Source organism: Podarcis bocagei, assembly GCF_964188305.1.
Source record: "Podarcis bocagei genome assembly, chromosome: 16".
NCBI classification, from domain to species: Eukaryota; Metazoa; Chordata; class Lepidosauria; order Squamata; family Lacertidae; genus Podarcis; species Podarcis bocagei.
In genome coordinates this window covers 40535112-40822234 of record NC_138142.1, presented here as the reverse complement: position 1 = coordinate 40822234, position 287123 = coordinate 40535112, and the positions used below count along the sequence as shown (strand labels likewise).

General features: G+C 48.5%; 4 protein-coding genes and 1 long non-coding RNA gene across 9 annotated transcripts in view; 2 read left to right on the top strand and 3 right to left on the bottom strand.

The window, feature by feature from the left end:
• The window catches only part of CDC42SE1 (CDC42 small effector 1), a 45235-nt gene extending 30520 nt beyond the window's left edge, over nt 1–14715 (bottom strand). For both annotated transcript variants that reach the window (XM_081173950.1, XM_081173951.1), the window contains exon 1: nt 14532–14715. The gene's annotated coding sequence lies outside the window, so the exon portion shown is untranslated. The remainder of the gene's footprint in view (nt 1–14531) is intronic.
• A 10961-nt stretch (nt 14716–25676) lies between these two features.
• On the top strand, nt 25677–29546 carry MLLT11 (MLLT11 transcription factor 7 cofactor). 2 transcript variants are annotated; one of them, XM_081173878.1, is made up of 2 exons: nt 25677–25909; nt 29104–29546. In XM_081173878.1, the coding sequence occupies exon 2, from the start codon at nt 29110–29112 to the stop codon at nt 29392–29394; it is 285 nt and encodes a 94-aa protein (XP_081030004.1). In that variant the 5' UTR covers nt 25677–25909; nt 29104–29109; the 3' UTR covers nt 29395–29546. The 2 variants fall into 2 exon arrangements, with proteins under 2 accessions (XP_081030004.1, XP_081030005.1); XM_081173879.1 differs by lacking the exon at nt 25677–25909 and adding an exon at nt 27106–27252.
• Nucleotides 29547–29722: 176 nt separating this feature from the next.
• Nucleotides 29723–31500, bottom strand: LOC308575315. The gene is made up of 2 exons (XR_014002763.1): nt 31043–31500; nt 29723–30439 (listed from the first exon to the last, which is right to left on the bottom strand). It is a non-coding gene; the product is annotated as an uncharacterized lncRNA (long non-coding RNA).
• Nucleotides 31501–38610: 7110 nt separating this feature from the next.
• GABPB2 (GA binding protein transcription factor subunit beta 2) lies at nt 38611–53462 on the top strand. The gene is made up of 9 exons (XM_081173699.1): nt 38611–38766; nt 40959–41098; nt 43273–43440; nt 44029–44223; nt 45923–46073; nt 46216–46329; nt 47477–47659; nt 49523–49671; nt 50659–53462. Exons 2-9 carry the CDS (start codon nt 40991–40993, stop codon nt 50935–50937), a joined length of 1347 nt encoding a protein of 448 aa, XP_081029825.1. The 5' UTR covers nt 38611–38766; nt 40959–40990; the 3' UTR covers nt 50938–53462.
• A 30325-nt stretch (nt 53463–83787) lies between these two features.
• On the bottom strand, nt 83788–226229 carry SEMA6C (semaphorin 6C). Of its 3 annotated transcripts, none has more exons than XM_081173502.1 (19): nt 225898–226229; nt 152047–152225; nt 151608–151722; nt 140811–140868; nt 140462–140518; nt 139999–140100; nt 138999–139089; nt 136714–136836; nt 136163–136251; nt 134603–134820; nt 132066–132197; nt 122981–123136; nt 122156–122329; nt 118884–119021; nt 113646–113723; nt 109789–109844; nt 108972–109022; nt 104023–104181; nt 83788–87310 (listed from the first exon to the last, which is right to left on the bottom strand). In XM_081173502.1, the coding sequence occupies exons 2-19, from the start codon at nt 152144–152146 to the stop codon at nt 86073–86075; spliced, it is 3135 nt and encodes a 1044-aa protein (XP_081029628.1). In that variant the 5' UTR covers nt 152147–152225; nt 225898–226229; the 3' UTR covers nt 83788–86072. The 3 variants fall into 3 exon arrangements, with proteins under 3 accessions (XP_081029628.1, XP_081029629.1, XP_081029630.1); XM_081173503.1 differs by lacking the exon at nt 225898–226229 and adding an exon at nt 222289–222388; XM_081173504.1 differs by lacking the exon at nt 104023–104181 and having other exon boundaries at nt 225898–226228.
• Nucleotides 226230–287123: the final 60894 nt, after the last annotated feature.

Genomic DNA, 287123 nt, shown 5'->3' with positions numbered 1-287123 from the left:
AGCTGCTTGTTGATGTAGCCCAATATTGTGCGCACGGGCTGGCAGAGGCTCTCTGGGAGTCTCTCGCGGCCCTACCTAGAGATGCTTTGGGGGACTGACCCTGGCACCTTCTACATGCCAAGCAGCCGATCTGCCTGCTTCTTTTACCCTACCTCCTCAAAAGGCAAGCGAGCCTCACGACACCCCACCCTCTCTCCCTTGCTTTCTGTTTTGAGCCTGTTGCTACACAGTAGCCGGGGCTAAATTGCAAAAAAGAGAGAGAAAGAAAATAAATCAGCCGTTGCTCAAGAGCGGGAGGAAGGAACAAAGATGTCTTGCAACGCGGCGAGCTCCTTATCTGCAATAAGTTTGCGCAGGGAAAGTGTTCAGGCCGGCTGCCCGGCCGTTCCTACGGACTGGACTCTGCTTGGGTCTAGGTCACCCAGCTGAGCGGGTCGCTGGCCAGAGAGAACACGAGAGCCTAGGAATAGCCCTGCTGCAGGATCAGGCCAAAGCGGAGGCCCAACCACCCTGGCGCCCTGTTCTCCCAGTGGTAAAACAAGGAGTCTAAGGATCCAGATAGACTGCGTCTGCACCTGGAGGTTCCACAAGCACCTAAGAAGAGCCCTGTGGCTGGATAGGGCAGCCAAGGGGGACCCCGGCTATCCCAGGATCCTGTCCTCACAGCAGCCAACCAGATCCCTCTCCTGGGAAACCCGCAAGCAAGATCTGAGCCTGCGGTCTCCAGCAACTGGGATCGAGAAGGATAGGAGAGGCAACGTATAGCCATCGTGGCTAGTAGCCGTCGGCAGCCCTTTTCCTCCACCATGAATTTGTCCAATCCTTTTTTAATGCCGGCCAGGTCAGCGGTGGTCGCCTCCTCCTGTGGCAGTGAGTTCCACAGGTTAACGGCAAAGGAGCCCTGCCCGTTGGCTTCCCTGGCTGCATCTGGCGGGATGCCGTAGGGAAGAAGAAGCTGGCCTTTGGGTCTGATCCAGAGGGTCTCCTCCTGGGTTCCTTTAATCTTGCATGGAGAGGATATCTTAGGGCTCTCGTATCTACGGGACCACCTCTCCTGGTCTGCCCCAAAGAGGACCTTAAGGTCCATGAATAACCATAGCTTAGAGGTCCCGGGCCCTAAGGAAGTCAGATTATCCTCCACCAGGGCCAGGGCCTTCTCAGTGGTGGCTCTGACCTGGTGGAATGCTCTGTCCCAGGAGACCAGGGCCCTGCAGGATTTAACCTCCTTCCGTCAGGCCTGTAAGACAGAGCTATTCCGCCTGGCTTTCAATTTGAACTTAGCCTGATCTTTTATTCCCCTTCCTTCCCTCCCTCTCCCCTTTTTATGAAGATTACCCGCTCTGGGATCCCACAGCTAATTCTCCCCTGGTCTCCACACTGGCCTAAATAGGACTAATTTAGCCAGCTAGCCCTGAGGATTATCTAATTGATTTTTTTATTTTTTAATTGTCATTCATGTTTTTATACTGTATTTTGTGCTGTTTTTATAATTAAGTGTTTTAAATTTGTTGTTAGCCGCCCTGAGCCTGGTTTTTGAACCTGGAAGGGCGGGATATAAATAAAATATTATTATTATTATTATTATTATTATTATTATTATTATTATTATTATTATTATTTCCTTGGGAGTTTGGGTAGCAGCAACACCTCACTGGGCTTTTTGGAGTTTGCACCCATTGCTTGCCAGGATGGGGTTGATGCGTAAACAGCAGCTCCTTGATCGGAAAGGGTTTGCGAAGGTCTGGGAGGGGGCGGTTCTGCTGTGTCCCTGTTCTCAAGCTGCCCAAAGCCGGTCATCAAGTAGACGGTCAGTCGGCTTGAGTCCAGAGCTGTCTGGAGCTCTGGTTTCTTTGACCGGATACCATGAGATGCCTTCTACTTCTCCCAGAAACTCCTCTAGCCTCTTCTGTAATGGTTAGACTCACAGCTGTCCATGGAGGCGCAGGTCAATTCTGTGTCCAGGGCAGCTGTCTATCAGCTCCATCTGGTACGCAGGATGAGACCCTATCTGACCGCAGACTGTCTCACCAGAGTGGAGCATGCTCTGGTTATCTCTCGTTTGGACTACTGCAATGCGCTCTACGTGGGGCTACCTTTGAAGGTGACCCGGAAACTGCAATTAATCCAGAATGCGGCAGCTAGACTGGCGATTGGGAGCGGCCGCCGAGACCATATAACACCGGTCTTGAAAGACCTACATTGGCTCCCAGTACGTTTCCAAGCGCAATTCAAAGTGTTGGTGCTGACCTTTAAAGCCCTAAACGGCCTCAAAGGCCCAGTATACCTGAAAGAGCGTTTCCACCCCCATTGTTCTGCCCGGACGCTGAGGTCCAGCACCGAGGGCCTTCTGGCGGTTCCCTCTCTGTGAGAAGCGAAGTTAGAGGGAACCAGGCAGAGGGCCTTCTTGGTAGTGGCACCCGCCCTGTGGAACGCCCTCCCACCAGATGTCAAAAAGAAAAACAACTACCAGACTTTTAGAAGACATCTGAAGGCAGCCCTCTTTAGGGAAACTTTTAAAGTTTAACAGACCACTGTATTTTAATACTTTGTTGGACGCCACCCAGAGTGGCTGGGGAAACCCACCCAGATGGGCGGGGTATAAATAATAAATTATTATTATTATTATTATTATTATTATTATTATTATTATTATTATTATTATTATTATTATTATTAGCAATGCTGTAGATGTGTGTGTGTTCTCTGCAGATCTCCAAATTCACTCCATTTGCAGGACACCAACAGACTCCAGTCAGCAATGCCCCTCCTTTCAGATGACACTGAATGAAGCCAAATTTGGGAAGATTCAGGAGAGAGAGAGAGTAAACGTCCTTCTTCCTGCAGAGTGGGACAGTGGAACTCCTTGCCACAGGAGACCGTGATCGCCACCAACTTGGACGGCTATAAAAGAGGAATTGGCAAATTTGTGGAGGGGGAGAGGACTGGAAATGGCAGGAGGGGAGAGTGCTTGTGTGATCAGATCCTGCAAAAGGATTTCCCACAAGCACCTGGGTGGACCCTGGGATGAGAGGATGTTGGGACTTGCTGGTCCATTGGTCTGATCCAGAAACAAGGCTCTCCTGAGGTTCATATGGAACCTCCAGCTCTAGAGGCAGTCTATCTAGTCCTCCAGGTTCTTCGGGGTATTTGGCCACGGGGAGACCAGAACGCGGGAACAGATGGGCCTCCTTTGGCCTAATCCAGCTGTAGGGCTCTCCTGATGTTCTTACGGACATGTAACTGTGTGCCTGTGTGTGTGGTGCAACAAAATTTAGACGCAAGATAAACCGGGACATTTGAGGGGTGAAAAACAATCAGATTTTAAGCAGCAAGCAAATGAGACAGATACCAAGTGGAAACGAAGCAGTCTGTCCACCTGGAAACTTTTGCAAGTGCAAAGAAGGTTGAGAGCAGAACTACATATAACCGCCCCAATATACCACCAGGAGGACACATAGAAACACACAATTTCGTCTTCCCGAACTCTGGTGAATTTCCAAATCGCAGCCATTTCCTCTTTATCAATACCAAGAGATGATGATAGATATAGATAGATAGATAGATAGATAGATAGATAGATAGATAGATAGGTGATAGATAGATAGATAGATAGATAGATAGATGATAGATAGATAGATAGATAGATAGATAGATGATAGATAGATAGATGATAGATAGATAGATAGATGATAGATAGATAGATAGATAGATGATAGATAGATAGATAGATGATAGATAGATAGATGATAGATAGATAGATAGATAGATAGATGATAGATAGATAGATAGATAGATAGATAGATAGATAGATGATATAGATAGATAGATGATAGATAGATGATAGGTAGGTAGGTGGGACGTGGGTGGCGCTGTGGGTTAAACCACAGAACCTAGGACTTGCCGATCAGAAGGTTGGTGGTTCGAATCCCTGCGACGGGGTAATCTCCCGTTGCTCGGTCCCTGCTCCTGCCAACCTAGCAGTTCGAAAGCACGTCAAAGTGTAAGTAGATAAATAGGTACCACTCCGGCGGGAAGGTAAACGGAGTTTCCGTGCACTGCTCTGGTTCGCCAGAAGTGGCTTAGTCCTTCTGGCCACATGACCCGGAAGCTGTACCCAGCTCCCTCGGCCAGTAAAGCGAGATGAGCGCTGCAACCCCAGAGTCGGTCACGACTGGACCTAATGGCCAGGGGTCCCTTTACCTTTGCCTTTAGGTAGGTAGGTAGATAGACAGACAGACCTTGCAGCGGTTCTCAGCCTGTGGGTCCCCAGATGTTGTTGGACTACAACTCCCATCATCCCTGAGCTCTGGCCTTGCTAGCTAGGGGTGATGGGAGTTGTAGTCCAACAACATCTGGGGACCCACAGGTTGAGAACGGCTGCCTTAAGGGAAAACAGATATACACAGTGATTCTTCCCACTGCAGAATTAATTTTTGTCTGGGGAGGATGAGATCTCAAGAACTGGTAGCCACAGATGGTGGGCGCCTGACCGAGGTTTTAAGATTCCAGTGACAGCACTGACCGAAAGCCGGGTTTTCCGCCCAGACCCCAGGCACTTCTGCAAAGAGGTTATTTTGGGTTCTGTTGGTCACACATGGCATCTGCGGTCTGGTCACAAGGTGCCTCGCTGCAGCTCACACGCCTTGCCGCCCCCTGCTCCCGCCCACCTCTCTCTCCCGTGGCCTCGTGTGGACGGCTTGGAAAGCTTTTCAACATCTACATGCAGCCGCTGGGAGAGATCATCAGGGGGTTTGGGCTGGGTGTCCATCAGTATGCAGTTGACACCCAGCTCTACCTCTCTTTCAAATCAGAACCAGTGAAGGCGGTGAAGGTCCTGTGTGAGCGTCTGGAGGAAGTTGGAGGATGGATGGCGGCTAATGGATTGAGGTTGAATCCTGACAAGACAGAAGTACTGTTCTAGGGGGACAGGAGGAGGGCAGGTGTGGAGGATTCCCTGGTCCTGAATGGGGTAACTGTGCTCCTGAAGGACCAGGTGCGCAGCCTGGGAGTCATTCTGGACTCACAGCTGTCCATGGAGGCGCAGGTCAATTCTGTGTCCAGGGCAGCTGTCCACCAGCTCCATCTGATACGCAGGATGAGACACTCTCTGCCCGCGGACTGTCTCACCAGAGTGGTGCATGCTCTAGTTATCTCCCGCTTGGACTACTGCAACGTGCTCTAAATGGGGCTACCTTTGAAGGTGACCCGGAAATTACAGCTAATCCAGAATGCGGCAACTAGACTGGTGACTGGGAGTGGCCGCCGAGACCACATAACACCGGTCCTGAGAAATCTGCATTGGCTCCCAGTGTGTTTCCGAGCACAATTCAAAGTGTTGGTGCTGACCTTGAAAGCCCTAAACGGCCTCAGTCCAGTATACCTGAAGGAGCATCTCCACCCCCATCGTTCTGCCCGGACACTGAGGTCCAGTGCCGAGGGCCTTCTGGCGGTTCCCTCACTGTGAGAAGCCAAGTTACAGGGAACCAGGCAGAGGGCCTTCTCGGTAGTGGCGCCCTCCCTGTGGAATGCCCTCCCATCAGATGTCAAAGAGATAAACAACGACCAGACTTTTAGAAGACATCCGAAGGCAGCCCTGTTTAGGGAAGCTTTTAATGTTTGATTTATTACAGTATTTTAATATTTTTTTGGAAGCCGCCCAGAGTGGCTGGGGAAGCCCAGCCAGATGGGCGGAGTATAAATAATAAATTATTATTATTATTATTGGGCCGAGACGAAGCCACGGAGGAGGGCAAAGCGATCGATGGCTACTGGCCACGGTCGCTTTGCTCTGTCGCCGTGGCCGAAGGACGTGGTACTTCTTCTGCTTCCCAGGGGCTAAGGGATCACCAGGTGGGGCGAGTTGCCCTGGATGCTAGCTGTCAAAATGAGTTGGAAGGGAACCCAGCGGTCATCTAGTCCAACCCCCTGCAAGGCAGGAGCCCCGGCTAAACAATAAGCGTGGGCCAATTCACAGGGGAAGGTGATCTGTCAGTGGCTATTAATCCACATCCACATTAATCCACATTTATAGCACCCCCAAAATTTTGGAAACTGTAGATTAAGGGTGTAAATTAAGAGGTAAACTTCTAACCATTCCAAATTTCTCCAGTCCTTCTTTAAAACAGCCCTCCTGTGCAGGGCCTTGCAGAGCCAGGCAGAGGCCAAGGCCAGGTAGATAATGTGCCCCCCTTTTTTACCCTGGGGATAACTGAAGTCTTATAAATAAGTATATAAATAATGTTCACAAAAGTGATGCTGACGAATAATTTTATTTCAAGGCTTGAACTGTATCTGCATATAAAGACAAAATGGAAAATATAGATATACAATAGTGCTTTTAAAAAATACATAGGGAAAGGGATTATTTTAAGTACTTACAGGGAATCCGCCCACCACCGCCTTTGCGCCTCCGCGTTCGCCCCAGTGCATCCCCTGCGATTGTGAATATGCTAACCGAGGCCCCCTTTGGAATCGGAGGCCCGGGCCAAGTGGCCCGTATGCCCTCCCCCCCCCCCCGTCTGGGCCTGCTCCTGTGGCAGTGAGTTCCACAGTTTAACTCTTGTGCTGCGTGGAGAAGCGCTTCCTTTCACTTTGCCCGGAATCCCTCAGCAGCCAGCTCCGTCAGTGTGTCCCCGGCTGCCCAGCCTAACCCGCCAAACAAAGGAGGGCCAACCATGCATGCGTTTTGCACGAATCTGCAATGCAGACATCTCGGCAGAAAAGTCCTGATGCAATTAACCCTTCCCAAGGGGGGGGGTGAGTCAGAGGCAGCGTCTGCAGAGGCATCTCAGCCAAGACATCCGCCTTGTTGCCTTGCATGCTCCAGACAAAGGGAGCCTTCATCGCAGGGGGGCAGGGGGGGGGGAGGTACAGGCTAGGAAGGAAAAGGGCCTTGAGTGAGGCAGAGAGGAGAGAGAGAGAGAGAGAGAGAGAGAGAGAGAGAGAGAGAGAGAGCTTCCTTCTAGCAGCAAAGGGAATCCTAGTAACTCTGACGGCAATACTAAGCCAGGCTTTCATTGAAAGGCTTGCCTTCCCTATCCCTGACGTAGCGGCTGGTGTCCTGGGTTCAAATCCTCCTTCAGCCATGGGCCCCACTAAAGCAAACAGTCTAATTGGTCAACGTCTAAAAGATATAGAGCACCAGAACAACCAGCCCACAACATTGGTACCTCCGGTTACATACGCTTCAGATTACAGACGCTTCAGGTTACAGACTCCGCTAACCCAGAAATAGTACCTCGGGTTAAGAACTTTGCTTCAGGATGAGAACACAAATCATGCTCCGGCGGCGCGGCGGCAGCAGGAGGCCCCATTAGCTAAAGTGGTGCTTCAGGTTAAGAACAGACCTCCGGAACAAATCACCGTATTTTTTGCTCTATAAGACTCACTTTTCCCCTCCCAAAAAGTAAGGGGAAATTTGTGTGCGTCTTATGGAGCGAATGCAGGCTGCACAGCTATCCCAGAAGCCAGAACAGCAAGAGGGATTGCTGCTTTCACTGCGCAGCGATCCCTCTTGCTGTTTTGGATTCTGAGATTCAGAATATTATTTTTTATTGTTTTCCTCCTCCAAAAACTAGGTGCGTCTTATGGTCTGGTGCGTCTTGTAGAGCGAAAAATACGGTAAGTACTTAATCTGTGGTACCACTGTATAAGAAAATTCTGCACTTGGTATGTTCAGTTTCTGCCTCTCCATTTTGATTCTCTGGCCCCATATCTGCACAAACTTATTATCCCAAAATACAGATGCGCTTTTACACTTGCAAGACTGGATGTTTTGCCATCTGCGGTACTTGAGGGTCGATTCCAAAAGATCCCGCCTGAGAAACGCCTTTGCCCCTGTGGAGATGGACAGCGGCACACGTCTTCCTCTCCTGTACTCTCTACAAAGAGCTGAGGAACGAGATCATCACCCCACTCGTACTAACCATCCCAGGGCGCTCAACCACTGCCACAATGTCCTTTCTTCTATCAGATAAAAATGAGCAGATAACAGCAAAGGCAGCTAGGTTCATAGCAGGGGCGATCAGAATAAGGGCCACTAACTGACTGCTTTGGGAGAAAAGCAATGACAAACCTAGACATCATCTTAAAATGCAGAGACATCACCTTGCCAACAAAGGTCCGTATAGTTCAAGCTCTGGTTTTCCCAGTCGTGATGTATGGAAGTGAGAGCTGGACCATAAAGAAGGCTGATCGCCGAAGAATGGATGCTTTTGAATTATGGTGCTGGAGGAGACTCTTGAGAGTCCCATGGACTGCAAGAAGATCAAACCTCTCCATTCTGAAGGAAATCAGCCCTGAGTGCTCACTGGAAGGACAGATCCTGAAGCAGAGGCTCCAAGACTTTGGCCACCTCATGAGTATAGAAGACTCCCTGGGAAAGACCCTGATGTTGGGAAAGATTGAGGGCACAAGGAGAAGGGGACGACAGAGGAGAAGATGGTTGGACAGTGTTCTCGAAGCGACCAACATGAGTTTGACCAAACTGCGGGAGGCAGTGGAAGACAGGAGTGCCTGGCGTGCTCTGGTCCAGGGGGTCACGAAGAGTCGGACATGACTAAACGACTAAACAACAAGAAACTGACTGCTGATTCAGGACCTTAAATTGTGCTTTTATATCAAATTTCATTTTCTGCGTATACTGTAATGTTTTACTGTTGCTATGGCCATTGGCTAATGCAAATAAAGTTTTATTTATCTATCTCCTTCAGCCATGAAGCTCCGGGGCCAGCCATGGCCTGACCTATCCCACAGGGTCACGGTGAGGACAAGCCATGCGCAAAACCACCTCCAAAATCCGCCTACGCCTTCGAGAACTCCTCGGAGGAAAAGTGGCATAGTCAAACTGTGGAACTCCCTGCCACAAGAAGCAACTGGAACGGCTTTAAAAGAGCAACCACCAGGCAAATTCACGGAGGAAAAGGCTACCGATTTGTGGTTCTGCTCTGCTTCCGTAGACATACGACTCAAGAGAATTGGAAGGGACTGTAAGGGTCATCTAGTCCAACCCCTTGAAAGGCAGAATTTCCTTCAGGTACAGGGCGGTATAGAAATTAATTTTTATTTATTTTTTTACTAAAGTGAGGCTTAAAGCCACAAACCTGAGATTGATTGCCAAGACAATTCAAAGTCTTGGCAGATGCAATGGGGCTTACTCGCAGGAAAGCAGGGTTCGGATCGTGGTCTAAGCGACGAGGCGGATAGTCACCAAATCATAGACTTGTCTGGCTAGAAGGGACCCCAAGGGTCTGGCCAAGTGTGGTACTAGTTCAGGGGTCAGCAAACTCAGGGGGCCGGTCCACTGTCCCTCAGACCTTGTGGGGGGACAGACTATATTTTGAAGGGGGGGGGGGAATGAACGAATTCCTAAGCCCCACAAATAACCCAGAGATGCATTTTAAATAAAAGGACACATTCTACTCATGTAAAAACACGCTGATTCCTGGACCGTCCGCGGGCAGGATTGAGAAGGTGACTGGGCCGGATCCGGCCCCTAAGCCTTAGTTTGCCTACCCAGATACTAGTTCCTCCCCTGATCTGGACTCTACACTTATGTTTATAGAGTCTAGAATTGCATGAGCTATTTTTGCTGCTGCATCACACCATCAGCTCACGCTAAGCTTGTGGTCTACCAAGATCCCTAGTTCCTTCCTGCAAGTCCTGCTGGCAAGCCCCCCATTTGCGCCAATTTGGATCTCGCCTCTGCCATCCAATCGCTCAGCTGCCCTTGTGCACCTCGCTCTGTCTTCTTCACTCCTCCTGCCTCAGATCTGGGGGTCTATAATACTGACCACCTCCTATGGGGCAGCTGTAAGATACAACTGAGCAATACAAGGCCCTGAAGCACAGCACAAAACACTCTGCAAGGCGAAGGGACTCTTGAATGCGTAGGCAGGATTTATTTTAGGGCTGCAGGAAACTACAGCTAATCCGGAATGCGGCAGCCAGACAGGTGACTGGGAGCAGCCGCCGAGACCATTTAACACCAGTTTTGAAAGACCTACATTGGCTCCCAGTATGTTTCCAAGCGCAATCCAAAGTGTTGGTGCTGACCTTGAAAGCCCTAAACGGCCTCAGTCCAGTATACCTGAAAGAGCGTCTCCACCCCATCGTTCTGCCCGGACACTGAGGTCCAGCTCCGAGGGCCTTCTGGTGGTTCCCTCACTGTGAGAAGCCAAGTTACCGGGAACCAGGCAGAGGGCCTTCTCGGTGGTGGCACCCACCCTGTGAAACTCCCTCCCACAAGATGTCAAAGAGAAAACCAACTAACAGACTTTTAGAAGACATCTGAAGGCAGCCCTGTTTAGGGAGGCATTTAATGTCTGATGCATTACTGTTTTTTAATATTTTGTTGGAAGCCACCCAGAGTGGCTGGGGAAGCCTAGCCAGATGGGCGGGGTATAAGTAATAAATTATTATTATTAATTATTATTGTGTTAGGGGGTGCAGAACTGTGTTATCTGTGACGCAATTGGTCAGTTCGTTAAGTATTTTTACTTATTTACTTGTTTGAGGGGGCAGCTGCCCCCCCGGCTACGCCCATAGTACTCAGACATTCGACTGTTCAGGGACATAAGGAGCAGCAACGGAATGTTTGCAGTCCAGACTCTGCGAGGGAAGGGAATGCTGTCAGTTCAGTTGGGATGAAGATTACCAGCCGAAACCCTGAGGGAGAGAAGATTTGAAGCCGCGGGGAAAGGCGAGGGATGGAAAATTTGATGTCGATGGGGTTCCCAGAGCGGGAAGCCTTGGGACATGTAGGGTGTTTAGAAGTGGGGACTGAGAGAGGATGGTTAAGAGCCTAGTCAAAGAAACAGAATTTCGCAGATGGATTTGAACGGCCCCAGTCAATTCCTTAGCCACATATGAAAGGTAAAGGTAAAGGGACCCCTGACCATTAGGTCCAGTCGTGGCCGACTCTGGGGTCGCGGCACTCATCTTGCTTTATTGGCCGAGGGAGCCAGCGTACAGCTTCCGGGTCATGTGGCCAGCATGACTAAGCCGCTTCTGGTGAACCAGAGCAGCGCATGAAAACACTGTTTACCTTCCCGCCGGAGCTGTACCTATTTATCTGCTTGCACTTTGACGTGCTTTCAAACTGCTAGGTTGGCAGGAGCAGGGACTGAGCAACGGGAGCTCACACCGTCGCGGGGATTCGGACCGCTGACCTTCTGATCAGCAAGTCCTAGGCTCTGTGGTTTAACCCACAGCGCCACCCACATCCCATTAGCCACATATTATGATTGGCTTAAATCAGGCCTAGGCAAACTCGCCCTCCAGATGTTTTGGGACTGCATCATCCCTAGTGCCACAGCGTCCCAATAAAGCGGTATAGAAATGAAAGAAATAATAAATTTCATTGCAAAATAAAAAGGGTGCCTAGACATTTCATCGTGGCAACTGTAACCGAGGTTCAGGGTGCCGTTTGGCAATTAACATACAGTATATATCTGAGTTTCTAACCTTGGCAGAGAGATTTGTCATATTCCCGCCTCCAGAGCACATGTCATTCCCACTCCAAGCCCTAACAGGCCCCCGACTTGTCTGTTGAGAAATCCTTCAAGCCAGTTGACCTCACGTCATGGGCGTGGGATGCAGAGGAGAAGAGAAAGATCTAGGAAGCAGCGGCTGGGGGTTGGGGAGTGGAATGGGGTGGGGGGGGTTTTGGTGAGGGGTGCAGATAGAGGAGACAGGAAATCTCTGAGGACTTTGCTCAGGTAGGGTGGAAATTGTTACCAAACCAGCTCGTTCACGTGGGGAAAATGAAACTAAAGTACTAAACGTCTTTTAACCCGGTGGCCACAGCGGAGAGGATATTGAGGGAGGGCCCCCCCAAAAGCTCAAGAATGCAATAATTTGGGGTGCCTGCAGAGGGGAGGGATAGGGACCCCCTTTCATTTTATGACACTGAACATATTTTTTTTTTTTTGTAGCTGCTGGCTGAGAGAGTTGTGCAGCTAAGAGAAAAGTTTTGCATTTTAAGAACTCATGTCTCTCCAATTTCTCTTCCCTTTCCCCTTTCTCTCAACATCTTGTGGGGTTTTTTTATATCTAGGCGTAAAGACAGTCTTTTTATCTGCCTACTGCAAACTGTCTCTCTGTTAAAAAAACAGCAACGCCACCCAAATCAACGGCACAACCTCTTCTTGGCCTGTTTACTCAGGAGGGAAGTGCAACGGAGTTCAGTGGGGTTTCCTACCCACCCAAAAAAGCTTGCATGGGGATAGCACTCTTAAAATGTTCTTGGGATGGTGTGCAGACGTTGGTGGGGTGGGTGTAAAGAAGAGAGTCAAAGAATTCACCCCCCCAAAAAAACACCTCCACACACATTGCATGGGACGTGAATCTGAAAAGGTTTCGGGTGCTACAAAAATGTGCACGGCACAATGGTTCATTTCCATCTAAAAGATGAAATTGGTAGCGTGCTCTAGTGGTTAGAGTGTCAGGCTAGGACCTGGGAGAGAGCAGGGTCCACATCCTCCCACTTGGCCACACGGAGATCACTGGGTGTGATCAGTCCCTGCCTCCCTCAGACTAACCTACCTCAGAGGGTTGTCGTGGGGCTTAAATGAGAGGGGTGGAACCATGCATGCCACTTTAGAGATAAAAGGTGTTCCACAAACGCAATAAACAAACATATTTTTAAAAAAGAAATATTGATAGTTGAAGACTTCCACATTGGTCCACACTCAGGATGTGAATTTGAAACAATGTGTTGGATGTTGCAAAAACTGTGCGTATGTTTCCCTATGGGGGAAAAAACATCAATACCCTGTTCCCACAAAGAGTTTCAGAAACAATTATAATCTCGCACGAAGGAGAGCTATAAAATGTGGCCCGACTTCAGAACTAGAAATCAGATCTGACAAGCCCTTGTCTTTCTCTCACACACAGAGGCAACCGCACAAAACAAGCCTGTTTCTTTCTTCTGACTTGAATGAGTCAAATCTAGAGAAAGGAAATGGGGGGGGGAGGAGGAGGAGGAGAAATGGGTAGAGTGGAGGGAGGGAAATCTTTTCGCACGGTTTTGTAAGAGCCTGTAAGCAGCTTTGTGAAGTGGCTACTGTTTCTTTAAAAAAGTACAAAAAATAAATAATTTTTTGGCTCCCTTTGTCAGAGAGAGGCCTCAAATCTTGCTAAACTCCCCGGGTTTCAAGAGCGAGCTAAAAATTCTGATGTCGAAAGCTGTGGGGAGCAAGGCCTCTCCAAACCCCCATTCCCCAAAAGCTCAGGGGTACAGCTGATGGGAAAAGGGGTGCTGAGGCTGTCTGAGCCCCCCCCCTAAAGTCCAAAACCGCTTACCGGCAGAGTTGTGGCGCTTTCCCAAAAGCCACATGAAGAGCATGGGCCTAACGTGAAGTGGGCCAGTTTTGCAGAAATTATGATGTTTTCAGCCCACGCTGAGGGGTTTCAACCTTCCCACCCACCTGCCCCACCTGCTCCCCACAATCCAGAGGTGACACAAAACCGCTGTGGGTTGCGGCAACTTTAGGAAAGGGTTTAAGCATTCAAATTTTTGCAGAGGCCTTTGCTTTCTTGGGCTGAGTAATTTTCCCCCCTAGGAAAAGAGGTGTGTGTGTGTGTGTGTGTGTGTGGAAGGAGGTCAAGGATCTAATGTTGCTTTATGGATGAAAAAAAATTATTATGACCGGCCAACAACAGACAGTGGAAAATCCAGAAATATGTTTGAAATAAGGGGCGGGGGGGGGGGAGAATTAAGAGGCAGACAGAGACTTCCTGGCTTTCCCCTCTTTTTTTTCCTTTCTGTTGGTGGTTCAGTTTTTTAAAAAAACTTTTTAAAAATGTGTCATGGGATTAAAAGAGAGAGAGAGAGAACATGAGAATTTTGCTAAAGGATTTAGCCAACCAGCTTTTAAAAAAAAACACAAAATCCTCCAGGCAAAGGACGCTGAGAGATTTTTAACATCCATTCCCCCCCCCCCTGAATCAATGGGACTCAGAGTTTCCTTTGGCTAAAAAATAAAAAGAAATCCTAACTTGGGAGAGGCTTGGGAAGGACACGCCATCTCCCAAGGTCTGAAGCGAAAGCGGATTTGAAAGAAAATGGAAAGGTTTATTTCGTAAAACAAACACGGAAGGGACACACGACGCCGAAGTTTGCCCTACTCAGAGTAGACCCCTTGAAACGAACGGCTGGCCCCACGATTTCACCAGGTCTACTCTCGAGTAGGACCGGGTTGGCTTCCACCGCCCTAAGTTTGCGAGTTTCCCTGCCCTTTCGCGAAAAGCGATCCTCTTACAAAAGGCGGATTATTTGTGACAAAAGCACGGGTCCCAGTTCCTCCTAGGCTTACTTTTTTTTGGGGGGGGGGGAAGAAAAGAAAACAGGGACAAGAATACAGAGACATATTTGGGAACCTTTGAAGTAACAGAGGAGATCAGAGGCGTTTTACAAAAGAGCAGAACCCGAAGCGCAGTTATCTGCCCCGCTAGTCGCCAGCGCGCACAGAGGATCAGGCGTAAAACTGAGAAGAAAGTTTCCAAAGGCAAAAGAGGGGATCCAGCCTTACCTGGTCTTCTTGGGGCGCGCGGCTCCTTCTCCTCCGACCCCCTTCCTCTCTCGCCTCCAGCCAGTTCCCTGGCTCAGACTGGCATGGAAACTTTCCTTGGGAAATCCAGCCCCGCGCACGAGGTGTGGCTCTCCACCCCGCTGCGTGTGAGAAGAAGGAAATGCTCAGAAGGACTTTCCACACACAGAGAGAGACGCGCGCGCCCGCCCGCGCGCACACAACACACCCGGGTGCTTCAGTGCGCCTTGGAGAGGCGATGCAAGAGCGCTGACTTGGGGGCGGCCGGGGCATTGCAGAAAAAAGGGAGCCAGGAAAGGGGTCCAAAGGTCTCTCCATCACTGCTGGCAGAAGAAGCAGGCTGGCAGCATCACGCAGATGCCAAGACTCTCAGGGGGCAAGGGGCATAGCTGTCAACGTTTCCTCTTTTTAAAGGGAAATTCCCTTATTCCGAATAGGATGTCTCGCAAGAAAAGGGGAAAGTTGACAGCTATGGCAAGGGACCTGATCAGTGCCGGATTTACGTGTAAGCTAAGGTTGTTGTTGTTCTTGTTTAGTCGTTTAGTCGCGTCCGCCTCTTCGTGACCCCCTGGACCAGAGCATGCCAGGCCCTCCTGTCTTCCACTGCCTCCTGCAGTTTGGTCAGACTCATGCTGGTCTCTTCGAGAACACTGTCCCACCACCTCGTCCTCTGTCGTCCCCTTCTCCTTGCGCCCTCCATCTTTCCCAACATCAGGGTCTTTCCCAGGGAGTCTTCTCTTCTCATGAGGTGGCCAAAGTCTTGGAGCCTCAGCTTCAGGATCTGTCCTTCCAGTGAGCACTCAGGGCTGGTTTCCTTCAGAATGGATAGGTTTGATCTTCTTGCAGGCCATGGGACTCTCAAGAGTCTCCTCCAGCACCAAGCTAAGGTTACCATATTTTTTTTCAATGAATCCGGGGACACTTTTTTTAAAAAAGGGGGAAGGTTATTAAAAAAGAAGAAGTAATATCTTCTCTTTTGTGGTCTCCTCTGTCGCATGGCCTTCCTCTGGGCCCCGGCCACGTGTCCTTACCTTCCCGGTGCTCTCCTACCTTTTCTCCTCAGCGGTGGCAGCAGCGCAACAAGGTCAGGGCTCCCCTCTTTCTTTCTCTCTCTTCCTTTTCCTCCTCTCTTTCTTCTCCCTGCGTCGGCTCCAGGGTTTTCCTGGCCCCAAAGCGCCACTGGCTCAATTTGGGTCATGTGGTGTGTGTATCAGTGGCTCCCTCAGTTGACACACCAGGCATCCCCGGTTCCCCTTCGGTAGTGATGGCGGCAGCGGCAGCCTCAGCAGCCCGGAGCCAGGCTGGTAGCGCAGTTGGCTCTGGCTGGCTTCAGGAGCTCCTCGCTGTTGTGGCGCCCACCATTTTCCCTCGCCGGAAGTCCCCATAGGATGTGTCTTGTGCGGTTGAACCCATCACGCAACATTCATTCCCTAGTAATAAATCTACAACACTGAAATATACTCAGAGTCGCAAAGTGATTTCATGCTCTTTATTCAGCTCATAGGTGTGAGGAGGAATGAATGAAAGTCCCCTCAAAGTATCTGCTTTATATACATTATTTACACAGTGGGCTGCACATGATTGGTTAATTCTGGAATTCTACTGTAAGCCAATCAGGTTGTGGATTCACTTATATCTGGAGCATGATTGGGTGGTTCCTGCCAACCAATCATACTGCTGCATTGTTCTTGGACCAATCAGACTGCTGCATTCTGAATCCTATTGTTCTAGGACCAATCAGACTGCTGCAATTTGGATCCTATTGTTCTAGGACCAATCAGACTGCTGCAGTTTGGATCCTATTCAACTCAGTACATAACAAACACTTAAAATATAAATCCGGGGACATTAAATGAAATCCGGGGACATTCCGGGGACGGATTTTGTCAAGGGACAAATTTGTATATCTGAGGACTGTCCCCGGGAAACGGGGACGTCTGGTAACCACAATATAAGCTAAACAAGCTATAGCTTAGGGCCTCCCTCTTGGAAGCCCCGAAAAATTTAAAGGGGGGAAAAACCTGGGTGTACATTTCCAAAATAAAAAACAAATAAAATAAAACCTACAATTATTATTTCATGTTATAGCAAGTTTCTGAGACTTTGTAAGTTGTGTTTCTAAATGAACTTTTGTTATCACCAAATGCCAATGTGTTTGCATGATTAAGTTTGTTATGAATAAAAAATCATTTTACGTTAGAGCTTAATCATTATTTCACTATTAATATACTTCTTCTTAATTGCATTTCAGTTCAACCACTACTTTGATAAAATACATATTTTGTTATGTGCAAATGGCTTGAGATACCTATTAGGTATCTGCCTGAGAAACAAATGCGATTTTGGTTTTAAATACAGTGTAAGGTAGTCTCTATGTGAGTATATTGTATTCAATTATGGGGTATCAGAGTTTTTAGGGGCTAACCAGGCTGGGATAGCAGGCTTGTGGGTTTTTGAATGTCTGATGTAGATTTTTTTCAATTTCGTTGTTCTGTATGGGACAATGACAATAAAGATTATCGTATTGTAGGTCCATAAATTACCATATAGCATATATTCAACACAAAAAACAGCGTCAATTTGTTGTTGACAAAGGACAGCTGGGCATATAAAGGGCCCCGTTACCTTCAGTAGCTGAGGGCCTCATCAAACCTAAATCCGGCCCTTGGCCTGATCCTTTTCTCCCTTGATGATCCTGACGCCCTGCCTCGGGGGTTGGGCATCTGTTCCGTGTGCTGAAGAGCCTCCATGTTTAGAGGCAGTCTACTGAGGCATCAGGCATAAGCCTGCATTTTATTAATGTTTGATCAGGACTTGTATATTAAAGAGAGAGCTTAGATTTTCAAAAGTTTCATGCCAGGCAAGAAGGCTAGCTGCTTAAGAAAACACTGACAGTGTTTTCTTCCTAGACAAGGGGCCCCTTTGATTGATAGCAGAAGACAATTCTCAAAGTCGTAAAAGCTGAAATTACAGACTGAGTAAGGACACTGACCCTACATGTTATAGAAGATAACAAAGGCAGAGATAAATATAATTAGGAATGAGTAAATAGTAAAATACCGCCAATGTGCCTCCCAGTAAAATGAGCCAGATCTTCTTTCTAAGGTTAAAAGGCCAAGACCAAATGGAGAAAGCATCTAGCTGGCAGAAAGAGAGGCTTTTTGGGAAGTCTTTTTAAAGCATTTTTGGGAAGTCTTTTAAAGCTGTTTCTTTCTTAAACTGAGAGAGTTTAAGGGCAATAAATGTTGGGAAGAGATAATGGGAAAAGCAGCTGGCTGAAGGGGGGAAGTGTAAACTGAAGAGGCTTTTTTTCCCCTATTTTATTTTGAGGCTGTAAACTGTTCCTTCCTTGTTACTTTGAGGAAGTTTATCCTTCTTAAGAGGCTACCTGTGTTATGTATTAAATATATTGTCTTAAATGTAATTATGCAAAGGAGCAAATGCTAGATTCTTATTTCATATAGTTGTAAGAGTTGTATTTATCTTGAAATTAAGTCAGCCACCAGTCTAAGAGACGCCATCCAAGCTGTCCTGATATATTGGCTGTCAGACATTTGTTTGGAAACCTTCAAATGAAGGAGATCTTTCAATGTTGATGTGAAACTCAAGATCCTTGACATATGTTTAAGATAAAAATTTAAGATTAACCATTTGTTTTAGAAGGCAATAGGGCAAGGAGGGCAAGAGGTGAGCTGGTAATTAAGATTCCTTGTTGAGACACATGTAAGATATATTACTACTTATTTGTCATTTATAGATGTAACAATATATAGCTCTTTGTCCTCCATATAAGGACAGGAGGATATGGGTGTATCTTTTTGTGATTGGTTCTAGCAATCAGCCAATAGGAAATTCAACCAGGCTGATTGGACAGAGGCAGCCACAGGAGGAGCAAAGGGGGCTGGATTAAGGGAATATAAGTGCTGGCCATAATGGCAGGAGGCCAGGCCAGAGCTTGGTAACCATATACCACTGTGCCTCTCATTTATTTGTCTGACAAATAAATAATTATTTTAAATTCTCTATTGCTGCGTTGAATATTTCATTCCAGCTAAGCGTTAACCACAAGCAGGGTGCTACACTACCAGCAACAGGGTAGCAGCTGGTAGCATGGGGGGGGCGGTAGCCAGGATTTATGAGGGGTACCCACCTGTCACCATCCTCTGCCTGGCTCTGTCTAGCAGAAATGTCTCAACAACAGCTGTATATTACTTTCTTTTGACCCCAAGTGCTCAGAAAAACCTGTCCAAATCTTTCTAGAATTCCTACATTCAGTATTTATATTTATTTACCGTATTTTTCGCCCTATAGGACGCACTTTTCCCCCTCCAAAAATGAAGGGGAAATCTGTGTGCATCCTATGGGGCAAATGCAGGCTTTCGCTGAAGCTTGGAGAGCGAGAGGGGTCGCTGCGCACCGACCCCTCTTGCTCTCCAGGCTTCAGGAAGCTATCAGCAAGTTCCCGCCGGGCTCCCTAGGCTGCGGATAGCATCCTGCTGCACGGAGCGCGGGGAGCACTGAAGCAGAGCGCCCCACACTTTGGGCAGACATTGGGCAGCCCCACAAGCTCGGGGGACAGCGGGGAGGCGCAGCGCGGCCATCCCACTGTTCCCCGACCTGGTTTGGATTCCCTGACCAGGTTTTTTTTTTGGGGGGAAATAAAGGAAATTCCCCCCCTTTATTTCCCCCCCAAAAAACTAGGTGTGTCCTATGGGACGAAAAATACGGTACTTGATTTTTTGGGGGGATAGTCCCTGACTATGCCCATGGCTGGTAGACTGCCTCTAAAGTTGGAGGCTATTCTGCTTCACCATTTAGGGACAAATCTGGACTGCCGGTTTTCTCAGCGGCTTTCGGGGGTTTTGGGCGACAGGTGTTCCTAGCCCTGCTTGGATTCACCAGAGTTGGAACCCGGGACTTTTGGTACACCAAATAAAGTGTTCTGCTGCTGGGCTGTGTAGCCCTTCTCTTAAACAGAACAATAAGATTCCAGTCCTCATTGTTGCGAAGGAAAGGGCTGGTTTAAACAGAAGCTGTCCGACACAGAGACAGACCTTTGGTCTCTCTAGCGCAGGACTTTCCAGGGATTTTAGGCAGAGGTCCTCTCCTGCCAGGGCATGTTGAATTTTCTAATGTTCAAATTCCCCAAATGAGGAGTCCTAAAAGGTTGCAACCTGGCTTGGGAATTCAAAGGATATTTCTGTTAAATTAATATAATTTAGTTTTGCTTGGTAAGGAAAACGTAAAATTGCATTACAATTTTAGTAGTACAGTGGTACCTTGGGTTAAGAACTTAATTCTTTCCGAAGGTCCGTTCTTAACCTGAAACTGTTCTTAACCTGAAGCACCACTTTAGCTAATGGGGCCTCCTGCTGCTGCCGCGCCATCGGAGCACAATTTCTGTTCTCATCCTGAAGCAAAGTTGTTAACCTGAAGCACTATTTCTGGGTTGGCGGAGTCTGTAACCTGAAGCATATGTAATCCGAGGTACTGACATTTTCAGAAAGTAAAATTAAAATTATTTGGTTTTCCAAAAGCAGCTGATGTGCTTCTCTGATGAATGTAGACTTACCAAGCTAAATGGAGGGCATTTGCTAGCCTTTAAAAGGCCTCTCTTATCTGAATTTTCATTTTTCACTCAGCTCACTAAATTTCTTAAATGCCTGCTTGCAATAATAATATTGTTATTACAGCCGATTTCCAAAATCAGCCTAACCCTTTCCATGTTGTTTTCTTGAGTAGGCCCACTGAAATGAACCAGGTCTATGAAGTTCAGTGGTCCTACTCGGAGTAGGGCTTAAATTGACTGCAACTCTTGTACAATATATATGCATGTGGGATATTTTGCAAATATTCATCAACAGGATAGAAGGTTGCTTACATAATATTTTTTTTTAAGACCTCAAGTGGAATGTCTCTGAGCGCGTCCAGAGTGCTTCTCCCCCTAAAACACAGGAAGAAGCAATCTGAAGGCAAATATTGAAAGCATACACAGAGCGACGAACAGGCTTCTCTTTTTGTTTTTGAAGGGATAAGATCCCCTCTGAGGGTGTCAAACGACATGGACAGGAAGCCGTTGATAAAAATAGCACCTGATAAAAAAATAACATTGAATAAAAAGGAACAGAAGTTTGTACAATTACTTATATTTAGACTCACAACCGCTATGCGTTACAAATCTTCAAGGCCGTTTTCTAAAAAGAGATTACTCTTCCTAAAAGGAGGTTTATCAACAGCTATAAGCGACGAGGTTACGTCAGCATGAAACACGACAGCTCCCATAATTTACCTCTTCTCGAGCGCTCAAAAAGCTGCTGAAAGATTCATGAAATTGAAGACAAGCTGCGAGGTTCTTCCGAGACCTGCTGAGCAATGCCTCCCAGGAGTTTTAAAAGAACACGTCGTATCCGTTGGTGGCAGTGCTGCAGGCTCGCTCAGAAGAGGTTATTAAGGCATTTCCCTGTGACGGGGAGTTCCACAGGCTCCCTGAAAATGCCGGCAAGGTGTAAGGATGGGGAAATGAGTCAATTTCAGGTTCTGTTTTTATTTGTTTCCAGTCTTCAGTCCCCCACATTTCCACATTAGTTTGGGTTTAGAAAAGAGAGCGTCATGTACACATTCTCTTTCTCCCGGTCTAGCCTGCTTCACAGGGTTGTTCTGCGGCTATGATGGAGGAGGACAGCATGCAGACCATAATCTGAACTCCCTGGAGGCTGGTTGGTGCTGACTGGCTGTCCACAGTCTTCCCCAGCCCTACCTGGAGATGGAGCGGACCTGGAACCTTCTGCATGCAGAGCAGGTGTCCTACTACTGAGCTAAGGCCCTTAAGTATAATATCAAGTTTCTAGTCCTCATAGTTCCGAAGAAAGTGCGGACTTGGGTAGGGACATAGGAAGCTGACTTACACTGAGTCAAGCAATTGGTTCATCTCGTTTTTCCTCTGTACGTTGCTATGCGCAAGGACTGAGCTAAAACCTCCCTGTGACTTTCTCCCCAAATCATATGCTCTTTTTGCTCAGTTTCCTCAGTAAAGTGTCATCTCTCACTCCAGACTGTGTTATTTAAATTACTTTTCTAACACAGGAATCTTTTTTTTTTAAATGGTGCAGGGTTCCCTGGGAAGAAGAGTTGATTGTTAAACAGCTCTGGAAATTGTAGTTCTGGGAGAGGGGGGAGAGAGAGGGGTCTCCTAACAACTCTCAGCTCTCTTAGTGAACTATAGTTCCCAGGATTCTTTGGGGGAAGCCAAAGTCTGTTAAAGTGCTATAAGAGTGCGTTAAATTTATGGTGCAGGCTTAACCACGCTCCTTGCCTGAAGCGCTGGAGAGCAGCTGCCTACCAGTGTGGACAATATTGAGTTAGATGGACTGATGGTCTCAGTGAAAGGCGCCTTCCTAGAGCATCACTAGAGCTATATCCCTGAGAATATTTAGAGATATACACAGTGTTGTGTATTGAGGTTTGTCAGCATCGCCCTTGAGCCAGTGCCACCAACTGGACTCATCCACTTCAGCCCTGACTGGGCTAGGCGAGCTGAGTAGCACTTCCAGAGACCACCTTCTGCACAGGAACAGGTCGAAGTGCTGTGGACTCACAGCTTAGAGTTGTGAGCACCGGATTCACTCCAATAAGAAGACAGTCGTCGCACAGCAGAGTATAGCAGAGTATAGCAGAACATAAACGACTCGGAGAGCAGCTCTGTAGAATATCTTCTTTTATTCTATCTACAACTATAATACACAACTATGTACAGAGGTAATTGAGGTCTAAGCGAAAATGCTGAACTGCACTGAGTGTCTGCAGCTGCTCTTAGCAGCAACCTTATCTATACACATGATCTCTCTCTAACACTCAGTCTCTCTCTCTCTCTTTGATGTGAGGCTGGGGCTGAATAAGTAGAGAGCAGAAACCAACCCCTCCTCTCTCGAGAATCAGCAGAGAACATCAGCAGATTCTTGGATATGGGAGGGGTGATGTACTGAAGTGTTATGTATTGAAGTTCTGTTCCAGCTTACAAATAAAGAGCTGCTTTGGAGAAATTGCTGCGTTGTCTGCTATGTCTACCCACAACTAAACACTGGCGACGAAGGTGGGATCAGTGGACATGAGAGCACAGCCAGATGCGGCCACCCTCTGAGATGAGCTGAATCACGGAGCAGAACCAATTCAGAGCTGACCGTTCTGGCTAGAGCACTGTGTTCCATCCATCGCCCTCCACGTCGGCATCAGAAGCATGGCTTCACTCGTGCCTCTACCGCCGTTTGCCCCAGCCTCTGAATCATGGGACTCCTACCTCGCTCGGTTCGACTGCTACCTCCACGCAAATGAGCTGACAAGAGGGTATGTAGAGCAGAGGCGAGGCCTCTTCCTCAGCCTTTGTGGCCCCAAAGTGTTCGTGACGGCCTGAGCATTGGTTGCGCCTCTAGCAGACCAGGCAGCGCCGTGGGACACGATTCAAGAGAAACTCCACAACCACTACGTGCCAAAGCCGTCCAAGATTGCTGCCCGCCATGCGTTCTACCACCGGAACCAGGCAGAGGAGGAATCAATCAACAACTACACCACCGCCCTGCGACAGGCTGCAATGCACTACGAGTTCCGAGACTTAGACGATGCCCTGATGGATCAAATCGTCTGCAGGGTCCGGGACATCTGTCTGCAACGGCGTCTCCTCGCCAAGCCAGACCTCACGCTGCAGAAAGCCATTGAGGAGGCCGTGGCCTCAGAAGCTGCTGAATTCTCCGCCCAGGAAATCTGCAAGGCCACCCGGACTCTGGTACTGGCCCTCGGCAATCCAGCAGGGTTTCCAAGCGCCCAGCGTATTTAAGAGACTATGTTCACTGGACAAACTGCACATGCAAAGCTGTACGGTGAATAGGGTCAAATAATATGCTTATGTGCCTTACTGAAACCAATAAGGGTATTGCTGTATGAAATGGAACCACTATGATTGTAACTAATGCTTTATCTATGCGGGGAGGGGTGTTATGTATTGAAGTTCCAGCTTACAAATAAATAAATAAATTCCTTCCAGTAGCACCTTAAAGACCAACTAAGTTAGTTCTTGGTATGAGCTTTCGTGTGCATGCACACTTCTTCAGATGAAAGCTCATACCAAGAACTAACTTAGTTGGTCTTTAAGGTGCTACTGGAAGGAATTTTTTTATTTTGACTATGGCAGACCAACACGGCTACCTATCTGTAACTTACAAATAAAGAGCTGCTTTGGAGAAATTGCTGCGTCGTCTGCTATGTCTACCCACAACTTAACACACTGCGGTTGAACATGGAGGGTCTCTCATGATCAAGAAGGCAGCTTTATAGCAAGTAAAACCTTTGATCCACATAACTCAGTACTGTCAGCCCTGGCTGGCAGCATCTCTCCAGAATCTCGGGCAGGATGTCATTCTCAGCCCTACCTTGGGATTGAACCAAGGGCCGTCGGAATGAAAAGCATATTTTTCAGTGCTCAGCTACCGCCATTTCTCCTCCTCTTCCTCCAGTCTGCCTGATCCGCCCCTTCAAAACACCTAAGGCAGCGTTCATCGTCAAATCCTGCAGCGGGGAGTTCCGCAAGTGAAATCTTGCCTTGTGTGGGGAAATGCTTCAACCTACTTCCCATCATGGCCACTGGCAAATAGAAGGGGAAGAAACTGAAGCAGTGAGACACTTTCTTGGCCTCCATGATCACTGCAGATGGTGACAGCCATGAAATTAAAAGACGCCTGCTTCTTGGGAGAAAAGCAATGACAAACCTAGACAGCATCTTAAAAAGCAGAGACATCACCTTGCCAACAAAGGTCCGTATAGTTCAAGCTCTGGTTTTCCCAGTAGTGATGTTTGGAAGTGAGAGCTGGACCATAAAGAAGGCTGATTGCCGAAGAATGGATGCTTTTGAATTCTGGTGCTGGAGGAGACTCTTGAGAGTCCCGTGGACTGCAAGAAGATCCAACCTCTCCATTCTGAAGGAAATCAGCCCTGAGTGCTCACTGGAAGGACAGATCCTGAAGCTGAGGCTCCAAGGCTTTGGCCACCTCATGAGAAGAGAAGACTCCCTGGAAAAGACCCTGATGCTGGGAAAGATGGAGGACACAAGGCGAAGGGGACAACAGAGGATGAGATGGTTGGACAGTGTTCTCGAAGAGACCAGCATGAGTTTGACTGAACCGGCCCTGCTGTGGGGGCCACATTTGTAAGAACTTGATTTTTCAGTGTGGCAGCACCTGTTGACACCAGGCAGGTGCCTTTGCTGTGCTCTTTTTGGCACCTGCTAAAAACAAACCTATCCAGGTATTTAGAATCTTAATATGTTTTTTTTGGTCTATTGTTACCTTATCTTTCCAAAAGCCTTATCCATTGCTGCTGTTAATATTTTATTATTGGTAACTTTATTGTTCCATCTTTCTTTAAAAACTGCTTTGAGGTTGTGTTTGTCTTTTTAACCATCAAGCAGTGTGTAATTTTTATTCAATAATTTGCAATCAGAAGAATAGGATGGATATATGTATGTGTGTGTACGTGTGTGTGTGTGTGTGTGTGTGTGTGTGTGTATAGTTAGCCTTGGTGAAGACTTGACATTTTTATCCCCAAAAAAGTTTTTGATTGCGTTTCCGCTGAAATGAGGTTGCCTTTTAATGTTTTAATGTTGTTTTTTAAGCTGTATTTCAATCAATTGTTTTTATATTTGGTGTTAGCCGCCCTGAGCCTGGTCTTGGCTGAGGTGGGCGGGGTATAAATAAAATCATCATCATCATCATCATTATTAATGTGTGTGTATATATTCTGGCCTTTGATACTATAGATAGATAGATGATAGATAGATAGATAGTATCAAAGGCCAGAATAAAGACGTGTGTCACCAGCGTTCTTCTTTCTCTGTTCCTCCACAACGTGCATCGTAATTGCTAATAATGCAGCAATTATCTAATCGTTGCCGTTTTAAAAACACACACACACACACACACACACACACCCCGCTCCTGGCAAGCTCACAGAGATTGCATCCGCCATGCATATATATGGAAGGAAAATCTCCATGGCTTCAGCCTCCTTCCCCGACTGAAAATAGAAAATTCTTCTCAGAGCTGAATGACTGGGGCCGCTGCAGTCCCTGCGATGAAGGCTTAGGAGGGGCTACATTGCCGCAAAAAAAGAGGAGAGGCTTGTGCGCAACAGAGACAGACCCGCACAGACACACACACACACCCAGCCAGACAAAAGCAGGAGGGGAGACGGATCACACCATCTGCCCATCTCTCTGGACCACTAGAGATCTCTCTGTCTCTCTCTCTCCTCCAGCACAAAAGGCATCTCCTGTTTCTGTTGCATCCGAAGCCCCTTTGGGTCCTTCTTTGAGGAAGGTAAGGAAGAGCCGGGAAAGAAAGAGGGTATTTGAAATATATATTATTTGGAGGGAAATGGGGGGGAGAGAATGTAGTTTAATTCTGGTCGGATTCTTCCATCTTCCACTTGTCCTTTAAAATAAACAAATAAATCGCACATTGTTATTAATCTGTTCCGAGTTAGCATCTTCCTGCATACAATACATTTTGTCTTCTTTTTTTTAAAAAAAGGCTCATTCAGACCTGTTAAGCCTGTCTGGAGGGGTACGCTGGGATTGGAGGGCATAAATGTCATAATAATAATAATAATAATAATAATAATAATAATAATAATAATAATAATAAATTTATACCCCGTCCTCCCCAGCCAAGACCGGGCTCAGGGCGGCTAACAACCAATAATAAAAACAAGTTGATTGAAATACAACTTAAGAAACAAGATGAAAATACAACATTAAAACACTGAAATGCAGCCTCATCACAGGGGGAGAAAGGAAAAAAGAAAGAAAGAGGGGGAGATATAGATATATCGCTATAGATAGGTGTTTAGATTAGACTGATTGAAATAAATGGGCCTCAGAACACCACCTTGCTTAATTTCCATGGGTCTCCTCAGAGCAGGGCTAACATCGACTTCTTCAACCCATGTCATTGCCAGCCACCTGTTCAGTGTTAAAAACGTTTTAAAATGCTAATTCCGTCTTCTTTATTGAAACGCAAGCCTTCTCTGACCACTCCCTTGTTGTATGGAGAGACATAGGTATTTTTAGAAACCCGAAGAGGCGACGGTGGTCCACAAATGAAATGGTCTTTGAAAATGAAAATTTTAAAATCAGGTTTTTTAAAACAAGAAGGCTGCAATCCTAACCAAGTCCACTCAGAAGGAAGTCCCATTTAACTCAAGGGGGCTTACCCCCAGGTAAGTAGGGTCAGAATCTCAGCCCATTTGATGGCTCTCACTCTCTCTACCTCCTTTCCACTTATTAAATTAAGCAGGTGGTGATTTGGGGCTCGCGGAGCCTCTTTGGTTTTGATTCCGCCAGTCATTTGGTGCCTTTCAATAAAACGATTATCCGGAAACAATGTTAGAAGGTTGTGTCTGCGTACATAAAAATATCCACGCACCCACCCCCCACCCCATCTTGCAGAGGGGGCTATTTTCAAAACGCAGATGTCTGCCACATGCCTGGGATGCCACACAAAGGTCTTTCAGAGGAGCCTGCACACTTACACAAATCCCCACCCTGCTTTTAAAATTAAAAGTGATGTAATTTTCCTTGGGAGCCCAGAAAGGCGTTGAAGGCAGAGAGATATAGCACAGCAGGAACCAGGAGATGGCTCCCTTGAAGGAAAACACGGAGGTGCGTTGAATGCGTACAGTTATATTTTTCAAAAAATGCACACTTGGGTGAAGTGTAACCTCCAGATTTCAATTCCTTTTCCTTTCTTTCTTTCAGTCTTTCTTTCTTTCTTTCTTTCTTTCTTTCTTTCTTTCTTTCTTTCTTTCTTAAAAAAGAGTAAGTTTCTAGAAGCTGAGATGTGAGGCGAAATGGACAGGCGCTGCTCTTATTTTTGTGGGGAGGCGAGGCGAGAAGCTAGCCTGCTCTGCCCCCTTTCGGGGTTTTATTTTTGAACCCCGGTAAAAGATCTTTCGCTGCCCCATGGGAGTGCAGTCTTGCTAGCTAAGGACAGCATGTCTGGGAATAGGGAGCAGAGAAAATTGGCAGAGAAGGCGCAAAGAGGGGCAGGTTGGAGGGCAGCTCCTTCTTGGATGGATGGATGGATGGGGAGATGTGCTACTGCCTGAAGAAAGGCAATCTCCAGACTGAGAGGTGGGGCAGTGAGGAGGGAGGCTTAGGAGATGAGTGGCTGGGAGTGGGAGAGAGGGAAGGGACCGCAGTGAAGACCCACCCAAGGGTGTTGCTGTTGGGTGTGGGGAGAGGAACTCGCGGCCGGAGGAGGGACGGGCCCAGACCTCAGGGTTCTGTCCTCTGCCCCATGCTTTTCAACATCTACATGCAGTCGCTGGGAGAGATCATCAGGGGGTTTGGGCTGGGTGTTCATCAATATGCAGATGATACCCAGCTCTACCTCTCTTTCAAATCAGAACCAGTGAAGGCGGTGAAGGTCCTGTGTGAGTGTCTGGAGATGGTTGGAAGATGGATGGCGGCTAACAGATTGAGGCTGAATCCTGACAAGGCAGAAGTACTGTTTTTGGGGGACAGGAGGCAGGCAGGTGTGGGGGACTCCCTGGTCCTGAATGGGGTAACTGTGCTCCTGAAGGACCAGGTGCGCAGCCTGGGAGTCATTCTGGACTCACAGAGGTCCATGGAGGTGCAGGTCAATTCTGTGTCCAGGGCGGCTGTCTATCAGCTCCACCTGGTATGCAGGCTGAGACCCTACCTGCCAGCAGACTGCCTTGCCAGAGTGGTGCATGCTCTGGTTATCTCCTGCTTTGACTACTGCAATGTGCTCCAAGTGGGGCTGCCTTTGAAGGTGACCCGGAAACTGCAACTAATCCAGAATGCGGCAGCTAGACTGGTGACTGGGAGCGGCCGCCGAGACCATATAACACCGGTCCTGAAAGACCTACATTGGCTCCCAGAACGTTTCCAAGGACAATTCAAAGTGTTGGTGCTGACCTTGAAAGCCCTAAACCAGACATAGCCAAACTTGCCCCTCCAGCAGTTTTGATACTGCAACTCTCATCATCCCTGACCATTGGTCCCGTTAGCTAGGGATGATGGGAGTTGTAGTCCCAAAACAGCTGGAGGGCCGAGTTTGCCTATATCTGCCCTAAATGGCCTCATCCACCCCCATCGTTCTGCCTGGACACTGAGGTCCAGCTCTGAGGGCCTTCTGGCAGTTCCCTCCCTGTGAGGAGTGAGGCCACAAGGAACCAGGCAGAGGGCCTTCTCGGTGGTGGCACCCACCCTGTGGAACGCCCTCCCATCAGATGTCAAAGAGATAAACAACTATCTAACATTTAGAAGACATCTGAAGGCAGCCCTGTTTAGGGAAGCTTTTAATGCTTGATGTTTTATTATGTGTTTATATGAGTTGGGAGCCGCCCAGAGTGGCCGGTGCAACCCAGCCAGATGGGCGCCATATAAATAAATAATAATAATTATTATTATTAGCGACATGCCTAGCACTCAGGCCTCCCAAGCATTCCCCTAACAGAAGATCCCTTCTTCCTCCTTTCTTCTCAGCAAGAAATGAGGGACACAGTCAACTCCCAGTACGACTCCTTTCTCTACTGGAAGATGCCCATCCCAGAACTGGACCTGAGTGAGCTGGAACACCTGGGCTTAGCTGAGCTGGTCGCCTACAAGCCCAAGGGAGGCTATGGCAGCTTCGCGGCAGAGCGGAAGAAACAGAACCGCAGCATCTCCGACGGGGAAGACGACGGCGAAGACACCAGCCTCCTCCAGTTCAACAGTTTCAATTTCTGGAGGGCTCCTATACCCTGTGTCGGCCCTTTAGATTTCGACCTGATCTGAGGCCTGCGCAGCTGGGCTCCTGTCCTTCAGTGCGACGAGTGAGGCGGCTAAACCTTTTGTCTACACCCCCCCCCTTCTGACCAATTCCCCGTAGTGTTTTCCTTTTCAAATTGTACGGCGAGGCTGAATTGCAAAATTGCTTCTGTCGGTGTCATCTTCCTGTGTCTCTCTCCTTCTCACATTCTGTCTCTTACATGTTTTTGCGGGCGGGGAAGGGGACTGTGGTTTGCAAAATTGGGACTGAATGTATTTATTGGCTGCAGGGTGAACTGCGTCGAGAGGCCCCGAGGTGCGCCCACGTTCCTGTTTGTGGCGATGGCAGCCGGAAGTGTGCGGGGAATTAAGCGAGGCATTTCCACACCCCCTTGATCATAAAAACGACCCCGTACAGCTGGGTGGCTTTTGAGGGGATCGCAGCTAAGATCTGGAGCAGGAGTCGGCAACTAAGCAGCCTCTGAGCAAATTCCGGCCCGCGGGTCTTTGGCCCGTCGAGCTGCAAGCTCTGTTTCCTTCTTCCTCTTGCCAGCAGCCACTTACAGAAAGCGTGAAATTACATATCTTGCTTCTGAATAACTTGAGAGGGATAATTTGTGTGTGGGGGTGTTGGGGGGTCTGCACTGCCACTTCCGGGTTCAGCCGAGGGGGGGGGAGGGGGCGCCAAAGAAGCGCCATTTCTTGGGGGAGGGGAGGGAGATGTGTAGGCCAAGATGAAAGCTCAGCTCCTGGACGTGTTTGAGATTAAACTGCAAAAGAAAAGAGGTGTCTTTAAGAGCGTTTGTGGTGGTGATTTCATAATAACCACAAGAGATTTGTGCACCTGGAGATTTATCGTGCACAGAGCGGAGGCAGTTGGCTGACCCCCGCCTTGCCGCCCCCACAAGTACATTATCAAATTACAGCTTTGTCTTTTACGCAGCTGCTGGGGAAACAGGATTGCGGTTCAAAGTCAGGAATCAGGACGAATCTTATTTTATGAGCTGGAATGTGGGATAAGACGGGAACTGGGTAGGCTTATTGCCAGTGGCCCTTGGAGCCGGAATCATAGCTGTCAACTTACAGATTTGAAAATAAGGGACCAGCAGCCTTGAAAATAAGGAACCAGCAGCCAAAATAAGGGACCTGCAGCCTCACCTGTTCCAGGCACTCCAGTCTTCCTGTCCTCCTGCAGTCTAGTCAAACTCATGCTGGTGGCTTCGAGAACACTGTCCAACCAACTTTGTAACCAGAGGTTCAACTGAATAGAATCTGAATCACATGCACCACAAGGCCTATGCAGCCTCAACTTAAGATGGCTCCCCGGCCTGGCTTTGCACTGCAAAGTTTGCAGCAGCACGTGCAACAAAATGGCGTCCAGCATTCAAAAACCCCCTCAGCTTGCATTAACTAGCCACACACAAGGCATGCAAGCTGCACCCCCCAGTCGTTCTTAGACTTCTTATTGGGTGAGCAACACAGCCAAGCAACACAGTTGGAGCCTCCCTCCTCCCTGGCTGGCAGGGAGGGAGGGAGAGGAGCTGCTTCCTTTGAAATTTAAGGGACATCATTTAAGGGACATCCATCAATAAGGGACAGCAGTGGGACATGGCGCTGGAATAAGGGACTGTCCCTTCAAATAAGGGACACTTGACAGCTATGGCGGGAATGCCACTCCTCTCCAACCGTAAAACAAAAAGGGAGTGGATTTTGGCCGACTGCAGCCACAGTCCACAGCAGGAGTTAGCAACTAGCGGCCCGCAAGGGAAATGCGGCCCAGGGGGCAATGTGGTGCTAGGGCAATAGGGAGTGAATTGGGTAAAGGCTGGCATGACCTGAAAGTTAACAGCAGCCAATATTATAAACACTGTTGCACCAACCACTTATCCACAGACCAGAACAAAGATCCGGGTTTTTCAATAACATCATGCGTGGAGACTCAGGCCTTATCATGTGACCTGCAGTGGCCCATTGGCCTCAGGCGGCACATCACTGGGAGCCAGTCCCTGCCGCTCACTCTCCCTGAGCCGGAAACCTTAAGAGAGTCAGCGGCAAATTTCTAAAGTTACAGATAGATATGGATAATTTATTATGGCCGGAGACCAGCTTATAAAACACACTTGGGGGTACAGTTACAGATAGGTAGCCGAATTTCAGAAATAGACTGGAAAGAGAAGCTGCTGAATTGCAACTCATTACCAAACTTAAAACCATGGAGAGACCTGGTCTGAACAGAGACGTTGGGTTCTTATCTCATTATACATGACTAAGCCATTTCTCACCTTCTCATCCCTTGCCTTTTCCTGTAAGTCCTATTACAGTCGTTAAGAGTCGTCAACAGGCTCATCTCAGCTATCTGCCAATCTCCCATTCCCACCACCCTTCTGAGTAATACCCCTCCCCACCTTCTCACTATATAGAAGGGTCTGGTAACTTCTGTTTCAGTGTATCTGAAGAAGTGTGCATGCACACGAAAGCTCATACCAAGAACTAACTTAGTTGGTCTTTAAGGTGCTACTGGAAGGAATTTTTTTATTTTGACTTGGGGGTACAATCCCAGAAGGAAAACAAACATTTAAAACAATGTACAACAATAAATTTAAAATTTATAAATGCAATAAGCATATAGTCACTTAAAACTTGAAGATAAGCTACCACACAGAGATGACCCAGAGTCACCCATGGAACTGAGTTTGGGGGTTTTCTTAACGAACTAGTTTCGATTAGGGGATGGTCTGCGCCTACAAATCTGTACACAGAATCTGGCGACCATCCGGGTCGTCTTATGATCTTTGCCTACAGGAGAAGGTCAAATTTTTGCTTTTCCGGGAGGTCAGCGAGCCTCACCAGCAGGGGATCAATGTAAAGTCACAGTATTCTGCTTCTGTTCTGGCACGGCAGAAACAGTGGCATCAGGTTCCTGTTGGGTCTGGTAGGGTGGGAGGCTGGGAGGCCAGCAGTAGGGGGCGCCAGAGCCAATGGCAGGAATAGCCAACTCATTCCAGTTTTGTCCCCATCCTGCTCCTCCGCCCTGCTGAATTCTCCAAGGAGCAACGCTGAGACTATGGAGGAGGAGGGTCACACGCCAGGGCAATCCCCTGAATTGGTTGTAAGTTAAGTGGGGAGGGTAGTTGAGAGGCTGGCTGAAGGTAAAGTCTGAGGGTGGATCTACACACAGGGGGGGGGGGATGCTATAGTTATGCAGTGCGTATTTTCTGGAGGTACGCAGGGGTACGCATGGCTCCCAGTACGTTTCCGAGCACAATTCAAAGTGTTGGTGCTGACCTTTAAAGCCCTAAACGGCCTCGGTCCAGTATACCTGAAGGAGCGTCTCCACCCCCATCAGTCTGCCCGGACGCTGAGGTCCAGCGCCGAGGGCCTTCTGGCGGTTCCCTCACTGTGAGAAGCAAAGCTACAGGGAACCAGGCAGAGGGCCTTCTCGGTAGTGGCGCCCGCCCTGTGGAACGCCCTTCCAGCAGATGTCAAAGCGATAAACAACTATCTGACATTCAGGAGACATCTTAAGGCAGCCCTGTTCAGGGAAGTTTTTAACGTGTGACATTTTACTGTATTTTTGGTTTTTATGGAAGCCGCCCAGAGTGGCTGGGGAGGCCCAGCCAGATGGGCGGGGTATAAATAATAAATTATTATTATTATTATTATTATTATTACCTCTAAACATTTTGTGAATCTTTGTACTTTTGTCCATTTCTTGTATTTATTTCCCCCGATTTGAACTATAAAATGGTGATTTTCTTGAGTCAAAATGAGAGTACCCCTAAACATTTTTTAAAAGAAAAAAAGCAATGTAGATATGTCAGAAATTATAACAAAATGGGGAAAAACTCTATGAAAAAAGGTGTAAAAGGGTTTTCTGCTCTACAGCGCCATCTGGTGTTACAGTGTTATAACACATATAAAACACTTTTTCTTTACTGAGTTGGGTGCTAGAGAAAGTTTTAAGGCAGCATGACTGATGCGGCTGCACTGGACGCCGTGCTGCAGAGGGCGCTGCAAAAATGTTGTGGAACGGTGGTGGGCAATGAATTTTAGCATTGCACGGGCTGCTGCTGATATGTGAGAGCCTAACTTCTGTCACTATTGGTCAGTGTCCCCTTTGCCCAAACGCACAGATAAAGCACAATACTTGCATGTCCACATCCCTGATCAACGTCCGTCCAGCCTCTGTGTATACTGTAATTTTTGCTCTATAAGACTCACTTTTTCCTTCCTAAAAAGTAAGGGGAAATGTGTGTGCGTCTTATGGAGCGAATGCAGGCTGCGCAGCTATCCCAGAAGCGGGATTGCTGCTTTCACTGCGCAGTGATCCCTCTTGCTGTTCTGGCTTCTGAGAGTCATAATATTATTTTTCTTGTTTTCCTCCTCCAAAAACTAGGTGCATCTTGTGGTCTGGTGCATCTTATAGAGCAAAAAATACGGTATGTTTGGTGGAGGGCAGCCGGCCACCTCCCATTTGTCCTATCGAACCAGCCTCCATTATGTGGTGAAGGATATTATCCCATGGGCAGAGTTGGTGCCCATCTTCGCTGCCAGTCTGGTCGTTTTCTGCAGGATGACATGGGCCAGCCTGGTCGTTACAATCAGAGGACCAGACAGCGAGGGATGGGAGGAGATCCCACACAAAGGCTTTGGGAAGTCGAGTCTGGAATGTGTGGAAAAGAGGAAAGGAGGGATTCGGAGAAAAGGAGGTGTTAGAAAATGATTCAAAGGGTGTGTGTGTGTAAAAAGAGAGAGGGGAGAGTGTGGCAGAACGGGAAAGAGAGAAAAGATAAACAGAGAAAGGAAAAGAAGGAAAAGGGAGTGGCACAGAGAAAATAATAATAATAATAATAATAATAATATTCTGAAGGAAATCAGCCCTGAGTGCTCACTGGAAGGACAGATCCTGAAGCTGAGGCTCCAAGACTTTGGCCACCTCATGAGAAGAGAAGACTCCCTGGAAAAGACCCTGATGTTGGGAAAGATGGAGGGCGCAAGGAGAAGGGGACGACAGAGGACGAGATGGTGGGACAGTGTTGTCGAAGAGACCAGCATGAGTTTGACCAAACTGCGGGAGGCAGTGGAAGACAGGAGGGCCTGGCGTGCTCTGGTCCAGGGGGTCACAAAGAGGCGGACACGACTAAACGACTAAACAACAACACAACAACAATAATAAATTTTATTTATACCCCGCCCTCCCCGGCCAGAGCCAGGCTCAGGGTGGCTAACACCAGTAAAATTACAGTAAAAACATAATAGGGGGAAAAAACCCAATTTAAAATACAGGTTAAAATGCAATTTAAAATGCAGCCTCATTTTAAAAGTCAAAACCATAAGGGGAGGGAAACATAAGGGTCAGACTGAGTCCAAACCAAAGGCCAGGCGGAACAGCTCCGTCTTGCAGGCCCTGCGGAAAGATGTCAAGCCCTGCAGGGCCCTAGTCTCTTGTGACAGAGCGTTCCACCAAGTCGGGGCCAGTACTGAAAAGGCCCTGGCCCTAGTTGAGACCAGTCTAACCACCTTGTGACTTGGGACCTCCAAGGTGTTGTCATTTGTGGACCTTAAGGTCCTCCGTGGGGCAGACCAGGAGAGGCGGTCCCGTAGGTACGTGGGTCCGAGGGCTTTAAAGGTTGCACTTGGCTCTTCTGTTGCCCGCTGCCAACATGCAGCCCCACACGGATTTTTCTCCCCAAGGGAGAGTGGTCTTTGACATAGCCTACACAAATCCTTTGACCACATCCCAGACTAAAAAAACCCCCAGCTTCTGTTAACCCAGCCTGTGCCAAGCCAAACGAAAAGGTGGCCTGCCCGCACGTCTCACAGAGATCCGAGAGAAGAATGGGACTCTGAATACCCAAACAGTGAGCTGGGGCCCAATGCACCGCGGCCTCCCAGCGCCGGACAAAAGCCTCATTCAAAAGATGGCAAGACGCCTGTTCGCACCATGCAGACTTTGCTCAAAGCCGGGCTGAAGGTCCCGTCGATGGCGGTGGCTGGTGGCGAGGAATACATGACCTAAGGCCTCAAACGTACAGTGGTGCCCCGCAAGACGAATGCCTCGCAAGACGGAAAACCCGCTAGACAAAAGGGTTTTCCGTTTTGGAGGTGCTTCGCAAAACGAATCTCCTATGGGCTTGCTTCGCAAGACGAAAATGTCTTGCGAGTTCCTGCTGGTTTTTTTTCCTCCCCCCCTTTTTCTAAGCCGCTTATCAGCTGATCCGATCAGCAGATAAGCCGCTAAAAGCCGCTAATAGCGCTAATCCGCTAATCCGTCAATGGGCTTACTTCGCAAGACGAAAAAACCGCTAGACGAAGAGAATCACAGAACGGATTCTTTTCGTCTTGCGAGGCACCACTGTAATAAATTGTGGGGTGTGGAGGCAGGAGACAAGTTGAGGCTCTGTTTCCTTAGAAAGGGAAGCCTTTCTTTTGGGGGGGACAGTTTTGACACCTTTGAGGGATTCATCGGACGACGCCCCTGCTGCTGCACATCGCCACGGCCTCCGTATACCGGGTGGAAAAGTTTCCTGAAATGGACAAGAAGTGTGTTATGTACTGAGTTGAATAGGATCCAAAATGCAGCAGTCTGATTGGTCCTAGAACAATAGGATTCAGAATGCAGCAGTTTGATTGGTCCTAGAACAACAGGATCCAGAAGGCAGCAGTCTGATTGGTCCTAGAACAATAGGATCCAGAATGCAGCAGTCTGATTGGTCCTAGAACAATAGAATTAAGAATGCAGCACTCTGATTGGTCCTAGAACAATAGGATTCAGAATGCAGCAGTCTGATTGGTCTTAGAACAATAGGATCCAGAATGCAGCAGTCTGATTGGTCTTAGAACAATAGGATTCAGAATGCAGCAGTCTGATTGGTCCCAGAACAATAGGATTCAGAATGCAGCAGTCTGATTGGTCCTAGAACAATAGGATCAAGAATGCAGCACTCCGATTGGTCCTAGAACAATAGGATCCAGAATGCAGCAGTCTGATTGGTCTTAGAACAATAGGATTCAGAATGCAGCAGTCTGATTGGTCCCAGAACAATAGGATCCAGAATGCAGCAGTCTGATTGGTCCTAGAACAATAGGATTCAGAATGCAGCAGTCTGATTGGTCCTAGAACAATAGGATCAAGAATGCAGCACTCCGATTGGTCCTAGAACAATAGGATTCAGAATGCAGCAATCTGATTGGTCTTAGAACAATAGGATCCAGAATGCAGCAGTCTTACTGGTCCTAGAACAATAGGATTAAGAATGCAGCAGTCTGATTGGTCCCAGAACAATAGGATTCAGAATGCAGCAGTCTGATTGGTCCCAGAACAATAGGATTCAGAATGCAGCAGTCTGATTGGTCCTAGAACAATAGGATCCAGAATGCAGCAGTCTTACTGGTCCTAGAACAATAGGATTAAGAATGCAGCACTCTGATTGGTCCTAGAACAATAGGATTCAGAATGCAGCAGTCTGATTGGTCCTAGAACAATAGGATTCAGAATGCAGCAGTCTGATTGGTCCCAGAACAATAGGATCCAGAATGCAGCAGTCTGATTGGTCCTAGAACAATAGGATTCAGAATGCAGCAGTCTGATTGGTCCTAGAACAATAGGATCCAGAATGCAGCAGTCTGATTGGTCCGCAGGAGCCACCCAATCCAGCTCCAGGTGGAAGTGAATCCGCAATCTGATTGGCCTACAGGAGAATCCCAGAATTAGCCAATCACGTAGGGCCCATTGTGTAAATAATGTATATAAAGCAGACATTCTGGGGAAACTTCCATTCCTCCTCAACCACTATGAGCTGAATAAAGAGCATGAAATCCACTCTCGACTCCGAGTATATTTCAAAGTGGAATAAATAGAGTCCTTCCAAATCTCACAGTGTGCTGCTGCATGGATAGTTTACGTACATTTCATGAAGTTTAATCCTAAAGGAAGAATCGCAGGTCAGTGGGCAGACTGGCTGCCTTGAGTGCAGAAGGTGCCAGGTCCCCAGTCGCCTCTCCTGGTAGGACTGGGGGCAATCTCCCATGAGAAACCCTGGAGAGCTGCTGCCAGTCAGTGTATACAGTGCTGGGCTGGATGGACCATTGGTCTGGCTGGGGATGAGGCTGCAAGCCGTACATTTAAAGCACCTCCCTATTCAAGAATTATGGGAATTGTAGTTTACCATTGTCAGAGCCACAGTTCCCTGCACCTTTAACAATTGCAGGTTGAATGAACCTAACACCTGTGGCAGCAATTGTAAATGTGCTGAGCTAGATTATTATTATTTTTTAATTTCTTCTTTTATTTCCTATATCTATTTAGAGAATTTTATTTGCTTAGACAATTTATTTCCCGCTAATTGCTACTGCCTCTAACTGGTGCACAAGGTACTCAGCGTAAAGAAAAATAAAAATAAGTCAAGCCTCTGAAATCCCATAGGATTTAAATTTTTAAAATAAAGAATGCAATGTAAGAAATAATGGGAGTGGTTGAAATACAATTAGAAGCCAATGCGAACATTTAATGCGGCATCTCCCCTCGGGCCACCAGTGTGGAGTTCGCGAAGCACAGCCTGTGACCCCAGAAGACCGGAAAATAAATAAATTTGAAATGACTTTTTGAAAAATATCAACAAATTTAGAGTCACACTAAGGCAAACCAGTGCAAAAGAATGAAGCAGTAATTCACGAATAACATCTCCTCTCTGGAGCCGAAAAATAAGCTGAAGACATCAGTGTTGAGGTTTTTGGGCAAATTTTAGCTTTGAAAAGCCTTGGGAAAAATCACCAATATTCAAATTGCGACTTGCCGCCATAGAGAAGCCCATGGCTAGAGCGGCTCCACCGCACAGCGCCCATAGACACTCAGCCTCAAGGGCGGTCTTTAGTCTTACTATAGAGGGATAGAGAGGAAGGAGGAGGGGAAACAAACATGGCCGCTCCCCATAGAGGTGACAAGTGATAGAGCGTCCGAGAAAATCCTCGGGTCAACCATGGCCGCTTACCATTGTACCATGGAGATGGCGACGGATAGAGCGGCAACCCCTCTAGGAAGAGAGCGGGAGAACGCACGTCGGAGGAAGGGGTGGGCTTTCCCCATACGTACCGGATATATCCATTGTGAGACGCTCCCTCACCTCGGTGGCTTCGTTTTCAAACCCAGCCGAGGCGCACTTCCGGTTCCGCCATTTTGCCTCCCTTTCGGCGCCGAGGGGGGGAGGGGAGGAGAGGGGAGGGGCTTGAAAAACAAAACCAATTTAATATATATATATATATATATATATATTTCCCCATGATGATAATAACCTATATTTTTAAAAAAGGCTAAGGGCTTTTTTTTTTTTTGAAAAAAGGAAAGATGCCGGTAGGAAGTTAGGAGAGGAGAAGAAGCGAACCCCAGACGCCTCTGAGGGGGTGAGTGAGAGGGGGGAAAGGGGGTGGAGAGGGGTCGTGGTTGGGGGGGGGGGAGCCGGTTGGCTTTATGGGGGGGCAGTTGGCGTGAGGGGATGAGGCGGCGGAGGCCCGAGAGAGAGAGCGAGAGAAAGAAAGAAAGAAAGAAAGAAAGAAAGAAAGAAAAAGGAAGGAAGGAAGGAAAGAGACGACCTCGCAGGGCTGTTGTGAAGAAGAGAGAGAGAGAAAGAAAGGAGGGAAAGCGCCACGTCCGCCGCCTCGAGCTCCTCGGAAGAAAGGGCAGCCTTAGAAATAACGCTGGATTTCATGCAGGAATCAACAAACACACAAATTCTTTGATTCTTCCTCTTCCTCTTCTTTTAATGAAGCGGTATATAAACAAACAGATAAATACTGGGAGCGATGGCAATAAAGTAATAGAAACTCGAAACAACCACTCTAAGCAAAGCAGATCCTGCCCCACAGAAAAGAGGCCACAAATATTTGTGTGTGTGTGTGTGTGTTGTTGTTTTTTTGAAAACCTCTTTAAACTAAGGGAAGCTTTTCCCCTAATGGGTTTGCTAGTTTTCAAGGTTGCAGAAGACTCTTTGGGGCAGGAAGACCTGTAAGTGGAGTGATGGGAGTGGTTTTCTTTCCCCCCTAAAATGGGTATCAAGGATTATGGATTTAATTTGGCTTCATTCCCAAGAGAGACCTCGAAGCCCTTTGCCGTATAATGACGGACACACACACACACATATGTGTGTGTGTATAATGCAATATCTAAAATGTAATACACACACACACACACACACACACATATATATAGGGACAGAAGACACACACACACACATATATATGTGTGTGTGTGTGTGCATGTATGTATATATAATGCAATATCTAAAATGTAATACACACACACACACACACATATATATATATATATATATATATAGGGACAGAAGACACACACGTGTGTGTGTGTGTGTGTGTGAATATAATGCAAGATCTAAAATTAATACACACACACACACACACACATATATATATATATATATATAGGGACAGAAACAGGATGCTAAAAAAGGACAGGAGAGCTGTGGGGTCTTGTCAATACATTTGAGTGGAAATACAACAAACAAGCATACCTCTCTCCCTGTAACCCCATTTTCAGGTCTTGCCTTTGCTGGGGATCCAGAGGGAGGAGGAGGCCTCCCCCCCCTTTATCTTATCTCATCGTTTCTTGGGGGGGGGGGAACATGCCTGCCTCTGTGGGTGGATGCCATGTGCATTTCAATGAAATATTAGCGTTTGCTCCCCCCCCCCGTTTTAATATTTGTACATACCCCTTCGTATGTGTACGATGTAAATATCAAGTGGAAACATCCTTTACGTGTTTATTTTATTATTATTTTTAAAAAATGATATTTATTAAGGTTTCAAAGAAAAGAATTACATGAATTAAAAAAAGAGGAAAAAGAAAGACAAATGTAAAAATAAAAGAAAAAATACAAAATACAAAAAAGATAAAAAACACTTTAAAAAATACATCAGTCTTTCCATACCTTACATTCATTTCCTTGTTTCCCTGACCTCCTCACACCTCCCTTTTTTGTATTCCAATTCAGTTAGTTAATTCAGCTATTTCTTTCCCTCTTTGTTTTTATCTTAGTCCTTTAACATAATATATTATAACTTTGGATTCTCACCTGTTAACAATCCATTTTTACATACACCTTTACCTTTACGTGTTTATTTTAAATATGCGTATACACGCGTGCCTGTTCACATTCATTATTTCTGTTCTGTTCGACAAGTCTTGATTGCAAGGAAGCCTCTGAACAGTTTGCAAAGATATGTGTATCTTTCACGTAAAAGTTTCTAGGGGGTTTGTTTGCCCTGTCGCAGCGAGATCAAGGACTCGCCTTCTGGCAGCCAGCTAGGCCAGTGGCAAGGGATGATGGGAGATGAAGTCCAAGGACATTGGGAAGGCTGCAGGTTTCTCACTCCCTGCTGTAAAGAATTGGCCTTGCTGTATTGTGAACCAGCGCTTAAGGTCTTACCTGTTGCACTGCGCTCCTGGCAAGTGGTTATAGGAGGGGCTGGAGCATTTAATAATTGTCATGCCTTTTAAAATGCTAAATTATAGCCTTGTGGAGTTTGATGTCCTCTCCTTGAACCGTACCGTATCCTCTGCTCTCTCTCGCAAACTCCAGATTTTTGAAACCATCTGTTCCCATGTATCAAGATGTCCTTGGTGGACCTGGGGAAGAGGCTGCTGGAAGCGGCTCGCAAAGGCCAAGATGACGAAGTCAGGACGTTGATGGCAAACGGGGCACCTTTCACTACGGACTGGGTGTGTACGGAGGGCAACAATATTGCGGGGGACGGGAGAGGGAAATGGGGGAAAGGTTCTTTTGCTGGGATCACAGCAACAAATTCATGGCTACTAGTCACGATGGCTCTGCTCCGCTTGCACAGTGTTTCTAAATACAGTGGTACCTCGGGTTACAGACGCTTCAGGTTACGGACTGCACTAACCCAGAAATAGTACCTCTGGTTAAGATCTTTGCTTCAGGATGAGAACAGAAATCACATGGCGGCGGCGCGGCAGCAGCAGGAGGCCCCATTAGCTAAAGTGGTGCTTCAGGTTAAGAACAGTTTCAGGTTAAGAATGGACCTCCAGAACGAATTAAGTACTTAACCCGAGGTACCACTGTACCAGCTGCTGAATTCCATGGGAGTGGAGCGGGATGTGCTGCTCAAATCCTACTTGCTTGTTTCTTATGTACTATAGAGCAGTGTTTCCCAAACGTTTTTGGGCAACGGCACACCTGCTTACCGGAAAAAAATCTCGCGGCACACCACCATTAAAGCCCCGCCCCGTGACGTCAGCGCGCAGCGTCACGCCGGGAGGGACGCACAAAAGTGAACGTTTTTTCCCTCCCCCTTGCCGGGGTGGGAGGAGGCAGCAGAGCGAGGGCAGCTGAGGCGGCGGCGGCAGCTGAGGCGGCGGCGGCTGCGATAGCGGGCGGAGGAGGAGCCGTCGCCGGGAGTTGCTGCTGCTGCTGTTGCTGCTGCTGCCCGGACATGCCGGCCTCCTCCTCCTCCGCTGTCTCGCGCTCCTCCCTTTTGCGCGCGCTGCCCCGCCGCTCGGCACCACCACCGCGGAGCCGCCCCGGCTCGACGCGGATCCTCGCCGCCGCCGCCTCTCGCCGCCGCCTCTCGCCCGCCTCCCTCCCACGGCACACCAGCCGGTGTCTCACGGCACACTAGTGTGCCGCGGAACACCGGTTGGGAAACACTGCTATAGAGCTATGGTCTATTTTTTAATTTATTGAATTTATATCCTGCGCTTTGTCCCGAAGGAGCCCCGGGAGCAAGCAGATACAGTAGAACCTTGGTTCTCAAACTTAATCTGTTCCGGGAGTCTGTTCGACTCCCAAAACCATTCGAAAACCAAGGTGTGGTTTCCGATTGGCTGCAGGAGCTTCCTGCACTCCTTCGGAAGCTGCGTCGGACGTTTGGCTTCCAGAAAGCGTTCACAAACCGGAACACTTACTTCCGGGTTTGCGGCGTTCGGGAGCCGATTTGTTCATCAACTAAGCTGTTTGAGAACCAAGGTACCACTGAATACAATTTAACAACAACGCAAAACATTCGAAAGCAGTTCTGAAAACAATTACAATTAAAAGCACCTAAAAACAAGTACAGTTAGGAATTTAGGAACACTCTAAAGGCAACTACAATAAAAAACATTTGTGCATCTGATGATCTTGAGGGCCTCTCTGTATTCCTCAGCCACCAAATTCCTGGGAGAGTTTTCAGATTGCTCCTGGAAGTTAATGATGATGGAGACAGGTGCACTTTGCTAGGGAAAGCATTCCACAACCGGGGAGCCACTACTGAAAATGGGTCACTGACCCCTGTAATGGGTCAGTGCCAACCAGGCAGCTCCCAGTGGCGGCAGCATCAACAAGGCTTCACCTGCTGATTGTGGGGTCTGGGGCATTTTGTACTGGGGAAGGCGCTCTATTAGGTACTTGGGTCCCAAACCTTTTAAGGGTTTATATGCTCATACTAACACATCCGCTGAAATAAATAATTGTGGGTTTGTGAACAGTATATTATGTCTATTCTATGCAACTCTGTCTGCACCAGTTTCAGAGGAGCCCAGATTTGCAACCTCTCAGACAGTGTTGGACTCCCAGCTCCCATCAGTGTACCTGCCCATTGGCTGTGCTGATGGGGCCTGATGGGCGCTGGAAGCGATTGACATCTGGAGGGGCATAGGTTCCCTACACACTTGTTATAGAAGTCTGCATGGTCAGCTGAAGCCATTTGTCCCCCACTCCCCTCTCCACAAGGCACAAAGTCCCTGCATGCCTCCTGAGTCACGGAGATTGCATGCCGCCTTGAATACAAGGGGAGCGTCCGCAGAGCCATAGACGTTCATCGTGGAGCATAGTCAGGGATGGTGGACTATGCGGTAAAAGGGTGGTAACGTTTTCCTGTTCACTCGTCCGGCAGCTGGGAACATCCCCTCTTCACCTGGCAGCTCAGCATGGCCACTATTCCACGGCGGAAGTCCTGCTCCGAGCGGGAGTGAGCAGAGACGCACGGACCAAAGTGGACAGGACGCCGCTGCACATGGCGGCCGCTGACGGGCACTCGCACATCGTGGAGCTCCTCATCAGGGTAGGCGAGGTTCTGTTGTAACGGGGGTGGCTTTAAAAAGACCTGAGCAACGGTTAAGGTTAAGCAACCAGGTGTCAGGTTGGGAATAACAGCAGGACCTAAAGCCCACCATCTGTTTTCACCCATAGAAGCAGTAATAAGAAATTATCCTCCATTCCCTCTCATCTGCTGAACCTTCACTGATTCGTTTACCCACATCTTGCTCTTGTCATAGTGTCTTGTTCAGGCATAGGCAACCTTTGGCCCTCCAGATATTTTGGACTACAATTCCCATCATCCCTGACCACTGGTCCTGTTAGCTAGGGATCATGGGAGTTGTAGGCCAAAACATCTGGAGGGCCGAAGGTGGCCTATGCCTGGTCTTGTTGGTACATTGGGACAGACTAGCATAGTTGTATTCCTGTTGTCTCGACTGTGGCTAGAGTAGCATTTGCGCCAGCGTAGAGAGATGAAAAGCACTTCCTTGGAGCATCCTTGATGGTGTGGGCAGTTTGATTTCTTTGCACGGCCGGGGACCTGCGTTCCCCATGCTCCTCATGCAATTGGCTTTGACCCATAGCTGCTGTTTCTCTTCCCCCTGCTCGTCAGAACGGTGCCGACGTGAACGCCAAGGACATGCTGAAGATGACGGCGTTGCACTGGGCGACGGAGCACAACCACCGCGACGTCGTTGAGCTGCTCGTCAAGTACGGGGCCAACGTGCACGCCTTCAGCAAGTTTGACAAGTCTGCCTTTGACATCGCGCTGGACAAGAACAACCCAGAGACCTTGTTGATACTTCAGGTGGGAGAGAAACGCTGCCTTTTTGTTCCCAACAGAACACCAGCCCTGATAAACTGTATCTTAAAAGGTAAAGGTAAAGGTACCCCTGCCCGTACGGGCCAGTTGTGTCCGACTCTAGGGTTGTGCACCCATCTCACTTAAGAGGCCAGGGGCCAGCGCTGTCCGGAGACACTTCCGGGTCACGTGGCCAGCGTGACGAAGCTGCTCTGGCAAGCCGGCACCAGCGCAGCACACGGAAACGCCGTTTACCTTCCCGCTATAAAGCGGTACCTATTTATCTACTTGCACTTAGGGGTGCTTTCGAACTGCTAGGTGGGCAGGAGCTGGGACCGAGTAACTGGAGCTCACCCCACCGCGGGGATTCGAACCGTCGACCATGCGATCGGCAAGTCCTAGGCACTGAGGTTTTAACCACAGCGCCACCCGCGTCCCTAAAACTGTATCTTAATGAGGACCTAAAAGGGTATAAAATATCCCAAACGCCCTCCAAAACAGCAGTGCTTTTATTATTATTATTATTATTATTATTATTATTATTATTATTACTACTTGCTGTCTGAACCTCCATTGGCAAAGGAGCTGAGTGAGTTCCTTCTGTGAGGGTGTCCCACAATCCAAGCACCCTCGCCATGAAAGGAGCACATCAGACAGTGAGGGAAAGGGGTGAGTAGAGGAGCAGGTAGAGGCCTTAGGAGATCCTGGCCCAACACTGTTGTCTGGGTCTAGGGTAATGCTATGCTTGTGGCTACAAATACTGGCGTTTATCTCTTTTAGACCTGAAGGACTGGCACCTAAAAATAACTGCCTCTTTTAGATTTCTGGTGTCTTTCTCCCCATCTCACAGCTGAAGCAGAATACGCCGACAAGCCTTGAAAGTTTAATTTCTTTTGACCCAAGGCAGTGGTTTTATATACGTATTTGGCAAGATTTTTTAGCAGTTTGCATAAAACAGTATAAAACATTCATAAAAAACACTGATCGAACCAAAGGTTCAAAACTAATGGATGTCCAATTCATCAAAATAGAAATAAAACCAGAAGTTTTAAAAGCAGGCATACGTAATAAGATGGCGTGTCTGAGTGTGTGTACGTAAATGAAAAATGTTTTAAGCAGATGTTGCAAAGAGAACAGTTGTACTTTCGTTGCCGAATGCCTTGGTACTCGTACGTTTTGGCTCCCAAACTATTGAAAACCAGAAGTGAGTGTTCCAGTTTTCAAATGATTTTTGGAAGCTGAACATCTGGCACAGCTTCTGTGGTTTCTGATTGAGTACAGGAAGCTCCTGCAGCCAATTGGAAGCCACACCTTGGTTTTTGAACGGTTCCAGCAGTCGAACGGTGACTGTATGGTGAAGGCATTTTCCTAATATCAATGAGCAGTGCTGCAACGCTGAAAGATTGATTCCTTGTAAGTGTGAAAGCAGTTGAGTAGGCACATATGGAGCAAGGTGATTCCCCCTTGAATTTGTCTGGGTAACAAATCGGCACCCAGTGCGGATCTCTGAGCCTGAAGTGTAACACGCTGAGAGGGTCTTGCTCCTGTCAGGAGTTGTGCCGCAAGAATGGCACTTTCTGGACCAAGCATTCTCCAGCATTGGGCTTGCAAAGAGGCGGGTGGGTATGGCAACTGGAAGGCTGTTTTGGGGCAAGCGTTTAGGGACGGACATCTGCCTGAATCAGGGCATCGTTCTCTTCCTCAGGAAGCAATGCAAAACCAGGTCAACACCAACCCCGAAAGAGTGAACCCTGTCCCAGGCTCCGTCACCGTGGGCCAGCCGTTTATTTTGGCTTCAGGGGACATGATGAGTCTGGCCAGCATCGTCTCCTCGGCAGGCACCAAAACAACCTCAGGTAGGACTCTGGCAACGGCCGCACCCACTTCCTCCCCTCTTGCTGTGTCAACACAGGATAGTGAAACCGCCTCTGCGCGTGTCTGCCATTCTGGGATGTCTCTGTTAACATCCTTTGTTCCCTCTTCCACCCTCCTGGGCAGGCGATTCCCACATTTCCACGGTGCAGTTTCCAAACTCAACAACCTCAGTCCTCGCCACGCTGGCAGCCATCGCAGAAGCCTCCGGCCCACTTTCCAACTCAAACAGAGCCCCCGGTAGGTCGAAAGGAATCTGGGTATTAGTCGCCAGGGATGGGTGGACGGGTGGAAAGACTTTGGGCATTGTCCCTATGCAGGCTGTCTCAACTCTGATGGGAAAAAGCAGGTCATCTCTGCTCCCTCTCCAGCACCCTCCTGTCCATCCAGATCATAAGCAGGGAGGGGGGGATTGGCTTAGCTCGCTGGACTTCCCCCAGTAACCTGGTGGGCATTATAAAAACAAACTAGTTAGTTACAGTAGCGTGCTCTTTAGCAATAAAAATAAACAGAAAAGCAATACAGAAAAGTTACAGAATCCTATAAACAAGACCAATAAACAAAGAAACAATTGCATCATAAGGTAAACGAACAAAATTACAACATGAATTAATATTTCCAGTTTAACAAAATGCAAGCCTCAAGGCTAGCAGGGCTGCCTGGTACCCATTGCTTAACCCCTGAGAGACCTGCCGCAAAGACACACTTCTGAAATATTTAGGGGTAGGATGAGGAACCAGCGACTCTTCAGATGCTGACTCCAACCTCCAGCAGCCAGCAAGGCCACAGGTTGTAGACGCAGCAACATCTGGATAGCAACAAACTCCCCATCCCTGTTCGGATCCTCACATGTCTTACACACACACACACACACACACACACACACACACACACACACACGGAAACAAAGAGCTAGTAGTGTTACTCCCCCTCCAATCCCTCCAAAGTGCATTTTAAAGCAGGGAGAGGGAAACTGTCTGCCCCCCACCAGCAAGACAAATAGTCGGGGTGAGCATCCGGCAGGCCTCAGGTCCCACCAGTCCTGAGTTAGGCCATCAAGGTCTCTGTGTTCAGAGAACGACCATGCCGCTACACAAAAAAGGGAGCAAGAAACCCTTCCGTTCTCTGTGCTGCCATGAGGTCTAGAAACCTCATTTTGAGTTTCTCGAGCCCGTTCCAACAAACGTGAAAACCGCAGCTGCGTGTGGGTTGCTAGACCTCATTTGTTCATTTTCTTTGTGGCGCCAGTTCGTAAGCGCTGTGTTTGTCCAGGTGGCCCCCAAAGCTGTGATTTAAGCTCTTTCCTCCCTGGTTAAATTTTTTAAAAAGTAACAGAAGCGGCTGAGCTCTTGCCTTTGACTTCTTTCTTTCTCTCTTTTTTTTGCAGCGTCTGAGGAAACAGTGGACTCCAGCTCTGCCAGTTCCCCCCTCCAGCACGTGGTCGGTGGCGGGGGCCGGCGGATTATCACGATCATGACCGACGGCGTCCATCTGGGCAATCTCCAGGCGGCCCTTCCCAGTGGGGCCCTCGGCCAGCCCTTCATCGTGACGATGCAGAATGGGCAGCAAGGTAAAGGGGGGGGGGGACGACTCCAGGGGAGAGGTGCAAGCTGCTCCCTCAGCCAGCATCAAACAGAAGAGCAGAGAGTGTGGGGGACACACCTCTGGCCCTTCCAGTGTGGCTGGACACTTGACTACATCTGGGAGGTGTTATGAGAGCCACCTTCAAATTCCTGGAGAAGACAAGCAGGCTTGGTCTTCTGTTGCTCTGGAGTGGAGGATCCTAAGCAGCAATTTCATAGGACAAGGAGATGCCAACCAAACATTAAGAAGAACTTTTCTGATGGCAAGAGCTGTTTGACAGTGGAATGGACAATTTTGGAAGGTGATGGACTCCCCTTCCCTGTAGGTTTTTAAGCAGAAGTTGGGTGGCCGTCAGTCAGGACTTCCTTAGCTGTCATTGCTGCATTGCAGGGATTTTGGACTGTGATCACCCGTCCCTGGCCTTTGGAGGGCATCCCTGTCTGGAAGGCAACAGGTTGTCAAAGGCCTGCATAGTATCTTTTTGGCCTGGCAAGCCAGACCCCATCTCTGCCCCACCTTCCCCTTCCACAGTCCCAACTGCGTGGGGCCACCCATCCGAAGGAACTTGGCTGAATCATAGAATCACAGAGTTGGAAGAGACCACAAGGGCCATCGAGTCCAACCCCCTGCCAAGCAGGAAACACCATCAGAGCACTCCTGACATATGGTTGTCAAGCCTCTGCTTAAAGACCTCCAAAGTAGGAGACTCCACCACACTCCTTGGCAGCAAATTCCACTGTCAAACAGCTCTTACTGTCAGGAAGTTCTTCCTAATGTTTAGGTGGAATCTTCTTTCTTGTAGTTTGGATCCATTGCTCCGTGTCCGCTTCTCTGGAGCAGCAGAAAACAACCTTTCTCCCTCCTCTATGTGACATCCTTTTATATATTTGAACATGGCTATCATATCACCCCTTAACCTCCTCTTCTCCAGGCTAAACATGCCCAGCTCCCTTAGCCGTTCCTCATAAGGCATCGTTTCCAGGCCTTTGACCATTTTGGTTGCCCTCCTCTGGACACGTTCCAGTTTGTCAGTGTCCTTCTTGAATTGTGGTGCCCAGAACTGGACACAGTACTCCAGGTGAGGTCTGACCAGAGCAGAATACAGTGGCCCTATTACTTCCCTTGATCTAGATGCTATACTCCTATTGATGCAGCCCAGAATTGCATTGGCTTTTTTAGCTGCCGCGTCACACTGTTGGCTCATGTCAAGTTTGTGGTCAACCAAGACTCCTAGATCCTTTTCACATGTACTGCTCTCAAGCCAGGTGTCCCCCATCTTGTATTTGTGCCTCTTATTTGTTTTGCCCAAGTGCAATACTTTACATTTCTCCCTGAAGATCATGGGTATGAAATAGGGTTGCTGTTTGGAAAACCCCAAAGTTGACGAGCCTTTTAAAGACAAACCCCAAAGTTGTTGAGTTGGTTTTTTTTACAAAAATGCCAAAAACACCTTGCGATTTTTCGATTGAGTTGTCTTAAGATCCAGGACAAAGCCAGACGTCAATTCCGCCTTTGAAATCCCAGTAACGTCTGGCAAAATCCGGGCATATGGCAGCCCTGTATAAAACAATAGAAACAATAATACTGTTATTATCTTTATTAGCATGCCACACTTCGGTCTCAGGTACCAAGGGGAGTTACAGCAATTTAAATACAGTATTAAAGAAATTGAATTGAGCTATGAACTGAAGATGAACCAACTGTAAAGGGATGAACGTGAACTGCAGTTAGTTGAGGCTGGAATGGCTCCCGTTCTAAAAACTGGACTTTCCAACCCCTGAGCAGAACTGCGTGCTTTCCTCCCCTCACCAGAATTCCCTGTGTCTCTCCCTCCCCTCTCCCCTTGCAGTCCTCACAGTGCCTGCTGGTCAGGTCGCAGAAGAAACCGTCATCGAGGAGCAAAGTGACAGCGATCACCACATAGTAGAGGAGGAGGAGGAGCCCCCTGCCAAGAGGATCAAGGTGGAGGAAGTTGCAGATGACCTGGAAGAAAGCAAGGTAAAGTGGGGGGGAACCCAATGCCTTTTGGGCGCCCATGTCCTAGAATGGCGAGAAATTTTACTTTTACAGTGGTACCTTGGATCCCGAACGCCCTGGAACCCGGACGTTTTGGCTCCCGAGCAATTGAAACCTGGAAGTGATTGTTCTGGTTTGCGAATGTTCTTTTGGAAGCCAAACGTCCCACAGGGCTTCTGTGGCTTCTGATTGGCTGCAGGAGCTTCCTGCAGCCAATCGGAAGCTGTGATTTGGTTTTCGAATGTTTTGGAAATCAAATGGACTTCCGGAATGGATTCCGTTTGACTTCCAAGCTACGACTGTTGTTATTTTGTTGCAATCATATCCCATCATTTTCCCTCCCAAGAAATTCAACATGGCGTAATCTGGGGAACCGGGTTCGCGTCTCCGCTCCTCCACATGCAGCTGCTGGGTGACCTTGGGCCAGTCACACTTCTCTGAAGTCTCTCAGCCCCACTCACCTCACAGAGTGCCTGTTGTGGCGGAGGAAGGGAAAAGGAGATTGTTAGCCGCTTTGAGACTCCTGAAGGGGAGTGATAAAGCGGGATATCAAATCCAAACTCCTCTTCTTTATTCTCACAATAGCCCTGTGAGATAGGTTAGGCTGAGAGGCAGCGGCCGGCCCAAGGAGCTTCATGGGCAAGTGGCAGGATTTGATCCCTGGTCTCTCCCTGGTCCTAGTTCGACACTCTTGAGCACAAGTAGGTTCTCCCTTTTTGCCAGAAAGATTTTTCTTCTGCGGAATATTCCATCCCTTCGCAGAGGGAAGATGGACGGGGCCTCTGTGCTTTTCCCCTCTGCAGTTCATGAGGTCTAGAACCTTGCTTTCCCCCAGCAGTAAACTGGAATTTTTAGCCCAGCCCTGATCCACCATCCACCCACCCCCCTCTTTGGAAGAAGCCCTCTCTGCAGCTGCCCTGAGCCGCCCCTCCTGACAAAGACATGGGTCTGCTCCCCCCCCCCCCGTAGGAGAGGGAGATTTTGCAGCAGCAGCTGCAGGAAGCCAACCGCCGCGCTCAGGAGTACCGCAGCCGGCTGATGAAGAAGGAGCTGGAGGCCGAGGGGTACCGGCAGAAGCTGGAAGCCATGGACAGGCAACAGGCCAACGGGACGGAAGGGGTCGCGGAGGATGACGGCGAGGGCCAGGCGGTCAGCTCCGCCGCCGTGTTGGAGGAGGAAGCCGTCAGCTCCACGGTGGACCTGGAACTCCCGACCGACGTCGCGGTGGAGACGGTCAGCACCTCGTAACCCTTCAGGTCGCCCTTTCGCTTACTTTCTTAAAATAGGAAAATCTAAAGGATTAAAGCTTGCCTGGGAAAAAGGGGAGAGAAGGAAGCCACACCCCTCCCTCCAAAGAAACTCTGGACAAAAGTCCTTTGGTGGGGGACAGTTCACAGTCAACCCCCCTACCCCCTCTCCTGTCCGTTGTCCTCGCTTTTCCCCCTTTCAGAACAGGGCTTTAAACACACACAGCCATAAAATAAATGCCTTTTTTTATAATCTCCCTAGCCGTTCAGAGAGAGATATTTTTGTTACCGGAAGCCCTTTTTATAAGCCGCCAGCAAGTGACTTAAAGCACCGAACCAAACCTGGCCCTTTTTATGAGGGCGAGGCGGCCTTATTGTCAGGGTGCCAGCCCTCTCTGGAACAGGGTGGGAATGCTGATGTATGCAGCCCAGTTTCTCGGGGGCCGGAGACAGAAAACAGGAGCAGATCCACAGGACGTTCCCTCCCCCCCCTCACCAAATGGCCCCAGTTGCCGAAGGACCCTGCGTGCAAATTGAGAGGAGGCACTCACTTTCCTGTTTCCTGAGGCCTTGACAATAGCCGGTGTGACAAAGGCAAGCTCGCCTCTTAGAAACACTGGCAGCGGCTTGTATCGAAAGCAATGCCCTTGGTGCTGAGCCTCTGAGCTGCCCTCTCTGTACCTCCTGGTGGCCGAGGGGGAGGGTTTTATTAGCTCTGGGGGTTCCCTTGAATTCCAGTCGTTCCTCTCGCTTATCTGGCTGGAGGGGCATGCGTGTATGTGTGTGTGAGAGAGACTGTACAAACCAGCCTTATTAGATTACAAAAGGTAGAAATCCACGCCCGTTGCTCCACCCACTATCTCCTCTGGCCCTGCGCACCTCTGCCAGGTGGCCCCTGGAAGATGGGGATGCAGCCCCTGGGCTGCAGAAGCTTCCCTGGCCCCAGCATAAGCCTGCCTGCCTGTGCCTTGCGAGATGTGCATATATACCTCTGGCTCAGGGATGGAGGGATGTCTGCAGCCCTTCCGGATGCTTCTAGGCCGCAAGCCTCCTTGTCCTCCTTTAATCCCCATCCTATTCTGACCGGGGCTGGTGGGACTTGGGGCCAACCTGTGGAAGGCTGCAGGTGTCGTCTCCCCCCTGTTTCTGCCCCCCAGGCTTGCTCTTCGCTGTATGCAGGCCTTTGGGATATTCAGCTTTCAGAAGGGACCCCAAAGACTCTTGCCCTTGTCTGTCTCCCTTCACCCTCGCGCCCCCAGCCTTCAGTTTTACCCAGAATACAACACGTACTGTATTATTCCGTCTATAAGACGTCCCCATGTATAAGACACCTCCTATTTCGGGGGACTCAAATTTAAGAAAATGGGAAGAGAGATGGCCCCTAAGACACCCCCCAATTTTTGACATTATTTTGAAGGAAGAAAACCTAGTCTTATACACAGAAAAATACGGTAACTGTTAACAACTGGGCCAATATTTTATAGGAAAGGAAGGAGCCACGCCATTGCGAGGAATCTCACAAACCTAGCTAGTGTGGGGCTTCCGAATCTATTCCCTTTGGACTGCGAAGCCACTGTGCGGCTGAAGCAGGCTTAATTTCAAAAGGTGCATTTATTTATATCTGCCATAGCTCTCTATATTTTTAATATATATATATATGTGTGTATGTATATAACTGATCACAGTCCAGTTCCCAGAGTCGTCTTTGTGCCTGTGAGGACTAGAACCACATTTTTTTAAAAAAGAAAACAACCCCAAAAACTGTATTCAGGTTTACACCCGTCTATCTGCTCTGCTGTGTGTTGCATATGATGCCTTAGGGACCGGATGGGGAAGCCTCCATTGCTATCCCTGACAGGTTGGCCACACAGGATGCTGGGAGTTGAAGCCCAATATTGTAGGGGGGACCTAATACCCCCCCCCCGGCTATTATAAAATGAAATAAAAGTGGGAACTGTAGGGGAACCAGTTAGCCTCTGATAACAGCCCTTGATGTCTCTCACGTCTCCCTGGTTCTGGGGCGTGTGTGTCCAAGGGTTGGGTTGAAAGGCAGCCAGCAACTGCACACGTGTAGGAACATAGGAAGAGCTCTGCAGGATCAGGCCGGCGGGAGCTCGTCTGGCCCAGCACCCGGCTCTCACAGTGGCCAAACGCCCCAAGGAACCGAAGGACCTAGATAGACTGTCTCTGGGTCTGGAGCTCCCATAAGAACGTACGGAGAGCCCTGCTGTGCAGGATCAGGCTGAAGGGGACCCATCCTGTCCAGCACCCTGTTCTCACTGTGGCCGACCAGATGCCCCAGATGCGAGCGGGACTCGAGCGTGACGGCAGCAACACGCTCCCCGCTTGTGATCTTTGCGGGGCCTTTGTTCCTTCGAAAGGACAATGGGCGAGGCTGATGGTCAGCAGCTGAAGTCCCCCATTACCCAGAAGAGAGGTCGCCAACGTGGACGGGGTTTTGCAGCTCTCAGTATCCCTGATGGTTGGCTGTGCCGACGGGGGGTGATGGAAGTCCCAGCACCCTCTGCAGGATGAATTTGAAGAAGCGAGGGCCCTGGCATCGCATAAGAGCAGCTGCCTTGCATACAGAAGGTCCCTGAGACACTCTTCCTGAAAGCCCAGAGAGCTGCAGCCCAGTGCAGACAGCATTGCCCTTTGCGGACCAACGATCTGCATAAATCAGCTTTCCACATTCCTAAGATTTTCAGGGATAGCTTATAAAAGCAAATGTCGAGCACATCAGCAGCTGAGAACCGATGATTTTGGCGGGGCAGGTTAAACACACTTTCTTTTTTCTTTTTATAAAATTTTTATTGGTTTTACAAAATTTTAGAAAACAAACACTTAAAAGGACAAACATACATGTATAATTTCATCACCTATTTTCATAAACCTCTTTTCTCGGACTTCCCCATACCCCCCCTTTCTGCATCCCAATGTCCATAATTTTATAGCAACTCCCAATTAAACACACTTTCTTGCAGGGTTGTTGTTTAAACATTCCTAAGAGTTGTCCACTGAGCTAGGGATGTCCATGCGCTCTCTGGATGCGCTTTTGAATCCCTGGTGCAAGCTGTGGGCTTCTCCATTCCTCCCAAGAGAGGGAGGAAAATCAGGTGTGCAATGGATCACGGACACACAGCCCCATCCCCCACAAGAAATGGAGACCCCCTCTCACAACACCAGGGCCAGATTCACACCCTGTATTGAAAGTACCGCAATACCGCTTTAAGCAGTCATGGCTTCCTCCCAACGAATCCTGGGAGCTGTGGTTCGTTGTGGGTGCTGAGAGATTTTAGGAGACACCCCCCTCCCCAAAATATAGGAGCTATAGGTCCCAGAGTGGTTTAGGAATCAGTCCCTCTTCCCAGGGAACTCTGGGAATTGTAGCTCTGTGAGAGGAAATAGAAGACTTCTAGCAACTCTCAGGACTCTTAGCAAAACTACATCTCCCAGAAGTCTTTGGGGGAAGCCATGACTGTATCGTCGTGGTATATAGCGCTTTGAAATGCACGGTGTTTGCCTGGCCCTGGGCAGGACAAATGAACCGTGAGCAAACAGGTTTCACGAAGAACCTTCCCATCTAGGAGTGAGGGAGGCAGTGAGCACCAAACTCGCGCTCCTGTATTTTTAGGAAAAGGAACCCTATTTATTTAATGTGCAATTTAGAGAAAGGAAATTAAAAAACCTTGCTGCAGCCTTTCACTTTTTAAAGCAGCGATCTTGAAACGATCTTCTAAGTGCTAAGAAACGTAGCACCTTGGCGTTCGCCCGGTGCCTTGGTGGTCTCTGGAGAGAAAGGGGAGCAGGCAGAGCGATGACCCTCGTCTCTCGTCAAAACTGCAGCGTCAACGTCGGGGCCCCGCCGGCCTTTTACGGCCACGGAAACCTCCTAACTTGGCCCAGCACAGACTCCAGGAGGCAGCTGTTACAAGTGCCCTACAGATTTGTAGATGACTTCTTCTTTTTTTATTATGAAAAATAGCTTTATGTACAGGCTGGCTTGTTTAAGGGGGTGGGAGGGAAATATATTTTATATTTTAGGGTCTTTTGCCCGAAAATGTTACGTTTACAATGTGTACAATTTCCTCTCTTTTTTTTGTACTCTGGTTTGGTTAATAAAAATGCCATGGTCACCCGTTTTCTTTCTGAGCTAGGAAATTAAAACAAGCAGGACTCCTTCGTGGAGTAGCGAGACAACCGTTGTTACGGGTTCTGTGGGTATGGGAGTCTGCGGAGTTCAGCCTGACCCCTTGCAAGGAGGTCCTGCTTCTGGAAGGGTTCCTCGACACCCAGGGCCATGTGTCCACATTTATTACCCATATCTCAGTCTCAAGGGATGGGAGAGCCCATAGTCCTTCAGATATGGCTGGCCTAAACATTGGCCCTGCTGGCTGCCGGGAATCTGAGTCCGACGACGACATCTGGAGAACTTCAGGTTCCCCACTGCTGGCTGATAATCCCACGAGACAGGGAGGGAAATGGAAGAAGGGGGTTGCTGAGGAATACAGTGGTACCTCGGGTTAAGTACTTAATTCGTTCTGGAGGTCCGTTCTTAACCTGAAACTGTTCTTAAGCTGAAGCACCATTTTAGCTAATTGGGCCTCCTGCTGCTGCTGCGCCGCCGGAGCATGATTTCTGCTCTCATCCTGAAGCAAAGTTCTTTTTTTAAAAAAAATAACTTTTATTAAATTTTCCATTTTAACAATCCAATCAAATTATTCCAAATTATACAAATATGTATCATGTAGTCCGAATATACTGCCAAATTATAATTTTTTATTGGGACTACCTATGCTTCAGGTTTGGGGGGGTGGTTCTGATCATCTCTGAAGCAGAGTTCTTAACCCGAGGTACTATTTCTGGGTTAGCGGAGTCTGTAACCTGAAGCGTGTGTAACCTGAAGCGTATGTAACCCGAGGTACCACTGTAATAGGATTGTAGCAGTGGAAGCGACCCCAGAGCACCATCTAGTCCAACCCCCTGCACTGCAGGAACCACTGATAGAGAACCCCTGAAAGTGGCCATCTAAGTCAAACCAGAAGATTTACTTGCTAGAAGCCCGCTTGCCAAATTCCCGATTCAGAGAGGAATCAAATCGCCCTGAGAATCTTAGGAGAACCAGTCCGAAGGGAAGCTTAGTTACGCTGAAAACTGTGGTTTATTTCCCCCCTTTGACTTGGCATCCCCAGGTGGGAAAACGAGCGCGTTGTTTTCATCCACGGATCTGAGCCCCTGCAAGGTGGCATGGTCCGGACGCCGTCCCCAAATGCCCCCGTCTGCCCTGCAAAGAGCCTGGATCTTGTTAAGATTCCAGGGGCGTCGCAGGCCTCGCTCTCTGCCAAGCGCTGACTAATAACTAACATTTCGCCGCTGTAACGAGGCGCCAGCCGAGCCCCGCTTTGATTTATAGCGGCTTAGCGGGCTTTTGACGGGGAAAGTAATTAGCTTTCCCCAGGAAAATGAAAAGTGGGGGGAGAATCGGGGAGCAGCTGAAAGGCAGCCGTGTGCCAAGCGAGGGATTCTGGGGCTCTGGCTCCCCTAAAGGCATGGAGTGGGGGACCCAGGTGGGTGTTCTGGGGCGAATGTACCTGTCCCTTCCTCTTCTGGTCCTGGATCTCGGCCGGCTTACGAAGATGATTGCCCCTGTTTCAGCTTGTTGGCCTCAAATGTCCTCGCTGCTGGTTACCCATCTGCTACTGGGCCGAGTTCAAGGTGTCGTCCTAAGCAGCCCCTAACAAATTGGGACCAGTTTACCTGCAAGTTCACCTTACCCCACATGCGCCCACTCGACGGCTCCGATCTGTGAAACCGGTGCCGTTATAGGTCTCACGTGATTCTCGATCCACACTTGTAAGACGTCGACCTTTCTTAGTGTGGCACTTTGGAACTCCCTGCCAATTGAATGTCAAGCAGGCACCTTCACTGCGCTCTTCCACGCCTCCTACAAACATTTCCATCTAGGCAGGCTCGCCCAGACGTTTTGCACGTTGACCCGAGTTTTAATCCGTTTTATCATTAATCTGAATGGTTTTTCCAATGTTTTTAAGAGCTGTTCTTAGCTATTTTAAACCGATGGTTTCATTGTTCTTTTCGGAAAGTGCTTTTGAGTTTTTTCTTTTTTTAATTAGCCACCAAGCGGTGTATAGATAATGGTAAAGGGACCCCTGACCATTAGTCCAGTCGTGGCCGACTCTGGGGTTGCGGCGCTCATCTCGCTTTACTGGCCGAGGGAGCCGGCGTACAGCTTCCGGGTCATGTGGCCAGCATGACTAAGCCGCTTCTGGAGAACCAGAGCAGTGCATGGAAATGCCATTTACCTTCCCGCCGGAGCGGTACCTATTTATCTACTTGCACTTTGACGTGCTTTTGAACTGCTAGGTTGGCAGGAGCAGGGACCGAGCAATGGGAGCTCAGCCCGTCGCGGGGATTCGAACCGCCGACCTTCTGATTGGCAAGTCCACAGTTTAACCCACAGCGCCACCCACGTCCCAAGCGGTGTATACATTTTATGAAATAAATGATGTTGGCATCCATCCATTCTTTTGGGGGGCGAAGTCTAACCCCTGTGTTAACAGCACACAGGGGTTAACCTTCCCGGGGTGACCTTCCCGGGGGTGGTCAGTGTGTATGGAGCTCCAGGGCTTCCCAGACGACAAGACCCCCTCCTTGGCCTTGAGACCACCTGCTGCCATCCTGTGCCCTCCGATAACCCCCTCCACCCTCATTTCTCGCCATGCCTGGGTATGCCCCCCAGTCTCAAGCTGCCATTCCCTTTGCTCCTTTCCTTATTCCCATCCCCGGGCACCGGGGGGGGGGGGGGCAGATTCCTCTCCCCCTCCCCAAACCTTTTCCCTATACACCTTTTTTTCCACAATACACCCCCGCCAAACGATACAGAAACCAGGGTCACATAAGCACAGAAGTCCTTATCAATCTGGCCCATGACACACCTTTTATTCCCAACCCCCTTCCTCAAAGCGCTTTGACTGGGCCCGAATGTGTCATTGAGCCAGGATCATGCCCACACCCCCTTGCCGGGATGGAGGACAGAGAGTCAGAAACCTCCAGCTTTCACATGGCCATATTGTGGTGCAACAAACACAAAACCTCTCATCTGCAGAGCAGCCTGCTATTGCCTCTGAGCTCGCTTGCGGCTGGAATGTGGACCCCAGGAGGTTTCATATGAAGAAATGTGGCCCCCGGGCTGAATAAAACTGCCCTGTGATATTTCCCCCCCCAAATCAGATGGGCACTGTTTATATAAGAGTGGTGGGTTACTGTTCCCAACCCTAACTCTGCGGAAATTAGACTTTAATTTGATTTTGACCTGTCTTTGGGAGGTAATTTAATTATTGTTTTATTTTATACTAATGTTATATATTTGATGTTAGCCGACCGGCTGGGGAGGGCGGGATATAAATTTATTATTATTATTATTATTATTATTATTATTATTATTATTATTATTGCCTGCTGGATCAGGCCAATCAATGGCCCATTCGATCCCGCATCCCCTTTCCACAGTGCCTGCGAATTTGAGGATTTGAGAATGAGATTTGAGCACTAGAGCAACTTCTCCCCTCCTGGTATTCAGAAGCATCGCCTTCTCCTCCATGAATTCGTCTCACCCTCTTCCAAAGCCGCCTCAGTTTGTGGCCATCACTGACTCCTGTGGCAAGGAGTTCCACAGTTTAACTGCTCAAAGCAGCAAGCGCCTCTTCTCTAGGCCAGTCTCCCCCAGCCCACGGCACCCTCCCCACCCAAAGGTGCTAATTTATCCCCGCAGTGGAGAATTTATGGGTAGCTACGACTGCTTTGAAGTTCAGGGAAAGAGACCCAAAAGCTCTGGGTTGTGGTCTGCAGCATCGCATTTAATCGAATATATATATATAATGCCCCGGAACCAGCTCCACCTGGTGTTATCTTGGGCTTCTGCTCAGTGGTGATCTGGAGAGTGTAAGCTCTGCGGGGCAGAGACCATTCTCCCCCAAGACTGCTATTCTGTCAATCATCTCCATTGCTGCTGCTGTGGCCACATCGATTTTTTAAAAAAGGACAAGACACCAACGCTCTTCAGATCTGTTCATTCCCAGAGTACATTTCTGTCACAAGCCACCCCCTTCTTCTGGTCTTACTTAACAATAATTTCTGCATGGCATGGCAGCTATTCTTTGCCACGCTCCTCCAAAGCTTAAATACGTGCTGATCGGATCATTCCCTCATTCGAGTCTCGCATCATGATCCATCAAAGACATTTCGGGATCTCTAGAAGACTCGTTCTTCTGGCTGCGGTGCCGCCCACCAGTTCTGGTCTGGTGCAGTTTGGCTGACGACTGGGAAAATTCCTCTTTCCACAGACTCCCCCTTTTCCTGTGGCGTCGCTGTCAGAGGTAAGTAGGGGCATTATTTTAAGAACATCAGAAGCTTTTGTGTCTGAGCACGGCCCTCATACCTAGTAGCCACTGGTAGCCTTCACTTCCACGAGTTTGTCTTTTAAATCCATCCAATGTGGTGGCAGGGAGTTCCATAGTTCACCCCTGCGCTGCGTGAAGAAGTCATTCCTTCTACCTGTCCTGGACCTTCGTACATCAATGCGTCCTACGTAGGGCTGCCTCTGAAGACGGTTCGGAAACTGGTGCAGAATTCAGCCGCCAGGTTGCTCAGTAGGGCCAGACGGTTTGAGCATATTGCACCGATCCTGGCCTGTCTGCCCTAGCTGCCAATTAGCAATTCTAGGGTTGACCCATAAAGCAGGGGTCAGCAAACTTTCAGCAGGGGGCCGGTCCACTGTCCCTCAGACCTTGTGGGGGGCCGGACTATATTTTGAAAAAAGAACGAATTCCTATGCCCCACAAATAACCCAGAGGTGCATTTTAAATAAAAGCACACATTCTACTCAGGTAAAAACAGATTCCCAGACTGTCTTCTGGCCGGATTTAGAAGGTGATTGGGCCGGATCTGGCCTTAGTTTGCCTACCCATGCCATAAAGCCTTAAATGGCTCAGGACCGCTGTTCCTCAAGGAATGCCTCTCCCCATATGAACCAACGCAGACCCTGTGATCAGTGCCTCTTTCAATAGAGGTCCGCAGGGTGGCAACACAAGAACAGGGCCTTTTTTGCAGTGGCTCCCCATCTGTGGAATGCTCTCCCCAGGGAGCTTCGGCTGGCTTCTTCGTTATATTAGGCGCCAGCCAAAAACGTTCTTTTTTAACCAGGCCCTTGGCTGACGGACATCCGATGCCCTTTTAAATGTGCTGTGTATTTTTGGTGTCTTTGTTCTAATTTTTATTATGCATTTTGCGTTTTTTATATTGCGGTTTTATGTTGTGGACCGCCCCGAGACCTATGGTTGGAAGGCGGCATTCAGATTTAATAAAGAATGAAAATAATAGCTGCACGTCGAGGTCAGGAGCTCCTTTTTGCAGAGTGAAACCCAAAGAGCCCACCTTGTCCGGCATCCTGTTGTCACGATTGCCAGCCAGATCCCACTTCTGGGAAGCCGTCGATCAGGATCCGAACACGGGAGCGCTCTCCTCGCTTGCGAGTCCCAGAAACTGGTGTTCAGAGATTGGCAGTAGCCCAGAGCTGTGACTACTGGTAGCTGCTAAATCACGGAATGATAAAGCTAATTCCTTCTCCTTATTCCCGTCTCTCTTGGGAACGACTTATCTCTGCGCTGTGTGAAAAAGTCCTTGCTTTCGCCTGCCTTGAATCTCCCAGTGTTCAGCTTTGCTCTCGCTGCCTCGGGACCAAGCGGGCGGCTGAGAGATTTTGTGGTCCCCAGGGAAAGATCCCCAGGGGTGTCCGGTCTCACAAGAGGCGCCGCTTGATTCCTGACCTTTGAGAGACCGCTCCACCTCTGAATGAACGTGCCCGGTTCTCTTTAAAAGCCACCAACAGCCCAGGAGTCATTACAGTCTTCATGAGGCAGTGAGTTCCGCCGGCTAACACTGCATTTCATCCCCTCTCTACCCTGGACCGAAAGCACAGTTTGCCAGAATGCTACAGGTGGTGTGAGCCGATCCAAACCCCACAAATTCCAGGCGCCTCGGGGCCACATTTCTGACTTCCTAGCTAAAGCTCCCAGACAGTCTTCAAGGGGAAGCCCCACATGAACCTCCTTGCAGCAATCTAAAACTGCACAACTCACTGCAGGCAAGTTATCTCGAATCCAGGAACGGCTGATGTTGGGAAAAAGGCACTGCGCTATTTAGGGTTTGTGGCGTGGTTTTGGTTTTAGTTCTACTCTTCCCCCTTTGTTTTTGGTTTAAAGATTAGGGTTGTAGTTTTTTTTCTAAAAAAAGTTTTAAGCTTCTCTTGTTATAATTGCCCAGAGGACATGATTAATCGGCTGGGTTACAAACGATGTACATAAATATAAGCCACGGTGGATTGGACCGCGAAGGCGAGAACATTCACCCAGCAGCTGGCATTTAGAGGTAGACCATTCCTGTCCATGGAGGTTCGACGCAGCCCATCCCTCACTTCACCCAGAAACCAGCATTTGGAGGTAGACCCATCCCTGTTTGTGGAGGTTTGACACGACCTGCCATCACTTCCGGGAGGAAAGGGGGCAGATTCCAACTTTGGAAGCCCTGCGTATGTCTCTGAAACAGCCTTAAAAAAAAGTAATGGTCTGTCCATCAGGCCAGCCGGTAATCAAACGTATCTTTCTCCATGTAATCGGTCCATGTGGATGAGGGCATGCTGCGGTACGGATCCAGCAGGATCCGGAAGCAGCGGACAATCAGGAGCCCCAGGAAGACGAAGAGGAAGAAGACGAAGACGAAGGCTGCTTTCTGCTCCAAGGTCAAGGTGGGGTCTGGACGGACAGCGCTGGCCAGGGCAGGCAAAGTGCCAGAGAGACCATCGGCCATCATTTCAAAGCCCAAGAGCTTATTGATCCAGGAGATCTGAAAGGAGAAAATAGCGGGTTATTAGCCACTTGGGATGGGCAAATTTTCAGGAATGTTTGTTTTTCTGGTTTCCTCTAAGTTCCGCTCTCCTCATTTCCATATCAGTCTGCAGATTTATTTTTTAAAAGAAAGTCCCCATGAAAATTCACTAGCATTTGGGTGTGAATTTCATCAAACATTTTTGCCAAGCAATTTCAATTCTTCCACTGGAAAACGGCCCGAAATCTTACGCTTGGTACCACTTGCCCTGGAACATCGCTACAATGGGGGAAATTACGTACAATTTGAGATTTCGACAAGGACCGGAACCTGCAGGCACTTTTTGTACGTCTCCACTCCCATCGTTCAGCCCGGACGCTGAGGTCCAGCTCCGAGGGCCTTCTGGTGGTTCCCGCCATGCGAGAAGCCAAGTTACAGGGAACCAGGCAGGGGGCCTTCTCGGTGGTGGCGCCTGCCCTGTGGAACGCCCTCCCACCAGATGTCAAGGAAATAAACAACTATCTGACTTTAAGAAAACATCTGAAGGTAGCCCCGTTTAGGGAAGTTTTTAATGTTTGATGTCCTATTGTGCTTTTAATTCTGTGAGGAGCCGCCAGAGTGCCTGGGGAAACCCAGCCAGATGGGCGGGGTATAAATTTATTATTATTATTATTATTATTATTATTATTATTATTATTATTATTATTTATTCCGACTCTGTGATTCCCTATGCAGATAGGTCTGAGAGGAAGGTAGCGATTGGTGCAACGGCTCCCCTCTGGTGAAAAAGCGACTGAATTTCTTGTCGGTCAGTCCAAGCTGCGATTGACGCTGGCCTGGAGGTGAGGAATGATGATCAATTTGCAGGTTAATGGGAACACTCTGCGCAATTTCCTCAGCCAAGCGAGTGGTTCAGAGCGACTGCGCTGAAGCCCAAGCAAGACCCAAGCGGCTGCGTCTTCCCGCTACGCACTCCCACCTCCAGGACTGGCAGCTTCGAAAAAGCAATTTATAACCCCTTCTCTTTGGTTTTTTAAAAAAAGTTTTTAAAAACCTCCAACCGGCTCTTTGCAATTTCCAGAGCTTGTTCATTTGTTTCCGGAAACGAACTTGCTTTCCGAGGCGTTTTGTACCCTTATCGCTGAAGGGGAATATAAATATATATGTCCCCCTGTTACGACAAACTCTCATTTATAAGGCTGATAAAAATCGACAAATCGCTTCGGAAGGCGGCCTGGAACATTGCTCTCGTTTTCTCTGGGTAGGGACTGACTGTGTACCGTTCCGAAATGACTGATGAGGGGAAGGTGGCTGCGTTGAGCCTCCACACCCAGGGGCAGTCTACCTCTGAAGACCAGCTGCCAGGAGGCCAGGATTAGGGACGTTCAAGGCCTCTTTGTGATATGCCGGATGCAGCTTATTGGAAGCAGTGGGAGAAGAGAGAAGGCCTCTCTTGGTCCCATACAGCAGGATTCACCGTACAGTGGTGCCTCGCAAGACGAAAAGAATCCGTTCTGTGATTCTCTTCGTCTAGCGGTTTTTTCGTCTTGCGAAGCAAGCCCATTGAAGGATTAGCGGATTAGCGCTATTAGCCCTACTAGCGGCTTTTAGCGGCTTATCTGCTGATCGGATCAGCTGATAAGCGGCTTAGCGGCTTAGAAAAAGGGGGGGGGAGGAAAAAAAACCAGCAGGAACTCGCAAGACATTGTCGTCTTGCGAAGCAAGCCCATAGGAAATTCGTTTTGCGAAGCACCTCCAAAACGGAAAACCCTTTCGTATAGCGAGTTTTCCGTCTTGCGAGGCATTCGTCTTGCGGGGCACCACTGTATTTTTCGCCCCATAGGACGCACCGCCCCATAGGATGCACCTAGTTTTTTTGGGGAGGATAAAGAAAAAAAAATTATTTCCCCCCCAGGCTCGCCCGTGCTTCGGGCTGCAGGCTGCTGCCCGCAAGCTTCGTGCGCCCCGACCCCTCTCGCTCTCCAGGCTTCAGCGAAAGCCTGCATTCGCCCCATAGGACGCACACACATTTCCCCTTCATTTTTGGAGGGGAAAAAGTGCGTCCTATAGGGCGAAAAATATGGAAGATTTTTTTTTTACTTTTTAAAAAATATTACAAGAAAAGAAAAAGAAAACCGAAACAAAAATCCATGCATAACATTGTAAACACATTTGTCTACGTGTTTTCCAAAATGCAGACTAGAAAAAAAAAGACAGAAGATAAAAGAAAGGAAATACTTTTCATAATCAATAATACCAAATTTATACTTTAAACAGTACCATATATAAATCCTAGTTAAAATATTATAAAAGACCTCCACCGCATTCACCACACGTCTCTTAATTTCTAGTTCACCTTTACTTCTGTTCTTCAGTCACTTCCTTTCCTTAAGTTCTTTCATAGTCCATCAAATCTTTGTATTCTTTATATTCTTTATATTCTTCACAAGGTTAATCTAAGCGCAACCAAACTTTCGTATTTGAGCCCTGTTTGTGTAAGTATTCATTTAAACATTCCCATTGTTTCTGTACCATACTTTTGGGTTTACACCTTATTAAATCCGTCAGTTTTGCTAACTCCAGACACTCACATAATTTACTTAACCATTCCCTTTTTGTTGGGATATTATTTCCTTTCCAGTAACTGGCTACCAATATTCTCGCTGCTGTTGTTGCATATAAAGTTAAAGGGACCCCTAACCATTAGGTCCAGTCGTGGCCGACTCTGGGGTTGCGGTGCTCATCTCGCTTTACTGGCCGAGGGAGCCGGTGTACAGCTTCCGGGTCATGTGGCCAGCATGACTAAGCCGCTTCTGGCGAACCAGAACAGCGCACGGAAATGCCGTTTACCATCCCGCCGGAGCGGCACCTATTTATCTACTTGCACTTGATGTGCTTTTGAACTGCTAGGTTGGCAGGAGCAGGGACCGAGCAACGGGAGCTCAGCCCATCATGGGGATTTGAACCACCGACCTTCTGATCGGCAAGTCCTAGGCCATGTGGTTTAACCCACAGCGCCACCCGTGTCCCTGTTGTTGCGTATAGAAATATGTCAATTTTGTCTTTGGGGATATCCTTACTCAAAATTCCTAATCAGTACACTTCTGCTCTTTGGTTATATGAAACCTTTATCGATTTTTTAATCTCTTCATGGATCATATCCCAAATTTTTAAAATCTCTGGTGCCAAAAGATTCCAGCGTGATGAAGATGAGCTGTTGGCAAAGGTGTTGGAACCCAGAATTGTAGCGTCGGAAGGAACCCCACAGATCATCTAGTCCAACCCCCTGCGATTCAAGAATCCTGCCCGCATTTTGTCCCTGGGTGGGCTGAGGAGGTCACTTTGCTGCAGGAATGGGGTCCGTGGAGGGTGCCTTGCCCAATGCCCGCCCCACATTGTAGAAAACAGGGATCTCGTTTCTCTCCCTCCCTATCTCTGCCTAATAATAATAATAATAATAATAATAATAATAATAATAATAATATTTTTTTATTTATACCCCACCGATCTGGCTGGGTTTCCCCAGGCACTCTGGGCGGCTTCCAACTGAATATTAAAAACAATACAGCATCAGACATTAAAAATTTCCCTAAAGAGGGCTGCCTTCAATTGTCTTTTAAAAGTAAAATAGTTGTTTATTGCTTGACATCTGCTGGGAGGGCGTTCCACAGGGCAGGTGCCACCACCGAGAAGGCCCTCTGCCTGGTTCCCTCTAACTTCGCTTCTCACAGGGAGGGAACCGCCAGAAGGCCCTTGGAGCTGGACCTCAGTGTCCGGGCAGAATGATGGAGGTGGAGACGCTCCTTCAGGTATACTGGACTGAGGCTGTTTAGGGCTTTCAAGGTCAGCACCAACACTTTTGAATTCTGCTCGGAAATGTACTGGGAGCCAATGTAGGTCTTTCAAGACTGGTTTTATGTGGTCTCTGAGGCCTCTCCCAGTCACCAGTCTAGCTGCCACATTCTGGATTAGCTGTAGTTTCCAGGTCACTTTCAAAGGTAGCCCCACGTAGAGTGCATTGCAGTAGTCCAAGTGGGAGATAACCAGAGAATGCCCCACTCTGGCAAGACAGTCTGCAGGCAGGGAGGGTTTCATCCTGCGTACCAGATGGAGCTGGCAGACAGCCGCCCTGGACACAGAATTGACCTGCACCTCCATGGACAGCTGTGAGTCCAAAATGACTCCCAGGCTGCGCACCTGGTCCTTCAGGGGGACAGTCAGCCCATTCAGGACCAGGGATAGGTAGGTGGATCCTCCAGATTCAGGAGCACTCTACCTCAGACTGCCAGTTTGTTACTGCGGGGGCCAAACACAGGCAATGGTTCACCTTGATGCCTGGGGGGCTTCCTGGAGAATATTAGAGGAGGACGGATTCTTTTCGTCTTGCGAGGCACCACTGTACTGATCTAGAGGGACCAAAGTCGGGCTCAGTATGCTACGGCTTCCTCTGTTGCCTCTGGAAAGGAAATGGCGGCCTGTGCCTCTGCCCTTCTACTAAGCCAACCACCTCAAAAACAAGCCCCATTCCAGAGGTCCTTCTGCGTCAAGTTTCCTTGAACATCTCTGCAAAATTCGGCTTGCAACCAGATAAACCCGGGCCAGATCTGCGGCTGCATTTGCGGATGTCGCAAGACCGCCTCCTGCTGGTGGCCAAAGGAACCACGGCGCAACGGCTCTCAGTGTAGCTCAGTGCTGTCCAATGGCGACAGGACCAAATGCCATATTTAAGGAGGGAGAAAGCGAGTCGCGGTTACACACCTCCCAATTGAACTGGAGGCAAGGGGTTCGAAGGCTCGGCCGATGTGGTGGCGTCAGCGATGGAGTTTAAAGGAAGGAAGGGTCACTTGAGGTCTCAGGGGTGTCTGTGTGGTTCCTGGCTTAAGGAGCATTGAAGCTGAAGTCATTTAGGAGGGTATTTGTAAGAAAGACCAGATCTTTCTGGATCCTTGCTGGACCAGGTGCTACGGTTGGCACCTACCCACCAAAGGTAAAATAAATCTTTCCACCCACTCACCCTCCCATTCCTGCCTTTTTTGTCACGTAAACTGATTTTATTTTTTTGGTCAATATATGTATATTGATGCACCTACATTGCTTCACATCAGCCAGAAAGGCAAAACACGTACGTTTCTAGCTCTACTTATCAGCAATTCCGGAGGAACAGACCTAGAATTTATTTCTAAGTTCTGAAATCGTTTGGAGGAGAACCACCTTGCCCCTGTATTTCACAGTCTCCGGTGTTTGACAACGTGAGTTCTTTTAAGAATCAAATCTCATCGGGGCGAAGGATCAACTTTAGTGAATATGAATCGGAAGGGTGGGGTGGGGATATCTTATCCCCTCCCCTGCGAATAAGGGGTATTTGGCCCTTCTCCCCAAAGCAGAGGGCGGGGGTTGTCTTGTTCGAATGTAATTTTGTGCGATTTGGGAGTGTCAAATCAAATGCATTGCATATCAGTTTTTCCGGTTTGTGAAATCGGGAGGGGATGTGTCTCCCTCCCACCCACAAGGAAGGAAAAAACAAACATTTAGAAATACATTTTCAGCACAAAAAGGGTTTGAAATTATTATTTTTTAAAAAAAGAGAGAGAGGAAAAGCAAGACTATATTAGCAGGGAAATATAAGCCTGTAAATTAAGTGCCATTATAGATTCTCATTGTTTCTCCAGTGGAGATGAGAAGTGTCTGTGTGTTCAGGCAGCAAAAGCGTGGGGTTTTTCCCCTGTCTCTCTTACACACACACACACACACACACACACACACACACACACACACTTGAACTTACATCCTGCACTCTCTGCAGACCTGGTCTGTGCATATTCACCTGTACCTACCAGTACAAATTCAGTTACCATGCAAAAAAGAAACCCTCACCTGTGTGTCTCAGGTAAGCCAGCCTTCCGGAGTCCTCAGTGGGCGGATGCCTCGGCCCCCGTACCCATTTGCCTGCCTACGAAGATCTGCTTCTTAAACCCCATTCCTGGTTGGATCTGCAAACCAGCCGTTGTATTGTCCAGCAGATTCCTCCTCCTACCTTGTTGATGACTGGAAACATACGGAGGCAGAGCTTGAATGCTGAGGGTGTCTGGATGGGGGAAGAGCTCTTCCCCTTGAGGGGCGAGGGGGTGTACCGCTCAGCCCCACGCAGGATCGGGCCGGGGAGGGGAATTCCGGGAGGCGACAGAATCGCTTTTCTACAGCCTTTCCTAGCCCACACACGCATGGACAGAGAGATGCTTCAAAGCTGTTGCCGGTGGCAACCGGTTGCTATGGAGATGCCGGAGCAAACTCATTTGCTGCTGGACCAGGGAGGAGCCAGGAAGCTGACGGAGGCTTGGTGGGGGTCCCTATCATTCCATTTCATGTCTGGCTGTTTTTTGGGGGTAACCTTGGAGTTGTTGAAATGATATAATGATGGGGGACAGTATCTATTGTTCTGTGTTGCTGAGGTGGAGTGATGGGCCAACCCCCCTTTCCCCCCCCAAAGGGACAAGGCTTAGGGACACCCCTTTCTTAGAATGAACCAAATCAGCTCATTCAAAGATCAGTCTTCCCCCGCCTCTTGCCAGTGTGGTGGACTTGAAACCTGAAGATCCGAGTTCAAATCCTCCTCTTTCAGCCTAGCCTATTTGTTTCTCAGATTTACAGACCGTCCCTCAGCTGGTAGGCTGAAACCAACCTCACAGGGTTGTTGTAAGAGGAATAAAAATGGGGCGAGCTCCGCAAATTCTACCCCACTGTGAGCTCCGTGGGGGCAGAGCAGGCTGCAACAGAGACGGATAGGAGGGCTGTAGAGAAAGAGGGAAGGAAGGAAGAGCGTTTGGAGAGAGAGTAAGAAAGTCAGATAAGTCAGTTAGATAAGTAAGTCAGAAGTACATCATATGGGGAAGTTAGATAAGCAAGTCATAAGTAAGACAGGAAAGTAATAAGTGAGAAGTTGGATAAGTCTGTGAGATTGGTTCCGTAGGTGTTGTGCAAAACAGGAAACGACAGCAAGAAATCCACGATAATGCTCCAAAATGTAAACCTAGCATTTCTCTATTTTTGCACCAAATAAGATCATACAAAGGGACGCGGGTGGCGCTGTGGGTTAAACCACAGAGCCTAGGACTTGCCAATCAGAAGGTCGGCAGTTCGAATCCCCGCAACAGGGTGAGCTCCCGTTGCTCGGTCCCTGCTCCTGCCAACCTAGCAGTTCAAAAGCACGTCAAAGTGCAAGTAGATAAATAGGTACCACTCCGGCGGGAAGTTAAACGGCATTTCCGTGCGCTGCTCTGGTTTGCCAGAAGCGGCTTAGTCCTGCTGGCCACATTACCCGGAAGCTGTACGCCGGCTCCCTCGGCCAATAAAGCGAGATGAGTGCCGCAACCTCAGAGTCGGCCACGACTGGACCTAATGGTCGGGGGTCCCTTTACCTTTACTAAGATCATACAATGAAGCAGAGACGCATAGAATTGTAGATTGGGAGTGACCCTAAGGACCATCCAGTCCAACCCTTTGCAATTCAGGAATATGCAGATAAAAGCCAAAAAGGATGGACGAATGACTAGATGGGTGGGAAGAATCTACCAAGAGAGAAGCAAGACCATATATATATCTGAAAAGGTAAGAAGTCAGAGATGACCAGTCAAAAGGGATGAAACTTCAGTGCATCAACTGATAGGAAGTGCCTACAGAGGGTGGTGAATACAGCACAAGATATTATGGGCTGTCCCGTGAATCCGCTGGATGAAATAGCGGAAGAACGTTGCCTCAGGAGAGTGAGGAAAATTCTCAGGGATGATTCACACCCTGGCCGGCACTTTCTTGATCTCCTGCCCTCGGGCAGAAGATATAGAAGCACGATTCGTCGTACCAACAGGGTAAAGAACAGCTTCTATCCGTGGGCTGTTAGGCTGCTGAATTAAAATATAACAACAGGGCAACTGACTTTCTGGTTTGGTGGGTGTGCGTCAGTAAACAAGGGGAATTAAGACTAAGAGAACTGAGTAGGGGATGCTCCTGTAATCTCACTGTATACAAGTTGTACAAGTGACAATAAAGTATTTCAATTTCAATTTCAGTTATACTGTACTATGGACCTCCCTCCCACAGGAGACAGCAATAGGCACCAATTCAGATGGCTTTAAAATAGGAGTGGAAAACTTGACAGAGGAGGAGAAAGCTATCAATGGCTACCAGCCATGATCAGTGCCAGGTTTAGGTTTGATGAGGCCCTGAGCTACTGAAGGTAATGGGGCCCTTTATATGTCCAGCTGTCCTTTGTCAACAGCAAATTGTCACTGTTTTTTGTGTGTTGAATTTATGCTACATGGTAATTTATGGACCCAAGAGGTATCTAAAGCCATTCGCACATAACAAATAGGAGCCTACACAACACAAAACACTGTTGCTGTATGCAGGTTTTATTCTATTTGTTTTTGGAAATGTACATCCAGGTTTTCTTCCCCTTTAAAATTTTTTTTGGGCCCCCAAGAGAGTGGGGCCGTAAGCTATAGCTTGTTTAGCTTATATGTAAATCCGGCACTGGCCACAATGGCTCTGCTCTTGCCTCCACAGTTGCCGGCAGCAATGCTTATGAACATCAGTTGCAGGAAACCACAGATTGTGCTTGAGTCCTGCTTGCAGGTTATCCCATTTGGCATCTGTTTGGCCACTGTGGGGACGCAGGTGGCACTGTGGGTTAAACCACAGAGCCTAGGACTTGCCGATCAGAAGGTTGGCGGTTCGAATCCCCGCGACGGGGTGAGCTCCCGTTGCTCGGTCCCTGCTCCTGCCAACCTAGCAGTTCGAAAGCACGTCAAGGTGCAAGTAGATAAATAGGTACCGCTCCAGCGGGAAGGTAAAGGGCATTTCTGTGCGCTGCTCTGGTTCGCCAGAAGCGGCTTAGTCCTGCTGGCCACATGACCCGGAAGCTGTACGCCGGCTCCCTCGGCCAGTAAAGCGAGATGAGCGCCGCAACCCCAGAGTCGGCCACGACTGGACCTAATGGTCAGGGGTCCCTTTACCTTTACCTTTTTGGCCACTGTGAGAACACAATGCTGGACTACATGGGCCATTGGCCTGATCCTGCAAGACTCTGTTATGAAGGTAGCAAGTCCGCAGTTGGTGGGGCAGTTGCCTATTTGCCCAAATGGAACAGGCACCACAGCTTTATGAAACCCCACACCACTTTTAAAGCTCTAAATGGCCTCAGTCCAGTAGATCTGAAGGAGCGTCTCCACCCCCATCGTTCAGCCCGGACACTGAGGTCCAGCGCCGAGGGCCTTCTGGCGGTTCCCTCATTGCGAGAAGTGAAGCTACAGGGAACAAGGCAGAGGGCCTTCTCGGTGGTGGCACCCGCCCTGTGGAACGCCCTCCCAGCAGATGCCAATGAAATAAACAACTATATGACATCTGAAGGCAGCCCTGTATTGGGAAGTTTTTTATGACTGATGTTTTAATGTATTTCTAATCTTTTGCTGGAAGCCGTCCAGAGTGGCTGGGGAAACATAGCCAGATGGGCGGGGTAGAAATAATAATAATAATAATAATAATAATAATAATAATAATAATAATAATAATTAATCATCATCATCTCAGAGGCACAGGAACCCTTGGCAAGGGGGGGAAAGGTGGCAATAACCTTGCCAGAACAGTTTCCCCAACATCATTTTCAGGAAAGAAGCTTTGCATGTAAGAAGGTTCCTTTTTTCAATCTCCGTTATCCCCTGTTAGAAGGACTGAGTAAGACCAGACAAGAAAGGCATCCTCTTCTGCACTGGAAACTCAGGAGTAGCTGCTGCCAGCCAGAGTAGACAGTATGGAGCCAATCTGCCTTGTTTTACAGCTGATTCCTCTTCTGAGCCAACAAAAACGTCCCCAGACAGACCACTAGGGGGCACATTATCTCTTTGAAGAAGACATCTCATTCTCTTAGTTTAAAGCAAAGCTGAGAGGTGGGAGGCTGGGAAAATGGAACTGAAGCCACTCCAGCATTTTTTGTTTGTTTGTTTGTTTCTGGGGTCTCCACACCGCAAATCTGCTCTTCAATGCAAGAAAGTGGGCAACTGAAAAGCCGAACAGACAGACACAGATCCTGTGCCTTCAAACTGCAATAGAGAGCCTTGGACAATGGAGAGCTGGGTTGTTTTGTTGTTTAGTTGTTTAGTGGTGTCCGCCTCTTCGTGACCCCCTGGACCAGAGCACGCCAGGCCCTCCTGTCTTCCACTGCCTCCCGCAGTTTGGTCAAACTCATGCTGGTAGCTTCGAGAACACTGTCCCACCACCTCGTCCTCTGTCGTCCCCTTCTCCTTGGGCCCTCCATCTTTCCCAACATCAGGGTCTTTTCCAGGGAGTCTTCTCTTCTCCTGAGGTGGCCAAAGTCTTGGAGCCTCAGCTTCAGGATCTGTCCTTCCAGTGAGCACTCAGGGCTGGTTTCCTTCAGAATGGAGAGGTTGGATCTTCTTGCAGTCCATGGGACTCTCCAGAGTCTCCTCCAGCACCAGAATTCAAAAGCATCCATTCTTCGGCGATCAGCCTTCTTTATGGTCCAGCTCTCACTTCCATACATCACTACTGGGAAAACCATAGCTTTTACTATACAGACCTTTGTTGGCAAGGTGATGTCTCAGACCCAGTGAGCTTCACGCCCGAGTGGGGATTCGAACCCTCGTCTCTCCCAGGGTTCCTAGTCCAGAGGTCCTCAAAGGGTGTGGCAGGAGAGGAAGGCAAGTGTGGCAGGAAGATTCAAGGACACTCGATATTCTATTTTGGGAATGATTCGTGTTCTTATATATCTGCATTGTTTGTACTTTCTCAGTGTCCCGTGATCACATTATGAAGCAGCTGTGTTCTGTGTCATAAATCAAGCACAGCGAGTTGTTTTTTCTTTTCATTTTCCAGTGTCATTTCTTAATCAATAAAAAATTTGGTGTGGCGTGAACAAATTTTTATTCTGAAAGTCTGGCCCAGCGAAAAAAGTTTGAGAACCGCGGTCCTCGTCCAACACTCTAACCAGTACACCACACTGCCTTTCCAGTTCCACAATTTTACATTCTGCGTTCTCCTTGGAAGCATTGGCTTGGCTGTCACTGAAAACAGGGCCGCCTTGGTCGGATCCAGAAAGGCTTTGCTTGTACCCTGACTCTCTGCAACTCGCCGCCGTAGATCTAATAGGAATGTCAAGATTCAGAGGACGTGCTCCTCGGAAGATCAGGCGCCGGGAACGGACAACACCGCAGGCGACTTGCGGTTTCTGATAACTATCTGGCTGACCGCTGTCGGAAACAACATACTGGGTTAGGCAGGACTTCAATCTCAGCTCGCCAGCAGAGGGCGCCAGAGAACTGCTTCTGCAATGGACTTCCTCCTCCTTTTGATCGATAACTTTCTACACCTTGACTTCATTGAGCCAATTCCCGGCGCATTGTTCCCTGCAGGCGAGCGATTGTTTGGCCGCGGCTGGTTCCTTCCTCTGCCTGCCCGAGATGAATGGCCTCTGGAAACAACAGCAGCCGCTGTATCTGGGACGTTTCCTGCGCAGCAGCTGCAGCGGGAGAATGCAGGGACCAGCTAGGCAAACCCCGTATTCAACGCCACCCCTGCGGGTGCAAGGCAACGGCCCTCGTGTGAGTTTGCATGCGCACACGATTTGCACGCATCATAGTGCACAGGCCCTGACTCCGATTATGTCTCCTGCATTTGTCATTTACATCGCAAATCCCAGTTGTTCTGCGTCAGATTAACAGCTGGGAGGGTCTTTGTGTTAAAGCCTTGCTAAAACGAAGGGGCGCTTCCTGCATTTTGGCTTGCCCTCAAGAGGTAGACTGCCTCTGAACTGGGAGGTTCTGTTGTTTCATTCTGTCGATTCAACAGTGTACCCTCTTTTCCTCCCCAGATCCCTTTGAAGAGCCAACCCAGGTCCTGAATGGGGTAACTGTGCCCCTGAAGGACCAGGTGCGCAGCCTGGGAGTCATTCTGGACTCACAGCTGTCCGTGGAGGTGCAGGTCAATTCTGTGTCCAGGGCAGCTGTTTATCAGCTCCGTCTGGGATGCAGGATGAGACCCCAGCTGCCCGCAGACTGTCTTGCCAGAGTGGTGCATGCTCTGGTTATCTCCCGCTTGGACTACTGCCATGCGCTCCATGTGGGGCTACCTTTGAAGGTGACCCGGAAACTGCAATTAATCCAGAATGCAGCAGCTAGACTGGTGACTGGGAGCGGCTGCCGAGACCACATAATACCAGTCTTGAAAGACCTACATTGGCTCCCAGTACGTTTCCGAGCACAGTTCAAAGTGTTGGTGCTGACCTTTAAAGCTCTAAACGGCCTCAGTCCTGTATACCTGAAGGAGCGTCTCCACCCCTATCGTTCTGCCCGGACACTGAGGTCCAGCTCCGAGGGCCTTCTGGCGGTTCCCTCCCTGCGAGAAGCCAAGTTACAGGGAACCAGGCAGAGGGCCTTCTTGGTAGTGGCACCTGCCCTGTGGAACGCCTTCCCACCAGATGTCAAAGACAACTACCAGACTTTTAGAAGACATCTGAAGGCAGTCCTCTTTAGGGAAGCTTTTAACATTTAACAGACCACTGTATTTTAATACTCTGTTGGAAGCTGCCCAGAGTGGCCCAGAGTGGGAAAACCCAGCCAGATGGGCGGGGTATAAATAATAAATTCTATTCTATTCTATTCTAACCAGGCAAGCAGCCCTGATGGCTTCCTGTGGCAGTGAGTTCCACAAGATAACTGTGCACAAAGTGGACTTAGAATCAAGGACATCAGCGGGATAGGAGTATTGGCACTATGGGACTTTATTTCAGGGGTTTGGGAGCTCAGGGCTGGGGGCTGGACCTGGCAGATTTGACACCGATTGCCCCGCCCACTTTTGCCCCTGGCCCCTCCCTCCTCTGCCAAGCGGCCCCTGGAAGGGTACTCAGAAAGGGGTGCGGCCCTCAATTCTCCTCTCTCCTCCTGCTTCAATTCCTTAGCAAGAAGGACCTAGAAACCATGAACCAGCTTTTCTGCAGAGACCAGGACCAGCCGTAGCAACTCATCATTAACCTATTTGGACGCCAAGCCTCTAGTCATCATTATTCTTTCATCAGCACCCTTCCCGGAGGAAGCTTTCCGCACGCTCGGCCCTCACCTGCTGTTATTTTGGGGTAAATTCGGAGAGGCAGGCTCCGGATTAAACAGCAAGCACTTATATCGTCCTCCCTGTGTATCTGTCTTTTTTCCCTTCCCTTTCTATTTTTATTAAAAATGCCCTGAAATATTGACGAAGGATGGAACGCTTCAGCTGTTTATGAACTCCAGGAAGCTGCTGGGGGCAGCCGGAGGCGTTGGCTGCTGTTCTCCGCTGTGACAGGCCCATAACACCGTACGGCTTTTTACAGCTGGAAGTGGGGGGGGGGGGCTACTAAAAACACTCGGCCAGGAGGGGGTCGCTTTACCATCGAAGCTTCTCCCCTGCCCTTCCAGCCCAGCTCTCACGCACAGCCAAAGACTCCGTCCCCTGCCTATTGCAGACTGTAATTTTCATTTGCTCTGCTATTGTCCACCTTCCGATTTTAAAGGGGGGGGGGAGAGATTCCTGTCGAAAACCCCGGAGAGCTGCTGCCAGCCAGTGTAGGCGCAGACCCTCCAAGTGTCCCTATTTTCCAAGGCCGTCCCAGATTTACAGAAACTGCCCAAGTTTCTGATCTGATCCCAGAATGTCCCGCTTTCCCCTATTTTCCACGTTTCCGTGCGCTGCTCTGGTTCGCCAGAAGCGGCTTAGTCATGCTGGCCACATGACCCGGAAGCTGTATGCTGGCTCCCTCGGCCAGTAAAGCGAGATGAGCGCCACAACCCCAGAGTCAGCCACGACTGGACCTAATGGTCAGGGGTCCCTTTACATAATATTTTGTTGGTAGCTGCCCAGAGTGGCTGGGGAAGCCCAGCCAGATGGGCGTGGTACAAATAATAAATTATTATTATTATTATTATTATTATTATTATTATTATTATTATTATTATGCCAAGGAGATCCCCTTCCAGGCAGACTCGAGCCCATTTGAAATCGACAGGAAGTAGCTGAGATTCTTGCACTGCAATTACAAAGCTGTTTCATTTTACGTAGTTAGCAAGTGGGCGAGAAACCCCACTGCAAGGAACCATTTCTGACAATTCCCCCCCCCCCCTTCTCAACCATTCCAGCAAATCTTCCTCAGGGTTTTTTTTCCCTACTCCCCAGTCTTTTAATCAGTTATTTGAAGTGGAGTTAAACAAAGACTCAGCCTCATATGAAGTGAGCACTTAAACCTCCCTTAAGGCGCTCTCTGCAACATTGAGGAGGGAGCAGCGCAATCCACGGTTATTTATGAGCTGGAGACGGAGGGGGGGGGAGAGAGAGGAAGGCCTGTTCTGTTGGGCTTAATGGGCGTCCCTTGGGGATGTTTACGTCCCCCAGGACCAGGCCAGGCCGAACAAGGCACCCAAGGAGCCTCTGAATAATAATAATAATAATAATAATAATAATAATAATAATAATAATAATAATAATAATAATAATAATAATAATAATAATAATAATAATATTTATACCTCAACCATCTGGCTGGGTTTTCCCAGCCACTCTGGGCGGCTTCCAACAAAATATTAAAAACAATACAGTGTCAGACATTAAAAACTAAACAGGTTGTCTTTTAAAAGTAAAATAGTTTATTTCCTTAACATCTGACGGGAGGGCGTTCCACAGAGCAGGCGCCACCACCGAGAAGGCCCCCTGCCTGGTTCCCTGTAACCTCAATTCTCGCAGTGAGGGAACCGCCAGAAGGCACTCGGAGCTGGACCTCAGCGTCCGGGCAGAACAATGGGGATGGAGACGCTCCTTCAGATATACAGGAACGAGGCCGTTTAGGGCTTTAAAGGTCAGCACCAACACTTTGAATTGTGCTTGGAAATGTACTGGGAGCCAATGGAGGTCTTTCAAGACCGGTGTTATGTGGTCTCGGTGGCCACTCCCAGTCACCAGTCTAGCTGCCGCATTCTGGATTAACTGCAGTTTTTGGGTCACCTTCAAAGGTAGCCCCACGTAGAGTGCATTGTCGTAGTCCAAGCGGAAGATAACCAGAACATGCACCACTCTGGTGAGACAGTGTGCGGGCAGGGAGGGTCTCATCCAGCGTACCAGATGGAGCTGGTAAACAGCTGCCCTGGACACAGAATTAACCTGCGCCTCCATGGACAGCTGTGAGTCCAGAATGACTCCCAGGCTGCGCACCTGGTCCTTCAGGGGCCCAGTTAAGTCCAGTTGTGAATGACTCTGGGGTTGCAGCGCTCATCTCGCTTTATTCGCCAAGGGAGCCACCGTTTGTCCTCAGATAGTTTTTCCGGGTCATGTGGCCAGCATGACTAAGCCGCTTCTGGCCAACCAGAGCAGCGCACGGAAACACCATTTACCTTCCTGCCAGAGTGGTACCTATTTATCTACTTGCACTTGGATGTGCTTTCGAACTGCTAGGTTGGCAGGAGCTGGGACCGAACAACGGGTGCTCACCCCGTCGCAGGGATTTGAACCACCGACCTTCTGATTGGCAAGCTGATTGGTTTAGACCACAGCGCCACCCGCGTCCCTAATACAATGAATAGTATACCTTATTTTTTCAGACGTACAGCCGGTTACGTCTTGTGTGTTTATTTAATATGTTTCACGTAACCAGTGGTTTGTTGTTGTTTTGCGTGTGTTTATATACACTGAGAGGCAGGGTCTCTGCAGGGTTTTGGGTGGGATGGGGGGCCACCCCCCAGCCCTGCCTGGCGATACCTTCAGGGACTGGACCCGAGATGTTCTGCGTAGAAACCAGGTGTGCTACCAATGAACTACAGCCCCTGCCTTAAAGCTCAGTTTCTAGTCCTCATGGTTCTGGAGAAAAGAGCTGATTTAGATAAGAGCGGAACCTCTTGCTGTATCCCAAGTCAGGCTAGGGGTCTATCTCACTCAGTATTACCTACACTGACTGGCAGCAGCTCTCGAAGGTGTTTCAGGCAGGGCTCTTGCCGCACCTTAGCTGGAGAGGCAGGGGAATCAAACCTGGGGGCTTCTGCAAGCAAAGCAATGCAGTGGCCCCGCCGCTAAAAGCAAAGCAAGAATCTAGTCCCCCCCGAGGGTCATCTAGTCCACCCCCCCCTGCAAGGCAGGAATCTCAACCAAAGCATCCATGAGAGATGGCCACCCAACCTCTGCTTAAAAACCTCCACGGAAGGAGAGTCCAATTCATCCAATCCTCTTTTAGAGCCGTGCAAGATGGTGTCCTTGCCACTTCCTGTGGCAGGGAGTTCCGCAGGTTAACGACGCACCGCATCACAAAGTCCTTTCTTCTATCTGCCCTGAATCTTCCAACACGTGGTGGACTTGTGATAAAGTTAAGGACTTTTGGGAGTTAATTTACAACGAACTCAAGAAAATAAATACACCTTTGGTTGGGCTTGGTGGGGAAGGAAATTAAGAAAGTGGACCAAAGACTCTTTATGTACGCCACAGCGGCAGCAAGAAATATGCTTGCCCCAAACTGGAAATTGCAAGAAGTTCCCAAGGAGTGGCAGGCGAAAATGATGAGTTATGCAGAGTTAGCTAAACTGACGGGAAGAATTCGAGATCAGGACGATCAGAGGTTTAAAGAAAATTGGAGTATATTTATGGTGTATATAAAGGATAACTATAAAAATTTAAAAACACTGGCAAGGCTGAAATAGCTATTACAATGTATGGCGGACATAAGGTTACAAAATAGAATACGCGATATAAGAAGATAAGGGATACTTGCTGAAGAGATGGAGGGAAGTTGCAAGCTCGGCGTAGCTCAAAGCATCTATGTGATTTACTGTATTGTACTGTAAAGGTGCAATGACAAACCTAGACAGCATCTTAAAAAGTAGAGACATTACCTTGCCAACAAGGGTCCGTATAGTAAAAGCTATGGTTTTCCAAGTAGTGATGTATGGAAGTGAGAGCTGGACCATAAAGAAGGCTGATCGCAGAAGAATTGATGCTTTTGAATTCTGGTGCTGGAGGAGACTCTTGAGAGTCCCATGGACTGCAAGAAGATCCAACCTCTCCATTCTGAAGGAAATCAGCCCTGAGTGCTCACTGGAAGGACAGATCCTGAAGCTGAGGCTCCAAGAGTTTGACCACCTCATGAGAAGAGAAGACTCCCTGGGAAAGACCCTGATGTTGGGAAAGATGGAGGGCCCAAGGAGAAGGGGACGACAGAGGACGTGATGCTTGGAAAGTGTTCTTGAAGCTACCAGCATGAGTTTGACCAAACTGCGGGAGGCAGTGGAAGACAGGAGTGCCTTGCGTGCTCTGGTCCAGGGGGTTACAAAGAGGCGGACATGACTAAATGACTAAACAACAACAACAACAACAACAACAACTGTAAAAGTATGTACAAGACAAATAATAATATTTTATTTAAAAGAATCTTCCAACGTCCAGCTTCACCTGATGTCCTGAGTTCAAGTGTTAACACATCGGGGCATCTGCGGGGGCCGCCGAGTGAGCTGCGAGAATGCCGGATTTGAGAGGTTTTGGGCCTGATCCGGCACATGACGCCCTTTCGATAAATTTTATTAAAGTGTGGCAGAAAGCACGCAAAGGTCTCCCTTTTGTTTTGTGTTTCCAGTGAGGTCGGTTTCTTTTTATCTTTGATAATGATGATATTGAGTATTTAATATTAACAGGCACGGCCGTTATCCACCCGAGTTTGCCTGAATCTCCCCGTTTTTTCCGGAGGGAATGAGGCCATCAGAGTTAATAAACAAAGAAAATGATGAGAGGAGAAGGAGGAGGAGTGGTCACCAATGGCATTGGGCACCCATCGCTTTCCGCCCTGCCTTAGGAAATTAATTGAAAAATCCACTTGCCGTGGAACGGTGGGAGATTGAATTGTCGAGAGGGGGGGACGGGCAGAGAAGGAACGCTTCGTGTCCCCCGCTGGAAGGTAATCACTGAGCAGAGAAAATCTCTGCTGGGTAATTTTCTGCTAAATCCTCCAAACAGCCGAGGAGAATTACACATCCCGTCTCCTTTATTATGTGTGTAGACACACACACACACACACACACACACACAGGCGTGAACACAGTCGCTTGCCTAGGCCAGATATTTATATACATCTATCTTTCTATATATGGGGTTTTTAAAGGTGTTGTTGCTCCTTAAAAGTTATTTCCAAAGGAAAGATCTCCGGAGGATCATCTCGGCTAAGTGCCGTGTATCATCTTGTAATGGGATTGGCAGATCACCCAGAACTCTCACTGGAGGGGAAAAAGCAATTTCGCAAACATCGGCGTAAACATTGGCGTCAGGATGGCATTTTGAGAGAGGGGGGAGAGGGGGGAGTCTGGATTAAAGCCCCCTTTCAGGTTTATTTCTTTTGGGGGGGCACTGAGACCCCAACAGTTTATTTTATAAATTGCATTTATACCCTCCCAAGTGTGGTTCTCCCTCGTTTAACCCTCTCTACAACCCTGTGAGGTAGACTGAGAGAGGCAGGGACTGGCCGAAGGTCACACCCTATGAACTCGGGTGGCTGAGTGTCAGGATTCGAACCTGGGTCACTCCCAGGTCCTAGTCTGGCACTTTCTAACTGCTACACCACGCTAGTAAAGGTAAAGAGACCCCTGACCATTAGGTCCAGTCGCTGACGACTCTGGGGTTGTGGCGCTCATCTCGCTTTATTGGCCGAGGGAGCCGGCGTACAGCTTCCGGGTCATGTGGCCAGCAGGACTAAGCCACTTCTGGCGAACCAGAGCAGCACACGGAAACGGCGTTTACCTTCCCACCGGAGTGGTACCTATTTATCTACAGTCACAACTCTGGTTACAGACGCTTCAGGTTGCGTTTTTTCAGGTTACGGACTGCCAAAACCCAGAAGTACCAGAACGGGTTACTTCCAGGTTTTGGCGGTCGCGCATGCGCAGAAGTGCTAAACCATGCTTTGCGCATGCACAGAAGCACAAAATCGTAACCTGCACGTGCGTAGACACACAACTGCGGGTTGCGAATGTTCATCCCACACGGATCATGTTCACAACCCGAGCGTTCACTATAATTGCACTTTGACGTGCTTTCGAACTGCTAGGTTGGCAGGAGCAGGGACTGAGCAACGGGAGCTCACCCCGTCGCGGGGATTCGAACCGCCGACCTTCCGATCAGCAAGCCCTAGGCTCTGTGGTTTAGACCACAGCGCCACCCACGTCCCTCACACCACACTGGCCCTCATTTAAAGTAGTTGCACTGCCAGCCCTGAGGGGACGGGATTGTGCCACGTGACCTGCCACGGCCAACCCCAATGTGAAAAACCTTAGACCAGGAATATCCTTTCCCCCTTCTCAAACCTCTCTGCCTTCCTTCTGCTCACTCGGAAGCCAGAGAGGCAAGCTGGTGGAGTAAACGAGGGGGTCAGCCTAGACTACTGCATTGGTATTGACATGGGGCTGCCCTTGGAAGCCGCACTGGGAGACCCGGGTTCAAATCTTGCACACAGTGATGAAAGCTCACCAGATGTGACCTTGGGCCACACGCCTCTCAGCCTAACCTACCTCATAGGGATGTCGTCGGGATTATTTGAGGAGGGGCAGAACCACCTACACCCCTTGGAGGGGGATAGAAATACAGGAAATAATTATTTTTTAAAAAATACAGTGGTGCCCCGCAAGACGAATGCCTCGCAAGATGGAAAACCCACTAGACGAAAGGGTTTTCCGTTTTGGAGGTGCTTCGCAAAACGAATTTCCTATGGGCTTGCTTCGCAAGACGAAAATGTCTTGCGAGTTCCTGCGGGTTTCCCCCCTCCCCCCCTTTCCCAAGCCGCTAAGCCGCTTATCAGCTGATCCTAAGCTGATAAGCCACTTAACAGCTGATCCGTCAAGCCGCTAATCAGCTGATCGCTAAGCTGCTAATAGCGCTAATCCGCTAATGGGCTTGCTTTGCAAGACGAAAAAACTGCAAGACGAAGAGACTTGTGGAACGGATTCTTTTCGTCTTGCGAGGCACCACTGTACGCAAAGGGCCTTTGTGATTTATTATGGCATCAGCTTTCGGGAAGCATGGCCATGGGTGATAAACTGTAATAAATCTGTTACGGTCAAGCGATAAACAAATTATATTGCGTTCTAATAAACCTGTCTGATTTCCGGACCGGCTGGTTTTCCAAGCCTGCTGCGTTCTCAGCCTTCTCCACCTGCAAAAACAACACGCCCCCCCTAACTAATTCAAACAATGAGTTCATCAATGGCCGGGAGATCAGGTGTTTCCTTGGTGTGTCGGGGGTCCTTCCTTACCCACCGGCCACCTGGGACGGTGTGGGGAGAAAGAGAGAGACAGACAGAGTGGGGGGGGGGAGCCATCTGTCAGTGGGAAACAGGAAGGAACAGCAGCCGCCCCCCCCAAAAAAAACCCCCATGGAGTCTCCGGCTCACAGCCATCAATTCTTCTTGCAGTCAACGCAAGTCAAGGGGGAGGAAAGGAGAGAGAAAATCTCACCCAGACGTCTAGCAGGCGGCCCGATCAAACGGCGTGGTGGTGGTGGAGGTCGTAGCAATCCGCCAGATGTTCAGCGAAGAGTTGGAACTCGCAAGGAGAGTGTAGATTCCCCAAGAGCATCTGGCCCGAATTTTGCAAAAGGACCACGGATCCAAAACAAGACAACTTGCATCGCCCCTGATAATTGCATTATTATTAGGCTAACCTGCAAAGCTGTCAACTTCCCCCTTTTCTTGCGAGGAATCCTATTCGGAATAAGGGAAAGGGTGGGTGGGAAAGCCCATTAATAAAAGAATGGCAAATTCAACTTTGTGAATATAAATTTGGCAAGATTTGCAGCATTCTTAAGGGGACAATCGGACCAAAAATTAGCAGAAGAATGGGGCTGTGTCAGCAAACTTTTTCAGCAGGGGGCCAGTCCACTGTCCCTCAGAACTTGCGGGGGCCGGACTATATTTTTTGGGGAAAATGAACGAATTCCTATGCCCCACAAATAACCCAGAGATGCATTTTAAATAAAAGGACACATTCTACTCCTGTAAAAACACGCTGATTCCCGGACCGTCCACGGGCCGGATTGAGAACGTGATTGGGCCGGATCCGGCCCCCGGGCCTTAGTTTGCCTACCCATGTTCTATAGTAACTATATTGGTATGTAACTAATGAAGTTTTGTAGGGTTAAAGAAATGGAAAAAATGGTGCAAAAGGTATAAAGATAGAGGTAATTTACATTAGAAGCAACAATTCAGAAAGATTAAAAACTTTGAGGTCTCAAAACAGAGGAAGGAAGTCAATGTGTACGTGTATTTGTACGTAAAGTTTGTTAAGATAATATGGTTTTCTTTGTAGGTTTTTTTTGGTCCTTTTTGTTTCATTCCCCCCTCCCTTTTGGGGGGATTTTATGTTTGTAATTTTTGTTGTAATTTCGCTTTGAAAGTAAATAAAAATAAAAAAGGAGGGGGGAGTTGGTTTTGTGTTCGAATCCTGCCTGTAAGGTTTTCCACAGGTATTTGGTTGGCTGCTGTGAGCAAAAGATACTGGACTGGATGGGGGCTCCCTCTGGCCTGATCCAGCGGGGCTTTTCTTATGGAATCAAATAAGCAAGGAGAGTTGAGAGCCCACCCACTGCTTTATAGATCTCTGTGCAATTCCTGCCAGAGGGGCGTGTATATTAAGGGTGCACTTTTATGTACCAGAGACTGGGAGTATCTGTCCCCCCCCCCTTTCAGGTGCTGCTACGCTCCCTCCTCCTTTGCCCATCCCCTGTGGTCAGCATGACCAATGGTTAGAGCTGATGACGGGAGATGGGAGTCTTTCAATATCTGGAGGTTCCCCCCAAAAAACCAAGATATAACCCAACTGGCAACTCCGGGGAAAACTCACAAAACAGGGTCTCCACAGACGTCCCCGTTTCCAAATCCCGCGAGGAAAGAACGCAAAGAAACGGTTCTTCGAGACACAAAGAGATTATACATATATTTCAAGCATTGACTTGGGACAGATATTTCTGGATACCAAATGTACAGGTCCTCAGCTCTGCCGGACAGGGCCTCCGGATTGGTGTTCCTACACAGTAGGATAAATTTATTGTCTCTGTTCTTCTCGTATATGAAGTTAAACAAGGAAATATACACATCTATGAATACCTATGTACAACGCTTTTTAAAAAGACCTTCCGAGAGCAGTGTGCCAAAAAAACCCAACCACCCTCCACGCGTGCGTTTCCCCCCTCCTTTTTTTTGAAAAAAAGATTTGGAACGGAGGTTTTCGACCTCGCCTGACACTCGCTCGGTTTGTATTCGTGGCAGGATCAACTGTCCTTTCCAAGGCTGAGGAAGCAGACGACGGCTGCTGAATCCCTTCCAAAGGAGAGATTTCTCCCTGCTCTGCTTTTTGAATTGCTATCAAACCCATAAAGGATGCAGCCAACAGTTTTAGGGGCTGATGTAAACATCTGCGGAGATTCAAACTGGGGTCTATATTTTTAAAAAGAGAGCCCCCCTGCTTTTTTATATCGTATATATTTTTTAATATGGTTGCATCTAATCAATAAGGGAAATGGGTCTTTAGCAAGGCTTTCCCTGATCGCCTCTGGCGAGTCAGACATATTCCCAGGTGACCAAGCTGAACTTTTGTAAACTGGGGGGCTAGCCTGTCCTTCCTGTGTTTTGCTTGCTAGTCACCAACCCATGCATGTTCTTATATGCGGGGCAGATTCCTTGGAAACGAGGCCGCCGGAGGTCTTGAGGACCAGCGACTTGTGTGAACTTGGTTTGCAAAACCGGCTTAATTCGGGGAGCTAAAAACGAAAGGAAAACAAAAGGAGGGGTTGAGGGCCAAGGGAATAAATGGACGATCTTAACTCCGGTTGGGAAGGTGGCGGTGAAAAGTCGGTGAAGGAAAGATACAAGGTTTAAGGGGATCCCAAATGCTATATTCTGCTCTCCAGGAGGTGGGATCCGCACAGTCCAGAATATTCTTGCCGAAGAAGTAACTCGGAAGCAACTGTTCAAGAGTGAGCCACAGGCTTGTCCCTGTTCCGGCTCCACCTTCGTTCCAAAAGCCAAGCCCAATAGCTTGGAATAGTTCTGGAAACTATTTCTCCAGGGAGACTGTCCCCACCTTTCAGAGTCCACGACTTCACATTCCCAGGATGGGCGCACCAAAGAAATAAAATAAACGGACACCACGTTCTGGTCTCGAAGAAAGAAAAGTGCTACAATTTTGGTTTGGGGGACAAGGTCTTCCCTCGGTGGGGGGCACCCAACATGCTACATTCTAGACCCAAGGAAAGGTGCCAATAAAATGGCTCCAAAGGTAGATTTTGTGATGGAGGCGGCTGTGGCCACATCAGAGTCTCATTTCCAAAAGCAATCTTCCTGTTTATGTATAGGGTAGCCAGCCCCAAAGCTAGCAAGGCCTGGGCCACTGTGGCTTTGCAGCCTGCTCTGAGAATATGGTGAACCTCAAATGGAGATCGGAAGCCAATTCAAGGTGAAAATAGCCTAAATTGGCCAAAGTGGTGAGCCTACCGTGATTTTTGCCCAGAGGGTGCAGAAACCCAACATTCTAGAAAGCTCAAGAGTTTGTGTTCTGCTTTAGCAAGCTTCTAGCCCTCAAGTCCTCAAACGGGGGCGATCTGGACACAGAAGTTGCCCGGACTTCTCCTACAACAACCAATTGCTACTTTCCTTCTCCCTTTATGAACCCCATCTTGGCCATCTACTTCCTTGCCCGCAAACGAGCCTGCCCGAATTTTCGGAAGCAGAATTGCACGAAGGCGAGGCGAAAAGAACTGCGGTAACCCCTATTGGTGCATCAATTGCGGGTGCCTGGGATTCGGGAATGGCCTTTGCCCCTCAAAGCCACCTGTCTGAATGCCTTCGAAGACAGGAAAAAGGAGCGGAATCTGCTTATTTTGGCAACTCGGCTCAGTGGTCACGGGGAGGACTGGATAGGTCAAAAGAACTGCCCACAGCAGGAGGCAGCCAATGGGGAGAGAGGAAAACCCAGCGCTTCCCCTCCCACCATTTCCCGTATGCAAACGCCTCCCCCCTGGCGAACCGCTGCAAGGCACGCTGGGAGTTGTAGTCCAGTTGTAGGCAGGTTGGCAGAAGCGGGTCTCTCTGCTTGCCTTCCATCTTGAACAGCTACGGCGGCGGGGGACCCCAATTTAGGCCTCGTTCGCCCCCCGGCACAGCTCCGGGCGACCGCAAAACAAACCCTGGGGGCTTAGTAACTGAACTGCCTGGAGGATTGGGCTGGGGGCGAGGACGGCATGAAAAGCCCCTGGGCGCCCCCTCCTGGTTTGACCAGGGAGACCGAGCGCTTGATGCCCCCGTGGCCGGCCAGCGGGACCTGGTCGCCGTAGCTGTGCTGCCGGGAGAGGAAGATGGCAGGATGGGCTCCCTCGTGGGGCACTGAGGTCCCTGTAGAGTGCATGCGAGTCAGGAGAGACGAGGGCGGCCGGCCCGCCTGGCCCAGGCTGTGGTGGCGCGACAGCACGCCCCCGCCAACGTTCACCAGCTTGGGGGCGGCGCAGAGCGAGTGTCTGTGCGGCCGGGCGCCCGCTTTCTCACCGGCCGCAGGCGGGTCCGGTGGCACGTCCAGCCTCCGCGGCAGGCTGTCCCTGGGCAGCGTGGAGGAGCTGTAGTATGGGGCGCTCTCCACGTCCGGGATCTGGGGCTGCACCCGGTTGGCGAAGGAAACGGCCATGGGGGCAAAGCGGGGGCCGGCCAGGCCCTTGGCCGAGGAGCCCTCGGCTTCGTGGAGGTGTTTGAGAAGTTCCTCCAGGGCGGCCACCTCCACCCCTTTGGGCAGGTAGCACTGGGAGTGCCGCACCAGGACGCGTTCTGGGTTGGGGATCTTCTTCTCGTCCAGGTAGCCCGCCAGGGGGGCCTCGTAGCCGCGCAGGTGCCCGGGCCCTGCCACGGCGCTGGCGAACGGGAAAGGGTGGGCGTTGGAGACAGGGGTGTGGAACAAGGGCACCTTCCCCTGCGACTCCTTGGCGTTGTTGAAATTCTGGTTCTTCTCCCACTGGTTGCGAATGGCTTTCATGTTCTTGACGGGAAGCTCCGGGGTGGATTCTGGGGTGGGCAAACCAGACAGCTCTGGGTGGTGGTCCTTGACGCCCGCCTTGGCCGTGACGGAGGTGGCCGGCGGTTCCTTCTCGCGGGGGAGCAAGGTGGTGTACAGCTTGGTGCCGGCGCCTTCGGCCAAGGCGTCTTTGGCCTGCGCCTCTAGCAACCCGTTCATCTTTGCCAGGCTCCGCAGGGACAGCGGGCGCTGGAGGCCGCCTTCGGAGTCCTTCCCTGCCCTCTTGGCCTTCTGGAAGCTGTGGTTGCAGTAGCAGGAGACCAGCAGCCCGGAGAGGAAGGCCCCCAAGACGAAGGCCACGAAGATGCATCCGATCAGGAACGTGAAGTGGACCGTCGGGGCGTCCTCGCGCCCGCCCGACTCCTGACGCACGCCTGGAGCCAGAGAAACAGAGAGTTAGGGGGCTGGGCGCCAATGCGGCCGCCTCGCTTTACCTGGCAGGTGTGAGGGCGTCTCCGGCCCTCGAGGTTGGCACAGCCACCTGACCTGCCGGGGATTTTCGAGACGTGATCCGCGCATCTTTGCGGGTTGGGCTAGATGACCCTCGAAGCCCATTTCAGCTGCCCAATTTTATGATTCGATAAGGCCCAACTACAACTCCCATCAGCCCCTGCATGCATAAGGATGATGGGAGTTGTAGTTCAACAACATCTGGTGAGGGCAGGGAGCAAATTTGCCTCATTCGTATTATACTGGGTTGTGGCCAACGCAAGTCTTACTCAGAGGAGACCCACTGGAATGACTAAGACTAGAAGTAGAATTGTAGAGCTGAAAGGGTTGATGGTCAACGCAGGAAATGTTTGTCCAACAAGGGACTTGAACCCACAGCCCTGAGATTAAGACTATCCCATGTTCATTAACTTCTATGGGTCTACGTTGAGTAGGGCTTGCATTGTGTACAGCCCACCGCTCAGGTCCTTCTGAATATTAGGGAAGACTGGGAAGAATTTCAAGGAAGGGGTAGAGATTGTGGACTTATTCCAAAGTCTTTCCTACTTTCCAGCAGTTGCAGCCAATTTTTTAAAAATAGAGTTACTACCGAAATTTCACCTCAAGCAGACTTGAAAAAAAACCCAGAAGAAACAAACCCTCAACGTGGAAGAATCTCATATGAGAAATTTGGAGATCAGCCCATATGAGAAGAAGGTTTTGCTGTAAAGATTAGCAGAACATCACAGCTAGAAAAAGAGCCGTGGGAGTGTGACTAGCCAAATATCTCAATCTGTCTTGGATTTTTTTCTGTCTATACATCGAAACAAAACCCACAGGTCACACCCACACCATACATTGAAGGCACATGACCCCCCAAAAAAAGAATTCTGGGAACTGTAGTTTACCCCCTGCAGCGCTAGAATTCCCAGCACCCTGAACAAACTATGTTTCCCAGGATTCTTTGGGAGACGCCAGGTATGTTAAATGTGCTTCAAACGCACGGTGTGGGTGCGCCTGCTATTTCTCCTCCGTGGAGAGACAGAACGGCGATGAGGTGGGATGAGCAAGGTTGAGATGGCTGATGGAAAATGGAAATGGCGTCTGGTGGTTCAGTTGGGTGGATTATGCAGGCGTGGGGAGACGGTGCCCCTCTTTACCCAGCCGTCACAAAGCTTCAAGGCTTCTCCTCCTCCTCTCTGTGTGTCCATGAAAAGAGCTGCTACGATTCACAATGCGGCCCTCTACGGGTCTACTGATGGTGACAGCAGCAACGAAATTAAAAGACGTTTGCTTCTTGGGAGAAAAGCAATGACAAACCTAGACAGCATTTTAAAAAGCAGAGACATCACCATGCCGATAAAGGTCCGTATAGTTAAAGCTATGGTTTTCCCAGTCGTGATGTATGGAAGTGAGAGCTGGACCATAAAGAAGGCTGATCGCCGAAGAATGGATGCTTTTGAATTCTGGTGCTGGAGGAGACTCTTGAGAGTCCCATGGACTGCAAGAAGATCAAACCTCTCCATTCTGAAGGAAATCAGCCCTGCGTGCTCACTGGAAGGACAGATCCTGAAGCTGAGGCTCCAAGACTTTGGCCACCTCATGAGAAGAGAAGACTCCCTGGAAAAGACCCTGATGTTGGGAAAGATGGAGGGCACAAGGAGAAGGGGAGGACGAGATGGTTGGACAGTGTTCTCGAAGCTACCAGCATGAGTTTGACCAAACTGCGGGAGGCAGTGGAAGACAGGAGTGCCTGGCTTGCTCTGGTCCAGGGGGTCACGAAGAGTCGGACACGACTAAACAACAACAACAGGTCTACTCGGAAGTCAGTCCTGCAGAGCTCCATGGGGCTGACCCCTAGGAAGTGGGGGCGTTGGAGCAGGTTGGAGGGATTTCAGTCTATTTCTGGTTTGTGCCAATGGTGCATTTCCCACCCACCCCCAATCTGTGGCCTGATTCCCCCCAGCAACCAGCCTAATCAATAGCTAGAGAAGTTGGGAGTTATAGTTTGGCAGCGCTTGGAGGGCGCCAGGCTCCCAATGGGCGCGTTAATCACGTTCCTTTCGTGCAGAAGGTCCTGGGTTCAGGTCCTGAAATCTCACGGTGGGTCTGGGGACAGACTGTCTGCTTGAAACGCTGGACAGCTGCTGCCGGTCTGTGTAGACAATATTAGGCGGACCAGCAGCTCTAACTCAGCGCTCCCAGGCTTTGCATATGCTCAAAGGTTCACAGAGGCCTTGGCCCTGGAAGCACAGCCGCGAAACCTTAACGCAGATTCAAAATGCCTTATGCCTTTTTAAACATTCTTATTTTAAGATACCCTTTAACGAGCCCTTTTAATGAGCTCAAACGGTACAATTAAAAGAAAATGGATCATTTAATATGGCTTTAAATGGCGCTAATGTGAAATTTCCATTTACTGTATACCGCACTTTTAATGGACCAGAATAATATATATATTGCTATTTAATAATAATACTACTAATAATAATCTTTATGCTATGGAAGATTGTGTCTCACCCAGCGCACGGGAATAGTCTAGAGTTTTAAAATACAATATTAATCTCTATTATTTTTAATCTTGCTGCTGCTTTCTTTTTTTTACAGAAAAAGATCTTTAGTGTTGTGTCTCTACTGCAATTTTGCCAGGGCGGAAAAGGCAGAACATTATATGTATTTTAGTAATGAAGTTCATTTATTTTACTGGATTCCTGCTCCCCCCCCCCTCGTGCGCTCGGTTAATTATCTTTGATGCTTTCACTTTGGGCTTTTAGAAGTCTGAACGCCCTGCTTTAATTAATTTCAGTATTCGAACCCGATTCTGCCTTCCCCTGTGTAAATAACGATCATTGAGGGAAAAGACTTTTGAAAGGCAGAAAATATGCTCTCATTTAATATGGGAGGAGGGGACCATCAGGGCATTGCTCACAAGCGGCCCTCCACACCTCTCTTCTCTGGCCCTCAGAACTCTTCAATCCTCCTTGAAGGCTTTCACCTGCCTGGAAGGAGACCTTGAAATACAATCACCTCTCTCTTTCTATCTGCAAATATCGTGACTTTTCCATGGGCGGAGCTTACTATGCAACAGGGGGAGTGGCCTATTTGGCACCGCCCACTTTGGCCCTTGACCCCGCCCACCAGATTCGGGGAGTGTGTGTGATGGAGAAAAGAGCACAAAGGCTCAGGAGAGCGAGAGATGGGCACTCTGCACATGCTCAGAGGCTTTTCATGATTCGGCCTTCTATTTTCCTAGAATTCCCTTTTAACTGTTCTGCTACTTTAATGGGTTGCGTTGCGCTTTTTTAAATAGCAGACGCTTATTTCCGTGTTTCAATGCAATGGTTTGATCGTGTGTTTTAAATGCGTGGCTTATATTTTTGGGGGGCAGGTGATTTTCCGCTTGCAAACGACTTGGGAGTCACCTTGACAATTAACCGGTAATATAATATATGATTATGAATGATGGTGATGATAATACTACTACTAATTACATTTATATACTGTTCAATTATTAGGGTGACTTCCAAGCAAATAATAATAATAATAATAATAATAATAATAATAGTAATAATAATAATAATAATAATTAGATTGATATCTGGCACTGCCAGCAAGTTCAGAAACAACGGTTTGTCTCCAACTGAGTTTTACTCAGAGTAGAACCTATTGGAACCAATGCACAAAAGGGAGCAATGTCAATTCACATCAAGGGCTCTACTCTTAAGTAGGACTAGCAATGGATCTAACACTCTGGTCCAGTGGGAGCCTAGAACATTAATGGAGTGTTAGGAGAAAACTGTTTTTTTTTTTTTTTTAAAAGGTTTTTTTTTGAGCGGCATAAGCTAGGGGTGTGTGTGTGTAAAGAATCCACATGCTTTAAATTAATTCAGAACCAGAGGCAAAGACTCAGCCAAATGGCTCTGGGGTGAGTTTGCTCCTCACAGACCTGGATGATCAGGAAAAGCCATCAAGGAGCTGACCGTTTCGTTGTTAAAAATGTGGAAAAAGAATAAGACTGGGTTTTTTTTGCGGGGCGGGGGGAGAAGGCGAATAGGGGGGAAAGGAATAAAAGAAAAAACAGATGGCAGGAGGGGGGAAGGGACAAAGGAAGGCCTAAAAAGCAAAAATCCGTATTTAAAAAAAAGGAAAATACTAGGGGAAGATGAGAAGGGAAATGATGGCTGCTGTGTTTTTCTCCCTGAGAGGGTTAGTTCCACCCTAAATTGCGCCCGACAGTTTCTCTCCTTCCCACTTTTGGAAGAGAGGAGAAACGGGCGCCTTCAAACTGGCTCAAACTCTGCAAACTGTGCAAGCACCCAGGTTTCACAGAGTTCTGCGTCACATGCGGCGAAGAGCTCAGTGTTACCCAGAAGACTGCATTCAGCGACAGAGGTCTGCATGGTTTTGAGCTCCCTGCTTTTAAGAGGGGTGGGATTCGGCTGCCAAAGGGGTTGCTGCTTCTGACAAGCCACCTGCACAAGACTCAGCTGTGACCCTTGCCGCCAAGGTGGACCTCAACAGAACGCATATTTCTTCCCTGTTTAGCCTCCCTGCCCCTTCTCCTCCCCAAGATCTCGGGTGTGGGTCAATTTTGCCCGCGCAAGCCTGGCCACGACCTGCCGAAATTGGGGGTCCCGTTTCGGAATGGAGGCTCCTAGGGGCCAGAGACCTACCTGCCTTGACAAACAACCTTCCCTTAACCACGGATATTTATGCTGTTAAAGGGGAAGGATCTTCGAAGAGGGAAGGTATTCAGGACACACAGCGAAGAGGAGGAGAAACCACGAAGCTTTGGGGCCCAATAATAGTCAAAAGTGATCAGCTTAGGGGGCGGGATTGGGCCCCCCTCTTCTTCCCTCCCCTCCCAATCCTGTGCTCCTTTTTCAGAAGTCTTGATGGTGGCCAGGAAGACACACACAAAAAGAATTAAGCCCGCTATTCACTTGAACCAGACTTATCGGCTGCCGGGGAGAAGGCTAGCTCCAAAATTGAGCCCATCCACGTGGCACATGGTCTCCTCTGCTCCTCGCGTGAGCAGAAAAGTTGGGGGATTTTTTTGTGATCATCTAAAGGCCACGGAAACCTCTGGACCATGGCAGTTCCAGACACAAAGGCACGTCCGGTGGGTGCCAAATGAGGGGCTCGCCCCCTCCCTCCCTCCCTCCCTCCCTCCCGGCAAAACACATTTTTCGTACGATGCACAACCTGGGATGGGAAGAACAGGGTGAAATATTTTGCAGAAGGGGCCAGCCTCTCCTCTCGAGGGTGCGATAAACCATGCGGTTAGTAACCGGGAAAATCTCTTTCAGGAGAAGTGCAGACTCTTAGCCCCTGCTTTTCACCTCCTCCCCCCCCCCCCAGGTTACCCGGAGCAAACGTGCACAAGTGTGTTAACACAAGGGTTGTGAGACACGTGCGGAAAAGGGCACCCGTTCCACGGGGAAGCTGCCAGGCTGTTAGAGGAGGGTGCAAGGCGCTGAGAGGAAACACGGAGCCATGTCAGACCGGCTGCCACGCATAACCAGACCACGCGCCTCAGGGGCTCACGTTCACCAATGGTCGCACGATGGTGTTACGGAGAGTCCGTATTATCCAAACAGATCCCATCTCTTCTGCTCATCTCAGCAAATTTCTTTTTCTGGGCCTCCATCTGGGGACGGCCGAATTCGAACCCGGTGCCTTTGACCCCCAGAGAAGGGCTTGGCCCCTATTGCCTTTCTGGCACCAGTCGGATAAACACTACTCAAATAGATGCTTCTAGGAAGCATAAAGTCACGTCTGTTAATTGCAAGGGAGCGACCCTCGCACAATGAAGCGCTTCATCCTCTAAACCAGCCTTTCTCAACCTATGGGTCCCCAGATGTTGTTGGACTACAACTCCCATCACCCCTAGCTAGCAAGGCCAGAGCTCAGGGATGATGGGAGTTGTAGTCCAACAACATCTGGGGACCCACAGGTTGAGAACCGCTGCCTAAACTCTCTTTAAAAACCTCTCCCTCTTTCAATGCTGGAACCTAGAGGGTTATCTGAAGAGTCTTTTCAGACTCAGGAGCGGCTTGGTGATGGAATGCCTAGTAGGATGGAATAAACCTGCGGAACTCCAGGCCACAAGATCCGGCGGTGGCCGAGGGCTTAGAGGGCTGGGGAAAGGATGAAGAGAGGTCGTAAGAACCTAAGAAAACTGTGCTGACTCAGGCCAGTGGCCCATTTAGTCCAGCCAAAAAGATGCCGCAATGGGAAGCGAGGGCGACTCTCCCCATTTACGACCCCCAGCAACTGGTATTCAGTGGAGGCTGATAGGCCTTCCATGAGCTTGTGTAGTTAAAGCCATCTAAGTTGGTGGCTTCCTGTAGCGGTGAGTTCCACAGTTTTATCCATGCTCTGCACATGAAGAACTCCTTCCTGAGTCTCCCAAACTTTGGCCTCCTTGGATAACCCTGTGATGGGTGACGATGGGGAGAAAAGCGTCCCTCTGGCCACTTCCTCAGTACCGCAAATAATTTGAGACGCTCCTTACAGCATCCCCCGCTCCCTAGATTTATCTTTCGAGATCTCTTCCCCTCCTCTACGTTCATTTGCAGCTTAATAGCCCTAAAGTACGTCAGCCGGCGCAGCAGAGATGATCTCGCCTTCGGATTTTCCCCGCGGACAGACAGACTCTCCCACTGTCTCTGCCCGGCAATTTCTATCTTCTGTGTTCTTCAGGGGTCAGCGGACAAAAGGATGGTCCCCCCCCATCGCATTATCTGTGCCTCAATTCCCGCCCCCCCTCCCAGTCCACAGAACAAAGTATGAGGTGTGCAGGTTGGGGGCCCGAATTTTGTTAGCTTTCGGGAGTTGCAAAAATCCCATCATTTTGTCGGAGAGACGCGCGAAAGAAAGGCAAACCACTTCCCACGGAGAAAACAATGAAGCTCAGAAAAAAGGGCCTCCATGGAAACTCAATTTCTTTCTTTGCTTTTTTTATATTATTATTTTTTTGTAAAAAGGAAAAACACTGGGCGAGCGGAGGAGAGAGGGACAGAAATAAACAAGACGGCTTTAAAACCCAATGAATGTCAAGGGCTATATAGCTAGCTAGCACTCCAGCTTTTTCAAAAGAGGACATTTAAAAAAAACAACGACAAGAAAAGGTGCCGGTGCTTTAAAGGAGTAGATTAACCAACTATTTGTCGAGTTGATTAATCTGTCAGGACCCATTTGTAAGCATGTGGGCAGGAGAGTTTGAAGGACAAAGCTGTCGGGTTTTTTCAGAAGCGGCTTGGGCTTTGTTAACAGGGGAAAAGAGGAATGAACAATATGTCCAGCCAGGCAGCCCTTTTTCTGCTAACAGCCGCCGTTGACCCCATCGCGGGCTGCACAAAAAGATCAGGATCAAGCCTTGCTTACCGTCCTGCTTCTCCAGCAGAGGCCAGGTTTGATGCCTGGGGGGGGGGGCTCCAAAAAAACAGGGCATGGAAACACCAGCCCTCTGCTGTTGTTTAACCTGCTATGCTGCTCCTGGAACTGGAGGCTCCATTTACTGTATTTTTCGCTCCATAGGACGCACTTTTCCCCTCAAAAAACTAAGGGGAAAAGTCTGTGCCCTATGAAGCGAATGCAGGGGGGAGGCAGGCAGGAAAAGCCCCCAAGAGCCGCACACAAGCTTCACGCGGCTCTTGGGGGCTTTTCCCCAGGAGGGAGAAAGGACTGCCGCTCCCCGACCTGTTCTGGGGGCTCGGGCTTCCCCCGCCCCCAGCCCCGCAAGCTCTGGGAGTGGAGGCAAGGCTGCCTGAAACCCCCTGAGTGCAGCAGCAGTTTGTTCTGCGCTCCGGGGGCTTCAGGCAGCTATCCGCAAGCCTTCGGAGCGCAGTGGGAGTTTCCCCGTGCTCTGAAGGCTTGCGGATAGCAGCCTGAAGCCTGAAGCCCGGGGAGCGCAGTGCCAACTCCTGCTGAACTCCCCGGGCTTCAGGCAGCTATCCGCAAGCTCTGGGAGTGGCGGCAAGGCTGCGCGCAACCTTGCCGCCACCCCTGGACCTCTTCTGGGGGCTGGGGTGGGGGGAAGTTTGGGCTTCCCCAGCCCCGCGGCTAAAAACGAAGCCAAGACAGCGAGCGGGATCCATACTTTTTTTTTCTTTATCCCCCCCCCCAAAAAAAACTAGGTGTGCCCTATGGTCCGGTGCGCCCTATGGAGCAAAAAATACGGTAAGTTCTCAATCCTCTGATTGGCCAACCTGCCCTTTCCCTGCTGTTATATCCCTTCAGAAAACCTGAGCGATGCCCCTTGTCTAACTCGCTTCTAACCCCCTCCTTGAAACCTTGTCTTTTCTGCAACCCTTTTGGCAGAATCCCCTGGTCTCTGCACCCTGCTTTAAAACCAATACCAGTATCTTGGTTCTCAAACTTAATCCGTTCCGGAAGTCCGTTCCAAAACCAAAGCATTCCAAAGCCAAGGCGCGCTTTCCCATAGAAAGTAACGCAAAATGGATTCATCCGTTCCAGACTTTGAAAAATAACCCCTGAAACAGTAATTTTACATGAATTTTACTATCTAATGAGACCATTGATCCAGAAAAGGAAAGCAATGAACAATGTCCCTCAATCAATCAATCAATCAGTCGCTGAACTGGGTTCCACGCAGTCGCAAAAACAAAACGAAGAAAAGCTACAAAAACCGCAAAATAAATGGCAAAAACAGACAAACCTCAATGTAACACTCAAATCGGAAGCGTAAGACTCAAAACGGAGCACGTTCGGCTTCTGAAAAAAGTTCGCAAACCAGAACACTTACTTCTGGGTTTGTCGTGTTTGGGCTTCAAGTTGTTTGAGTACCAAGGTGTCTGAGAACCAAGGGACCACTGTATAGCAGAATAGTTGACCCTGGACTTAACCCTGACTCCCTTCCCTTTGCTCTGGCACCACCGCATGATATACAGTCGTATCTCGGAAGTCGAACGGAAACCGTTCTGAAAGTTCGTTCGACTTCCGAAACGTTCGACTTCCTAAGCGCAGCTTCTGATTGGCTGCAGGAAGCTCCTTCAGCCAATTGGAAGCCCCGTCGGACGTTTGGCTTCCAAAAGAACGCTCAAAAACCGGAACACTCACTTCCAGTTTTCGATCGTTCAGGAGCCAAAACATACGAGTTCTGGGGCGTTTGAGAACTGAGGTATGACTGCACAACTGTAAGCCCTTTGGGGCAGGGAGCTACAGGGTTCCCCATTGTAACACCACCATGTGCAGAGACCGTGCTACGTAAGCAAGTAAAAATATATATTTTTCTAGCTTTAGGTATATATATTTCGCAGTGTATCATCCTCTCCCCTAAATCTGGATGGGGGTGGGGTTTAAGCCCTACTGAAACCTTGCAACAGGAACATAACATTGCTAACTATTATTTCTTGACTACTTCCACCCATTGCATCAACAAACAGGACTAGCCACTTTGGATTCTGCAAACAAAATCCAGCTATTGGGCTGGTGGTTGAGGAATAATATCTAACCATCTCCCTCCTGGGAAAGTATGATTTCTCTCCCCCCCCTCCACTTCAGCTCACCACTTCCTGTATAAAAATTGAATTTTTTACTCCTCGTTTTCCTGGGACACCCCCCCAAAAAAAATCCCTCGGACATTTGGAGGAATTTAGCAAGCAAGGCCCAGAATCTATTCAGACGCTGCAAGGTCCACAAGCATTTTTACAGGCAAGGGGGGTGGAATCTGTGGCCCTCCAGATGTGGTCGGAATCTCAACACCAGTCCTGACCATTGGTCATGCTGGCTGCTATGAGCTGGACCACAGCAGCAACATCTGGAATGCTACAGATATTCCCCAACTCTGCTCATTCATAAAACCCTGGGTGAATTTATTTTGTTGACTATTATGGCTCTGCACTAATAAAAAAAAAATTCCAAACTACTCCCCCCTTCTAAGGTCCTAATTAGAGTCTGGTTTCTGGATGAGGCCAGATCAATCGAGTTCAGTATCCTATTCTCACATTGGCCAATCAGACGTCTCTTTCGGGAAACTCAACATTTTGTTCGTCTTTTTCGGGCGAAGGGGAGAATGTCATCGCAAAATTCGGAGAGGTGTGAATTTCAAAGCTGCCGTTTGGTTATTGAATTCTTTCGGGGCGTACGAATTACTTTTAAACACAGAATTAACTGAATTCTTTCCCCATCACTAAGCACTGCCTTGTTTTATAACGGGAACAACCTGGTGCTCTTTGGAAAGCTAAAATTATTTCAGAGGTGCTTTTGAACGCAGCCCTCGCTTTCGGAAAGAAGATTGACAAGCCAGCGGTTCCTTCGATAAATACTCTCTCTCGGAGACCCCCTTTCTTTCTCCTTAACCCCCGTCATGGAAAACAGGAAGTCTCAAGTCTGGCTTATTTTTCCTGCCTTTTCAAAACTTCACAATAAAAGTCTCCCTGGCTGCAAGCCCAGATAGCAGCAGCCAACCGTCTTATTTTACTGCCTCCAACTCATAACGCGTTTCTCGAGCCGTAATTTAAACCAGAGAGGCTTTTGCCTGGCTAAGCTCTACTCAGAGTAGATGAGTTGAAAATAATAATAATAATAATAATAATAATAATAATAATAATAATAATAATTTATACCCCGCCCTCCCCGGCCAAAGCCAGGCTCAGGGCTGCTAACAACAGTAAAATTACAGTAGAAACATAAGGGGGGACGACGACGACCAATTTAAAATATAGGTTAAAATGCAATTTAAAATGCAGCCGCATTAAAACCATAAGGGGAGGGAAACATAAGGGTCAGACTGAGTCTGAACTGAAGGCCAGGCGGAACAGCTCTGTCTTGCAGGCCCTGCAGAAAGATGTCAAGTCCCACAGGGCCCTAGTCTCTTGGGACAGAGCGTTCCACCAAGTCGGGGCCAGTACTGAAAAGGCCCTGGCCCTAGTTGAGACCAATCTAACCATTTTGCGACCTGGGACCTCCAAAATGTTGTCATTTGTGGTCCTTAAGGTCCTCCGCGGGGCAGACCCGGAAAGGCGGTCCCGTAGGTACGAGGCTCCTAGGTCGCATAGGGCTTTAAAGGTCAAAACCAGCACCTTAAACCTGACCCTGTACTCCACCAGGAGCCAGTGCAGTTGGTAAAGCACTGAATGAATATGATCCCATGGCAGGGACCCCGTAAGGAGTCTCGCCGCGGCATTCTGCACCCGCTGGAGTTTCTGGGTCAGCTTCAAGGGCAGCCCCACGTAGAGCGAGTTACAATAATCAAGCCTGGAGGTGACCGTCGCCTGGATCACTGTGGCCAGATCAGGGCGAGAAAGGTAAGGGACCGACTGGTTAATAGAGCGGAGATGGAAAAGGGACCTTTGTTTGCCATGCCTGCTAATTTCAATGGGGCTACCCTGAGTAGGGCCCTTGCGGGACGCAACCCTCCTAAATTCTCTTTGAAAAAATCCCTCCCTTAGAGGATACTAGAACTTGTGGATCGTCTTGGGGAAACTGTTTTGCAGCATATTTAGGAGTAGCAAAAAAAGGAAAGGCTTCACTGTGGAATGTGTAGTAAGATGGAACAAACCTGTGGAACTTCTGGCTACAAGATCCGGCAGTGGCCAGGGGCTTAAAGGGCTGGAAAGAGGATGAAGAGAGTTCATAACCTAAGAAGAGCCAGTCACCCATCTAGTAGTTCAGCATCTTCCTCCTCCATGATTTATCTAATCCTCTTTCAAAGCCCTCCGAATTGGTGGCCATTACCGTCTCCTGTGGCAGGGAGTTCCACAGGGTAACTTTGTGCTGCATCTATGGAAACAGAAACTAGAGAGGTGGCGGGATACATTTAGCATTGTAATTGTACGGGTCGCAGAAAACCGCTTTCATCAGCACAGGAGTTCATTGTTCGGGAGTTTTTTTGGTTTTTTAAAGTGGCATGCTGTCAAATAATTAAAATAAGGCCGAACGAGAAGAGCATCTGAAAACGGCACACACAAACACACAAACGGTTCACCCGTCCCAACGAGATCAGCTGATCTGGCGGCCTCGGCAAAGGCAGGCCGAATGGAAGGTTTAACGCCGAACAGCTGATCTCCAGAAATAAAAAAAAGGGAGAGCGTCCTTTTTAAAAATAAAATAAAAGGCACGTTTGCCCCTTGGCAAGAAGATTGCAAGCTAATTAGCGGCGGGCCTCTGCCAAGCCTGCCTCCCTCTCCCCACCCCAGTCAGGGCTGTGCAACGGTTTGATGTTTCGTTCCTTGAAAGCTGTTCTGTGGGTCGCTGTGCTTTTCTTTGCTCTGAATAGGAGGAAGGCCTCGGTTTGTTCAGAGGTTTCCCCCCTCTAACTGCATGCCCGTTTCATTGAGTATCGTGGGGGCCTGCGTCTTTGGATCTGCACGCCAGGTCAATAAATTGAGCAGAACCCAGAGCTAAGTGTGGGAAACGTCAGGGCGGCTGCCCGGCCCTTGGAACCACATCTAGGCCCTTCGCCTTCTCTCTCTCAACCACACCCTATTTGCACCCCAAATATCATTTGCCTTTCTGGGACACGTCCCGGGACGCCAAGCAACGCCTCTGGCCTGCCTGGGCGGAAGGCAGAGAGTGGGCAAGAGCAAGCCTGCAAAACACTACTAAACCTTAGGTAAAGGTAAAGGGACCCCTGACCATAAGGTCCAGTCGTGGCCGACTCTGGGGTTGCAGCGCTCATCTCGCTTTATTGGCCGAGGGAGCCGGCGTACAGCTTCCAGGTCATGTGGCCAGCATGACTAAGCCGCTTCTGGCAAACCAGAGCAGCGAACGGAAACGCCGTTTACCTTCCCGCTGGAGCGGTACCTATTTATCTACTTGCACTTTGATGCACTTTCGAACTGCTAGGTTGGCAGGAGCAGGGACCGAGCAACAGGAGCGCATCCCGTCGCAGCGATTCGAACCGCCGACCTTCTGATTGGCAAGTGCTAGGCTTTGTGGTTTAACCCACAGCGCCACCTGCGTCCCTACTACTAAACCTTAGGTTACGTAAATACAATCCTGGTAAGAACACATACAACGTAGAAGGCCGTTTTTGACTATGTAACTTCTATTTCAAACACAATTCAACCTATAATATCTCACAAAGTGTAATTCCATAGACCAACACATCATGCAAACAGAACATGGTCTGTAAACCATTGGACTTTAATTTCTCTTGACATGTTCTGCTTGCATGATGTGTTGTTCTATGGAATTATACTTTGTGAGATTATTATTATTATTATTATTATTATTATTAATAATAATAATAATAATAATAATAATTTATACCCCGCCCATCTGGCTGGGCTTCCAACAAAATATTAAAATACAGTAATGCATTAAACATTAAAAGCTTCCCTAAACAGGGCTGCCTTCAAATGTCTTCTAAAAGTCTGGTAGTTGTTGTTCTCTTTGACATCTGGTGGGAGGGCGTTCCACAGGGCGGGAAGGCCCTCTGTTGATTTTTGTTTGAAATAGAAGTTACATAGTGAAAAACAGCCTGTTACCTTTTGTGTCGTTACCAGGAGCTAGCCTGCAGCAGGAAAGTAACCTCTCCATTAACTGGACCACTCCCTTTTGCCTCTGGATCTGTCCCCCATCAGAATGCGGCCCACAGGAGGTTTCAAGGAAGGGAAAGTGGCTCTCGGAGCACTGTTGGCAGTCAAGAAGTTTTGACAAGCCAGAATTTGCTTTTGCTTCCAAGGGTCTGGAAACCATGCCGGATGAGGAACGGTTGAAGGAGCTGGGTTTGTTTAGCCTGGAAAAGTGGAGACTGAGAGGAGATACAACAGTCATCTTCAAATATCTCAATGGCCATCATCTTGTTTTCTCCTGCTCCAAAGGATAGGGCTTGCAAGAAAGGAGAAGAGGGCCTTCTCGGTGGTGGCACCCGCCCTGTGGAACGCCCTCCCACCAGATGTCAAGGAGATAAACAACTATCTGACGTTTAGAAGACATCTGAAGGCTTGCAGATTGTTTTACGAATGCCACAAAACCCCTGGAACCTGTTCAGTCAGATGAGTGTTTGGCTCTCACCCCTCCAAACTGGGGATTTTCCTGCAGCCAGAGAAACGCTGCCCTATTTTCACAAGACCCAGACATGTGGGCAGGTGCGAGGGTGAGAGAAGCTAAAACTGGCTGACCCAGTTTGGCCTTCCCAAAATAAGGGGGCTAAGCTGGAATAAGCCGGTGGGATCTCTCTCGTTATATATACATATAAAGGAAGATGAGCTATGTCCAAATTCCTTACAGGTTGTGTGTCCCGTCCCCCATTCTGCTTTATTTAGGATTACCGGAACGTATACTGACTCAGGCACTTAGGCCTGTCTAGATCAATATAGCCCACACTGATTGGCAGGAGCACTCTAGGTTTTCAGACATTCTCAGTCCATCCAGAGAGGATGGCGATTGAACCCCTGTTCTGTCGCTGAACTAAGTCCCTTTCCTCCTTGCAGAGATATAGCAAGGCCATACTTCTGCTAGAGGCAAAGTCTGCAGATTCACAACAGATCAATCCATTCATTTAATCCTTTTTTAAAAAAAGACCTTTAAAGTGGTGGTCATTACTGCTTCAAGTGGGAGCGAGTTCCGCTGTTTAACTATGCATTATGTGAATAAATCCTTTCTTTTCTCTGTCCTGAGTCTTCCAAAGTTCAGCTTCATTGAACGCCCACGAGTTCCAGTGCTTGGAGGGAGCAGGAGAAAATTCCCCCCCCTCACCACTCACTCTGTGCCATGCATAACTTTATAATTTTATAAAATGCAGATTACCACGTGAGCTTCCTTGAGGCGGTTTGCAGCACGTCTGCCTTAAATACCGATAACTGCAACCCTCATCCTAGTCTCTGTTAGACCAACCCTCTGCGGTTCTTCTCTGGTTCAAAAATGAAGAGACATACAGACCCATATAATCGTAGCGATGGCTCCCACTGCCCTGCCAGGTGGGAAGGGAACCTCTGAGCATGTACAGAGAAGGACCTGGACTCAGAAGAGGAAACCATTCCAAAATCAGATTCTGCCTGGGGTTTGGGAGGAGAGAATGCTCACAAAACACTTTCCCAGGAGACCTGCTTCTCCCTAAATTGAAAAACAAAATCCAGCTTATTTTTGGCGGCTGTTCTCTCCCCTCGCACACCTTTATCTTCCCTGCCAGCTTAATTCTCTCATTTCCCCGCAGCTGTCTGGGGGCATTTTGTTTGCAATTTGAGGGCTATTTTCTCCCCCCTGTTTGCAATACGCATTACGCCTAATTCTCCCAAAATGGATCAGCTCTTAAGAGCTATTTCCGCTGGGGGCCGTTTCTCTGTTCTTTCTCTCCTGCTTCACCAGGGTTATTCCCCCCACCCCACCCTGGCACACTGAAAGCTGGCGGTTCTCTTCCTCTCCATCCCATCAAGTCCTCCTCAAACTCTGCCTGCCAGGGAGGGGATGGTGCCCACCACACAGCAACCCTGCGAGGCGGGACACGCCAATCTCCCCAATTTAATGTATTTTTAATCTTTTGTTGGAAGCTTCCCAGAGTGGCTGGGGAAACCCAGCCAGATGGGCAGGGTATAAATAAATTATTATTATTATTATTATTATTATTATTATTATTATTATTATTATTATTATTATTACAGTCATCCTCTTGTTACGTTTGCTTCAGGTTAAATCTTTTCAGGTTGCGTCCTGCGGCAACCTGGAAGTACCAGAAAGGGTTACTTCCGGGTTTCACCACACACGCATGAGCTCAAAATGACATCATGCGCATGCACAGAAGCGGCGAATCGTGACCCGCGCACACACGCAGACGTGGGTTGCGTTCTGCTCATGTTGCGAACGGGGCTCCAGAATGGATCCCGTTCACAATCAGAGGTACCACTGTATCATTATTATTGTTGTTATTATTATTATTTACAGATGGGAAGACTGCAGACGGGACTCATTCAAAGCCTCCCCATGCCTTGCTTTATTGGCCGAGGGAGCCGGCGTACAGCTTCCGGGTCATGTGGCCAGCATGACTAAGCCACTTCTGGCAAACCAGAGCAGCGCATGGAAACGCCGTTTACCTTCCCGCCGGAGCGGTACCTATTTATCTACTTGCACTCTGACGTGCTTTTGAACTGCTAGGTTGGCAGGAGCAGGGACCGAGCAACAGGAGCTCACCCCGTTGCGGGGATTCGAACCGCCGACCTTCTGATCGGCAAGTCCTAGGCTCTGTGGTTTAACCCACAGCGCCACCCGCGTCCCTTTTTTGATCCTAATGTCTCAACAAATGAAACTGACCTATGGAAAATGTAACTTGAAAAAAGAGACGTTGCGCGCATACCTTTGTAGACCAAGAAAACGTAAATAAAATATTATGGAAAAAAAATAACAGAGAGACAAAGCTTTCACTTCCGGTGAGCGCAATCGGATCTCCCACCCAGGATCCTAAATAAGACTCGCCATCTTTGTCCTTTGCTCAGAGAGAGGCGACCGTGCGCGGCTTGCGCAACCCCTGCTCCCCGACGTGCAAGACACAGCGACGCAACCATTTCACATGCCTCTGCATTCCAGTGCGCCGCCAGGCCCTCCCCGCACAAGTTAGTGGTTCTTGCACAGCTTGCTGTTATCACGGGGGTGCCATACTGCAGGGACGGGGCGTGGGGACACAGCGCATGTGTCTGTGTGTGTGCATGCGGGCAGAGAGGGTCGGGGGGTCAGGTGATCGGCCCCTTCTTACCCTGCTTGCTCACAGCCACGTGGAGGGTGGAGCGTGGCCCTCCTGCGCCCGGGGCCAGGCGGGCGTCGGGAGCCAAGCTAGCGGGAGGAGACCCAGTGGGCGCTTCTGGGAAGGGAGAGGAGAGAGCGGTGGCGGCGGCGGCGGAGGTCTGCGTCTTTCCTGCGTTGCCGGCGATAAAGACAGTATCAGGAGGAGGAAGCAATAAAATAATGACATTTTTTGGGGGGTGGCCAGTTAGGGGGTAATGGGAGGAGGGCCCCCCCCCGAAGAGCCACGGTGAAGGCTGCGGACCCAGGAAAGGTCTCCGCCAACACCGTACAATCACATCTTATGCAGGGGATCAGTTCCGAGGTTTTCTCAAAAACACACACCGTATTTTTCCGCGTATAAGACGCCCCCCATGTATAAGACGACCCCTATTTTTTGGAGCCCCAAATAAATAAATGCAACATTCCGTGTATAAGGCAACCTCTAATTTTAAACTTTTAATTGTTTTTTTTTTTGGGGGGGGAGAAATATAGTCTTATGCACAGGAAAATGCATATTTAAGCCACTACTTTGGTTTGTGCCACCGTGCAAGGATTTCTAGACTTCCGTAGTTGGCATGCTAAGCGGGCCTCGCAAGCCCGAGAGATCAAAAGCTGTTCTTTTTGCGCAGAGTAACTCATAGGGATCAGGTGTGGAAAGAGCTTTTATCCCTCACCTGCCAAGGCACATGGGGAAACCGTTCTGAAAGGGTTGGTTGGTACCCAACTCAGTTCTACTCAAGAGTAAACCCACTGAAATGAATGGGCCGAAGTTAGTTGTATTCATTCATTCCATGGAGTTTGCTCCGGCCATGACTAATGTTGGGTAGTGTCGCTGAGATGAGCCCCGCTGAAAATAAATCAACACGACTAAGTTCCATTCATTCCAGTGGGTCTACTCTGAGTAGGGCACACGCCCTATGTTTAAGCCACTCTGATATGGCTTTAAATCAGCCTTTCTCAACCTGTGGGTCCCCAGATGTTGTTGAACTACAACTCCCATCACCCCTAGCTAGCAAGGCCAGAGCTCAGGGATGATGGGAGTTGTAGTCCAACAACATCTGGGGATCTACAGGTTGAGAACCGCTGCTTTAAATGGTCAGGGCCTCCTCCAGAGAATTCTGGGAACTGCAGTTTGTTGAGGGTGCAGAGAGTTGTTTGGAGACCCCTATTTCCTCTCCCGGTGCTACAAATCCCAGAGGGGTTTAATGATTTCCCCAGGAAGAGGGATCGCGCTGGGAATTGTAGCGCCAGGAGAGGAAATAGTGGGCAGCCCTTAACCAGCACCCTTAACCAACTACAGCTGCCAGAATTCTATAGGGGAAGCCATGATGGTCGAACGTGGAATTATTGTGCTTTAAACGCAGGGTGCGAATACGGCCTTCGTCAGATATCACCCATAAAATGTCCCCGTCTCTCTCTCTCTCCTTCCTCAAATGTGTCCTGGGCTTTATGTAGGCGATTAAGAGAAGTTTAAAAAGCCCCCCCCCCCCCAAAAAAACCCCTGATTGGCAGAGTTTGTGCAACTGTTTTGCAATCCGCAGAGCCTCCGTCTGCTTGCGTGTCAGCCGCCCCCCCCAAATGCCGAGCCAGCCAAGTTGCCTAATGAATCCCAGACACGTGTCCCCCCCCCAAGTCCCCCGCCGGCCCCACAGTCCTCGCAGGAAGTGGCGAGTGGAAGCGGCCAAGATTTGCAGCGAGACAGGGATAAGAAGCGGGGAGGAAGGGGGAGGCCTGTTGCTCCAGAAGACCACCCCCCCCTAAAAAATCACCTTCAGCTGACCCCGGAGCCCTCCTCAAAACAGACCTGAGTCAACCGTGTCTGTTGCATTTCAATGGGTCTACTCTAAGTAGGACTGAGATCTGAGACGAGCCCGGAAAAGGACCGGTCTCAGGTCAGGAGAGAGGGGAGGCTTGAGAGGGGCCAGGAAATATGTGCGCACCCCTAAATTTTGCCCTCATCCCCCCCCCCCGCAAGTGATGCTCACAGAACACAACAGCCTCCTGTTCCCCCTTCCCGCTCCTTCCTCCCCCCACCCATTAAATCAAGAGATTTCTCCCCTGCTGGGTAATTAATGGAGTCGCTTTGGTTTTAATTTCCTTCCAGGCGTCGGATTGGCTCTGGAGCTCTCTTGCTTGGGGGAGCTGGACTCAGGGGGTGAGGTGGGGAGGGCAGGGAAGCAGGGCCTCCTGCAGGGAGCTGATTGCCTGCGCAGAGAGCTTCATCGCCAGAGCTGCTTGCCCCATCTAAGCTCTGGAGTGTGTGCTTGTCGGCATGCCAGGACGCCTGGGTTCCACACAGCCCGGATGCCTGGGTCCTGTATTCCCCAGGTGTCTGGGTTCCTCACACCCGGATGCCTGGGTCCCGTATTCCCCAGGTGTCTGTGTTCCTCACACCCGGATGCCTGGGTCCCGTATTCCCCAGGTGTCTGGGTTCCTCCCCTCCCCTCTGACACCTGGGTCCCGTATTCCCCAGGTGTCTGGGTTCCCTACCCCCCCAGATACCTGGGTCCCGTATTCCCCAGGTGTCTGGGTTCCTCACACCCGGATGCCTGGGTCCCGTATTCCCCAGGTGTCTGTGTTCCTCCCCTCCCCTCTGACACCTGGGTCCCGTATTCCCCAGGTGTCTGGGTTCCCCATACCCCGGATGCCTGGGTCCCGTATTCCCCAGGTGTCTGGGTTCCTCACACCCGGATGCCTGGGTCCCGTATTCCCCAGGTGTCTGGGTTCCTCCCCTCCCCTCTGACACCTGGGTCCCGTATTCCCCAGGTGTCTGGGTTCCCCATACCCCGGATGCCTGGGTCCCGTATTCCCCAGGTGTCTGGGTTCCTCACACCCCGGATGCCTGGGTCCCGTATTCCCCAGGTGTCTGGGTTCCTCACACCCGGATGCCTGGGTCCCGTATTCCCCAGGTGTCTGGGTTCCTCACCTCCCCCCTGACACCTGGGTCCCGTATTCCCCAGGTGTCTGGGTTCCTCACTCCCTGGACGCCTGGGTCCTGTATTCCCCAGGTGTCTGGGTTCCTCACCTCCCCCCTGACACCTGGGTCCCGTATTCCCCAGGTGTCTGGGTTCCTCACTCCCCGGACGCCTGGGTCACGTATTCCCCAGACACCTGGGTTTTGTATGCCCTGGACTTACTTATTTAACTAGAAGGTGTGCTGGTGTGTTTATGAAAAGGTCTTTTCTACCCTACAAGTTCAAATATGAGACAAGAGGGGAAAACACACTTTTTTAAAGGGTTCTGAGATATGGGGCACTTGGGTGACATCACTAACCTATCCGATTTTAAGTTACGTAAGTCATGAGGAAAGGATTGAGGGGAGATATTTAGAGGTCTCCCGTATCCGTTCCATCCTTGACTTTGGCATCTTTTACCCCTCCGGAAAAACCCTTCGCTTAGAGTAGAGGGAGCCTGTGGAGATCAAGTTCCTATTGGTCTCACCTCAGCCCTGGGATTATTGAGAGGACCATGGCTGAAGATCTAGGAGGACCATGGCTGAAGCTGCAGAACTTGCTCCCTCATCAAATAAACAGAAGCCACATTTCCACCATGCATTTCGCTTTGAACGGTCCTGGCTCCCCGCCCAAAGAATTATGGGAACTGTAGTTTGTTTAGGGTGCTGAGAATTGGAAGAAGGACTCCCCTCCCCTGTATTCCCCTCCCAGAACTACGATTCTCAAAGTGGTTTAATGGCCAATCCCTCTTCATGGGGAACCTTGGGAGGGCAAACAGGGGTTTCGGCACCCTTATCAGACGACCCGTTCCCAGAATCCTTTGGAAGAAGCCATGATTGTTCAAAGTTGCATTATAGAGCTTTAAATGGCATAGCGTGAGCGTGGCCCGGAGTTGGTTCGATTTCGACCCTTCGGGCTCAACATAAAAACTGCAGCTGCGTTTGTTAAGGGAGGGTCAAATTCTGCCCTGGGAGAATGACACACACACACCTAAAAAAAAGGAAAGGTTTCTTGGTTCGCACGGAGACCATCCCTCTCAAAAGCCATAAAGGGGAAAGTGGGTTTTATACACAGCCTCTGGAAATAATACAAAGAGAGCGGCAGGGGGTTGCTTAACCATAACAAGACCTTCCGCCGCCCACCCCTGCCGTAAATGATGGGAGTGGGATGTTGGTGGGATGGATGAGGAAATGGTGCTTGACGTGACAGGAAGTGAGCAGTGATTTGTCCCTTGTTAGTTTTGAAAACCAGTTTGTGGGAATTCCCGCGTTCCCCAGACGACAGAAGCGGAGGGTGTGGGGTTCCGCTCTTCCTCCTCCTCCTGTTGCTTTTGAGGAAAGAGTTTAAGAGAATAAACCTTCAATGGACTTGGCCGGCAGCCATCTTGGGCCTAAGCAACAGGAGGCTGGTAACCGTGGCAACCGAGAAAGGCCTTGAACGGAGGCGGCTTTGTCCCAAGGGGTCTTTTGAGACCCTCGTGATGGAGAAAATAGGAAGATCCTGTCATCAGTTCACATACCAGTAGCCTTTTTGCTAAAAGAAACAACCACTGGAAGCTGACTGGATCCTCTCAAGATGGCGCCTCCAATTGGACGTCAACGTGGAGGATCCCAAGATCCAATGGCTTGGTCCTGCTTAGGGCAGACACGTTGAAATTGACATAGACATGGCTAACGCAGAGGTCTATTAATTTCAACGCCTCCACTAGCAAGAGCTAACCCAACAAATCCAATGTTGAACTGCCATGATAGTCCCATCCAATATGGCAGCCTTCCCCCATTTGAACCTCAATGGCCGAGACGGGCTTTTGAGTGTTGACAAGGCTGACCTCTACGCTACCGCTAGAGCGTGGGGCGGCGGGTGATTGGGTTTTGGGGGGTGGAATAAGCGGTGGAAGGAGACTGGAGGGATAGGAAGGATGATGAGCTTAGGGAAGGAGGGAGGGAGGGGAGATGGACGTACTGACCATATGCAGAGTCGCTGGTGCCATCGCGGCTCCCGGGGGCCGTTACGACATCTAAAAAGCGAAGGGGGAGACAAGAGACTGGGTTGGGGATAAAGGCAGAGGAACAGGGTGCTCCTAGGCAGCTAAGCATGGAAAGGAAGAAGCAATTTGCTCACGGGTGGAGACATCAGCCCTGGCCCTCCAGGTCTCTCCATCTGGCCCTTTGAAGCCTCCTCAGACTACTCATGGCCCCTACTTCGCGCTCCGAGTGTCTTCTCCACCCTCGAACCCAAGACAGTGCCTCTCGCCAAGAAACGAGTCCGCTGTGCAACCAGTTTCTCCTACGGTCCTGTCCGCCCCAGAATGTGGCCCTCGGGACAGTTGCTTGGAAGCGGATGTGGCCCTCGGGAATTAGCTGGTGGAAAGGGCCAGAGAGGCATTTTAGTGGAGCGTCAAAAACAAGCTGACTCGGTGGTCAACGTCTCGGAGTTCCATGAGGGACTCAATGGGGTCAGTGGAGAAATCTGGAGTGCGGCCAACTCAAGGCAAAAAAGGGAGAAAAACGCTCTTTAGGGGACGAGGCGTTATTTCCTACACAAAACAGCTTTTCAGACGCCCGCCAATGGAGCCGATGTTTCTGTGCGCAAGCAACAGGAAAAGGACACACGCCCAGCCATTTTCGTTCGGCTCAGTGACTTTTATAGCAGGATCGGAACTCAGAGCAAGCGCCGGTCCTCCGTGCGAAAACAGCAATGTGGCTTCCTGGCCGGTCCGGCTGTGCAAAACAGAAATGTGGCTTCCTGTGCAAAAGACCCCCTTACCCCCAGAAGACTCTCACCTTGGCAGTTCCCCACGTACTTGATGGAGCCTTCGACGTCTTGCTCAAAGCCGCCTCTGTGGATGGAGGTGGTGGAGCGAGAGAGACAAGGGTGAAAGAGAGAAATCTCATTAAAACGGAGCTTGCCGGCTTGATTAAATCCTCCGCTAATTAATCAATTGGCTGGCACTCAGGAAAAAAAAACACCACGAGGTGGGAAATTAAAGAAAGCAGAATCCGATAAGTTACGAGCCCCCAAAGAGCCAGACAATTCACCCTCCTGTTTCCTTCCTTCGCCAGTCAGAGATGTTTGAGGAAACACGCCGGCATGGGATGGCTGTGGGTCAAGGAGAATATTTAGAAAATGGAGCATTGTGGGGGTCTGGGGGTTTGCGGAGAGGGAGGAGGGATGAGATTCGGGGCGAAAAGAAGCTCTTCGCAAAATGAGCCAAGTCCTTCGGTGACCCAAAAGGCCCTTTTGGTTCATTGTTTCCAAGCAACAGAAAGTCAGGTTTCTAGTCCTCATGGTGAGGCAGAAAGGACGCTGGGGCAGAGACAGTTGAGGATGCTCAAACTGACCGGGCAGGGGGGCGTCTTGGGGTTTCTAGGAAGCACCATCAGATCCAAAAGTGGGGGTGGGGTGGGGTAGAAGAAGTGAGGAGGAATTGGGCTTTATCTGTTAAATAAATCTTTACGTAGCCTGCTTCCCCAGTGCGCATTCAAAATGGTTCGCAGCAGAGGGAACAGCAAACTTGCATGTACATCCAGCTACCGAGATAGGAAATCATTAAATGCAGGAGGAAAAAAAGCGAAAGGATATATAGTATTAAAAAAACAAACCCTCAAGAAAATGCATCTGTCAGCTGGAAGAGAATCTCTTCAGGAGGAGTTTGGTTCAATTGAGAGAAATAAGATGCTTTTACAGCCCTTATTTATTTAACAGAATGTGTAAGGCCACTGAATCGTAAAAACTTCTAAGCGGCTTGCGCAAAATATGAAATATACATTAAGGCGATCATAAAACATTCATTAAGATGATTGATAAGAGTTCACCCAAAAGCAAATTATAAATGTAACCAGTAGTTGAAATGTACGTCGTAAAACGAAATTATGTATTAAAATGCGCGGTCCTGACATATCTAAATAGGTTCACCTCCTAGCAAATAGAAGGGGAAGAAATGGAGGCAGTGAGAGATTTTACTTTCTTGGGCTCCATGATCACTGCAGATGGTGACAGCAGTCACGAAATTAAAAGACGCCTGCTTCTTGGGAGAAAAGCAATGACAAACCTAGACAGCATCTTAAAAAGCAGAGACATCACCTTGCCAACAAAGGTCCGTATAGTTAAAGCTCTGGTTTTCCCAGTAGGGATGTATGGAAGTGAGAGCTGGACCAGAAAGAAGGCTGATCGCCGAAGAATGGATGCTTTTGAATTCTGGTGCTGGAGGAGACTCTTGAGAGTCCCATGGACTGCAAGAAGATCCAAGCTCTCCATTCTGAAGGAAATCAGCCCTGAGTGCTCACGGGAAGGACAGATCCTGAAGCTGAGGCTCCAAGACTTTGGCCACCTCATGAGAAGAGAAGACTCCCTGGAAAAGACCCTGATGTTGGGAAAGATGGAGGGCACAAGGAGAAGGGGACGACAGAGGACGAGGTGGTGGGACACTGTTCTCGAAGAGACCAGCATGAGTTTGACCAAACTGCGGGAGGCAGTGGAAGACAGGAGGGCCAGGCGTGCTCTGGTCCAGGGGGTCACGAAGAGTCGGACACGACTAAATGACTGAACAACAGCAACAACAAATCAGAAGTTTTTAGTAGGCGCTGAAAACAATGCAGTGAAGGCTGTTGTCAATGGGCAGGGAGTTCCAAAGTTTAGCAGATACCACACTGAAGAAGAAGAAAAGATCTCTAGAAGCAGGTGTGGGGAACTGTCGCCCCTCCCTATGTGGCTGAACTACAACTCCCATCATCATCCCTGGCCGCTGGCCATGCTTGCTAAGGCTGATGGGAGATGTAGTTCAAAATATCTGGAGGGCAGAAGGTTGCAGGCAGTGTAAGAAAGAGGAAAGGCAGTCAGAAGCCAAAGAAAGAATGAGAAAACTGGGTGTTAGAAAAGGAAGGAGCGAAAGGAAAAGGGGTGTCAGAGGGATAGATATAACACATACCGTATTTTTCGCCCCATAGGGCGCACCGGCCCAGAGGGTGCACCTAGTTTTTTTGGGGCGGGAATAAAGAAAAAGAAATTATTTTCTCCCCAGGCATGGGGCTGGGGAAGCCCGAGCTTCCCCCGACCCCAGCCCCCAAAACAGGCTGCTCTCCGCAAGCCGTGGGAGGGCTTCCGTGGCTTGCGCAGAGCTACCCGAAGCCCGGAGCGTGACTGCTCAGTGCGCCCCAGGCTTCGGGATGCAGGCAGCTCTCTGCAAGCTGTGGGAGCCTGACGGGAACTCCCGCGGGCTCCCCAGGCTTGCGGATAGCTTCCTGAAACCTGCATTTGCCCCATAGGACGCACACACATTTCCCCTTCATTTTTGGAGGGAAAAAAGTGCGTCCTATAGGGCGAAAAATACGGCATGTTCAAAAATACAGTAAAGGTTCACTATCTATGCTGGCATCTGATTGATGTTGGAGAGAAATTGAGTTGAGAAATAAGATTAAGAGTACATATTGATATGGGAATGTATTAGACAAAATGTAAAGAAATATACAATAATAAGAGTACATTCATTTGTAAAAAAGGAATATATAACAGGATTGACAGGAAGTCCGTAGTGTTGGTACATATATGATTTTGGAATAGCTTTGTGTCTTTGTTTTTTCTTTTTCTTTCTTTCTTCAGGTATATAAATTTTGTATATAAACTTTGTATGCATGTTGGAAATTATATTATAATGAGCCCTGTAATGTAATATAACAATGTATGCAATATGTAACGTAAGAACGTTAATAAATAAAAAAAATGGAAATAAAACAACAACATCAAAAAAGAAAATATATGATTTTGGAATAGCTTTTTGTCTTGGTTTTTTTCCTTTTCCCTTTCTTTAGGTATATAAATTTTGTATATAAACTTTGCATACACGGAAATTATATTATAATGAGCCTTGTAATGTAATATGACAATGTATGCAATATGTAACGTAAGAACGTTAATAAATAAATAAAATGGAAACAAAAACAAAACAAAAGGAAAAGCGGTGTCAGAAAGAGTGAGGAAAGAAAGGAAGGAAGGAAGGAAGGAAGGAAAGGGGTATCAGGAAGAGTAAGAAAAGGGAGGTGTTAGAAAAGGAGGAGGAGAGAGAGGAAGAGGGTGGCAGAAAAAGAGAGAGAAAGCGGGGCAATTCAGGGAAAACTTTTAGAGGGCCAAAGGTCCTTGCCATAGCTGTCAACCGTCCCTTATTTGGCGGGAAACTCCCTTATCCCAGCGCCGTGTCCCACTGCTGTCCCGTATGGATGATGTCCCTTAAATTTCCCGGGTTTCAAAGGAAGCAGCTCCTCTCCCTCCCTCCCTGCCGGCCAGGGAGGAGGGAGGCTCCAACTGTGTTGCTTGGCTGCGTTGCTCACCCAATAAGGAGTCTGAGAACGACTGGGGGGTGGAGCTTGCATGCCTTGTGCCGATCAAATCAGCCGCGTTGCCTGGGGACTCGCCTTTGCTCAGCGCTTCCCAGCGGAGAGGGGACGGTGGTTTTCCTTGCTGCATCCCCTTTGCCGGGTTGCTGCACGGTGGGAACCATCGCTTGAGGCTTCGTTTGGCTACTGGTTGACTAAAATCCCTTATTTTGGCTGCTGATCCCTTATTTTCAAATCTGTAAGTTGACAGCTATGGTCCTTGCCCACCTGCTCTGTAAGAACAGGGATGGCTGCCCCCCAAACCACCTCACCTGATCTCGCTGCTGAACGCAACGCAGGCCCCCGGGTTCAGCCAAACACAGTACGGATCACGGGATCCCAGGCAGCTCCTGCAACGGAGAAGGAAATAAACGTGTTCCCTCGGAAAGTGGGAAGGTCAAAGGCCACTGCAGACCCTCCCCTTAAATGAGTTGGAGTTCTTGTTATTAAATATACCAAGAAAAAAACCCACACACCATGCAATTATTATTAATACTGATCATTTTCAGTTGTTATACCTGAGATTCGTAGAAAATAATAGTGGCTGAATTTTTGAGTGCTGTCCATGTAGAAAGGCTGGGCCATTATAAAGAGATTTAGTGGTTCTTAATTGATTGGTGATGTGGTGGTGTTATATTGTATTATTTACGCAAATTGATTTTCTTTGGAGTTAAAGATCTGACTGGGACAAACCTTTCAGTAGCACCTTAAAGACCAACTGAGTTAGTTCTTGGTATGAGCTTTCGTGTGCATGCACACTTCTTCAGATACCTGAAGAAGGTATCTGAAGAAGTGTGCATGCACACGAAAGCTCATACCAAGAACTAACTCAGTTGGTCTTTAAGGTGCTACTGAAAGGAATTTTTTTATTTTGACTACGGCAGACCAACACGGCTACCTATCTGTAACTGGGACAAACCTTGTTATGCTGAATTCGTATTTTGCACAGTTTGTATACGGTGTTTCTTTGATAATGTGTGGTTTACTATGCCTAATAAAGGATTGACTTGACTTTACGTAGAAAATAACAGGATATATTTATCTGAAAGTCTTCAAACTTACACGACCCTTTAAAAATTAGGTAAGGAACCAAATGTTATATAACACTGTTTTACAATTTATGACTGTTTTATAATTTATGATAATTTAGAATTTAAATGTATTTTCATGTAATATTTGATACTTCCAGCTGAGGAAGGCGAATACATTGAAAGAGGACCCTGTCCTGGTTTCTGATCCATAACTGACTTCTGCTCAATGACTGAAACTAAGAGACTTTCTCTAATCTGACTAAGGACTAACATGAATTTATCTCTACTTATAAACACTTGTTTCTAATTCTATAACGAATTACTGTGTTATACATATCTTTATGAGTTTGAGCTTGTAATCTCTGTTAGAGTTTGTAATCTCTATTTTTTTTAATCATGATTTTTATTGAGTTTTCCATGTTTCATTTCATTTTATAATACATATCCCAAGCTTACATCACTACTCCAAATGAGCAACGACTTCCTTCCATCACTTTTTCTGACTTTCCTACTATTTTAACATATTTGTCACATTTCTATAATCACTTCTTTACCATATATAATCATTTAACAATCACCCTTTCATTTGTAAATTTGCTCCTTCTTCCCACATTACAAAACATTTCGCGTTAATGCTACAAACGTTTTTAGGTGTCTACAACTTTCTTTCAAATAATTTATAAATTTGCTCCAGTCCCTTTGAAATCGTTCGTCGGGTCGATTCCTAATTTTCTCCTTCAACTTCGCCAGTTCTACATAAAGAGTTTGTAATCTCTATTTGAGTTTGTAATCCCTGTCAGAACACATACTTCTGAATGGATTAGTTTTTGTGACTATTGACTATTGATTTGCAAGTAGGGACCACTCCCACTATTCCCAGCTTGTTGGGAAACCCAATGCCTTTGTTCCAAAGGACAAAACAACCCATATATATATATATATATATATATATATATATATATATATATTGCACTCATATACAGCTTTTTTTTTGGGGGGGTGCCACAAGAGACATCGCTGAGAGCTGGCGTGGTATAGTGGCTTGGAGATCCAGATTCAATTCCCCACTTGGCCCTGAAGCTCACTGATTGTGGCCCTGGGCTGCTCACCGCCTCTCTCAGCCTAGCCTACCTCGCTGGGTTGTTGTACGGATTAAACGAGGAGCAAGGAGAACCACGTGCGACACCTTTAGTTCTTTCCTTTTAGTGTATTTTTGGTCTTTGTTGGAAGCCGCCCAGAGTGGCTGGGGAAACCCAGCCAGATGGGCGGGGTACAAATAAAAAAATATTATTATTGTTGTTGTTTTTGGAGACAGGAGGCGGGCAGGTGTGGAGGACTCCCTGGTCCGGAATGGGGTAACTGTGCCCCTGAAGGACCAGGTGCGCAGCCTGGGAGTCATTTTGGACTCACAGCTGTCCATGGAGGCACAGGTCAATTCTGTGTCCAGGGCAGCTGTCTACCTGCTCCATCTGGTACGCAGGATGAGACCCTCCCTGCCAGCAGACTGTCTTGCCAGAGTGGTGCATGCTCTGGTTATCTCCCGCTTGGACTACTGCAATGCGCTCTACGTGGGGCTACCTTTGAAGGTGACTTGGAAACTACAACTAATCCAGAATGCGGCAGCTAGACTGGTGACTGGGAGCGGCCGCCGAGACCATATAACACTGGTCCTGAGAGATCTGCATTGGCTCCCAGTACGTTTCCGAGCACAATTCAAAGTGTTGGTGCTGACCTTGAAAGCCCTAAATGGCCTCGGCCCAGTATACCTGAAGGAGCGTCTCCACCCCCATCGTTCTGCGCAGACGCTGAGGTCCAGCGCCGAGGGCCTTCTGGCGGTTCCCAGGGAACCAGGCAGAGGGCCTTCTCGGTGGTGGTGCCCACCTTGTGGAACGCCCTCCCACCAGTTGTCAAAGAGAAAAATTACTACCAAACTTTTAGAAGACATCTGAAGGCAGCCCTGTTTAAGGAAGCTTTTAATGTTTGATGCATTATTGTATTTTAATATTTGGTTGGAAGCCGCCCAGAGTGGCTGGGGGAGCCCAGCCAGATGGGCGGGGTATAAATAATAAATTATTATTATTATTATTATTATTATTATTATTATTATTATTATTATTATTATTATTAGTGTGTGTGTGTGCAGGGGAAGTGGGATATGAATGCAACAAACACACACACACACATGCCAACTTTCGTTTTGCTCTAGCCACTAGTCACCGCTTCCCTGCCCCAATTTCTGCAGAGCTGATGGAAAGGCGAGCCAGGATGCCGCCCTCTGTCGGCGCAGAGGCTGCTTCTCTCCCTCCTTCTCCGCCCCTAGAGATCTTTGGGTCCCTGCCACGCTGGGATTTAGAAAGGGGGACGTGGCCTTTAGGAGAGCGAGAGCGAGATTGCAGCTGGCTCAGTTGACCATTAAAGGAAGTGGGCAGCTGCGGCCAGAATATCACGGCGAGCGGCATTTCCTGGAAGCGGCGAGGTCCGGCAGCCCACACCTGTTCAGGGCAGGAGGGGCTGGGTGGGACGGGTCACGCAAGGTGAATCAGGGGGCCGTAGGCAGCCCCTTGTAAAGACCTTACAAGCACACACACACACACACACACACACACACACACAGCCTCTGTTGCCCTGTCGCAGCGTGTCGAATGTTTCAGCTATCAAATTCCAAAAAGGAGGGGTGCTAAAAAAAATTGCAGCATCCTTGGGAATTCAAAAGACATTTTGGTTGAATTTATATCATATATATATATATATATATATATATATATATATATATATATATATTCATTATTTTTGTTGTTGCTGCTGTGTGGAATATATATATATTAGTATTTTCCACACAGCAACAACAACAAAAATAACGAAAATTAACAATACACAAAACACAAAAACAAGCATTCTAAAAAACCCACACAAATCCAAATCTTACAAATTAATAATATAAACACTAAAAAGAAAAACAAACATTGACTTCCACCAATCCGTCCTTTACCTCTCATTGTGTCTTCCTGTTTTCCTGATCATCATTATCCTAACATCTAGATATAAATCCCTCTTTCTTATCCTTTCACTTCACAAGGTTATTCCAGACTCAGCCAGATTTCTGTCCTCGAACCTTGGCTTTTAAGGTATTCATTTAGACACTCCCGTTCTTTTTTCGCTTTTCGTCTTATTATATCTGCCAATTTGGCTAATTCTAAATATTATGAAAGCTTACATAATATAATTTAGTTTTGCTTGTTAAGATTGCACAGAAATCATTAAAGATGATTGCCAATGATAACCATAGTCAACTCCCATGCAAAAAAAGCAAGAAAAAAAAAGCCTGCAAACACTCCCTAAAACTTTAGAAAAAACCAAAACTACACCAGAGAGGGATGGATGCTGGACTAATCGGCCTCAGCCCTTTGGCTGATTCTTTCTAGGTTCTTAGGAAGCCTTGGAGAGCCGGGTAGCATACAGACAAACAGGCTGATTTGGTATAAGAGACCTCCCTAGGCTCCTGTTTCAAATGAGCCCATCACTTGGAATCATGAGGACCGGAAACTTGGCTTTATTTTTAGGAAGAACACCTGCTTTGTTGGGGGCGAGGAGAGGCCCCAGGTTCAATCTGCAGGTATGGGGCTGGGAGAAAGTGTCCTCTATTGTATAATAATAATAATAATAATAATAATAATAATAATAATAATTTTTTACTTATATCCTGCCCTCCCCAGACGAAGCCGGGCTTGGAGTGGCTAACAACAGTAAAAATAACACAGCATTCTAAAATCAATTCATTCTAAAATCAATTCAGAATCAAATTGATGGCAACCATTGGGCTAGAGTTCTGTGAAGATTTGCCAAAGGAGGGGGTCAAACTGTGCCTTGGCCCAAGGCCTGGTGGAACAGCTCCGTCTTGCAGGCCCTGTGGAAAGATGTCAAGTCCCTCAGGGCCCTAGTCTCTTGGGACAGAGCATTCCACCAGATCGGGGCCACAGCCGAAAAGGCCCTGGTTCTGGTTGAGGCCAGCCTAACCTCCCTGTGGCCCGGGACCTCCAAGATGTTTTTGTTTGAAGACCATAAGGTCCTCCGTGGGACATACCAGGAGAGGCGGTCCCGTAGGTACGAGGGTCTTAGGCTGTATAGGGCTTTAAAGGTTAAAACCAGCACCTTAAACCTGATCCTGTACTCCACCGGGAGCCAGTGCAGTTGGTAAAGCACTGAATGAATGTGATCCCATGGCAGGGACCCCGTAAGGAGTCTCGCCGCGGCATTCTGCACCCGCTGGAGTTTCTGGGTCAGCTTCAAGGGCAGCCCCGTGTAGAGTGAGTTACAATAATCAAGTCTGGAGGTGACCGTCATGTGGATCACTGTGGCCCGATCAGGGCGAGAGAGGTAAGGAGCCAACCGCTTAGCGAGTTGTGGCCAGTCAGTGTAGATGGGCAGAGTTAGGAAAGAAGGAAGAGGCAGAAAGCAGCAAAATTAGGTTATCCCACTAACCTGCGGCAGGCACTGTAGGCAGCACAGCGACTGAGAGGGACTCGCACCACGCACCCAGAGAAGGCCACGTAAACGGCGTGGTTGGCTTTGTCAATTTCGAGCCCCAGGACGCGCCGGTCTTCCCTCCTGATGCTACACCTGGGATGGGGGCGGAGAAGGGAAGAGAACACCAAAGAAACGCAAGATTATTGAAATCAAATCAAGCATTGCAGCGGGTTGAGCTGGATGACCCCTGAGGTCCCTTCCAACTGCACAGTTCTGTGATTCTCAGTCCATCTCTCTACCAGATTTCCGGTCAGTAAACTGCCATTTCCCCTACGGACCAAATCGGTTTCCTCTACCTATTTCTGCCACGCCTTAACATTTCACTAACAGCCAGTGCTGGATTTATGTATAAGCTAAACAAGGTATAGCTTAGGGCCTCACTCTCTTGGGCCCCCCCAAAAAAATGAAAGGGAAAAAAAGACTGGATGTACATTTCCAAAATATAAGGTAAGTCCAGCAATTACTTTGATAAAATACGTATTTTGTTATGTGCAAATGGCTTTAGATAACTATTAGGTCCATAAATTATAACATACAGTCATACCTCGGGTTACAGACACTTCGGGTTGCGCGACTTTGGGTTGTGCACCGTGCTGAACCTGGAAGTACTGGAACGGGTTACTTCCGGGTTTCGGCGCTTGCACGGAAGCGCTAAATCGAAGTGCCGAATCACGGCCCACCCGTGTGCAGATGCACGGGTCACAAGTTGTGAACACTGCGGGTTGCGAATGTGCCTCCCGCACGGATCACGTTCGCAACCCAAGCACCCACTGTATAGCATATATTCAACACAAAAAACCAGCGACAATGTGTTGTTGACAAATGACAGCTGGAAGCATAAAGGGCCCTGTTACCTTCAGGAGTTGAGGGCCTCATCAAACCTGAATCCAGCCCTACTAACAACACTCTTAAAGGCAGGGCTTGCGAATACTGCAATATATGCGCCCATAGCATTTCTGCTGCTAGCAAGACTGAGGAACTCTACCCCGTTAAACAAGGCCAAACGGTTCCCAGGATTCCTTTGGGGGAAAAACTATGACTTTAAATCTATGGTGCCGACCTGCTCAGCAGTGACTACTTGCAGAATTCCATGGGGCAAGGTGGACCTACAAAATTCACACTTTCCGACACAACATGCGAACCAAAAAGGTGCCTTCCTTCAAAACCTGCACCTCTCTGAATTTTGCAATGCAGTGTGAGCGAAGGGTATGCAAAATGTATCTCCTAAGGTAGTGATGGCCAAGCTTGGCCCTCCAGCCGTTTTGGGACTACAATTCCCATCATCCCTGACCAGTGGCCCTGTTAGCTAGGGATGATGGGAGTTGTAGTCCCAAAAAACATCTGGAGGACCGAGTTTGGGGAGTTTGGGTTAGGCCCGCAGCCTTTCTCAACCTGTGGGTCCCCAGATGTTGTTGGACTACAACTCCCATCACCCCTAGCTAGCAAGGCCAGAGCTCAGGGATGATGGGAGTTGTAGTCCAACAACATCTGGGGACCCACAGGCTGAGAACCGCTGGGTTAGGGTCTGTAGAGTTTGCCACGTGAGAGGAAATGGTCGTGTTTTATTAGGCATTTTAGCTGCGGTTGCAGAAAATTCAGGGAATGTGGGGGTCGGGTGAGTGGGCTCAACGAATGGGTGGGCAGGGGGCACCCCAGGGAGATAAGGAAATGGCGACAGGAAGTTGCGCAGAAGGGGGGTAGGAAACGGCTCGCCTCTCAAAGCTCCTTGAAGCGCAAAGAAATTAAAAATGCCAAGACAGAACCCTTTTCCCCCTCCAGACTCCGATAAGATAAGGATGTTATTGCCAATTAAACTAGCTATTCTATTTTTGCCTCGGTGGCTCCTGCCGATAATATTTAGAAGGCTAAAAACAGCAGAATTAAGGAGAGTTTGCGTAATACGTGTGTGTGTGTGTGTGTGTGTCTGGAATCGTTGGGGGAAACACCCCCCCCCACAAAAACCCCACCCTCCATGCCCCTTTGCTAAGACGAGAAGCCGAAAGAGACCTTTTACGCCTCCTCAGATGCAGTAAATTTCCCCACGCTGGAACACCTGCAAATGTGGTTAGTAAGGCTGGGGAGAAGGTTTCAAATTCAAAATAAAACAGGTTCCTGCTGCGAGAAGAAGGAGCCTAATTGAAAAGATAGTGTGGGTGGGGAAGGGCAGAGTTGATCTTGCAGGAGGCGGGGAGGTTCTGCCAGGCTTGGGCTTTTAAAAATATTTTTTAAGAGAAAGACTTGAAAGCCATGTGATGAAAGCTACCATTTGCTGGGACGGGCCCAGGTTATTATTTTCCCCTCCACTGATGTCTTGGTCAGACAGGTCCAGCTGGCTTCTGAGAAGCACGACAAAAACCTGCTGGACCTGATGTAGTAGGAAAACAAAACTTGGGAGGTGGACAGATTGCTGTCCCTTTCAGTCGCTCTCACATTTCTCATTGTTTCCTTGTTTTTAAGTTCAGTTTGCCACAATTTCTCTCTCCCAAAAGTCCTCACAAAAAACATCAGTGGTTTAGTTAGTGTACGGTGCAACAGACAGGTTTTTTTTTGCAATTCAGTTCGCCCCCCCCCCCCGTAATGTGTGGTTTTTCTTTGTTTTTTTCACTAACCAATGCATTTTAATGCACACCTTTTTCCCCCAGAGTTGGCGAAACTCTATTGCAAAATTCGGAGAAGCATGGATTTCAAAGGATAGCTGTGCCACAGTTCACGTATTGCTGTGAATTAGGCAAATGCACATTAATATACCAAGCAAATAGAAAAGTGCATTCAATTCCACATTACGTTTTGCATTGAAATGTGCATTCAATTCCACATTATGTTTTGCATTGAAATGTGCATTCAGTTCCACATGACGTTTCGCATTGAAATGTGCATTCAATTCCACATTAAGTTTTGCATTGAAATGTGCATTCAATTCCACATGACGTTTCACATTTCTCTATTTAAATGGGCATTAAAACCCATTAAGATCGGCACTTCACACTGAGATTTGCATTAGATTTTGCTTTAAGTTTTGCATTTTGCCTTCAAATGCGCATCAAGTTTTGCATTAGAATGCAGACCAAACCAAATTCTGCCCCCATCCCAACTGTCAACGCTCTGGAAGGAAACAGTGGCTGAGCTCCAATCCTGCAAGCAGAAGGCCTCCGGTTCAGCCCCATATATCTCCAAATTAAAGGATCGAAATAAAAGAGCGTGCATGGAAACAGAGGGGCAGAACTCACAGCGATGGGTTGTAGACAGAGATTTCCTCCAGCAGCAAAGTCTCGACCGTGGAATTCTCGGTGGTGGCGGAAAGGACCTTCAGCACCGTGCCGTCTTCTGAGCCCAGAAAGAGGACCGTGTAATTTCGAAAGGGGCCGGCCGTTGTGTCCACAGCCAGACGGGTCAGCTTGTACCTGGGAGGGGAATGGAAGGAGCCAGGAGAAAAGGCCACACTTTGTAGATTTTGCAAGGCTTGTTTTAAAGAACTTGCAAAGGGGACAAGGCTTTCAAAAGCTAGCGGTTAAGGTTGTACGATGCTTCGTTGAAAAGAAGGTTTCGCATGAGAATTTACCCAGCCCCTAGCTAGCAGCTCAGGTTCTGCAAAGCTTATTTTAGAGGCGCTGGTTCACAAGGGGAGATTTCTCCCTGGCTAGCAGCTCAGGTTCTGCAAGGCTTATTTTAGAGGCGCTGGTTCACAAGGGGAGATTTCTCCCTAGCTAGCAGCTGATTTTCTGCAAGGCTTATTTTAAAGGCGCTGGTTCACAAGGGGAGATTTCTCCCTAGCTAGCAGCTCAGGTTCTGCAAGGCGTATTTTCAGGTGAACTTCTTTCCCTTCAACTAGCAGCTCAGGTTCTGCGCAGGTTCTCTTCCAAGAAAAGGAAAGCTCAGGTCTTGCAAAGCTTTCCCCAAAATGGCTACTATCGAGGGGAAAGCCAACCTCAGTGGAAACAGAGCTAACTCAAGAGAAAGGAATTCAAAAGTATACCAGGAGCAGAGGGGGAAATTCAGCAGAACGGCACATGAGCTCCCAAACCTGGCTGTATCCATGACTGGCAAACATTTACCTGCTGGTGGTCTTCGTAAACCAGGGCTGCTCCGTGACCGAGGGCACAGCTTCATCAAGGAGAGGGAAGGACTTGATGAAGCCAAGCATCTCGTCCGGGAAGCTGTTGGAGGTTTTGAAGCCCGACGCTTTTCCGATACCAGCACAGCAGCCTGGTCTGGAAGGGAAGTGGGAGATCAGGAGTCAGGACGGGGTGGGCGTGGTAGGAAGAAACATATAAATTGAAGAACCACACACATATCTAACCTCCAAGCCCAACTCCTGCTTCTGCACACGGCAGATTTATACACACCCTGCCTACATGTTTGGACAATGAGGACTAGAATCTTGCTATTTTATTTTAAATTGTGATGTGTGTGCAGGCCTCTGTGCATGTTTATGTGTGTGAGAGTGTCAACAACTATTTGAAATTTTGAGAGACAAGACTGATGGTGCATTTTCAGTTCTGGGCATGGCTGATTTCTTTACGCTCTCTGCCTTCCGAACATTTATTTACAGTGGTACCTCGGGTTACATACGCTTCAGGTTACAGATGCTTCAGGTTACAGACTCCGCTAACCCAGAAATAGCACCTAGGGTTAAGAACTTTGCTTCAGGATGAGAACAGAAATCAGGCTCCGGTGGCGCGGCTGCAGCAGGAGGCCCCATTAGCTAAAGTGGTGCTTCAGGTTAAGAACAGTTTCAGGTTAAGAATGGACCTCCGGAAGGAATTAAGTTCTTAACCTGAGGTACCACTGTACTTGAACCATGCAGCTTAAAAAAACTAACAAAAAACCAGTCATATCTCGGGTTGCGAATGCTGCGGGTTGCGAATTTTCAGGTCACGTACACGCCGAACCCGGAAGTACTGTAATGGGTTACTTCTGGGTTTGGGCGCTCGCGCATGCACAGAAACGCTAAATCGCGCTTTGCGCATGGGCAGAAGTGCTGAATTGCGCCACGTGCGTGTGCAGACGTGGCGTTGCGGGTTGCAAATGTGCCTCCCGCATGGATCACGTTCACAACTCGAGGTTCCACTGTATATATTCTCCTAGTAATGAAGTTCTGTAAACCAGAAAATGAACAGCGCTGCTTACAATTATTTAAAAGAGTGGGAGAGGAGGTTAGCGACGGCTGAGGATGCAGTTTCAAAAACAGCTGCCATCTGCTCCTCAAATTCAATTTTTTTTTTAAAAAAGGCCACGTGTACCAGAGAAAAATCTCTCTCTCTGCATTGCACGACAATCTGCACTACTCCCCCCACCCTAAAATTAAAGTTTGCTGCCCAGGTGACCGAAACTCTGCCCAAATGATGTGAAGAATTGCTACTGCTTCTTCTGCGACTCTGAGCAGCTAAGGACGTCAGGAGAGCTTGCTGGATCAGGCCCCTTCGAGTCCAGCATCCTGTCCTCACAGTGGCCAAGCGGATGCCTTTTTGGGAGGAAACCTGCAAGGCAGGATTTGAACACAAGACCGCTCTCGCCTCCTGCGGTTTCCAGCCACTGGTATTTAGAAGCAATTGCTGCTTCGACCGTGGAGTCAGACCGTAGCCATGGAGACTAGTAGCCGTACCGGTAGTCCTTTCCTCCTCCCTGAATTTGTCCAATCCTCTTTTAAAGCTGCCCAATTTGGCTGCCATCACTGCCTGCCTCCTGTAGCAGCGGGTTCCACAGTTTAACGGCAAAGATTTCTACAAGGGCGCCGGCTAATTTCAACCCCCAGCCCCTAGAAAACCTTATTTGCACCCTGCTCTACGCTTCTCAAATTTCAGCAGGCTTTCAAGCCTCTTTTTCCCTGAATGACACGGCCAGGAGCTAGATGTTAGGGACTAGAAACCTGATCTGTTATTTTTAAAGATGAAAGCAGGGCGTTTGGCTGCCCCGTCCTGCCTAAGTCGGCTCGTCCTGTCAGGGTCGTTCCCAGCCCAGCTGCTGGCCCTGGCAAGGCCAGAAGGTGCAGAAAGTGATGGTGAAGCCCATCAACCTCATCTTCAGACACCTACAGAATAGGTCCAGAATTCAGGTGTGGCTGTACGAACAGGTGAACATGGGGACAGAAGGCTGTATTATTGGAAGAATATATGAACTTGGCTCTGGATGAAGCTGAGGAGATTCACTCCAAGACAAAATCAAGGAAACAGCTGGGTCGAATCATGTTAAAACGAGACAATATTACTCTTCTACAGAGTGTTTCTGACTAGAAATAGCTATTGAGTCTGTTTTGCTTATTATTTTAATCCATAAACCTACAGAAGAAAATATAGTTTAATGGTATCACTCCCAATTCTACCACTGGTGTCTGAAGAGTGAAGAATGAAGCCAGTTACTTAATTTGTGTTATGTAGTGTAGTTTTCACCCTGGGCCAACAGGGGGATACTGTATATAGTTTTCACTCAGGTCCGCGGCAGTTAGTTTAGGCGGGAACTCTGAGCTGTTGTGTTACAATGTTGACAGCCGGCTGCCTATAAATACAGGCCGGCTGAGCTGTTCGCAGTCAGTTCTATTCCAGCTTATCTTAATAAAGAGCTACTTGAAGAAATCGCTGTGCCGGCTGCTATGTCAACCCACTACTTAATACTGGCGACGAGGATGGGATGGATGGACATCAGAGCACAGCCAGATGCGGCCAGCCTCTGAACTGAGCTGAATCACAGAGCGAAATCACTGAGCGAAATCACTGAGCGAAATCACTGGGCAGAACCAGTTCAGAGCTGACTGTTCTGGCTAGAGCACTGTGTTCCATCCATCGCCCTTCACGCCGGCATCGGAATCATGGCTTCACTTGTGCCTCTACCGCCGTTTGCGCCAGCCTCTGAGTCATGGGACTCCTACCTCGCTCGGTTCGACTGTTACCTCCAAGCCAACGAGCTGACAGCAGTATCATTGGATCGGAAGCGGGGCCTATTCCTCAGCCTCTGTGGGCCTGAGGTGTTTGAGACAGCCCGAGCATTGGTTGCGCCTGAAGCAGTCCAGGCAACACCATGGGACACGATCCAAGAGAAGCTCCGCAACCACTACGCACCAAAGCCGTCCAAGATTGCTGCCCGCCATGCGTTCTACCACCGGAACCAGGCAGAGGGGGAGTCAATCAACAACTACGCCACCGCCCTGCGACAGGCTGCAATGCACTGTGAGTTCCGAGACTTAGACGATGCCCTGATGGATCGAATCGTCTGCGGGGTCCGGGACATCCATCTGCAACGGCGTCTCCTAGCCAAGCCAGACCTCACGCTACAAAAAGCCATTGAGGAGGCTGTGGCCTCAGAAGCTGCTGAACGCTCCGCCCAGGAGATCCGCAAGTCCAGCAGCCCGCGTCTTGCTAGGGGGCCAGTTCCGGTGCATCATGAAGAGGCCAGCAGTGATGAGGCATCCTCCAGTGAAGACGATGACGTGCACCAGACAAAGCGGGAGCGCAGGAAGCTCCAACAGAAGTCCAAGGGCCAACCGGAATGTGCTGGCTGCGGAGGCGACCATTCCCGTGCCAAGTGTCGATTCAGAGACGCCATCTGTAGGAGGTGTTCCAGAAGGGGCCACATCGCTAAGGTCTGCCGATCGGCTCCGTCGGACACCCCCCCTTCATCGACTCGCAAGTTCAAGTCTTCACTCCAGTCTGCCAAGGAAAGTTGTTTCGCTCTCACCAACTGCCGCTGCCCGTCTGGAACCACGATTGGCCAAACCGACTCGTCTACGCGACGCCAGCTGAACGTCACGGTGCTCATTGAAGGAGCTCCATGTGACATGGAGATCGACACCGGGTCTGCCCTGTCCGTCGTGTCATGGAGCACCATCAAAAGACTGGTACCCAGAGTATCCAAAAGGCAACTCGACTCTCACCGCGTACACCTGAGAGACTACCAGGGAAACGACATTCCCGTGGTAGGCGTTGGCCGGTTCCGGATCGCCTTCAAGGATTTTTCGGGCCTGCTCCGGTTGGTGGTGGTCGAAGGTCAGCGGCCAAGCCTCCTAGGGCTAGACTGGTTTGATGCCCTCGGCCTGGAAGTCACCGGCATCAACTGCATCTCTAACGCAGAGACTGAGGGTCTGGTCAAATACTTTGCCGAGGTTTTTGACGGCACCTTGGGACAATATACTGGTACGCCCATCTCCTTTAGCCTTGATCCACAAGTCGCCCCCATCAAGCTTAAGCCACGCCGGGTTCCCTTGGCTCTCAAGGCTAAGGTGGACGAACAACTGGACAAACTGATCGCCCAAGAAGTTTTGGAGCCCGTTGACCATGCAAAGTGGGAAACCCCCATCGTCACGCCTGTCAAGCCAGATGGGTCGGTGAGAATCTGCGCTGACTACAAGTGCACAATCAACAAGGCACTTCAGCAGCACGCTTATCCGGTTCCTGTTGTCCAACACCTGCTGCATTCCCTGGGTGAGGGTAAGATCTTCGCTAAGCTGGACCTTGCCCAAGCCTATCAACAACTGCCAGTCGATGATGCCACTGCTGAAGTCCAGACGATCGTCACCCACCGGGGGGCATTCCGTTGCCGCCGGTTGCAGTTCGGGGTGAGTGTGGCTCCTGGCATCTTCCAAAGCCTTATGGAGCGTCTCCTGCAAGGGCTTCCGGGCGTGGTACCATATTTTGATGACGTCTTGGTGTCTGCAGACTCACACCAGCAGCTGTTCGAGCGCCTCCGTGCCGTGCTGACCAGGTTCCAGGAGGCCAGGCTCAAGGTAAAGAGGGAGAAGTGCCTGATTGCCGTTCCACAGGTAGAGTTCCTGGGCTACCTTATCGATGCCTCCGGCCTTCATCCAACCACATCCAAATCCACGCTATCCAGCAGGCCCCCACCCCAAAGGACAAAACGGAGTTGCAGGCATTCCTGGGGCTGCTGAACTTTTATAACATGTTCCTGCCCCACAAAGCCACAGTGGCTGAGCCTCTTCACCGACTCCTTAGCACTAAGACGCCTTGGGCCTGGGGTCATCGAGAGACGGCGGCCTTCAACGCGGTCAAGGTTCTCCTTTCTTCAGACAGTGTGCTGGTACAGTACAGTGAATCCAGGCCGCTGGTCCTTGCCTGCGACGCCTCACCTTTTGGCATCGGTGCTGTCCTTAGTCACCGTTTTCCAGATGGAAGAGAAGCACCGCTCGCCTACTTTTCCAGGACACTATCTCCAACGGAACGGAATTACAGCCAGCTCGACAAGGAGGCATTGGCACTTGTGGCTGGAGTGAAGAGGTTCCATGAATACCTCTATGGCAGGACTTTTGACCTCATCACTGACCACAAGCCACTCCTGGGCCTCCTCGCCGGTGATCGTCCAACTCCACCGGTCCTCTCACCATGCATGCTGCGATGGACTGTTTTCCTGGCTGCCTACCACTACCGGCTCATCCATCGCCCGGGGAAATCGATGGGCCATGCCGACGCCCTCAGCCGTTGCCCTCTTCCAGCATTTGTGGAAGACCCGGCTCCAGCTTCATCGCTCCTTCTGATTGAGGATCTTCCGGCAGCGCCTGTATCGGCTGCCACGGTGGCCTCCGCGTCTGCCCAGGATCGCACCATCAGCCGGGTGCTCAACTGGGTGTGGAGGGGGTGGCCACAAGGGCCTTTTGCATCGGAGTTCCAGCCCTTCGCAACCAGACAACATGAACTCTCAGCTCATCGCGGCTGTCTGCTGTGGGGAGACCGCGTCGTGATTCCCCAGGGACTCCGTCAGCGCGTCCTGGAGGCTCTGCACGTTGGCCACCCGGGAATTGTCAAAATGAAAGCGTTGGCTCGGTGTTACGTCTGGTGGCCTAATATGGACGATGCCATCACTGCCTGGGTGTCCGCCTGTCAAGCGTGCCAAGAGTCGAGGCCTGCACCACCGGCAGCTAAGGAACACACCTGGGAGACGCCAAAGACACCCTGGTCGAGGGTGCACATCGATCTGGCTGGCCCCTTTCACGGCCGGACCTTTATGGTAGTGGTGGACGCCTATTCCAAATGGCTGGAGGTCGCCCTGATGCCCTCCACCACTACCGAAGCTGTCATCCGGGTGCTGTGAGGCCTGTTTGCAACGCATGGGTGTCCTGATGTCCTTGTCTCTGACAACGGACCGCAGTTCACGTCAGGCACGTTTGAGCGGTATCTTTTGGGACTGGGCATCCGCCATGCCCTAACGGCACCTTTTCATGCATCCAGCAACGGGCAAGCGGAAAGAATGGTGCGCTCGACAAAAGAGGCACTGGCGCGCCTGGACCAGGGAGACTGGCATGAGCGGGTCGCCGAATACTTGTTCGTGCAACACATCACTCCTCATGCGGCCACAGGGAGGAGTCCTGCTGAACTGCTTATGGGCCGCCGCCTCAGGTCACCGCTCGACCGGCTACACCCAGACTTTGCCATGGCTGAACCCCCAGGCTGTGCCAACGCACCACGGTCATTTGTCCCAGGAAACCAGGTCTTTGCCCGGAACTATGTGGGGGACATCCCTTGGGTGCCAGCCACAGTAGTGGGAGTCACTGGACCTCGCTCGTACCATGTGGCACTCGAAGACGGACGCTTGTGGCGACGGCACATAGACCAGCTTAGGCGCAGGGTTGGCGACTTGGACACTACCGAGGTGCCCCCAACTGCGCTTGCGGCTCCAGAAGAGACACGTACAGATGGCGAGGCCCCACCTACACCTCCCTGGCAAACTGCCAGCGTGGAGCCGAACCAAGCCGTCTCAGAACAGACTCAGACCACTCCATTTGCGCAGGCTCCACCCACAGCAGCGGATCCAGGGGAGTTGGTTCCAACGCCACCTAGGGTCGCACCACAGCCTCAGCGAGAACTGTGTGGCCCTCCGGACTTGGCTACCAGTCCCCGGCGGTCTGGCAGAGTTTCCAAGCGCCCAACTTATTTAAAGGACTACGTTGTTGGACAGGTATCACTGTTGGTCTAAGTATGGGAAATGTAACCGTTATGCTTTTGTGCCTAATTGAACCATTACGCGTAGTGCTGTATATAAGGAAACCATTACGATTGTACCTAACGCCTTATCTCGGTGGGGAGGGGTGTTATGTAGTGTAGTTTTCACCCTGGGCCAACAGGGGGATACTGTATATAGTTTTCACTCAGGTCTGTAGATAGTTTTCACTCAGGTCCGCGGCAGTTAGTTTAGGCGGGAACTCTGGGCTGTTGTGGTTACAATGTTGACAGCCGGCTGCCTATAAATACAGGCCGGCTGAGCTGTTCGCAGTCAGTTCTATTCCAGCTTATCTTAATAAAGAGCTACTTGAAGAAATCGCTGTGCCGGCTGCTATGTCAACCCACTACTTAATAATTTGTGCTTGCATAATTTTCAATAACTTTTCTACATTGGTGTTGAATTGTAAGGTAAAGGTAAAGTGACCCCTGACCATGAGGTCCAGTAGTGGCCGACTCTGGGGTTGCAGCGCTCATCTCGCTTTACTGGCCGAGGGAGCCGGCGTACAGCTTCCGGGTCATGTGGCCAGCATGACTAAGTGGCTTCTGGCGAAGCAGAGCAGCGCATGGAAACGCCGTTTACCTTCCCGCTGGAGCGGGACCTATTTATCTACTTGCACTTTGACGTGCTTTCAAACTGCTAGGTGGGCAGGAGCAGGGACCGAGCAACGGGAGCTCAAACCGTAGCGGGGATTCGAACCGCCGACCTTCTGATCGGCAAGTCCTAGGCTCTGTGGTTTAACCCACAGCACCACCCACTTCTTAATAAATAAATCTTTTTGTTGGTACAAAAAATAATAATAATAAAGATGAAAGCATGGCTTCTCAGAAAGAAGGAGAGGCAGAAAGGGAGAGAGGAGCGAAAGGGGGAGAGACCACCCTTCTTTGGCTCTCACCAGGGCCGTCTTAACCCGTAGGTGCTAGGGGTGCGGGGCACCCGGTGCCGGGCTCTCAGGGGCGCCAGGCCGAGATTCGGGCCCAAGAGTTGAGTCCGGGGAAGAGCCCGGCCGTTGGTCAGAGTGCCGCGACGGGCTCTTCTGCTGCGGACGGCTCTGCGCTGCGACTTTGGGGGCTACCGAGCCAGCAAAATGCTGAGGCGGCCGGCTGGTATTGCCCTCCTGTCCGCCTGGGACTGGGCAACCGGGGGGGGGGGGCGCTGAGCGGATCTTTGCACCCCGAGCAACATGGTCCCGCTCCAGTCCCGAATCCAAGGGTTCCGCGAGGAGTCAGTCCGACAGGACACAAGGCAGGAAACCAGGCAAGGTCAGGCACAGGATCTCAGGCAGGGTCTGGCAAACAGCAATGTTGCTCCTGCAACCTGGGGCGAGGTCCGACAGCCTTTTATCTCTGTCGGGGTAACGGCCGGTCCTGATCCCCCGGCAACTCACCTCCCTGTCTCGCCTGAAGGCAAGCACTCCTCCTGCAAGTACTCAGGTCTCTCCTTCTCTCAGGCCTGAGTCTCTGCAGCTCGGGAGATGTCGGTGGGTTACTAGACCCAGAGGCCGCCTCAGCCTCTCCTGACCCAACTGGTAGTGGAGCAGCTGTAAGGGATGGCCCAGCTGGAGGCAACGAGGTCATCCCCGCATCTGGAGCCAGGGCAGGATCAGGCCCCTGACTCGGCCCACCTGGTACTTGTTGCAGGGGAACCTGTGCAGACTGGACTCTTCAGGATCAGGCCCCAGACTAGGTTCAGATGCCGCCTGAGGCAAAGGATCCGGTGCGGACTGAGACTCCTCTGGCTCAGAGTCTGAACTCGAGTCCCAGGCCATCACACCAGCGCTGCCTATGCTTAAATCCTCCTCCCATCTGGCATGAGGCCTGACAGAGATTAACCCCTGTGGGAATGCCACCCTTGACAAGGAAAAAGAGCTTCTCTGCCCCTGATCGGTCAGTTCCAGGGGTGGGCGGGTGGGCAGGGGACTTTCCTACCTGGGTGAAGATAAGGTTCCTGAAATTACGACCAATGTGGCCAAATTTTGTGTAGCCGCTATTAGGCGCAGGAAACAAGAGCTTTCCAATGTCAATATGCAGGCGAAGGCGAATACTTAATTTTATGTATGTTGTCTAATTTTAAATTGCTGTTATGGCCTAATTTGTATTGAAATTGTTCTTTGTTTTTTCCGTTGTTATGCTTCGTTGACTAGCTGTACGAGTTAATCTGGTCTGTGACCGTTTAATAAAATTTGATTTGATTTCCTACCTGGGCTGTGGTACTTTCTCCTCTGGGATGGGGGTCCAAGCCGCGTCCACGTTCCTCTGCTCCTTGAACTTGCCGTTGAAGACCCTCTCTACTTCATCCATGTAGAAGGCGCAGACAGCTGAGCCCGTGATGCTGGATGCAGAGGAGAGAGCAAGAACAGGGCAATCAGTGAGGACTATCAACTTGCGACATCTCCTCTCCCCCCCTTATATTTTACTACATTTCAAATATTTCACACATGCGCACAATAATGATTTCTTTTGGTTTGTCGACTTCCCACCCCGTTTTCCATGGTGTTTTGTTTTTTTTTAATTCCTCCCCCTTGCTTCACCCTGTCTTCTCTCTATCATAACCACAATACAATAACAATAACGTTTTAGGGAAGTTTTTAATGTCTGGTGCTGTATTGTTTTTAGTATTCAGTTGGAAGCCGCCCAGAGTGGCTGGGGAAACCCACACAGATGGGTGGGGTATAAATAAATTTTTTATTATTATTATTATTATTATTATTATTATTATTATTATTATTATTATTATTATTATCTCTAACGCCTTCTGTAGCTCAGAGTTCGAATCCTGCTTGTGAATTCCTCATGCTATAATGTTTCTTTAAATATTAAAAAAAGGAAAAAGCTTCCAGTCTTCCACAAAGAATCTTCATTAGGTTCTCTTATTTTGGCTAACTTTGCCAATTCTGCATAGCTCATCTCTCTAATTATCCATTCTTCTTTGGTGGAAATTTCTCCTTCCTTCCATTTTTGTGCATAAAGGATCCTAGCTGCTGTCGTTGAATGCATAAACCATCTGCCGTCTTTAGGAGGAAGAGCTCTCGGTGGCAGAGCAGCCACGCAGACAGTCACAAATTCAATTTCCAGGAATGACCTGGGAACATCCCCTGGACAGCTGCTGCCAGTCAGTGTGGACAATATTGTGCTAGATGAACCAACGGTCCGTCTCCCTCTAAGACAGCTCCCTATATCTCTCCGAAGCAAAGCAGCCTCATCTTGTCGTGTGTTACAGCCACTAGGATGCAAACCTGCAGCTCAGGTCTTGCCAGAAAGACGAGATTCGCTACCGACGAAAGAAGAATGGAGGATGAAACTGATAGACTATGCAGAATTAGATAAGCTAACAGGAAGGATTTGAAGCCTGCGGGACCAGAGATTCTCATAGACTGGAGTAAATTTACGGACTATTTGAAAAGCACCGTATTTTTTGCTCTATAAGACTCACTTTTTCCCTCCCAAAAAGTAAGGGGAAATGTGTGTGCATCTTATGGAGCGAATGCAGGCTGCGCAGCTATCCCAGAAGCCAGAACAGCAAGAGGGATTGCTGCTTTCAATCCCTCTTGCTGTTCTGGCTTCTGGGATTCAGAATATTTTTTTTCTTGTTTGCCTCCTCCAAAAACTTGGTGTGTCTTGTGGTCTGGTGCATCTCATAGAGCGAAAAATACGGTAATTGTGATGAACAGATTACGCTAGTAGGTTTGCAAGAAGTTTGGTAAGGTGAATTATTTGAAATATTGCAAAAAAGACAATGAGATGAATTATTAGTTAAGGATAATTAAAGGTAATATGGAATTAAGAAATGCATAATAAGTGACAAAGAATGGAAAATCGTCAGAGGCATTGATGGAAGTCCAAAATATTGCATAAGATGAGAAGTTAATCTGTATGAATGTTGGAATTAATATGTTAATTTTTTTAAATAACAATGTTTATATAAAAAAAGAAAGACGAAATTTGCACAAGCTAGCGGCTCAGCAAAACGTACTGACCACCTGTCCCATTCGTATTCTTCCTTTCCACCAAACGGTGGCTAATAGCAAGGAAGCCTTGTAAAAACAACGATCAGCTCAGGTTCTGCAAGGCTTATTTTAAGGCTGCCGGAAAAGAAGCAAGACTCATGCGAGCTAGCAGCTCAGGTTCTGCAAGGCCCGTTTTAACCGCCTGAGCTCAGCGCAAGGCCCTTTTATTCCTTCTTGCCAAAAGAGAGAAGCGCTCAGGTTGGGCAAAGGGCATTTTAAGGACCCAGACAAGCTAGCAGCTCAGGTTCTGCAAAGTTTGTGGGAAGGCAAGTGTCAGGGAACTCTCATCAGAGGAAAGAGGAGAGGTAAGACACTCCAGTGATGCAGGGGAGGGAACCAGCAAGGAGAGAGAGAGAGCTTCCGCTGGGGAAGGAAATCCAGGGGACACCAGGGAGGAAGGGGAGGCTGAGAGTACTGCGGAGGGGAGGCTCCGAGACTCTTCCAGTGAAATCAGCGGAGAGAGCACAGGACCTCTGCTTGGCACGCCCACGCTGCGCAGAAGGCTTCCGCGCAGAGAATCTAGGAGGAGACTTGGAGTCAAGGAATTTCTATGTTGGAGGAAGTTTAGGAGATGCCCACTAACGGATTCTGCCAGTGACTGAGACAGTCGTGTTGTAAGGGCTGTCAAACCAGGGAAAGGTTTAGCTATACAACCAGCTTGGAACAGTTTGCAGTTTACGCACAAGCAACCCCAATTCCCATTACAGCAAGGCTTTGCAGCAGCGGTTACCTGTTGGACTGAGTGGCAAAGACCCCGAAGATGGCCGGCCGGCCGTTCACCTGCGTCACGTCCGTCACAGCCTGAAGGACGTCGAAGTAGAAAAAGGAATCTCCAGGGACGGAGCAGTTGAGGCGAGCTTTGAGGAAGGAGGTCCAGTATTTTTCCAGCACTCGGGGGGAGCCCCCCATGTCGTTCTTGCATACCCGACCCACCCGGGAGAAGATAACCTGGAATCGGAGACGGAGGGGAGAGAGATCAGGGCGGGTTGTTTTCCCAGAGGGATAAAATGCATCTCTGCTGGAGTAGCTAAACCATGAACCTTTGGATATTTAATAATGTTATCAAGTAGCTATTGCTGATCATTAGGCTTCATTCGTCCCGTGTGCTATCATATCACAATCAAACAGCGTCATCATAAATTTGCTTTGTTTTTATACTGTCATGATCCACCTTGTAATAAAGAACGCCCTCCCCCCAAATTTAATAGTCTATACATTTAACAAGGGGACGCGGGTGGTGCTGTGGGTTAAACCACAGAGCCTAGGACTTGCCAATCAGAAGGTCGGTGGTTTGAATCCCCACGACGGGGTGAGCTCCTGTTGCTCAGTCCCTGCTCCTGGCAACCTAGCAGTTCGAAAGCACACCAGTGCAAGTAGAAAAATAGGTCCCGCTCCGGCGGGAAGGTAAACGGCGTTTCCGTGCGCTGCTCTGGTGCGCCAGAAGCAGCTTAGTCATGCTGGCCACATGACCCGGAAGCTGTACACTGGCTCCCTCGGCCAATAAAGTGAGATGAGTGCCGCAACCCCAGAGTCGGCCACGACTGGACCTAATGGTCAGGGTCAGATCTGACACTCTAACCACCACAATAGTCTTACGGCAAAGCTACACAATTCCCCCAGAGAGAAGAAGCCACGGCGGTTAAAAGCCAGTTGAGGGCGGGGCCCGCGCATGTGGCCCTGTTGAATGCGCACACTCAACCCCCCAGAAAACTGATGCGCACTGTCCGCCATCTTGGATACCCTAGAAAACTGATGCGCACTGTCGGCCATCTTGGATACCCTAGAAAACTCATGCGCACTGTCTGCCATCTTGGATACCCCAGAAAACTCATGCGCACTGTCCGCCATCTTGGATATCCCAGAAAACTCATGTGCACTGTCGGCCATCTTGGATACCCTAGAAAACTCATGCGCACTGTCCACCATCTTGGATACCCCAGAAAACTCATGCGCACTGTCCACCATCTTGGATACCCCAGAAAACTCATGCGCACTGTCCACCATCTTGGATACCCCAGAAAACTCATGTGCACTGTCGGCCATCTTGGATACCCTAGAAAACTCATGCGCACTGTCCACCATCTTGGATACCCCAGAAAACTCATGCGCACTGTCCACCATCTTGGATACCCCAGAAAACTCATGTGCACTGTCTGCCATCTTGGATATCCCAGAAAACTCATGCGCACTGTCTGCCATCTTGGATATCCCAGAAAACTCATGCGCACTGTCCACCATCTTGGATACCCCAGAAAACTCATGCGCGCTGTCCGCCATCTTGAATACTCACCCGTCCCAAGGTGGTGTATTCCATGGAGATCTCCCGGAAGAAGAAATAGACGTAATTGCCGTACTCGAGCGCATGCAGGAAATGTGGTTCTGGAGGGGGAGAAGTTGTTTTTTAAAACGTGGGCGCCTGGCGGTTTCTCAGCAGTGCCTGGCCGTCCCGCCCGACGCCATTTTGTTTATCAAGGAAAGGAAGCAGAAACTGAGCAGTTACCCCCATTCTTCCCGCAGGAGACTTCGTTCATTTCCCCCTCCACCGTGCCATCTCCCCGCATATGCGCTTAGCGGTGCACGTTCCCCTCACAGATGCATTTCTGCCGGAGAACTGCACTGCAAAATTTGGGGGTTTTGGCCTTCCGGTTGGCGGACCGCTTCGGAAAGCGTAAGTTGGGTCGGTTCCCCTTCCGTTGGCGAACCGAATCGAGCTCTTCCCCGTCACCCGAACTCGCTCCCCCTTCCGCCGTCTCCGGAACATGGCGGAAAAAGAGGACTCGCGAATCGCATCTGTTGGTCACACTCCGCCATCAACAGTTCCCGCTGCACACCCCCCCTCACCTCTCAGCCACTTGGAGTCATATTTGACGGTCCTCAGCACCGGACTCCTCTCGCCCAGACTTCGGTAGATGACGGTGTCGCTGGCCTGGAAGTCTGCCACCGTGGCGGAATAGAGATTTCCTTCTGCGAAGGAGAGGAAAAAGAGGGAGGGGTCACACCCCCAAATTTCCCATGAGGCTGCATTCAACTGCGCCAAAACCTCGAGTTATTAACTCCTGTTATTACAGTGGTACCTCGCAAGACGAATGCCTCGCAAGACGAAAAACGCGCAAGACGAAAGAGTTTTCCGTTTTTTTGAGTTGTTCCGCAAGACGAATTTCCCTATGGGCTTGCTTCGCAAGACGAAACGTCTTGCGAGTTCTTGCGAGTTTGTTTCCTTTTTCTTAAAGCTGCTAAGCCGTTAATAGCCGCTAAGCACCGTGCTTCGCAAGACGAAAAAACCGCAAGACGAAGAGACTCGCGGAATGGATTAATTTCGTCTTGCGAGGCACCACTGTAACTTCTTTCATAATATCAAAACAGAAGTGGGAACTTCAGCAAGGACGTTCAAAGGCACGCAACATCACAAGCCTGGGACCAAGCGGGAGCTGCAACCGAGTGTTGCAGCATAGAGAGAGCTTTCGTTCGGATGGTCCATTACCATTCGCCACCTTGAGCTGCTTGAACATCATGTCAATGTAAAGTTTTTTTTCAGGATGGGAAGGAGACTTTTATTCCAAACCGTGAGGACTAGAATCTTGCTTTTAGGGAATCTTTTTGGCCTGCCAGGCCAGATATTTTACCCCACACCCCACCACGGACCAACTTTGATGGGTAGGTGGGACCACGACCCGTCTGCCACCTGCCGTCAGAACGATGTGCCAGGTGATTGACACCTGTCAAAGCACAAAAAGAGGTCGCTAAAAATGGAGCGTTTTCCCCCTTCGCAGAAAAAGCAGCTTGTATTCAAATAGAGCATCTTTTTCCTTTTTTTTAAAATATTATTATTGATTTAAAATAAATACATTTATGAAAAAACAGATGGACAAACAAGTAAACAAACAAACAAACATACAATCAAACAAACAAACAAATAACAGAAGAATCAAACAAACCACCACACTATAAGATACAACAAGATTAATATAACTGTCATCGTATATACTCCTGGTACTGAAAGCAATTATAAAATTTATAGAGAAGAAAACTAAAAATGACTTCCACTTAATCTCACTGTTCTTTATCCAACCATTACTTTATACCGCACAGTTACATATTTCTTATACATTTTTTTCCTTCCGTAGAAATTTGCAGAGATCTTTGCACAATGCTTCCCAGGGCCCCTCACTAGCCAGATGTGGAAGTCCGGCGGGTCAAATTTAGCCGGTGGGCTGGAGGTTCCCTGCCTGATTTAGGGGGGAAACCATAACTCACTCAGCATCTTTCAGGCAAGGCTAAGATCCCAAGGATGAACTCTTAAATATTCCACCCCACCTTTTTCTCCAAGGAGCTCAAAGTGGCGCACATGGTTATCTCTCTGTCCTCTTCACCCTCACAACAACCCTGCGGTGTAGGTCACCACATTGAGCTTCATGATTTGAACCCTGGTCTCTCCTGTGTCCTTGTCATATACAGTCATACCTCAGGTTACAGATGCTTCAGGTTGCGTTTTTTCAGGTTACGGACCGCCGAAACCCAGAAGTACCGGAACGGGTTACTTCCGGGTTTCAGCGGTCGCGCATGCGTAGAAGCGCTAAATCGTGCTTTGCTCATGCACAGAAGCGCTGAATCACAACCGCACGGATCACATTCACAACATGAGCGTCCACTGTACACTCTAACCACGACACCACACTGGTTCGAAGCTGAAGGCGCATTGTTGGAGTCAAGCAATAATCCAGGTGGGACGCGGGTGGCACTGTGGGTTAAACCGCAGAGCCTAGGGCTTGCTGATCAGAAGGTCGACGGTTCGAATCCCTGCCACGGGGTGAGCTTCTGTTGCTTGGTCCCTCCTCCTGCCAACCTAGCAGTTCGAAAGCACGCCAGTGCGAGTAGATAAATAGGTACCACTTCGGCGGGAAGGTAAATGGCGTTTCCATGCGCTGCTCTGGTTCGCCAGAAGCGGCTTAGTCTTGCTGGCCACATGACCCGGAAGCTGTACGCCGGCTCCCTCAGCCAATAAAATGAGATGAGCGCCACAACCCCAGAGTCGGCCACGACTGGACCTAATGGTCAGGGGTCCCTTTACTAGTCCAGGTACAAAAACGCACACCCTGAAATTCACCAGACAAGTTTCAAAGACGTACCTGCGAAAAGCGCCACGTTGTTCTGCTTTGCGTCAAAGGGACACCGCGCTTGTCCGTTCAGCTCCTCCCCTTCCTGCTCCAAGTTGCTGATCTGGGCGCCACGGAAATTGGGGTGAGTTTAGACAAAGGCGGGCACCATAAGCCCCAAACCCAAGAAAGATCCCCACACGCTCGGTTAAACAAGGTCCCAGCATGCTTCGTGTCGCTGCCAAGTAACCACCTGATTTGTGACAGGAAGGTGTCTCCCTTTGTGGGTGAGGGATCTTCCTCAGCGCAAGGGCCACAATGACTGCTGAGGGCCGCATGCCAGAGGTAGGCGGGGCCAAAGGGGGGAGGGGCAACACATGCAAATTTCGCACGTGCAAATGCACTTGCAAATTTCACCGGCGTAAATTTCGGAAAGGCAAATCTCCCTGTTGTACGGCAGGTAGGGTTTCAATCTTGTCTTAAACCTATTTGTTGTTGCCGCTTTTAGTAATCTTACGCGTCAGCTGCCTTCAGGTGGTTTATTAAGAAGGAGGTTAAATAACCCCATGACAGTGAAATAAAATAAAATAATTAAAATAAAATAAAAAATGAAACAAAACAAAACAAATAAAATAAAAAAGAAACAAAACAATAATAATTAAATTAATTTAAAAACAAAAGAATAAAACAATTACATTACATTAAAAAAACAAAACAAAACAAAAATAATTAAATTAAATTTAAAAGCAAAACAAAACAATAAAATAAAATATGGGCTATCTTTGTCACCCTCTCACATTCCCTTCTCCATTCAGAAAAGCAAGAGGCATTATCAGATATTATTCAGCTGGTCTAAAACACTCTGGGAGGGTGTGACTCAAGGTCAGTGGAGGGGCGTGGCTTGGGGACAGGGACGTGGCTAGAGGCGTGGCTAAGGAGAGTTCTTTGGAGCAGAGACAGGTGGCCGCATTTGGCCCCCGTGGGGTTACGGTTCCCGACCAATCCATCAACTGGTCCCAAACCAGCTCCATACCTTGTAGGTCCGGCACATGGGGTTGAAGGCGTTTGTCCCACAGGCCAAGAGGGTTTCTTCGTTCTTCTGAACCAAGACTTTGATGTAGTTGTAACATTCATTCTGGAATCGGGGCAGAGCGAGAAAGGTCAGGAAGTTGCCCCAGAGTTGGGGGAAGACTTAGAATAATTTTTTATTTTGATGTTGTGATTTTATGTTGTAACTGCCCTGAGACCTGCGGGTATATTTAATAAATAAGTAAATAAAATAATAGAATAATAGGATCACCTAGTCCAACCCCCTTCAGTGCAGATTTCTTTCGCACCATGTGGGGCTCGAACCCACAACCATGAGATAAAGCGTCTCATGCTCTACCCACTGAGCTTTCCCACCTCACACAGGCAAATGCCGCTGTCGGTCCCGAGGATAATCAGGACGCAGAAACCAATACAGATCCTAGAACCGAGACCCTCACGCTTCTTACCCGGAGCTTTCCTCTCATCGCACAATTTTCCATGTCTTGCGTCTTCCATGTGAGGTGCTGAGGGTGCGGTGGAGGAAAAAGAAATCAGAACAGGGCAATGGTTAGAGGGTGGTGAAATAGTGTTCTAGGTGATACATGATCTAGAACGAGCAAGAGACTGGTTTTCAACGTTGCAGACATTTAGCAGCATTCTTTCTAGGTAGTATGCTCTTCTCAGTGAAAGAGCAGTACTAGGCAACACACAACAGATCCCACGGAGAATGTGGTCTAGGTTCCTCATAGCAACAATGGAGGGTTCTAGGTAGCACAACCAAGTCTTAAGCCATTGGGTTAAAAAAAACCAACTCACCCTCTTTGGAGAGAAGTCGTCTTTGGCCCGTCGGAGATCAAAGGCATAGACGTGGTCTCTGATGGCCGGCAGGGAGGTAGGGAGAGAAAAGAGAAAGAGATAAATAATTTCCTCACTTGTACAACTAAAGCACTGCTGAGGAAGACACCGTATTTTTCGCTGTATAAGACACACTTTTTCCCTCCTAAAAAGTAAGGGAAAATGTGTGTGCGTCTTATGGAGCGAATGCAGGGTGCGCGGCTAAGCCTGAACAGGGAGAGGGAGCGTTGCGCAGCCCTCCGTCTCGCAGTTCTAGCTTCGTGCTTAGCTGCGCCAAGCCTCCGGAGGGCAGCGGGGTAGCCTTATTATACCGATTGGTAGGGTCTGCGTTGCTCCCGGGAGGGAGGAAGAAAGTCAAATGACACCGAGGTTGATTCAGAGAAAGAGTTTATTCTGCTCTCCGGATAGCAGAAGGCACTTGCGTGGTCAGTTCACAGCAAGTCCAAAGAAATGAGAAATTTCATGCAGTATATATATCCTCCAGGCACCCTTTCCCCCCTTCCCCAGGAATCCAACCACGTCAGCTTATACACGTAAGTTGACATCCATGCCCATAAACAGATATTCCTGTTCCGGTACTCTTGACCATAAAAGGTTGTTCCTGTTCCTATATTCTTATCTTGGGGCAGGAGGTCACCAACTCTAAGAGCGCTCCTGGTGCCGTTTCCGGGTCTCTTGTCAGACCTGACAAGGTCTGTGCGTCAGTGTGTAAGATAAGATCCAGATGTGCCATCCCTGCTCCACTCGGAACTGGCAAGGCCATCTGTCAGGGGTTTAGGTGCAGAGGCACGGGCAAGGGAGGAAACAGAGAGCGAAGGGGAGGAGACAGAGGAAAGGATGAGTGATGACGACGACCCGAGATCTCCCAGTCTTTCCAGTGAATCAGAGGATTCACAGAAAGGAGCACCAGTGGCCAGGGCAAGGGGGGAGTCTAGGGAGGCACCCCAGGAAGATAGAGCCAGAGGAGACTCAGGGGGGAGCAGCTGGAAATCGGGACCAGCGTCACCGCCAGGAAGCAGGGAAGAGGAAAGGAGCCAGGGGGGAAGCGCTGGCAGCTCACCACAGGAGGGAGGGCAGGAGTCAGGAGTGGCCACACCTCCATCGGGGAGCGAAGAAACGGTTAAGAGGAAAGTGGAAGGTTGGGCGCGCGCGCCAAGTTCAAATGCAGAGGAAGGCGGCGCAGTGAGCAGCCCCGAAAGGGAACCAGGTCCTAAAGCCCGGCGCAAGGAGGCAGAAGGGTCCGGGTCAGCGTCAGAAGAATCCCGGAAGGAAGAAGCCCCAGGGGGTAGAGGGACCCAGAGGAGGACAGTCAGGAGGAAAAGGTGGAGCAAGGCTAGGATATTAAGTTGGTGCGCACGGGGCGGAGACTCAGACGGAGCCTCGCCGATCTAGCTAGTAGACGTAGAGTTGCAGACAGCAGCGTGAGAATGGAAACTGTAATTCAATAAAGACTTTTACTTAATGACCGCTGGCTAGCGTGATCCTCTGTGAGCTAGGATCTTGAAGCAGCTCTGACAGTAGGCTCCGTCTCGAAAAATTGTGGGCATCTGCAGCCTCGAGGAGGGGAGAGAAACAGGCGCCCACTAGCGAGCTCACGAACGGCAGGAGACATGACGGCTGAGCAGCAGATAGAGGACCTCAGAAAAGCAGTGGCACAACTGAACGCCGAGGTTCTCGCATCCAGGAAGAGAGAGGACGAGGCAGCTGCCGCCTGCAGGGATCTCCAGGTCAGGTTAGACGTACTGGCAAAGCAAACACCCCGGCAGGAGGGAATTGGGTTGGCGAGACGGACAGGCGGGCTGCTCTCTCACTTCGATGGGAACCTGCAACAGTATCCCAACTTTAGAGCCGACGTACTGTGCGCACTGCAACTGTTGCATAAAGACTTTAGAGATGAACAGGAGAGAGTGGGGTTCATCATGTCCCATCTGCATGGGGAGGCGAAAGCATGGTTGCGCAATTTATGGAGAGATAACGATCCGGCGCTCCAGAATGCGGATGCCTTTATTAAAGCGATGGATGGGTGTTTCTTATCAAGTATTGACATTGATCTTGCACGGAAGGAGGTGCATGGGCTGAGACAAGGGAGGGCCAGCGTCAGACAGTATCATGCCCGCTTTTTCGCCTTGGTCAGCGCCCTGGAATGGGACAGAGATTCGGCTCCTGTAAGAGACCTCTTTTGGGAGGGACTGCACAACTCGATTAAAGATGAGATAGCGAGGGGGGAGAGACCCCGAACCACCCAGGAGGTCGTTCAGAGGGCACTGGCAGTGGGGGTGAGGCTGGAAGGACGTCCGTGGAGCAAGGACGAAGGACGTGGAGGGCGCGAACCAGCCGGGGGCCCCTCCTTCTTTCCCAGAGAAGCAGCGCGGGCGCAATCCACGCCTCCGCCAGGAGGAGGAGCCGAACCTATGGAGGTTGGAGGTGCAAGGGCTCAGTCAGCAACCAGAGCCCTAGCACCGGCAGCAGTGAAGGCGAAGCCTCCTAGAGGGACCAGGAAGTGTTACGTCTGTGAGCAACCAGGGCATATGGCGAAAGAGTGTCCCCAGAGGCCCCACAAGCTTACTGCAGCCTCAGCAATGGTGACTGCAGCAACGCAGCAGGGAGGACCACAGCAGGGAAACGACGATGTCTGGCTGGAGGAAGAGGCACTGGGGCCCAGCCAGACGTGTTAGTGACGCAGTCCCCAGAAATTTTACAGCCAGTGAACCCCCTCCCGCCCAAACCAGTAGTGAGGCTCACAGCATCTCTCCAGCTGCCCAATGGAATCACCATGGACGTGCCAATCACCATCGACTCCGGCAGCAACGCGGACTTTATAGGGCAGGAATTTGTCGACAGGCACGCTGTGCAGTTGCTGCCGGCCACACTGCCCCTGCAGGTTGTCACGGTGGATGGCAGGGAGCTGCTAGGGGGGCAAGTGGTGAAGCAGACGCCACCAATGGTGATGCGACTTGGGAATCACAGGGAAGTCATCAGCTTCAACGTCACTCAACTGTCTGACACGCCCATTGTATTGGGCATGAGTTGGCTAGACAAGCACAGCCCAACGATGGCTTGGTTCCAGAGGCAGCTGGTCTTCGGCTCTTCCTTTTGTGCCGAACACTGCATCGTACCCAGGCAGGAAGGAGAGGAAGAGGAGTCACAGCTGCTGCTAGGCACGCTGCAAGCGATTCCCCACAAGTACGCAGAATTTCTGGAAGTTTTCTGCGAGAAGGAGGCGGACAGGCTACCCCCTCACAGACCATATGACTGCAAAATTGACCTGCTGCCGGGGGCGGCGCTGCCTAAAGGGAAGCTGTATTCCATGTCTGAGGACGAACTGCAGGAACTCAAAGACTTCATCAATCATAATTTGGAGCGCGGTTTCATCCGGGAGTCTAAGGCAGCGGGGGGCAGTCCCGTATTCTTTGTTAAGAAGCGAGACACGCCCCAAAAAAGACTCGTAGTGGATTACAGGATTTTGAACAGTGTGACCAAGCCGTCGGACTTCCCCATGCCCCGCATCGACGACCTCCTGGCGAAGGTACGGAAGGGAAAGGTGTTCACCAAGTTGGACCTGCGGGGGGCGTACAACCTCATTCGCATGCGGGAGGGTGATGAGTGGAAGACAGCCATGTTCACGCCACTGGGTACCTACGAATACAGAGTTATGCCTTTTGGACTGCAAAATGGCGCTCACGTTTTTCAAGCATTTATGCATCACGTGTTGGCGGGACTTCTCTACAAGACGTGCGTCTGTTTCTTGGATGACATCCTGATCTTTTCGGAGTCGCAGCAAGAACATGACAAGCACGTCAAGGAAGTGCTGGGCAGGCTAAAGCAACACAGGCTCTACGCCAAGCTGGAGAAGTGCCAATTTGACGTGCCGGAGGTGGATTTTCTGGGCTACAAGCTGTCTGACAAGGGGCTCGCCATGGACAGCGCCAAGGTTCGAGCAGTGTTGGATTGGAAGAGCCCACGCAACCGGAAGGAGGTCCAACGGTTTGTCGGCTTCGCGAACTTCTATCGCAAGTTTATCAAGGGCTTCGCGATGCAGACGGCGGCCATCACTGACACCCTTAGCTCCAAGAAAAAGAAGTTCATCTGGACAGAGCAGGCGGAGCAGTCCTTTCAGGCCCTCAAGCGTCTCTTCGCGTCGGAAGAGCAGTTGCTTCATGTCAACCCCAGCATGCCGATGAGGGTGGAGACAGACGCTTCGGACAGAGCAGTGGGGGCGGTCCTGCTGCAGAAGGACCCGCAGGGCGTGTGGCGGCCGGGAGCGTTTTACTCCAGGAAGCTCAGCAAGTCCGAGCAGAACTACACCATATGGGACAGGGAGTTGCTGGCCATTCATGCAGCGTTCAAGGCGTGGAGGCACTTTCTGATCGGCGCCAAGCACACGGTGCAGGTTTGCACGGACCACAAGAATCTGGAACACTGGCGCACGGCACAGTTCCTGAACCAGAGGCAGATACGTTGGGCTGAGTTCTTTGCGGACTTCGACTTCCGAATAGAGTATGTCCCGGGGGACACCAACATCATGGCAGACGCTCTCTCCCGCAAGCCACAGTATCTGGAGGACGCAACACCAGCGGCCGCCATGCACATCTTTGCACCGACAGTGTGGGCGTGCGCCGCGGCGACCGTGGACCTAGAGGCGGTGCGGCGAGCGTTGCAGGGGGACTCCTTCGCACAAACGAAGATGGCAGAGGTGCGAGGGGGCAAGGCAGCGGCCGACGGTTTCCAGCTACGAGATGGATTGCTCATCCGTAAAGGGGCCATCTACGTGCCGGGTGACGAACTTCGAGCCAAGGTGCTACAGCAGCTGCACGACGCACCCACGGCCGGGCACTTTGGCAAGGAGAAGACGGTGGAATTAGTAGCCAGGGATTTCTGGTGGCCTGGAATGAGAGGGGAGGTCGCAGACTACGTGGCGAGGTGTGACACCTGCCAGAGGGCAAAGCCGGTGCACAAACCGCCGGCTGGACTGTTGGAGCCGCTGCAAACTCCGGTCGAACCTTGGGAAAGGGTGGCTCTGGACTTTGTCACGGATCTGCCCAGCTCAAGGGGCAAGACGGCAGTGTTGGTGGTTGTGGACCTGTTCTCCAAGATGGCGCATTTCATTCCGTGTGCTAAGGTGGCCACGGCAGAGCAAACCGCCAAACTGTTCATAGACCACGTGTTCAAGGTTCACGGTCTGCCACGGTCTATTCTGTCCGACCGCGGGCGGCAGTTCATCTCGAATTTCTGGCAGAAGCTGATGGGCTTCCTGAACGTCAAGATCAATCTGGCGTCGGCGAGACACCCGCAGACCAACGGGCAAGCGGAGCGAGCCAATGCCATCATGCAGCAGTACCTGAGATGTTATGCAAACCAACAGCCTGCGACGTGGGTGGATTACCTGCCGCTTGCAGAGTTTGCCTACAACAACACGAAGCACGTATCCACGGGCGTCACGCCGTTCTTCGCCAACAACGGGCGGCACCCTAGAACCTTCCCGGGACTGGAATGCAGGGGAGAAGGGGAGCCGCAGTCAGCAGATGCGTTCGCGTCGGAGCTGCAGGAAGTCCACGATCAGCTGCGGCGCCACCTGGAGCTGGCTAAACACGCATACAAGGTACAAGCGGACAAACACAGAAGGGTTGGCGAGGAGCTCCACGTGGGAGACTGGGTCTGGTTAGCAGCCCACGCAGTGCCGGCCAGGTCGTTGGCCAAGAAGAAACTAGGGCATAAACAACTGGGGCCATACCAAGTCGAAGAGCAGGTCAACCCGGTGGCTTTCAGGCTGGCGCTTCCGGAGGGTTCCAGAATGCATCCGGTGTTCCACAGATCGGTGCTCACTCCCTACAAGGCACCGCACAGGTTCCAGGAACCCGGAACGGCGCCGAGTCCGCTCAGAGAAGGAACGGGGCACGCGGGAGTGGCACAGGAGGAGCGCATCAACGAAGTCACGGAGATTTTGGACTCCAGATGGGGGGAAGAGGGAGTAGAATACTTTCTCGCCAGGGAGGGCACCCCGGCCAGTGCGAACAGCTGGGTGCCGGGCTACGCTTTAGACGAACCTCTGCTCAAGGACGAGTTTCATGCCCTCTTCCCACATAGACCTATGCCAGCAGACTTTTTCGACGGCTGGCTTTTCACGCCCACGCTTTCGGCCAGCACGTTCCGGGGGTTCGACTCGGACGAGGAACCAACACGAGACGTCCGTTCCCCGGAGGGGTCACCCTCGGGATCTGTCTCAGAACCCTCGTATTGGTGGGACGATAGGCCGGAGGAGCAGTTCCGCAGGAAGTGGCTGGACTGTTCCGGCCGAGCAACGCCGCCTGGAGGAAGTGCGGGAGAGACGGACATGGACATTTTCGGGGACGACCCTGGTTTCGAGCACGGCGGCACAGAGATGGAAGAGGAGGTGACTGTCGTCAACGAGAGCAGAGAGGAAGACCCGGAAGAGTTCCGAGGGAGGCCTACCACGGGAAGCGACCGATATCCGACGTTCGTCCCTTTGCAACAGCAGCCCCCAGCTCCAGCACCGGAAGGAGGGGAGGGGGGACTGGGGGGCTTCGAGGGGGGGATGGATGTCAGGGGTTTAGGTGCAGAGGCACGGGCAAGGGAGGAAACAGAGAGCGAAGGGGAGGAGACAGAGGAAAGGATGAGTGATGACGACGACCCGAGATCTCCCAGTCTTTCCAGTGAATCAGAGGATTCACAGAAAGGAGCACCAGTGGCCAGGGCAAGGGGGGAGTCTAGGGAGGCACCCCAGGAAGATAGAGCCAGAGGAGACTCAGGGGGGAGCAGCTGGAAATCGGGACCAGCGTCACCGCCAGGAAGCAGGGAAGAGGAAAGGAGCCAGGGGGGAAGCGCTGGCAGCTCACCACAGGAGGGAGGGCAGGAGTCAGGAGTGGCCACACCTCCATCGGGGAGCGAAGAAACGGTTAAGAGGAAAGTGGAAGGTTGGGCGCGCGCGCCAAGTTCAAATGCAGAGGAAGGCGGCGCAGTGAGCAGCCCCGAAAGGGAACCAGGTCCTAAAGCCCGGCGCAAGGAGGCAGAAGGGTCCGGGTCAGCGTCAGAAGAATCCCGGAAGGAAGAAGCCCCAGGGGGTAGAGGGACCCAGAGGAGGACAGTCAGGAGGAAAAGGTGGAGCAAGGCTAGGATATTAAGTTGGTGCGCACGGGGCGGAGACTCAGACGGAGCCTCGCCGATCTAGCTAGTAGACGTAGAGTTGCAGACAGCAGCGTGAGAATGGAAACTGTAATTCAATAAAGACTTTTACTTAATGACCGCTGGCTAGCGTGATCCTCTGTGAGCTAGGATCTTGAAGCAGCTCTGACACCATCCATTGCCGTCACGGACTGATAAAGGAGAGGGCTTTGAGCACTTGTTTATACAGCTGGCTTTCTGTTTATACATTGACTCAAGAGCTCAAGTTAATGCATTTTAGAAATGCTCCTTTGGAGGAGGAAAAATGAGGATTTTGGGTCCCGTTTCAGACTGACTGCACAGAAAGCCATTCCTTCCCCCTTCACCGCTGCCCTCCGGAGGCTTCACGGGCTATCCCAAAAGCCTCCGCAGGACACGGGGATGACGGCTCCCCGTCCCCGGGGGAGGCTTCACGCAAAGCTAGACCAGCTAGAGGGAGCGCTGCGCAGCACTCCCTCTAGCTATTCTGGCTTTTGGATGGCCCCCGCGAAGCCTCCGTAGGGCAGCGGGACGAAGGCTCCCCACTGCCCTGCGGAGGCTTCGCGTGGCTCTTGTGGGAAGCCTGGGCGCTGAGGTCCAGCGCCGAGGGCCTTCTGGCGGTTCCCTCATTGCGAGAAGCAAAGCTACAGGGAACCAGGCAGAGGGCCTTCTCGGTAGTGGCGCCCTCCCTGTGGAACACCCCTCCCACCAGATGTCAAAGCGATAAACAACTACCTGACATTCAGAAGACATCTGAAGGCAGCCCTGTTCAGGGAAGTTTTTAATGTCTGACATTTTAGTGTATTTTTGGTCTCTGTGGAAACTGCCCAGAGTGGCTGGGGAAACCCAGCCAGATGGGTGGGGTACAAATAAATAATAATAATAATAATAATAATAATAATAATAATAATAATAATAATAATTATAATTATTATTATTATTATTATTATTATTATTATTATTATTATTATTATTGGGAGGGGGGGAAGGGACAGAGTGTGCAGCTCTGTCCCTTCCCCAACCTCCCAGAAAAGCCCCCAAGAGCCACACTCCCTTTAAAGAGCGCACGGTTCTTGCGGGAAGGTACAGAGGGCAGCTTACTCGCTCGTAGCCTCATCCAGGCTATCCCAGGGAGAGGCTTCAGCGGCTATCCCAGAAGCCAGAACAGCAAGAGGCTATCCAAGAAGCCAGATCCCTCTTGCTGTTCTGGCTTCTGGGATTCAGATTTCCCCCCCTCTTGTTACCTCCCCCCCCCAAACTAGGTGCGTCTTATCATCTGGTGCATCCTATAGAGCAAAAAATACGGTAAAAGGTGAGAGCCACTTTGCATTTGAGCAGTCTGGGATCCAGTAGTTACAGATAGGTAGCCGTGTTGGTCTGCCATAGTCAAAATAAAAAAATTCCTTCCAGTAGCACCTTAAAGACCAACTAAGTTAGTTCTTGGTATGAGCTTTCGTGTGCATGCACACTTCTTCAGATACACTGAAACAGAAGTTGCCAGATCCTTCTATATAGTGAGAAGGTGGGGAGGGGTATTACTCAGAAGGGTGGTGGGAATGGGAGATTGGCAGATAGCTGAGATGAGCCTGTTGACGACTCTTAACGACTGTAATAGTTCTTACAGGAAAAGGCAAGGGGTGAGAAGGTGAGAAATGGCTTAGTCATGTATAATGAGATAAGAATCCAATGTCTCTGTTCAGACCAGGTCTCTCCATTGTTTTAAGTTTGGTAATGAGTTGCAATTCAGCAGCTTCTCTTTCCAGTCTATTTCTGAAATTCCTTTGTAGTAAAACAGCTACTTTGAGATCTTGTATAGAATGTCCTGGGAGATTGAAGTGTTCTCCTACTCCTAAGAACTAACTTAGTTGGTCTTTAAGGTGCTACAGGAAGGAATTTTTTTATTTTGGGATCCAGTAGGTCCTCCATCTTGGAATCTCTGTATCCTGACTTTATTACGGCTTCTGCTGGTCCATGCCTGGTTCTCAGCATCAAAGGGCAAGATCCTAGCTCAGACCAGATCCCAGGACCCCAAACGTTGGAAACGCAAACAGAAGAAAAGAAAGAGTGTTGGAGATGTGAAACAGAAGGTATGTTCTATCATATGTGATGGGATTGTAAGAAGGCAAAATCCTACTGGGAAATGATATACAATGAATCGAAAAAAATGTTAAAAATAACTTTTGTAAAAAAACCCTAGAAGCGTTTTTATTACGTATTTTAGGTCAAGACATACCAAAAGAAATGAGGACTTTATGTATGCCACTACAGCAGCAAGAATGTTGATTGCACAAAATTGGAAGACTGGAGAAATACCAACTAAAGAACAATGGCAAGAGAAGTTGATGAACTGGCAAAAATGACAGAAAGACTAAGAGAAAAAGACAACAGAGCCTTTGAGAAAGATTGGGAACCATTCATATTATATTTGCAGAAACAAAGAAAGGCAATAGACTGGATGGCAGGATTTAAATAAACATCCACATTATTAGCATCAGAAAATGTTTGAAAGATAGTGAAAATGATGGTGTATTTAATTTTGAATGGTTCTTGAATGGGGTAACTGTGCCCCTGAAGGACCAGGTGCGCAGCTTGGGAGTCATTTTGGACTCACAGCTGTCCATGGAGGCGCAGGTTAACTCTGTGTCCAGGGTGGCTGTCTATCAGCTCCACCTGGTACGCAGGATGAGACCCTTCCTGCCTGCAGAGTGTCTTGCCAGAGTGATGCCGCTCTAGTTATCTCCCGCTTGGACTACTGCAATGCGCTCTACGTGGGGCTACCTTTGAAGGTGACCCGGAAACTGCTATTAATCCAGAATGCGGCAGCTAGACTGGTGACTGGGAGCGGCAGCCGAGACCACATAACACTGGTTCTGAGAGATCTGCATTGGCTCCCAGTACGTTTCCGAGCACGATTCAAAGTGATGGTGCTGACCTTTAAAGCCCTAAACGGCCTCAGTCCTGTATACCTGAAGGAGCGTCTCCACCCCCATCGTTCAGCCCGGACACTGAGATCCAGCGCCGAGGGCCTTCTGGCGGTTCCCTCACTGCAAGAAGTGAGGCTACAGGGAACTAGACAGAGGGCCTTCTCGGTGGTGGCACCCGCCCTGTGGAATGCCCTCCCACCAGATGTCAAAGAGATAAATAATTACCTGACATTCAGAAGACATCTTAAGTCAGCCCTGTTCAGGGAAGTTTTTAATATGTAACGCTGTACTGTTTTTAACACTGATTGGGAGTCACCCAGAGTGGCTGGGGAAACTCAGCCAGATGGGCGGGGTATAAATAATAAATTATTATTATTATTATTATTATTATTATTATTATTATTATTATTATTATTATTATTATTATTATTATATTTGTATGTTTTTAAGGTTTGATGTTATGTGATTAATGACTTTTTCTGTTGAGAGATAGCAAAGTGGGTGAGAATAGAAACAAACCAGAAACACAAGTCTTGGAGGGGAGGGAGGGATGAATATATAGTAAACGTTAAGAATTTGAGATGTGTGTAATGAATGAAAAATGAATAAAATAAATAAAAAAAAGAAACACACAAAAGATGGCCGCCAACACCACCTTCCCTGCCCCATCACTTACCGCGCGGCAATGAAAAGGGTTTGGTTGAGTCTCAGCATACTCTGGAAATCCAGACCTAGCTGGGCAGTGTCATTGTCCCCTGCGAGGCCGCGGAAAACAGGATACTGGGATGTTCCTGGTGGGTGAGGAGAGAAAGAATGCCCTATTGGAAAAGAAAAGGCCTCCTTCTACAGGAAAAGCTTCTTCGGGGCTAGTTCTCCCCTTTTTCCTCCATTCCTTCCGGTCGAGGGAGGATGGGGGAAGCAACACCTGTTGAATACCTGCCCGCCTGTTAGAAAGAGTGCTTCCTTCCTTAGGAGACGCACCTTCAAACAGAGCCAATTGTTTTCCCATCCTCCATTCCCTCTGGTCAAGGGAGGACGGGGGAGCAACACCTGTTGATTACCTGCCCGCCCTGGTTTCACCATGCAAATAGTTTGAAAGCGGGCTGCAGACTCACCTGCCCCGCCGACGGTGCTGAGCGGAGTCAAATCCTTAGGGAAGGAAGTCGCAGACGCCAGGAAGAATAAAAGGGCAGGCTGGAGGAAGGGAAGGATCATTCTCAGAACTTTCCCGGGAGGAGAGGAGAAGCGAGGGAGGCGGGTCCTAGGAGCGAAACATGCTTCCCTTTGGCAGGCCCTGGAAGAGAGCAGGAAAGAGGAGGGTTAATAATAATAATAATAATAATAATAATAATAATAATAATAATTTTATTTATACCCCGCCCTCCCCAGCCAAGACCGGGCTCAGGGCGGCTAACACCCGATATAAAAACCAATTGATTGAAATACAACTTAAAAACAAGATTAAAGCACAACATTAAAACATTAAAATAAAACCTCATTTCAATGGAAACTCAAATCAAAAACTTTTGGGGGGATGAAAACGTCAAGGCTTCACCAAGGCTAACTATCCAAACTGGCCAGAAAAAAGCCAGGGAAGTCCCCAAATAGAAGTGCCATCACAGGAGGAGAAAGGAGAGGGTTCCAAAATCTGTTTTCTTTTTAAAAAAAAACCCTCCCCATTTATTTTGGAGGAATGAGTTATCTATACTTAAAAACAAAAACCACTGCACCCTCCCACCCCAAATTTCACCAATAGTTCCCACACCAAATTCAACAGAGATTTTTTTGTAGCTTTAAAATCTGGTTGGTTTTTTAAAAAATCTATTATTTCCCTATTTCGGAGGAACGACTGCTATTTGCATTTTTAAAAACAGCTGCAGGGTAGACTGGTCTTCAGCCCAAATGGTCCCCGCACCAAATTTAGTGGAGATTGATTCTTTTTCTAAAGTTTTAGTGCATTTTTTAAAACACAAACACCTTTTTTTTGCATATTTACACATTTTTTTAAACACATTGCCCGTACTTTTGTAAACCAAGAAATTTTTAATAAAAAATTGGGGGGGAAGGATGGAGAGATATAGCAGCGAGAGAGTTTCCTATCTCCTTTCTTCTAATTTCTCTCTTGTTATTAGACTTTTTAGATTCGTCCGTTCTTTTTATTTTATCATGGGAAATTTCAATAAAACTGGATTCCCAGCAAAAAAATAAAACAAAAGGCGTGTATGTCAGGCAAAAATTCATGCAGACATCTGTGTATTAGGAGAGATTTGCAGATATATTTTCATGAGGATTAAAAAAAAAAAAACAACTTTCCCAAAGTGATGTATGATTGATAAGAGGTGGAATGAATGAATGAATTTTATTATTTCGGTCAGAGACCAGTTCCAGCCCACATACAATTTTAAGGAAGTCATAAAACACGATAGGGATACATTTGAATTTGCAATTAGGTATAACAGGGGCAATACAGTTAACAATACAATACAGTTAAAATATATATAAATATATATAAATTAAAACTTAGCTAATAGGAGGAACAGCCCAAACGTCAGAAATTAGGTGGCAACGATTGGATAAAATAAGTTCAGACATTGATATATCGGCCCATTCCTCTCCAACTGCAGTCAAGCTGTGGGAAGGTAAATGAACTCTGTGCATGCTCAGATGCACCCAACACACTTGCTGGAACAGAGCTGAAAAACTGAAACAGCTTTTGGGGGGCAGGGAGGGTGAACCCACAGATTTTGGGGGCAGCTGCGGCTGCAATCAAGCCCCCTAAAATTTTCCTGCGGATCCGGAAAGAAAGGCGGGTGCAGCGTCTGCTAAGAGAGCCTCAACGCTCACAGAACCAAACGCTCACAGAACCAAATATCTAAGTCGTGGGATGCCCCCGATCGTTTACTGAATTTACAGTGTGTACAATTAGTCTATTTCTGAATGCGTGGCCACGAATCAGCGTAGGGCAGCTGGCGTCCTGGATCGGGTTGCAGTGGAAATCCCCTTCCACAGATCGGATGGAAACAAGCTCCACCCCCCCCCCCAATATTTTGGGGAAATGGGGACATCATCCCAGAGCCCTAGAGGTCAGATTGTGTGGGGCAGGCTAGAATCCAGCAAGGATCAATTAAGGCTCGGAGCATCTCTCTCTTTTAAGTTCCCTCAACTTTTCTTATATACATTGTATGTATATAAATAGTTATTTCCTTAAACAAACAAGGCAATTGCAAATCAGCAACTCCAACACATAAGCAACAGGTGTAAATTACCATTCCCTATTGCTATTATGCTATGCTATGGTTTTCCCAGTTGTGATGTATGGAAGTGAGAGCTGGACCATAAAGAAGGCTGATGGCCGAAGAATTGATGCTTTTGAATTCTGGTGCTGGAGGAGACTCTTGAGAGTCCCATGGACTGCAAGAAGATCCAGCCTCTCCATTCGGAAGGAAATCAGCCCTGAGTGCTCACTGGAAGGACAGATCCTGAAGCTGAGGCTCCAAGACTTTGGCCACCTCATGAGAAGAGAAGACTCCCTGGAAAAGACCCTGATGTTGGGAAAGATGGAGGACACAAGGAGAAGGGGACGACAGAGGACGAGATGGTGGGACAGTGTTCTTGAAGCTACCAGCATGAGTTTGTCCAGCTTTTTGGGGGCAGGGTATAAATAATAAAATTAATAATAAAATTGTTGTTGTTGTTTGAGAATAGGATGTTCCTATTTTCATTGGAGAAATGTTGGAGGGTATGTAATAAATAGTAATAATAATAATAATGATAATAATAATAATAATAATAATAATAATAATAATAATAATAATAATACAGCCACCAGATTTTCAGAGTATAATTCCTCTCCCAAGTTATCGCTCATCTTTTTTTGTAAAGACTACAATGCACAGGCCATCGGCAGAGAAAACAAACAAGCTCTTATTCTCTGCAGCTCCCAGTACTAAATAATTGGCAACTGTGGCATGGACGAAGCTCTTATTACATACAGGCCTTGTGCTAAATAATTAGCATTTATAGTATTTATGAAGCTCTCGTTACTTGCAGCTCCCAGCTCCATAAAAACAAATCAGCACATTTATCGTATTTATGGAGCGCTGTTTCTGTACAGCTCCTAGCACAGAGTAATAATGGGCACGTCTAGCATTTAAACTCTTTTTGCTTCCCTCTCCAAGCGCTTAATAATTGGTTAGCTTTTATGAAGCAGTGATTATTACAGCAATTACAGGCTGCTTGATAGCCTGCGCCTCTCTGAGAGGTTTGCAGACCATAAGATAATTATTTTAAAAAGTCGAAGTGGAAATCAACAAATCAAAGTAACAGAATTGTGTAAAACCCGCAATAAAACCAGCAGCGATGACTATAAAAATCAAATCACATTTCCTACATGGGGATTTCACTTTCCGGACAAACCTATAATGAAACGAAGGGAAGGCATCAGCTAAATATTCAGTTCACTGGGTTCGATACCAGCAGAGCGAGAAGCACAGAATTATCTAGGATTTATTACAGCGCAGGCTGAAATTCACAGGATCGGACGAAGTTTCTTACTGGTGCAAAACTGTTAAGACTTCACCCGAAAAGGTTCTACTCAGAGTAGGACTCTTAGGCTATCCATTTCAAGCCATCTAGCTTCATCTTTTCTTAGCTGCCCAGTTCTACGCTGTAAGCTCCTTGAGGGCAGAGACTTTCTGCACCAGCCCTGATGAAGAGCAGTCGAGAACAAATTACCATATTTTTCTGTGTATAAGTCTAGTCCCCCCCCTAAAAAATAAATGTCAAAAATTAGGGGCCGTCTTATACATGGATAGTGTATTTAAGATTTTCTTAAACCTGAGTACCCAAAAATAAGGGCTGCTCTTATACATGGGTGTGTCTTATAGACAGAAAAATACGGTAATTCAGGATTTTAAAAGGAGTTGCCTCTTAAGGCCTTTCTCTCTCTCTCTCTCTACTTTCCAGCTCTTCTTCTTCTTCTTCTTCAGCGATCCCTCGTAGCCGATTAAGATTGTCTTCCACAAACACGGTTTTAACAATGAGTCCGTAAGTGACTGTGGAGGTCAATTCTGGATCCACACGTCCTTCCACAGTGGAGACGTTGGTTTCCGGGTGGGAGTTGATCAGGGTGTGGATCTGCCAAGCGTGCCTCCCTCTTAGCAAGTTTCTCCCTTGAGTCCTGAGTTCGAGTGTCTTCAAAGCCCATGACACCTTTGGTAAAGGCTGTTCTCCAACTGGAGCGCTCGCAGGCCAGTGTTTCCCAGTTGTCAGTGTTTAAGCCACTTCTGCCCTACGGAGGAGGTGGGGTTGCGGGTTTCACGCCCCCTCCACGTGCGCGGTGGCTGGAGCCCAGCCCCCGCGCGATTGGGGATATTCCCGGCCGCGTCATCCCCTGGCTAGGCATTGGTATAGTTCTGTAGATGGAAGAGGGGAGGTAGCGCCATCCCATCACCTGCCCCGCATATTGAAGGGCAGTCTGATAAAGGATTTCGGGGGGCGTGGCCCTGTCCGAAGCCTAGGGAGGTGAGGTCCTAAGACATGCTCCCTATCGGTGACCCCGGGGGAGTTCCTAGTTGATGTGCATCAGCAGGACTCCCCCAACTGGTGGTTAACCCTTCCTGGACTTCAAGCGGACCGGCTGAAGTCGGATATACAGTCATACTTCAAGTTGAATGCGCTTCGGGTTGAGCTCGTTCGAGTTGCGTTCCGCGGCAACCCGGAAGTAACAGAGCGTGTTACTTCTGGGTTTCGCCGCTTGTGCATGCGCAGATGCTCAAAATGACGTCATGAGCATGCGCAGTAGCAGGAAAACATGACCCGTGCATGCGCAGTCGCATCTTGCGTTCCGTTCTGGATGTGAACGGGGCTGTGGAATGGATCCCGTTCGCATCCCGAGGTACCACTGTAGTCGGTTAGGACCAATGCCTAAGCCAATACCGCTCATCACCTCTAACCAATAAAGTTGTGGCCTTATTTAGCCCATTAACCTTAATACAGTGGTACCTCGGGTTAAGTAGTTAATTCGTTCCGGAGGTCTGTTCTTAACCTGAAGCCCCACTTTAGCTAATGGGGCCTCCTGCTGCTGCTGCGCCGCCGGAGCACGATTTCTGTTCTCATCCTGAAGCAAAGTTCTTAACCTGAAGCACTATTTCTGGGTTAGCAGAGTCTGTAACCTGAAGCGTATGTAACCTGAAGCGTATGTAACCTGAGGTACCACTGTAATTGTGTCATGTGTCATTATTTCCACTGGGGTTGGGGCGGGAACTCGCCACACAATACTACATTTTTTTAGATTTGCCTTGAGACAGTCTTTAAACCTCCAGCCCTGCTTAACCAGCCTCCCCCTCTTTCCCCACATGCCCCTGTCTCTCTGGATCCCCAAAGTCACAGAAGAATCGGCCACAGCAGTCTGGTGACGTGAGAGGAAACTCTTGCGGGAACTGTCTGTCTCCTTTCTCGACGTCTACCTGGCGTAGTTTCGCATCCTTGGGGAGCGCAGTCTCTCTCTGTGTGTGCGTGAGCCAGAGGCCCAGATGTTCCTCCAATTACTGCAGGGAAAAAGTTGCACAGAGAGAAAAGGGGATGTGTGCCTTGCCGGCAGGATGGGACGACGAGATTCAATCCTGCTTCTCTGCAATACGGGGAGGTATTGTCTAAACAGCGCCTAGAATAGCCTTTTTAAAAAAAATAAAAGGGGGGTTGATTTCTTTTGTGTGCTGCAAGTTACGCTACCTAAACACACCATAAAGCACAGCCCTTCTTCTAAGGAATCCAGGAACTGTAGTTTGCCCCTCCCACAGCTACAGTTCCAAGCATCCTTAACATACTATAGTTCCCAGGAGTCTTTGTGCTTTGAATGTATGGTACATATGCAGTCCTATACTACGTCGTAATAGAGTAAAAAGTTGAAACTGTAATAAATACTGACTAATAACAATAATAATTTCAAATGATGTGTTGCCCTTTATCAAAAGATCCCAAGGCAGTGTGCAACATTAGAAACATATTGCAAAGCATCAATGATAAAAACATAAAACCCAGCGAAAAGCATGCTGACAGGCAGCCTAGTCGCGGTGAAAACTACCTCTTGGAAATAGAGCCTCCTAATTCAAAAGCAGTCTATCTCCATTTGGAATCCTAACCAAGCCTGAGCATCGTGGCTACTGCCACATCGTACGGCGGCCAATCCTAAAACCTATATGGACTATATGGGGGGGGGGGATGAACGAATTCTTATGCCCCACAAATAACCCAGAGATGCATTTTAAATGAAAAGACACATTTTACTCATGTAAAAACATGCTGATTCCTGGACCGTCGACGGGCCGGACTGAGAAGGCGATTGGGCCGGATCCGGCCCCCAGGCCTTAGTTTGCCTACTCATGTTCTAGAGTAAGTATATCGGTATGTGATGAATGAAGCTTCGTAGGGTTAAAGAAATTGAAAAAACTGTGCAAAAGGTATAAAAATAGAGGTAATTTACATTAGACGCAACAATTCAGAAAGATTAAAAATTTTGAGGTCTCCAAACAGAGGAAGGAAGTCAATGTGTACGTGTATTTGTACGTAAAGTTTGTTAAGATATCATGGTTTTCTTTGTAGGTTTGTTTTCTGTTCTTTTTGTTTCATTCCCTCCCCCCTTTTTTGGATTTGATGTTTGTAATTTTTGTTGCAATTTCGCTTTGAAAATAAAATATAAAATATATGGCCTAGAGGTTTGTAAGCCAAAGGCTGGCGGCTGCCTGATTGGTGGGTTTCCTGCGCCGGTGAGGGGGTGGACTAGATGTCCTTGGGGGGCCCCTTTCGGCTCAACGAGTTGAACCCCAGGTGGCTTCAGCATTGCTGCAATAGTTCAAGCCCCACGGCAGTCACAGATTCATCCCAATTTCGCTTTACTGAATTTTACTGAATGAATTTTAACAGGGAGAAATGTAAAGTATTGCACTTGGGCAAAAAAAATGAGAGGCACAAATACAAGATGGGGAACACCTGGCTTGAGAGCAGTACATGTGAAAAGGATCTAGGAGTCTTGGTTGACCACAAACTTGACATGAGCCAACAGTGTGACGCGGCAGCTAAAAAAGCCAATGCAATTCTGGGCTGCATCAATAGGAGTATAGCATCTAGATCAAGGGAAGTAATAGTGCCACTGTATTCTGCTCTGGTCAGACCTCACCTGGAGTACTGTGTCCAGTTCTGGGCACCACAGTTCAAGAAGGACACTGACAAACTGGAACGTGTCCAGAGGAGGGCAACCAAAATGGACAAAGGCCTGGAAACGATGCCTTATGAGGAACGGCTAAGGGAGCTGGGCATGTTTAGCCTGGAGAAGAGGAGGTTAAGGGGTGATATGATAGCCATGTTCAAATATATAAAAGGATGTCACATAGAGGAGGGAGAAAGGTTGTTTTCTGCTGCTCCAGAGAAGCGGACACGGAGCAATGGATCCAAACTACAAGAAAGAAGATTCCACCTAAACATTAGGAAGAACTTCCTGACAGTAAGAGCTGTTCGACAGTGGAATTTGCTGCCAAGGAGTGTGGTGGAGTCTCCTACTTTGGAGGTCTTTAAGCAGAGGCTTGACAACCATATGTCAGGAGTGCTCTGATGGTGTTTCCTGCTTGGCAGGGGGTTGGACTCGATGGCCCTTGTGGTCTCTTCCAACTCTATGATTCTATGATTCTATGATTCTATGATTCTATAATTCTACTGCTGCGTTGCTGTTGTTTTTTTAAAAAAGGAATTTGCCTACCTCGAAAGGTCGTTGTGGAATAAGACCCACAAACGGAACGTGAGGAGAAGGAACACGAAGTGGATTCCCAACGCCCTGGGCAATGGGGCAGCCAGCCCAGATCGAGGGGCAGAGCGCCAGCCTTTATAAATAGCCTGTGGGTGGTGCACGTTTTAGCCATGCATGGCAAGGAAAACAGCCGTGTGATATTTATGGAGGCAGAATCCCCTTGCCAGGGAGAGGGAGGAGAGATGGAAAGGGTCTGTGGGGAGAAAAACACTGGGTGGCCTTTGGAACAAAGAGGTGAACAGGAGTTTCGCACAAAACTGAGAAACGCTGGACTTCTAATTTATTTTTAAAGGTCAAGTTCATAGTCCTCATGGCAGAAAAAAACAGGTTGCTTTTATGAACAACAGTCATAATTAAGTATTATTTATTATTTATACCCCGCTAGAGATGGAAAGGCCGGGGGGGGGACGGAAAAATTGGGGGGAGGGGACCAGTTCCCCCCCCAGTTTCCCCCCAAAGCTGTTTTTTTCCAGAAAAAATGAAAAAAATAGTTTGATATAGTTTGAATTTTCCACACACCTCCCCCCCATATTTTCCTGAAAAAGTGGCTTTGGGGGAAAACGGGGTGGGGGAACCTGCCCCCCATTTTTCCATCCCCCCCTGACTTTCCAGCACCCACACTTTGGAGCTCCCTTTGGCAACAGCTCGAAACGTTTTCGTTAGGACCAACCCATCTGAACACGCGGATACTGCATGCGATTTATTTCCTTTTAACCACTGCTGACTTTAATCATCTTTTGAATACTCTCAAATACCTGCTTTTAACTGCGTTTCATCAATCGTTTTAATGTTCTGTTGTACATTTTTGTAACTGTTTAGAAGCTCTCTTACCATCAAGCGGTTTATAAGATATAATAGCAAATTCAATTTAAAACACACAAACACTCCTTTTCCTTTCAAACAGAGATTGAGCCTTAGTGCAACATACTATTCAGTAACTGGATGTTGGTACCTTCTGGGCCTGGCATGCAAAAGATTTGCCTTACGCTATGCCCCGGCTGTCCTGAAGTAGAGATGGGAAGAAGGCCCAGGGAAAAGCCGTAAAAATTGGAGGAAAAAACAGGTCGTCCCCCCCCCCCCGTTTTCCCCAAAGCCGTTTTTTAAAGAAGTCCATGAGAAAAATGACGAAGAGGAAGAAGAAATGGAAAATGATAGCAGTAGTTCAGAAAATGAGATGGATAGAATAAACTGCATGTATACGCTGTGTCTTCTGGTTGTTGTTTTTTAAAACTACTCCACAATGAACTTTTTTTCAATTTCCCCAAAATTTCCATTTTCCCCCTGGAAAAAAACAGGGGGGGGGAATGTTTCCTCCCATGGCTTCAAAATTTCTGGAAATTTTACATCTCTAATCCCACCCATCTGGCTGGGCTTCCCCAGCCACTCTGGGCAGCTCTCAACAGAATATTACAAACACAATAAAACATCATACATCAAAAACTTCCCTAAACAGGACTGCCTTCGAATGTCTTCTAAAAGTCAGATAGTTCTTTATTTCCTTGACATCTGATGGGAGGTGTGAACGAAATCGGTGTGACCTGAAACTGTTTCCATCCCTTTTCGGACGTGCACTTTGCACAAAATCGAGAAACCCTTAGCTTTTTGATTCTAAAGAGCCATGTTCCTCATGTCGGAAGGCTGGCGTTAATCCCTTTTACAGAGTGAATAGTTTTGAGGCGGATTTGTTCCCCCCACTTTTTAGACACACATTTCTTTTAGGGATGCTTTTTGTTGTATGTTTTTCGGAGGAAGCGATTCACGAACGGAACAAACAAATACCCTATTTTTCGCTCTATAAGACGCACCAGACCACAAGTTTTTGGAGGAGGAAAACAAGAAACAAAAAATTCTGAATCTCAGAAGCCAGAACAGCAAGAGGGATCGCTGCGCAGTGAAAACAGCAATCCCTCTTGCTGTTCTGGCTTCTGGGATAGCTGTGCAGCCTGCATTCGCTCCATAAGACGCACACACATTTCCCCTTACTGTCTTATGGAGCAAAAAATACAGTATTTCCCCCCAGCAACCAACACCCAACGAACTCAGAGGAGACTCACTAAAAACATCTCCCCGAACACATTCATTCCCCAAACTCTTTCTCTCCCTCCCATATTCCATCACTCCAGGATGCCAGGAACTTGGGCAAACAAACTCACTCCCTCCCTCTCAATCGCGCCCCCCCCCGGCACACACTAGCAATCAACCATCTGAAATGAGTTTGCCAGTGAATAGAACAGGCAGCCAAGCAACCTTATTTTGGCTCCCAGCTCACCCCTCCCTCCCTCCCACCTTGCAAACTACACGCATCCTTTTCTCAGGGAGCCTGAAAATTAATTTCCACCAAGATCTCCTTCCTTGAAGTCTCCTTAATCCTTCGATGAGGCGATGGGGTTGTCTGTGGGTTGTTGCAGAGGGTTGGGTGTTTTTTTGGGGGGGGGAATATTACACACACAAATATATATATATTCTCCCAAGACGCGGATGAGGTGAGAAGACTGTGATGTCGGATTATGTTTACACTTGTTAAACTGAACTTTCCAGCTGGTGTATAATTAGAATCCAAGAAGCGAGACGCCAGAGATAGAATTGGTTTAATAATAATTCTATATCGCGTATTTATATATCGTATAGGGAAGGAGGGGAGGATTCTGGGAGAGGACAGATACAGAAGGGATGGTACACTTCTGGTCGGCAGGCCAAATCACGCCCCCCTAGGTAGCAGAATACGGCCCCCGGGACCCTCGCAAGGCCACACCTCTTTTTCACTTCCAAATACAGTGGTACCTTTCATTCTGAAACTGAATCCGTTCCAGAAGTCCCTTCCAAAACCAAAGCATTCCAAAAGCAAGGAGCGCTTTCCCGTAGAAAGTAATGCAAAACGGATTGATCGGTTCCAGACTTTTAAAAGCAACCCCTAAAACAGCAATTTTGCATGAATTTTACTATCAAACGAGACCGTTGATCTGTAAAATGAAAGCTATAGACAATGTACAGTGGTACCTCAGGCTACAGATGCTTCAGGTTACAGATGCTTCAGGTTACAGACTCTGCTAATCCAGAAATATTACCTCGGGTTAAGAACTTTGCTTCAGGATGAGAACAGAAATTGTGCGGCGGCAGCGGGAGGCCCATTAGTTAAAGTGGTACCTCAGGTTAAGAACAGTTTCAGGTTAAGAACGGACCTCCAGAACGAGTTAAGTACTTAACCTGAGGTACCACTTTACTGCAACAAAACAACACCACTACAAACTGGCTTATAAATATAAAACCAAATTTACTAGAATAATAACTGGAATAGACAATTTACAACTGTACCTTAACTTCTTAACATTTATCCACTCCATGTTTACAGTATCTCCAGGCTTTGTTTTACAAATGGCACCTTAGTATGTTTTTTGCTTGAATGGTTACAAGTCTATCTCTATTCCTGTAGTGGCGTTGCTGTTTTGTTGCATTAGTATTACTGTCACCACATTTGATACTTTGTGCATATACCACTGTACTGCAGTCACACAGTCGATCCATCAGTAGCTGAACTGGGTTCCACACAGCCACAAAAACAAAACAAAACAAAACAAAGCGCCGCAAAAACAAAAGCGCAAAGTAAATAGCAAAAACAGACAGACCTCAGCGTAACACTCAAAACGGAGCACGTTTGGCTTCCAAAATACTGTATTTTTTGCTCTATAAGACTCACTTTTCCCCTCCTAAAAAGTAAGGGGAAATGTGTGTGCGTCTTATGGAGCGAATGCAGGCTGCGCAGCTATCCCAGAAGCCAGAACAGCAAGAGGGATTGCTGCTTTCACTGCGTAGCGATCCCTCTTGCTGTTCTGGGCTTCTGAGAGTCATAATATTTTTTTTCTTGTTTTCCTCCTCCAAAAATTAGGTGCGTCTTGGGGTCTGGTGTGTCTTATAGAGCGAAAAATACGGTATGTTCGCAAACCAGAACACTTCCTTCTGGGTTTGCAATGTTTGGCCTCCAAGTTGTTTCGAGTACCAAGGCGTTTGAGAACCAAGGTACCGCTGTATCAGAAATGTTAAGCTGCCGCAAGCAGGCATCACTAGCAAACCTTTTCCTCTCTCTCTTCTAATTCTTCAATTAGCACAGGGGTGAAAAACTTGCACTGTGGCTCTAACTATCAGCTTGTGGGCGGCTTTCGCATCCCTCTCTTCAAGGTGACTAAGCGTTGGCATTTCACGCCACACCAGATCAATTATATTATTATACAGAACAGGTGTGACCGACGCCTCCAACCGCGGTGGCCAGATTTGGCATGCGGGCATCTTCGCTCCCCCCCCGGCTCACTGATTTGGGCCGGCGGGAGCAGCAAAACGAATGGGATTCAGGATGCGGCCTGGACTTGGCTGACGCCAGAATCCCGAAGTGAATCGGGTCGGGGGATTTGAATCGCCTGGGCCAGGTGGAGACATCCTGGAGTGGTAGAGAAGTCGCTGGAAAAGCAGACCCCAGCAAGGCCGAATCCTGCACCCACCAGCTGCAGAGTGGAGGATTAAATCCTGCGGGTTGCAGGAAGCTCCTTTGCAAGCACCTTCCGGGGAGACAGTGTCTCCTTCTCTCCCCAACCAGCCCCACTCCTGACTGTGTATTAAATTTGGGTTTAAATCCCGAATTAAACATTAGCCCCCAACCCCTAATTGATTTGGGGGCTCGATCTGGGTCAGATGTTCCCCTGGAATCGGGCCAATCTAAGGTCCCCAGTTGGACAGAAATTATAGCCCTGATCGAGATGATGATGATTATCAATTTGTGATGGTTGTTTAGTCGTTTAGTTGTGTCCTCCTCTTCGTGACCCCCTGGACCAGAGCATGCCAGGCCCTCCTGTCTTCCACTGCCTCCCGCAGTTTGGTCAGACTCATCTCATGCTGGTCGCTTTGAGAACACTGTCCAACCATCTCATCCTCCGTCGTCCCCTTCTCCTTGCACCCTCCATCTTTCCCAGCATCAGGGTCTTTCCCAGGCAGTCTTCTCTTCTCATGAGGTGGCCAAAGTCTCGGAGCCTCAGCTTCAGGATCTGTCCTTCCAGTGAGCACTCAGGGCTGGTTTCCTTCAGAATGGAGAGGTTGGATCTTCTTGCAGTCCATGGGACTCTCAAGAGTCTCCTCCAGCACCAGAATTCAAAAGCATCCATTTTTCGGCGAACAGCCTTCTTTATGGTCCAGCTCTCACTTCCATACATCACGACTGGGAAAACCATAGCTTTATTACAAAAATCAATTTGTAATAAAGAATAATAATTTATTATTTGTTAACTTGTGTTCTCCAGGAAGAGGGGGTGGCTGTTTAACCACTCTGGGAATTGCATGCCCTCCAAAATTTCTCTGATGAAAATTAGGAGGTCCTATTCAATGATAATGATAATGATAATGATAATGATAATGATGATAATAATAATAATAATAATAATAATAATAATAATAATACCCCATCCATCTGACTAGGTTGCCCCAGACCCTCTGGGTGGCTTCCAACATATATAAAAACATAAGAAAACATTTAAAAGCTTCCCTATAGAAGGCTGCCTTGAGATGTCCTCTAAAGGTTGCATAGCTATCGATACAAACTGCCCCCTTCCCGATCATCAGATCAATAATTTGATGATGACCTTCCACCTTCACCAGCAGAGAAAAGGGAGACACTGTGTGTGCAACACACACACACACACACACACACACACACACAATGTGTGAGAATGAGCGATGACCACATGCACTCCTCGCTGCATCCCCCTGCGGCCCCTGGGCGGGCGAATGCGGCCCTCGCTAGCCCCCCACGATACGCAGCGGCCACTTCCTGTGGGAGGAATTTATTATTTTGCCCCCCTCCCTCCCCCTCCCTCCGCCAAGCCTTCCATTAATTAAAACTTGGGGAAAAGGAGAGAGAAAAGGAGGGGAGGGGGAGATGGAGAGATAATCGCAACAGAACAGATGGGAAGCAAGATGGTTCTGGAAGAGACGCCCGTCTAGCTTTCCACGGGGCGACAAAACACAGCCCAGCACCGACGCCTGAGTGGGGTGCGAGGTTTGAAGGACAAAATGCGAATTCGCAAGGGTCGGGGATCTCCTCATCACCCTGGCAACTGCCTCTGCCTCTTCCTTCTGACCCAGATTGGTGCGGTGGGATTTATTTTGCTAAGTGTGGTATAATGGTTAGAGTGTCGGACCAGGATCTGAGAGACCAGGGTTCGAATCCCCACCCGGTCATGAAGCGCACTGGGTGGGACCGTGGGCCAGTCCCCGCCTCTCCCAGCCTAAACCTACCTCGCAGGGGTTGTTGGTGAGGATCTGTGTGTCCGATGAGGAGCCGGGTTCTAATTCTACCTCAGCCACGGAGATCACGGGCGTGATCTTGGGCCGCCGCTGCCCCACAGCCTAAACCAACCTCACAGGGTCGTCGTGGAGAATTCAGAGAGGAGTGAGGAGAAGCAATATTCTGCATCATCTCCAGCTCCCTGGAGAGATAGATGGGATTGCAACGTGGGGAAAACAATCCCCGCGTTTCTCATCGGGGAAGAGAAACTGTTTGCATTGCCATGTGTTCTGGAGACTTCTGCGGCTGAATTTTAATTTTTTTGGAGGGGAAACAAGAACCAGGAAAGGGGAGGGGGAGAAGAAAACACACACAACAACAACAACAAACAGTGCAAAAAGGATAGACCTGTGTTATCGAGTGAGATACTGCTAACACGACAGTGCTTGGGAAAACCATCTGTCCGCATCAAATGCTTCGGCGCTATAAATACAACCACAATCTAGGCGCTTGGCTCTGCGTTTTATCCCAGGATCTCGTTCTACAATAAGAGGATCCACACGCCCAACATGATGACAGATGTGTCCGTGGCGAGGAAGGGAGAGAGCCTGGAGAGTTCTGGTGCAGAACCCCAAACCCCAGCCCTACGAGAGTTACAAGTTCCTAGAAACACACACACACAGCTCTGTCCAAGCAAGCCAGTATTGTGCTGGGCCCAGGGGTTAACCCGAGCAACGCGGTCCAAATCCGGTCCTGAAACCAAGGGTTCCTCAAGGAGTCAGTCCAACAGGGCCAAGGCAGGAAACCAGGCAAGGACAGGTACAGGATCACAGACAGGGACTGGCAAACAGCAACGTTGCTCCCGCAACCTGGGGCAGGGTCTGACAGCCTTTTATCTCTGTCGGGGTAACGGCCGGTCCTGATCCCCCGGCAACTCACCTCCCTGTCTCACCCAAAGGCAAGCACTCCTCCTGCGAGTACTCAGGTCTCTCCTTCTCTCAGACCTCAGTCTCTGCAGCTCGGGAGACGTCGGTGGGTTACTAGACCCAGAGGCCGCCTCAGCCTCTCCTGACCCAACTGGTAGTGGAGCAGCTGTAAGTGATGGCCCAGCTGAAGACAACGAGGTCATCCCCGCATCTGGAGCCAGGGCAGGATCAGGCCCCTGACTCGGCCCAGCTGGTGCTTGTTGCAAGGGAACCTGCGCAGACTGCGACTCTTCAGAATCAGGCCCCAGACTTGGTTCAGCTGCCGCCTGAGGCAAAGGATCCGGTGGAGACTGAGACCCCTCTGGCTCCGAGTCCGAGCCCAAGTCCCATCCCAGGTATCATCATGGCTCAAGGAAACATTCCTGACTGGGCAGAACCACTCAAAGGGGGCGTGGCTTGGGCAAAGTCCCGAGGGCCAGATGGAGATATTTTGAGGGCCGCCTTTGGTCAATCTCCATAAATGGACAGAGCCATTCAGAAGGAAAAGGAGCGGAATGGGGGCAATTCGGCTCATAAACGGTAAAAGCTGCTTTACGAAGCAAGGAGCTCTACGTAGCCTCCTCTCTGGGCCCCCTGCTATAAGATTTTTCAGTCGTCTCGTTGCCCCTCCTGTTTCCCTCCCTTCAATTTAAATAATCTGTGCCCCCCCAGCCGTATTGTTCCAAAGGATGTTCTTGAGCCAGCACACGCATCGTTAGCAGAGTTAATTACCGCCGCGCAGCCAGCAGCGTCTCAGCCATGCAAAGGCGGTCGCTTTTAATTACAGAGCAGGCCCACGGCCCCGGCAAGGGGCTGCGGGGAAGAGGAGATGAAATTGGAAGGCCGGGCGCCGGAATGGGCCACTTGGACGCTTCCCGCACAAATTGGTCGCGGGCCGGCAGAGCCGAAAGCAGCAAACAGCCCCGTTCGGAAGCAAAAGATTTCTCAAAGTTGGGAAGATGCTGCCGTTTCATATATATATTGCACAAGACCTGCCGGCGAGCAAGAGGAATGCAAACAAAAAGCTGCGATTGCGGGTTCGCGAAGTTTCCCACGCAATGGCATTTGCAAAGGTTGCAACTGCGGGCTCTAGGCAATTTTCGCGCAATGGCAATTCCTCCCCAGATAGAGGGGTGTAGCCAGGGTCTTAGAAAGACATGGGTGCAAAATTTGCTGGGATAATTTATAAGAACAGGTGTTCCTGGGGAATTGAAGAGGGTGGGTGATTTCTCCCTAGGGTGGCCCGCCATTCTGTATAACACAGGATCATATTTCAGTGTAAAATGCCATATCCTGTTTTGATTCAATACAGACCCTCCGAGTGTCCCTATTTTCGAGTGACACTCCCGGATTTACAGAAACCATCCCGGTTTCTGATTTGATCCCAGAATGTACCGCTTTTCCTTAAGACATCCCTATTTTCATCGGAGAAATGTTGGGGTGTGTGGAATTATCCAACCCCTTGGCCAGGGAGATAAGTAACTATACAACCTTCAGAAGACATCTGAAGACAGTCCTGTATAGGGAAATTTTTATAATGTTTAATGTTTCATTATGTTTTAATCTATGTTGGAATCCATCCAGAGTGGCTGGGAGAACCCAATCAGATGGGTGGGGCCTAAACAGTAAAATATAACAACAACAACAACAACAACAACAACAACAACAACAACAACAACCAGTGCTTTTTTCTAAAAAAAATGTTTAGGGGTACTGTACAGCGGACACTTGGGTTGCGAACATGATCTGTGCAGGAGGCATGTTCGCAACCTGCAGTGTTCGCAACCCACAGCGCCGCGTCTGCACATGCACAAGTTGACATTCGGTGCTTCTGCGCATGCGCAAAGCACAATTTAGTGCTTCTGCACATGCGCGAGTGCCGAAACCCGGAAGTAACCTGTTCCGGTACTTCTGGGTTTGGCGTGGTGCGCAAACTGAAAACACACAACCCGAAGCGTCTGTAACCTGAGGTAGGACTGTACTCTCATTTTTACTCAAGAAAATCACCATTTTATAGTTCAAATCGGGAAAAATGAATACAGCAAATGGACAAAAGTACGAAGATTCACAAAATGTTTAGGTGTATGCGTACCTCTGCATCCCTCCAGAAAAAAGGACAGAATAATAATAATAATAATAATAATAATAATAATAATAATAATAATAATAGACTAGGACATCCCTGTATTATCCCTGTTTTCATCAGATAAATGTTGGAGGCTATGTCAATACAGGACACAGTTTGTCCTGTTTCTCCATCCCAAGTTAGGTGTCCTATCCCTGTGCATGTGTGAAAGGGTATGTGAAAGGCCATGTATTGCAGTTCTGAGTAGCCAAGCACAGACAGATTGACAGATTCATGTGTACGTCTGTGCGCATGTGAAAATTCAGAGATCCAGCTGTTAGGCTACAATAGATTGCAATGGATAATAATAATAATAATAATAATAATAATAATAGTAATAATAATAATTTATCATTTATACCCTGCCCATCTGGCTGGGTTTCCCCAGCCACTCTGGGCAGCTTCCAACAGAACACTAAAATACAATAACCTATTAAACATTAAAAGCTTCCCTGAACAGGGCTGCCTTCAGATGTCTTCTAAAAGTCTGGTAGTTGTTGTTTTCTTTGCCATCTGGTGTGAGGGCATTCCACAGGGCGGGTGCCACTACTGAGAAGGCCCTCTGCCTGGTTCCCTGTAGCTATGCTTCTCGCAGTGAGGGAACCGCCAGAAGGCCCTTGGTGCTGGACCTCAGCGTCCGGGCAGAACGATGGGGGTGGAGACACTCCTTCAGGTATACTGGACCGAGGCCGTTTAGGGCTTTCAAGGTCAGCACCAACACTTTGAATTGTGCTTGGAAACGTCCTGGGAGCCAATGTAGGTCTTTCAAGACCGGTGTTATGTGGTCTCGGCGGCCGCTCCCAGTCACCAGTCTAGCTGCCACATTCTGGATTAGTGGATGGCTCTGAAGTCATTTCAGCACCAGATTTGCTCCCCACAACACCCAACCACCCCTCCTCCAGTCCTGTAATTTGCCAGAGCAAAGGTGGCCGCCCTGTTTTCACCTAACCCTGACCTGGTCCCCAAATCGAACACCTGGGAGGATGAGGCACAGGTTGAGAAGACCATGTGGAGCAGGCAGGGTCCCCCTGAACGTGATGCTGAGGATTCCCTAGAGGGGTCCTGTGGGTTGATGAAACCTGATGAAGAATCTCAGAGGAAGAGAAAGGGGGACATCTGATAGATTAAAAAATCCCCAGTGACCTGCATCAGATGTTTTACTATGTTTTCATATGTGCTGTAAGCTGCCCAGAGCAGCAGGGAGAAAATAATAAAATTATAATTATAATGTGAGAACAGGGTGCCAGACTAAAATTATGGAAAGAAGGTTTAAAATTTGCTGCATGCAATGCCCTAAAAGAAAATGTGATGAAAATGATGTATAGATGGTATATAACACCTGTCAAGTTGGCGAAAATGTATAGAGTCAGTAATAAATGTTGGAAATGTAAACAAAAGGAGGGAACATTTTATCACATGTGGTGGGAATGTAAAAAGGTGAAAAGCTTCTGGGAGATGATCTATAATGAGATGAAAAAAATGTTGAAATGTACATTCATAAAGAAACGAGAAGCATTTTTACTGGGCATTGTGGGGAGTGATATAAATAGAAAGGAATGTAAGCTCTTTTTATATGCAACAACAGCAGCAAGAATATTCCTGGCCCAAAAATGGAAGCAAGAAGAATTACCGACGATTGAAGAATGGAGAATGAAGTTAATGGACTCTGCAGAACTAGATAAACTAACAGGAAGGATTCGAAACCGGCGGGACCAGAAATTCACAGAAGACTGTAGTAAATTTACGGACTACTTGAAAAGTATTTGTGAAGATCAGACGACGTTTGTAGGTTTGCAAGAAGTTTTGTGAGGAGTATTATTGGAAGTATTGCAAAAATGGAGAAGGGGAAGGATGATTTGTTAAGAGATGCAAAGGCAATATAAAGTTAAGAAATGCATAAGAAATGGTTAAAACGGTGGATCGTCAGAGGTGCTGATGGAAGTCTAAAAAGATTGTATAAGTGATGTTTTGTGGTACATTTTATAATTTATGTGTTAAAATCAATAAAAATTTAATAAAAAAAGAAGAGAGAACAGGGTACAAGACTAGGCGGCCCTCTTTGGCCCGGCCCAACTTTCCTAGCTTCTTGCAGAACCTCCAGGTGCAGAGGCAGTCTATCTAGATTCTCTTTGGGGCATTTTTGGGCACCGCGAGGAACAGGAATCTGGACAGCATGAGTCAGTGGCCCGACGCAGCTTCAGGGCTCTCTGTACTTTCTTAAGGACTAGAAACCTGCAGCGGCCTTGCAGGAACTGTCTGACCACGGCTGCTATCATTGGCCCCTGACCGCTGATGAAGCCGACGGGCGATGGAGACCCACGCTGCCCAGATGCCCACAAGCGCCCCACATTTGCAGGAAGGCCGGGGTCCGTTGGCTCCGTGTTTTTGCAAGGATGCAAACACACGACACCGTCGCTTTTCGCAAGGCAGTCGCCAGGAAAAAGAGGGTTTCTTTTCCAGTTCTGGGGTGGGAAAAGCGGAGGAGATCTTATCCCACCTGCACTGAAAACACTTGGGAAGGTGGGGGGGGAGCGTTAAGAATATAATTTTTTTGGGGGGTGCCTATCAGAATCCAGAGTCCCCTCCCTGGAAATACAAGCGCTTTCCTGAAAATTGGGCATTTGTTGGAGATGGGCTGGAGTCGCAGATAAAGGCACCAACAGACGCTTCTCTAACCTCGCACCCAGCACAATCCCGGTATCAAAAACTCATTATTATGGTCTTACAGCCTTCCGTGCTTATTACAGAGAGTCATCTAGCGAGATCCACAACTCCACAACTGCTATTTTCTTCCGTCGCCCCCTTCCAGCTTTACCTGAAGGAGAGGGGGCAGCGCAAACGCTCCTCTCTCATTCCCCCACCCCCATCTCCATGCCCAGATCTATTTTTCCCCCTCACAGCCCCCAAGCAAAAGCAGAATCCCGCTTTTTGTTGTTTAGTCGTTTAGTGGTGTCCGACTCTTCGTGACCCCATGGACCAGAGCATGCCAGGCCCTCCTGTCTTCCACTGCCTCCCGCAGTTTGGTCAAACTCATGCTGGTCGCTTCGAGAACACTGTCCCACCATCTCGTCCTCTGCCGTCCCCTTCTCCTTGTGCCCTCCATCTTTCCCAACATCAGGGTCTTTTCCAGGGAGTCTTCTCTTCTCCTGAGGTGGCCAAAGTCTTGGAGCCTCAGCTTCAGGATCTGTCCTTCCAGTGAGCACTCAGGGCTGATTTCCTTCAGAATGGAGAGGTTGGATCTTCTTGCAGTCCATGGGACTCTCCAGAGTCTCCTCCAGCACCAGAATTCAAAAGCATCAATTCTTCGGCGATCAGCCTTCTTTATGGTCCAGCTCTCACTTCCATCCATCACAACTGGGAAAACCATAGCTTTAACTATACTATACGGACCTTTGTTGGCAAGAATCCCGCTATGGTTCCCCTATTCTGAAAGAGGGGCTTCGCGGGGTCCTGAGGGAGATGTGGACAAGTAAGGAGGCAGCTGGAGCAGAGCAGCAGTACACCTGCTTTGCAGGCAGAAGGTCCCGGGTTCTCATTAGACCTGAGGATTCTTCTAGTCCTCATGAAGAAGGAACGTCTCAAACAAGTTCCCGCATTGCAGGCAGGCATCAGGCATAGGCAAGCTTGGCCCTCCAGATGTTTTGAGACTACAATTCCCATCATCCCTGACCACTGGTCCTGCCAGCTAGGGATGATGGGAGTTGTAGTCCCAAAACATCTGGAGGGCCAAGTTTGCCTGGTCTAGATGGATCCCTTCCGACTCTACAATTCTGTGGTTCTAAGTTCTCATTTGACCTGAGGAGGCTTCTAGTCCTCATGAGCAGGGAATGTAGCTTAGCAAAATACAGGCTTGCAGCCAGTTGCTAGACCTTACAGTGGTGCCTCGGGTTAAGAACTTAATTCGTTCTGGAGGTCCATTCTTAACCTGAAACTGTTCTTAACCTGAGGTACCACTTTAGCTAATGGGGCCTCGTGCCGCCACCGTGCGATTTCTGTTCTCATCCTGAAGCAAAGTTCTTAACCCGAGGTACTATTTCTGGGTTAGCGGAGTCTGTAACCTGAAGCGTCTGTAACCCGAGGTACCACTGTACTGCTCTTGGTGTTAATAAACACGAGCAATTTAGGTTCGTTATTTTACTCAAACGGAGTAAAAGTTCCCAACCCGCGAACTTTGCAGAATGGGCAGCAATATCTCTAATTTAAGGACTCCCCAACTCAGTAGTCTTGTTTCCACAGCTCACTGCTTCTTTAAAACACAGAAGCAAACAAGTCGCTAGCCCTCAGTGACTTTGCAGAAGCTGCCAGCATTCAGATGATGCCAAGGATTTTCTGGTGATCCGCTCTCACAGCTTCTGCTAACTACTTAGACCCCCTTACATTAGGCCTGGATGCTGCTGAGAGATTTTGTATTTTATATTAGGAAGTGGAAAGTGTTTAGGACAGGGTAACACAGCACATTGTTTAAAAAACACACGGCATGCTTCTGAATATCAGTTGCTGAAAGGGGAGAGTTTCTACTCGGGTCCAGCTTGCCAGATTCCCGTTGAAAAATGTGGTTGGGCCACTGAGAGACCAAGATACTGGGCTAGGTTGGCCTGTCCTAATGGAACCTCCAGCTCCAGAGGCAGTCTATCTGGATACCTAAGTAAAGGTAAAGGGACCCCTGACCATTAGGTCCAGTCGTGGCCGACTCTGGGGTTGCGGCGCTCATCTCGCTTTACTGGCCGAGGGAGCCGGCGTACAGCTTCCGGGTCATGTGGCCAGCAGAACTAAGCCGCTTCTGGTGAACCAGAGTGGCGAACGGAAACGCCGTTTACCTTCCCGCCGGAGCGGTACCTATTTATCTACTTGCACTTTGACGTGCTTTCGAACTGCTAGGTTGGCAGAAGCAGGGACCGAGCAACGGGAGCTCATCCCGTCGTGGGGATTCGAAACGCCGACCTTCCGATCGGCAAGTCCAAGGCTCTGTGTTTTAACCCACAGCGCCACCCACATCCCACCTGGACTATTGCTTGACTCCAACAATGCGCCTCCAGCTTCGAGCCAGTGTAGTGTCGTGGTTAGAGTGTACAGTGGACGCTCAGGTTGTGGACATGATCCATGCAGGATGCACGTTCACAACCCGCAGCGTTCACAACCTGCGTCTGCGCATGCGCGGGTTGCGATTCAGCGCTTCTGTGCATGCGCAAAGCACGATTTAGCGCTTCTGCGCATGTACGACCGCCGAAACCTGGAAGTTCCAGTACTTCCGGGTTCCAGTACTTCTGGGTTTCAGCGGTCCATAACCTGAAAAAAACGCAACCTGAAGCGTCTGTAACCCGAGGTATGATTGTATATGGCAATGGCGCAGGAGAGACCAGGGTTCAAATCATGAAGCTCAATGCGGTGCTCTACATCGCAGGGTCGTTGTGAGGATGAAAAGGACAGAGGGATAACCATGTGCGCCACTTTGAGCTCCTTTGAGCTCACTCCGTCGTGGGGATTCGAACCGCCGACCTTCCGATTGGCAAGTCCTAGGCTCCGTGGTTTAACCCACAGTGCCACCCGCATCCTAAGTACTTAGGGGCATTTGGCAACCACGGGGCAAGGATGCTGGGGCCGGACTGGCCCCCTTTTGGCCTGGATGCTCTTGCAAAGCCACTCCGCCTCCGCGCCCGATATTCACCGCCGAAACGCAGAGCGATTAAGCTCTGCTTCACGGGGCTGCAGCCAAGCAGCGAAGGGGCATCTCCCCTGGGCCGTCTCAGCAGTAATTTGTGCTAGCCTCACATCGGAGCTGCCTGCCACTTAAGAAGGACGCTGCCTTTCAGACGCCGGGAGGAACAGGCGGATTTCTTCCTCTCTGAAAGAGGGAATACGCCCCCAAGTTTAAAGCCATTAAGAAGCTGGCGTGACGGAGATGTCGGTGGGTGGCCCGCCGGGGACCAGCGCGGGCGAACAGGGCCTGTCGCTGAGGGAACGGCACGCCGGCTCCTCACATCTCACTACCGCTAGGCCAGAGCCTGTCGCCTCAGATTGGGCAGGTGCCAAATCCCCTCAGCCCAGTTTCTGGCTGCGGAAATCCCCGGGGCCGGGCTGTCCCGCGTTCAAATCCTTGGCTCGGCTGGCACGTTTGTGACGGGGAAGGAGGAGGCTGTTGAGGAGAAGCAAATCGTACGCTTGTCTCGTTGTTGTTTCGCTTGCAGAACAGCCTCTGTGCATCGCCAGAGAGAGAGAAAAAACGTTCTTATTGAGGACGGAAAAAGTGCGGTCGGTTTTCCCCGCGTGCCAAAATGCTATTTGCAGCTGCTGCTCCTCTGCGGAAGTGGAGCGCCACTTTGGACCACTTGCGCCTCCTCTGAACATTTTCTGTGGGGCCACATGGACTCTTAGACTTGTAGAATTGGAAGGGACCTCGGGGGGTAATATAGCCTGTCGCCGCAGGAACGGCACGCCGGACCCTCACATCTCACTACCGCTAGGCCAGAGCCTGTCGCCTCAGACTGGGCAGGTGCCAAACCCCTAGCCCAATTTCTGGCCACAGAAATACCCGGGGCCAGGCTGTCCTGCGTTCGAATCCTTGGCTCGGCAATGCAATGTGGTCCCCATCTCAATTTGACACCAGACTGGACCCTGCTTAGCTTTGCAAACGTGCTAGCCGTTTTATTGCAAGGCAGATGATATACTACTGAGCTGCCGAGTTTCCCTTAAAATCAAAATAAGGTTCCAGTCCTCATGGTTCGGAAGAAGCAGCTGGTACGAAGGAGAAGCAGCAGACCTAAATGGACAGGTCTACTCAGCTATGGTTTTCCCAGTAGTGATGTAGGGAAGTGAGAGCTGGACCATAAAGAAGGCTGATCGCCGAAGAATGGATGCTTTTGAATTCTGGTGCTGGAGGAGACTCTTGAGAGTCCCATGGACTGCAAGAAGATCAAACCTCTCCATTCTGAAGGAAATCAGCCCTGAGTGGTCACTGGAAGGACAGATCGTGAAGCTGAGGCTCCAAGACTTTGGCCACCTCATGAGAAGAGAAGACTCCCTGGAAAAGACCCTGATGTTGGGAAAGATGGAGGGCCCAAGGAGAAGGGGATGACAGAGGACAAGATGGTGGGACAGTGTTCTCGAAGCTACCAGCATGAGTTTGACCAAACTGCGGGAGACAGTGGAAGACAGGAGGGCCTGGCATGTTCTGGTCCAGGGGGTCACGAAGAGGCAGACACGACTAAACGACTAAACAACAACAACAACAACAACAACAACAACAACAACAGGAAGGATTTGAAACCTGTGGAATCAGAGATTCTTAGAGGACTGGAGTAAATATAGGAACTATTTGAAACGTAATTGTGATGAACAGATTACGCTAGTAGGACGGCAAGAAGTTTTGTAAAGTGGATTATTTGAAATATTGCAAGAAAGACTAAGAAAAGAATTATTAGTTAAGGATAATTAAGTGTAATAGGAAATTAAGAAATGCAGAATAAGTGATAAAGAACGGAAAATCATCAGAGGTGTTGAGGGAAGTCAAAAATATTGTATACGATGTGAAGATATGTTGTATGACGGTTGGAACTGATATGTTAAAAAATCAGTAAAAATGTATATTAAAAAAAAGAGAGCCTGATCCAGCTACCCGGTCTCTTCTTATGTAACCAGCGGGGGAGAATTTGTCAAGAGGCAGGGAGAAGCGTGATCGGTCGCCGCCATCTGCAGACCGTGCGTGATCTTAAGGCGGAGGAGCGCGGGCTGGTGAAAAAGTTGGCAACCTGGTGTTCGAGGAAGCACCCTGCGAAGATATTGGTGGGGGGGAGTGTTGGTTGCCCTATTCTATATCCGCCCTCCCGATACCAGTCCTCGACGGCGTCTGACTTCCTCAGCGGGCTTAAGACCTGCCACTTAGCTACCCGCTAAGGAGTTAAAACCTTGTCACCGAATTGAACGCAAGGAGCTAACGGGGCCCCCATTATGGGGCCAGGGGCTGCAAAAGATTCCCTCCTCGCATTAAGATTTAAGACCCCGCGATGGCGTGGTCTCCGAAATTAGACAATGTAATTAAATGAAATATTATGCCAATTAAAATCCAGAGCCCCCCACACGCCAGTCTAATCCTTACCCTGGGCCATCTTCGATGTAAATTTAATATATTACTTCTCATCAACTCCACATTATATTCCGGCGCCTCTGAGCAATGATGGGCTAATTTTAGAGAATTCTCCAGCTGTCTTGCTGCCTCCCCATAAAGCAGGGAGAGAGAGGGAGAGAAAGAGAGAGAGAGAGATGACTTTGGGGGAGAAAGCAGGGAGTTTGAGAAAACTGTGTCGTCATGGGTTTTTTGGAGCTGACAGGGTTCCACATTGTTAGGCTTTCTACCTTCTTGGAATCGAAGCGGTTTAAAGCTGAGCAGGCTTCTAGTCCCCATGAAATGAGATTTTTTGAATCCAAGCATTTTAAAGCTCAGCAAGCTTCTAGTCCTCATGAACACAGATCTTGGAATCAAAGTGTTTTAAAGCTGAGCAGGTTTCTAGCCCTCATGAACAGAGATTCTTAGAATCAAAACGTTTTAAAGCTCAGCAGGTTTCTAGTCCTCATGAATTTCCTAAAGCCGCCTGAACTTTGCAAAAGGCACTGCTAGTTTTCCTAGCCTCCAAATCCCCTTAAATCAAGACTCAGTGCTTGCTTACTCCACGCGCCGCACATTTTGTACCAATAAGCGAATCCAAGAGCAAAGGAAGCTGCCCTTCGCCGCGTCCATTAGCAGCTTTCCAAGTTTGCAGCCCGGAACTCTTTCCTACCTAGAGAAGCCTTCAGCAACCAAACCTGGAACCAGCCCCATCCTCACGGCAAACACACAGACATCCTTTATAGCTCTTTTTTATGTATAAAAAATTCCCAACGGCCGCCGCCGCAATTCCCCAGACAGAAACGCCTCCCTCAAAACACGGATCCCGAATGAAAGAACGATTCAACAAGTTTCTTGGGGAAGAAAGAAAACCAGCGTCGCGTTTTGCCAAATCTGAGGGCAGAATTCGCACTCGTGCCCCTGGCTCCGCCCACCACGGCATGCGGCCCCCGGGAAGGCGAGGCGGCCCTGGGGTTTTGCCGTTCCTGCCTTACGGTTTTCCTTCTAGCTCCAGTCCTATTCCGGCTTCTTTTGCAGTGGATCAGCTTGCAGGGGGGAACCTGGGGTGGGCCTTCAAGGTGGGAGAACCCCCACTCCCCCCCCACGTGTGGGTCCACCTTGTTCCGGCCACCAGGGGGCAGCAGTGACGAAACCCGGTCCGCACAGGCCTCCCCCCTTCCCAGTTCTCCCCCTCTGTCTGCAGGGCTCTGGCACTCGCATTGGAAATTAAACTATAAATAATTCAGGCCTCGTTGCCGTTGCGAATACGGAATATGGAAGCGACAGAGGAGGGGGGGCTGCGGGAGTCCCTTACGCAGGGAGCAGAAATGGGGCTTAATACATTTTGGGGGGGCTGGGAGGAGAGGAACCAGGACACACACAAACCCCATTTCTCTCTTTTTCCCACCACTTGGAAACAGGACGAAAAATTAGCAGCTGTGCAAAGGAGAACACTATTGCAATGAAATCCAGGGCAGGCAAAAAACAAAAACGCAAGCAGAATGCCAAAATCTGCTGATTTTCCTCTCTCTATAAAAAAAAAGCAGTGTTGTTCAGTGGTTGGACTAGGACCTAGGAGAGATCGGAGCTCAAATGCCCACTTGAAGCTCTCAAGGGGGGAGCTCAGGGGCCAGGTCACCGCATGGGGAGTTTGGGGGCCAGAGGGAGAGGCGGCGGCAGTCTGTACATGCTCAGAGGCTCTGCTGTGGAGGTTGCAGAAGAGGAGGAGTCCCCCTGACTGGACAGCTCATTTAAGGCGATGGAAAAGTCACGAGACGGGTTACAGTTTTGCTCCAGGTGCATATTCCTTCACTGGACTATACCAGGGGTCAGCAAACTTTTTCAGCACAGGGCTGGTCCACTGTCCCTCAGACCTTGTGGGGGGCCAGACTATATTGGGGGGGGGGAATGAATGAATTCCTATGCCCCACAAATAACCCAGAGATGCATTTTAAATAAAGGACACATCCTACTCATGTAAAAACACACTGGGCGGTCCGGATTTAGAAGGCGATTGGGCCGGATCCGGCCCCCAGGCCTTAGTTTGCCTACCCATGATCGAGTTCAATATTTCCAACACTGACTGGAAGCAACTCTTCAGGGTTTCTGGCAGGGCTTCTCTCACAACCCTACCAGGAGATGATGGAATTTGAACCCGGGTCCTTCTGCATTCAACACAGCTGTTCTCCCGCAGGGCTGTGGCCTCAAGATTTTGAGCAGATAGTGATCAGAAAGGATGAAGGATTTCCACAAGGATCCCCCAGTGGGACGGCCTATAGATCACGACCCCGGCCTCGAGTGCGAACGCAGCTAATAAGACCAAGCCAGCGTTTTATGTATGAATGGATCAATGCGCTCGTTGCTGATTTGCATGTTAATTTTAGCACTTGCTTAGAGGGGAGGGACGTTGCCAAGTAAGTTAGCATTCCCCGGTTTAATCCATCTTTACTATTTGCAACAGAATGTAACGGTTACGTTCCGGGGATTGGCAAATCGAAGCCATTGCCGCTCATTTGGCGGCGACTTTTTATCCCCGCGTTAAAAAAAACAACAACAATCGGGGGCTGCTTGCTGACATTTTCCTCCCGGCCTTTTCGCACAAACTCCCTCTTTGCTTTTGAGGCTAGATTACGGCAGGCTTGAAAGTTAAAGGCGGCTTTCCCGCAAGGTGCCAGAGTTCACTTCCTCCTCCTCCCTCCCAATCCGCCTTTCCTTTTGTGCCGTGGCTTTTCAAGAGCGTTAAGAGCAAATGGCTGTCTTGTCGACAAAAAGTTGCTCAGGGACAAACGTTAGTGGTGGGGGGAGCTGAAGAAAAGGGGGTCAAAAGGCCTTCATTTACCATATTTTTTGCTCTATAAGACTCACCTTTTCCCTCCTAAAAAGTAAGGGGAAATGTGTGTGTGTCTTATGGGGCGAATGCAGGCTGCGCAGCTATCCCAGAAGCCAGAACAGCAAGAGGGATTGCTGCTTTCGCTGCGCAGTGATCCCTCTTGCTGTTCTGGCTTCTGAGATTCAGAATATTTTTTTCTTGTTTTCCTCCTCCAAAAACTAGGTGCGTCTTATGGTCTGGTGCGTCTTATAGAGTGAAAAATACAGTAATTCAGGAGTGGTGAGGCTCAGGCCAGCCTGCCCTTAGGACTCGCCCCCCCCAAAAAAAACCCCCCCACTGTGGATTGCATCCTAGAACTGTTTTCATGCCTCTCATTTTGCTAGAGGGAAGACTATGTGTTGGTGTAGATGCGTGGGCTACCTCACAGGCTTGTTGTGAACACAAAAGGCAAAAGCGGAAAAATGTGTGGGTGTAAACAAAAATCTGCCCCTTTTCTCCCTTATGGGGTACCCAAGAGCCCATATAGAGTCCTTATGTAGGTTCCCTATTGGTAGGAGAAAATATCAGAGGCCAACCAGAGAATATCGAGAAGCAAAGCAGCTAGTCATCTTGATCTTTATTGATCTGTTGCAACAGGGTGCTCCCCTCACCCGCAGGAGAGAGGAGGGACCCAGAACAATGGCGTGCAAGGCCTTATATAGACTTTTGAAATTGCCACCCTGTGGATCAGGCCCACCCCCAGAAACATCATACATACATCACAGAAAGGGTGTAGCTCAAGACCTCCACCCACATACCTACATCACAGAAAAGGCGGTCTACAGCAGAAATCTGAGTGCTTTGTTTACCTCCTGTCTGCCAGGTTACCTGTTGAATGGTCACTTGATTGGGTTGCCTGGGGAGCCTGGCCAGTCTTTTGCAATGATAAATACTTAGTTCCTGAGCCAGGTCACAGGCTCACACCCTATTCCTATCTTAAATGTGCCCTTAAGACAGGATTTGTGAAGGAAAAGACAATGGGGAGGCTTTTCCATTTTCCTTTGACCTTGCAGAGAAAACATGTGCTCAGTTTGGGAATCAAAAATGGTTTCAGGTCGGTTTTCCTGTGCTGATCTATGTACGTGCTTGGTTGGTACACTTATGAACATTAAACATATATCTAAGACCTCAAAGGGACGCGGGTGGCGCTGTGGGTTAAACCACAGAGCCTAGGGCTTGCTGATCAGAAGGTCGGCGGTTTGAATCCCCGCGATGAGGTGAGCTCCCGTTGCTCGGTCCCTGCTCCTGCCAACCTAGCAGTTTGAAAGCGCGTCAAAGTGCAAGTAGATAAATAGGTACTGCTCCGGTGGGAAGGTAAACGGCGTTTCCGTGCGCTGCTCCGGTTCGCCAGAAGCAGTTTAGTCATGCTGGCCACATGACCCGGAAGCTGTACACCGGCTCCCTCGGCCAATAAAGCGAGATGAGCGCCGCAACCCCAGAGTCGGCCACGACTGGACCTAATGGTCAGGGGTCCCTTTACCTTTAAGACCTAAAATTCCTATCACATGTGCATGTCCTTCCTTCTTTGAGTTCCTTGGAAGAATGAAGGCAGGGTATATACCGTATTTTTCGCTCTATAACATGCACCAGACTATAACACGCACGTAGTTTTTAGAGGAGGAAAACAAGAAAAAAAATATTCTAAACGAAATAGTGGATATATGATTTTTGTGGTTCATGCTGTGGCCACAGACATGTGATCTGACAGTGCGTTTGGAGTAGCCCAATGCAAAAATCCTGAGGATCCATGTGGATCCATGCTTTGTAACCACGGTGGAGGGAAGGAAGGGGAACCATAGATCCTCTGGTCACGACTGCAGCAGATCCCACCACCACCCGCAGGCATTCGCTCCATAACACGCACAGACATTTCCCCTTACTTTCTAGGAGGAAAAAAGTGAGTGTTATGGTGCAAAAAATACGGTACATCATCAAGGGAGGGCTGTCAACGGCTATCAGCCACAATGGCTATGCTCTGCGTCCAAAAACCAGAAACAGAGGGGGTGCTGTGGGTCAGAGCATCGGACCATTAACCAGAAGGCTGGTGGTTCGATCCCACCCGGGGACGGCTGCGGGCAGGATTCCCACATTGCGGGGGGTTGGACTAAATGTCCTTCGAGGTCCCTTCCAGCTGTACGATTTGATGATTCTGACTGCTAGTTGCAGGAAACTAGCTTTTGTGCTCGGATCCTGTGTCTTGGTGGTTTCCAAGAGGCAACTGGGTTGCCACTTGAAGAACAGGGCGTTGGACTTAAGACGGAACTGATCCAGCTGCAGGCCCTTCTTACGTTCTTAAGAAATAAAATATTAATCTTCCAAAATCTGGGGACGATCGAAAAGAAAGGAAGAAAGCAGGCGGGTGAGCTAAATTTTACTCGCATCCATTAATGCTGGCGGATCTGCTCTGAGTCAGCTGTGCCCATGGATTCCAATGGGTCTACTCAGCCAACCAACCAACCAACCAACCGCCTGGCTGGCTGGAATCCACAGGCTGCCTGGGATTCAGAGATTTACCTCTGACCGCCTTTTCTGAAGATCTTGGGCCTTAATCCCATTAAATACACACCATTTCCTGCCCAGACGCCAAGCTACCTTCCTCCTGCGCTCTCCAGCCAAAACGCCCCGTCGGCAGCTGCGGCCTGGCCTTGGAAGCCACCCGGCAGCGAGGCTTTCCTGGAAAACTGCCTGCTCCTTCCTCCCTGCGAGGAAGGAAATCTACAGGACTGGCTCTGTCAATCTGGGCATTTTCAACCGGGTTTCATTTGCAGCCTGTAAGAGAGACAGTAGAGCATCCCTGACTCCCTGGGGGGAAATCTGGGGGTGGTCTCTCCTCTGCCACATTACTCCGATCCACAAATGACACTGGCACACCCCCTGGCTGCATTCGTGAACCCTTGTCTTCTTTCTTTATAAAATTGTGCAGCTGGAAGGGACTCCAAGGATAATATACCGTATTTTTCGCTCTATATGACGCACCAGACCACAAGACGCACCTAGTTTTTGAAGGAGGAAAACAAGAAAAAATATATTCTGAATCTCAGAAGCCAGAACAGCAAGAGGGATCGCTGCGCAGTGAAAGCAGCAATCCCTCTTGCTGTTCTGGCTTCTGGGATAGCTGCGCAGCCTGCATTCGCTCCATAAGATGCACACACATTTCCCCTTACTTTTTAGGAGGGAAAAAGTGAGTCTTATAGAGCAAAAAATACGGTAGTCCATGGGTAGGCAAACTAAGGCCCGGGGGCCGGATCTGGCCAATCACCTTCTAAATCCGGCCCACGGATGGTCTGGGAATCAGCATGTTTTTACACGAGTAGAAGGTGTGCTTTCATTTAAAATGCATCTCCGGGTTATTTGTGGGGCATAGGAATTTGTTCATTTCCCCAAAAAATATAGTCCGGCCCCCTACAAGGTCTAAGGAACGGTGGACCGGCCCCCTGCTGAAAAAGTTTGCTTACCCCTGGTTTAAGGCTTTATAGATCAGAACCAGCACTTTGAATTGGGCCCGGCAACTAATTGGTAGCCAGTGCAGTCGGACCATAGGCACAAACCGTCTTGCACCGGTGAGCAACCTGGCGGTCAAATTCTGCACCGGCTGAAGTTTCTGAACCGTCTTCAGCGGCAGCTCTACGTAGAACGCATTGCAGTAATCTAACCTTAGTTACCAGAGCATAGACAACAGTAGTTAGGCTATCCCTGCCCAGATAGGGGCGTAGCTGGGCCAGCAGCCGAAGCTGATGGAAGGCATTCTGGGCCGCTGAGGCCACCTGAGCCTCGAGCGACAGGAAAGGACCCAGGAGGACCCCCAAGCTATGAACCTGCTCCTTCAGAGGAAGCGTGAGCCTATCAAGAGCAAGAGTTTCCAACAGGGGACTTTCCCAGTCCTTCCAGGGTTGGACCCGGGGCTGGGGACCCTTCCAAACAAAGCAAGGTTCTAGTCCTCATGGGGCAGAGGGCTGGTGCAAAGGAGGCCACATCCAGCTGCCTCTGGGGGTCAACGTTGGGGCCATTTTTCATGCAGAGCAGCCGGTCTCCGGCCTTTCTCTGTCCCTTGCTCGAAATAAGAAACTCTTCCCGCTGTGTGGATCTGATGAGACTGGCACGGACGCGGTCAGGCGGGAGCCAAATATACCGTATTTTTTGCTCTATAAGACTCACTTTTTCCCTCCTAAAAAGTAAGGAGAAATGTGTGTGCGTCTTATGGAGCGAATGCAGGCTGTGCAGCTATCCCAGAAGCCAGAACAGCAAGTGGGATTGCTGCTTTCACTGCACAGCGATCCCTCTTGGTGTTCTGGCTTCTGAGATTCAGAATATTTTTTTCCTTGTTTTTCTCCTCCCAAAACTAGGTGCGTCTTGTGGTCTGGTGCGTCTTATAGAGTGAAAAATACGGTATATATATGTTTTCCGCTCGGGTTCCCCCACCTTCGACATCTCACTCAGGGTCGCCTGAGACGAATCTTTCTCCTTTCATTAGGGTGATAAGACACTCCCCTCCTTCCGAGAGCGGAGAGGGGCTGCGAATCCGTTGCTTGTCCGAAATTTAGGGCGGAGGAGAAGGGCAGCCTCAGCAGGACCCGGGGCAGGGGACGAATGCACCCCTAGCTATAAAAAATGGGGTCTCCGTCTGTTTCTCCCAAATGTCTTGGCGCCCCCAGGAAATCTCAACACACAATGTTGTATTAGTGGGAGGTGTTATCACCCAGCCGTAATGTAAGAGCTGGGAGATCAGGGTTCGAATCCCCGCTCAGGGTGACTTTGGGCCAGTCTGTGCCTCTCTCAGCTCAACCTCACAGGGGTGTCGCGAGGATAAAATGAAGGGAGTGAGAACTACGGACGACATATTGAGCTCATTGGAGGGAAGCTGGGATGGAAATGCAATGAATCATAATTAATCACCTGATGCTCTAACCACTACGCGACACTGCCTCTTGGAGACATTCCAGGCAACCAGTGATTCGTAAGTCAAATCAATAATCATAGTAATGAATGAAAAAGGAGATTTGGGGTGGGAATGCAAAAGGGCCGAGGGACGCCTCCTAAAAAATGTCCCTGTTTGTATTCTTTTAGCCTCAGAACATCCTCACACTTGGAAAGTTTTCATAAATTCTGACAGATGGGGAGGCAAGGGAGCCCCCTCATATTTATTCCACCCCAGGATCTTGAGGAAGCGTTGTCCTGTCCCCGATCAGGAATCTTGCCCATCTGTCACCGGCACGGACCCCGATTCCCAACCAGCTGGAAACCTCGCTCGGCGCGGCCCCTCGCTCTCCGCGACACCTGAATTCAAACCCGCCGCATTTAATAAGGGGGGAAAGGAGTGCTCAGAGGAACATTGCAGCTGCTTCTGTGACCTAGGGCTGCGCGATGGAACAGGGCTGGTGCTTCGGGGGGGAAACAACTGCCAAGATTTTGCCCGCCACTCAACAAAGCACACTTGGCGTCTGTAAGCAGGCAGGCAAGCGGGCAAACTTGTAATGAGAGAGAGACAGAGAGAGAGAGAAAAGGGGTCTTTCTCTCTCTCTGCCTCTCCTAACTCTGCCTGTTCATCTCTAGATTGCTTCTTCTTCAACGCCGGCCATCCCATGCTGGTCAAATGATTCTCCTCTTGACAGGCACACTTCATTTTGGGTGGGGAGGAAGAGAGGGGGAGAACACAAAGCAGAAAACAAAGCAAAAAACAACAACTATTTATCCTCACAACACTGAAACCACTATTTTGTCACTAAATAATTAAATCACCAAATCTATCCAGTCATAGGGACGCGGGTGGTGCTGTGGGTTAAACCACAGAGCCTAGGACTTGCCGATCAGAAGGTCGGCGGTTTGAATCCCCGCAATGACGGGGTGAGCTCCCGTTGCTCGGTCCCTGCTCCTGCCAACCTAGCAGTTCGAAAGCACGTCAAAGTGCAAGTAGATAAATAGGTACCGCTCTGGCGGGAAGGTAAACGGCGTTTCCGTGCGCTGCTCTGGTTCGCCAGAAGCGGCTTAGTCATGCTGGCCACATGACCCGGAAGCTGTACGCCGGCTCCCTCGGCCAATAAAGCGAGATGAGCACTGCAACCCCAGAGTCGGCCACGACTGGACTTAATGGTCAGGGGTCCCTTTACCTTTACCTTTATCCAGTCATACAAAATCTGGTTCAGGGCAGGGAAGGGCAGATTTTGAACCGTGCCACCCTGTTTCAAACTTTGCCCTAACTCCTTTCTGGCTTCTTAGGTTTTTCATCTGTGCACTGCCCAGAAACCCTCCTGGCAATGAGGACTAGGAACTTGAACGCTTCGCATTTCCCTTCCCTTCCCAGAACAAAGTTGAAGACTCCTGAATCCAAGCTGGGCCCGTCCCCGGCTCATCAAATTTTATTTTACATGTAATAATTACAAACGAACACGAAGGACAAATTACAGTGCGGTGCCAGGAGTTTGGAACTGGAAGAGCTCCAGGAACGGCAGGCAGGCAGGCAGGCAGGAGCGCAAGGAAGAGGGAGATAAAGGGATTCGCAGTCTTTGCCGAGATCATGATGCTCACGCAGGCAACCAGTTTGCTTTTTAATCCCCTCTCCGTGACCCGCTGCAACCTGTATTGAACCGGCGGGATTACGGCCTGTCTCCGTGCTACAAGGAGAGCTTTGCGGCTTCCTTGCCAATCCTGCCAGTTAGAAACGCCAGAGCGGAAGAAGAAGAAGGGAACAATCACGAAAAAAGCAACAACACCAAACGTGCATCTGCTGACACTTGAAACCGCCAAGAGAGGCAGGTGCGAAATATCAGAGTCCAGTGTGACTCTGAATGTCGGCTGCTGGGGACTGAAAAGGAGGAGAGTTGCGGTCGTTCCCTTTTGGGGTTCCCTTTGCGGCAATTGGCCAGGCATTGTGCCAATAGGATGCTGGACTAGATAGCCCCCCTTGGGTCTGATATAGCAGCCAGGCTCTTCCGATCCTCTTGTGGAACCTCCAGGTTTAGTCACAGTCTATCTGGATTCCTAGGTTCTTCGGGGCATTTGGTCTCTCTAGGAGAACAAGGTTTCTCATAGAGAAAGGCCTGTATAGTTCAAGCTCTGGTTTTCCCAGTAGTGATGTATGGAAATGAGAGCTGGACCATAAAGAAGGCTGATCTCCAGAGAATGGATGCTTTTGAATTCTGGTGCTGGAGGAGACTCTGGAGAGTCCCATGGACTGCAAGAAGATCCAACCTCTCCATTCTTAAGGAGATCAGCCCTGAGGTCTCACTGGAAGGACAGATCCTGAAGCTGAGGCTCCAAGACTTTGGCCACCTCATGAGAAGAGAAGACTCCCTGGAAAAGACCCTGATGTTGGGAAAGATGGAGGGCACAAGGAGAAGGGGACGATGGAGGACGAGATGGTGGGACAGTGTTCTCGAAGCTACCAACATGAGTCTGACCAAACTGCGGGAGGCAGTGGAAGACAGGAGGGCCTGGCGTGCTCTGGTCCAGGGGGTCACCAAGAGGCGGACACGAGTAAACGACTAAACAACAACAATGAGAACAAGGTTGCTGGACTAGAGGAGCTCCCTTTAGCCCAGGGGTCAGTAAACATATAGCGCCTCGGGCCGGTGTCTCCAGTGCCGATTGCGCCATGAGTCGGAAGGCGGGGAGCACGTGCCCATACACGTGTGCACACGCTATTTCCGGTGCACTTCCAGGTCGGAGGAGCACCGGAAATATCTTGTGCGTATGTGCACGGGCCTCCTCCAACCTGGATGTGCACCGGAAATAACGTGCATGCGCAAATAACGCTTGCGCATGCGCACAAGCTATTTCCAGTGCTTGTCCGACCCGGAAGTGGGCAGCTGCGCAGCGCAGTGCCGGTAAGAGCCAAATAAACGAGTCCCTCAGGCCTTCTCCAGCCCGCGGGCCTTAGTTTGGGGACCCCTGCTTTAGCCTGACCTGACATGACTCTTCTTCTGCATATGAAACCCCAAAAAGGTTTTTTTAAAAGCACCAAACCAAGTCCTTTTCACTTCCCCAGACTTTAAGAAACTTTTGCGTTTGTATTTATTTTTAAAATTTCATTGCGTGGTACCAGAACAAGGTAGATCAAGCCTACCTTGATTTCAGCAAGGCATTTGACAAGGTGCCCCATGATATTCTTGTAAAGAAGCTGGTAAAATGTGGGCTTGACTCTGCTACCACTCAGTGGATTTGTAACTGGCTGACTGACCGAACCCAAAGGGTGCTCATCAATGGTTCCTCTTCATCCTGGAGAAGAGTGACTAGTGGGGTGCCACAGGGTTCTGTCTTGGGCCCGGTCTTATTCAACATCTTTATCAACGACTTGGATGATGGACTCAAGGGCATCCTGATCAAATTTGCAGATGACACCAAACTGGGAGGGGTGGCTAACACCCCAGAGGACAGGATCACACTTCAAAACGACCTTGACAGATTAGAGATCTGGGCAAAAACAAACAAGATGAACTTTAACAGGGAGAAATGTAAAGTATTGCACTTGGGGGGAAAAAATGAGAGGCACAAATACAAGATGGGTGACACCTGGCTTGAGTTCAGTACATGTGAAAAGGATCTAGGAGTCTTGGTTGACCACAAACTTGACATGAGCCAACAGGGTGACGCGGCAGCTAAAAAAGCCAATGCAATTCTGGGCTGCATCAATAGGAGTATAGCATCTAGATCAAGGGAAGTAATAGTGCCACTGTATTTTGCTCTGGTCAGACCTCACCTGGAGTACTGTGTCCAGTTCTGGGCACCACAATTCAAGAAGGACACTGACAAACTGGAACGTGTCCAGAGGAGGGCAACCAAAATGGTCAAAGGCCTGGAAACGATGCCTTATGAGGAACGGCTAAGGGAGCTGGGCATGTTTAGCCAGGAGAAGAGGAGGTTAAGGGGTGATATGATAGCCATGTTCAAATATATAAAAGGATGTCACATAGAGGAGGGAGAAAGGTTGTTTTCTGCTGCTCCAGAGAAGCGGACACGGAGCAATGGATCCAAACTACAAGAAAGAAGATTCCACCTAAACATTAGGAAGAACTTCCTGACAGTAAGAGCTGTTCGGCAGTGGAATTTGCTGCCCAGGAGTGTGGTGGAGTCTCCTACTTTGGAGGTCTTTAAGCAGAGGCTTGACAACCATATGTCAGGAGTGCTCTGATGGTGTTTCCTGCTTGGCAGGGGGTTGGACTCGATGGCCCTTGTGGTCTCTTCCAACTCTATGATTCTATGATTCTATGAGTAGTTAAGATCCACAGCAGCAAACAAGGCTTGCAGGAGCCAGGGGCTGGAGTGTGCAGTCAAGTCATCTACCTTGGGTGCTGTAGCCGAGATTCTTGCATTTCTGGGGTTGGACTAGATGACCTGTTGAGCCCTTTCCAAATCTATGATTCTAAATGCAAACCAGCCGCTCAGCAACTGAGTGACGGCTCCTCACCCCGAAACAAAGCAAACTTCTGGTCCTCATGGTTCATGGAAACTGCCATATCGACTGAGTCGAACCCTTCATGGGGCTTCTACACAGCTCAACGGTCCATCTTGCAAGGGTGGAGGACAGAGTTTATCTAAGGGAAGAAAAACTGCAAATATCTAAATGCTTCCTCTCATAAATCATGAGACAGCAGATTCAGTCATGGGGCCAAAAAGAAGATGCAAACAAGGTCATTTATCCGTTTTCCTGCCTCTCCTTCCAGAGAACTCCTTGTCCTCAGCGACTTACCTCCTGCAGACCTTGTGACTAAAATAAGATTAAGGACAGGGCTCTGGAAGCGGCAAGGCTGCTCAGCTTCGAAAGCTTTGGAGGGCTCCGTTCGGCAGCAACGGGTTCGGCTACGGAGAGGAGAGGAGCAACAGGCGACTGACCAAGCAGACACCGAGAGATGAGGAAAGGACTGGCAAGGACTGCCTTCCTTCTGTCTGGCTCTCCCCGAACCCTGCAAGTCGTGAAGATGAACGGTGAAAGATTCTGTTTTTTTTTTTTTAAAAAATATTTTTATTGGGTTTTCACATTTTATATAAACACAAACAACACACCAAAACAAACATAAAAAACAACGAACAAGAATAGTTCCCGAAAATCTTGTTTTCTAACCCTAGTCCTTGACTTCCCCCCACCCCCTCCCCTGCATCCCTATTCCCAAACTTATGTCAGCAAGTTGGCATTTCTTCCATCTTAATATTAGTCCTTTTATAAAAAACAAAAATAAATTTTCCCTAAGTTGGACCCCAGTTCTCTTCCCTCGATTTCTCATTTTTTCTTACATAATTTTCTTAATACTAAACCCCCTGGTCTTGAGTGTTGTTTAAATTTGATACTTCCCTCCCTCCCCTCCCCGCTTTGCGTCCTTTCCCGAGACATGTCCAAATTAACAGTTTTTAGCCTGGATTCCGGATATCCGAGGCTCTCAATTCTCTTTTAGTCCCTCTCCGCCGGTTTTGTTGGTAGTCCTTTTTGTCTATCATCGAGTCTCGAAAGATTTCCTTAACAATCAATCCAATCAGTCCATAGTCTCTTCCCATATTTAAAGGCAACTGCTGAGGAATTTCCACAAGGCCTAAGTCTTGCTGATAGTCAAAATCAAAGTCTATGTGGAGGCCCCAATTGTACTTCTTTATTTCGAGCTCCTGAATTCCATAAAGTCCCAGGGCCTCCACTTTCATCTTCTGTATCTTTCGTAGGCTTAGAGTGGATTTAATCCAATAGTCTCCTTGCTTGTGTTCTCCAGATGTCGGCTTCTGGTTAGTACTTTCCCAGATCACTTGTTCTCTTTCTTGTTTTGTCTTCTCCTCTTCTTTGTTTATTGTTTCAAATTCAGCTGTGGGTTCTTTCTCACTCAGGCCCTCATTACTTTCAGCAGAACTACTTGTTTCCAAATCCAAGGTCGTCAATTGTTTACTCATAGCTGTAGTCTGCTCCTGTAGGGTTCCCACCAGTGAGAACATTCTTTCGATTTCTCTCAGTATCTTTCCACCCACAGCCATTGTAATTCCACAGAATTCCCCCTAGAGGGAATCTGGTTACTGAGTAACCTTTTCTCCAACAATCCTCTGTCCTATTATTGTTTCTTTGTTTCTCAAAATTTTAGTTCAATTGTAACTCCTTTTAATCCGGAGAGGTCTTAAACAGCAATTTTTTTCACTATTAATAGTCCATTTGACAGCTTTTGACAGCTGTCAAATTCTGCTCCTCTATACAGGCTCCAAAGCAGGTCGCTCCCGGGCCCGGGAGGGAGGGTTGTTTACCACAAAACAAAGACTCTTCCAACACTCCACTCTCCTGCTCAAATTTACCTTTCTAAATCTTGGAAGTTACTGTCTTTTTAAAACTCACCCTTTACAGGGTAGGCACTCCAGCTTAGTTCTTATTTCGTTGCTCTGGATCGTCTGCAAGGGGGGGGGGTGGGGACTTCCTTTTAGCACACCCCCCGGTCGTCTCAAATTCAAAAGGTAAAAGTTTTAAAGTTCAGTTCCAAATTACTCACGGGTTCTTTTTTCAGTCCGAATTTCAAGGAAGGAAGTCAGCGCTCTCCAGTTATGGCTCGCGGCTTCGCTCAGCGGCGGTAGCGGTCGACTCTCAGTGCCACGCCGTCCCCTGTATCCCCTCCGTAGCCTTTAAAAAGGCTCATTGCGAATCAGGGGGGGCGCTTAAGGCACCCGCCGAGTCTTCAGTCCGCAGGCTTCCGCGCCTGCGGTTTTTAAGGGTCCCCGTGTCGCCGGCACGGCAAAGACCCATCCACCGCTGAGCCGATTCCCTCCGGAGCTCGGAGGGAATCCGCCATTTCCCGATCGCGCCAACCCGGAAGTCCCCTGAACGGTGAAAGATTCTGGACAGCGAAGAGAAAGGACTTCTTCACACGGTGAATAGTTAAACTGTGGAACTCCCTGCCTCATGAAGGCAGTGACAGCCCAACAACTTGGATGGCTTTGAAAGAGCCAGTGTGGCATAATGGTTAGAGCATGGGTAGGCAAACATGGGGTGTTGGAAATAGAAGAAGTTTGGATTCCCTCCTTTGCACATTTTCATAGATTTTGGACTGGGGTAGAGAGAAATGGAGGCAGTGAGAGATTTTACTTTCTTGGGCTCCATGATCACTGCAGATGGTGGCAGCAGTCATGAAATTAAAAGACGCCTGCTTCTTGGGAGAAAAGCAATGACAAACCTAGACAGCATCTTAAAAAGCAGAGACATCACCTTGCCAACAAAGGTCCGTACAGTGGTACCTCGGGTTACATACGCTTCAAGTTACAGACTCCGCTAACCCAGAAATATTACCTCGGGTTAAGAACTTTGCTTCAGGATGAGAACAGAAATCGTGCTCTGGTGGCGCAGTGGCAGCAGAAGGCCCCATTAGCTAAAGTGGTGCTTCAGGTTGAGAACAGTTTCAGGTTAAGAACAGACCTCTAGAACGAATTAAGTACATAACCCAAGGTACAACTGTATAGTTAAAGCTATGGTTTTCCCAGAAGTGAGAGCTGGACCATCAAGAAGGCTGATTGCCGAAGAATGGATGCTTTTGAATTCTGGTGCTGGAGGAGACTCTTGAGAGTCCCATGGACTGCAAGAAGATCAAACCTCTTCATTCTGAAGGAAATCAGCCCTGAGTGCTCCCTGGAAGGACAGATCCTGAAGCTGAGGCTCCACGACTTTGGCCACCTCCTGAGAAGAGAAGACTCCCTGGAAAAGACCCTGATGTTGGGAAAGATGGAGGGCACAAGGAGAAGGGGACGACAGAGGACGAGATGGTGGGACAGTGTTCTCGAAGCTACCAGCATGAGTTTGACCAAACTGCGGGAGGCAGTGGAAGACAGGAGGGCCTGGCGTGCTCTGGTCCAGGGGGTCACCAAGAGGTGGACACGGCTAAACGACTAAACAACAACAACAACAACAAGAGAACACCCATCGGCGTACCACATGCCTGTTTATTTCCTTCTGTTTACTTTTCAACAAGGCCCAGGTAAGGATCCCCACCACATCAAGATGTGACATTGATTCCCTCACAATCTGGAGCCTCCCGCCCCTCCAAATTCTGCCCCCGACCTTGAGGAGAAAAGTCCTTAAAACAAGGACTTAGTTCACAATCGAAGCAGCAAAAAAACAAGCGCCGTTTCTCCACCGTCAACTTTCGCCTCCAGAACTTTTCGACCCAAGCACAGAAACAATGTGAGGTTTCTTTTTTTAAAAAAAAAATTAAATGCGCCATCCATCAAAATTATAGACTTTGCAAGACAATGAAGAGGGGGGAAAAACAAAGGAGACGAAGGGAGAATTATTGACTTCCTAGATAAGGGGACAGGGAACAGTTGCCTGTGTAGGCCTTTCGGGTATTTCTGGACCACAACGTCCATTGTCCATGACCGCATCGAGAGAGGGCACCAGGTATTCTTTTATACCTTCATCAGGATTTGTGAGCCTGGTCAGAGATTCGCACAATCTCAACTTCAGGTTTCATTTTGCTTTTTAAAAAAACCCCACAAAAAACCCTCCCCCCAAAACTCAGAATTTCAGTGCAAATCTCTCCTTTTGCCCCATATATACATTTTTTGAGGGGGAGGGCAAATAATTTCCCTCAATACAATGTATATTGGGAGTATGCATTTTCCAACAAACACATGCATTCTTCATCAAAAATCTTATGCATGTTTTTCAACTGAAGGAAAGTGCCACAACCGCCCCCCCCCCCCCGCCCCAGAAGCTCAAGTTTCAAAGAAGAGCTGGGTTTTCTGTTTGGGGATCGGTTCCTTCAACTGAGAATTGCAAAAAATAAAATAAAATAATAAAATAAAATAAAAACCACATAAAGCGACCTCATTTTCTCCCTGTTCCCCACTTTTTAGTCCACAGAAAGGGCTACATCGATCTTGGGATGTCCCAATTTACACCTCCATCTCTTTGGAAGTCCAGGTCTCTGCTCTGATGAGCATACAGTCTCGGGCCAACCGGCAGAGAGAAATCAATGAAGACAGGGTTGCTGGAAACCTCATAAGAGTGTAAGAAGAAGCCTACTGGATCAGGCCACAGGATCACATTGGCTAACCAGATGCCTCTTCTGGGAAAGCAGCAAGCAGGATTCGAACTGGCATCCAGAAGAATTGTTGCATCTCATTGTGGAGAAGAGCAGAGCCGTTGCAGCTAGTCACCACCAACATCCCTCCTTCCTCCGTGAATTTGCCCAAACCTCTTTTAAAACCATCTAGGCTTGTGGTCGTGACCGCCTCCTGTGGCAGGGAGTTCCGCAGTCTAACGGTGAACCTCGTCTGCGTTTATCGCAGAGTTCGACAGCCTCTCCCTTCTTCCAGAGGGAGACAGCTGGGAGAAAACAGAGAGCCGCTTTCAAAACGCTCCGCTGGGGTCTCTCCCTGTCGCAGCGACTTTCCACCCCAGCCACCGTGGCACCGAGAGCTCACCCCCAGAAAGGCCCCATGGACTCCATAAACAACAAGCCCTGGAGGATCTCAAATAGATTTCTGCCACCCAAAGCCAAGAGGAAAGAGGAAAAGGTGAGGGAGCGGGAGAGTAAGAACGATGAATCCTAAAGAGCAATTGTGGACGGGAGCCAATCTGATCCCTCGACAGGCCATATCCTTCCTAGGGACAGAACTGCTTCTCTGTCGGAGAAAATAAACAGGATTGTGGGAGCAAAAGGACGAAGGCTTTCTAACTGTTCTTGGGGTCACCAGGGATGGATGGCTCCGTCCATTTCTGTCCTCAGGCTCGCTCATTTTTCCCAACCTTAAATTCAGTTCTCTGCATTTCAGCAGAAATTTGCAATTAAAAAGAAAAGTCCTCACGCATATTTGTCATCCTCTCCGGGTGAATTTCTCCTAAAATGCACCTCCTTCTGCATTTCTGCAAAGCCTTTTCCCCCAGACAGAAAGCGTTTTTGGATGTTATCTTCACGGTTATACGCATCCTTAGGCACGCTTTCCCTCAGTACGTAGGTTTGAGGCAGGAGATTTCCCTACCCGGAGACGGCAGGCATTGAACCTGGGAGGTTCTGTGTGAAAAACAGGAGCTCTCCCACTGAACTACTGACGTCCGCCCTAGAAAAAGAGCAAGTTACTGGTCCTCAGGGTTCCGAATAAAGAGCTGGTTTAAATGAGATCACAGAACAGACTTGCTCCAAGGTAAAAGACTTCTGGGGAAAAAATTATAATGAATTAAAAAAAATGATGAAATATACTTTTATGAAGAAACCAGAGGCCTTTTTCCTTGGAATAACAGGTTCTGAATTGCACAAAAAAGATCTAAAAGTATTTTTGTATGCCACAACTGCTGCACGGATTTTACGAGCCAAAAAATGGAAAACACAAGAACTACCAACGGTAGAAGAATGGCAGGTGAAGATGATGGAGTTTATGGAGCTGGCTGATCTCACCGGGAGAATCTGCGACCAGAAAGAACAGGAACACCAAGAAGACTGGAAGAAATTTAAAGACTATCTGAATAAATATTGTAATATTATAGATATGTAATCACTTGAAAGAATCAATTAGGCCTAGGACTAAATTGGGATCAAATAAATAAATAAGAAAAAGTACGGTAAGAAAAGTTGGGAAATATGATTATGACTGTGACACGGTTCTATGAAATGATGATATTGGAAACTGCTACATATAATTACTAAGAAATTCAGATGGAGGAGATTTGAGGAAGTAAAATAATATGTTTATGAAGATGGATCTTAATTAATTAATTAAGTATTATTGTAGTGATGATTCGTTTTATTTTATGTTCCATATTCTTTTTTCGTTTTCTTTTTTCTATTTCTCTCTTTTTCCGTTACTATTGTTCATTTTTTCTTTTGCTATGTTTATGTATGGAAAATAATAAATATTATTGTGAAAAGTGATCCCTGAGATTTCAGGCAGAGGTCATTCCCAGTCCCACCTGGAGCTGCCAGAATTTGAACCCAGGACCCTCTGTGTGTGAAACGGACCCTCTGCCACCGAGCTATGTCCCTTTCCCCGTATCTTAGTGAGATATCTTGCCTATCCCTGAGGTGCTAGATTACTCAATGCGAGGAAGGCGTTTTAGGAAGACCCACGGCCATTTGGCACCACCTGCAACTCGCATAGCCAGACACAGCCCCTTTCACATCATGTGCAGATTGGCATGCGTCAGGCATGACGCAGCCGCCTCCAGCGCCCCGCATTGATTAATCTGTTAGCCGGACCGCTTGACAAATGGTGTCTTCTCCACCTGCCAGCGGGCAAGGCTAAAGCAGGGAGCCGGGCGACGGTGATTAATACGCAGCCAGGCACTAATTCGATTCACTTTGATCGGGGCAGCAGTCCAAAAGCATCCTTAGTCCGTCAGGCCCATCCTCTCCCCGCTGCCAGACGGGCAGATAGAGAGGAGAGTGGAGAGAGAGAGAGAGAGAGAGAGAGAGAGAGAGAGAGAGAGAGAGAAAGAAAGAAAGAAAGAAAGAAAGAGAAAGACAGATAGAGAGAGGTGTGGATAGGTCACAGAAAGGCTTTCAAATCTGAAACTTGCTTTCCTGAAGCACAGAGGGTTGACCCCAGACAAACAACGCAGGAAGCTGTCCACTATCATCTTCTTCTTTTAAAAAATAAATTTTTATTTGATTCAAAAAATATAAACACACAGCAAACGTCAGTTCAAAATCCAAATACCGAGATTACTCTGAATCTCCTGACTTCCCCCCATTGCTTCTGTGGGTCCTAATACAAATAATTACAGCTGCATATCAATATTTGTCCACGTATTTTTTCTTCTAAATTGTCCATAGTTTCCGTTAAGGGGCTAACCAGGTTGGGATAGCTGGAATAGCAGCCTTGTTGGTTTTTGAATGTCTTATGTAGAGTTCTTCAATTTCGTTGTTCTGTATGGGACAATGACAATAAAGATTATTGTATTGTATCGTACTTTGCAAGTGTGATTTAAATCCTGCCAGTGTTTTAACCTGGTTACAGTGGTCTCGTATATACAGTAAAATATAAACCGTCCCCATTCTTTTTTAAAAAAGTTCTTGTCTTCTTGATTTCTGAGCTTCCCAGTTAGTTTTTGCCATTTTGGCATAGCCCATCATCTTGGTTTGCCGTTCTTCTCTGGTTGGTGTTGACTTTTCCTTCCATCTCTTGGCCAAGAGCACCTGTGCGGCTGTTGTCACACACATAAACAATCTTTTTGGGTCCTTTAGATTCCCTCTTATCGGACTCCTATCGCACCTGTGCAAAGGGATACTGCACCTGCGCTAAGCGCATGAAATCAGGATTGGCGTAGAGAAAGCCAACGGAGAGACGTTTTCTTCTCCCCCTCTCCTAACACCCGAACTCGTGGACATCCAAAGACGGAAGACAGGGGGGAAAGGAAGGACATCTTCACACAGAGCAGAGTTGAACTGTGGAACTTACTGCCACAGGAAGGCAGCAATTTGGGATGGCTTTAAAAGTGGATGGGGCAAATTCGGATGTCAGTGGCTAGTAGCCACAATGGCTGTCTCTGCTTCCGCAGTCAAAGGCAGTGATGCTTCTGAACAGTTGCTGGAAACCACAGGAGGGGAAAGAGTTCTTCTTATGGTCAGGTCCGGCTTGTGGGTTTCAACAGGATACTGGCCCGATCCAGTAATCTCATGTTCTCATGGATTCACACTGGCTGCCTGTTAGCCACTGGGACTTTTAAAAACTCCTGCTGGTTGTATATAAATTCCTTTGAAAAATACTCTGGACCAGGTTACCTGAAAGAGGTGCTGGTTTTGACCTTTAAAGCCCTTTGTGGCTTAGGGCCCTCGTATTTATGGGACCACCTCTCCTGGTCTGCCACGCAGAGGAGCTTAAGGTCCATGAATAACCATAGTTTAGAGGTCCCGGGCCCTAAGGAAGTCAGACAATCCTCCACCAGGGCCAGGGCCTTCTCAGTGGTGGCTCTGACCTGATGGAATGCTCTGTCCCATGAGACTAAGGCCCTTCAGGATTTAACTTCCTTCCGTCGGGCTTGTAAGACAGAGCTATTCCGCCTGGCCTTTAATTTGAATTCAGCCTGATCTTTTATTCCCCTTCTCTTCCCTCCCCCTCCACTTTTATGAAGATCACCCGCTCTGGGATCCCACAGCTAATTCTCCCCTGGTCTCCTCGCTGGTCCAAGTAGGACTAATTTAGCCAGCTAGACCTGGTGATCATCTAAAGTTTATTGGATGGATTTCCCCCCTAAATTGATTTTTGAATTCTGAATTTATTGTTGTTCGCGTTTTATACTGTATTTTATGCTGGTTTTTGTTGCATCAATTTAGTGTTTTAAATTTGTTGTTAGCCGCCCTGAGCCCAGTCTTCTGAACCGGGAAGGGCAGGGTATAAATAAAAGTTGTTTATTATTATTTTTAAAGATCACCTTCCCTCCCATTGCCTGGGAAGGGCATGCAGATCATCAAATCCAACGCAGATCATTCTGCCACAGCCTTATCACTAACACAGAGGCAGGCTTTTTCCCTGGTGGCCCCCGCCTTGTGGAATGCCCCCCCCCTGCTGAAATACGAAAGGGTCCCATCAGCCTTGGCATCCCGCCAGCTCTCAAATACGCACCTGCATAGACAAACATTCCCCTTATCTCTGCGCTCGTTTCAATTGCTGGTTTAACTCTCTTTAATTGTGCTGTTTTAATGGGCTTTGCTTTACCGCACGTTTTAATTGTGAATGTTTTAACGTTTCGATGAAATTGTTTTATTGTGCATTTCAACTATCTGTGTTTTTGCAATCGGTTTTTACACTCAAAGCCGTCTTGGCAATTAAACAACCAATACAGATGATGATGATGGCAATAATACTAATATCAATATATCAATATCATCAATATTAATGAATTGAGTTCTGGAGCTGCCCTTATCCTGAACCTTTATATGCCCTTAACCTGTCGCAATGCAACTCAGAGGAGAAAATGGAAACAGTCCCCGGTCTATCTCTTATGGATCGGGCAGCCACAGATCCTATAGCTGGACCTCCTAAACTCTGAGGACATACACTTGCCTGAGAGCCCTGAGAAACGGGTTACTGACTCCCCTGAGGATTGTGAAAACCCCGCTGAGCATCCATTCAGCCAATCTCCACATTCCTGCCACCTAGAATGAGCCAGCAGCTCCACTTAAGAACAAGGGTAAGGTGCCAGCACTAGAATGCCAGCCAACACTCTGCAGGGAAGTGAAAGGTCTGTTCAGCTAGGGGTAATAAGTCGTGCTTAAGAACGTAGGAACAGTGAAAGACTTCTGGGAAAAGATTTATAATGAACTGAAAAAAATGTTGAAATATACATTTATTAAGAAACCAGAAGCCTTTCTACTTGGAATAATAGGTTTGGAACTGCCCAGGAAAGATGTTAGATTGTTTTTGTACGACTGCAGCTAGAATTTTGCTAGCCAAAAATTGGAAATTACAAGAAGTCCCAACAGTGGAGGAATGGCAGATGAAGATGATGGACTTTTTGGAGCTAGCCGACCTGACCGGAAGAGTCCGCGACAAGAAGGAGGAGGAGCACCAAGAGGAATGGAAGAAATTTAAGGATTATCTAGTTAAATATGTTAAGATAATTTAAATAGAATTACTTGTGAGTAACAGACTGGCCTAGGATTTAAATATGTGAAATTGTATAATATTATGGATAGAAGTCAAAATGGAAAGAAAGAAAGATATTATTTGAACAAGTAAATTTTATATGAAAATAATATTGGAAAACTGCTACAATAAACTATATGGAAACTCAGCTGGGGGATTTGAGGAAGCCACCTAGCAATGGTAACAAAAGTGGGACTATAACAGTTAGGATAAATGTTTGTTTGTTTTTTGATATTGTAATGTTTTGTTTGTTGTCATGCTTGCTATAAACTTGGAAAATCAATAAAAAATAATTGAAGAAGGAAAAAAAGGAACGTAGGAACAAACCAAGAGCCCCAGGAATCGAGTCCAGCACGCTGTGGCCAACCACACGCCGGCGGAAACCTGCAAGCTGGATGTGAGCACAAGATCACAGATGACACCATCGCTTTAACCGGCAGGCTGCAGTGACCGAAGGCGGAGCTTGAACCCGGGTCCTCTGAGCCAGACCATAATGTTCCAGCTGTTGCACTGAGCCAGGCTGGTGCTGAGGCAACATGTTCCCTCTTGCTCTCAGCCAACAGCTGCTGTCCGTGGTCCTGAAACTCTTGCCCTTGAACTCTGACCCAGCACCCTTGGCCCTGTCCAGGGCCCTGACCTCCCTCCGGCGTGAAGCCAACTTGGGAAGTCCTGAGCTCCTGAATTCTGAGTCCTGAGTTCCTCCCTGTGATGCCCTGGGAATCCAATTCAGAGGCTGAACCTGAGGAATCCCAGCCTGCACAGGATTCCCCACCTCCAGAACCAGCTGAGCCGAGGCTGGGGCTTGAGCCTGAAGGGTCCTCACCTGTGCTGGATCCTCAGGTGCAGGCATCAGCTGAGTCTGCTCTGGCTCCTGAGGTGATGGGGGACCCATTGCCTGCAGGTGCTCCACTCTCAGCCCTGTCAGAGGAAGCTGAGGTTGCCTCTGGGTCTGGTAACCCTCCAGCCTCTCCTGAGCTGCAGAGGCTCAGGGCAGAGAGGCGGAGGGAACTAAGTTCTCGCAGGAGGAGTGCTCACCTCCAGGCCAGGAGAGGCGAGTCACCTGTGGACCGGGACCGCCCTAGGCCCCAGAGGAGATAAAGGCCAGTCAGCCCAGTCCCAGGTTGCGGGAGCAACATTTTTGGTAGCCTGTTCCTGCCCGCACCCTGTCCCGCTCTCCTGCCAGAGTTCCTGACCTCACCCGACTCCCTGCCTTGGACCCAGCTTCAGCTTTGACGGACAGCCTCCATACTGCACCCTCAACCTCGGACTGGACTCGGACCTCGCCGCACGATTAACCCTCGGGACCAGCACATTCCCTCTTGTTCGGGTCTTCTTAGTGCAACGGAGGTCGCTGTGAATCAGATCAACTTTTTGGGTTGCACACAGACCAACAGCCGAGAAGCAAACCATTCCATGGTTGAAATGAGCACAGAACAACTGCGTGGGGGGGGGGGGCAAGAGAAGGAATTTGAGAAAGAAGTGCTGGAAAGGTTTGCAGCAAATCAACAAAAACTTGCTTTGGTTTAGATTTTTTAAATCTAAAAGGTGCGCTCTTCGGAATTTTGCAAAACTGTGAACCACACGAAAGGTACTCCCTGATGTTAATTTTATATTTAACTTCCTCGTTTTCAAGTGAAGATTTGGACAATTTTTTCTGAGCACTTGGGGTCCAGAGAAGGTAATTTAAAACAACTGTTGTTGAGAGATTTCATTCCAAATCTGCTGGAGTCAGACAGAGGATAATAATAATAATAATAATAATAATAATAATAATAATAATAATAATAATAATTTATTTTTACCCCGCCCTCCCCAGCCAGAGCTGGGCTCAGGGTGGCTAACCCCAATAAAATCACAGTAAAAACATAATAGGGGGAAGGGAAAAAACCACAATTTAAAATACAGATTAAAATGCAATTTAAAATGCAGCCTCATTTTAAAAGTAGCCATGACCCTGCCGGATTGGAGTGGCAGTCCACACATGACACCTAGTCTCCTGCTTCCAACCGCGTGCAGCAAGCAAGACGCAGGCTGCAAACAGGTGACTTTGGGGTGCGTGCCGTGGTGAGAATCAAGGGCACGCCGGCACAAAACATCTCTCGACGCCTCCAAGGTCACAAGATGCTCCCCAGCAAAAAACAGATAATGTCTCTGGCTGTTGCGTCTACGTTTGCTGTATCTCTCTAAAAGCGAACAAGACCCTGCCAGGTTCCGCTTATCTTTTGCGCAAGGCTGGGGTGGTTTAATAACAGAAGCTCTTCCTGGAAGGTTAAGGACCGTGTGGCCATCACCCGGTCTCAAGGCTGCCTGGCGTTCCTGGAACTGCTCCAACTCTCCTCTCCCACTCTCTTTGGTTTGAGAAGCAGGAATTAAGCGCCCGTAATCACTCCCTAAACCAGCCAACGGGGCTTTTCCTGCCACTGGGTCTGCCATCCCTCTGAGACATCCGAATGCAGCCCCACGCGGCATAAATTGAGGGGCCCCCACTTCCCTCTAAGGCAGTGAAAACACACACATACACACATGCTTTCTGGCTTGCCGGAATAAATTTGGCAACACATCCAGGGGCCATTCAAGGGGAGAGGAGACCCCCAAAGAACTGGAAGTTCCAAGGAAGAACTTATGAAAAGTTTCCTGGATCAGGAAAGAGGCTCATCTAGTCTAGCATCTTATTCCCACAGATGCCGGTGGAAAACCAGGAAGCAGGACCCGGGCTGAAGAACACTCTCTGCTCCTGCAATTTCCAGGAACTGGGTTTCAGAAGTACTGTATTCCTGCTTCCAGAGCACAGCCAACATAGCTAGTCTATAGACTTAATCTCCCTCCATGAATTTGTCTCATCTTCTTCTGAAGCCACCACTGCGTCCTGTGGCAAGGAGTTCCACAGTTTAACCTTGCACTGCATGAAGAAGGGACATTCTTTAGTGCAATTCGAATCTCCCAACAACCCTATAAGGATCAAGACAGGGGTCAGCAAACTTTTTCAGCAGAGGGCCGGTCCACTGTCCCTCAGACCTTGTGGGGGGACAGACTATATTTTGAAGGGGGGGTAAACGAATTCCTATGCCCCACAAATTCATTTTAAACAAAAGCACACATTCTACTCATGTAAAAACACCAGGCAGGCCCCACAAAACCCAGAGATGCATTTTAAACAAAAGGACACATTCTACTCATGTAAAAACATGCTGATTCCTGGACCGTCCGCGGGTCGGATTGAGAAGGCGATGGGGCCGGATCCAGCCCCCGGGCCTTAGTTTGCCTACCCATGGATTAAGAGAAAACATATTTCAAGGCACTTCGCTTCCAAGGGGCCCGTGACAGTTCTTATTCCGCTCCCAAAAATCCTGCCTCGAAATTATCCCCCACTACGCAAGGAACGGACTCCGAAGCTGTGACGTGGGCCGGAGTTTTTTCCCAGCACTTCATGAATTCTTCCCCACTGCAGAAAATGTTCTGTTTCGTGACTTCTTTAGTCAGGACCCTGGTTGGGTGCCAACTGCCTAGGCGATGATAGCAAGGCAAAAACTGGCAAGCGTCAAAGCTTTTGTTTACTAAATGCAAACAAAAAACCCCAGAGAGGGTCCATTGGATGACCGCTCTCTGGGGCACCGGACCCCTCACTTATATTGGGAAATTCCCTACTTTCCAGTAACGCCCTTGAGGACTAGCAGCTTGCCTAGTGGGTCCGCGTCAATGCGATTCCTATTGGCATGTGCAAAGGTCCATATAGTTAAAGCTATGGTTTCCCCGTAGTGAGAGCTGGACCATAAAGAAGGCTGATCGCCTAAGAATGGATGCTTTTGAATTCTGGTGCTGGAGGAGACTCTTGAGAGTCCCATGGACTGCAAGAAGATCCAACCTCTCCATTCTGAAGGAAATCAGTCCTGAGTGCTCCCTGGAAGGACAGATCCTGAAGCTGAGGCTCCAAGACTTTGGCCACCTCATGAGAAGAGAAGACTCCCTGGAGAAGACCCTGATGTTGGGGAAGATGGAGGGCGCAAGGAGAAGGGGACGACAGAGGACGAGATGGTGGGACAGTGTTCTCAAAGCTATATGAGTTTGACCAAACTGCGGGAGGCAGTGGAAGACAGGAGTGCCTGGCGTGCTCTGGTCCAGGGGGTCATGAAGAGGCAGACATGACTAAACAACAACAATAACAACTGAAAGCCAGCCACAACCGTTTTCTTGTTGCTGTTTTTAAAAAAGGAAATCATCCAAATTATCCAGAAATGGAAGAAATTGAGGCCAACATCCCACAGCGAGTGCATTTTGCCATAGTGACACCCACTCCTCTCCAGGGCGCTCCACCCGTGACCCCCCCCCCCTTCCCCAGCTTAGAAGGAAAAAAAGAATGTGTCTAAACAGCTTTAGCTGGTTCCCCAGCTCAGGGCTGGGTATAAATCACAGAGGAACAGATGTCAGATATCATCGGCTTTACAAATCAACCTCCTTCTCCTGCTAAGATATTGGGATTCGGGAAGGGGGTGGGGAATCAGAAAGGAGTGGTGGGTGGGTGGGGAGACCTGGCCTGAACAGACCCCCCCCCTCCTTCCAGCACCAAAAACACCTGCTTCAAATGTCCAGAACTGGCCAGCTTCTCTTACACCTGGGGGGACATCAATTTGGATCAGTCAACTCTTTGTACTTTCAGGAACAAAAAGCGCTGCTTTATACAGAGGCAGATCTAGCTCAGTACTGTCAACATGGTGGGGGTTGGGGTCAGGATGCTTTTATTTGTCATTATGGTATGCATTTTTGTGCCTTTATACTGCAAACCATAGTTAAAGCTATGGTTTTCCCAGTAGTAATAATAATATTTATACCCCGCCCATCTGGCGGCTTCCACAAAGACCAAAAATACAAAAATAGTGATGGATGGAAGTGAGAGCTGGACCATAAAGAAGGCTGATCACCGAAGAATTGATTCTTTTGAATTCTGGTCTGGAGGAGACTCTTGAGAGTCCCATGGACTGCAAGAAGATCAAATCTATCCATTCTGAAGGAAATTAGCCCTGAGTGCTCACTGGAAGGACAGATCCTGAAGCTGAGGCTCCAAGACTTTGGCCACCTCCTGAGAAGAGAAGACTCCCTGGAAAAGACCCTGATGCTGGGAAAGATGGAGGGCACAAGGAGAAGGGGACGACAGAGGACGAGATGGTGGGACAGTGTTCTCAAAGCGACCAGCATGAGTTGACCAAACTGCGGGAGGCAGTGGAAGACAGGAGGGCCTGGCATGCTCTGTTCCAGGGGGTCACGAAGAGGCGGACAGGACTAAATGACTAAACAACAACAAATTGCAAATCACCCTGCGATCTTCGGATGAAGGGAGGGGAGGTATGGAAATTTAAAAAACAAATAAAAAATAAACACGGACTGGCAGCAATTCTCCAGGGCTTGGGTCAAGCCTGACTTGGAAATGGCAGGTACTGAAGCTGGCGTCTTTTGCGTGCGATGCAAACGCTCTACTGCTGAGCTCTGGAGCTTTGTAAAAGTAAAGTAAGGTTCTAGTCCTCGTGGTCCCAAGAAAAGGGCTGGTTTCAATAAGGACACTGGAAGCTGCCTTGTACAGAGCCAGGCAATTGTTGCATCTGGAGATGTTGGAGCTGAATCCAGTGTGTGGCGTTTTGGGATGCCCTTTCTAACTTATTTTTAAAAGGGTTAAATCTAGTTTTGGAGGTCCAACAGGGGTAGCCTATATCCTCCAGATGAGGATGGCAACATCTGCAAAACTGTATGTTAGTTATCCTGGGGCAAAACATTATTTCCCCCTTCAATTCATATCCTTGCCCTTCTTCCCAAAGAAGTCCAGGGCAGCAAATAACCGATTATCATTATTATTATTTAAAAAACAACTTTGAAAATGATTCTAGCACAGATGCCCTTAAAAAATCAGACATCCACTGTTTCATTCAGAATATATTTTTTTTCTTGTTTTCCTCCTCTAAAAACTAGGCGCGTCTTATGGTCAGGTGCGTCTTATGGAGCGAAAAATACGGTAATTGAGGTGGAGGAGGAGACTGCTAGTCACAATGGTTCTGTTGTTCTTCCATGGTTGCAGGCAGTAAATGTTCCTGGATCCCAATTTCTGGAAGCCACGGGACAGGAGAGGGCTCTGGTGCACGGATCCTGCTCACAGGCTTCTCATTCAGGCATCTGGTCGGCCACTGTGACTCGATGGGCGATTGGCCAGATCCAGCAGAACTCTTCCTATGCTCTTATGTCAATATTCCAGGGCATTTTTTAGGCCTTCAGTTGCTTTAAATCGTTTTGCGAACGGATTGCAAGGAAGCCCAGTAACTCAACCCCTGGGAACTGCCAGATAAGAGATTTGGGCTGAGATTCCTCCTTTTGCCCAGGGAGCAGAGTTACTCGCTCGGTCAGAAAGTGACCCTAACTGGCCTAACCAGACGGCCTTATCCCATTGCAAAACAGGAGGATGCGTTTCGCAAGGCAAAACCCGGCAAAAAGCTCGTCAGATAAAACCCGCAAGCGAGCTAGAGACGGCTGCAAAAAACGACAACTCGAAAGGATTGCAGCTACAATTTGTTATGGATTAATAAGATATAGCTGCAATTAACACAACGTAAATAGAAGCAGGAATACTGTACTGAGGGTGCCCAGACAAGGAAGGGAAAGAGACGGGTTCAAACGTCCCCTCCATCATGAAGAGCTGCTAGATGTCCTTAGGCCTTGGATCCTTTTCCCTCATGAAGGGCCGGTTTCTCTCTGGGAAAAGCTTTCGGAGGCCGCATGCTGGCGGTGGGAGGAGCTAGTTGCAAAACAGGCGGAGCACCGTTCTACTAAATTCACCTTTAAATTGACGTCGGCTAGTTACTTGAGAGTCCCATGGACTGCAAGAAGATCAAACCTCTCCATTCTGAAGGAAATCAGCCCTGAGTGCTCACTGGAAGGACAGATCCTGAAGCTGAGGCTCCAAGACTTTGGCCACCTCATGAGAAGAGAAGACTCCCTGGAAAAGACCCTGATGTTGGGAAAGATGGAGGGCGCAAGGAGAAGGGAACGACAGAGGACGAGATGGTGGGACAGTGTTCTCAAAGCTACCAGCATGAGTTTGACAGAACCGGTCCGGAAGTGGGGGCCACATTTGTAAGAACTTGATTTTTCAGTGTGGCAGACCCTGATGTTGGGAAAGATGGAGGGCGCAAGGAGAAGGGAACGACAGAGGACGAGATGGTGGGACAGTGTTCTCAAAGCTACCGGCATGAGTTTGACCCAACTGCGGGAGGCAGTGGAAGACAGGAGGGCCTGGCGTGCTCTGGTCCAGGGGGTCACGAAGAGGCGGACACGACTAAACAACTAAACAACAACAAAGTTTCTACACACCCCCTCTAAACCCTCCATCCAGCAACCCAGAGGCCCCAGAGAGTCCTCAAGGGCCAGAAAGAGGGTTTGGGAGGGCCGCTTCCAGCTCTGAGGTTCCCTACTCCAGCATCATAAAGTTTCCCAATGGGAATTTGCCCAGAAAACCTCCATCCTTGATCCGTCGCTCAGCAGTCGAGCCGTGCGTGCAGAAGATAACCTAGATTCAACCCCTGGGCTCTCCAGTTAAGAAAATTCTGGGATGTCGAGAATGAGAACGGCCCTCTTCTGCCTGCCCCCACTCTGAGACCACAGAGCAGCTGCTGCCAGCCAGAGTAGGGAGGTGGGGCTATACACACCGACTCGGGATAAGCAAGGGTAATGGATTCAACCAAGAGGTCACGAATCAGAGTTGGTGGTTTCCCCATCCCTCGCCTTCCTGCATTCTTGCTTTTTCAGGGGTCTCCTGCGTGAGATGGGGGGTTTCAGTTACACATTGCCAAAACACACACACACACAGAGAAATGCATTCCCTCCCCTCCCCCAAAAAGACAAAAGACGACCCATCTGCGTGAAATAGGCACCAGCTAATTAATATGCACGGATGCAAATTGAGAAATAATCACTGTAATTTGCCCGGAATACAATGCATCTCGCCGCAGGGAAGGAGACTGCGGCCAGGTGACCTGCGGGCGCCAACTCAGCTGGCAGCCCAGATGCGGAGGACTTGCGGTTGGGCAGCTGCAAGACGCCTCGCCCCCCCCCCCAGTTTCCCTTCTCGGGGTTCTTGATCCTTAAAGGGGGGGGGTTGGATGGGACAACTCTTCGGACAGAGGGGGGCTCCCGAGAAAGGGCTGTCCTCTAAAACAGTCATTCAGAGAGAGGGATGCCCACTCGGGGGTGGCAAAATATCTGAAGGAAAAGGGTTAGCGGAATACGACAGCTACACACACACACACGCCGAAAATGAATGAAAGAGGACATCCATTTGCATTATATTTGTACAGTCTAATTTACAGGCAGGGGTGAAAATTGAGAAACAATGGTTGCTATTTGAAAGGAAAATTCAGCACGTCTCGCTACAGTGGGGAGAACCGAGATCAGTTCTGCTGGGCAGGTGTAGACTGTGGAAGGGAAACTCAACAATAATTAATATTAATATTAACAACAACAACTGGACTAGAACTAAGGAGACCTTCAAGTAGAGGACTGTTGAGTAGTGCCCAAGCACCGTGCAAAGTCCTAACCGCGGGTGGCGTGCTGAATCTTTTAACTCAGACAGGAGAGTCTTTCAAAGACAAGGTGCCTTCAAATAGCGAAAGAGAGATCTGGGTTTCACAAAGAGGAACCTTCTCCCCAACTCCTGGCATTTCAGCACAATTCTTCCGCATTAGGACTACATACGGAAGAGAAATTGGTTTGAGTCTGCAATCTGAAGGTGATCCTACCTAACTTGTACTTTTCGATACAATACGAGAACCAAAAACACGGCCATTTGTTGACGTTTGCCCTCCTCTGAATTTTGCAGTGGGATTCCCCAATGGGGGAAATAAATGTTCATAGAATGTGCATATTAGCGCAAAGCATGCATACAAATGCGTATTATTTGTGCAACCAACATACAGAAATAGTCATATTGGGGGAAAGGGCAAAACTGCGTAGGCTGGGCACAGGAGCCAACTCCAAGGGGCCAAGGTCTCTTCACCCCCCCTTGAGGTGACTTACCCCCCCAGTTGATGGGTATTGCCATTCAAATGGCCTCTTGTGATCAGTTATGTGGAGCAGAGCTTACGTCCCACCCCAGTATTTAACAAGGTGGCACCCCTGACGTTGGGTAAAATTGCATTCAAACTGTTCAGGTAAATTTGCACTGGGACGTGGATGAATTTTCATGAGGACTTTTTTTTTTAAAAAAAAAAAAGAGAAGTGAATTGATGTGGATAAACGAGGAACAGAAATGAACTGGTATGATGCTCTCTAGCTAGTTCACGGTTGAAAAGAAGTGTGTGTGTGTGTGTGTGTGTGTGTGTGTGTGTGAGAGAGAGAGAGAGAGAGAGAGAGAGAGAGAGAAAGAAAGAAAGAAAGAAAGAAAGAAAGAAAGAAAGAAAGAAAGACACAGACTGTGTGTGAATGAGAGAGAAGAGGGACAGACAGATACAGCTATCTATTGATCGCTCAATCAATCTTGTTTGTCTGAGAGAGAAAGAGACAATGTGTGTCTTTGAGAGAATCAGTGTGTGAGAGAGAGATTTGTGAGTGAGTGAGTCAGTGAGATAGAGAGAGAGAAGGAACACAAGAGAACTCTTCACTCCTAGTTTCCCTGTCCTCATCCTATTGTGCTTCGAAGAAAAAACACTCCCCACAACCCGCACAATGCTTTGTTGGCCTTGCTGATGGAGGGTACCCCCCCAAAAAAACTGCGGCCTCCCAGCGTCCCAGGCAGGCCGTCCTGAGAGTCATGGGAAGGGCCAGAGGTCCGGCGGCTGAGGCTGACCCTGCCATACTTTTGTCCCGCTGTTGCGTCCTTCTCCAGGCCCTCCGGGGAACTGCCAGCACAGAGCCTCCGTCCCGAGGGGACCGGGCGCAGGACTTTTCTGGGAACTGCTGCGTCCCCAACAGCTGTTCCGGGAACCTCGGAGCTCCAAACTTTGCACCCTGCGCGCATCGGCACGTTCCAAAGTTTCCGAGTGTGGGAAAAATGGATCCTGGCATCTCCCAGGCAATCTGGGACACCTCAGGAGGAAAGCAGAAGGGGGTCTGTGCGTGCTTGTTTGCGTTTCTGGCACATAAAACCCGGCCAAATGTATATCACTGATCAGAGTTCAACACACAGACACACACACACACACACACACACACACACACACACCCCTCTCCAGATCTGAAACGCAGAGGTCTGCTTGTTTATTGTTTCTTGGCTTCATGCATCCATTGCTCTGAGTCGTACATCACCTTGCCAACAAAGGTCCGTATAGTTAAAGCCATGGTTTTCCCAGTAGTGATGTTATGGAAGTGAGAGCTGGACCATAAAGAAGGCTGATCGCCGAAGAATTGGTTCTTTTGAATTCTGGTGCTGGAGGAGACTCTTGAGAGTCCCATGGACTGCAAGAAGATCCAACCTCTCCATTCTGAAGGAAATCAGCCCTGAGTGCTCACTGGAAGGACAGATCCTGAAGCTGAGGCTCCAAGACTTTGGCCACCTCATGAGAAGAGAAAACTCCCTGGAAAAGACCCTGATGTTGGGAAAGATGGAGGGCACAAGGAGAAGGGGACGACGGAGGACGAGATGGTTGGACAGTGTTCTCAAAGCGACCAGCATGAGTTTGACCAAACTGTGGGAGGCAGTGGAAGACAGGAGGGCCTGGTGTGTCCAGGGGGTCACAAAGAGTAAGACACGACTAAACGACTAAACAACAACAAGATGATTCAGAAGGGACCCGACGGGTAAAAAGCAACTAAGAAGTATCTTCACTTCATCACTCTATATATCATCACTGTCATATCATAAATAGATTCCTACTTTAGTGAAGTGAATTAAAAGTAGTAATAATAATTCTGGAATTGGAATCAATTCCAATCTTTAGTTTTCGATTCCCTCGATTCACCTGTTTCTAACACCCCCATTGTGATAGGCACAGACCTGCAAAAAAAGTCATTTTGCTGTGAATCAATCCTTTTGAAGGCAGAGTTTTCGTGGAAAAGGAAAAACACAAGGAGTCCAATTTGGAGGGGACCCCCCCCCCCGGCCATCCGATTGACCCCGTTCCTACCCTGTGAGTAAATCTTGCAACTCCAGCGTCCTTGAGGAATTTTAATCTACCACACATGCAGTTGCTGGGATTGATAACAACAACAACAACAACAACAACAATTTATTATTTATACCCCACCCATCTGGCTGAGTTTCCCCAACCACTCTGGGTGGCTTCCAACAAAACACTAAAATACAATAACCTATTAAACATTAAATGCTTCCCTAAACAGGGCTGCCTTCAGATGTCTTCTAAAAGTTTGGTAGTTATTTTTCTCTTTGACATCTGGTGGGAGGGCGTTCCACAGGGCAGGTGCCACTACTGAGAAGGCCCTCTGCCTGGTTCCCTGTAACTTGGCTTCTCGCAGTGAGGGAACCGCCAGAAGGCCCTCGGCACTGGACCTCAGCGTCCGGGCAGAACAATGGAGGTGGAGACGCTCCTTCAGGTATACTGGATCGAGGCCATTTAGGGCTTTCAAGGTCAGCACCAACACTTTGAATTGTGCTCAGAAACGTACTGGGAGCCAGTGTAGGTCTTTCAGGACCGGTGTTATGTGGTCTCGGCGGCCGCTCCCAGTTACCAGCCTAGCTGCCGCATTCTGGATTAATTGTAGTTTTTGGGTCACCTTCAAAGGTAGCCCCACATAGCGCGCATTGCAGTACTCCAAGCGAGAGATAACCAGAGCATGCACCACTCTGGCAAGACAGTCTGCGGCCAGGGAGGGTCTCATCCTGCGTACCAGATGGAGCTGGTAAACAGCTGCCCTGGACACAGAATTGACCTATGCCTCCATGGACAGCTGTGAGTCCAAAATGACTCCCAGGCTGCGCACCTGGCCCTTCAGGGGCACAATCACCCCATTCAGGACCAGGGAGTCCTCCACACCTGTCCGCCTCCTCTCCCCCAAGAACAGTACTTCTGCCTTGTCAGGATTCAGTATGGTGTGTTTGTGTTCCCTGATGTTGGGAAAGATGGAGGGCACAAGAAGGGGACGACAGAGGATGAGATGGTGGGACAGTGTTCTCGAAGCTACCAGCATGAGTTTGACCAAACTGCGGGAGGCAGTGGAAGACAAGAGGGCCTGGCCTGCTCTGGTCCAGGGGGTCACGAAGAGGCGGACACGACTAAATGACTATACAACAACAAAAATCGGTTTACGAGGAACGCGAGACAATGGGAACTAATTCGGATAAAATCTGGGAAGCACCCAGGAAGGCCCAGAGTTCGAGAGCAGCCTGCTCCCCCCCCTCTGTTTGCCAAGCCTTTCAGCTCACCCAACCCATCATAGATGTGCTGAGGCCAGAGATCAAAGAGTCATAGATTGGAAGGGACCCCAAGGGTCATCTAGTCCAACCCGCCCAGCACGTCTCTCGAACCCACAACCCTGGGATTAAGAATCTCATCCTCTACTGATTACCATCCTGACCGTGGCTTGCGCCTCAGGCCCAGCGCTCTCCCTCTCTACCACAGCCGGCGTCCTCTTTAATTGGGAATTCAAGCCACGTGGCGGCGGCAGACGCCGATTCAATTTCTCCCCTCAGTCACCTTTTTAATAAAATTATGATGAACAATCCGAGGCCTTAAAATAGAAAGCGAGGAAGGAGAGGGAGAGGGAAGAGAGAGAGGTGCCTTCTTTTTCACCAAACCGTTCGACAATATTTCTTTTGGGGGGGTTAAGTGCAAGAGAATTTACCCTTCGATTCTACCCCCCCCCCCCTTCCGCAATCTCAGCAGACTAACTCTGCAAAGGCTAAGAAGAGGCGAAATATTGAGGGGAGAGAGAGCAATCGCCAGCAGAGAAAGGCCACCCCCACTTTACAATAAAAATAAAAATAATAAAAGCTTCCTCCTAAGCTTCACTTTGCCTTTGGCTCATTTTCCTCTTCCCGGTGGGATATTCGTCTGGCTTGATTAGCAATTAACGATGCAGAAATCAGCTGTCACTCGTTAACGGCGCAACTGGAACGAGCCAGTTGAGATGTTCCCTTCTGCACACCAGCTTATTTGTAATTATTTTTGAAAGTAAAAAATAAAAAATGGCTTCTTCCACAGTGAGCCTGGCTGGCATCGAACACCACCCACCTCCCTCCTGCTGCCTGCACCCACAAACTGGGCCACGATCCGAACTCAGGATCCTTGCTCCCAAGAAAGGGGTTGGAGAACAAATCCGTTCCAGAGAGACCCTGGAACATGTGCAGAGGAGGGCGGGCCAAGACGACTGAGGCTCTGGAAACCACGCCTGATGAGGAATGGTTGAAGGATGGAGGGATGCTTAGCCTGGAGAAGACAGAGAGGTGATAAGATGGCCGTCTTCAAATATCTCGAGTAGAAGATGGAGCAAGCTAGTTTCCTCCGGCTCCAGAGGGTAGGACTCCAACCCAGGTTACAATAAAGGAGAGTCCAGCTGAACACCAGGAACAACTTTCTGAGGGTAAGACCTGTTTGACGGTGGAACCGTCTCCCATGAGAGGCGGTGATTGGCTCTTCTTCCTTGGAGGTTTTTAAGCAGAGGTGGGGTGGCCATCTGTCATGGATGCTGAGATTCCTGCATTGCAGGGGGTTGGTCTAGATGACCGCGTAGGTCCCCTTTCAGCTCTACAGTGATTCTCAGGTCGCAAGGTGGTTAGATTGGTTTCAACCAGAGCCAGGGCCTTTTCAGTGCTGGCCCCGACTTGGTGGAATGCTCTGTCACAACAGACCAGGGCCCTGAGGGACTGGACATCTTTCCGCAGGGCCTGCAAGACAGAGCTCTTCTGCCTGGCCTTTGGTTTGGACTCGGTCTGACCCTTATGTTTCCCTCCCCTTATGGTCTTGATTTATCAGCTACTTTTAAAATGAGGCTGCATTTTAAATTGCAGTTTAACCTGTATTTTAAATTGGATTTTCTTTCTTTTTCTTTTTCCCCTATCATGTTTTTTACTGTCATTTTATTGGTGTTAGCCGCCCTGAGCCCTGCTCTGGCAGGGTATAAATAAAAATTATTATTATTATTATTATTATTATTATTATTATTATTATGACCCGATCCCATAGCTGCCAACTTTTCCCTTTTCTTGCGAGGAATCCTATTCGGAATAAGGGGATTTCCCTTAAAAAAAGGGGAACGTTGACAGCTGTGCCCGATCCTCAGAGCTGCTTTTGAGATGGAAGAGGGGCTTTAGGATCTCTGCAGTGGCGGCATAGGAAAGAGCCTTCTCTGTGGTGGCCCCTAAGTTGTAGGAATCCATCCCCTAGCGTTGCACCTTCATTTTACAGCTTTCGATGAATGCTGAGATATGTGTTTTTAGGAAACTACTCTGTTCTCGGGGCTGTAACTGGTTTCAAACGGTTTTTTAATGTTAGGCCTTAAATGGCTGCTAGGCTCCCTGGGACCTCAGGGTAAAGGATGGGTAATAAATCAAAATAATAAATATTAATAATCTTGCTCCACCCACTATGCCTCTGGCCCGACCCACCATCCACATGTGGCCCCCAGAAGGTTGGCCAGAACGGAATGCGGTCCCAAGATCCCCTGATCTAAGAGGATCACAGTGAGGCGATCACACAGCTAGAGAGCAGCAAAAATTATAATTAAGGGTTTTGGGCGCCTTGAACGCCAGCAGGGCAGGAGATCTTGTGCAGACTGCAGTCTATTTCAGCACATACCGGGAAGCAGATTCTCAGAGGGCAGGGATGATTACTTGTGGGTTTTTTTTGGAGGGAGAGCTGCGAAGGGAGAGATCAGAAGGAAAAGGAAATGCAGAACAGCAGAGACAGAGATATAATTACATAACGAACAGCAATGTTTCACTGCCGCTTCAATATTCAAAAGCTGGTCGGCGGAAAGGGGGGGGGCGAATTTTAGCCTCCCAGGATACTCTGCAAATTTCCTTAAAGTGGCCACCCTGGAGCAAAGGAACTTCAAAGAGAGGCTGCCAAGTGAAACTGCTGAATTATAAAGCACCCAGAGGTTTGGTGTGATCATTTGTGACCTGAGAATGAAGTGTTCTTAGCGTGTTGCCTGGGTCAGTTGGCTTACCAATGCCAGGACGCCTGAATTATCAACAACTTTTTTTGTTCGGCGATTATCCCCGTCTGCATTTTTCTGCTTGTTCCCCCTGACCTCGTTGTTTTACAACCTTCCACGCCTCCACCTCGGACCTGTAACTCAAGATCATGCTCCACACATCTGAAAGGGGCCGTGACCCACAAAAATATTATGAATTTGTCGGGGCTGCGTTCGATGTTAGTCCCGCGGACCCATTGAAAGACTTGGCCGTGGCTAACTGCCAGGAGCGAGCCAGCAATAAATCACACGGCGTTACGTGAAGATAACTCTTTATGAGAAGAAACAAGGTCTGCTCAGGGGTGCCAGGCCTAGTGAGCACAGCAAGTCTACCTTGGAAGGTCTTGCCCAGGGGTCAGCAAACTTTTTCAGCAGGGGGCCGGTCCACTGTCCCTCAGACCTTGTGGGGGGCTGGACTATATGGGAGGGGGATGAACAAATTCCTTTGCCCCACAAATAACCCAGAGATGCATTTTAAATAAAAGGGCACATTCTCCTCATGTGAAAATACGCTGATTGCCAGACCATCCGCGGGCTGGATTGAGAAGGTGAGTTTGCCTCCCCATGGTCTTGTCCCTATGAGATAGACTGAAGGTGCCCGCCTCCCCCAGCCCACAAGTCACCTCCTCTCTGTGGTTTTCCCCAAGAAATCTGAGACTACACCGGCATGTCTACCTTTGCTCCTGCCACTTCATGCCTCTACTGGTCCTGGGAGACCAGGAGAGAGGGGAGCTTGTCACAGCCAAAGGGAGAGACACCTGTGACTCTTCCCCAGACAGACTCATCTCTGCTTCTTGGCTTCCCTCCGCTCCTGCCTCTGATTCTGGACTGCTCTCTGACACAGACTCTCCCTTCTCACAAAGCCCTGTTACCCCTTCAACTTCCTTTTTCGAAATTTATTTATTGATACAGCAAGAAAAAACGAAAAAACACAAATACCAAATTACACACAGGAATAACCATAGACACATAATTTTCTTAACAAACAATAAAACATAAATTGGTCTTAACCCTAAAGACCCAACCTCCCGTCTATTCCATGTTTCAATTTCATATTACTTATTGCCAATACACAATTTATCATAATTAAAACTTTTTCTTAATATATCTAATTTCTTATATCTACCTTGCAACTATTACTGAAGTTCCTTGAATGCTGCAACAGCCTGACTCCCTCCTCTGGCAACCTGCACAGAATTTTGTTTAATCGGTTGCCATCAATTTGATTTTAACTAATTTTTATAATGAAAATTTTTAGAATGTGTTATTATTTGATTGTTTATTTGATTGTTGTTAGCCGCCCTGAGCCCGGCTTGGCTGGGGAGGGCGGGATATAAATAAAATTTATTATTATTATTATTATTATATTTATTTTTCAAATATTCTTTGAAAACCTCCCATTTTGAGACAAATCCCTGTTTTGATTTATTCTGTATTTTTTCTGATAAACTGTCTAATTCGGCATATTCTGTCAGCTTTTGGATCCAATCTTGTATAAAGAGGATTTCATTACTCTTCCATTTTGCCGCGATAAGAAACCCCTTCAACTTCCAACACCTCCTTGTCCCAATCTTCTCCCTCTTCTTTCTCTGACCATCCTTCGCCATCCCACCACCAACCCCCTGGCTCTGAGCCTTATTCCCATGGGCATTCCCAAGGGTCATTAAACTTCGGTTCATTCATTTCCCAGTAGGTCAACTTCTGTGATGCTTAGAGTGTTGGACATGGGAAGGACGAGGGTTCAAATCCCCATCGGCCATGTAGCTCACTGCTCACTGGCTGACTTTGGGGCAGTCACTGTCTGCCTCACCCTCGCAAAACATCGCACGGTTGTTGTGGGCGCTAAAGGAGGGCAGGGAATTCTAAAAAAGGGGGTAGTTCAATACATAACTTTTAAGCTTTGTGTATAGACCTTTACATTACTATAACTTTCAAAAGTCACTTGTAATAAGATGAAAAAGGTTGAAAATCTGAATTATTAAGCATATAAGGTTTTAAGGATGTGCGTTCTAATCAAGGAAATCAAGCCAAAGTTATGGTTTAAAAATTTGTTGGTGATGTTTTTGTGTTGTTTTTGGAAAATTAACAAAAATGTTAAACAAAAACGAGGGCAGGGAGAACCAGGCAAATCACCGTGCGCTCCTTGGGAGAAAGTTAGGATAGAAATTCCAAACAGTCGTACCTTGGACCCCAAACGCCTTGCGAGTCGAACGTTTTGGCTCCCAAAGGCCGCATGCCCAGAAGTGAGTGTTCCAGTTTGCGAACGTTCTTTGGAACTTGAATACGGGTTCCGTGGCTTCGGAAGCCGCACTTTGGTTTCTGAACGTTTTGGAAGTTGAACGGATTTCTGGAACGGATTCCATTCGACTTCCAAGGTACGACTGTAAATCAATGTTGAGTCCAGGTTGGTTGGAGACAGGTGATTTTGTTAACAGGGCGACCCCCTTCTGGAAATCTACCTTGGAAGGTGACCCAGAAACTACAACTAATCCAGAATGCGGCACCTAGACTGGTGACTGGGAGCGGCCGCCGAGACCACATAACACCGGTCTTGAAAGACCTACATTGGCTCCCAGTACGTTTCCGAGCACAATTCAAAGTGTTGGTACTGACCTTGAAAGCCCTAAATGGCCTCAAAAGCCCAGTAGACCTGAAGGAGCATCTCCACCCCCATCGTTCTGCCCAGACAGTGAGGTCCAGCGCCGAGGGCCTTCTGGCAGTTCCCTCCCTGTGAGAAGTGAGGTTACAGGGAACCAGGCAGAGGGCCTTCTCGGTGGTGGCACCCGCTCTGTGGAACGCCCTCCCATCAGTTGTCAAAGAGAACAACTACCAGACTTTTAGAAGACATCTGAAGGCAGCCCTCTTTAGGGAAGCTTTTAACGTTTGATGGATTACTGTATTTTAATATTTTGTTGGAAGCCGCCCAGAGTGGCTGGGGAAACCCAGCCAGATGGGCAGGGTATAAATAATAAATTATTATTATTAATCGGAACATCAAGGGTCTCCCCCAAAACAGCAGCACTCAAGACATCAAGATATTTGATCCCCGTTCCCTGTAAGGGAATCTCCACGTGGTAAGAGTGGCGTAGCGTGGGTTGTCAGCACTCGGGGCAAGGCAAGTAATTTGCACCCCCTAACCCGTGGATTTGCGCACCCTAACCCTAACCCCCAGATGTTGCGCCGGGTGCGGCCGGCCCCCGCTGCACCCCCCACGCTACGCCACTGCGTGGTAACAAAAGCAGGCAGATACCGATGTACTGGAGACCTCCCAAATTTCGACAGAGGCGAAAAACGTTGTGGTTCTATCAGCTTTCCAAAACTCAACTCAAGTCCGATCGATTCCCTGACTTTCTGCTCCCCCAACCGCCAGCTGCCCATCCTCGGTCTTTGGGCTCCTCCTCGTCCTCCTGCCCGAAATCTATATAAGCAACATCAATTGTTGCAGAAATTATTAACCTTGCAGCTCGTTCAACGCATATCGACCCGTAAGCTTGTTCGATGCAGGCTTAATGCTACGAGAAAAGGCACTGGGATTTCCCATCCATTCAAAACCCAGGACTTAATTCATGCCCCAGGTGCGGCTCATGAATCTTCGATGCTCCAGCTTAACCCTGGCCCATCCAGGGATTAAAAGAAGAAGAGGGTCCCTGAGAAAGTGCAGAGTGCACTTCCACTGGAAAACCATGCAAAATTAGGGGAACGGCCCACAGGAGGACCTTAAAGCCTGAGAAAGAGAGAAAGAACTGGGTTCAAATCCCCACTCAGCCATGAAGTTATTTTCCCTGGACCTTCGACTAGTAGTAAACTCTCTCAGCCTCGCCTACCTAACAGGGTTGTTGTGGGAAATAAGAGAGGGAGGGAGGAAGGAACCATGGAGGAAAAGGCAGGATGTAAATGCAACAAATAAATAAATTATCCCATTTTCGTTTCCGTTTTTCAAGGAACTACGCAATTAAAGCACACTTTTAAAACTGTTGCACCGCATACGAAATGTTTTCACCACGCTCACGGCCCTGATCTTACTCTTTTCTTGGGCGAAAGGGATTTTGAAAATAAATAAATAAACGAACGAGCTGCCGAAACGCCAGCCTTATCCCCAAATTAATCGCAGGAGCGGATAGCGAGCCACCAGCAGCGAAAGCCCCTCACGGCATCTCGGCGTCGCTTGACAGAACGAGGGCAATGGACCCTTCAGATTAAGTGAGGAGCAACAGCCCCCTCCCCATTCTCTGCAGAAACCAAGGCGATTAAATTCCCCTCTCGCCCAAATCCCTGCTACGAAACATTCCAGGGGAAAGCTTCCTTAAGTAACCTTTCAAAAACTTTAAAACTGGGAGCCTGTGACCAGCAGGCTCAGTGGGCAACTGGGAGTCCAGCAACCTCTTTTCAGGGGCTATGGGGTCATCATTCCTGCTTTGAAAACTACGGCTAAGGCAGGCTAGGGGAGAAAATGGACGACAAATAGGATTTTTTTAAAACAACAACAACTTTCCAGCTAGTTTTTCCGAGGGCGCTGCTAGCAGGAAACAGAGGGATGCTTTCACCAAACTTGCCCGTAAAAATTGTGTGTATCTGTGGGTTGTGTGTGTGGATAGGGGGTTGTTCCTTTGCTGGATCTGCTCACCAAACTTCCTGCCATTCCCCCACCCCAGTAACCCCCCCCCCGAGTTTCCCCTTCCCACCCCATGCAATTCCCGAAGCTTGCTTTCCACCTTCCCAACCCCACTGCTTCATGCAAATCTGGGACGGTGATGCAGCACTGCATATCCTCCAATGGGGGCTGCGTGACGACAGCCTTCAGTTTTTATGCATATAGGAAGATAGATCAATAGGCAGAGAAAGCGACTTAGGGGAGTGGTGCCTCGATTTTTTTTCGTTCGTAATTAACTCCCCCTCTCCTAGCATTCTACTTTAAGCAGACAAAATTCAACAGGTGCGGTTTTGCTCGCAAGGGGCTCTGTTCAAGGGAAAAGCTTCACCCACAGGATTTCTTTGGAGGGCAACTAAACTGGTGGGAAAGTATGCAAGCATCCAGATCAAACTGCAATCTTCATCACCGCACCTTCTGCTTCCACTTGGCACCCCACCCATGGAGGAGGGAGAGAAACTGGAGGTTAACCGTCTGGAACTGGGACCCCTCCCCTGGCAAAAGACGCCTCTCAAAATACGGCTAAAGGTGGTAGAGAATGAGACCTTTAATTGTGGGTTCAAGAACCCTTTTGTTGGGCAAAAGATTCCTCCTTGCAGTGAGTTGGACTAGCAGTGGTGTCCAAACTTTTTTCAAAGAGGGCCAGATTTGATGAAGTGAAGGGCCGTGAGGGCCGACCAAAGTGTTGTTTTTTAGGATTTTTTTTAGGATTGACGTTGTTGAGGGTTTCTTTAGGATTTTGCCCCAGGAAATCAACTGCTACAGGGGCCAGATGAAACCGACTGGCGGGCCGGATTAGGCCCCCGAAACGGACTTTGGACATGACCCTCATGGCCCCTTCCAACTTTACAGTTCTACGGCTCTATGATCCCCTGATTAAAATAATTAAGTAAAAGTGAAGCTTCATGGATTACCACCGTTTACTAGAGCAGAAGCCGAGAGCTTTGAGTTTTATTTACTTCACAAAATTTGGGGCTGCTTGATTGTAAGAAAACCTCTAAGCAGTTTGCAAGAAAACCTCTCTGGAGGCCAACACAATGGCCCTACTCAGAGGTGACCCACTTAAATAATCAAAGGTGTAACTCTTGGGAACACTAATTTCAATGGGTGATTTCCAACAGAGTTCTGCTTAGCATGAACCCATTGATACGGATGGATCTAAGTTAGTCGTGTTAGTCAATGGGTCTTCTCTCCGCCAGTGGGTTTGCTTTGAATTGAACTTTGCAAGAGACAAATGTAAGTCCCCTTGGGTGAAAATCTCAGTCTCCCAGCCTAAACTACACCGCAGGGTTCTTGTACGGCCAGAGTGTGGACTCTGGCCATTTGGAGGAAATATTTTGAAAGTGGACACTTACAAAAGGGGCTGGTTCTCTATTAACCTTTTATAAAAAAAAATCAAAACCAGAAGCTGCTGCTTGAGGAATTCACTTTCAAGCATAAAAATCTTTGAGTTTATCTACCGCTCTTTCAAATGCGCAGAACATTCCCTTATTCCCATTGACAGCCTTACAAAAACACCCTTGCGAGTTAGGCCTGTGATGTTTGAATGCATTTGTTCAACAGGTTAAAAACGAACATAGACCACCAACCCTCCACAAACACGCTTTCCAGGGTGTCCACACCGCCAAGATTTAAGATGAAGACACAATAGACAACTTGAATCAATAAAAACAACAACATAGTGGTCCCAACCTCCAAAGTTCTTAAAATCTTAGCAAAGTAATAAAACAGCTCCATAGAATTCTAGATTTGTAAGGGGCCACAAGAATCATCTAGTCCAACCCCCGGCTCAAACTCCCAACCCTGAGATCAAGAGTCTCACGCTCTACCGACTGAGCTATCGCCTGTCAACAACCAGTAAAACAAGTTATTAGAAAGCAGAACCACAAAATGTGGAGCAGAACGAAAACAAGCCTTCGGGGTTCTCCTGAACGCCCATGCAGAGGAGGCCCACACACTTTCCTCCTTTCTAGGGAAGGTATTGAAAGCCACAGGAGGCCACCACAGAGAAGGCCCTGTTTTATTTCCCTATGAACGAGAGCCTGTGATGAGGTCTGTGGCAGAGGCAACGGGGGGACCCAGGAGCTGCAGGCAAGGCTAGTCCTACTCAGAAAACTCCAGTGGCTCCCCAGCTTTTGGGGGCCACTGCAACCCTTGGCGCCACAAACTCATCCCCTTACCCTAGAAAAAGCATTATTTGGGGCATGTTGCCTTGGGCAAGTTTAAGCAATGTACAAATTTAATTAAATAATAACAATTCGGAATAGCAGTTTGCACGACTCATTAGGGAAGATAACAACACGACGACATTCAGAACAATTAACTGCACGTTTGTTCAAAATCCAATTAAAACTATTTAGCTTAGTTCAAGACAACTGATGAATTTGATCCAGTGCCACCAGCTTCTCAAAGTCTGATAGTCATTTAGCAGGAATCCTCAATGTCACATTTAGTAACTGATGTACTGCAACGCGCGGTAAATTCTTAATGCGATGTTAGGGCTTGATGGAGAAATAGCAGTTTCCCCTAGGTCTGGTTTAAAGCCACGTAGCAGGAGACTTGAATCACCACCTCCAGTCCCCCTGCTTCTAAGTGCCCCCCTAAATTATCCCACTGCCCCCCCCCCCACAGGACAGGACTGATCACTCCGGGAACCACTGAAACAGGCCCATCAAAATCAATGGGCATCACCAACTTAGGTACCTTCATTTCAATGGGTCTACTCAGAGTGAAAATTATTTGGAGACAACCCCTGGGTCATCCTAGGGGGCTAGGCCTGTGATTGCACCCCATGCCAAAGGGGTGAGACCACACCCCCATTTCTCCCATAACCGCCCATGGACACAAACACCCACCCAGTTCACAACTTCTCTGACAATTAAGAGAGTGCAAATCTGACACACACAAAAACCCCAAACCACCTGCTCATACGATCTGGCAAACCTTTCCAGAAGTTGCCACAGATAAGACACTCTGCCCGTGCTCAGAGACGCTGCCTTGGGTGGTGTTTCCTGTATTTCTGTGGCTGAATGCTCTGCTGGGAACTGGGTTCTAACTAAAGTTCAAAGCAAGCCCCATGCTGTCTTATAACATCACCATCATAACAATTTATTATTTATACCCCGCCCAGCTGGGTGGCTCCCAACAGAACGTTAAAAACACGATAAAAGATCAAACATTAAGAACTTCCCTAAACAAGGCTGCCTTCAGATTTCTTCTAAGAGTCAGATAGTTGTTGATTTCCTTGACATCTGGTGGGAGGGCGTTCCACAGGGCGGGCGCCACCACCGAGAAGGCCCTCTGCCTTGTTCCCTGTAACTTGGCTTCTCGCAATGAGGGAACTGCCAGAAGACCCTCAGAGCTGGACCTCAGTGTCCGGGCTGAACGATGGGGGTGGAGACGCTCCTTCAGGTATAAAGGGACCCCTGACCATTAGGTCCAGTCGTGGCTGACTCTGGGGTTGCGGCGTTCATCTCGCTTTATTGGCCAAGGGAGCCGGCGTACAGCTTCTGGGTCATGTGGCCAGCATGACTAAGCCGCTTCTGGCGAACCAGAGCAGCGCACGGAAACGCCATTTACCTTCCCGCCAGAGCGGTACCTATTCATCTACTTGCACTTTGAGGTGCTTTCGAACTGCTAGGTTGGCAGGAGCAGGGACCGAGCAACGGGAGCTCGGTCCGTCGCGAGGATTCGAACAGCCGACCTTCTGGTCGGCAAGCCCTAGGCTCTGTGGTTTAACCCACAGCGCCACCCGCGTCTTTCAGGTATACATTACTATTATTCCTCAGGAGCAAAGTTTCTGGAAAGCTACAAGTATTGCCATTCATTTCACACGGGGAGATGGAGTATCAGTGGCTGTACAGATGTTGTTGGGCTGGCTCAGGGATGGTGGCGGGGGTTGGAATATGCCAACATCTGGAGGACCAGGCCACAGGTGACTCTCATTCCTTGGGACAGTTTAGCAACCTCTGCAGTGATCTATACAACACGCCCACATGGTTAGGCCCATCTCAACTGTATTCCACCCTCCCCACCTGGAATTAAGAAACCATCTCAGCCCTCAGTTGCCATCTCTGTCGCAAGGACCAGGTGGGAATGAATGGGGTTCTGGAAGGGATGGGAACCTCCAGCTCAGAAGACAAATCCTAATGATGGAAAGAGTCTTGCTAGCACAAGGATGGAAGAATGAGGAAACCCCAACGAAAGAACAATGGCAAGAAAAACTGATGAGCTATGTGGAATTGGCTAAACTGACATACAAACTGCGTGATAAGGACAATCGTGACTTCAAGGAAGAACTTTTTACAAACTATCTAAAAAGACAACAAAAAGATTTGGACTCCTTGGCAGGTTTTGAATGAACATCCACAAATTTATTAGTTGAACATATGATAGGCAAGGCAAGGATCTGTACAATTTTATAATATGCAGAGAACAATATGGGTAAAGAAACCAGAGAGGGGAGCTGAGGGGAATGGGGGGAAATAATGTAACTGATTATTTGGACTGATAATGTGTTATGTTGTTTAATAAAAATATTTTTTTAAAAAAGAAGAAGAAGACAAATCCTAATGAGGGCGTCCTCAGAAGTCAGCCCCGCACAGAGTTTGGCAAGGTCTGTGCACATCAAAAGAGCCCCATATCATTAACAGGTAAAGGAGGGCCCTTTCAAAGGTCTTTTCCACCTTACTGCCAGGAACATCAGGAGCTGCCTTCTACAGAGTCCAGCTACCTCAGCACTGCCAGCACGGACTGGCAGCAGCTCTCCAGAATTCTAAGCATTTCCCAGTTCTACCAGGCGCTGCAAATCACAGGAGGGGGAGAGAGTTCTCTTGAACTTGGGTCCCACAGAGGAATCTTTTAGAATTTTAGAAGACATCTGAAGGCAGCCCTGCTTAGGGAAGTTTTTAACGTTTGAAGTTTTATTTTGTTTTCAGCGTTCTGTTGAAAGCCGCCCAGAGTGGCTGGGGAAACCCCAGCCAGATGGGCGGGGTAGAAATAATAATTTATTTATTTATCATCATCATCATCATCATCTGGTTGCCCACTGGGAGAACAGGAGGCTGGAGAAGCCCCCCGCCCCCACTTTGTCCTGATCCAGATTCTTCAACTCAACTCAAACAAAACCAAGCCCTCATCTAAGCGTTTACAAACAAAAGATGAACCAAAGTTTGCCAAGTCTATTTACTGCAACAGGTCTACTCAGAGTAGGGCTAGCATTGGATTCAACCCTGTGTGTGTGTGTGTGTGTGTGTGTGTGTGTGTGTGTGTGTGTGTCTCCCCCCACACACACTTTTTCTTGGATTCTGGCAGTCCCAGAAGTCAGCTGAGCCTACTTTGTCCAAGATCAATGCCACAAAAAGAGTTTCTGAGCTGGCTCCTTTGACTGCGCCTCCTCCCCCTTTCCCCTCTCCGGCTACGAAGGGAGCTCAGTTACAATTCTCCAGCTGTGTGAGTTTTGGCTTCACTTAATTGTTTCAAAACAAGAGTTTTTTTGGCCACAGGATGGGAGTCCTGGAACTCCAGCCAACTCCACACACACACACACACTTTTTCTCTCTGCGTTGCTTGCCCCCTTCAGCGCACACGCACACACACCAAAATAATAGCCTGGTTATTTGGGGAGGAAAGGAGAGTCCGACTGGAAAACAAGCTCGTGGCTTGATCCCTTGAAAGTAAACCGAAGTCCCCCAAGAAGACAAGAGACATAATTCGAGGATCTCAGCTCCTGCCCGTAACCACCACCACCACCACTTCCTCCTCCCTGCCTTTCTCGGAGGAGAAGTTTCCAAGCCAAGAGCAACAACGGAGCCGAAAGCCAAAGCAACAGAGCTGGAAGTTCATCAGGTATAATTTCGCCGCCAGCAGCTCTGGGCGAAATTTCTGACCAGGAAATTGACTTACGAGGCGCTTTGGGTTCCAAACAGTGGCGCAAGCTGGGCGAAGTAGTCGTGCAAATAGAATATTAACAGAAACACAAACAGAATGCAATTTTAAATTCGTGTATTATTACTCCTTGACGATTTTGTTTTTGCTTAACACCCAACCAGTTATTGGTTACTATTACGGACACTGCAATTGAAGCTCTCATGGTTTTGGGGGGGTTTTTTTGAAAAGTGACGCTTGTTCTTCTTCTTGTTAAACATCTAATGCAATTTAAAAAGAAAAAAGTGCGTGCGTTTATTTATTTATTTAAAGGGGGTGGGCAATGAAATCGACCAGCTTCCTAAAGTTGAAACTGAGGGGGGTGGGTTCTGTTTCGCGATCCTCGGAGTGGGTCGGAACTGACGCGCAAAGAGAGAGGGCGCGCGCTGGTTTGGGGGCTACAGGAGAACGGTTTGTTGTATTTTGGGAAGGTTGAAGAGGGGGGGTTGAGGGTTTTTTTTTTCCTTTCCTTTTTGGGGGTGACTAGATGCAAGCCACCCCGCGCGCCAGCCGCCGCCGCAGCGAAAAGACCATCGCCAGAGCGCGCTTGGCAATACAAGCCCCAAGCGCATCCTCGCCAAATGAACGCCTCCCGCCTCCCGGAAAGAAAGAAAAGATTTTGCTTACCTTGGGAATCCAGGAGCTCTTTTTCCTCGCCTCTGCAGAGGAGAAGGGATGGGGGGAACCGTCCGAGGGGAGGGAAGAAAGAGAGGGGTTCTGAAAAGGCAGAGCCAGTACAAAAATAAAAATAAAAAATAAGGATCAATCTGGTGCAATTCTCTGCGCGCCTGGAGAGGACTTAAAGAATTAGATGCCTTGCGTGGAGCTCCGATGGCTGAGCTGGAGGAAGGAAAGGCATAAGGCAGGGGTGGGGGGAGAGAGAGGGGGGGGAAAGAGGTGGAGAGACGGCGAGAAAGCTTACAAACAAAGCCCCTGGCAAGGCACAGGCTCGTAACTCAACGCCCCAGCGCAGGCCAGCCCGCCCCTTGCAGCAGGGCGCGCCAATCTGCGCCGGGCGCCCTTGCGCGCAGCTCCGCCTCGCCTCGCCCGGCCCGGCCAGGCCCGCCTTCGCCTCCCTCCGCCGCGAAAGCTGGGATCGGGGCCTCGGGCGGCAGGAGGCAGGACCCGGGCACGGGGAGCAAGAGGGTCCGGGTGACCTTCAGCTTCCTCCGGAGAGCAGGGCGGTGAGGGAGAGGAGGGCGCAGGATGGAGGAGGGAGACAAGGAAGCAAAAAAAAAAAAAAAAGACCCAACTCAGCACTTTGCTAATGCAAGGGGGGGGGGGTTCGAGAGAGAGCCCTGCTCGGAGTAGACCCGTTGGGGTTGGAGGGCGGGGCGGATCCGGTTTGGGGTGGCAAAGTTGCGCTGGGGTAAATCGGCGAGACTTCAGCGCTTGCAGAGTTCAGACGTTGTTGTGGTTGGAGAAGCGAAGCAGCTGAAAAGAAAGGCTCTGATTTTTTGGGGGGAGGGGGGTGTTGCAGGACTGAGCCCCCCTGCAGGATTTAATTCCTAGGCCAGCCTTCCCCGCGTTAGAAGCTTTTTTGGAGAATAATGCCGTTCTGCGGAACAATGAGGACTGGAATCTTGACTTCATTTTAAAGAGCAGTGCTGTGGTTCAGGGGTGGAACAGCTGCTTCATGCAGACATTCCCTGTTCAGTCCTCCTCGTCGTCAGATGGGGTTGGGAATGTCCCCCGTCGGAAACCCCGGAGAGCTGCTGCCGGTCCGTGTCAACAGTATGGAGCTATATGGAACATGGTTTGACGCAGGATAAAGCATCTTCCTAGGTTCCTATTTGAAAACATTCTGAAATAGCTGCAGGATAGCTCCGCTGGTAGAGGTCTGGGTCGAGGGTTCGATTCCCAAGTTGGGCAAATGGATTCCTGCGTTAGAATGGGTTGGGCTAGATTCTATAATTTCTGATTCTATAATTTCACGAGCAACACTGTGTCGCAGGGGTCACCAAACTTTTTCAGCAGGGGGCCGGTCCACCGGCCCTCAGACCTTGTGGGGGGCCGGACTATATTCTGAAAAAAAATAAACAAATTCCTATGCCCCACAAATAACCCAGAGATGCATTTTAAATAAAAGCACACATTCTACTCATGTAAAAAACACGCTGATTCCCGGACTGCCTGCAGGCCGGATTTAGAAGGTGATTGGTCCGGATCCGGCCCCCGGGTCTTAGTTTGCCTACTCATGGTTAAGGAGAGCAACAGTCAAATAAAACAGGTCAACAGAAGCTGAAGAATTAATTTGTTTTCTTCTTAAGCGCCTTTCTGGGTCCTGCAGGACTCACCCAAAGAGAGCTCTTTCCCACAGGTGAGCCGCAGTATGCCTCTGAGCATGGGCTGAGTGCAATTCCTGCATCTTCCAGTAACTGTTGCCTGCCTTTCACCCATCCAGAAATGGGGCTAAGGAAGCTCAAATTATTGGAACAGTTCAGGGCCTCAAAATTGTCTTTAGGCAACTATTCAACACGTTTAAGCGACCCCTTGGTCAGTTGCGGACTCTACTACATTGAAGGTTTTTAAGCAGAGATTGGATGGCGTCAGGGGTGTGTGTATGTGTGTGGATATATTGCTGAATTGTCAAAATGCCAGGGAAAGCCCCGATATATGGCAACCCAATGGAAAAAGCAGCAGAAATGGCTCCTAAAGCTTAAAAGCACTATTTTGGGGGTGAGGTTCCCCCCAAAAAGCTCAACAATTTGGGGGTGTCAGGAATTTTGCTTTTTGAAATACGGCAACCCTAGTCGTGGATGCTTTAGCTGAGATTCCTGCGTTGCAGTGGGTTGGACTAGATGACCCTCGTAGGGTCCCTTCCAACTCCTGGGTGATTCTATTTCTCCTACCAGGGTCTCATTTGGGGTTGGATGGACCACGCTTACAATTCCCTTGAGTAGAAAGGACATTCATTCGATGTCTGATGGTGTGAGCGGAGTCAAGTCTTGTCTGTCTCTCAGTAGACAAATAAGGAGCCTGAGGACTAGCAACTGGTTTAGTAATATAATAATAATAATAATAATAATAATAATAATAATAATAATAATAATAATAATATTTATACCCCGCCCATCTGGCTGGGCTTCCTCAGCCACTCTGGGTGGCTTCCAACAGAATATTAAAATACAATAGTCTATTAAACATTAAAAGCTTCCCTAAACAGGGCTGCCTTCAGCTGTCTTCTAAAAGTCTGGTAGTTGTTTTTCTCTGGTGAGAGGGCGTTCCACAGGGCGGGCGCCACACCGAGAAGGCCCTCTGCCTGGTTCCCTGGAACTTGGCTTCTCGCAGGGAGGGAACAGCCAGAAGGCCCTCGGAGCTGGATCTCAGTGTCCGGGCAGAACAATGGGGATGGAGACGCTCCTTCAGGTATACTGGACCTACCTGTTTCACCAGGTACTGCTCAAGGTGAACAAAGGGACCAGAATATAACATCAAACACAATATAACAGTATTATATATATATATATATATATATATATATATATATATATATATATATATATAAAGGCAAAGGGACCCCTGAACACTAGGTCCAGTCGTGGACGACTCTGGGGTTGCGGTGCTTGTCTCGCTTTATTGGCCGAGGGAGACGGCGTACAGCTTCCGGGTCATGTGGCCAGCAGGACTGAGCCGCTTCTGGCGAACCAGAGCAGCGCACGGAAACGCCCTTTACCTTCCCGCCAGAGTGGTACCTATTTATCTACTTGCACTTGACGTGCTTTTGAACTGCTAGGTTGGCAGGAGCAGGGACTGAGCAATGGGAGCTCAAACCGTAGTGGGGATTCGAACTGCCGACCTTCTGATCGGCAAGCCCTAGGCTCTGTGGTTTAACCCACAGCGCCACCCGCATCCATATATATATGCTGTGTGTATATATATATATATACATCCATATATATATGCTGTGTGTACCCGTGAAAATCTACGAAAGCATATATATATATATATATATTTGCTTTCGTAGATTTTCACGGGTACAGGAATGCAGGTTTTGGTGTCTTCGGGTGTCTTCCCGTGTAAGAGTTGGGGTGTCTAGGCGACGTTTCGACGAGGTCTCACTCGTCATCTTCAGGCTGGTGCTTTCGGCTTCTTGTTACTAGAACAGAGCAGGATCTCAGTGTTTGAGTTCCTATAAATACTGTTGAGGGGGTGTGGTGTATAGCCTCCAACGTTCTGGGCAGAGAGGAAGTTCCTAGGTTAATGTGCCTTTTCTTCTTTTGTTCATTAATTACTTGAGGGATATCTTGAGTGATTACTTGAGTGATATTCTGAGTACCACTTAGGAGGGTCATTAGGTGTGGATTAGTTGCTAAAGCTTTCGTGTCTTGACCTCTTGACCTTGTAAAGAGTTTTTCTGAGAAGATGGCTGTTAGAAAACCAAGGGGTCTATGAAATACCCTGCAAAGTCTGCCCAGCCACGTACATTGGACAAACAAACAGACGAATAAATGCACGTATCGCAGAACACAAGAATGCCGTCAAAAAAGAAGAAAAAACTTCCTCTCTTTACCAACACATGAAAGAAACAGGACACGAAATTAATTTTGCAGATTCCAAATTGCTCTTTAACATGGAACATCACCACAAGAGAATAATCATGGAAGCCATCGAGATAGAGAAACACCCTCACAACATGAACAAGCGTGACGACACGTCCCGCCTGCCAGACATCTGGAAATTAGCCCTCCCCACAAAAACCGACACCAGAACCAGAGGCACACAGAACGCCATCTCCAATCAACCACACCAGACCCAAACCCAGACCCTCTCCACAGATAAATTACAGACACCATCCAGTAGCCAAACCATAGTGGCACCTCCGGATGCTGCACCCCCCTGCAATCCCTACACAGATCTGGCTGGCACAGGGCACAAAACCACAGCTCGCCCCTATACACGAAGCCAAGCCAGAGCACAACTAAGTGCAGTACAGCCATCTTCTCAGAAAAACTCTTTACAAGGTCAAGAGGTCAAGACACGAAAGCTTTAGCAACTAATCCACACCTAATGACCCTCCTAAGTGGTACTCAGAATATCACTCAAGTAATCACTCAAGATATCCCTCAAGTAATTAATGAACAAAAGAAGAAAAGGCACATTAACCTAGGAACTTCCTCTCTGCCCAGAACGTTGGAGGCTATACACCACACCCCCTCAACAGTATTTATAGGAACTCAAACACTGAGATCCTGCTCTGTTCTAGTAACAAGAAGCCGAAAGCACCAGCCTGAAGATGACGAGTGAGACCTCGTCGAAACGTCGCCTAGACACCCCAACTCTTACACGGGAAGACACCCGAAGACACCAAAACCTGCATATATATATATATATATATATATACACACACACACACACACACACACACACACACACACACATATAAAATACACACCCCAAACAACTTGTGGGGTAGGACAATTAAATTCAACCAATAAAGCAGATGAACAACCACTGCCACCAGTTTATCTGCCTGGGGGAATTTTTGGTCCTCTAGACATTTTTCAGTTCCCATCAGCCCCAGCTGTCTTGGCCAATGATCAGGGATGATGGGAGTTGTAGTTCAGCAGCATCTGTAGACCCAAGGGTCCCACCAGCCTTGAGTAGAACAAGAGGAGAGGTCTGTGTCTGGACAGCAGGTGGAAATCGCAGGTGAGATTTCAGCTGAAGATCAGGCACAGCATCCAAACTCAGCCTTACACAAGCTAGTGGTCCGGCAGATGTTTGGGACTACAACTCCCATCAGCCACAGCGAGCACATGCAGAACTGCTGGCTGATGGGAGTTGTAGTCCAAACCTGCAGGCCTCTGGCTTGCAGAAAATCGCACAAAGAGTAGACTGAAATGGCTGGGCCTGTTTACCGTAATTTGGATCCATCAATTTCGCTGGATCTACTCTGAGCAGGACTTAGCTCATCGCCTCCATTTGTTTCATTCCCTGCTCCTGTAACGTGAGATGGTTTTAACTCTATTAATTTCATCCAGTTTACTCTGCCAGTGAGTGTAGTACTGAGCTAGATAGGACTAATGTGTTGCTATATCGGGGCTAAGAAATCCCCACAGCACCAGTTCTCAAGGATCCTTGGAAGTATCCATGGCCATTTGAACTGAGGAGGTTTCTGTTGTTGTTTAGTCGTTTAGTCGTGTCCGCCTCTTCGTGACCCCCTGGACCAGAGCACGCCAGGCACTCCTGTCTTCCACTGCCTCCCGCAGTTTGGTCAAACTCATGCTGGTAGCTTCAAGAACACTGTCCCACCATCTCGTCCTCTGTCCTCCCCTTCTCCTTGTGCCCTCCATCTTCCCCAACATCAGGGTCTTCTCCAGGGAGTCTTCTCTTCTCATGAGGTGGCCAAAGTTTTGGAGCCTCAGCTTCAGGATCTGTCCTTGCAGTGAGCACTCAGGGCTGATTTCCTGAAGAATGGAGAGGTTGGATCTTCTTGCAGTGCACGGGACTCTCGAGAGTCTCCTCCGGCACCAGAATTCAAGAGCATCAGTTCTTTGGCGATCAGCCTTCTTTATGGTCCAGCTCTCATGACTAGGAGGTTTCTAGTCCTCATGAATTGCAGGTAGGGAACATCGCATAGCAATATGGCATTATGTCAAGTGCTAGGCCTGCCCAAAGTAGACCCATTACAACTAATAGGCATGGTTAGCTTAGATCCATTCATTTCATTGTGTTTACGCTGAGTAAAACTTCTGTATAATCACTTTTGTGGGTCTCCTGCTGCTATTCTGCAACACCTAAAGGTTTTGGGTGGCCCTCCATGGCTGACAAAATGTATCCTTAAAACAAAAAAAGGCCACACAGAGAGACACACAATTTAGTGGTATGGCTCTTCGCTATGGGTCCATGTGGCCCCCAGCTTGAAAAATGTCAGCCACTCCATCCCTACCTAATGGTATGATTTGTTTGACAGTGGAACTGCCCGCCTCATGAGGTGGTGGACTCTCCTTCGCTGGGAGTTGTTCCAGCAGGGTCTGTGGGACTTTTTGGCACAATCCTGTACTACGGACTGAGTCGGAGGGTTGGGATGGATGACCACAAAGGGTCCCCTGCAGCTCTGTGACTTTAGGATGAATGGGTGCCGAGAAAAAGCGTTTGCTTTTCTTCGTTATATGGAGGGAATACTTCTCCGCAGATGGTACTTGCTGTAAAATACATACCACCTTTTTTTTTAACCCAAAAATAAAAAAAATAGTACAAAGCCTGCTTTTTTGTTTTCCGTGAAGGCTGTTTTAGTCGCAAGCAAAATTTCAGCAATTAATCAACTGAGGGTTTCTTGAAGGAGGTGACAGCTGTGATCTAGAGAACAAACAGTGGATCTCTCTCTCTCCGATAATACATTTATTTGCTTGTTTTATTCAATCCGTTTGTCAGCTTTTTATTTGTTGCATTTATACGCGTACAGATTTCTCCCTCATCCTCGTTTCATCGTCACAACAACCCTGTGAGGTCGGCTGAGAGAAGCAGGGATTAGCCCAGGGTCACCCAGGGTGCTTGGTGGCTGAATGTGGAGATTTGAACCCAGGTCTCTCGGGTCCTATTCCGACACCCTAAGCGCTTCACCACAACGGCTTTGTTAACTGGTTCCGGTTGGAGGGTGGAATCCCCAATTCATCTTTCGTAGAGTTCCCCATCTCTGTTTAAAGTCAGAAAGTACCATCAACACACTCACTCCGAATCATAAAGTGGTGCTTTTAAGTTAAGGGTTTTTATTTTTCAATGAGAGAGCAGCTATAGAGCTTGAAAGCAGAATTGAAACTCTAATAAAATACCTGCCCCTAAATGCCATTCTTGCCACACATTAGAATAACTCGGCAGCAAATCCTCAAATATCTTCAGAGCTAAAATATCAAAACTGGGTAGAAAATGGAAAGGACATCTTCATGCAGAGCATAGTTAGACTGTGGAACTCCCTCCCACAGTGAGGTCCACCAGCTCTCATCAGATGTCAAACAGTTAAATAATTAAAATAAAAAAATTCCTTCCAGTAGCACCTTAAAGACCAACTAAGTTAGTTCTTGGTATGAGCTTTCGTGTGCATGCACACTTCTTCAGATAAATAATTATATGACTTTGAGAAGACATCTGAAGGCAGCCTTGTTATAGGGAAGTTTTTAATGGTTGGTGTTTGATTGTGTTTTTGATATTTTGTTGGAAGCCACCCAGAGTGGCTGGGGCAACGAAGTCAGATTGGCAACATATATTATTATTATTATTATTATTATTATTATTATTATTATTACCCAGAGATCCCACTGGGGATGGAACTGAAGGACTTCTGCATGCATGTGGTACTGCAGAGCTATATCTTCCTATAGAAATAGAAATGTAAGGTGTCGTCACGCACAACCTTTATCAAAAAAACAGAAGCCTTTCTTCTAGGGATAATAGGACATACCGAAAGACCAGAAGAAATGATTTATGCAAGCAGCCTCAGCTGCCAGGACGTTTGATGCACAGAAATGGAAGGGAGATACCGTCCCAACCAAGGAAGAGTGGCGAGCAAAATTAATGGACTACGCAGAAATGGCAAAACGTCCGGAAGAATAAGAAACCAAGAAGACAAAAAGCCTTAAATAAAGAACGGGGAAGTTATGTAGTTATTTAAAGAACTATTGTAAACAACAACAACAACAACAGCAACATTATTTATACCCCACCCATCTGGCTGGGCTTCCCCAGCCACTCTAGGCTGCTCCCAGCAGAATAGTAAAAGCACAATAAAGCATCAAACATTAAAAACTTAAAGGGCTGCCTTCAGATAAAATCAAGCAGTAAAAGGTGATTTGGGAGGGAAAGTAGAAAGAATCTAAAAAAAGAAGTCAAGAGGGAGGTGTAGTTTAATTAAACAATTTTTCTATGTAACCAGAGAAGGAGGGGAAGGAAATCGAAAACGAGGGATACACATGTAAAGGAAGATTATTGTTAAACTGAAACTGAAAATAATCTAGATCATAATATAAATAGATGGATAGATAAAAGGTGTTGTCACCAGGAAGTTCAGAGTTGGCCAGCGACATGGGCAAGGGCGGAGCTCCTAGTTCCTTCATATCAAGGCTCAAATCCTCTACCCATTTCCTGGTAAGAAGCCCCACTGAACTCAGTGAGACTTACTTCCAAGTAGACATTATGCCATCCAGACAGGTTGTGCTATTGGCCTTTCCAAAAGCTTTCGACAGAGCGCCTTGCTGAAGATTCCTCTGCAAGCTTAGCATTCGAGGAAGAAGAGGAGAGCTTCTTTTGTAGGCCAGGAATTGGTTCATTTGCAGGAAGCAAAGGGCAGTTCTCCCAAATGGAGAGAAATAGAAAGTGGAGTCCCCTGAGGATCGGTATTGGGACCTGCGGTTTTTATATTATCCAGAAAGGATGTTTAGATAAGAGCGAGCAGTGAGGTGGCCAAGTTTGCTGAAGTTCAGGGTCGGTAAAACAAAAGCAGAACAAAAATGAGAGAGAGAGATTGAAGGACCTCTCCTGACTCAGTGACTGGCCTGATCCAGAAAGCTCTTCTTGTGTTGGGCTTGCTTATCAGAAGGTCGGCGGTTCGAATCCCCACGACGGGGTGAGCTCCCATTGCTCGGTCCCTGCTCCTGCCAACCTAGCAGTTCGCAAGCACGCCAGCGCAAGTAGATAAATAGGCACCACTGCGGCGGGAAGGTAAATGGTGTTTCTGTGCGCTCTGGCACTCGTCACGGTCTTCCGTGCACCAGTAGCAGTTTAGTCATGCTGGACACATAATAATAATAATAATAATAATAATAATAATAATAATAATAATAATAATAACAACAACAACAACAACAACAACAACAACAACAACAACAACAACAACAATAATAATAATAATAATAATAATAATAATTTATTTATACCCCGACCTTCCCGGTTCAGAAAACCAGGCTCAGGGCGGCGAACAACAAATTTAAAACACTTAATTGATGCTACAAAAAACAGCATAATATACAGTATAAAACGTGAATAACAATAAAATAAAAAATCAATTTAGGGGGAAAATCCATCTGGTAAACATTAGATGATCACCAGGGCTAGCTGGCTAAATTAGTCCTATTTGGGCCAGCGAGGAGACCAGAGGAGAATTAGCTGGGAAGCTTTCTGCGGACAAACGCCAGCTCCCTCAGTCTGAAAACGAGATGAGTGCCGCAACCCCATAGTCGCCTTTGACTGGACTTTACCGTCCAGGGGTCCTTTGCCTTTACCTCTTGTGTTGGAATAAATAAATATATTTATGGGATGATTGGAGCGGAGATGCTCTCAGATGTCTGCTGGAGACCAGAGAGAGGACTGTGGCACACGCGCATCCCCCCAGAGGCCGGCACAACCAGGAAATAACAGGATGAGGCGCGCTCCCTGTGGAACAGGCCGGCAACCGCATCTTCTTCCCAGGCTGAGCTCATTAGTTCCAGCGAGCGGATCCATTAGTGACACTGGCAATTAAGTGTGCAAAAGCAACGGCAACGTGCGACAGCCGGCCTCTCCCCAGTGGGGGGGTGGGGCGGTGAGGCACCCTTAGGAAAGATGGGCCGAGCCCCCGAGCCACCATGGGGTGCGGTCTCCAGGATTCTTGTTAAGAAAATAAAGATGGGAGCGAGTTGTTGAACGCTGGTTTCTGGGAATCCCAGACTCTCTGAGGGAGAGTCCCAGGTTTACAGAAGCCGTCCCGGTTTCTGACTGGATCCCGGAACGTCCCGCTTTTTCTTAGGATGTCCTTATTTTCGTAGGAGAAATGTTGGAGGGTATGGACCTGTGAGCCAAGAAGATAAGAAACTATACCACCTTCAGAAGACATCTGAAGGCAGCCCGGTATAGGGAAGTTTTTGAATGCTTAATGTTTTGTTATGCTTTTATATACCGTATTTTTTGCTCTGTAAGATGCACTTTTTCTTCCTAAAAAGCAAGAGGTCCCTGGAGCCGAATTTACTGAGGGGCAAAAAGCAGATCATTCTCTCTTTTTTTTTGAAAGAGGGAAGTGGGTGTTGAAACAAAGCCGCTGATTGGCAAGCAATCGGGAAGGGAGATAAGGGACGCTAGCAATAAAGGAGGCTGCCTGGGAGGGGGGAGGTAAAAACCCATGGATCCTCAGGATGTTTGCATTGTGTCATCCCAAATTCACCAACAGATCACATAGCATGTCCATGGCTACAGCCTGCACACACAAAAACATGCATCCAGTGTTTCGTGGGACCGCAATGGCTGAAGCCAAGGAGCCTGCATTCGCTCCATAGGACGCACACATTTCCCCTTAATTTTTGGAGGGGAAAAAGTGCACCCTATAGAGCGAAAAATACGGTACTTGCACTTTGACGTGCTTTCGAACTGCTAGGTTGGCAGGAGCAGGGACCGAGCAACGGGAGCTCACCCCGTCGCGGGGATTCGAACCGCTGAACTTCTGATGGGCAAGTCCTATTATTATTATTTTTGGGAGGGGGGGGGTCAGTTTATCGGTCTGGATTTGGGGAGCGCAGTGGCAAAGGTGATGGCAACCACCAAAGTTTTCCATCAGCAAGTCTTCCTGCGTTGTTCCTCGCCAAGGTCTGAAGCTGCAGGCCTTTGGCTTGTATTTCAAGCTCGGCTTCTCGGCTCAGAAAAGAAACACACCCCTCAGGTTGCAACTTGTGGGGCTGCGAAGAGGAGGAACCGGCTGCTAGTCCAGACCGGCACCGGCAAGCCCAGGCTTGGAGATCTGCAGGGCACGCCGGCACCCACGCCCCTCCTGCGCTCCCCCAGGTTTCCCTCCTTTGCCCAAGGTTTCGACACTCAGATTTTGTCGGATCAAGAGACGAGAGAAGCAGACCGGGCAAGAAGAGGGAGAGGCAGCGAGAGACCAGCGGTCTGCGCCAAGAGATCCCTCGTTCGAAAAAGTGCCTCGCTTCCCCAGAAAGGACGCAGGCTGGGTGCCATTTGCACAGTTGGCTTGCATCTTGTGCAGGCGCCGAGTTCCGAGGGTTCTGAGTTCGAGAATCGCTTATACTCAAAGCCTCAATATTTTAGGCACCTAATCTCTGGAACTCCCTGCCTCTTGATTTCAGGCAGGCGCCTTCACTGTACCCTTTGCAAGGCCTGCTAAAACATTCTTTTAAAAAATAAATCTCTTTTATTGAGCTTTACATTGCAAATTTAAATTCAAACGAAAAACATCCTCGTCCTCATTTAGGATTCCCTAAATCGTCCGACTCCCCATCACCCCTCTGTGGTTACCATTTTCAAACTTTTCCCACTGCTTCACTTATTTTCTCATATAATCCAATTTTCCCCTAGTTCTTAATACATTACAAACATTATTCAAATCCTGCCAAAGTTTTTAGTTGTCTCCAATGTTCTTTTAAAAAGGTAAAGGGATCCCTGACCATTAGGTCCAGTCGTGGCCGACTCTGGGGTTGTGGCGCTCATCTCGCTTTACTGGCCGAGGGAGCCGGCGTACAGCTTCCGGGTCATGTGGCCAGCATGACTAAGCCGCTTCTGGCGAACCAGAGCAGCGCACAGAAATGCCATTTACCTTCCCGCCAGAGCGGTACCTATTTATCTACTTGCACTTGGACGTGCTTTCGAACTGCTAGGTGGGCAGGAGCAGGGACCGAGCAACGGGAGCTCACCCCGTCGCAGGGATTTGAACCGCCGACCTTCTGATCGGCAAGTCCTACTAGGCTCTGTGGTTTAACCCACAGCACCACCCGCGTCCCTAATGTTCTCTTAGATACATTATTAATTTTCCCCATTCCTTTTTAAAGTTCTCCTCTTCCCGGTTTCTGATTTTCTTGGTCATTTCGGCCATTTCGGCGTAGTCCATCATCTTCATCACCCATTCGTCTCTGGTCGGGACTTTGTCTTCTTTCCATCTGCTAAAACATTTTTGTTTGGAAAAGCCGACCCAGATGTTTAGGAAACTTAAGCTGTTTTCAGTCAGCTGTTATTTTAACTTCTCAAATGTCCTAAATTATTGTTGCTCATTTTTCTAGCTGGTAATTTTACCGTTTTTTCCCCTCTCTCTCTTTTTTTGTAAATTGCTTTGAGGGTTTTTTCTCTCTCTCTCTCTTTACAATCCAGTGGAGTAGAACTTTTACGAAACGAAACAATAAATAAATAAATATAAAGCAGTTTCCTGTATTTCTGGGTCCTGGGCCCGGTGAGTTTTGACGTCTTTGTGAAAGACAAGGAGCAAATGACAAATCTGTAGGTGACACTCTGACGGGCGGGGTGGCTAATAGCTCGGAAGACAGATTGGCAATGATCTTGACAGGAGGGAGAAACCGAGCCAAGACTAACAACATCAATTTCAGCCGAGATAACGTGCCGAGTGTTGCAAAGAGGGAGGAAGAGTCAGGCGCAACCCAGACAGGATTGGCGAATGCCAGACTTGGCACCTGAAAGGGATCTGGGTGTGTGCTTGTTTTTAATAGACTACAAGGTGAACGTGAGCCAGGAATGTGATGCTGCGGCAGAAAAGGCAAAGGTGATCCTGGAAGCTCAAATCACCAGGAAATAATGCCCCCCCCCTGTTCTGTTTTGCCCAGACCCCACTCGGAGTCTAATAATAATAATAATAATAATAATAATAATAATAATAATAATAATAATAAATTTTATTTATACCCCGCCCTCTCCAGCCAAGACCAGGCTCAGGGCGGCTAACACCAGATATAAAACAATGGATTGAAATACAACTTTAAAAAACAAGATTAAAATACAACATTAAAATGCAGCCTCATTTCAGCAGAAACTCAAAAACTTTTCTGGGGATGAAAATGTCAAATCTTCACCAAGGCTAACTATCCAGACTGGTCCTACTTGGGCCAGAAAAAAGCCAGGGAAGTCCCCAAGTAGGAGTTCCATCACAGAAGGAAAAAAGGAAAAAAGAAAGAAGGAAGGATATTAACAAGATGTGGGATTAATTTGGAGAAGGGTAACAAAGATAGCTTGGTTAGCTGAAATAAATGGATGAATAAAATTAAGACGCTGCTTGATCGGAAAGGGAACCTCAAAGCCGATGGAATAAAAACAATGGAAATTTCAGTAAAAACAGTTCTAACTTATAGAATAAGAGAACAAGAAGAACATAGGTTGAACGAAGACGGGGAAATGTTTATTGAATATGCGAGGGGAAATGGTGTACGTTGGAAAACATAGGCAGCATTAAGATAAATTCAGCAGTGTAAATAAGTTTTGATGGAAGTAATAATGGAATACTGAGCGGTTTAGTTGGTATAAAATATGCAGGGATTTATGTTATGCAAAATGAACCATGGAAAGAGAAGGAGGGAAGTCACTGATATTTTAAGGTTGTTGAAATGAATATTCTAAATTGTAAAACAGAAAAGTTAATAAAAAATTTATATATATATATATATATATATATGCTTTCGTAGATTTTCACGGGTACAGGAATGCAGGTTTTGGTGTCTTCGGGTGTCTTCCCGTGTAAGAGTTTGGGTGTCTAGGCGACGTTTCGACGAGGTCTCACTCGTCATCTTCAGGCTGGTGCTTTCGGCTTCTTGTTACTAGAACAGAGCAGGATCTCAGTGTTTGAGTTCCTATAAATACTGTTGAGGGGGTGTGGTGTATAGCCTCCAACGTTCTGGGCAGAGAGGAAGTTCCCAGGTTATTGTGCCTTTTCTTCTTTTGTTCATTAATTACTTGAGGGATATCTTGAGTGATTTCTTGAGTGATATTCTGAGTACCACTTAGGAGGGTCATTAGGTGTGGAGCCCAGAAGCTTTCCCCGCCTTGCCCCCCCCCCCCGTTATGTGTTACAGCCCTCCCCGGTCCTCTTGTTGGAAGATTCAGGACACGTACAGTATAAGGAAGTGCTTCTTTGTGCCACGCACCTGTGAAACTCCCTGCCACAGGAGGCACGGATGGCCACCCACGTGGGTGGCTGAGGATGAGACACAGCCATGGAGGAGGGGGGGGGCTATTGATGGCTACTAGTCAGGATGGCAATGCTCTGAACCCAGAGACGCTTCTGAACCTAGTTGTGGAAGCTGCAGCGGAGGAGAGCTGGTGTTCTGCTTTCCCACGGTCTCTCCAGAGTACAGTGGTACCTTGGGTTACAGAGGCTTCAGGTTACAGACTCCGCTAACCCAGAAATAGTACTTCGGGTTAAGAACTTTGCTTCAGGATGAGAACAGAAATTGTGCTCCGGTGGCAGTGGGAGACCCCATTAGCTAAAGTGGTGCTTCAGGTTAAGAACAGTTTCAGGTTAAGAACGGACCTCCAGAACAAATTAAGTTCTTAACCCGAGGAACCACTGTAGAACATGCTCTGGTTATCTCCCGCTTGGACTACTGCAATGTGCTCTACGTGGGGCTACCTTTGAAGGTGACCCGGAAATTACAACTAATCCAGAATGCAGCAGCTAGACTGGTGACTGGGAGTGGCCACCAAGACCACATAACACCGGTCTTGAAAGACCTACATTGGCTCCCAGTATGTTTTTGAGCACAATTCAAAGTGTTGGTGCTGACCTTGAAAGCCCTAAACGGCCTCGGTCCAGTATATCTGAAGGAGCATCTCCACCCCCATCGTTCAGCCCGGACACTGAGGTCCAGCTCTGAGGGCCTTCTGGTGGTTCCCTCCCTGCGAGAAATGAGGTTGCAGGGAACCAGGCAGAGGGCCTTCTTGGTGGTGGCACCCGCCCTGTAGAATGCCCTCCCACCAGATGTCAAGGAAAGAAACAACTACAGTGGTACCTCGGGTTACAGACGCTTCAGGTTACAGACTCCGCTAACTCAGAAATAGTACCTCAGGTTAAGAACTTTGCTTCAGGATGTGAACAGAAATCGTGCGGCGACAGCGGGAGGCCCCATTAGCTAAAGTGGTGCTTCAGGTTAAGAACAGTTTCTGGTTAAGAACGGACCTGCAGAAAGAATTAAGTTCTTAACCCGAGGTACCACTGTATCTGACTTTTAGAAGACATCTTCAGCAGCCCTGTTTACGGAAGCTTTTAATATCTGATGAATTATTGTATTTTAATATTTTGTTGGCAGCCGCCCAGAGCGGCTCGGGAAACCCAGCCAGATGGCCGGGGTATAAAAAATAAAATTATTGTTGTTGTTCCCACGGGCAACTGCTTGGCCACTAGACTAGGCGATCCACTGGCCTGATCCTGCAAGTTCTCATGATGGTCTTCACCCGTCTCCTTCCGACAACGCTTGAAGGCCGTGTGAGGCACAGCTTGTTAATTGGACTGCAATCGATGCCCCAGACGGAACGCCATCAATTAAAGGCATCTCCTATCCCTTCGCTGTCCTCGCTCCCTCTCCGAATTAATCAGCTCCTGTCCCAGCCACCTTAAACCTCCCCTTCTCCGTCTCCCATTAGTATTTTTTATCCTTCCATCTATTCATTACACTCTTTCGCTCCCTAACCGGCCGAGTTTCACCCTTCCAACGTTTTCCCCACCCTCTCCCCTCTTTCTCCCCCTCCATTATCTCGCATCTTCGCTCTCCATCTATCTCTCTCCCCCTGACAAGGAGGTATGGATCCATACCACGCCAGGAATACCAATGCAGCCCCTCCGAAGCAGGTTTGGCGACGGCGGGCGAGGGGCTGCCGGTCTCAGTGCAAAAACAATTGTCTGGCCCAGTCAGTGGCTGCCAGTCTTCGGTCTATGTTGGGACAGCGGTGGCATCGTGGGGTAATGGTTAGAGCGTCAGGCCAGGACCCGGGAGAGGCCAGGGTTTGAGTCAGCGCTTGTGCTGGGCGCAGGGGTAATTCATGAAACGCAGTCCAGGTCCAGTCCAGAATCCGGAAGTTCTGCCAGGAGTCAGTCCGACAGGGCCAAGGCAGGAAACCAGGCAAGGACAGGCACAGAATCTCAGGCAGGTTCTGGCAAACAGCAACGTTGCTCCCGCAACCTGGGGCGGGGTCCAGCAGCCTTTTATCTCTGTCGGGGTAACGGCCGGTCCTGATCCCCTGGCGACTCACCTCCCTGTCTCGCCTGAAGGCGAGCACTCCTCCTGCGAGTACTTAGGTCTCTCCTTCTCTCAGACCTCAGTCTCTGCGGCTCAAGAGACGTCGGTGGGTGACTAGACCCAGAGGCCGCCTCAGCCTCCCCTGACCCAACCGGTAGTGGAGCAGCTGTAAGCGATGGCCCAGCTGGAGGCAACGAGGTCATCCCTGCATCTGGAGCCAGGGCAGGATCAGGCCCCTGACTCGGCCCAGCTGGTGCTTGTTGCAAGGGAACCTGTGCAGGCTGGGACTCTTCAGAATCAGGCCCCAGACTAGGGTCAGCTGCCGCCTGAGGCAAAGGATTCAGTGGAGACCGAGGCCCCTCTGGTTCCGAGCCCGAGTCCCAGGATATCACAGCGCTCAGGCATAAGACACCGTAAGGTGTGACCTTGGGGACCGGTCTATCCTGGATAGACCGGGACTATCCTGTGGAGGGAAAAGGCATGGTGGAGGTCAGGGCCGGATTGAGGTTGGATGAGGCCCTCAGCTCCTGAAGGTAATGGGGCCCTTTATATGTCCAGCTGTCCTTTGTCAGCAACAAATTGCCGCTGTTTTTTGTGTTGAACATATGCTAGACGGTAATTTATGGACCTCATAGGTATCCAAAGGGACACGGGTGGCACTGTGGGTTAAACCACAGAGCCTAGCACTTGACGATCAGAAGGTCGGTGGTTCGAATCCCCGCGACAGGGTGAGCTCCCGTTGCTCGGTCCCTGCTCCTGCCAACCTAGCAGTTTGAAAGCACGTCAAAGTGCAAGCAGATAAATAGGTACCACTCCGGCGGGAAGGTAAACGGCGTTTCCGTGCGCTACTCTGGTTCGCCAGAAGCGTCTTAGTCATGCTGGCCACATGACCCAGAGGCTGTACGCCGGCTCCCTCGGCCAATAAAGCGAGATGAGCGCCGCAACCCCAAAATCAGCCACGATGGGACCTAATGGTCAGGGGTCCCTCTACCTTTACCTTTAAGAGGCCGAGAAAGGCCCAAATACAGTGGTACCTCAGGTTACATACGCTTCAGGTTACAGACGCTTCAGGTTACAGACTCCGCTAACCCAGAAATAGTACCTCGGGTTAAGAACTTTGCTTCAGGATGAGAACAGAAATCATGCTCTGGTGGTGCAGCGGCAGCAGCAGGAGGCCCCATTAGCTAAAGTGGTGCTTCAGGTTAAGAACAATTTCAGGTTAAGAACGGACCTCCGGAACGAATTAAGTACTTAACCCGAGGTACCACTGTACACCCATTTCCCCCATCTGAGGCCTGATTCCTCTCCCCCAGCCCACAATCCCCAAATCAAACAGTCATTGGAAAAAGCCCCCCAGCGGCAGGGGGCTGGGAAGCGGCAGGGAGACCCCATCCGGGTGCTTCTCATCAGCCCAAGCCCTGGGGGCAAGCACCATCCGTGGCAGAAATGCCAGCAGTTCCAAAACGGCCTTCATTACAGCCCAGCGGGGGGGACGGCCCCCCTTATGAGCGGGTGTCTGCCAAAACGAAGGCGTCACTTTGGCAGCGGTTAGCGAGAGGAGCAATCCAAAAGTGGCACGCAGCGGGGCACCGCCTCTGAAATCGACTTGGTTCTCTCTCTCTCTCTCTCTCTCCCCTGCAACCTTTCCTTTTCTCCCCTAAGAAAGAGATTAATTGAGTTGGACAAGTTGGAGTCACAGAATCGACAGGGAAAGGGAGCAAACGAGTTGGGCTGGTGGGGGGGGGGGTGGAGAGAGAGAACGCCACTGGGGAGAGATTGTGTATTTTGGTTGTCGTGTTTTTGTCACCCATTTCCCAGTCGCCCGTTCTCCAGGTTGCACAAAAATCCGCCAGCAGTTTGCCGCAAATTTCTCCTTTTTAGATGCGCGTTGCACATTTTCTGCAAGCTTGTTTCCACACTAATACGACGCCTTTTTGAAGGCTGGTTTTACTAATACGTTCACTCTTAGGCATGCTCTCCCCTACGATAAGATTTTTTTGTAAATATTCTTCAGTAGGAGAACTGCACCTCAAAATTCAGAGAAGTGTGAATTTCATTTCTCAAGATTGTTTCAGAAAGTTCGCTTTTTAAAAAAAGAAAGTTCACTTTTACAGTGGAACCTCGGGTTGTGAACGTGATCCATGCGGGAGGTACGTTTGCAACCTGCAGCACCGTGTCTGCGCACGCACGGGTCGCAATTCGATGTTTCTGCACAAGCGCTGAAATCTGGAAGTAACCTGTTCTGGTACTTCCGGGTTCAGCGCGGTGCGCAACCTGAAATCACTTAACCTGAAGCGTCTGTAACCCGAGGTACCACTGTAAATGTAAACTGAATTGAATTTCTCCCTCCCTCCTGGCCCCAATCCCTTGTGTGAGCAATCAAAATTGAAGTGGAAAAGCAAAGACTTTGTTTCATTTTGTGTGACTCTTTCTCTCTCTCTCTTCCTATATAATAAAAATGTAAGTTGTCGTCACGCAGACTGATGGGCAGCCATGCCAACTGCAGTGTGAGAAACAGGAGGAACGGAGACCCAGGCGAGCTGTTTAATGGAGGTGGGAAAAGAGTATTTCTCTGTGTGTGGAAACCTTGCAATAGGTCTGGCGTGATTACCAGGGGTCAGGGGACCTTTCGATAGCTGCATTCATTTGTGAACAGCAACTCAGCCTAGCACCTGGGACTTGCTACTAATGTAATCTTGAGGTTCTTCCAAGTTCTTGAGGTTCTTCCAAGTTCTTCCAGGAACCACACCCAGGGAGCGATCAGGGACGTCTCTGAAATAGACAAGCCACACGCGCCATACTCACGGGTGTCAGAATCCCTTCATCCCAGGGGACCCATCAGAGCCCAGCCTTACCTCAGGGCCTGCCTGGTATATCCCTTAATTTCTAGGGAGAAGGTCTCTCTTCTCATCCCAGGATGCCTTGGGCCACCCTTGCAACGGCGCATTTTCTCATTTCCCCAATCTTAAGTTCGGCTCCTCACGAAAATTCATCACAATATTTCAACTAATGCACATACTTTCTTTCTTTTCTTTGCAAATGATTTCCCCTAATCTAATGCCATTTACCGTATTTTTTGCTCTATAAGACTCACTTTTCCCCTCCTAAAAAGTAAGGGGAAATGTGTGTGTCTTATGGAGCGAATGCAGCCTGCGCAGCTATCCCAGAAGCCAGAACAGCAAGAGGGATTGCTGCTTTCACTGCGCAGCGATCCCTCTTGCTGTTCTGGCTTCTGAGATTCAGAATATTTTTTTCCTTGTTTTCCTCCTCCAAAAACTAGGTGCGTCTTGTGGTCTGGTGCGTCTTATAGAGAGAAAAATACGGTATTTTGTGTGCCATTTCCCATAATATAATATGATGATATGATCTGCATTTTTTATCCACTTTCCTCTGGCACATGCATTTCGGCAGGCTGCATCAGGAAGAATTTGGAAAAGCGTGGGCTTGTTTTCTTTTTTTAAAAAATGGAGAGCTGCCTTTCAGTCTCAGTGGAAATTTGGTTGGGTTGCTTTGAAATGCAAGTGAAATTTACCCCCCACGCAAATTTATCCCCCACACAGTGTGACCACTTGCTAAGCTGTTCTCGGTGCCGGTTAGGGCAGGCATCAGGGCATGCGCAGAGTGTTTACCTCCTTCCTTGATGTCAGCCATCAGGGCCTCTGGGAGAAGGACTATGTCTTCTTCTCTCATCTTCAAAGGATGCACGGTGGTCACAGGCCAACCCAGGCTCCTTTGGGAGGAAGAGATTGAAATCCAGTAAATAAATGCAAATAAATAAATGTAAAGTCTGAGCCGGGTGGGAGCAGGAAAGGTTCTCGCTAGTCATCATCGTACATAACATTTTGCAGAACATTTTTCAGGGCTCTGCTTGCATGTTACTATGCCAGGCAACACAGCAGGGTTGTTGTAAGCCCTTCTCTCTCCCCCCTCCCCATCTCTTAATTGTCCCCAGCAATTAAATTTGGTTTCCCTTTTTTTCTGTGCCGGGGGAACTCTCAGCGCAGAGAAAAGGGCAACGCAATTTAATTTAATCACAGCAATAAAAAAAAAGGTTTTGACTCTACAGTCAGAAGTTTTGCAAAGGCTGGTATAGGTGGCAGCAGCCCCCCAGGAAACAGATAACAGAGACAGACAGAGAGGAAAGCAGGCGTCTCCCCAAGACCTCCTCGGATGTGCTTTCAGCAAAAACTCCAGGCTGAAAGACAACTGCCGAGCTCAGCAGATCTTTTCCCTTCAGCAGCCTGTGAAATGGGTCTCCCGCCTCTTTCTCCCGCAGGTTTCCTGCCACTTAGCTTGCCAAATGGGACTGAGCAGGCCTCTGCCCTCAAGGATGCTCCAGTTAAGGTTCATTATCATGCTGATTAAGACTGAAAGCGTTTTCTAAGCACCGAATTAAGAGGCGAGACAGCTCCTGCAGGCTCACCGTCTAATAGACGTGATGCAAAAGGGAAAAGGAGCTGGAGAACTGAACCCGGGACCTTATGCATATACAAAGGAGGTGCTCTTTTACTGATGGCCTTTCAAAGGATAAAAAGCAACCTAAGGTGCCGGTCCTCATGGTTCCCAAGAACGGGCTGGCGCAAATAGGAAGTTGGGAAGCTGCCATAGAGTAGCGTATTTTTTGCTCTATAAGACGCACCAGACCACAAGAGGCACCTAGTTTTTGGAGGAGGAAAACAAGAAAAAAAATATTCTGAATCTCAGAAGCCAGAACAGCAAGAGGGATCGCTGCGCAGTGAAAGCAGCAATCCCTCTTGCTGTTCTGGCTTCTGGGATAGGTGTGCAGCCTGCATTCGCTCCATAAGATGCGCACACATTTCCCCTTACTTTTTAGGAGGGAAAAAGTGTGTCTTATAGAGCAAAAAATACGGTAACTCGGACCCTTGTTCCATCTCGCTCGGTGTTTTCTACGCAGAGCAGCAGCGGATCTCCGAGGTGGTTCTTAGGACAACCTGGAGATGAACCTGCGCTGTTGTGCATGCAAAGCAAATTCTCTACCCAACAGCTAAGGGCCGTCCCCAAGCCTGGGGCAGTGCCAGACCATGCGATTGCCGCTCAGAATATCAGGATGTGGAAAGCAAGGTACATGCTCATTCCTTTCTCCTTATCTGCACCACTGATGTTCGTTTTGCATTTAAATTTCCACCCGAGAGGGAACGAGAGAGAGAGAGACAGGCTAGCAACAAGCTGCAGGCCTCTCCGACAAGACAAGCCAGCTTCCTCCTGGGTCTCTGTCCGGGCACGCAGAGGCAGGAACGCGGTTTGTCAACTCCGCCCCACTCCCCCCACCCCACCCCGTCGGAAACGAGAAACAGGCTGCCGCCATCGGGAGCACCTGTTGACGCTCTGCCAGGAGCCCAAGCAGGTGAACAGGTACATGGCAGGTGTACGCAATCCAGGGAAGTAAGTTTTTGTAGGCAGAATTTTAGGGATTGGAGGCAACCCGTGGTCATCTAGTCCAACCCCCCCTGCAATGTAGGAATCACAGCTAAAGAATCTCTGACAGACCTCCATCCAGCCTCTGTTTCAAAACCTCCAAGGAAAGAATGAATGAACTTTATTATTTCGGTCACAGACCAGTTCCAGACCACATACAGTATCAAGGAAGTCATAAAACACGATAGGGATACATTTGAATTTGCAATTAGGTATAACAGGGACTAGTGATGTATGGAAGTGAGAGCTGGACCATAAAGAAGGCTGATTGCTGAAGAATGGATGCTTTTGAATTCTGGTGCTGGAGGAGACTTTTGAGAGTCCCATGGACTGCAAGGAGATCAAACCAATCCATTCTGAAGGAAATCAGCCCTGAGTGCTCACTGGAAGGACAGATCCTGAAGCTGAGGCTCCAAGACTTTGGCCACCTCATGAGAAGAGAAGACTCCCTGGAAAAGACCCTGATGTTGGGAAAGATGGAGGGCTCAAGGAGAAGGGGACGACAGAGGACGAGATGGTGGGACAGTATTCTCGAAGCTACCAGCATGAGTTTGACCAAACTGTGGGAGGCAATGGAAGACAGGAGTGCCTGGCGTGCTCTGGTCCAGGGGGTCATGAAGAGGCGGACATGACTAAGCGACTAAACAACAACAACAACAACAAAATAACAGGGACAATACAGATATAGCAACAGTTAAAAATATATATAAATTAAAACTTAGTCACTAACCTATAACTTGAAATTATCATTTAAGGCCTTAATCATTACGATAGCACAGCTTGCTCCCTAAGTTTTATGGCAATCACACAGAATTTGGCTACCCTTAATGTGATTTCAGGATCCTTGTCCTCTACCTGGGATTTTAGGCATTGAAGTTCGGATTCATTTGCAGATTTTTTGCAAAGCAGGGATATTAAATACCGGGCATATATCCCCAAAGAAACTGCAGTGTAACAAGGCATGAGAGAGAGTTTCTACCTCCATCAAGCTGCAGGAGCAGACTCGTTCCGCGGATGGTTTACCCTCAAATCTGCCCTGCAGTAAGGCAGTTGGCAGCACGTTGAATCTAGCAAGGGTAAATGCCCATCTGTATTTGGCTATTTGTCTCCAAGGAAAGAGAGGACACCATCTTCCGAGGGAGCCTGTTCCGCTCTCGAACAGCTCTTACCACCAGAAGTTTCTTCCTAACATTTAGTCGGAATTGCGCGGCAAAGTCCCAAACCCTCCCAGGACGTGGAATAAAGACACGTGAAACAGTATTTTTGGTTAATGGGCGAAAAAGGCCACAACTTTATTGGTTACAGAATGTGAATGGTATTGGCTTAGGCACTGGAAACCACACGACTATATCTGTCACGGTCCAGTCTACGGGCGATCGAAGTCCCGGCTGAGGACGTTGGGACCGGAGGCAAGATGGCGGGGTGGGAGCAGGAATCATAGAATCATAGAATCATAGAGTTGGAAGAGACCACAAGGGCCATCGAGTCCAACCCCCTGCCAAGCAGGAAACACCATCAGAGCACTCCTGACATATGGATGTCAAGCCTCTGCTTAAAGACCTCCAAAGTAGGAGACTCCACCACACTCCTTGGCAGCAAATTCCACTGTCCAACAGCTCTTACTGTCAGGAAGTTCTTCCTAATGTTTAGGTGGAATCTTCTTTCTTGTAGTTTGGATCCATTGCTCCGTGTCCGCTTCTCTGGAGCAGCAGAAAACAACCTCTCTCCCTCCTCTATGTGACATCCTTTTATATATTTGAACATGGCTATCATATCACCCCTTAACCTCCTCTTCTCCAGGCTAAACATGCCCAGCTCCCTTAGCCGTTCCTCATAAGGCATCGTTTCCAGGCCTTTGACCATTTTGGTTGCCCTCCTCTGGACACGTTCCAGTTTGTCAGTGTCCTCCTTGAATTGTGGTGCCCAGAACTGGACACAGTACTCCAGGTGAGGTCTGACCAGAGCAGAATACAGTGGCACTATTACTTCAGAAGCCAGGGGTCTGAGGGTCAGGAAGCAGGGAGTCCCGAAGTCCAGGGTCTGAGGGTCAGGAAGCAAGGAGTCACGAAGTCTAGGGTCCGAGGGCTGAGAAGCAGGGAGTCAAGAAGCCAAGGTCCGAGGATCAGGAAGCAAGAAGCCAAACTCAGCAAGGCAGGGAACGTGTTGCTGCGGCAAAGAGCCGAAGGGAAATGCTGACCCTATATCCCTTCCCGGCTCTTGCCACCAGGTGCAGCGAGTTACCAGCCAGCCTCACCTGTGCGGCCGCGCCTGGCCTCTCCAGAACAAACTTAGGAAGGCCCCAGTACTGTGAAGCCCTACTGGTCACAGGGCCCGGCTCCTGCATGCACTCCTGACAATATCTGACTCCTGCCCATCTGCAGGACCAGTGGTCAGGGATGATGGGAATTGTAGTCCCAAAACATCTGGAGGGCCGAGTTTAGGGGTGCCTGGGCTAGCCTAAAGCACCAAAAGTAAAACTGGCACCCTTTGCTCTACCCACTTTAGTCTCCGGCCGTGCCAGGTGGCTTGTGGGAGGTTACACGTGAAAGATATTCCTATCCCCTGTTGGTTTCCAGAGCCTTCAACATCCCCTGATGGCCCTCGTCCTCCAGATTATCAGGATCCTCAGTGAGACTTGGCACTTTTCCTGGAGTTTTTTTTAACCTTCATCATTCAGTTCTCGGTTACAGTCAGGGATCCACAGAGCAACGCATTCCCCTCCATCCTTTGGGAAGGACCGGTGGCAGATTCAGTACATCACAAATCCATTGCCAGGAGAGGGTGGCTGGCGGCCGTCTTTCATCTAAGCTGCAAACATTTTGCCTTTATATGTATGAGAAAAAAAGGGGTGGTGGGAGAGAAGGGGGGAGGGAGAGAGATCTGATATCAGCCAGCGGCTAACAGAGCCCGCTTGGCTAGTAAATAATGGGGCCGTTTATTTATAAAAGGATCTCTTTGATGTAGATAATTAAAAAGTTGGCCTCCTTCCCGCGGGAATTAATTGTCCCCGACCGAACGCGGCGACGACAGCGTTTTTCGGAAACGGCAAGAATCGGCATGGGGCTGCTGGTGATATATATATATATATATATATATGCAGGTTTTGGTGTCTTCGGGTGTCTTCCCGTGTAAGAGTTGGGGTGTCTAGGCGACGTTTCGACGAGGTCTCACTCGTCATCTTCAGGCTGGTGCTTTCGGCTTCTTGTTACTGGAACAGAGCTCTGTTCCAGTAACAAGAAGCCGAAAGCACCAGCCTGAAGATGACGAGTGAGACCTCGTCGAAACGTCGCCTAGACACCCCAACTCTTACACGGGAAGACACCCGAAGACACCAAAACCTGCATTCCTGTACCCGTGAAAATCTACGAAAGCAATATATATATATATATATATATATATATATATATATATATATATATATCCTTTCATTTGGGGCACTTGAGCAGCAGCCTAAATAAGTCCAATATTGGAGATTAATGGGCGTTTAGCCTCGTTGAATTAATAACTTCGCCGGCACGCACACAGAAAAAGATGCAACGTGTTTCGTCTTTTCTGGGAGAATGACATTGGAAAGGTGGCGTGGACTTGGCTCCCAACCAGCGCTATGCCTCAAATAATAATAGTAGTAGTAATAATAATAATAATAATAATAATAATAATAATAATAATAATAATTTATTATTTATACCCCGCCCATCTGGCTGAGTTTCCCCAGCCACACTGGGTGGCTCCCAAGAGAATATTTAAAACACAATAAAACATCAAACATTAAAGACTTCCCTAAACAGGGCTGCCTTCAAGTGTCTTTTAAAGATAAGATAGCTGCTTATTTCCTTCACATCTGATGGGAGGGTGTCCCACAGGGCGGGTGCCACTACTGAGAAGGCCCTCTGCCTGGTTCCCTGTAGCCTCACTTCTCGCAATGAGGGAACCACCAGAAGGCCCTCGGAGCTGGACCTCAGTGTCCGGGTAGAACGATTGAGGTGGAGACGCTCCTTCAGGTCTACTGGGCCAAGGCCGTTTAGGGCTTTCAAGGTCAGCACCAACACTTTGAATTGTGCTCGGAAACGTACTGGGAGCCAATACAAATCTCTCAAGACCGGTGTTATGTGGTCTCGGTGGCCGCTCCCAGTCACCAGTCTAGCTGCTGCATTCAGGATTAATTGCAGTTTCTGAGTCACCTTCAAAGGCAGCCCCACGTAGAGCGCATTGCAGTAGTCCAAGCGAGAGATAACCAGAGCATGCACCACTCTGGCAAGACACATCCCATTAGCAGAAGGGTTTCCAACTTGCCCCCAAAGAATTTACCTTCCTTCTCCTCTCCCCACAATCTGTGCACCTCACGGAATCTGGGTTTTCCGCCATTGCTTAATTGGCTGCGCATGAGACTCTTAATTTCAGGGTTGTGAGTTCAAGCCCTGTGTTGGGCAAAAAAAGATTCCTGCGTTGCGGGGGGTTGGACTAGATGACCCTCGAAGTCCCTTCCGACACCGCCATTCTATGATTCTATGAAACAGCTCTGCGGAAGATTTGGGGAGGGGAAAGTTCCATTACAGAAGCAGAATTTTTTTGGGGGGATGAACGAATTCCTATGCCCCACAAATAACTCAGAGATGCATTTTAAATAAAAGGACACATTCTACTCATGTAAAAACACACTGATTCCCGGACTGTCCATGGGCCAGATTGAGAAGGCGATTGGGCTGGATCTGGCCCCCGGGCCTTAGGTTGCCTACCCATGGGCCAAACTCTAGACTCAATGTAGGAATTCAGTAAATATCTTGGGGGGGGGGGCTTCTCCCTCCCCTCCTAAACTGGAAGCAGCTATGAGGAATAAATTGCGGGTGGTGTCCAATGCTAGTCCTAACTCAGAGACGGCGTATTTAAATAAATGCATGTGACTTTGATTCATTACCTTCAAGGAGTGTCGTGATTCTGTTTAAGTTTGGGGGAAAAAACCAATAAAATATGTTAAACATTTCCTCCCCCCGTCCCCCGGAGCTTGCTCTGAGTCACAACTTGGTTGAACACAACCCTCAAGGGGTTTTGCGGGAAGCTTAAAATGGCGTAGAGCAAAGGAGGGGCCCCAATCCAGTCCCCCCCCGCCCGCCATGGCCAACACTCCTCTTGGCTTATTCGTCACCATGACATGCCCAGTTTGACCCTATAATAGCAGACCTGAATTTCATTTAATCCCAGTGTGCAGAAATAAAAATGTATCAAGCTGTAGCCCCTTGCTTAAAAATAAGCAAGATTCTAGCCCTCATCGGTCCTGATTTAAATAAGAACATTGCCTGTTTCATGGGGGGTGGGGTTGGTTTTTTCCTCCTGCCGTCCTCCCAACCAAAGGAAAAAGAAAAATATTCGGTTGATACCCAGCTCTACCTCTCTTTTAAATCGGAACCAGTGAAGGCGGTGAATGTCCTGTGTGAGTGTCTGGAGGTGGTTGGAGGATGGATGGCAGCTAACGGATTGAGGTTGAATCCTGACAAGACAGAAGTATTGTTCTTGGGGGACATGGGGCGGGTGTGTGTGGAGGACTCCCTGGTCCTGAATGGGGCAACTGTGCCCCTGAAGGACCAGGTGCGCAGCCTGGGAGTCATTCTGGACTCACAGCTCTCCATGGAGGCGCAGGTCAACTCTGTGTCCAGGACGGCTGTCTATCAGCTCCATCTGGTACGCAGGATGAGACCCTACCTGCCCGCAGACTGTCTCACCAGAGTGGTTCATGCTCTGGTTATCTCCCGCTTGGACTACTGCAATGCACTCTATGTGGGGCTACCTTTGAAGGTGACCCGGAAACTACAACTAATCCAGAATGTGGCAGCCAGACTGGAGCGGCCGCCGAGACCACATAACACCGGTCTTGAAAGATCTACATTGGCTCCCAGTACGTTTCTGAGCACAATTCAAAGTGTTGGTCTAAACGGCCTCAATCTAGTATATCTGAAGGAGCGTCTCCACCTCCATCGTTCTGCCTGGACACTGAGGTCCAGCTCCGAGGGCCTTCTGGCGGTTCCCTCCCTGTGAGAATCCAAGTTACAGGGAACCAGGCAGAGGGCCTTCTCGGTGGTGGCCCCTGCCCTGTGGAACACCACCCCCACCAGATATCAAGGAAATAAACAACTACAGTGGTACATCAGTTACAGGTAGGTAGCCGTGTTGGTCTGCCATAGTCAAAATAAAAAAATTCCTTCCAGTAGCACCTTAAAGACCAACTAAGTTAGTTCTTGGTATGAGCTTTCGTGTGCATGCACACTTCTTCAGATACACTGAAACAGAAGTTGCCAGATCCTTCTATATAGTGAGAAGGTGGGGAGGGGTATTACTCAGAAGGGTGGTGGGAATGGGAGATTGGCAGATAGCTGAGATGAGCCTGTTGACGACTCTTAACGACTGCAAAAGGTCTTACAGGAAAAGGCAAGGGTGAGAAGGTGAAAAATGGCTTAGTCATGTATAATGAGATAAGAATCCAATGAGTGGTACCTCAGGTTACAGACACTTCAGGTTACAGATGCTTCAGGTTACAGACTCCGCTAACCCAGAAATAGTACCTCAAGTTAAGAACTTTGCTTCAGGATGAGAACAGAAATTGTGCAGCAGTGGCGCGGCAGCAGCAGTAGGCCCCATTAGCTAAAGTGGTGCTTCAGGTTAAGAACAGTTTCAGGTTAAGAACGGACCTCCAGAACAAATTAAGTTCTTAACCCGAGAAGTGAAGTTACAGGGAACCAGGCAGAGGGCCTTCTCGGTGGTGGCACCTGCCCTGTGGAACACCCTCCCTTCAGATATCAAGGCAATAAATAACTATTTTACTTATAAAAGACAACTGAAGGTGGCCCTGTTTAGGAAAGTTTTTAACATTTAATGCTGTATTGTTTTTAACACTCAATTGGAAGCTGCCCCCCCCCCCCGAGTGGCTGGGGAAACTCTGCCAGATGGGTGGGGTATAAATAATAAATTATTATTAATATAAAAATGCTTTGCCCAGAAGACGCCTCTGTGAAGGAGCCTTGCCTGATCCAGAACAATAGCTGCCTACACAGAGAGCGCACACAAACCCTTTATCATCGTCTCCATCAATCATGCTAAAACAATTAAAGGCAGAGGCAATTAGCAGAACAGCAATAAACATCTGCAGAGCCCAGGTATATTACACTCATCCATTAATATCAGGCCGCAGAGACTTCGATGGCGAAGTAGCAGGAGACACAGTGGCAAGGAGGGGGTGGCTTCATTCAGAAGTGGGAGGGGAAAGGGACAGGGGAGAGGGCATGGGCTGCCCCCTCCCTGGGCTCCTGGCAGGGCCCTCACAGCTGTACAGCAGGCAGAAATGCCACTGGGCAACACTCTTCCCTCTCACTGTGGAGCCAACCAGTGTGACTAGTGGGGTGCCACAGGGTTCTGTCTTGGGCCCGGTCTTATTCAACATCTTTATCAACGACTTGGATGATGGACTCAAGGGCATCCTGATCAAATTTGCAGATGACACCAAACTGGGAGGGGTGGCTAACACCCCAGAGGACAGGATCACACTTCAAAACGACCTTGACAGATTAGAGAACTGGGCCAAAACAAACAAGATGAATTTTAACAGGGAGAAATGTAAAGTATTGCACTTGGGCAAAAAAAATGAGAGGCACAAATACAAGATGGGGGACACCTGGCTTGAGAGCAGTACATGTGAAAAGGATCTAGGAGTCTTGGTTGACCACAAACTTGACATGAGCCAACAGTGTGACGCGGCAGCTAAAAAAGCCAATGCAATTCTGGGCTGCATCAATAGGAGTATAGCATCTAGATCAAGGGAAGTAATAGTGCCACTGTATTCTGCTCCGGTCAGACCTCACCTGGAGTACTGTGTCCAGTTCTGGGCACCACAATTCAAGGAGGACACTGACAAACTGGAACGTGTCCAGAGGAGGGCAACCAAAATGGTCAAAGGCCTGGAAACGATGCCTTATGAGGAACGGCTAAGGGAGCTGGGCATGTTTAGCCTGGAGAAGAGGAGGTTAAGGGGTGATATGATAGCCATGTTCAAATATATAAAAGGATGTCACATAGAGGAGGGAGAAAGGTTGTTTTCTGCTGCTCCAGAGAAGCGGACACGGAGCAATGGATCCAAACTACAAGAAAGAAGATTCCACCTAAACATTAGGAAGAGCTTCCTGACAGTAAGAGCTGTTCGACAGTGGAATTTGCTGCCAAGGAGTGTGGTGGAGTCTCCTACTTTGGAGGTCTTTAAGCAGAGGCTTGACAACCATATGTCAGGAGTGCTCTGATGGTGTTTCCTGCTTGGCAGGGGGTTGGACTCGATGGCCCTTGTGGTCTCTTCCAACTCTATGATTCTATGATTCTAAGCCGCTCCTGTTGAACATCTGCCGTGCAGATGGCTACAGCCATTTTGAGGCCCGCTAGAAATTGTTCTGCCGGACCTGCTGTTTGTTTCTGAAACTCTCATATCGTGTAAGATTTTGCGGTCTTTGTTGTCTTGAGCAGCACCTGGTGGAACAGGCAGGGTGCAGATTTACTTTAAAAAAGTCACTAGTCCTCAGGTTTTTGCCCATGGAGATTTCTTGGCAGGGATACTGGAGTCGCTTGCCAGTTCCTGCTCCAGGTGGATCACATTTCGTCCACTATGACCTGTCCATCTTGGGTGGCCCTTCACAGCATAGCTCATAGCTTCTCTGAGTTAGTCAAGCCCCTTCGCCACGGCAAGGCAGTGATCCATGAAGGGATCTAAAAAACTAAGATCATGGCCACTGGGCCCATCACCTCCTGGCAAATAAAAGGGGAAGAGATGGAGGCAGTGAGAGATTTTACTTTCTTGGGCTCCATGATCACTGCAGATGGTGACAGGAGTCACAAAATTAAAAGACGCCTGCTTCTTGGGAGGAAAGCAATGACAAACCTAGACAGCATCTTAAAAAGCAGAGACATCACCTTGCCAACAAAGGTCCGTATAGTTAAAGCTCTGGTTTTCCCAGTAGTGATGTATGGAAGTGAGAGCTGGACCGTAAAGAAGGCTGATCACCGAAGAATGGATGCTTTTGAATTCTGGTGCTGGAGGAGACTCTTGAGAGTCCCATGGACTGCAAGAAGATCAAACCTCTCCATTCTGAAGGAAATCAGCCCTGAGTGCTGACTGGAAGGACAGATCCAGAGCTGCGACTCCAAAACTTTGGCCACCTCATGAGAAGAGAAGACTCCCAGGAAAAGACCCTGATGTTGGGAAAGATGGAGGGCACAAGAAGAAGGGGACGTCAGAGGACGAGATGATTGGACAGTGTTCTCAAAGCTATCAGCATGAGTTTGACCAAACTGCGGGAGGCAGTGGAAGACAGGAGGGCCTGGCGTGCTCTGGTCCAGGGGGTCACGAAGAGGCGGACACGACTAAACGACTAAACAACAACAACAACAACAGTCCTTGGCTGCGGAGAGGCAGACTAGACTTAACTCACACAGAGTGGCTGCAGTTTCCACTCAAGGGAATCGTGAAGACCAATTCCAAACGGGATCCTGCCGGCGGAGATAAAGGAGGGGTGGGTGGGTTCCTTAACCTGTTGTACATCTGTCTTGCAGAAGCTTAAAAGGTCTGCTGGAAAAATCCCAAAGAATGTGTCCATTCCAAGAGTTTGAGCTTCTCTAAAAAGCCCTTTCTGGATTGGTGGAAGGCAGGCAACAGGTATGCAAAAATGAGGCAGTCTGCACGTGCTCAGGGACACACTGGCTTGGTTGTGGGAAGGAGCTTCCTCGGAGGCGAGTATTGCAGGACCCAGAAAGGCACTTAGGAAGAAAGCAAATTAATTCTTCAGCTTCCGTTGACCTGTTTTATTTGACTGTTGCTCTTAACAGTGTTGCGCGTGACAGTTATTTTAGGGTATTTTAAAACAGGAATATAGGAAGTTGTTTTATATGAGCTGGGCCATTGACCCATCAAGCTGAACATTGCCTACACTGACTGGCAGTTGCTCTCCAGGGTTTCAAGGCAGGGGACAGCGAATGAACCTGGGACCTGCTCTGTCAATGAGCTATCGCACTTCCCTTAAAATTAAAGATATAAGATTCCAGACCTCATGGCTCTGATTTAAATGAGAACATAGCAAGCTGCCTTCTACAGAGTCAGGCTATTGCTCCATTTAGCTCGGGATTGTGTCATCTATCAATATTCTTGTTAATTAGGTGAACCAGCCAATCAGGGACCATGCAACCTTCTTGATGACATCACAGTGCCACATAGCCAATCAGAATTGGCAACACGATTCCGTCACCAAGCCGAACCAGAGCGAGGGCACTGCTTTTCACCCTCACTCTGTATGCAAAATGACACCACCACCCCCACACACACATTTTTAGCAGACTCTCCATATTATTACCAAAGCAGACGATTTGCAAGGGGCAGACATTTTGGAGAAAGGGGAAACCATTGTTTGGGTTTTGCCTTCGCACTGCTCATTCTCTGTGCTAGATCTCTGCCCCTGATACACACACAAACATCTCAGCATCCCTGATGGCTACTGGCTAGCAGCCCTAAATGCTAAACGAGATGATCTCTTGCTAACAAGGATTACGATCTATCTTTAGGGCCGAGAAAAGGAATCCACTTTAGGAGCCGTGAACCCTTCGCTCCGAGGGTGACAGCTCCATACGTTTCAGCCAATCTCTTCGGATGGATGGATGGGGGCACTTACGACTCTGGGGCCTTCCAGCTTCGCCCCACAACAACACCAGGACCTTTCCCCCTTACACAACCTGTCTGCTCCACAAACCCTTCAGCCTCCCTGTCCTTGAATTCACGCAATAATCCAATTTAGCCAGCTGTGCAGAGAGACGCCAAACTTAACTCGAGACGGGAATTAACTCCTCTCAAACAGCAAGGACCCAATCCCGGAATGTGCAAGGTGCTCATAGAACATGTGCAGAGTGCATTCACTTCCCCGCTACCTGCTATACAAGGTGTGACTGGAAAGTTCGGTGACCAGTCACAGAAATCGGACAGCGAGAAATATTCAAACATACAATCGGCATTAGGTAAAGGTAAAGGGACCCCTGACCATTAGGTCCAGTCGTGGCCGACTCTGGGGTTGCAGCGCTCATCTCGCTTTATTGGCTGAGGGAGCCGGCGTACAGCTTCCGGGTCATGTGGCCAGAAGGACTAAGCCGCTTCTGGCGAACCAGAGCAGCGCACGGAAACACCGTTTATCTTTCCACTGGAGTGGTACCTACTTATCTACTTGCACTTTGACGTGCTTTCGAACTGCTAGGTTGGCAGGAGCAGGGACCGAGTAATGGGAGCTCATCAAACATAATACATCAAACATTAAAAGCTTCCCGAAAGATTGCTTTCCCCTACACTTTCCCCCAATCTAGCAGGACCCTTGTACCCAGATGGGTCGGGTACAAATACAATAATCATCACCACAATAGGCACGGCTGTGTTTTTAATACAGCCTCAAATTTTCTACCTTTCCCACTCAAACTGACCAGTAGCCCTGCATATCTCTGAAGCCTGCCTACCCACCAGGGCACTTTGGTCAAGACAGATGTCACCAGGAAGGAAACGCACCCCTCCCTCAAATCTCTGCTGATTTTCATTTCCTTTTCCCTAACGCGGCTCACAACCCCATTTAAAGATTGTGTAACCTTTCTTGCAGGCCACCAGCATTAATTGCCTGAAATCAATTTGTTTTGAAGTGGAAGAGGCTGGCTTGGCCCCTTCTATGCGGGCGCCGCAAAAGAGGCAATTTTTTAACATACGCAAACGTGGACCTACCCAGCCAGCTTGGGGAAAAACATCAATTACCGATGGATAGACGCAGGGAGATTTATCCGGAGGACTGATGGCTATGGGATCATTCTTCTGTCTCTCTCGCCGCTGGGCTGCGAACATCCATCTCCCTGGGATTACAGATGATAATGAATTCCTGGGCACGATCCAAATCTGAAGGGGCAGGGAGAGGAGGGGGGAGGAACCCATAAAAAGTGGATTGATGGGCCCTAGTTATTTTTCTAAGGGGCATAAAGATTTGAGCAGGGGGATGTGGGAACCAGACCTCTGCAAGGTGCAAGCCCAACGGGATATTGGACGCCGAATCCAGCTTTCAGAGTCAAAACAGCAACTCCGAAAGGTTGTACGTAGATCAATCCCTACTCCGAGTAGACCCCTCGGGTGGTGTCCAACTCAATTCCACTTACAAGTCCATTTGAAATGAATGGATCAAAGTCTGGCTGTGTGTACACAAGCCATATGTTTTTAAAGGACATTCTCATCCCCAAAGAATTCTGGGAACTGTAGTTTGTTAAGGGCGCTGGGAATTGTAGATCTGTGAGGCTTGTAGGGTGGGGATGTGCTTTGAAGGTATGGTGTGCATGCAGCCCTGGTCACGTTGATTCATTTCAGTGGGTCTACTCTGAGTAGGACTTGCGGGGAGATACAAGACACGTTCTGAGTCCTTCAAAGGAAATATGATTTTTATTTATTTATTTCTTGTTTATGTATTAGATTTATATACCGCCTGTCATCATAAGATCTCAGAATGGATCGCAGGCTTTAAAATAAGCTTTCAAATCTAATAAAATTCTTAGCCCTTGCGATCACAAACATGCTCAAATTTTGAACTATTATTATTATTACTCTCAAAGAATTATGTTCTGGTATACAGGTGGCAAAGAACTGTGCTAATCTCCATTTCTGGGGGTGTCTGGCTTAGGGTTTCTTTTCTCCCCAAGATCAAGTTCCTGTTCCTAATGGTTGCAAAAATATCAGAGATTTCATTTTCTTTTTGAAAAACAGATCAAGTTCCTAAATCTTGAAAAAATCTAGGAGTTTGTTTGGGTTTTGTTTTTTTAATCGAGTTCCTAGGCCCAATGCTTGCAAAAAATATATCCAAGTTTTCTTTACTAGGACTCAGGGAGAATGTCAAGCCTCCCTCTCCTTTCTTAGGGATCTTTGTTTTAAAATTGGACTTGCACAGGAAAACCCTTCGAACAGAAGACACCTTGCGACAGAGGACTGTCTGCAAAGTACTGTAAAGTAAGACATGGACCGTTGACGTGGTGCCCTTGAGATGTTGTCGGACACAGGCTCCCTATCCCAGACTTGGTTCAGCTGCCGCCTGAGGCAAAGGATCCGGTGCGGACTGAGACACCTCTGGTTCCAAGTCCAAGTCCAAGTTCCAGGCCATCACAAAGGGGTTTTTCAGAGACACAGGGAGCAGCGGCCAGTCCCTTCCCAATAACAGGAAGGTGCTGTTGCTCTGAAGCCTAGAAACCTGTAGAAATTATGGTGTCCGAGAGGAAAAGGCAATTAAGAGACCCGCCCAGCAGTGAGAAGCCCGGAGCCTGAAGGAATCGGCAGAAGCAATTTTGTCCCACTTGAGGAAGATGCAGACCTCCTCGCTTTGAAAGAGATTTTTCATTAATCCACTGGGGAAACATCCTAACAATGGAAGCGGCGGATGGTTGACAAGTCCCCATTTTCTCGCCGCTCAGGAAAAGGCTTGGCCGGGCATCTGGGGAAATGCTTTCGCGTGAGGACTTGAGGAGGACCACGTTGGATCAGGAAAAAGCTATTCCTCGCGGCGATTCCCATAATGGTCTGTCTGAGGCCACAGGGGAAGCCTGTAATGAGGACAGGAAGGCGACAGACCTCTCCTGTGCGCCAAGGGCGAAGCTTTCGCCTGGTTGAAATGCCCTTTCACTTCTCCGCAGAGTGTTGAACAATATTCCATTGCTGACAGCTCACCTGAGCTGTTAGGTAACCCCACACAGCATCTCTAAGCTGAGAGAGGAAAGAAGCCTCACTGACAAACTTAGCATGCACAAAAGCAGCCTAGAACCAGGCCCCATCTGCACTATACAGTGGTACCTCAGGTTAAGTACTTAATCCGTTCCAGAGGTCCGTTCTTAACCTGAAACTGTTCTTAACCTGAAGCACCACTTTAGCTAATGGAGCCTCCTGCTGCCGCCGCGCCGCCGGAGCACGATTTCTGTTCTCATCCTGAAGCAAAGTTCTTAACCTGAAGCACTATTTCTGGGTTAGCGGAGTCTGTAACCTGAAGCGTATGTAACCTGAAGCATATGTAACCTGAGGTACTACTGTACATCTGAAGCAGCAGCAGCAGCAGCAGCAGCAGCAGCACACTTTAGGCAGTCCTGGCTTCCCCCAGGGAATCCTGGGAACTATAGTTTTTTAAAGGTGCAGAGACGCTGTCATTCTCCTGAACAGAGCTACAATTCTGATTTTTCTGGGAAGAGGGAGTGGCTGTTAAACTACTCTGGGAACTGCATATCCTCCAACATTTCTCCAGTGAAAATAGGGACATTCTATTTAATAATAATAATAATAATAATAATAATAATAATAATAATAATAATAATATCGCCCCAGCTACTCTGGCGGCTTGCAACATACAGTCATACCTCGGGTTAAAGTCGCTTCAGGTTGAGCGTTTTCAGGATGCGTTCTGCGGCGACCTGGAAGTAACGGAACGGGTTACTTCCGGGTTTCGCCGCTCGTGCATGCGCATACGCTCAAAATGACATCATGCGCATGCGCATAATTGACGAATCATGACCCGCGCATGCGCAGACGCGGGTTGTGTTCTGCTCAGGATGCGAACAGGACTCCGGAACGGATCCCGTTCGCATCCAGAGGTACCACTGTATATAAAAACATAATAAAACATTAAACATTATTAAACATTATTAATGGTAGTTGTTGTTCTCTTTGACATCTGCTGGGAGGACGTTCCACAGGGCGGGTGCCACCACCGAGAAGGCCCTCTGCCTGGTTCCCTGTAATCTCACTTCTCGCAATGAGGGAACTGCCAGAAGGCCCTTGGAGCTGGACCTCAGTGTCCGGGCAGAACGATGGGGGTGGAGACGCTCCTTCAGGTCTACTGGACTGAGGCCGTTTAGGGCTTTAATGGTCAGCACCACCACTTTGAATTGTGCTCGGAAATGTACAATTCTGAGCAACGGGCAATTCGGAGGTATACCGTCTCCAACAGGGGAGGTAGGACTACGGGAAGGAAGGGCCTGAACACAGCAGCCCCATTCTCCCTTCCTGTGGTTGTCAGCAACTGGTAGTCAGATGAATCCGGCCTCCAACCGAGGAGGTAAAACACAGCTATTGCGGCCACCCAAAATCCCAGCGTGTAACTCTGGCGCTTCATGTCCTGTGCATATCTATAACATCTGAGCTCCTTTCCCCCTTTGCGGCACCCATGACCTTGAGCTCAGACAACGCCGGCAATCCGTCTCTCCCGCTCGCGGCGTCCAATCTCTGCGTCAGATCTCCCTCCGAGCGTCTGCTCGGCAGCAACATGAAAGGTGCCAATTATCTCTGGCTGCCAGCACTTCTGAAAGATGCCGTTGCGGTGGGTGGGGGGCTGGCGAGGCAGCCTGCAAGGGGGTCTCTGGGTGCTGAGCGATTGAAGCGATGGCCTTGACGAGAGAGATGCTTTCGCTGTCGGCGGTAGGTTGGGAGCAGGGAGCCGGCAGTAGGGGGCGCCAGAGGCAACGGCAGGCAGAGACAGATAACGCTAGCTTTGCTCCGCTCCTCCCTGCTGAGATCTGGTTGTAAGGATCTGGTTGCGATCCAGGCTGGTTGTAAGGAAGAAGCTGGCAGAGGGCAGGCAGAGGTTAGTGGGGCGGTGCCGCACTCGCCTCCTCCATTCACTGAGGATTGAACCATCCCTCTATTTTTGTGACCAGTCTGACAACCTGGGTCCTGGATTAAACATTTCTGTCGAATCTCTGGGGTCAGTCCTTGATATAGATTCAGATGTTTCCCAGGCTTAGCGCCCTCCTTTCGCGGGAGGCCTCAGGAGTCAAAGGGTTAAGCCTGGACATTTTCCGGGCATTTGCTCTGAGGGGAGTTGGCCATTGCTGTCTCCACGAAGCTGCCTTACACCGGACCCAACCATTGGCCCATCTATCTCAGTATCACCAGCCTTCGTCAGTCTTGGGTCCCCAAATAGTGTTGGACTACATTTCCCATCATCTCATGACCAGCGATCAGGGTTAGAATCATAGAATCATAGAATCCTAGAGTTGGAAGAGACCACAAGGGCCATCGAGTCCAACCCCCTGCCAAGCAGGAAACACCATCAGAGCACTCCTGACATATGGTTGTCAAGCCTCTGCTTAAAGACCTCCAAAGTAGGAGACTCCACCACACTCCTTGGCAGCAAATTCCACTGTCGAACAGCTCTTACTGTCAGGAAGTTCTTCCTAATGTTTAGGTGGAATCTTCTTTCTTGTAGTTTGGATCCATTGCTCCGTGTCCGCTTCTCTGGAGCAGCAGAAAACAACCTTTCTCCCTCCTCTATGTGACATACTGTTATAAATTTGAACATGGCTATCATATCACCCCTTAACCTCCTCTTCTCCAGGCTAAACATGCCCAGCTCCCTTAGCCGTTCCTCATAAGGCATCGTTTCCAGGCCTTGGACCATTTTGGTTGCCCTCCTCTGGACACGTTCCAGTTTGTCAGTGTCCTTCTTGAATTGTGGTGCCCAGGGTTGATAGGCTTTGTAGTCCAATAGCATCTGGAGACCCCCCACTTTGGCAAAAGCTGATCCACACTGTCCGGCAGAAGCTCTCCGGGATCTGAGAGAAGGATCTCTCTAACAACAACAACATTTTATTTATATCCCGCCCTCCCCAGCTGAAGCTGGGCTCAGAGCGGCTAACAACAGTAAAAGTAACACAGTTTACATAAAATCACAATCAATTAATTGAAATACGTTCTAAAATAAATTCATTCTAAAATCAGTTCAGAATCAGATTGATGGCAACCATTGGGCTAGAGTGCTATGAGGATTACAGAAGGAGAGAGGGGGTCAGGCTGTGCCTTGGCCAAAGGCCAGGCGGAACAGCTCCGTCTTGCAGGCCCTGCGGAAAGATGTCAAGTCCCGCAGGGCCCTAGTCTCTTGGGACAGAGCGTTCCACCAGATCGGGGCCACGGCCAAAAAAGCCCTGGCTCTGGTTGAGGCCATCCCTACCTGCAGATGCTGGGGAATGAATCTGGAAGCCTTCTACATGGCGGTCTTGGCTTTGCGTAATGAGAGATCTGGGCTTTCAAAACGGGCCTTTTTGATCTCGCGTTGCTGAAGTTAACACAACTTGACTTTAATTTCATTTGATGTGCAGGGCTTTGAACATTGGAGATCGACGATAGCTATGCAAACGGCAGCAGGAACAGAAAATGTTGCAGTGTGTGAGCTCTCCGTTTGGTTCACCGGCTCACTTGGTTTTTTGCCGCCGTTCCTTAGCTGAAATCAGCATTCTGTGGGCATGGAGCATGCTCAGTCCTCGTCTTGGCTGTTTTGAGGGTGCCCCTGTTCAACATTCCCCATTTTTTCATGTACTTCTGCACACTGTGCGTTTCTCCCACGCAGCTTGATACCTCCCTCATGTCTGTGGGTCGTTCCATTTTCAGCCACGCAGCCACCGGCACTCGCTGCCTGAATTTGGAAAATAGAGGAACTAATTATCAACCGGGACGCGGGTGGCACTGTGGGTTAAACCACAGTGCCTAGGACTTGCTGATCAGAAGGTCGGCGGTTCGAATCCCCGCGGCGGGGTGAGCTCCCGTTGCTCGGTCCCTGCTCCTGCCACGTAGCAGTTCGAAAGCACATCAAAGTGCAAGTAGATAAATAGGTACCACTCCGGCGGGAAGGTAAACGGCGTTCCCGTGCGCTGCTCTGATTCACCAGAAGCGGCTTAGTCATGCTGGCCACATGACCTGGAAGCTGTAGGCCGGCTCCCTCGGCCAATAAAGCGAGATGAGCACCGCAACCCCAGAGTTGGCCACGACTGGACCTAATGGTCAGGGGTCCCCTTTACCCTTTAATTGTCAACCAAACCTTAAAAGAGCACAAATCCTTTCTCCTTGCACAGATACAGACTCAGGCCTCATATGCAAGATACATTTAAAGCACTCTTAAACCACTTTAACAGCCATAGCCTCCCCCCACCCTGGAGAATCCTGGGAACTGTAGTTTGTTAAGGGCGCTGAGAGTTGTTAGGAGACACCGCCCCCACACACCAATTCCCCTCACAGAGATACTATTCCAGATTCTCCAAGTGTCCCTATTTTCCAGGGACAGTCCCAGATTTACAGAAGCCATCCCAGTTTCTGATTTGATCCTGAAATCTCCCGCTTTTCCTTAGGACATTCCTTTTTTCATTAGAGAAATGTTGGAGGGTATGGAGCTATGTGACCCCCCCCCCCAAGCCAGGAAGATAAGGAACTGTACAACCATCAGAAGACATCTGAAGGCAGCCTGGTATTGAGAAGTTTTTAATGTCTGATGGATTGCTCAGTGGCGTAGCGTGGGGGTGCAGGGGGGGCCGGCCGCACCGGGCGCAACATCTGGGGGTTAGGGTTAGGGGGCGTAAATCCACGGGTTAAGGGGCGCAAATCCATGGGTTAGGGGGCGCAAATTACTTGCCTTGCCCCGGGTGCTGACAACCCACGCTACGCCACTGGGATTGCTGTATCTTAGTATTTTGTTGGAAGTCAGCCCAGAGTGGCTGGGGTATAAAGAATAAATTATTATTATTATTATTATTATTATTATTATTATTATTATTATTATTATTATTACAGTGGTACCTCTGGTTGCAAATGGGATCCGTTCAGAGGCCCATTCACAATATGAAAAGAGTGCAACCTGCAGCGGCGCACCTGCGCATGCGCAGGTTGTGATTCAGCGCTTCTGCGCATGCGCGTGATGTCATTTTGCGCATGCACGAGCGGTGAAACCCAGAAGTAACCCTTTCTGGTACTTCTGGGTCACCACGGGATGTAACCTGAAAGAACGTAACATGAGGTATGACTGTATTATTATTATTATTATTATTATTATTATTATTATTATTATTATTATTATTGCAAGCTGGGAGAGTTACTGTTGCATTCAGGTCCGGCTTGTGGACTTCCCAGAGGAGTCTGGTGGGTCACTGTGAAAACTCTGAATTATCCCTGCATGGCAGAGGTTTTTGCACCCCCTCATTGCCCCAAAGCACGCCCTGCCTCGCTCCAGCCACCTTTCTCAGCTGGCATAGCTTTGCCGGACATGCAAACTCAAGTGGCAGCTTTTCACCAGGTGAAGCCTCCCCCGCCTGCCGTCCTACAGGTGTTAAAGCATGCCTGCCACCCCCCCAACCCCCCCCCCCATGCCATGCACTGCTGCCCACAGAAGAGGCTGGCAACTGGCCATGCCAGCCATTTCTATTTTTAAACAGTGCTTAGCGAGTGGAGTCATTTTTCTTTAGCAGCGTTCGATGTCGAGCACGGCTCCCTTCCGAGAGCAGCAGTTCCGACACGGGATTCTTTTGTAAGAGCAAAAGCAGGGGAATTTTATATATATATATATATATATATATATATATATATATATATATATATATATATATTTGGAGAGGGGAGGGCAGGGAATGAAGACAACATGTGGCCCTCTAGATGTTGCTGGAGTCAAAGCTATCTCATCGTCAGCCACACTGGAGGTGGTAGGAGCACGGCTGCAAAGAATCACATTGGCTATTGTAAGGACACAAGAAGAGCTCTGCAGGATCAGGCCCGCTGCCCACCTAGTCCAGCATCCCCTTCTCACAAGGGCCACTCAGTGGAAAGCCAAGAATCAGGATTCGAACACAAGACCCCTCTCCCCTCCAGTGGTTTCCAGGAACTGGTATTCAGAAGAATTGTTGCCTCTGAGCAGGGAAGCCAAGATGGCCATCATGGCTCGCAGGAGGGGCATTGGGTGGCGTTATGGTCTAAACCACTGAGCCTCTTGGGCTTGCCGATCGGAAGGTTGGCGGTTCGAATCCTCACGACGGGGTGAGTTCCAATTGCTCTGTCCCAGCTCCTGCCAACCTAGCAGTTTGAAAGCAGGCCAGTGCAAGTAGATAAACAGGTACCACTGCAGCGGGAAGGTAAACGGCGTTTCCGTGCGCTGCTCTGGTTTCCATCACAGTGTCCCATTGTGCCAGAAGCGGTATAGTCATGCTGGGCACATGGCTTGGAAATCCATCTGTGGACAAACACCGGCTCCCTCGGCCTGAAAGCGAGATGCGCGCTGCAACCCCATGGTCACCTTTGACTGGACTTAACCATCCAGGGGTCCTTTACCTTTACATGGCTAACAGCCCTCCATAGACACTGAGGTCCAGCTCCGAGGTCCGTCTGGCGGATCCCTCCCTGCAATAAGTGAGGCTGTAGGGAACCAGGCAGAAGGCCTTCTGGGTGGTGGCACCCGCCCTGTGGAATGCCCTCCCGTCAGATGTCAAGGAAATAAACAACTATCTGACTTTTAGAAGACATCTGAAAGCAGCCCTGTTTAGCGCACTCGTTCGGTGTTCCCCGGACTCCCGCCTGGCACCCTCCAGAACGTGGCACCCTGGCGTCCCGTGCCACTAGCCTCAATGGGTAAGACGGGCCTGGTGACTAGAAGGGCCCCTCAGCAGCCAGTTTCTTCTGGTATTCGTAAGTGGCTCAGTGCCCTGTTGGATCAGAACACCAGTTCGTTTCACCCAGTCTCCTGCTTCCAACCATGCGCAGCCGGGCAGCGAGCTGGTGAGAGACTGCCACACCTTTCCCACTGCTAAGAGGCAAAACTGCCTCCGTCTGCAGAGAATCCACAGATTTCATCTGAAAGCCACGTTAAGCTGGAGGGGCATCGCTCCCCCTTGTGGCGGTAAAGAGCTCCCTGAGATTTCATTCCCTTTAATCTCAGTCCGTTTGCTTGCATTAAAGAGAGAGAGACAGGGAAAAGATGGTGGAGGGCGTTGCCTGGCAGAAATCCGGACGGATAATTAGCTGGTGCCTCGTTAGCTAGACAAATTTGCATTGCTCCTAGGAGCTTCCTGGGACTTAGCCCTGGCACAGGATCCCGGGGCGAGGGGAGTGGAGGGTGGACTTATTGGAGTCAACAGCGCTTGCCCTCCCAGAGGCCTTTGGGTGTTGCCAGCAGATGCCACTTATGGGGGGGGCGTTGAGAGGGGGAGACGTGCCAGCGAATGACAGCTTGTGCTGCCAGCTCAAAGTTGCCATCCGAGAAGGGCAAACAGCTGGCCAAGATTAGTCGGGCACACTAAGTGGCGTTATTAGATTGGCATCGGAAAGGAAGCACGCAGGGTAGGGGTGGGGGCAGTGCCAACTGGCTGCGGGTGGGACCCAGGCGTCCGGGGATGGATTTTTTTGGGGGGGGTCTTCGTCTGCTAGCTAGAGTTACCCTGGAAAGGGTAGCCTGTTTCCTTCTTAGATGTGTAGGTGAAAAGCAAAATTTTAAAAATATAAATGTAGACATAAAGAAAAGCAGTGCTTTTTTTCTGGGGGGACGCATACCCCTAAATATTTTGTGAATCTTAAGTTTGGTCTCATTGAGGGACAGTATTTCAATAGGAGTAGGAAAATGAGAGTAGCCCTAAACATTTTTTTAAAGGAAAAAAGCACTGAATAAAAGCAACTTTACATTATAAACCAGAGTTAGGTAGTATTAGGACCCACCCTGTTATTGCAGTTGCAAATTATTTTAAACAGTTTTTGATGTTGAGGTTTAAATGGTTGTAACATGCCCTTATAGTGAGGGACGAGAAATAAATCAAAATAAAATAAAATAAAATAAAATAACAACAACCACCTGACAGATTACAAACCAGAACAAATGAGCAGACACACATGAGTGCATGTTCACACACACAATTTTGCCGAATACACTCACACAAATTGCAAGTCCACAGAATGGCTTGCTGGACAACCAGAGCATTTGTGCCCACGTCTGACGTTTCTGGCATAAGGTGAGGACTTGGGGACTTGGCCTAAGATTGGGGACTTTGCAATAAAGTTTGCAAAGTTTCCCCCTCTGGTCGCCTCCGTGCGGTTCCCACTCACCACTAGGTGAGTCACGGCATAAATGCCAAGCAACCGAACAGCTGGCAAGCCTCGCTTTCCCCTTCCCTTCTGCTTGCAAGACTCAGTAAGCAAGAGAGAGATTTATTCCGAGAACACCTGAAACTGGCTGTTCCTGGGTATTTCGAGAGCTAATTGCAGCGTGCCAAAGCCATCTGGCGCCAGAGCGATGCTGACAGCGTGAGGCGCTGCCACGGCGCATAGGCAAGGGGGGTGCTCTCAGGTGCTGCTGACGGAATGCAACATTTGAAATAATCCAGCGTTCTTGTGTCAGATTTCCTCAGCCGCCAGTCATCCCCCCCACCCAAGCTCCTGTGCCTGTCATCGCCAGGTGCCAATTCAACAGGTGAGCTTCTGCTACTGCAAAGGTGCAACAAGGAGCAAGCCTTCCCTGTTGCAGCTCTGCCTGTGTTGCTTTCCGGGGCTGACTAGGAGCAACTCCAGATGAAGATCAACCTCACAGCGCTAAAAGATTGATGGTGCTGGGATGGCGAAGGACTAAAACTAAACCCTAAATCTATGGACGGACCTTCTTCGCTCAGTTACAGGTTCAATCTATGGCAGGCATAGGCAAACGCTGGCCCTCCAGATGTTTGGGACTACAATTCCCATCACCACTAGCGAACAGGACCAGTGGCCAGGGATGATGGGAATTGTAGTCCCAAACATCTGGAGGGCCGGCGTTTGCCTGTGGCTGATCTATGGCATCTCCAGGTAGGGCAGAGAATGACAGCTGCCTGAAACCCTGGAATTAATTTGATTTTGAATTGATTTTAAAATCAATTGATTTTAGAATGATGTTACGTATATTTTTGTTGGCTGCTCTGAGCCCGGCTTCGGCTGGGGAGGGCAGGATATAAATAAATATATTATTATTATTATTATTATTATTATTATTATTATTATTATTATTATTGAAGTTTCGAACACCATCTCCTTTGCTAAAGACGTTCCCAGTGAAATGACATTACAAACACCAACGGAGGCTTCCCATGTTGCCGATCAGGTGTGGGAAGCCTTTGGCCCTTGTTGTAAATAAAAATATGCCCTTTTCCCTTATGGGGTATCCAAGAGCCCATATAGAGTCCTTACATAGGTTCCCTATTGGTAGGAGAAAATAACAGAGGCCAACCAGAGAATATTGAGAAGCAAAGCAGCTAGTAAGCTTGATCTTTATTGATCTGTTGCAACAGGGTACTCCCCTCACACGCAGGAGAGGAAGAGGACCCAGAACAATGGCCTGCAAGGCCTTATAAAGACTTTTGAAATTCCCCTTCTCTAGATCAGGACCACCCCCAGAAACATTATGCATACATCACAGAAGGGGTGTAACCTAAGACTACCCCTCAGATACATCCCACCTACATCACAGAAATTTAAATGTTGTTTTTCTCTTGTCCTTGTTTATCTCCTGTCTAGCAGGTTACTTGATTGGATTTTCTGGGGAGCCTGGCCATTCTTTTGTAGTGCTAAAATACTTATTTCCTGGGCCAGGTCACAGGCTCACACCTTATTCAAACACAGATTAAAGGAAGAGACAATGGGGAGGCTTTTCCAATTTTAACCTTGCAGAGAAAGGATTTGGTCAGTTTAGGAAACAAAATGGTTCCTGTGCTGATCTATGTATGTGCAGTTATGAACATTACTATATATCTAAAACCATAAAATTCCTATCACAATATTCCCCCCTTTGGGGCTAGAATTTTTCTTAAAAATTTTTGCCCCACAAATAATAACATCGTATGTTGTAAATGGATGTGTTTGTATAAATATATCATAATAATAACACGTTGCGTTTTGCTACTAAATTACTTGTGGCATTCTAACACTTTGGGAGAGACCATTTACTCAATAGTGTTCTATGCTTTACACCTAGCAGGAAGGTAAGGTCCACTAATGACTGAAAAGTGCAGTTTGCTTCCCCCCCGCCATTTTAGTGTTCTCAGGTGTCAAGGTAGCTCTTCTGTGGTCTCACACTGACATAGTGCTACAGCAACACATCCTGTCTGTTGAATCCCCTCAGGGCTTTCATTTAACCATGTTGCCTAGCATTCACCATAGCTGGCACAGGTTTGGGCATCTCGTGAGGGAGAGGTCTTCGCCTTGGCCTTTAGCTATGGGATTTTATTATAGGCTGTGGTCTCGCACTCGCACAATGGGAAGTTGCTCACTTGCACTTAAAGGACCAAAAGCTAATTGCAGCCTGGATACACTTGCCCAATTCAAACTGAGTCCAATTTGAATTTATCTTGCCCCATGGTTCTCAAGTCTTCAAACCAATCTGTTAAAGAAAACCATTCTCAAAAAGGGCACTTTGTCCAAATAAGTCAATTTAACTCTATAAGGGATCATTCCTGCTAAACTAAAGCATATCCACCTTCATGTACCTGGTGTTTTATGGATCCAGAAGTTTGTCCTTGGCAAAACGAGGTTTAACACATATTAAAATGGATAGGGAAAGATTGGCATAGTGTCAGGTGGGACAATGAAATGTGGTTATCTAAACATTGGACTACACAATAGTGTGAGCTATTAGAAAGTATAAAATGCATGAGAATTCTCCATTGGTGTGTAAGCAATAAGACATTAAACATAAAAACAGTTACACACAATATTCCCCCCTTTGTGGAAATTACACTGTCAGACACATTTCAACATTCTTACATAATAACACATAATACAAAAAAAAACACTAATTAAATATCTGTTACATATCTTGACACAATTGTGATCTTTTACGTATGTATCTTTTGAATCCTGGAGCACAGTCTTAAGGTTCAAAAGTGGGAAAATGTCCTTGCAATTCAACTCCTCCCCCCTTTGTCAGGTCCACTCCCCCCTTTGGCAGTCTATATCCTTTGAAAGAGATAGCTGTGGGCACTTTGAAAACTCTGTTGTTGCTGGTCTTGTGATGGGTTGACTGAGTTGAGGGGTTGTTGCTGCTCATCATTGCACATCTGTAGAAGTGATATCCTGTAAGGGGCAGGGTTTTGGGGTGACTTAAAAACACAGTTAGACATCAAAGGGGCAAAAGGCAAAAAGGATGTCCTCCAGTTTCCATGGGAAGCTGCAAATAATAACAATTTTTGTGGATTAAACATTTTATTCATTATCATTATTGGACTATTTTGATTGTTGTTAGCCACCTTGAGCCCAGCTTCGGCTGGGGAGGGCAGGATATAAATAAAATTTATTATTTATTATTATTTATTATCACATTTCCATATAATTACTGTTATTATCTGCTAAGTTTTGTTTGCTTTCTTTCACTTAATTTTTGTTGTTGTTGTTCTTTTCATATTATAAAATAAAAAATTACTCCACATGTATAGAAAGAGAACTGTAAAAAATACAAAGGTTAAAAAATAAAAAGGAAAGCAAAAAATTAGATTACCAGTTAGATGAAAACAAACTTGACACAAAGACATCAGATTTAGAAAAGAATTATTATTAAATATATTATCAAAACCACGCAGATTACTACTAGACTGAAAAAAAAAAAATACAAAGGTTAAAAAATACAAAAGAAAGCAAAAAATTAGAATACCAGTTAGATGAAAACAGACTTGACACAAAGACATCAGATTTAGAAAAGAATTATTATTAAATAATATTATCAAAACCACGCAGATTACTACTGGACTGAAAAAATGGGAAAACAATGGGGAAAAACTTAAAATTCACCATATGCTATCTGATAAAAGAACTTCATGAAACTGACTTTCAACATGTGATGAACATGTCCCCAAAGTAAAACACACACACACAAAATGAGCTATGAGGAACCAAAAATAAATAAATGCTAAGACACACAATTAATAAGCAACCTGAAGTAACCTGAAGTAATCTGTTTTGGCATTCTAACATCCCAAATGAAAATAAAAGTGTTTCTTGATGTGACATCATCAGCTGTAATGTTAATACTGGGAAATGAGTTAATACCAAGAAAAATGAATGGCAATTTAAAGTTGTGCAGGTACCTTGCACTAGCCAAAATGACAGAATTAGTAAGAAATGCTCAGGCAAAAAGGTAAACAAATACCATTCCGCAAACAATGTTTGGTTGTGCTTCGATTAATTTAATGGAAGAACTGATAAAACGAACTTAATAAACGAAAACAGATTATTTGTAACCTAAAAAAAAATGTCAAAGCCACAAAGAGATAGAAGGAAATCAACTAATGTAGCAGGGATTCAGACTTGTTTTGCTGAACAGAAAGAAAGTGACTGTTTGGCTTTAAGTGAAGAAAGACAAAAGGAAAAACAAATGCATTTACTTTTTATAGAGTATTTAAATCACTGTTTGCATCCCTTCATTATCATTTGTGCTGTGGGAGAAAAGGTCACTCTGTTGAAAGGGAAAATTATTTCATGTGAGAGGTCTGTCAGGAAATGCTGTTCCTAAAATGCATAGGCATATACACATACACACACACACACACAAAAAAAAAAAACTTATGAAATTTAAATCCCATGGGGGGGGGAGAAACTACTCAAGAGAGGAACTCACAGTGGGAGTGCTTTGATATTTACCTGTGAAAAGAATTTGGCATGTTAAGATTTGAAACCTGGAAAGCTCTTGACTTTTGATGGGCTAGTTTTTTTTGTGTTTTTTTTTTTTTTGTTATTTTTGCCTTTTGTCTTAAGTAGCCCCTGGAGCAAAACACATTAAGGGTGATTTCCCTCAATGGTTCCTCAATGGTTCTTTTACATTTGGAAGAAACCTCCTCTCCCCCCTTACAGTTCCCCCCTTCCTCTCTCTCTCTCTTCTTTAGCTGATCTAGCCTCTGTGCATGTGCAGAGTTCATGTCTCAGCAAACCTTTTATACTATTGAAAATGTTGCATCCTTTGGCTAAATTACCATTTGAATAAGGGAAGGGAAGGGTAAGGAGTAGATTTTGAAAACAGGGTTTGATTTTAAACAAAAAAGAGAAACTCAAAGCTAGCAATTTCAGCCCAAGCAAACTGAGACTGCTTCCTTTATGTACAGGAAAGGGCTAATATCCCTCTGGCCATTCGCGGAACAATGCCACGCCCTTATATATGGGGAAAATGGCCAGAGGATCAGAATTCATAGGATTTTTTCTTTATTTATTTTTTTTTAAACATTCTCAGCCATTTCAGCCTTACCATTTGCAGACAAATTTTACTGCCCCTTTATTTACAGGATTGGTCAAGGCGCATTCTACTTGACTATATGAATTTTTATGTGCTTAAACTTTTAATAGACTTTTATGTTTGATTTTTTTTTTAATAGTAGACAAAATGATAAATACTGTAATCACTCAACTGCCTGATATCACCAGTTCTGCTTCAAACATCATGGCTTCACCTCACACCTTTAAAAAAAACAAAGAGCAAATCTGGGCTGAATTTCAACTCATCAGCCACAAATTGGGAAAGTTGAAAGGGACCTGGGGTCATCTAGTCCAACCCTAAAATACAGGGTTCATAGCAAGATTTGTACTACCAGAAACACACACATTCACCTCTCACCTTTAAAAACAAGGAGCAAATCTGGGCTGGATTTCAACTCATCAGCTACAAATTGGGAAAGTTGAAAGGGACCTGGGGTCATCTAGTCCAACCCTAAAATACAGGGTTCATAGCAAGATTTGTACTACCAGAAACACACACATACTTATGTACACAGACACAACTGGAGAAGAGATCACAAGCCATGCGCCTATCATGTACTAAGGAAGAGGAAAATAAAAGTACCCAACCCTTTTAGCAGATCTTGAAGCTAGTTTGAGTGAGAGTTTACTTCCTTAGACTAGAGAGTGCAAGTTCCTATATAAATTATCTTTAAAGACTGAAGTGAACATTTTTCCTAAGATAGGGAGAGGATCTCTTATAAAGCATAGTTAAAACAGCCATAGATTTGATTTAAAAGGAATACAAAAGTGACAATTTTTCCTGAACTTGCAGAGGAATAGTAAGCCTAATCTATGCCCCCCCCCCTTTGCAGTTTCCTTTAAAGGAAGCTTACTCGGGAGTAAATTTACCTGGCACAGAATAAGAAGGAGAAGGGAAAAAAAAAAACCTGAAAGAGACAGAATGAAACAAGGGGGGGCATTTTCTAAGAAAAGAGGCCAGGACGTATCAGGAGCCTTACAATAACTCTTCTGTCCAACCAAATCAAAGTTAAAACTGGACTCACATATTTTTCTTAGAAGGAACACCATACTTTCATAGGCATATGCTTAATGAAGTACATACAAGGAGGAAGACTCTTTTGAGCCTCTCTCAAATAACAAACATTTGCACACTTCATTCTCATTTTTTGTCTTTTTTTAAGATTGATAAGGCCCAACATGGCTTTCTTAGATTTAAAATTTTGAAGCAAGCTTGCATTTTTATTTTAGATGGCACATTTAAGATAAGCAGCTGCTGGATGTTACCTAAGTACAATTTAAACACTGGAAAAATGCTTCTTAAACACAAATTGAAGGGGACTGTCAGAGTCCAGGCGGGAAGTAAGCACCAACTGGGCTTCTTTCCCATCAGGAGTCTGTGGGTTCATTTCTTTTGATTGAGGTGCACCCATTTTAAGAATTTTTTTTAATAGCGCTAGCTTTTACTTTTATACTGCAGTCAGGGTTTTATCCCCACTTTTCAGGAAACACAATAAATAACCCACAGTACACTCAATTTGGACAACTCCGAGAATTAGTACTGTGACACACCGCCGTTCGTCTGGCCTGACTTACTAGGCTGGTACAGCTGTTGGCCTTTCCTGGCTACTAAGCTAACAGTGCGGTCAGCGATCTCAAACCCCCCCTTTGGTCATTACTCAGCCAGGGAGCCCACAGCAACCTCCTGCCTTTTACAATCTAACCTGAGAGTTCCCTACTGGACGCTTGCGTAGCGCAGTGCCAGATTGGGACTCAGAAATGATAAAGAAGGAAAGGAATCAGGTGCCCTTGCTTTCTCTGCTCACAGGTCATCTCTAACAAAGATCGCCATGGCAGAGGTGCGGCTGCACCTGGGAGTTATAGTTTTGGGAATTATAGTTTTCAGTGCAGAAGAAATTGCACAACCTTTCTGGGCAAAACTCCGAAGGAATAGGTTGGCATACAGAATTAAGTGGAAGAAATCACACACAACCTTTGCCTGGGCATACTCCGAAGGGCTAGGGCTGGTGTTGAGATCGAGGGGACAGAAAGAAGGAGAAGGCAATTTTTAGATGAGGAAAAAAGTAGAAATTTTAGATTTGAAGGGAAAAGGAAGAATTAAAGAATTTTGGTTGCTGTGGTTTAGAGACCCCAACCCACTACCAGTGTTTCCTACTTAATACTCACTTCCGCATGCACTGTTCCTGGTGATCTCACGATGTCTTGACTGGTTGTTTAAGGCCGGCCTGATCAAGATTTGCTTCCTCTGGTTAGCCCCGCTGAAACTCCAGTTATTGCCAGACCCTGGGACCGATGGAAGACTGGTTATTCCTCCTGGCAAACTGCCTGGTGCGCGCTGGATAACCAGTCCTTCCTCGTTTCCAGAATCCGGGTAACCAAAAGTCCCTTCGTGCGTGGTCGCCATCTGTTGTAAATAAAAATATGCCCTTTTCCCTTATGGGGTATCCAAGAGCCCATATAGAGTCCTTACATAGGTTCCCTATTGGTAGGAGAAAATAACAGAGGCCAACCAGAGAATATTGAGAAGCAAAGCAGCTAGTAAGCTTGATCTTTATTGATCTGTTGCAACAGGGTACTCCCCTCACACGCAGGAGAGGAAGAGGACCCAGAACAATGGCCTGCAAGGCCTTATAAAGACTTTTGAAATTCCCCTTCTCTAGATCAGGACCACCCCCAGAAACATTATGCATACATCACAGAAGGGGTGTAACCTAAGACTACCCCTCAGATACATCCCACCTACATCACAGAAATTTAAATGTTGTTTTTCTCTTGTCCTTGTTTATCTCCTGTCTAGCAGGTTACTTGATTGGATTTTCTGGGGAGCCTGGCCATTCTTTTGTAGTGCTAAAATACTTATTTCCTGGGCCAGGTCACAGGCTCACACCTTATTCAAACACAGATTAAAGGAAGAGACAATGGGGAGGCTTTTCCAATTTTAACCTTGCAGAGAAAGGATTTGGTCAGTTTAGGAATCAAAATGGTTCCTGTGCTGATCTATGTATGTGCAGTTATGAACATTACTATATATCTAAAACCATAAAATTCCTATCACACCCTCCAGATGTTGATGAACTGCAACTCCCATCAGCCCCGGCAGTCATGGCGGGTGTTGATGGGAGTTGTAGTGCAGCAACATCTGGCGAGCCAAAGGCTTCCCACACCTGTGCTGAAGGGCACTAAATAAATCAGTGCAGCCTGGTCTGTTAGGGTAAAGGGGGACAGTACCTCTCCAAGCTCAGCCCGCCATCTGCCAACCCTCACCAGCCTTTCTCCTTATTTACATCCGGTCAGGGGGGGCGGCGGCACTGTCCTGCCTGCTTCTTCCTCCTCCTCTCTGTGTTGCCCCTTGCATTTTTATTTTTATTAAAGATTTTCTTCTTTTACAAAAGTGTTTGCAGTGTCTCTCTCATATATTCCCCCCCCCCATGTAACATTTTTACCTTGTAGAACTTGGCAGGGAGGGAGAGGCTGGGAACAGAACTAGAATGAGCTGGCTCTGGCGCCCCCTGCTGCTGGGCTCCCAGCCTACTGCCCTACCAGTTCCAATGGGCAGCAGCAGCCCCTGAAACACAAATACAGTGGAAATTAATCCGTTCCAGGAGTCCATTCGACTCCTGGAACAATTCGAAAACAAAGGGGCGGCTTCTGATTGGCTGCAAGAGTTTCCTCCATACTCAATCAGAAGCTACGTCGGACGTTCGGCTTCCAAAAAACGTTCACAAACCGGAACACTCACTTCCGGGTTTGAGGCATTCAGGATCCGAAACGTCTGTGTACCAAGGCGTTTGACAACCAAGCTGTTGTTGTTGTTTAGTCGTGTCCGCCTCTTTGTGACCCCATGGACCAGAGCACGCCAGGCACTCCTGTCTTCCACTGCCTCCCGCAGTTTGGTCAAACTCATGCCGGTAGCTTCGAGAACACTGTCCCACCATCTCGTCCTCTGTCATCCCCTTCTCCTTGCGCCCTCCATCTTTCCCAACATCAGGGTCTTTTCCAGGGAGTCTTCTCTTCTCAGGAGGTGGCCAAAGTACTGGAGCCTCAGCTTCAGGATCTGTCCTTCCAGTGAGCACTCAAGGCTGATTTCCTTCAGAATGGAGAGGTTTGATCTTCTTGCAGTCCACGGGACTCTCAAGAGTCTCCTCCAGCACCCAAGGTATGACTGGAATAAAGAAAAACAGCGCAATTAAATTTGACAGGGCCACCTTTTCATGTGCTCTTTGTCTGCGCTGCAACCAAGAACCTTGAGCCGTTTCGAGGGTCCCTTTTGCTCAGCCAGAGAAATAGAACAGGGTGGAAGTGCCTGAGGCCTCTCGTGGTTGATTGGGAGAGAGAAAAGGAGCTGGGAAGCGGGTGGGATGGAGAGATGGCAGCTACATCCCCAGGCCGTCTTTGCAGAAAGTATGGGAGAGAGGAGGGGGGCGAACCAGCAGGATGCAGCAAGCTGTCCTGAATTTAAGAGGCGTCGTGCTGAGTCCCTTTTCAAGGCAGGTGGCTTTCAAGGAAGGGCGACGCGGCAGGATTGAAGAATGAGCTGGAGGCCGCCGACCCGAGCCAGCGATGCATTTTAACGTGGAAGTGACACTGAACCAGGCACAAATTGTCTTCCAAAGATACGAGAGGGTCCAGCCTAGATGTACAGGGCTGCAATTACACCATCTGTTTTATAGAATCGGCTGCTTTGAAACAAAAGTCACAAACGGGGGCAAACTGAGAAACAGGGAGAAAACAGAATTGGCAGATTTGTCCTTGCCTAGCCCTCTGTTCCACTTCCATCCCATCCTGAATCAGCAGATCAAGTCCAATTTAAACCGAGGGCAATACTGAGGCAGCAGGGAGGAAATCTGGTAATGCTGAGAATTAGACGGTGACCAGTTGATGCTCTGTTTTAAATAAAGCTCAGTCTCTCAACTTGGAAAATTAATTTCAGCCTTGGGGTGTACGGAGGCATAGTGCAAGTTGCCCTTGAGCATGTGCTGAGTGTCTTTCCATCACTAGTCCTGGCCTGGTCATCCCTGCCTTGATTCAGGAAAAAAAATATATCTGGCTTCAAGGGGACTTACCGTATTTTTCGCTCTATAACACGCACCCGACCATAACACGCACATAGATTTTGGAGGAGGAAAAGAAGAAAAAGAATATTCTAAACGAAACAGTGGATGTATGATTTTTGTGGTTCATGCTGTAGCCACAGACATGTGATCTGACGGTGACTTTGGGGTAGCCCAATGCAAAAATCCTGAGGATCCATGTGGATCCATGCTTTGTAACCACATTTTTGCACCACTGCGGCCCCAGGCAACAGTGGGTGCGTGATTTTTTTGGTGCAAGCTGTAGCCATGGACATGCTATGTGATCTGATGGTGAATTTGGGGTGACCCAATGCAAAAATCCTGAGGATCTATGTGGATCCGTGCTTTGTAACCAGGCTCTCTGTCCCTCTCTCCTCCCCAGTCAGCGGCTCTTCTCCCGCTTTGCTGTTTCAAAGCGAGCAACGGAGGAGGGAAGGAAGGGGAACCATGGATCCTCTACTCACGACTGCAGCAGATCCCCCCGCCATCCGTAGGCATTCGCTCCATAACACGCACAGACATTTCCCCTTACTTTCTAGGAGGAAAAAAGTGAGTGTTATGGAGCAAAAAATACGGTACTCCTGAGCAACTAAGCAATAGTTGGGAAGTTGTGGACTCCCTGGAAGGTTTTTAAGCAGAAGCTGGATGGCCACCTGCCATGGATGCTTTAGCTCAGATTCCTGCATTGCTGGGGGTTGGACTAGATGACCCTGGGGTCCCTCCAACTCTACAGTTCTATGATTCTAATAGGAACTTGATAGACTTAATGGGAGCTGAGCAGCTGGTACTGAAGCCATCTGCAAACAGAAATGTGCAATCTCGTCTAATAGACCCACATTCCTGCAAAGCAATTTTGCCTACTATAATGCACTTGGGTATGTTAATTTCAGTAATATATGCATTGCATAGGTATTTACATTACCCTAATAGACGCATTCTTGCACACATTATTTGGCTGCAGACCTGCATTGCAAAATTCGGAGAAATTGGTTTTTTTGCAAGGTGATTGTGTTAGCCTCACCCCCACCCAACCCACCTGCTGAATCTGATCCACACACCTGTGACTTGAGGTTAAGAGAGAGCTCTCTCCTGCAAATGAGCTATTATTGAAAAGGCAGCGAAGGCTCGTAGCACACTTTGAAAATCTCCCACTTCAAAGGAACTCGAGACCTCCGCTTACAAAGGAAAGAATCACAGGCTGCACATTGTTCAAAAGAGAAGTCCAAAGCACTCTCCTTTAGAGAGCGATTTCAAAAGCCCTCTTTGCAATATTTTTTAGACCTTTCAAGCTTAAAGTGGGGCCACCAATAAAATCTCATCCACTGGCAAGTCAAGTCTAAAGGGTGTAAGAAAAGCCTGGCTGCAGGATCAGGCCCTTCTCACAGTGGCTAACTGAATGCCCCGAGGGGAAGCCCATAAACAAGGGTGCCTCAGCTACTCACCCCACTTGCAATCCCTAGCAATTGGTATTCAGAGACATGTTGCCTTTGACACTGAGTGAGGTAGTATATATGTGAGTACTGGGACATTCGCAGGGAAACTGAAATGCTCCGGATCAACCGTAGCCGGGTTTCCCCGCGAGTAGGGGAGGCGCTAAAGGTGCCAGCCGAATCCCAGGTCCACAGGCTTCTCCCGCTTGTGGTTTTTGATGGGTCTCCGCCTCGCCGTGGCGGTCCAGACCCTGATTTTCACGGAGCGGGTTCCTCCAGTTCAGAGGAAGCCCGCCATTGCCGGTGGCGCTAACCCAGAATACAGTGAAAGATGGAAAGGATTTGCTGAGATAATTAATAACTAGAATACAAAAAAGGGAGGTGTGAGGAGGTCGAGGAAACAAGTTAATGAAGATAAGGGTATGGGAATATTGGATTTGTTTTTAAATTTATTTTTTTTGTTCTTGTTTTTGATTTTGGGGTATTGTATGTTTGGTACTTTTTAATTTACTTTTTATTGATTTGTATTGTTTTAATCTCTTCTTTCTTTGCTTTTCTTTCTTCTTTTTTTCTGTAATTTTAAATTCCCAATAAATATCATTATATATATATATATATATATATATATATATATATATATATATATATATATATGCTTTCGTAGATTTTCACGGGTACAGGAATGCAGGTTTTGGTGTCTTCGGGTGTCTTCCCGTGTAAGAGTTGGGGTGTCTAGGCGACGTTTCGACGAGGTCTCACTCGTCATCTTCAGGCTGGTGCTTTCGGCTTCTTGTTACTGGAACAGAGCTCTGTTCCAGTAACAAGAAGCCGAAAGCACCAGCCTGAAGATGACGAGTGAGACCTCGTCGAAACGTCGCCTAGACACCCCAACTCTTACACGGGAAGACACCCGAAGACACCAAAACCTGCATATATATATATATATATATATATATATATATATGCCATCTCTAACTCCTCGAATGATTCCATCAACGGTATCTCTGAAAAAAATTTCACATCACTTGGGAAGACAGGCAAACTAATGCCAGTGTACTGGAAGAAGCAAAGATCACCAGTGTCAAAGCTATGATTCTTCAACATCAACTTCGTTGGACTGGTCATGTTGTGCGGCTGCCTGATGATCGTCTTCCAAAGCAACTACTCTATTCCGAACTTAGAAATGGAAAATGAAATACCAGTAGGCAACAAAAGAGGTTTAAAGACACTCTCAAGGCAAATCTAAAAAAATGTGGTCTGAACACCGAAAACTGGGAAACACTGGCCTGTGAGCGCTCCAATTGGAGAACAGCTTTTACCAAAGGTGTCATGGGCTTTGAAGACACTCGAACTCAGGACGCAAGGGAGAAACGTGCTAAGAGGAAGGCACGCTTGGCAAATCCACACCATGATCAACTCCCGCCCGGAAACCAATGTCCCCACTGTGGAAGGACGTGTGGATCCAGAATTGGCCTCCACAGTCACTTACAGACTCATTGTTAAAACCGTGTTTGTGGAAGATGTTAAATTGTGGGCGAACATATCAGATGACACAGCGATTCTTCCAAAGCAGCTCTTTATTTGTAAGCTGGAACAGAACTAACTGAGGAGCTCAGTCAGCCTGCTTATATAGAGCTCCAGAACAATGTAACTGTTGCCATTTTCTAAAACTATCCAATCACTGAACGTCACTTTTGATCCTTCATTTGCATACAAACTATCCAATCACTGAACGTCACTTTCGATCCTTCATTTGCATAACTATCTACAGTATCCCCCTGCTGGCCCAGGGTGAGAACTTCAGTACATAACAGAAGACAATCTAACTCGGCTACAAGTGATCACCAATGAAGATGATGAGTGAGGTAGCTGGATCAGGCCAAGATCCACCCAGTCTGGCCTTCTCTTCTCATAGTGGCCATTCAGATGCCTTATTAGGAAGCCCACAACCAGGACCTGAGCAGAAGAACACTCTCCGCTCCTTTGGTTTCCAGAAACTGGTCTTCAGAGACATATTGCCACCAGCAAGGGATAGCCATCAGGTTTAGCAACCATAGACAGACTTCTCCTCCTTGGATGTGTCTTAATTCTCTTGCGAAGCCACCCAAGTTGGTGCCTGTTGCTGCCTCCTGTGGCAGCAAGTTCCAGAGTTTAACACTGAACGGCATTAAAAAAAAGTCATTCCTTTGATCTGTCCCAAATCTTCCAACATTCAGCTTCATTTGAGGTCCATGAGAATTCTGGTGTTATGAGAGAGGGATAAAAAGATCTCTCTCTCTCTCTCTCTCTCTCTCTCTCTCTCTCTCTCTCTCTCTCTCTCTCTCTCTGCTTTCTCCAAGAATATTCACATGCACCCCAGTCCTGTTGCCTCTTACTCCCCTGCCCAAGTTAAAAAGCCCCAAATATTGAAAAACCCAGGGCTGGGATTTGTACCCCGATTTTGCACAAACCAAACAAAAATGTAACACTCCGAACTTAAGGCTTTTTTATTCACATTGCAGATTCCTGCTGCAATTGGCAGAAAGAGGGGTGGGGAGGGCAGCAAGATACATTTTTTGAAAGTTTAATTTCCAGCTGATTTGCATTTTAATAAGCACATTTCTCCCCCTGCCCCCTCGGCCCTCTTCCTCCCAGAGCTCCTTGGGGGCCCTGCATTTGGAAAATGAAAAAAGGGAGGGGGGTTTTTTTATATATAAAAAAGAAGAAGAAGCTAGGCTAGAACACAAATTGATCAAGCGGTGTCTTATGAGAAATTCTAGCTTTTGGGACTTTAATAACCAAGGCTTTGCCGTTCTGCATATAAGGTCAGGCAGGTGGGGGAGGAGAGGTCAGAATTAATGTTGGCTGGGGGAAAGGTTTTTAAATATGAAACACTGGGGCCCTCACATTGGGGATGAAATTCTGCTGACTTCCGTGGAAAGGGGCTGCAGGCTGAGAAGATCAGGGGTCCTTTGACACCCAGCAATCAGACAGAACTGGGTTCCCTTGGAGTGGAGAAGGAGGGGGCTAAAGAGAAGGTTTTGTGTTTATTTTCCCTTTCCTTCCTCCCCAAGGACCAGGCAATTCTCTCACAAAGAGAAAAGCCTGGAGGTGCTTTGTAAAATTTGTTTTCGGATAATATAAGCCGAGCGCAGGGGGTCCACGCAGCCTGGGAGGGCAGCTCATTGCTTGCCTCAGCTGTGTGTGGCAGGCACCAGTTCAACAGGTTAAGCTTTTGCTGTTGCAAAGGCTCAGCAGCCAGCAAACTTTCACTGCTGCAGTTTGGCCTGTGCTGGTTTTCGAGGCTGATGTGTGTTACGGAAATTACGGGGGGGGGGCACATCTTTAAAGTTGTTAAAGGTTACAGTATTATGCATAAATATACCCTTTCGGCTTGACAGTTCAGGGACGTTACCTAGCTTCTTAATGTAAATATTGTTGTATGCAATTTTCTCCAATATATATATCCTCCTCTATACAGTGGTGCCCCGCAAGACGAATGCCTCGCAAGACGGAAAACTCGCTAGACGAAAGAGTTTTCCGTTTTGGAGGTGCTTCGCAAAACGAATTTCCTATGGGCTTGCTTCGCAAGACGACAATGTCTTGCAAGTTCCTGCTGGTTTTTTTCCCTCCCCCCCCTTTTTTCTAAGCCGCTAAGCCGCTTATCAGCTGATCCGATCAGCAGATAAGCCGCTAAAAGCCGCTAATAGCCGCTAAAAGCCGCTAATAGCGCTAATAGCGCTAATCCGCTAATCCGTCAATGGGCTTGCTTCGCAAGACGAAAAAACCGCTAGACGAAGAGAATCACAGAACGGATTCTTTTCGTCTTGCGAGGCACCACTGCACATAAAAAGGCAATGCTGTCATCACACTGCAGTTTGCATGGTCACCAATAGGGGGCAAACAGGCAAGTGCGTGAGCAAGCAGTGTGGGGGGCATGTGGCTCGGGTGAACTGTTTACTGGCAGTGGGTGGAGGTGCTTCGCAGAATGGTTTAGAATGTGCCTCCCCCTGTTAAACGCAGCTACAGCCAGGGGGAGGCACTTCTTTAAAAGGGCTTGGGGTGAGCTGCGAGGGAATAGGGGAGTGGGTGGTTGAGGTGTAAAGGAGCAGAGTGGACAGGGTTGGTGTGTGTGTGTGTGTGTGTGTGTGTGTGGTGTGGTGTGTGGGGGAGAGTGTGATGGCCTGGGAATCTGATTCAGAGGCTGAACCGGAGGAATCGCAGCCTGCACAGGAGTCCCCGCCTCCAGGGCCGGCTGAGCCGGGGCAGGGGCTTGAATCTGAAGGGCCTGCACCTGTGACGGATCCTCAGGAGCAGGCACCAGGTGAATCCACTCTGGCTCCGGAGGTGATTGAGGACCCATTGCCTGCAGGTGCTCCTCTCCCAGCTCTGTCAGGAGAAGGTGAGGCTGCCTCTGGGTCTGGTAACCCTCCAGCCTCTCCTGAGCTGCAGAGGCTCAGGGCAGAGAGGCGGAGGGAACTAAGTTCTCTCAGGAGGAGTGCTCGCCTTAAGGCCAGGAGAGGCGAGTCACCTGTGGGCCGGGACCGCCCTAGGCCCCAGAGGAGATAAAGGCCAGTCAGCCCAGTCCCAGGTTGCGGGAGCAACATCGCTGGACACCTGTTTCTGCCGGCACCTAGACCAGTTTTTCTGGAGTTCCCGACCACGCCCAGCTTCTTGCTTTGGACCCCGCTTCCCCCTTGGTGGACAGTCTCCAGACCCTCGGCCCAGGACTGGACTCTGACCACGCCTCACGGTAACCCCCCCCCCCCGGGACCAGCAGAGAGAGAGAGAGAGAGAGAGGTGCAATTTCCCAATACAATGCATTTTTAAAATCATATATACACATCCTCCCCTAATTTATATATTTTCCTGCACAGTCTTTATTTGGAGAGCTGTGCTGCAGGCAGGCAGGCAGGCAGGCAGGAAGGAGTGAATTTGGAAGGGTACCTGCATTCTGGTTCACATTGTTTTTGGAGGTGCGAACAGAACCAAACTGACCTCCCCCCACTCTACCCACAAGGACCACCTAACAGCTGCAGCAGAGGCAGAAAACCACAAACAGCAAGAGCTTCTGTGACAGCAGTTACTTGCCAGATGAACGAGCTCCCTGCACAATTCCATAAATTCTTCTCTACGTGTCGCCTGGAACAACTGGTCAAAGCCCGCCATTTGCCATTATTCAACATGTTTGGCGGGGGGCTTGGAAAAGCAGTGCTGTTTTTCTAGAAAACGAGGTGCCAGAACTCACTGTGAATGCCTCCCTTACAACGGCAATGGAGCCTGCTGGAGAGGGGCCGGAACTGAGTTCCAACAGAGAAAAAGTGCAATGGAAGAGCAACGCACCAGGTTGTGAAACTGATTTAACACACAGCACATATCCCCCACCCACCCAAATTAGGGTCTGTCTCTTCCTATCTTTTGTCTCTTGCTGGTGTCCATTCGCCACTTGTGGTCACATGGACCCAAGAGCTGGAAGCGAGACGAAAGGTAGAAATCAATCGATGGTGAAGAAAGGTTGCCAGCTTTTCAGCTAGGCTCTGCAGCTGTGCAGCTGAGCCAGTGTGGGGTAGTGGTTAAGAGCGGTAGTCTCGTAACCTGGTGAACCAGGTTCACTTCCCTGCTCCTCCACCTGCAGCTGCTGGGTGACCTTGGGCTAGTCACACTTCTCTGAAGTCTCTCAGCCCCACTCACCTCACAGAGTGTTTGTTGTGGGGGAGGAAGGGAAAGAAGAATGTTAGCTGCTTTGAGACTCCTGAAGGGGAGTGATAAAGCGGGGTATCAAATCCAAACTCTTCTTCTTCTTCAACAGTGACTTGTTGCGCAGACCCAAGCAGGCAATGGTGTTACTCCCAGGGGGCTGCGGGCAAAGCTGCGATTTCTGCTTTGTAGAGGTTTGGAATAGACGTCTGTTGGAGTCCCTACAAACTCTGCAATTCCATGATGTCGCCCT

Bases quoted from the DNA above. Each gene is read 5' to 3' on its own strand.
- MLLT11 (XM_081173879.1), top strand. From the start codon at position 27,226: ATGGCTCCCTTGAAGGAAAACACGGAG. The intron at 27,253-29,103 runs GTGCGTTGAATG...CTTTCTTCTCAG, and splicing joins CCTTGAAGGAAAACACGGAG to CAAGAAATGAGGGACACAGT.
- GABPB2 (XM_081173699.1), top strand. From the start codon at position 40,991: ATGTCCTTGGTGGACCTGGGGAAGAGGCTGCTGGAAGCGGCTCGCAAA. The intron at 44,224-45,922 runs GTGGGAGAGAAA...TCTCTTCCTCAG, and splicing joins AGACCTTGTTGATACTTCAG to GAAGCAATGCAAAACCAGGT. The intron at 46,074-46,215 runs GTAGGACTCTGG...CCTCCTGGGCAG, and splicing joins AGGCACCAAAACAACCTCAG to GCGATTCCCACATTTCCACG.
- SEMA6C (XM_081173502.1), bottom strand. From the start codon at position 152,146: ATGATCCTTCCCTTCCTCCAGCCTGCCCTTTTATTCTTCCTGGCGTCT. The intron at 140,869-151,607 runs GTAAGTGATGGG...GCCGGCCATCAG, and splicing joins ACCCTTTTCATTGCCGCGCG to AGACCACGTCTATGCCTTTG. The intron at 113,724-118,883 runs GTTAGTGGGATA...TCTCCGTTGCAG, and splicing joins GCCTACAGTGCCTGCCGCAG to GAGCTGCCTGGGATCCCGTG.